The following is a 288,358-nucleotide window of genomic DNA, read 5'->3' on the forward strand; positions in this document are numbered from 1 at the left end:
GGGGTCTGTCACTCTCTGCCTGTCCTCCATGTGTAGTGTGGGGTCTGTCACTCTCTACCTATCCTCCATGTGTAGTGTGGGGTCTGTCACTCTCTGCCTGTCCTCCATGTGTAGTGTGGGGTCTGTCACTTTCTACCTGTCCTCCATGTGTAGTGTGGTGTCTGTCACTCTCTACCTATCCTCCATGTGTAGTGTGGTGTCTGTCACTCTCTACCTATCCTCCATGTGTAGTGCGGGGTCTGTCACTCTCTACCTGTCCTCTATGTGTAGTGCGGGGTCTGTCACTCTCTTCCTGTCCTCCATGTGTAGTGCGGGGTCTGTCACTCTCTGCCTGTCCTCCATGTGTAGTACGGGGTCTGTCACTCTCTACCTATCCTCCATGTGTAGTGCGGGGTCTGTCACTCTCTACCTATCCTCCATGTGTAGTGTGGTGTCTGTCACTCTCTACCTATCCTCCATGTGTAGTGTGGTGTCTGTCACTCTCTACCTGTCCTCCATGTGTAGTGTGGGGTCTGTCACTCTCTGCCTGTCCTCCATGTGTTGTGCGGGGTCTGTCACTCTCTGCCAGTCCTCCATGTGTAGTGTGGGGTCTGTCACTCTCTTCCTGTCCTCCATGTGTAGTGCGGGGTCTGTCACTCTCTACCTATCCTCCATGTGTAGTGCGGGGTCTGTCACTCTCTACCTGTCCTCCATGTGTAGTGCAGGGTCTGTCACTCTCTACCTGTCCTCCATGTGTAGTGCGGGGTCTGTCACTCTCTGCCTGTCCTCCATGTGTAGTGCGGGGTTTGTTACTCTCTACCTGTCCTCCATGTGTAGTGCGGGGTCTGTCACTCTCTACCTGCCCTCCATGTGTAGTGCAGGGTCTGTCACTCTCTACCTATCCTCCACGTGTAGTGCGGGGTCTGTCACTCTCTACCTGTCCTCCATGTGTAGTGTGGGGTCTGTCACTCTCTACCTGTCCTCCATGTGTAGTGCGGGGTCTGTCACTATCTTCCTGTCCTCCATGTGTAGTGCGGGGTCTGTCACTCTCTGCCTGTCCTCCATGTGTAGTGTGGGGTCTGTCACTCTCTACCTATCCTCCATGTGTAGTGCGGGGTCTGTCACTCTCTGCCTGTCCTCCATGTGTAGTGTGGGGTCTGTCACTCTCTACCTATCCTCCATGTGTAGTGTGGGGTCTGTCACTCTCTACCTGTCCTCCATGTGTAGTGCGGGGTCTGTCACTCTCTTCCTGTCCTCCATGTGTAGTGCGGGGTCTGTCACTCTCTGCCTGTCCTCCATGTGTAGTACGGGGTCTGTCACTCTCTACCTATCCTCCATGTGTAGTGCGGGGTCTGTCACTCTCTACCTATCCTCCATGTGTAGTGTGGTGTCTGTCACTCTCTACCTATCCTCCATGTGTAGTGTGGTGTCTGTCACTCTCTACCTGTCCTCCATGTGTAGTGTGGGGTCTGTCACTCTCTGCCTGTCCTCCATGTGTTGTGCGGGGTCTGTCTCTCTCTGCCAGTCCTCCATGTGTAGTGCGGGGTCTGTCACTCTCTTCCTGTCCTCCATGTGTAGTGCGGGGTCTGTCACTCTCTACCTATCCTCCATGTGTAATGCGGGGTCAGTCACTCTCTACCTGTCCTCCATGTGTAGTGCAGGGTCTGTCACTCTCTACCTGTCCTCCATGTGTAGTGCGGGGTCTGTCACTCTCTGCCTGTCCTCCATGTGTAGTGCGGGGTTTGTCACTCTCTACCTGTCCTCCATGTGTAGTGCGGGGTCTGTCACTCTCTACCTGCCCTCCATGTGTAGTGCAGGGTCTGTCACTCTCTACCTATCCTCCATGTGTAGTGCGGGGTCTGTCACTCTCTACCTGTCCTCCATGTGTAGTGTGGGGTCTGTCACTCTCTACCTGTCCTTCATGTGTAGTGTGGGGTCTGTCACTCTCTACCTGTCCTCCATGTGTAGTGCGGGGTCTGTCACTCTCTACCTGTCCTCCATGTGTAGTGCGGGGTCTGTCACTCTCTACCTGTCCTCCATGTGTAGTGCGGGGTCTGTTACTCTCTACCTGCCCTCCATGTGTAGTGTGGGGTCTGTCACTTTCTACCTGTCCTCCATGTGTAGTGTGGTGTCTGTCACTTTCTACCTGTCCTCCATGTGTAGTGTGGTGTCTGTCACTCTCTACCTGTCCTCCATGTGTAGTGTGGTGTCTGTCACTTTCTACCTGTCCTCCATGTGTAGTGTGGGGTCTGTCACTCTCTACCTGTCCTCCATGTGTAGTGTGGTGTCTGTCACTTTCTACCTGTCCTCCATGTGTAGTGTGGTGTCTGTCACTTTCTACCTGCCCTCCATGTGTAGTGTGGTGTCTGTCACTCTCTACCTGTCCTCCATGTGTAGTGCGGGGTCTGTCACTCTCTGCCTGTCCTCCATGTGTAGTACGGGGTCTGTCACTCTCTACCTATCCTCCATGTGTAGTGCGGGGTCTGTCACTCTCTACCTATCCTCCATGTGTAGTGTGGTGTCTGTCACTCTCTACCTATCCTCCATGTGTAGTGTGGGGTCTGTCACTCTCTACCTGTCCTTCATGTGTAGTGTGGGGTCTGTCACTCTCTACCTGTCCTCCATGTGTAGTGCGGGGTCTGTCACTCTCTACCTGTCCTCCATGTGTAGTGCGGGGTCTGTCACTCTCTACCTGTCCTCCATGTGTAGTGCGGGGTCTGTTACTCTCTACCTGCCCTCCATGTGTAGTGTGGGGTCTGTCACTTTCTACCTGTCCTCCATGTGTAGTGTGGTGTCTGTCACTTTCTACCTGTCCTCCATGTGTAGTGTGGTGTCTGTCACTCTCTACCTGTCCTCCATGTGTAGTGTGGTGTCTGTCACTTTCTACCTGTCCTCCATGTGTAGTGTGGGGTTTGTCACTCTCTACCTGTCCTCCATGTGTAGTGTGGTGTCTGTCACTTTCTACCTGTCCTCCATGTGTAGTGTGGTGTCTGTCACTTTCTACCTGCCCTCCATGTGTAGTGTGGTGTCTGTCACTCTCTACCTGTCCTCCATGTGTAGTGCGGTGTCTGTCACTTTCTACCTGTCCTCCATGTGTAGTGCAGGGTCTGTCACTGTCTACCTGTCCTCCATGTGTAGTGCAGGGTCTGTCACTCTCTACCTGTCCTCCATGTGTAGTGCGGGGTCTGTCACTCTCTACCTGTCCTCCATGTGTAGTGCAGGGTCTGTCACTCTCTACCTGTCCTCCATGTGTAGTGCGGGGTCTGTCACTCTCTGCCTGTCCTCCATGTGTAGTGCGGGGTTTGTCACTCTCTACCTGTCCTCCATGTGTAGTGCGGGGTCTGTCACTCTCTACCTTTCCTCCATGTGTAGTGTGGGGTCTGTCACTCTCTACCTATCCTCCATGTGTAGTGTGGGGTCTGTCACTCTCTGCCTGTCCTCCATGTGTAGTGTGGGGTCTGTCACTTTCTACCTGTCGTCCATGTGTAGTGTGGTGTCTGTCACTCTCTACCTATCCTCCATGTGTAGTGTGGTGTCTGTCACTCTCTACCTATCCTCCATGTGTAGTGTGGGGTCTGTCACTCTCTACCTGCCCTCCATGTGTAGTGCGGGGTCTGTCACTCTCTTCCTGTCCTCCATGTGTAGTGCGGGGTCTGTTACTCTCTGCCTGTCCTCCATGTGTAGTACGGGGTCTGTCACTCTCTACCTATCCTCCATGTGTAGTGCGGGGTCTGTCACTCTCTACCTATCCTCCATGTGTAGTGTGGTGTCTGTCACTCTCTACCTATCCTCCATGTGTAGTGTGGTGTCTGTCACTCTCTACCTGTCCTCCATGTGTAGTGTGGGGTCTGTCACTCTCTGCCTGTCCTCCATGTGTTGTGCGGGGTCTGTCACTCTCTGCCAGTCCTCCATGTGTAGTGCGGGGTCTGTCACTCTCTTCCTGTCCTCCATGTGTAGTGCGGGGTCTGTCACTCTCTACCTATCCTCCATGTGTAGTGCGGGGTCTGTCACTCTCTACCTGTCCTCCATGTGTAGTGCAGGGTCTGTCACTCTCTACCTGTCCTCCATGTGTAGTGCGGGGTCTGTCACTCTCTGCCTGTCCTCCATGTGTAGTGCGGGGTTTGTCACTCTCTACCTGTCCTCCATGTGTAGTGCGGGGTCTGTCACTCTCTACCTGCCCTCCATGTGTAGTGCAGGGTCTGTCACTCTCTACCTATCCTCCATGTGTAGTGCGGGGTCTGTCACTCTCTACCTGTCCTCCATGTGTAGTGTGGGGTCTGTCACTCTCTACCTGTCCTTCATGTGTAGTGTGGGGTCTGTCACTCTCTACCTGTCCTCCATGTGTAGTGCGGGGTCTGTCACTCTCTACCTGTCCTCCATGTGTAGTGCGGGGTCTGTCACTCTCTACCTGTCCTCCATGTGTAGTGCGGGGTCTGTTACTCTCTACCTGCCCTCCATGTGTAGTGTGGGGTCTGTCACTTTCTACCTGTCCTCCATGTGTAGTGTGGTGTCTGTCACTTTCTACCTGTCCTCCATGTGTAGTGTTGTGTCTGTCACTCTCTACCTGTCCTCCATGTGTAGTGTGGTGTCTGTCACTTTCTACCTGTCCTCCATGTGTAGTGTGGGGTCTGTCACTCTCTACCTGTCCTCCATGTGTAGTGTGGTGTCTGTCACTTTCTATCTGTCCTCCATGTGTAGTGTGGTGTCTGTCACTTTCTACCTGCCCTCCATGTGTAGTGTGGTGTCTGTCACTCTCTACCTGTCCTCCATGTGTAGTGCGGGGTCTGTCACTTTCTACCTGTCCTCCATGTGTAGTGCAGGGTCTGTCACTGTCTACCTGTCCTCCATGTGTAGTGCAGGGTCTGTCACTCTCTACCTGTCCTCCATGTGTAGTGCGGGGTCTGTCACTCTCTTCCTGTCCTCCATGTGTAGTGCGGGGTCTGTCACTCTCTGCCTGTCCTCCATGTGTAGTGTGGGGTCTTTCACTCTCTACCTATCCTCCATGTGTAGTGCGGGGTCTGTCACTCTCTGCCTGTCCTCCATGTGTAGTGTGGGGTCTGTCACTCTCTACCTATCCTCCATGTGTAGTGTTGGGTCTGTCACTCTCTGCCTGTCCTCCATGTGTAGTGTGGGGTCTGTCACTTTGTACCTGTCCTCCATGTGTAGTGTGGTGTCTGTCACTCTCTACCTATCCTCCATGTGTAGTGTGGTGTCTGTCACTCTCTACCTATCCTCCATGTGTAGTGCGGGGTCTGTCACTCTCTACCTGTCCTCCATGTGTAGTGCGGGGTCTGTCACTCTCTTCCTGTCCTCCATGTGTAGTGCGGGGTCTGTCACTCTCTGCCTGTCCTCCATGTGTAGTGTGGTGTCTGTCACTCTCTACCAATCCTCCATGTGTAGTGTGGTGTCTGTCACTCTCTACCTGTCCTCCATGTGTAGTGCGGGGTCTGTCACTCTCTGCCAGTCCTCCATGTGTAGTGTGGGGTCTGTCACTCTCTTCTTGTCCTCCATGTGTAGTGCGGGGTCTGTCACTCTCTACCTATCCTCCATGTGTAGTGCGGGGTCTGTCACTCTCTACCTGTCCTCCATGTGTAGTGCAGGGTCTGTCACTCTCTACCTGTCCTCCATGTGTAGTGCGGGGTCTGTCACTCTCTACCTGTCCTCCATGTGTAGTTCGGGGTCTGTCACTCTCTACCTGTCCTCCATGTGTAGTGTGGTGTCTGTTCACTCTCTACCTGTCCTCCATGTGTAGTGTGGTGTCTGTCACTCTCTACCTGTCCTCCATGTGTAGTGCGGGGTTTGTCACTCTCTACCTGTCCTCCATGTGTAGTGCGGGGTCTGTCACTCTCTTCCTGTCCTCCATGTGTAGTGCGGGGTCTGTCACTCTCTGCCTGTCCTCCATGTGTAGTGTGGGGTCTGTCACTCTCTACCTATCCTCCATGTGTAGTGCGGGGTCTGCCACTCTCTGCCTGTCCTCCATGTGTAGTGTGGGGTCTGTCACTCTCTACCTGTCCTCCATGTGTAGTGTGGGGTCTGTCACTCTCTACCTGCCCTCCATGTGTAGTGCGGGGTCTGTCACTCTCTACCTATCCTCCATGTGTAGTGTGGTGTCTGTCACTCTCTACCTATCCTCCATGTGTAGTGTGGGGTCTGTCACTCTCTACCTGTCCTTCATGTGTAGTGTGGGGTCTGTCACTCTCTACCTGTCCTCCATGTGTAGTGCGGGGTCTGTCACTCTCTACCTGTCCTCCATGTGTAGTGCGGGGTCTGTCACTCTCTACCTGTCCTCCATGTGTAGTGCGGGGTCTGTTACTCTCTACCTGCCCTCCATGTGTAGTGTGGGGTCTGTCACTTTCTACCTGTCCTCCATGTGTAGTGTGGTGTCTGTCACTTTCTACCTGTCCTCCATGTGTAGTGTGGTGTCTGTCACTCTCTACCTGTCCTCCATGTGTGGTGTGGTGTCTGTCACTTTCTACCTGTCCTCCATGTGTAGTGTGGGGTTTGTCACTCTCTACCTGTCCTCCATGTGTAGTGTGGTGTCTGTCACTTTCTACCTGTCCTCCATGTGTAGTGTGGTGTCTGTCACTTTCTACCTGCCCTCCATGTGTAGTGTGGTGTCTGTCACTCTCTACCTGTCCTCCATGTGTAGTGCGGGGTCTGTCACTTTCTACCTGTCCTCCATGTGTAGTGCAGGGTCTGTCACTGTCTACCTGTCCTCCATGTGTAGTGCAGGGTCTGTCACTCTCTACCTGTCCTCCATGTGTAGTGCGGGGTCTGTCACTCTCTACCTGTCCTCCATGTGTAGTGCAGGGTCTGTCACTCTCTACCTGTCCTCCATGTGTAGTGCGGGGTCTGTCACTCTCTGCCTGTCCTCCATGTGTAGTGCGGGGTTTGTCACTCTCTACCTGTCCTCCATGTGTAGTGCGGGGTCTGTCACTCTCTACCTGCCCTCCATGTGTAGTGCAGGGTCTGTCACTCTCTACCTATCCTCCATGTGTAGTGCGGGGTCTGTCACTCTCTACCTTTCCTCCATGTGTAGTGTGGGGTCTGTCACTCTCTACCTATCCTCCATGTGTAGTGTGGGGTCTGTCACTCTCTGCCTGTCCTCCATGTGTAGTGTGGGGTCTGTCACTTTCTACCTGTCGTCCATGTGTAGTGTGGTGTCTGTCACTCTCTACCTATCCTCCATGTGTAGTGTGGTGTCTGTCACTCTCTACCTATCCTCCATGTGTAGTGTGGGGTCTGTCACTCTCTACCTGCCCTCCATGTGTAGTGCGGGGTCTGTCACTCTCTTCCTGTCCTCCATGTGTAGTGCGGGGTCTGTTACTCTCTGCCTGTCCTCCATGTGTAGTACGGGGTCTGTCACTCTCTACCTATCCTCCATGTGTAGTGCGGGGTCTGTCACTCTCTACCTATCCTCCATGTGTAGTGTGGTGTCTGTCACTCTCTACCTATCCTCCATGTGTAGTGTGGTGTCTGTCACTCTCTACCTGTCCTCCATGTGTAGTGTGGGGTCTGTCACTCTCTGCCTGTCCTCCATGTGTTGTGCGGGGTCTGTCACTCTCTGCCAGTCCTCCATGTGTAGTGCGGGGTCTGTCACTCTCTTCCTGTCCTCCATGTGTAGTGCGGGGTCTGTCACTCTCTACCTATCCTCCATGTGTAGTGCGGGGTCTGTCACTCTCTACCTGTCCTCCATGTGTAGTGCAGGGTCTGTCACTCTCTACCTGTCCTCCATGTGTAGTGCGGGGTCTGTCACTCTCTGCCTGTCCTCCATGTGTAGTGCGGGGTTTGTCACTCTCTACCTGTCCTCCATGTGTAGTGCGGGGTCTGTCACTCTCTACCTGCCCTCCATGTGTAGTGCAGGGTCTGTCACTCTCTACCTATCCTCCATGTGTAGTGCGGGGTCTGTCACTCTCTACCTGTCCTCCATGTGTAGTGTGGGGTCTGTCACTCTCTACCTGTCCTTCATGTGTAGTGTGGGGTCTGTCACTCTCTACCTGTCCTCCATGTGTAGTGCGGGGTCTGTCACTCTTTACCTGTCCTCCATGTGTAGTGCGGGGTCTGTCACTCTCTACCTGTCCTCCATGTGTAGTGCGGGGTCTGTTACTCTCTACCTGCCCTCCATGTGTAGTGTGGGGTCTGTCACTTTCTACCTGTCCTCCATGTGTAGTGTGGTGTCTGTCACTTTCTACCTGTCCTCCATGTGTAGTGTTGTGTCTGTCACTCTCTACCTGTCCTCCATGTGTAGTGTGGTGTCTGTCACTTTCTACCTGTCCTCCATGTGTAGTGTGGGGTCTGTCACTCTCTACCTGTCCTCCATGTGTAGTGTGGTGTCTGTCACTTTCTATCTGTCCTCCATGTGTAGTGTGGTGTCTGTCACTTTCTACCTGCCCTCCATGTGTAGTGTGGTGTCTGTCACTCTCTACCTGTCCTCCATGTGTAGTGCGGGGTCTGTCACTTTCTACCTGTCCTCCATGTGTAGTGCAGGGTCTGTCACTGTCTACCTGTCCTCCATGTGTAGTGCAGGGTCTGTCACTCTCTACCTGTCCTCCATGTGTAGTGCGGGGTCTGTCACTCTCTTCCTGTCCTCCATGTGTAGTGCGGGGTCTGTCACTCTCTGCCTGTCCTCCATGTGTAGTGTGGGGTCTTTCACTCTCTACCTATCCTCCATGTGTAGTGCGGGGTCTGTCACTCTCTGCCTGTCCTCCATGTGTAGTGTGGGGTCTGTCACTCTCTACCTATCCTCCATGTGTAGTGTGGGGTCTGTCACTCTCTGCCTGTCCTCCATGTGTAGTGTGGGGTCTGTCACTTTGTACCTGTCCTCCATGTGTAGTGTGGTGTCTGTCACTCTCTACCTATCCTCCATGTGTAGTGTGGTGTCTGTCACTCTCTACCTATCCTCCATGTGTAGTGCGGGGTCTGTCACTCTCTACCTGTCCTCCATGTGTAGTGCGGGGTCTGTCACTCTCTTCCTGTCCTCCATGTGTAGTGCGGGGTCTGTCACTCTCTGCCTGTCCTCCATGTGTAGTGTGGTGTCTGTCACTCTCTACCAATCCTCCATGTGTAGTGTGGTGTCTGTCACTCTCTACCTGTCCTCCATGTGTAGTGCGGGGTCTGTCACTCTCTGCCAGTCCTCCATGTGTAGTGTGGGGTCTGTCACTCTCTTCTTGTCCTCCATGTGTAGTGCGGGGTCTGTCACTCTCTACCTATCCTCCATGTGTAGTGCGGGGTCTGTCACTCTCTACCTGTCCTCCATGTGTAGTGCAGGGTCTGTCACTCTCTACCTGTCCTCCATGTGTAGTGCGGGGTCTGTCACTCTCTACCTGTCCTCCATGTGTAGTTCGGGGTCTGTCACTCTCTACCTGTCCTCCATGTGTAGTGTGGTGTCTGTTCACTCTCTACCTGTCCTCCATGTGTAGTGTGGTGTCTGTCACTCTCTACCTGTCCTCCATGTGTAGTGCGGGGTTTGTCACTCTCTACCTGTCCTCCATGTGTAGTGCGGGGTCTGTCACTCTCTTCCTGTCCTCCATGTGTAGTGCGGGGTCTGTCACTCTCTGCCTGTCCTCCATGTGTAGTGTGGGGTCTGTCACTCTCTACCTATCCTCCATGTGTAATGCGGGGTCTGCCACTCTCTGCCTGTCCTCCATGTGTAGTGTGGGGTCTGTCACTCTCTACCTGTCCTCCATGTGTAGTGTGGGGTCTGTCACTCTCTACCTATCCTCCATGTGTAGTGTGGTGTCTGTCACTCTCTACTTATCCTCCATGTGTAGTGTGGTGTCTGTCACTCTCTACCTATCCTCCATGTGTAGTGCGGGGTCTGTCACTCTCTACCTGTCCTCCATGTGTAGTGCGGGGTCTGTCACTCTCTTCCTGTCCTCCATGTGTAGTGCGGGGTCTGTCACTCTCTACCTGCCCTCCATGTGTAGTGCAGGGTCTGTCACTCTCTACCTATCCTCCATGTGTAGTGCGGGGTCTGTCACTCTCTACCTGTCCTCCATGTGTAGTGTGGGGTCTGTCACTCTCTACCTGTCCTCCATGTGTAGTGCGGGGTCTGTCACTCTCTACCTGTCCTCCATGTGTAGTGTGGGGTCTGTCACTCTCTACCTGTCCTCCATGTGTAGTGCGGGGTTTGTCACTCTCTACCTGTCCTCCATGTGTAGTGCGGGGTCTGTCACTCTCTACCTGTCCTCCATGTGTAGTGCGGGGTCTGTCACTCTCTACCTGCCCTCCATGTGTAGTGTGGGGTCTGTCACTCTCTACCTGTCCTCCATGTGTAGTGTGGGGTCTGTCACTCTCTACCTGTCCTCCATGTGTAGTGCGGGGTCTGTCACTCTCTTCCTGTCCTCCATGTGTTGTGTGGGGTCTTTCACTCTCTACCTGTCCTCCATGTATAGTGTGGGGTCTGTCACTCTCTACCTGTCCTCCATGTGTAGTGCAGGGTCTGTCACTCTCTGCCTGTCCTCCATGTGTAGTGTGGGGTCTGTCACTCTCTACCTGTCCTCCATGTGTAGTGCGGGGTCTCTCACTCTCTTCCTGTCCTCCATGTGTAGTGCGGGGTCTGTCACTCTCTTCCTGTCCTCCATGTGTAGTGCAGGGTCTGTCACTCTCTACCTATCCTCCATGTGTAGTGTGGGTTCTGTCACTCTCTTCCTGTCCTCCATGTGTAGTGCGGGGTCTGTCACTCTCTTCCTGTCCTCCATGTGTAGTTTAGGGTCTGTCACTCTCTGCCTGTCCTCCATGTGTAGTGTGGGGTCTGTCACTCTCTACCTGTCCTCCATGTGTAGTGCGGGGTCTGTCACTCTCTTCCTGTCCTCCATGTGTAGTGCGGGGTCTGTCACTCTCTTCCTGTCCTCCATGTGTAGTGCAGGGTCTGTCACTCTCTACCTATCCTCCATGTGTAGTGCGGGGTCTGTCACTCTCTACCTGTCCTCCATGTGTAGTGCGGGGTCTGTCACTCTCTACCTGTCCTCCATGTGTAGTGCGGGGTCTGTTACTCTCTACCTGCCCTCCATGTGTAGTGTGGGGTCTGTCACTCTCTACCTGTCCTCCATGTATAGTGTGGGGTCTGTCACTCTCTACCTGTCCTCCATGTGTAGTGCAGGTATGTTACTCTCTACCTGTCCACCATGTGTAGTGTGGGGTCTGTCACTCTGTACCTGTCCTCCATGTGTAGTGCAGAGTCTGTCATTCTCTACCTGCCCTCCATATGTAGTGCGGGGTCTGTCACTCTCTACCTGTCCCCCATTTGTAGTGCGGGGTCTGTCACTCTCTACCTGTCCTCCATGTATAGTGCAGGGTCTGTCACTCTCTACCTGTCCTCCATGTGTAGTGCGGGGTCTGTCACTCTCTACCTGTCCTCCATGTGTAGTGCGGGGTCTGTCACTCTCTACCTGTCCTCCATGTGTAGTGCGGGGTCTGTCACTCTCTACCTGTCCTCCATGTGTAGTGCGGGGTCTGTCACTCTCTACCTGTCCTCCATGTGTAGTGCGGGGTCTGTTACTCTCTACCTGCCCTCCATGTGTAGTGTGGGGTCTGTCACTTTCTACCTGTCCTCCATGTGTAGTGTGGGGTCTGTCACTTTCTACCTGTCCTCCATGGGTAGTGTGGTGTCTGTCACTCTCTACCTGTCCTCCATGTGTAGTGTGGTGTCTGTCACTTTCTACCTGTCCTCCATGTGTAGTGTGGTGTCTGTCACTTTCTACCTGCCCTCCATGTGTAGTGTGGTGTCTGTCACTCTCTACCTGTCCTCCATGTGTAGTGCGGGGTCTGTCACTTTCTACCTGTCCTCCATGTGTAGTGCAGGGTCTGTCACTGTCTACCTGTCCTCCATGTGTAGTGCAGGGTCTGTCACTCTCTACCTGTCCTCCATGTGTAGTGCGGGGTCTGTCACTCTCTACCTGTCCTCCATGTGTAGTGCGGGGTCTGTCACTCTCTACCTGTCCTCCATGTGTAGTGCGGGGTCTGTCACTCTCTACCTATCCTCCATGTGTATTGCGGGGTCTGTCACTCTCTACCTAGTCTCCATTTGTAGTGCAGGGTCTGTCACTCTCTACCTGTCCTCCATGTGTAGTGCGGGGTCTGTCACTCTCTACCTGTCCTCCATGTGTAGTGCGGGGTCTGTCACTCTCTACCTATCCTCCATGTGTAGTGCGGGGTCTGTCACTCTCCACCTATCCTCCATGTGTAGTGCGGGGTCTGTCACTCTTTACCTGTCCTCCATGTGTAGTGCGGGGTCTGTCACTCCCTATCTGTTCTGCATGTGTAGTGCGGGGTCTGTCACTCTCTACCTATCCTCCATGTGTAGTGCGGGGTCTGTCACTCTATACCTGTCCTCCATGTGTAGTGCGGGGTCTGTCACTCTCTACCTGTCCTCCATGTGTAGTGCGGGGTCTGTCACTCTCTACCTATCCTCCATGTGTAGTGCGGGGTCTGTCACTCTCTACCTTTCCTCCATGTGTAGTGCGGGGTCTGTCACTCTTTACCTGTCCTCCATGTGTAGTGCGGGGTCTGTCACTCCCTATCTGTCCTGCATGTGTAGTGCGGGGTCTGTCACTCTCTACCTATCCTCCATGTGTAGTGCGGGGTCTGTCACTCTCTACCTGTCCTCCATGTGTAGTGCGGGGTCTGTCACTCTCTACCTATCCTCCATATGTAGTGCGGGGTCTGTCACTCTCTGCCTGTCTTCCATGTGTAGTGCGGGGTTTGTCACTCTCTACCTGTCCTCCATGTGTAGTGCGGGGTTTGTCACTCTCTACCTGTCCTCCATGTGTAGTGCGGGGTCTGTCACTCTCTTCCTGTCCTCCATGTGTAGTGCGGGGTCTGTCACTCTCTGCCTGTCCTCCATGTGTAGTGTGGGGTCTGTCACTCTCTACCTATCCTCCATGTGTAGTGCGGGGTCTGTCACTCTCTGCCTGTCCTCCATGTGTAGTGTGGGGTCTGTCACTCTCTACCTATCCTCCATGTGTAGTGTGGGGTCTGTCACTCTCTGCCTGTCCTCCATGTGTAGTGTGGGGTCTGTCACTTTCTACCTGTCCTCCATGTGTAGTGTGGTGTCTGTCACTCTCTACCTATCCTCCATGTGTAGTGTGGTGTCTGTCACTCTCTACCTATCCTCCATGTGTAGTGCGGGGTCTGTCACTCTCTACCTGTCCTCCATGTGTAGTGCAGGGTCTGTCACTCTCTTCCTGTCCTCCATGTGTAGTGCTGGGTCTGTCACGCTCTGCCTGTCCTCCATGTGTAGTACGGGGTCTGTCACTCTCTACCTATCCTCCATGTGTAGTGCGGGGTCTGTCACTCTCTACCTATCCTCCATGTGTAGTGTGGTGTCTGTCACTCTCTACCTATCCTCCATGTGTAGTGTGGTGTCTGTCACTCTCTACCTGTCCTCCATGTGTAGTGTGGGGTCTGTCACTCTCTGCCTGTCCTCCATGTGTTGTGCGGGGTCTGTCACTCTCTGCCAGTCCTCCATGTGTAGTGTGGGGTCTGTCACTCTCTTCCTGTCCTCCATGTGTAGTGCAGGGTCTGTCACTCTCTACCTATACTCCATGTGTAGTGCGGGGTCTGTCACTCTCTACCTGTCCTCCATGTGTAGTGCAGGGTCTGTCACTCTCTACCTGTCCTCCATGTGTAGTGCGGGGTCTGTCACTCTCTGCCTGTCCTCCATGTGTAGTGCGGGGTTTGTCACTCTCTACCTGTCCTCCATGTGTAGTGCGGGGTTTGTCACTCTCTACTTGTCCTCCATGTGTAGTGCGGGGTCTGTCACTCTCTTCCTGTCCTCCATGTGTAGTGCGGGGTCTGTCACTCTCTGCCTGTCCTCCATGTGTAGTGTGGGGTCTGTCACTCTCTACCTATCCTCCATGTGTAGTGCGGGGTCTGTCACTCTCTGCCTGTCCTCCATGTGTAGTGTGGGGTCTGTCACTCTCTACCTATCCTCCATGTGTAGTGTGGGGTCTGTCACTCTCTGCCTGTCCTCCATGTGTAGTGTGGGGTCTGTCACTCTCTACCTGTCCTCCATGTGTAGTGTGGGGTCTGTCACTCTCTACCTATCCTCCATGTGTAGTGTGGTGTCTGTCACTCTCTACTTATCTTCCATGTGTAGTGCGGGGTCTGTCACTCTCTACCTGTCCTCCATGTGTAGTGCGGGGTCTGTCACTCTCTACCTGTCCTCCATGTGTAGTGTGGGGTCTGTCACTCTCTACCTGTCCTCCCTGTGTAGTGTGGGGTCTGTCACTCTCTGCCTGTCCTCCATGTGTAGTGCGGGGTCTGTCACTCTCTACCTGTCCTCCATGTGTAGTGCGGGGTCTGTCACTCTCTGCCTGTCTTCCATGTGTAGTGCGGGGTTTGTCACTCTCTACCTGTCCTCCATGTGTAGTGCGGGGTTTGTCACTCTCTACCTGTCCTCCATGTGTAGTGCGGGGTCTGTCACTCTCTTCCTGTCCTCCATGTGTAGTGCGGGGTCTGTCACTCTCTGCCTGTCCTCCATGTGTAGTGTGGGGTCTGTCACTCTCTACCTATCCTCCATGTGTAGTGCGGGGTCTGTCACTCTCTGCCTGTCCTCCATGTGTAGTGTGGGGTCTGTCACTCTCTACCTATCCTCCATGTGTAGTGTGGGGTCTGTCACTCTCTGCCTGTCCTCCATGTGTAGTGTGGGGTCTGTCACTTTCTACCTGTCCTCCATGTGTAGTGTGGTGTCTGTCACTCTCTACCTATCCTCCATGTGTAGTGTGGTGTCTGTCACTCTCTACCTATTCTCCATGTGTAGTGCGGGGTCTGTCACTCTCTACCTGTCCTCCATGTGTAGTGCGGGGTCTGTCACTCTCTTCCTGTCCTCCATGTGTAGTGCGGGGTCTGTCACTCTCTGCCTGTCCTCCATGTGTAGTACGGGGTCTGTCACTCTCTACCTATCCTCCATGTGTAGTGCGGGGTCTGTCACTCTCTACCTATCCTCCATGTGTAGTGTGGTGTCTGTCACTCTCTACCTATCCTCCATGTGTAGTGTGGTGTCTGTCACTCTCTACCTGTCCTCCATGTGTAGTGTGGGGTCTGTCACTCTCTGCCTGTCCTCCATGTGTTGTGCGGGGTCTGTCACTCTCTGCCAGTCCTCCATGTGTAGTGTGGGGTCTGTCACTCTCTTCCTGTCCTCCATGTGTAGTGCAGGGTCTGTCACTCTCTACCTATCCTCCATGTGTAGTGCGGGGTCTGTCACTCTCTACCTGTCCTCCATGTGTAGTGCAGGGTCTGTCACTCTCTACCTGTCCTCCATGTGTAGTGCGGGGTCTGTCACTCTCTGCCTGTCCTCCATGTGTAGTGCGGGGTTTGTCACTCTCTACCTGTCCTCCATGTGTAGTGCGGGGTTTGTCACTCTCTACTTGTCCTCCATGTGTAGTGCGAGGTCTGTCACTCTCTTCCTGTCCTCCATGTGTAGTGCGGGGTCTGTCACTCTCTGCCTGTCCTCCATGTGTAGTGTGGGGTCTGTCACTCTCTACCTATCCTCCATGTGTAGTGCGGGGTCTGTCACTCTCTGCCTGTCCTCCATGTGTAGTGTGGGGTCTGTCACTCTCTACCTATCCTCCATGTGTAGTGTGGGGTCTGTCACTCTCTGCCTGTCCTCCATGTGTAGTGTGGGGTCTGTCACTCTCTACCTGTCCTCCATGTGTAGTGTGGGGTCTGTCACTCTCTACCTATCCTCCATGTGTAGTGTGGTGTCTGTCACTCTCTACTTATCCTCCATGTGTAGTGCGGGGTCTGTCACTCTCTACCTGTCCTCCATGTGTAGTGCGGGGTCTGTCACTTTCTACCTGTCCTCCATGTGTAGTGCGGGGTCTGTCACTCTCTACCTGTCCTCCATGTGTAGTGCGGGGTCTGTCACTCTCTACCTATCCTCCATGTGTATTGCGGGGTCTGTCACTCTCTACCTATTCTCCATTTGTAGTGCAGGGTCTGTCACTCTCTACCTGTCCTCCATGTGTAGTGCGGGGTCTGTCACTCTCTACCTGTCCTCCATGTGTAGTGCGGGGTCTGTCACTCTCTACCTATCCTCCATGTGTAGTGCGGGGTCTGTCACTCTCTACCTATCCTCCATGTGTAGTGCGGGGTCTGTCACTCTTTACCTGTCCTCCATGTGTAGTGCGGGGTCTGTCACTCCCTATCTGTCCTGCATGTGTAGTGCGGGGTCTGTCACTCTCTACCTATCCTCCATGTGTAGTGCGGAGTCTGTCACTCTCTACCTGTCCTCCATGTGTAGTGCGGGGTCTGTCACTCTCTACCTGTCCTCCATGTGTAGTGCGGGGTCTGTCACTCTCTACCTATCCTCCATGTGTAGTGCGGGGTCTGTCACTCTCTACCTATCCTCCATGTGTAGTGCGGGGTCTGTCACTCTTTACCTGTCCTCCATGTGTAGTGCGGGGTCTGTCACTCCCTATCTGTCCTGCATGTGTAGTGCGGGGTCTGTCATTCTCTACCTATCCTCCATGTGTAGTGCGGGGTCTGTCACTCTCTACCTGTCCTCCATGTGTAGTGCGGGGTCTGTCACTCTCTACCTATCCTCCATATGTAGTGCGGGGTCTGTCACTCTCTGCCTGTCTTCCATGTGTAGTGCGGGGTTTGTCACTCTCTACCTGTCCTCCATGTGTAGTGCGGGGTTTGTCACTCTCTACCTGTCCTCCATGTGTAGTGCGGGGTCTGTCACTCTCTTTCTGTCCTCCATGTGTAGTGCGGGGTCTGTCACTCTCTGCCTGTCCTCCATGTGTAGTGTGGGGTCTGTCACTCTCTACCTATCCTCCATGTGTAGTGCGGGGTCTGTCACTCTCTGCCTGTCCTCCATGTGTAGTGTGGGGTCTGTCACTCTCTACCTATCCTCCATGTGTAGTGTGGTGTCTGTCACTCTCTACCTATCCTCCATGTGTAGTGCGGGGTCTGTCACTCTCTACCTGTCCTCCATGTGTAGTGCGGGGTCTGTCACTCTCTTCCTGTCCTCCATGTGTAGTGCGGGGTCTGTCACTCTCTGCCTGTCCTCCATGTGTAGTACGGGGTCTGTCACTCTCTACCTATCCTCCATGTGTAGTGCGGGGTCTGTCACTCTCTACCTATCCTCCATGTGTAGTGTGGTGTCTGTCACTCTCTACCTATCCTCCATGTGTAGTGTGGTGTCTGTCACTCTCTACCTGTCCTCCATGTGTAGTGTGGGGTCTGTCACTCTCTGCCTGTCCTCCATGTGTTGTGCGGGGTCTGTCACTCTCTGCCAGTCCTCCATGTGTAGTGTGGGGTCTGTCACTCTCTTCCTGTCCTCCATGTGTAGTGCAGGGTCTGTCACTCTCTACCTATCCTCCATGTGTAGTGCGGGGTCTGTCACTCTCTACCTGTCCTCCATGTGTAGTGCAGGGTCTGTCACTCTCTACCTGTCCTCCATGTGTAGTGCGGGGTCTGTCACTCTCTGCCTGTCCTCCATGTGTAGTGCGGGGTTTGTCACTCTCTACCTGTCCTCCATGTGTAGTGCGGGGTTTGTCACTCTCTACTTGTCCTCCATGTGTAGTGCGGGGTCTGTCACTCTCTTCCTGTCCTCCATGTGTAGTGCGGGGTCTGTCACTCTCTGCCTGTCCTCCATGTGTAGTGTGGGGTCTGTCACTCTCTACCTATCCTCCATGTGTAGTGCGGGGTCTGTCACTCTCTGCCTGTCCTCCATGTGTAGTGTGGGGTCTGTCACTCTCTACCTATCCTCCATGTGTAGTGTGGGGTCTGTCACTCTCTGCCTGTCCTCCATGTGTAGTGTGGGGTCTGTCACTCTCTACCTGTCCTCCATGTGTAGTGTGGGGTCTGTCACTCTCTACCTATCCTCCATGTGTAGTGTGGTGTCTGTCACTCTCTACTTATCCTCCATGTGTAGTGCGGGGTCTGTCACTCTCTACCTGTCCTCCATGTGTAGTGCGGGGTCTGTCACTCTCTACCTGTCCTCCATGTGTAGTGTGGGGTCTGTCACTCTCTACCTGTCCTCCATGTGTAGTGTGGGGTCTGTCACTCTCTACCTGTCCTCCATGTGTAGTGCGGGGTCTGTCACTCTCTACCTGTCCTCCATGTGTAGTGCGGGGTCTGTCACTCTCTACCTGTCCTCCATGTGTAGTGTGGGGTCTGTCACTCTCTACCTGTCCTCCATGTGTAGTGCGGGGTCTGTCACTCTCTACCTGTCCTCCATGTGTAGTGCGGGGTCTGTTACTCTCTACCTGCCCTCCATGTGTAGTGTGGGGTCTGTCACTTTCTACCTGTCCTCCATGTGTAGTGTGGTGTCTGTCACTTTCTACCTGTCCTCCATGTGTAGTGTGGTGTCTGTCACTCTCTACCTGTCCTCCATGTGTAGTGTTGTGTCTGTCACTTTCTACCTGTCCTCCATGTGTAGTGTGGGGTCTGTCACTCTCTACCTGTCCTCCATGTGTAGTGTGGTGTCTGTCACTTTTTACCTGTCTTCCATGTGTAGTGTGGTGTCTGTCACTTTCTACCTGCCCTCCATGTGTAGTGTGGTGTCTGTCACTCTCTACCTGTCCTCCATGTGTAGTGCGGGGTCTGTCACTTTCTACCTGTCCTCCATGTGTAGTGCAGGGTCTGTCACTGTCTACCTGTCCTCCATGTGTAGTGCAGGGTCTGTCACTCTCTACCTATCCTCCATGTGTAGTGTGGGGTCTGTCACTCTCTACCTGTCCTCCGTGTGTAGTGTGGGGTTTGTCACTCTCTACCTGTCCTCCATGTGTAGTGTGGGGTCTGTCACTCTCTACCTATCCTCCATGTGTAGTGTGGTGTCTGTCACTCTCTACTTATCCTCCATGTGTAGTGCGGGGTCTGTCACTCTCTACCTGTCCTCCATGTGTAGTGCGGGGTCTGTCACTTTCTACCTGTCCTCCATGTGTAGTGCGGGGTCTGTCACTCTCTACCTGTCCTCCATGTGTAGTGCGGGGTCTGTCACTCTCTACCTATCCTCCATGTGTAGTGTGGTGTCTGTCACTCTCTACTTATCCTCCATGTGTAGTGCGGGGTCTGTCACTCTCTACCTGTCCTCCATGTGTAGTGCGGGGTCTGTCACTCTCTACCTGTCCTCCATGTGTAGTGTGGGGTCTGTCACTCTCTACCTGTCCTCCATGTGTAGTGTGGGGTCTGTCACTCTCTGCCTGTCCTCCATGTGTAGTGTGGGGTCTGTCACTCTCTACCTGTCCTCCATGTGTAGTGTGGGGTCTGTCACTCTCTACCTATCCTCCATGTGTAGTGTGGTGTCTGTCACTCTCTACTTATCCTCCATGTGTAGTGCGGGGTCTGTCACTCTCTACCTGTCCTCCATGTGTAGTGCGGGGTCTGTCACTCTCTACCTGTCCTCCATGTGTAGTGTGGGGTCTGTCACTCTCTACCTGTCCTCCATGTGTAGTGTGGGGTCTGTCACTCTCTACCTGTCCTCCATGTGTAGTGCGGGGTCTGTCACTCTCTACCTGTCCTCCATGTGTAGTGCGGGGTCTGTCACTCTCTACCTGTCCTCCATGTGTAGTGTGGGGTCTGTCACTCTCTACCTGTCCTCCATGTGTAGTGCGGGGTCTGTCACTCTCTACCTGTCCTCCATGTGTAGTGCGGGGTCTGTTACTCTCTACCTGCCCTCCATGTGTAGTGTGGGGTCTGTCACTTTCTACCTGTCCTCCATGTGTAGTGTGGTGTCTGTCACTTTCTACCTGTCCTCCATGTGTAGTGTGGTGTCTGTCACTCTCTACCTGTCCTCCATGTGTAGTGTTGTGTCTGTCACTTTCTACCTGTCCTCCATGTGTAGTGTGGGGTCTGTCACTCTCTACCTGTCCTCCATGTGTAGTGTGGTGTCTGTCACTTTTTACCTGTCTTCCATGTGTAGTGTGGTGTCTGTCACTTTCTACCTGCCCTCCATGTGTAGTGTGGTGTCTGTCACTCTCTACCTGTCCTCCATGTGTAGTGCGGGGTCTGTCACTTTCTACCTGTCCTCCATGTGTAGTGCAGGGTCTGTCACTGTCTACCTGTCCTCCATGTGTAGTGCAGGGTCTGTCACTCTCTACCTATCCTCCATGTGTAGTACGGGGTCTGTCACTCTCTACCTATCCTCCATGTGTAGTGCGGGGTCTGTCACTCTCTACCTATCCTCCATGTGTAGTGTGGTGTCTGTCACTCTCTACCTATCCTCCATGTGTAGTGTGGTGTCTGTCACTCTCTACCTGTCCTCCATGTGTAGTGTGGGGTCTGTCACTCTCTGCCTGTCCTCCATGTGTTGTGCGGGGTCTGTCACTCTCTGCCAGTCCTCCATGTGTAGTGTGGGGTCTGTCACTCTCTTCCTGTCCTCCATGTGTAGTGCAGGGTCTGTCACTCTCTACCTATCCTCCATGTGTAGTGCGGGGTCTGTCACTCTCTACCTGTCCTCCATGTGTAGTGCAGGGTCTGTCACTCTCTACCTGTCCTCCATGTGTAGTGCGGGGTCTGTCACTCTCTGCCTGTCCTCCATGTGTAGTGCGGGGTTTGTCACTCTCTACCTGTCCTCCATGTGTAGTGCGGGGTTTGTCACTCTCTACTTGTCCTCCATGTGTAGTGCGAGGTCTGTCACTCTCTTCCTGTCCTCCATGTGTAGTGCGGGGTCTGTCACTCTCTGCCTGTCCTCCATGTGTAGTGTGGGGTCTGTCACTCTCTACCTATCCTCCATGTGTAGTGCGGGGTCTGTCACTCTCTGCCTGTCCTCCATGTGTAGTGTGGGGTCTGTCACTCTCTACCTATCCTCCATGTGTAGTGTGGGGTCTGTCACTCTCTGCCTGTCCTCCATGTGTAGTGTGGGGTCTGTCACTCTCTACCTGTCCTCCATGTGTAGTGTGGGGTCTGTCACTCTCTACCTATCCTCCATGTGTAGTGTGGTGTCTGTCACTCTCTACTTATCCTCCATGTGTAGTGCGGGGTCTGTCACTCTCTACCTGTCCTCCATGTGTAGTGCGGGGTCTGTCACTTTCTACCTGTCCTCCATGTGTAGTGCGGGGTCTGTCACTCTCTACCTGTCCTCCATGTGTAGTGCGGGGTCTGTCACTCTCTACCTATCCTCCATGTGTATTGCGGGGTCTGTCACTCTCTACCTATTCTCCATTTGTAGTGCAGGGTCTGTCACTCTCTACCTGTCCTCCATGTGTAGTGCGGGGTCTGTCACTCTCTACCTGTCCTCCATGTGTAGTGCGGGGTCTGTCACTCTCTACCTATCCTCCATGTGTAGTGCGGGGTCTGTCACTCTCTACCTATCCTCCATGTGTAGTGCGGGGTCTGTCACTCTTTACCTGTCCTCCATGTGTAGTGCGGGGTCTGTCACTCCCTATCTGTCCTGCATGTGTAGTGCGGGGTCTGTCACTCTCTACCTATCCTCCATGTGTAGTGCGGAGTCTGTCACTCTCTACCTGTCCTCCATGTGTAGTGCGGGGTCTGTCACTCTCTACCTGTCCTCCATGTGTAGTGCGGGGTCTGTCACTCTCTACCTATCCTCCATGTGTAGTGCGGGGTCTGTCACTCTCTACCTATCCTCCATGTGTAGTGCGGGGTCTGTCACTCTTTACCTGTCCTCCATGTGTAGTGCGGGGTCTGTCACTCCCTATCTGTCCTGCATGTGTAGTGCGGGGTCTGTCATTCTCTACCTATCCTCCATGTGTAGTGCGGGGTCTGTCACTCTCTACCTGTCCTCCATGTGTAGTGCGGGGTCTGTCACTCTCTACCTATCCTCCATATGTAGTGCGGGGTCTGTCACTCTCTGCCTGTCTTCCATGTGTAGTGCGGGGTTTGTCACTCTCTACCTGTCCTCCATGTGTAGTGCGGGGTTTGTCACTCTCTACCTGTCCTCCATGTGTAGTGCGGGGTCTGTCACTCTCTTTCTGTCCTCCATGTGTAGTGCGGGGTCTGTCACTCTCTGCCTGTCCTCCATGTGTAGTGTGGGGTCTGTCACTCTCTACCTATCCTCCATGTGTAGTGCGGGGTCTGTCACTCTCTGCCTGTCCTCCATGTGTAGTGTGGGGTCTGTCACTCTCTACCTATCCTCCATGTGTAGTGTGGTGTCTGTCACTCTCTACCTATCCTCCATGTGTAGTGCGGGGTCTGTCACTCTCTACCTGTCCTCCATGTGTAGTGCGGGGTCTGTCACTCTCTTCCTGTCCTCCATGTGTAGTGCGGGGTCTGTCACTCTCTGCCTGTCCTCCATGTGTAGTACGGGGTCTGTCACTCTCTACCTATCCTCCATGTGTAGTGCGGGGTCTGTCACTCTCTACCTATCCTCCATGTGTAGTGTGGTGTCTGTCACTCTCTACCTATCCTCCATGTGTAGTGTGGTGTCTGTCACTCTCTACCTGTCCTCCATGTGTAGTGTGGGGTCTGTCACTCTCTGCCTGTCCTCCATGTGTTGTGCGGGGTCTGTCACTCTCTGCCAGTCCTCCATGTGTAGTGTGGGGTCTGTCACTCTCTTCCTGTCCTCCATGTGTAGTGCAGGGTCTGTCACTCTCTACCTATCCTCCATGTGTAGTGCGGGGTCTGTCACTCTCTACCTGTCCTCCATGTGTAGTGCAGGGTCTGTCACTCTCTACCTGTCCTCCATGTGTAGTGCGGGGTCTGTCACTCTCTGCCTGTCCTCCATGTGTAGTGCGGGGTTTGTCACTCTCTACCTGTCCTCCATGTGTAGTGCGGGGTTTGTCACTCTCTACTTGTCCTCCATGTGTAGTGCGGGGTCTGTCACTCTCTTCCTGTCCTCCATGTGTAGTGCGGGGTCTGTCACTCTCTGCCTGTCCTCCATGTGTAGTGTGGGGTCTGTCACTCTCTACCTATCCTCCATGTGTAGTGCGGGGTCTGTCACTCTCTGCCTGTCCTCCATGTGTAGTGTGGGGTCTGTCACTCTCTACCTATCCTCCATGTGTAGTGTGGGGTCTGTCACTCTCTGCCTGTCCTCCATGTGTAGTGTGGGGTCTGTCACTCTCTACCTGTCCTCCATGTGTAGTGTGGGGTCTGTCACTCTCTACCTATCCTCCATGTGTAGTGTGGTGTCTGTCACTCTCTACTTATCCTCCATGTGTAGTGCGGGGTCTGTCACTCTCTACCTGTCCTCCATGTGTAGTGCGGGGTCTGTCACTCTCTACCTGTCCTCCATGTGTAGTGTGGGGTCTGTCACTCTCTACCTGTCCTCCATGTGTAGTGTGGGGTCTGTCACTCTCTACCTGTCCTCCATGTGTAGTGCGGGGTCTGTCACTCTCTACCTGTCCTCCATGTGTAGTGCGGGGTCTGTCACTCTCTACCTGTCCTCCATGTGTAGTGTGGGGTCTGTCACTCTCTACCTGTCCTCCATGTGTAGTGCGGGGTCTGTCACTCTCTACCTGTCCTCCATGTGTAGTGCGGGGTCTGTTACTCTCTACCTGCCCTCCATGTGTAGTGTGGGGTCTGTCACTTTCTACCTGTCCTCCATGTGTAGTGTGGTGTCTGTCACTTTCTACCTGTCCTCCATGTGTAGTGTGGTGTCTGTCACTCTCTACCTGTCCTCCATGTGTAGTGTTGTGTCTGTCACTTTCTACCTGTCCTCCATGTGTAGTGTGGGGTCTGTCACTCTCTACCTGTCCTCCATGTGTAGTGTGGTGTCTGTCACTTTTTACCTGTCTTCCATGTGTAGTGTGGTGTCTGTCACTTTCTACCTGCCCTCCATGTGTAGTGTGGTGTCTGTCACTCTCTACCTGTCCTCCATGTGTAGTGCGGGGTCTGTCACTTTCTACCTGTCCTCCATGTGTAGTGCAGGGTCTGTCACTGTCTACCTGTCCTCCATGTGTAGTGCAGGGTCTGTCACTCTCTACCTATCCTCCATGTGTAGTGTGGGGTCTGTCACTCTCTACCTGTCCTCCGTGTGTAGTGTGGGGTTTGTCACTCTCTACCTGTCCTCCATGTGTAGTGTGGGGTCTGTCACTCTCTACCTATCCTCCATGTGTAGTGTGGTGTCTGTCACTCTCTACTTATCCTCCATGTGTAGTGCGGGGTCTGTCACTCTCTACCTGTCCTCCATGTGTAGTGCGGGGTCTGTCACTTTCTACCTGTCCTCCATGTGTAGTGCGGGGTCTGTCACTCTCTACCTGTCCTCCATGTGTAGTGCGGGGTCTGTCACTCTCTACCTATCCTCCATGTGTAGTGTGGTGTCTGTCACTCTCTACTTATCCTCCATGTGTAGTGCGGGGTCTGTCACTCTCTACCTGTCCTCCATGTGTAGTGCGGGGTCTGTCACTCTCTACCTGTCCTCCATGTGTAGTGTGGGGTCTGTCACTCTCTACCTGTCCTCCATGTGTAGTGTGGGGTCTGTCACTCTCTGCCTGTCCTCCATGTGTAGTGTGGGGTCTGTCACTCTCTACCTGTCCTCCATGTGTAGTGTGGGGTCTGTCACTCTCTACCTATCCTCCATGTGTAGTGTGGTGTCTTTCACTCTCTACTTATCCTCCATGTGTAGTGCGGGGTCTGTCACTCTCTACCTGTCCTCCATGTGTAGTGCGGGGTCTGTCACTCTCTACCTGTCCTCCATGTGTAGTGTGGGGTCTGTCACTCTCTACCTGTCCTCCATGTGTAGTGTGGGGTCTGTCACTCTCTACCTGTCCTCCATGTGTAGTGCGGGGTCTGTCACTCTCTACCTGTCCTCCATGTGTAGTGCGGGGTCTGTCACTCTCTACCTGTCCTCCATGTGTAGTGTGGGGTCTGTCACTCTCTACCTGTCCTCCATGTGTAGTGCGGGGTCTGTCACTCTCTACCTGTCCTCCATGTGTAGTGCGGGGTCTGTTACTCTCTACCTGCCCTCCATGTGTAGTGTGGGGTCTGTCACTTTCTACCTGTCCTCCATGTGTAGTGTGGTGTCTGTCACTTTCTACCTGTCCTCCATGTGTAGTGTGGTGTCTGTCACTCTCTACCTGTCCTCCATGTGTAGTGTTGTGTCTGTCACTTTCTACCTGTCCTCCATGTGTAGTGTGGGGTCTGTCACTCTCTACCTGTCCTCCATGTGTAGTGTGGTGTCTGTCACTTTTTACCTGTCTTCCATGTGTAGTGTGGTGTCTGTCACTTTCTACCTGCCCTCCATGTGTAGTGTGGTGTCTGTCACTCTCTACCTGTCCTCCATGTGTAGTGCGGGGTCTGTCACTTTCTACCTGTCCTCCATGTGTAGTGCAGGGTCTGTCACTGTCTACCTGTCCTCCATGTGTAGTGCAGGGTCTGTCACTCTCTACCTATCCTCCATGTGTAGTGTGGGGTCTGTCACTCTCTACCTGTCCTCCGTGTGTAGTGTGGGGTTTGTCACTCTCTACCTGTCCTCCATGTGTAGTGTGGGGTCTGTCACTCTCTACCTATCCTCCATGTGTAGTGTGGTGTCTGTCACTCTCTACTTATCCTCCATGTGTAGTGCGGGGTCTGTCACTCTCTACCTGTCCTCCATGTGTAGTGCGGGGTCTGTCACTTTCTACCTGTCCTCCATGTGTAGTGCGGGGTCTGTCACTCTCTACCTGTCCTCCATGTGTAGTGCGGGGTCTGTCACTCTCTACCTATCCTCCATGTGTATTGCGGGGTCTGTCACTCTCTACCTATTCTCCATTTGTAGTGCAGGGTCTGTCACTCTCTACCTGTCCTCCATGTGTAGTGCGGGGTCTGTCACTCTCTACCTGTCCTCCATGTGTAGTGCGGGGTCTGTCACTCTCTACCTATCCTCCATGTGTAGTGCGGGGTCTGTCACTCTCTACCTATCCTCCATGTGTAGTGCGGGGTCTGTCACTCTTTACCTGTCCTCCATGTGTAGTGCGGGGTCTGTCACTCCCTATCTGTCCTGCATGTGTAGTGCGGGGTCTGTCACTCTCTACCTATCCTCCATGTGTAGTGCGGAGTCTGTCACTCTCTACCTGTCCTCCATGTGTAGTGCGGGGTCTGTCACTCTCTACCTGTCCTCCATGTGTAGTGCGGGGTCTGTCACTCTCTACCTATCCTCCATGTGTAGTGCGGGGTCTGTCACTCTCTACCTATCCTCCATGTGTAGTGCGGGGTCTGTCACTCTTTACCTGTCCTCCATGTGTAGTGCGGGGTCTGTCACTCCCTATCTGTCCTGCATGTGTAGTGCGGGGTCTGTCATTCTCTACCTATCCTCCATGTGTAGTGCGGGGTCTGTCACTCTCTACCTGTCCTCCATGTGTAGTGCGGGGTCTGTCACTCTCTACCTATCCTCCATATGTAGTGCGGGGTCTGTCACTCTCTGCCTGTCTTCCATGTGTAGTGCGGGGTTTGTCACTCTCTACCTGTCCTCCATGTGTAGTGCGGGGTTTGTCACTCTCTACCTGTCCTCCATGTGTAGTGCGGGGTCTGTCACTCTCTTTCTGTCCTCCATGTGTAGTGCGGGGTCTGTCACTCTCTGCCTGTCCTCCATGTGTAGTGTGGGGTCTGTCACTCTCTACCTATCCTCCATGTGTAGTGCGGGGTCTGTCACTCTCTGCCTGTCCTCCATGTGTAGTGTGGGGTCTGTCACTCTCTACCTATCCTCCATGTGTAGTGTGGTGTCTGTCACTCTCTACCTATCCTCCATGTGTAGTGCGGGGTCTGTCACTCTCTACCTGTCCTCCATGTGTAGTGCGGGGTCTGTCACTCTCTTCCTGTCCTCCATGTGTAGTGCGGGGTCTGTCACTCTCTGCCTGTCCTCCATGTGTAGTACGGGGTCTGTCACTCTCTACCTATCCTCCATGTGTAGTGCGGGGTCTGTCACTCTCTACCTATCCTCCATGTGTAGTGCGGGGTCTGTCACTCTCTACCTATCCTCCATGTGTAGTGTGGTGTCTGTCACTCTCTACCTATCCTCCATGTGTAGTGTGGTGTCTGTCACTCTCTACCTGTCCTCCATGTGTAGTGTGGGGTCTGTCACTCTCTGCCTGTCCTCCATGTGTTGTGCGGGGTCTGTCACTCTCTGCCAGTCCTCCATGTGTAGTGTGGGGTCTGTCACTCTCTTCCTGTCCTCCATGTGTAGTGCAGGGTCTGTCACTCTCTACCTATCCTCCATGTGTAGTGCGGGGTCTGTCACTCTCTACCTGTCCTCCATGTGTAGTGCAGGGTCTGTCACTCTCTACCTGTCCTCCATGTGTAGTGCGGGGTCTGTCACTCTCTGCCTGTCCTCCATGTGTAGTGCGGGGTTTGTCACTCTCTACCTGTCCTCCATGTGTAGTGCGGGGTTTGTCACTCTCTACTTGTCCTCCATGTGTAGTGCGGGGTCTGTCACTCTCTTCCTGTCCTCCATGTGTAGTGCGGGGTCTGTCACTCTCTGCCTGTCCTCCATGTGTAGTGTGGGGTCTGTCACTCTCTACCTATCCTCCATGTGTAGTGCGGGGTCTGTCACTCTCTGCCTGTCCTCCATGTGTAGTGTGGGGTCTGTCACTCTCTACCTATCCTCCATGTGTAGTGTGGGGTCTGTCACTCTCTGCCTGTCCTCCATGTGTAGTGTGGGGTCTGTCACTCTCTACCTGTCCTCCATGTGTAGTGTGGGGTCTGTCACTCTCTACCTATCCTCCATGTGTAGTGTGGTGTCTGTCACTCTCTACTTATCCTCCATGTGTAGTGCGGGGTCTGTCACTCTCTACCTGTCCTCCATGTGTAGTGCGGGGTCTGTCACTCTCTACCTGTCCTCCATGTGTAGTGTGGGGTCTGTCACTCTCTACCTGTCCTCCATGTGTAGTGTGGGGTCTGTCACTCTCTACCTGTCCTCCATGTGTAGTGCGGGGTCTGTCACTCTCTACCTGTCCTCCATGTGTAGTGCGGGGTCTGTCACTCTCTACCTGTCCTCCATGTGTAGTGTGGGGTCTGTCACTCTCTACCTGTCCTCCATGTGTAGTGCGGGGTCTGTCACTCTCTACCTGTCCTCCATGTGTAGTGCGGGGTCTGTTACTCTCTACCTGCCCTCCATGTGTAGTGTGGGGTCTGTCACTTTCTACCTGTCCTCCATGTGTAGTGTGGTGTCTGTCACTTTCTACCTGTCCTCCATGTGTAGTGTGGTGTCTGTCACTCTCTACCTGTCCTCCATGTGTAGTGTTGTGTCTGTCACTTTCTACCTGTCCTCCATGTGTAGTGTGGGGTCTGTCACTCTCTACCTGTCCTCCATGTGTAGTGTGGTGTCTGTCACTTTTTACCTGTCTTCCATGTGTAGTGTGGTGTCTGTCACTTTCTACCTGCCCTCCATGTGTAGTGTGGTGTCTGTCACTCTCTACCTGTCCTCCATGTGTAGTGCGGGGTCTGTCACTTTCTACCTGTCCTCCATGTGTAGTGCAGGGTCTGTCACTGTCTACCTGTCCTCCATGTGTAGTGCAGGGTCTGTCACTCTCTACCTATCCTCCATGTGTAGTGTGGGGTCTGTCACTCTCTACCTGTCCTCCGTGTGTAGTGTGGGGTTTGTCACTCTCTACCTGTCCTCCATGTGTAGTGCGGGGTCTGTCACTCTCTACCTGTCCTCCATGTGTAGTGCGGGGTCTGTCACTCTCTACCTGTCCTCCATGTGTAGTGCGGGGTCTGTCACTCTCTACCTATCCTGCATGTGTAGTGCGGGGTCTGTCACTCTCTACCTATCCTCCATGTGTAGTGCGGGGTCTGTCACTCTTTACCTTTCCTCCATGTGTAGTGCGGGGTCTGTCACTCCCTATCTGTCCTGCATGTGTAGTGCGGGGTCTGTCACTCTCTACCTGTCCTCCATGTGTAGTGCGGGGTCTGTCACTCTCTACCTATCCTGCATGTGTAGTGCGGGGTCTGTCACTCTCTACCTATCCTCCATGTGTAGTGCGGGGTGTGACGGGGTATGCAACAGAGCAGTGAGGGACGCCAGGCCAAGGAACAATCCAAAGGGCTTTATTGGAACCACAAAGAATAAGCAGCAAACATAAATATAAATCCTTCAAATCTGCAAGGAGTCCACAACAGAAAAACAAAAGATCCAGGGGCACCGCCTGGTATTCCGATGCCAGGGGAATTAGGGCAATGGTCCTTATATGAGTTCCTTGAGTCCAACAGGTGAACAACAAAACGCAATCCCACGTGGCCGCGGATCTCCAGTCTGTAACAGTCCACACACACAGACCCCAGGATCCAGCCTCAGCTATGGATCCTAGTCCTTCTCCAGCCGAGCTCCAACTAACTGAACTAACATGCTCTTCTCTCCTGGGATCAGCCCCGTAGTTGGGCACACCTCCCCCTGGCCATTTGATGCATGAATGGACTTTAGACTGCTGGCTCTGTTCTGTTTACCAAGTTGTAGATTGGAGAAGTCCCATGTTGAGAAGAACAATAGATATGCAACCCCCACCAAATCAATGACAATAGCTATTGCTGAAGCCTGAGTGCAATATGATACAGGCTGGGGGAAGGTATAGTCACTTACATCCCAAGACATAGTATTACAGCAAATACAGTGAGAAGGTAAAATACATCACATGGCATCTTATACAAAAATATGGAATGGAGAAAACTACATACATCATGACAATTCCTTCCCCTCCCAACTTGTGTACGTACTAGGGACCTCTACAGGTCACTGGTTAAGTACACACAGGCAGAGCGTTACTTACATGTGGCTTCATGCAGCCACGAATTGGCATCGTAGCTCTCCCACATCATTGCCCAGGAGAACAGCTGCAGGCAGACCCCCCATCACCCCAACCACACATCGCCTGACTCCAAAACCAAAGTTCAGATCCACAGTGGCTGTGGGAATAGTCCTCCATTGTCCACCAGCCAGTTCAATGACAATCCCAGGTCCTCTATGGATTGCCTCAGGCCGAACCACTCGGGGATCAGCCAGTGTGAGGAAAGCACCCGAGTCACAAAATCCAACAAGTCTCTGTCCATCCAGCACAACCTCCTGCAAGTGCTTACCTCGATGAGCAGAAGTCGTCATAACTGCGGGTCGCACCCCGTAAACTCCTGGTGGTGCAACATGGGGGGCTGAGTCACTAGGCCAGTCCTCACATAACGGTGCCACATCTTCCTCCATGGCACTGGGCTGTAAATAATTAACAATCCGATTGGGTGCAGGATCAGTCCTCATTTGAACAGCTGGGCAGGAGACTTGCCGATGCCCTGGCTGTCCACATTGATAGCATCTGAGATGGGTCTCCCTCCATCCAAGGCGTCCTCTTGGGTAAGGGGTAGGGGAACTTGGAGGCCGGCTCCCACCTGAAGGTGCTGTAGGGGTTTGAGGATGATTCCTCCATGGCCTGGCTGGGCATGAGGCCTGCAAATGCCCGGGATGCCTACAAACATAACACCTGCGCTCTGTTACTTCCTCTCCCCGGCGTATTCCAGAAAGTGCAGTAGAAGCAACTGGAGGCACATTAACACGGGTATCAACATGTGGTGGCTTAGAGGAACGGGGAACAATGGGGACAGAATAACTGGGGGCATCCGGTGTTGTGGAGCTGTTAGGCGTCTCTCCATCCTCCAACAGAACCCTCCACTGAGGCTTGATAGTGAGCACCTCATCAGCTAGAGCAGCAGCTTCCTCCACTGTCGCTGGTTTTCTCTCACGCACCCATTCCCGGATCTCAGCGGGGCACTGGGCAAAGAATTGTTCTTTTAGGATGACCTGCAGGAAGGTCTCCCAAGATAAGGCCTCCTCTGCCTCCAGCCAGCGATTACATATTTGTTTGAGTCTATGAGCATATATCTTAAAAGACACTTCCCCATCACAGGCTAAAGCACGGAACTGAGTCCTGTAAGTGTCTGGGGTCACAGCATAATGTTCTAGAATAGTCTGTTTAATATCCGCATACTCACAGTTCCACCGAGGGTCCATAGCTCTATAGGCTTCAGCAGCTCCCCCCTCTAGGAGCCCAACCAGATGCCGGACACGCTCCCTGTCCGGGACTTCCATTAATCGACACTGATGCTCAAAGTCCTGGAAGAAGCCCTCAATGTCGCCTGCAGCCTCATTAAACGGCTTAAAGTCTTTGCGGGACACCCTGGGAAGTTCCCTCATGATGGGTGCTGGGGTTACAGTCTGTCTGGAACCTCTCGCGGCTTCCACAGCGAGCTGCTTATCCAGCAATGCCATCTCCTCCATCCTGCGCTCCTTCTCTTCAGCTCCACGCATGGCCTCCCTCTTATCTTCTATGGTGGCCTCATCTCCAAGCAGTGCCATCTTTTCCTTGTACCACACAACCCATTGACTTTTTTGGGTATTCACCTCCAGCTCCCGTCTTTCCTCCCTTTGCTGTGAGGATCCTTCCTCCACGTCATTTTGCGAGCAGACTCCTTCTAGCGCCTCAATCAGCTGCTCCTTGGAGAGTCCTTTGAAACGAACTCCTACTTCACGGGCCTTTGATTGCAGGCTCCCCAAAGTCCAGGTCTTGTACTCTGCAGTGCTGGTTCCTGATGTTGAGCCATTGTCCTCCATTCCTTCTGCTCTGATCCCACCGCTGCCACCAGTTTGTGACGGGGTATGCAACAGAGCAGTGAGGGACGCCAGGCCAAGGAACAATCCAAAGGGCTTTATTGGAACCACAAAGAATAAGCAGCAAACATAAATATAAATCCTTCAAATCTGCAAGGAGTCCACAACAGAAAAACAAAAGATCCAGGGGCACCGCCTGGTATTCCGATGCCAGGGGAATTAGGGCAATGGTCCTTATATGAGTTCCTTGAGTCCAACAGGTGAACAACAAAACGCAATCCCACGTGGCCGCGGATCTCCAGTCTGTAACAGTCCACACACACAGACCCCAGGATCCAGCCTCAGCTATGGATCCTAGTCCTTCTCCAGCCGAGCTCCAACTAACTGAACTAACATGCTCTTCTCTCCTGGGATCAGCCCCGTAGTTGGGCACACCTCCCCCTGGCCATTTGATGCATGAATGGACTTTAGACTGCTGGCTCTGTTCTGTTTACCAAGTTGTAGATTGGAGAAGTCCCATGTTGAGAAGAACAATAGATATGCAACCCCCACCAAATCAATGACAATAGCTATTGCTGAAGCCTGAGTGCAATATGATACAGGCTGGGGGAAGGTATAGTCACTTACATCCCAAGACATAGTATTACAGCAAATACAGTGAGAAGGTAAAATACATCACATGGCATCTTATACAAAAATATGGAATGGAGAAAACTACATACATCATGACACGGGGTCTGTCACTCTTTACCTTTCCTCCATGTGTAGTGCGGGGTCTGTCACTCCCTATCTGTCCTGCATGTGTAGTGCGGGGTCTGTCACTCTCTACCTATCCTCCATGTGTAGTGCGGGGTCTGTCACTCTCTACCTGTCCTCCATGTGTAGTGCGGGGTCTGTCACTCTCTACCTATCCTCCATGTGTAGTGCGGGGTCTGTCACTCTCTACCTGTCCTCCATGTGTAGTGCGGGGTCTGTCACTCTCTACCTGTCCTCCATGTGTAGTGCGGGGTCTGTCACTCTCTGCCTGTCCTCCATGTGTACTGCAGGGTTTGTCACTCTCTACCTGTCCTCCATGTGTAGTGCGGGGTTTGTCACTCTCTACCTGTCCTCCATGTGTAGTGCGGGGTCTGTCACTCTCTTCCTGTCCTCCATGTGTAGTGCGGGGTCTGTCACTCTCTGCCTGTCCTCCATGTGTAGTGTGGGGTCTGTCACTCTCTACCTATCCTCCATGTGTAGTGCGGGGTCTGTCACTCTCTGCCTGTCCTCCATGTGTAGTGTGGGGTCTGTCACTCTCTACCTATCCTCCATGTGTAGTGTGGGGTCTGTCACTCTCTGCCTGTCCTCCATGTGTAGTGCGGGGTCTGTCACTCTCTACCTATCCTCCATGTGTAGTGCGGGGTCTGTCACTCTCTACCTGTCCTCCATGTGTAGTGCGGGGTCTGTCACTCTCTACCTATCCTCCATGTGTAGTGTGGGGTCTGTCACTCTCTACCTGTCCTCCATGTGTAGTGTGGTGTCTGTCACTTTCTACCTGTCCTCCATGTGTAGTGTGGTGTCTGTCACTTTCTACCTGCCCTCCATGTGTAGTGTGGTTTCTGTCACTCTCTACCTGTCCTCCATGTGTAGTGCGGGGTCTGTCACTTTCTACCTGTCCTCCATGTGTAGTGCAGGGTCTGTCACTGTCTACCTCTCCTCCATTTGTAGTGCAGGGTCTGTCACTCTCTTCCTGTCCTCCATGTGTAGTGCGGGGTCTGTCACTCTCTACCTGTCCTCCATGTGTAGTGCGGGGTCTGTCACTCTCTACCTGTCCTCCATGTGTAGTGCTTGGTCTGTCACTCTCTACCTATCCTCCATGTGTAGTGCGGGGTCTGTCACTCTCTACCTATCCTCCATGTGTAGTGCGGGGTCTGTCACTCTCTACCTATCCTCCATGTGTAGTGCGGGGTCTGTCACTCTTTACCTGTCCTCCATGTGTAGTGCGGGGTCTGTCACTCCCTATCTGTCCTGCATGTGTAGTGCGGGGTCTGTCACTCTCTACCTATCCTCCATGTGTAGTGTGGGGTCTGTCACTCTCTGCCTGTCCTCCATGTGTAGTGCGGGGTCTGTCACTCTCTGCCAGTCCTCCATGTGTAGTGTGGGGTCTGTCACTCTCTTCCTGTCCTCCATGTGTAGTGCGGGGTCTGTCACTCTCTACCTATCCTCCATGTGTAGTGCGGGGTCTGTCACTCTCTACCTGTCCTCCATGTGTAGTGCAGGGTCTGTCACTCTCTACCTGTCCTCCATGTGTAGTGCGGGGTCTGTCACTCTTTTCCTGTCCTCCATGTGTAGTGTGGGGTCTGTCACTCTCTACCTGTCCTCCATGTGTAGTGTGGGGTCTGTCACTCTCTACCTGTCCTCCATGTGTAGTGCGGGGTCTGTCACTCTCTGCCTGTCCTCCATGTGTAGTGCGGGGTCTGTCACTCTCTGCCTGTCCTCCATGTGTACTGCAGGGTTTGTCACTCTCTACCTGTCCTCCATGTGTAGTGCGGGGTTTGTCACTCTCTACCTGTCCTCCATGTGTAGTGCGGGGTCTGTCACTCTCTTCCTGTCCTCCATGTGTAGTGCGGGGTCTGTCACTCTCTGCCTGTCCTCCATGTGTAGTGTGGGGTCTGTCACTCTCTACCTATCCTCCATGTGTAGTGCGGGGTCTGTCACTCTCTGCCTGTCCTCCATGTGTAGTGTGGGGTCTGTCACTCTCTACCTATCCTCCATGTGTAGTGTGGGGTCTGTCACTCTCTGCCTGTCCTCCATGTGTAGTGCGGGGTCTGTCACTCTCTACCTATCCTCCATGTGTAGTGCGGGGTCTGTCACTCTCTACCTGTCCTCCATGTGTAGTGCGGGGTCTGTCACTCTCTACCTATCCTCCATGTGTAGTGTGGGGTCTGTCACTCTCTACCTGTCCTCCATGTGTAGTGTGGTGTCTGTCACTTTCTACCTGTCCTCCATGTGTAGTGTGGTGTCTGTCACTTTCTACCTGCCCTCCATGTGTAGTGTGGTTTCTGTCACTCTCTACCTGTCCTCCATGTGTAGTGCGGGGTCTGTCACTTTCTACCTGTCCTCCATGTGTAGTGCAGGGTCTGTCACTGTCTACCTCTCCTCCATTTGTAGTGCAGGGTCTGTCACTCTCTACCTGTCCTCCATGTGTAGTGCGGGGTCTGTCACTCTCTACCTGTCCTCCATGTGTAGTGCGGGGTCTGTCACTCTCTACCTGTCCTCCATGTGTAGTGCTTGGTCTGTCACTCTCTACCTATCCTCCATGTGTAGTGCGGGGTCTGTCACTCTCTACCTATCCTCCATGTGTAGTGCGGGGTCTGTCACTCTCTACCTATCCTCCATGTGTAGTGCGGGGTCTGTCACTCTTTACCTGTCCTCCATGTGTAGTGCGGGGTCTGTCACTCCCTATCTGTCCTGCATGTGTAGTGCGGGGTCTGTCACTCTCTACCTATCCTCCATGTGTAGTGTGGGGTCTGTCACTCTCTGCCTGTCCTCCATGTGTAGTGCGGGGTCTGTCACTCTCTGCCAGTCCTCCATGTGTAGTGTGGGGTCTGTCACTCTCTTCCTGTCCTCCATGTGTAGTGCGGGGTCTGTCACTCTCTACCTATCCTCCATGTGTAGTGCGGGGTCTGTCACTCTCTACCTGTCCTCCATGTGTAGTGCAGGGTCTGTCACTCTCTACCTGTCCTCCATGTGTAGTGCGGGGTCTGTCACTCTTTTCCTGTCCTCCATGTGTAGTGTGGGGTCTGTCACTCTCTGCCTGTCCTCCATGTGTAGTGCGGGGTCTGTCACTCTTCCTGTCCTCCATGTGTAGTGTGGGGTCTGTCACTCTCTACCTGTCCTCCTTGTGTAGTGTGGGGTCTGTCACTCTCTTCCTGTCCTCCATGTGTAGTGTGAGGTCTGTCACTCTCTTCCTGTCCTCCATGTGTAGTGCAGGGTCTGTCACTCTCTACCTATCTTCCATGTGTAGTGCGGGGTCTGTCACTCTTTACCTGTCCTCCATGTGTAGTGCGGGGTCTGTCACTCCCTATCTGTCCTGCATGTGTAGTGCGGGGTCTGTCACTCTCTACCTATCCTCCATGTGTAGTGCGGGGTCTGTCACTCTCTACCTGTCCTCCATGTGTAGTGCGGGGTCTGTCACTCTCTACCTATCCTCCATGTGTAGTGCGGGGTCTGTCACTCTCTACCTGTCCTCCATGTGTAGTGCGGGGTCTGTCACTCTCTACCTGTCCTCCATGTGTAGTGCGGGGTCTGTCACTCTCTGCCTGTCCTCCATGTGTAGTGCGGGGTTTGTCACTCTCTACCTGTCCTCCATGTGTAGTGCGGGGTTTGTCACTCTCTACCTGTCCTCCATGTGTAGTGCGGGGTCTGTCACTCTCTTCCTGTCCTCCATGTGTAGTGCGGGGTCTGTCACTCTCTGCCTGTCCTCCATGTGTAGTGTGGGGTCTGTCACTCTCTACCTATCCTCCATGTGTAGTGCGGGGTCTGTCACTCTCTGCCTGTCCTCCATGTGTAGTGTGGGGTCTGTCACTCTCTACCTATCCTCCATGTGTAGTGTGGGGTCTGTCACTCTCTGCCTGTCCTCCATGTGTAGTGTGGGGTCTGTCACTTTCTACCTGTCCTCCTTGTGTAGTGTGGTGTCTGTCACTCTCTACCTATCCTCCATGTGTAGTGTGGTGTCTGTCACTCTCTACCTATCATCCATGTGTAGTGCGGGGTCTGTCACTCTCTACCTGTCCTCCATGTGTAGTGCGGGGTCTGTCACTCTCTTCCTGTCCTCCATGTGTAGTGCGGGGTCTGTCACTCTCTGCCTGTCCTCCATGTGTAGTGCGGGGTCTGTCACTCTCTACCTATCCTCCATGTGTAGTGCGGGGTCTGTCACTCTCTACCTATCCTCCATGTGTAGTGTGGTGTCTGTCACTCTCTACCTATCCTCCATGTGTAGTGTGGTGTCTGTCACTCTCTACCTGTCCTCCATGTGTAGTGTGGGGTCTGTCACTCTCTGCCTGTCCTCCATGTGTAGTGCGGGGTCTGTCACTCTCTGCCAGTCCTCCATGTGTAGTGCGGGGTCTGTCACTCTCTACCTGTCCTCCATGTGTAGTGTGGTGTCTGTCACTTTCTACCTGTCCTCCATGTGTAGTGTGGTGTCTGTCACTTTCTACCTGCCCTCCATGTGTAGTGTGGTTTCTGTCACTCTCTACCTGTCTTCCATGTGTAGTGCGGGGTCTGTCACTTTCTACCTGTCCTCCATGTGTAGTGCAGGGTCTGTCACTGTCTACCTGTCCTCCATTTGTAGTGCAGGGTCTGTCACTCTCTACCTGTCCTCCATGTGTAGTGCGGGGTCTGTCACTCTCTACCTGTCCTCCATGTGTAGTGCGGGGTCTGTCACTCTCTACCTGTCCTCCATGTGTAGTGTGGGGTCTGTCACTCTCTGCCTGTCCGCCATGTGTAGTGTGGGGTCTGTCACTCTCTACCTGTCCTCCTTGTGTAGTGTGGGGTCTGTCACCCTCTTCCTGTCCTCCATGTGTAGTGCGGGGTCTGTCACTCTCTACCTATCCTCCATGTGTAGTGTGGTGTCTGTCACTCTCTACCTATCCTCCATGTGTAGTGTGGGGTCTGTCACTCTCTGCCTGTCCTCCATGTGTAGTGTGGGGTCTGTCACTCTCTTCCTGTCCTCCATGTGTAGTGCGGGGTCTGTCACTCTCTGCCTGTCCTCCATGTGTAGTGTGGGGTCTGTCACTCTCTTCCTGTCCTCCTTGTGTAGTGTGGGGTCTGTCACCCTCTTCCTGTCCTCCATGTGTAGTGCGGGGTCTGTCACTCTCTACCTATCCTCCATGTGTAGTGTTGTTTCTGTCACTCTCTTCCTGTCCTCCATGTGTAGTGCGGGGTCTGTCACTCTCTGCCTGTCCTCCATGTGTAGTGTGGGGTCTGTCACTCTCTTCCTGTCCTGTACAGGTTCTGATTTTTTATTAAAATAACCCTCTAAAAACCCACTCCACAAGGAAGCACATTGGGAGCACATCCAGTTTGATGATATTGACCAAAATAGTAGCCATTTTGCCTGCTTTCCTTTTCCTGTGTTTCGACACTTTGGTGATCGTTACCCAGTAAGCAGAGTTCATATGAGGCTGTCTCCTTTTTGTTCCTATGTTTCATGTTCATATTGCACCTGTTCACATTAGAAAGATAGGATGTACCATCAGCCTTTTTCTTAGATTACAGGGTCATGCCTTCTGATTGACAACTCCTGCTCTTCAGCCTAATGCAGGCGTCACACGGTACGATCTATCGTGCGATAGCACGAGCGATCGTACCCGCCCCCGTCGTTTGTGCGTCACAGGCAAATCGCTGCCCGTGTCGCATAAAGTCGTTAAACCGCCGTCACACGTACTTACCTGCTGAGCGACCTCGGTGTGGAAGGCGAACATCTACTTCCTGAAGGGGGAGGGACGTTCGGCGTCACAGCGACGTCACAGAGCGGCCGGCCAATAGAAGCGGAGGGGCGGAGATGAGCGGGACGTAAACATCTCGCCCACCTCCTTCCTTCCGCATAGCCGGCGGGTGCTGCGAGATGCAGGTAAGCTGTGTTCATCGTTCCCGGGGTGTCACACGGAGTGATGTGTGCTACCCCGGGTACGATGAACAACCAGCGCAAAGAAAAATAAACAATTTACATCGCACGATAGATCGTCTCGTGTGACGCCCGCATTAGGCAATTTTAATTATCCATTTGCAGGTTCCTGTCCGCCCATAAATTGTAGGGTTTTTTTTTTAACCCAAACAGAGGTATTAGTTTGATAGGGACCCAACAAAAATAAGGTCTCATGCCACTGGCTGTTGGGTACAAATAAAATCTGGCCAATTTTGTGTGCTAAGTATCTCAATTTTTAAATGTTCTTCATTGTAGAAATGCATGTCTATATTCCCATATTCATTGTTACACATATCTTAGCAACGCAGTGTGCAACTGTCTCCTTTATGTTACTATGGTGGGGGAGTTGGCTCAGGTGGGTGCACAACAGATGAGGGGGATGGAACAGGGATACTTGACTGTAACCCAGTCTGTCCCGGTGAGACCACATATGATAGGGTTCAGCATCCTATAAGAAAAAGAATGGTCCAGATATTGTTGATGGCCCAAACCATGAGCCATGTGTCCCCCCCCCCCCCTACCCCCCCCATTCCCCCCCATCCCCATCCCCATCATATTGCTGTCCTGACTAGGCAGGTGGCACACCAGTCCTGGTGGGTTGGTGCAGGCATGGGTCCTGAATGTTTGATTATTGTTCCATGGCATGTTGTTCTGTAAGCTTGTGGTGGCGGCAATTGTCGTGACGCAGCTTGCTGGACTGCTTGTGGCTTGAACCACAGTATGAGGCAAATGCAGTTGGTTAGCATTTGACAGCGGCCATCTTTCAATTAATTCAAATGAGACCTGGGGGTCATTCGGTTCACGGAACTCCATTTTTCCCACATCGCTTGAAATGCGCATGAACGAGAAGTGTGTATAAGCTTTTGTACCTGCCACACATGGGGAATAACAAGGAGTAATCCAAGTATCGTACAACCCCTTTAAGACAAACTTAAAGGGAACCTGTAACCAGTTTTTCGGCCTATAAGCTGCGGCCACCACCAGTATGGTATTCTATACAACATTCTAACATGCTGTATAAAAGAGCCCAGGCCGCTGTGTATACTTTATAATACTTACCTAACGGTCGCTGCAGTGGATTCCGGTCAGATGGGCGTCTCCGTTGTCCGGTGCCAACTCTTTCGGCCATCTTCGTCCTCCTTCTTCTGTAGCCGGGGTGCATTACGCATCCTACGTCATCCACATTCGCCGGCATTGAGGTCCTGCACAGGCGCACTTTGATCTGCCCTGAGCAGGGCAGATCAAAGTATTGTAGTGCACCTGCGCGAGACCGGTGAGTGTGTATGACGTAGAATGCGTCATGCACCCAGGCTTCACAAGGAGGATGAAGATGGCTGAAAGAAGAGGTGTCGACACCGGAGAATGGAGATGCCCACCTGACAAGTTTGCACGACAGCGACCGGTTTAGGTGAGTATTATAAAGTGTTTTTTATGTTCTATACAGCGTCCTGGGCTCTTATATATAGTATGTTAGAATGCTGTATATAAGTGCCCACTGGTGGTGGCCGCAGTTTATAGGCCCAAAATCTGGTGGCAGGTTCCCTTTTAAAAAATGTTTGTTGTTGTTGGCTACACGGGAACAAATATACATGTTTGGTATCTGTGTACTCGTACTGACATGGGGAATGATAGGTCAATTTGACCATATTGTGAACATGGGAAGTAAGAAACTTAAAAAAAATAGGAGAATTCTCATGTTCTGCCGTGTGCACACACAGCTTAAAACAACAGATGTTTCCAAAAATCTGATACACTTTTGCCCAATAAACACATAATTTAAGATCACTTGCACTTTGAAGTCATTTTTCTGTCTTAAATTTTTTTGATTTGGTGGATTTTATGCCCCAGTCATCAAAATGGTGTAAGATAATTGAATTCTGTATAAATTCAAGGATGTTTATTTTACTCTTTTACGCTATTTTAGAATTAAAAGCAACAGGAACCTTTAAAATATCATGTTTAGTTTTCAACTGCACAAAAGAAAAGCCTCAGCTATAGGAATCATGAGTAGATTTGTCTCTAGATGTTGCAGGAAAAACTCCCAATTTCTCAGCCACTTTCTTCCAGGTCGTTGACCCTCATAATTAATCTCATTAACATGTACATTCAGGAATAATTTGTCTAAGCCTTTGTGTACAGTAAACAGTTGATGAACATCACAGAGAAGAAGCGCTGATTGCATTATTGCGCAAATGACACATTGAATGCGAAAAAAAACATCATCAAGAATGTAAAGTTCTAAGGAAACAGTCAGGTATCACAAGTCACAACACTAAGAACAATGCTGATTTGCATTAGCTCATTGCATATTTTCTTCCTTATAAACCAGCAAGAATAATTTTAAGGCCTCATTCAGACATCCATTTGTCACACAGGATTTTTCATGGATAGAACATGTTCCTATTATATTGTTTGGGGCTATGCCAATAGCATTGTAGGGTTTTTTAGATCTAATGTCTGGTCGCGGGTGTATCTAGAATCCAGAGGGGCGCCCCTTCAAACAATAGTGCAAAACACCACCACAGTCACTCAAATATGCATTTACAGGTTTATTGAGGTTAACATGTGGCAAGAGAGCGGGCACTCAACAATTTGGTCCTTCCGGACTTTCCGTCAGCTATAAGTCATAGGCTGTGAGGGTGGTCATCTTTTCTATTGCCACATGCTGCCTTATCATTAAAAACTTTAATTGCATATTGAAAGAACCAGTCCAGCATTTTTTATTTACCCCTTGTAGTGGTGCTTTAAACGTAAGTCACCTGCCCCATCTTAGGCTGGAAACACACCTATGCGTGTAAAATCGGTCCGAGTTGCCTGAAAAAAACTCGGGCGATTTTAGTTCACGTTAGGTCAATGTGCAATGCAAGTGCAATGCTTTTTTTGAATTGTTTCCAGGGTAGCAGAGCGTCTGCAATGCGTGTGTGACCCGTGTGTGATCCTTTTTTTTCTCAGCAGCTGTCATCTGCCATGCAGCTCTGCTACATGGCCGCTGACAGCAGCCACAGACAGAGCCATGTAGCTGAGCTGAATGACCACTGACAGCAGACACAGACAGAGCCGCACGATCAGAATGAAGTCTGATGAACGTCACCTGACTTCATTGTCATCCCGCGGCTCTGTCTGTGTACCATGGCCTGATTTTCGGTCACCGGTGAAGGTCTCACCGGTGACCGGAAATCCCCTGAGTGACTGCAGTGAGCCACGCTATCAGCGGTGCCGTCACTGAGGTTACCTGCGGCTACAGCTGAAGTCCTCCCGCTGAGATCTGTGGCCGCAGGTAACCTGAGTGACGTCATCGCTGATAGCGTGACTCACTTCAGTCGCTGCGGGGAGCTCACAGAGAGCGGTCGTGGTCTGTGACCGCTCTCTGTCAGCTTCCGATGTAGCAGAGCTGACAGCGTCGATGGATCTCTGTGGATTACGTCGGACCTGGAGGGGTATTTGGGGGTTTAATAAAGTGGTGAAAGAGGGTTTTTTTTTGTCAATTATTTCAAATAAAGGATTTTTTGGTGTATGTCTTTATTTTCTTTACCTTACAGGTTAATCATGGAGGGTATCTCGGGGAGACGCCTGCCATGATTAATCTAGGACTTAGTGGCAGCTATGGGCTGCTGCCATTAACTCCTTATTACCTCGATTGCCACCGCACCAGGGCAATTTGGGATGGCCGGGTACAGTCCCGGGACAGTCGCATCTAATGGATGCGGCTATTCCGGGCGGCTGCTGGCTGATATTGTTAGGGTGGGGGGGTCCCCATAACGCGGGGCTCCCCATCCTGAAATACCAGCCAGCAGCCTTGTGGCTTTACCCTGGCTGGTAGTGAAAATGGGGGGAACCGCATGCCGTTTTTTTTTAATTATTTATTTATTTTTTTAACTGCATGATATAGACCCGCCCACCGGCAGCTGTGATTGGTTGCAGTGAAACAGCTGTCACTCATCGTGGGGGCGTGTCTGACTGCAACCAATCATAGGCGTCGGTGGGCGAGGAAAGCAGGGAATACGAGATTGAATAATGAGCGGCTGGCTTTTTCAAAAGAGGAGAAGCCGCTGGAGCAGTGTGAACGCCGTGCAGCGCCGCGCCGGTGATCGGGGATCGGTGAGTATGAGAGAGGGGGGGGAGAGGGATAGACTGACATGGACACAGAGAGAGAAAGACAGACAGAGAGAGAGACAGACCGACCGACAGAGAGAGAATAGAGACCGAGAGGGAGAGACCGACTGACAATCACATGTTTCTCAAAACACTGGAAATGAGTGAGGTCTCACAATGTCGGTCAATCTCTATAATTGACCGACATTGTGAGACCTCACTCATTTCCAGTATTTTGAGAAACATGCGATTAATGTATTTAGAAAAACGAATGTCACTAGGATGGTGTGAGTGCCGGTCCGTGTGACATGCTTTTTTTTCACGCTCCCATAGAGTTGCATTGGAGAGACTCGTGCGTGAAACTCGCCAAAAAGCAGCTTGCTGCGATTTTTTTCTCAGTCCGATTTGGAGTGAGAAAATCGCAGATGAGAGCTGATTCATTGAATAACATGTGTCCGAGTGCAATGTGAGATTTTTTCGCATTGCACTACTGCGAGAAACTCGCAAGTGAGAAGCCGGCCTTAAACTCACCTTCCGGCGTCTTCACCTTCTAGCACCGCTGCTCTGGTCGGTCTCCAGTGTTTCATGGAGCACACCAGAGGTCACAACTCAGTACAAGTCTCTCAGAGCCTCATTCTGGCATCATACTTTCTGGCTCTCATAAAGATGCAATGAGAGCTTGTGCCTATTGATGAGCAGACCCGCGGATGTTCGGGTTCACAGGGTTTGGCCAAACTTTAGTTAAGTTTTATTCTGTACCCCAAAACACCATGGAAATTAATAGCGACTTGAACTTTGGTGCTGTAAAATGGTCATCTTGAGGGATAGGAGGCTGTAAAAGGAAGTAAAATGGAGGTAAGAGCAGGAAAATTACTGCTAGGGAATAATTAAAAAAAACCAAAACACTATGTGTGGTCCCTCTGTTTTTGATAACCAGCCAATATAAAGCAGACAGCTAGGGGCTGGTATTATGAGGGTGGGAAGGGCTATGGTTATTTGGCCTTTCACAGCCTAAAAATACCAACCCACAGCCCCAGAAGTGGCGCATCCATTAGATATGGCAGTTCTGGGGGTTCGCCCCAGCTCTTCCCCATTACCCTGGTTTGGTGGCAATTGAGATAATATTTTTGGGGCTGTAAGCTGTGAATTGACAGCTGGCATCAAGCTCAGGGGTCAGTAATGGAGAGGTGTCTATACGTATTTGTATAGACGTCCCCCCACACTCCCTCGTTTATCAATTTATTTAGAAAAACAACATTGAAGTTCTGAAGTAATCCAATAATGTAATGTCTAACGGTATCCATCAAATCTTATAGAGTCTGGTTCTTAGAATGAGGCTACCTAGGATATGATGGACATCGTGGGACAGTACACCACTGGATTACATCAGAACTCCAAGGATTTTTTTTTTTAATTAACACTTTGGAGAACGAAGGAGTGTGGGGGAGTCTTTATTCAAATAAACAATTTTTTCCTGTGTTTATTTTTACTTTACTCTTACTCTGTTAGTAATAGGGGTGTCTGATAGATGCCTCTCCATTATGAGGACCTGGGCTTGATGCCAGCTGTCAATTCACAGCTGACATCAATCCCCAGAAAAGCAAGAATTGAAGCATCTAAGACTCTTCTGGGCGGCTGCGATCTGCTATTTTTAGGCTGCGAAGGGCCAAATATCCATGAACCCACCTAACCTGATACCAGCCGCAAGCTGTTTGCTTAACCTTGACTAGTTGTTAAAAATGGGTGATACCCCAAGCTGTGTTTTGTTTTTATTTGTTAAACAAGGCTAAAAGCACCTCTTAATGCCTCATGGGAAGGCACTGAAAAGTATAAAAGTACAATATGTAGCATAGGGGAACGAGGCTACGTCCAGGGGACAGCGTCGGCCGAGCATTGAGTCACTGGGTCCAATCACAGCCATGCCAGTACTCGGCCTGGTCGTGAAGGCTGAAGAATTGTCCACTTCAGAAAAGCTTGATTGGCTGTGCTACAGCCTTTCAACAAACTTTATTCAGCAAACGAGCAGCATCCAAACTCGAGCACGGACTTCCATGAACTCCGTGTTCAAGTTCCAGCAGCGGACCCTGAAGTTTACAGTTCGGGTTCGCTCATCCCTACTTGTGATGTAACATCTATCTTCAAGTCAGAAGTTATAGTCGCAAGATGGCGCCGCAAGACTGGAATGAAAACGCCATAAGGTTAAGCTGGAGATTTAGATTTAGGCCGGAGTCAAACAAGCGAGTCTTGCATCGGCATCACCCGGCACGGCCGCACACTCACCTGACATGAGTGGGTCGGCTGCATGTATTTATATGCGGTTGAGACGCTCCTGTCCGGAGAACGTCAGGCCGTGCTGGGTGATGCCGATGCGAGATTCACGCTTGACTCCGGCCTTAAAGCACTATGCACCACTATGGCGCTGAAAAAAGAAAATTGCTGGAGTGCTTAAAGAGAACCTGTCACCACTTTTTTGGCGTATAAGCTGCGGCCACCACCACCGGGCTCTTATATACAGTTTTCTACCATGCTGTATGTAAGAGCCCAGGCCGCTGTGAGAACATAAAAACCACTTTATAATACTTACCTAACGGTCGCTTGCTTGGCCAGATGGACATCTCCATTCTCCAGTGCCAGCGCCGCCTCTTTCGGCCATCTTCGTCCTCCTTCTTCTCTAGCCACGGTGCATGACGCATCCGACGTCATCCACACTCGCCGGCATTCAGGTCCTGAGCAGGGCAGATCAAAGTATTGTAGTGCGCCTGCGCAGGACCGGCGAGTGTGTATGACGTAGGACGCGTCATGCACACGAGTCAGAAGGAGGACGAAGATGGACGAAAGAGGAGGCGCCGGCACCGGACAACGGAGATGCCCATAAGGCCAACCGAGCGATTGTTAGCTAGGTATTATAAAGTGTTTTTTATGTTCTCACAGCGGCCTGGGCTCTTATATACAGCATTCTAACATGCTGTATATAAGAGCCCGGTGGTGGTGGCCGCAGCTTTTACGCCAAACAAGTGGTGACAGGTTCCCTTTAACTGAGTGCCATGGTATTTTGCAAAAGGGGGTGGTTTTGGACAGCATCTCAAAATAAATAAACAAATAAAAAAAAGTTTATTTTTCATCCGGGTCAGAGATCACACTAATCTATTCTTATAAACAGATCCACAAAAAAAAAAAAAGAAAAAAAAAGCAAGCAACAACGCACAGAGACCCGCTATGTGCATTCGGAGTACAGTTTCCAAAATGGTCATGGTGCTGAGGATGAGGGTGTTGTTTGGGCAGGAGATGTTGCTGTCTCTCTATTGTAAGGGAACACACCATAATTAGGCTGTGTGCCCATGATGAGATTTTCACGCGACGTATTTTCTCGGTCAAAAACGCATTGGCTTGCCATTGCGGCAAAGTGGATGGGATTCATAGGAACCTCCTGCCCACTGTTCTTTTTTTTACGCAGTGTAGTCTGACATGCGTCGCGTATTTCTCATCTGCAACATGTAATTTCTCTTGCGGGGATGTTGAGTTTTGTGTGCAGATTTTCCGGATAGACTTGCATTAGATGCAGAAAAACCGCACATGCAACCTTAGTGCATTTCTGCTTTGGAATAACATTAAAAGTGTATGTGATCTACACACGTCTGTATCAATAAAGTTGTAAAAGCCAAATGCCAAGAAATATACAGTAAATAACAAGGCCTAACAAAAAAAGAGAATTTTGTTACTTACCGTAAATTCTTTTTCTTATAGTTCCGTATTGGGAGACCCAGACCATGGGTGTTTAGCTTCTGCCTCCGGAGGACACACAAAGTACTACACTTGAAAGTGTAGCTCCTCCCTCTGAGCTTATACACCCCCTGGTAGCCAGTCCTAGCCAGTTTAGTGCAAAAGCTGAAGGAGAATAGCCACCCACAAGTAGAACCGAGTAAGAACCGGAACAACCGGAGACTCTGTCCACGACAACAGCCGGTGATAACACACGGAACAAGAAAATTGCCAACAGGCAACAGGGAGGGAGCTGGGTCTCCCAATACGGAACTATAAGAAAAAGAATTTACGGTAACAAAATTCTCTTTTTCTTTATCGTTCCTTTGGGAGACCCAGACCGTGGGACGTTCCAAAGCTGTCCCTGGGTGGGAATAAACAGAAAAAACTAAGAAGTAGGCGGAGCCTAACTTCACAAGTGGGCGACAGCCGCCTGAAGGATGCGTCTGCCCAAGCTCGCATCTGCCGAAGCATGAGCATGCACTTAGTAGTGCTTCGAAAAGGTATGCAGGCTAGTCCAAGTGGCAGCCTGACAGACTTGTTGAGCCGTAGCCTGGTGCCTAAAAGCCCAAGAGGCACCGACAGCTCTGGTCGAGTGTGCTTTGATCCCCGGCGGGGGAGGCACCTGAGTACTCTGGTAGGCGTCCGAAATGGTCGATCTAATCCAACGGGCCAAGGTCGGCTTAGAAGCAGAGAGACCCTTGCGCCGCCCTGTGGTTAGCACAAAAAAAGAGAGGTGCACTGCCTAAGCGCAGCGGTGCGAGCCACATAAATCCGGAGAGCACGCACCAGATCTAGAGTATGCAGCGCTTTCTCAAAGCGATGAACAGGGGCAGAACAGAAGGAAGGCAAGGAAATATCCTGGTTAAGGTGGAAGGGAGAGACCACCTTAGGAAGAAAGTCCGGGGTCGGACGGAGAACTACCTTGTCTTGGTGAAAAACCAAAAAAGGTGACTCCGAGGAGAGCGCAGCCAAATCAGAGACTCTCCTGAGAGAAGTTACGGCAACTAGAAAGGCCACCTTTTGAGAAAGACGATACAAAGAAACCTCCCTAAGAGGCTCAAAGGGGGGTTTCTGCAATACCGTGAGGACCAAGTTAAGGTCCCAGGGATCCAAGGGCCGCCGATAAGGCGGAATGATGTGAGACACACCTTGCATGAAGGTGCGGATCTGAGCCAGCCGGGCGAGACGCCGCTGGAACAGCACTGATAGAGCTGAGACTTGTCCCTTGAGAGAGTTGAGGGACAGTCCTAGCTGCAGACCGGACTGTAAAAAAGACAGAAGGGTCGGCAACGAAAATGGCCAAGGAGAATGGCCAGAAGAACGACACCAGGCCAGGAAAATTTTCCAAGTCCTGTGATAGATCTTGACGGAGGAAGACTTACGGGCCCGAGTAATAGTGGAGAGGACTTCAGGAGGAATACCAGAAGCCGTCAAAATCTAGGACTCAAGAGCCACGCCGTCAATTTGAGTGCCGCAGAATTCGGGCGGAAAAACGGACCTTGCGAGAGCAGGTCTGGACGGTCCGGAAGATGCCACGGCATCTCCACGGACAGTTGGAGCAGGTCCGGATACCAAGCTCGCCTGGGCCAGTCCGGTGCAATGAGGATGACTCGACGGCCCTCCATTCTGATCTTGCGCAGGACTCTGGGCAAGAGAGCTAGAGGGGGAAACACGTAGGACAGACGAAACTAGGACCAGTCTTAAACCAGAGCGTCCACGGCGAAGGCCTGAGGATCGTGGGAGCGAGCCACGTAAACCGGAACCTTGTTCTTGTGACGGGATGCCATTAGGTCCACGTCCGGAGTGCCCCACTTGCGGCAGATTGACTGAAACACTGCCAGGTGCAGAGACCACTCGCCACTGTCCACGGATTGACGGCTGAGATAATCTGCCTCCCAGTTTTCTACGCCAGGGATGTGGACTGCGGATATGGTGGACTTGGAGTCCTCCGCCCATTGAAGAATGCGTTGGACCTCCAACATTGCCAGGCGGCTGCGTGTCCCGCCTTGGTGATTGATGTAGGCAACCGCTGTCGCATTGTCTGACTGGACTCGAATGTGCCTGCCCGCCAACAGGTGGTGAAAGGCTAGGAGAGCTAGAAGCACAGCTCTGGTTTCCAGCACATTGATTGAAAGGGCTGACTCGGACAGAGTCCAAGTGCCCTGAGCTCTGTGGTGGAGATGTACCGCTCCCCAGCCGGATAGGTTGGCATCCGTGGTGAGAATCACCCAGGACGGAGCCAGGAAGGAGCGCCCTTGGGACAGGGAGAGGGGTCGAAGCCACCACTGAAGAAAGGTCCTGGTCCGTGGCGACAGAGCCACTAACCTCTGTAAGGAGGAAGGCCGCTTGTCCCAACAGCGGAGAATGTCCAGCTGCAGAGGACGCAGATGGAACTGGGCAAAGGGAACCGCCTCCATGGAAGCCACCATTTGACCCAGCACCTGCATCAGGCGCCTGAGGGAATAACGGCGGGGCCTCAGGAGAGATCGCACCGCTAGCCGGAGAGACTGCTGTTTGATTAAGGGCAACTTCACAAGTGCCGGCAAAGTCTCGAACTGCATCCCTAGGTACGTGAGACTCTGAGTCGGAGTCAGAGTGGATTTGGGAAGATTGACAATCCACCCGAATTGGGCTAGGGTGGCGAGAGTGAGCGAAACACTCCGCTGACAGTCTGCGCTGGATGGACCCTTGACCAGAAGGTCGTCCAGATAAGGAAGCACTGCTAACCCCTGGAGGTGCAGGACCGCAATCACTGCCGCCATGACCTTGGTGAATACCCGAGGGGCCGTGGCTAACCCGAAGGGGAGAGCCATGAATTGGAAATGATCCTCTCCTATCGCAAAACGTAACCAACGCTGATGTGACACTGCGATTGGCACATGTAGATAGGCATCTCTGATGTCGATGGACGCCAGGAACTCCCCTTGGGTCATAGAGGCAATGACTGATCGCAGAGACTCCATGCGAAAATGCCGCACCCGGACATGCTTGTTGAGAAGCTTGAGATCCAGGATGGGCCGGAAGGTAGCGTCCTTTTTTGGAACTAGGAAGAGATTTGAGTAAAAACCTGTGAACCGTTCCTGAGCGGGAACTGGGACAATCACTCCGTTTGCCTGCAAGGACGCCACGGCCTGCGAGAAGGCGGCGGCCTTGGAGCAGGGGGGAGTTGAGAGAAAAAATTTGTTTGGAGGGCTGGAAGAGAATTCTATCCTGTAGCCGTGAGATATGATGTCTTTCACCCACTGATCGGAGACCTGCTTTAACCAAGCGGCGCCAAAGTGGGAGAGCCTGCCACCGACTAAGGACGTGGCTGGAGCGGGCCGAGAGTCATGAGGAAGCTGCCTTAGTGGCAAAACCTCCTGCGGTCTTCTGCGGACGCGCTTTTGGGCGCCAGTTGGATTTCTGATCCTTGGCTGAGTTAGCGGACGAGGCGGAAGGCTTAGAGGATGACCAGTTGGAGGAACGAAAGGAACGAAACCTCGATTGATTCCTACCCTGGGCAGGTTTCCTGGTCTTAGTTTGTGGCATGTAAGTACTCTTCCCGCCAGTAGCTTCTTTAATGATTTCATCCAGCTGTTCACCAAACAGCCGTGAACCAGCAAAAGGGAGCCCAGCAAGAAACTTCTTGGAAGAAGAATCTGCCTTCCACTCTCGAAGCCACAAAATCCTGCGGATAACAAGAGAATTAGCTGAAGCCACCGCAGTGCGGTGAGCAGCCTCTAGCATGGCAGACATGGCATAAGATGAAAAGGCTGAAGCCTGAGCAGTTAGGTAACCAGAACCAGAACACACTCTTCACTCTCTTAGGCGAGGTAAACTGATGTTTTTCTGCCAAAGAGAGTTGCTCCTCTGACACTGGCGGATTGAGATCCAGCACAGAATTAATAGAAGCAATCAAATCACTAAGATCTGAGTCACCCTCAGAGAAATCGATGGGATACATAGCCTCCGAGCCCCCAGTGAGAGCATCCTCATCTTGAGAGTCAGCTCTTGAGACAGAGCCGTGGGATGGGGAGGGGGAGGGGGAGGAAACCTTGCGCCTTCTCTTAGAAGGACGGGGTCTGGGATCAGATGATGAATCCTCCGTGAGCTCTGATGGACGGAGGTCAGAGGATAGGAGTCCTCTGTCAAGAGTATTAGAGGCACCCTGAGAGGGGGGCTGATGCATATTCATCAACGTCCTGGAAAAAAGTCCCATGGACTCAGCAAATGACTGGGATATGGACCTAGAAAAGGACTCTACCCAGGCCAGGAGTTCAATCACAGGTGCAGCAGCAGCCTGAGAGACCACTGGGGGTGAGACTCCAGGCTGTGGCACCGCCAAGTTAGAGCAACCATCACAGTGTGGATAAATGCTCGGCTCAGGCAGCAGGAGCTTACATGCAGTGCATGCAGAATAAAGCTTTGGAGCCTTGCTCCCTGTGTGAGACATGCTGCTGGAGTGGGGGCTTTGCAGAGAATGAACCCCAGGGAGAATATACAGAGGTCCACAACCAGAGACCGGCTGTGGCTTACCAGACCGCTGAGCGCGGTGTTGTGTGCCCTCCAGATCCCGAAGCCCGGTCCCCCAGAGCACAGCACCTCAGCAGAGATGCAGAATGCAGGATGTCCCAGAGCAGAGTGAACTCTGCCTGAGAAATGGAGGGGGCGGGACTAGGGGCGTTCCTATAAAAGAGCGGGAACTGGAGGGCTATAGAGACCTGCCAGGAAGGAGGGCCGCCCCAGCAGTGGGGAGTGTCCCTCCCCTGTGTAGAACGGCCGCCGGGAGGAGCCGAACCTGTCCCTCTGCATGAGTGACATGCGAGGGCAGAAAATGAAACTAGGCTCCGGCGAAGCCGGGCCTAAATTTAAGCGGCGAGGCCGACAAGCAGGCACCATCGGCGCGTTTCTCAGGCAAAAGCTAGAGAACCCGCCGGAAAAGTTAAAACAATCACATATAGCATACTCTCCCCTTACAATAAAGAACCGGGACCCCCAACATAAACGTCTCAGGTACTTAGCTGCTGAGACGCAGGGACATGTCCCTGGGGATGAGTGCTCCGGTCCAACAGAATCCTCAAGGGGCTGTGGATGGAGACCGGACTCCTGCCAGGCATGGAGACCGTGCTGGCTCCCACTTCAAGCCAGAGCCCAGAAGGGATGGTGAAGGAGCACGGCATGTAAGGCTTCAGCCTTGTAAATCAACCTTAACAACACCGCCGACACAGTGGTGTGAGAAGGGACATGGCGGGAGTCAGACATGGACCCGCTTTTCTCAAACTCTTTCCAAAAGTCAAACAATCAGATGAGAATTGCATGTGTGGATGCATGACCTCCTGAACACAAAGCGATAAACTGGCTAGGACTGGCTACCAGGGGGTGTATAAGCTCAGAGGGAGGAGCTACACTTTTAAATGTAGTACTTTGTGTGTCCTCCGGAGGCAGAAGCTAAACACCCATGGTCTGGGTCTCCCAAAGGAACGATAAAGAAAAAGGCAAAAAAAAAAATGCAGAGTCAAAAACACATGTAAAAAATTGCATGTAACCTAATTTACATAATTAGGTGCAGAAATTCTGCAACATCAAAAGCTCATCGTGGGAACGTACGCTTACAGGGCAAGAAGCCGGCGTAAAGGCCGCTTTACACGCTGCGACATCGCTTAAGCGATCTCGTTGGGGTCACGGAATTTGTGACGCACATCTGGCCGCGTTAGCAATGTCGTTGCGTGTGACACCTATGAGCGATTTTGAATCGTCGCAAAAACGTTCAAAATCGCTCATCGGTGACATCCCCCCCTATTCTTGATTATCGCCACTGCTGCAGCTAGCGATGTAGTTCCTTGTTGCTGCAGCAGCACTCACCGCTATGTGTGACACCGCAGGAACGAGGAACCGCTCCTTACCTGTGCCCGCCCGCAATGAGGAAGGAAGGAGGTGGGCGGGATGTTACGTCCCGCTCATCTCCGCCCCTCCGCTTCTATTGGGCGGCGGTTCAGTGACGCTGCTGTGACGCTGAACAAACCGCCCCCTTAGAAAGGAGGCGGTCCGCCGGTCACCGCGATGTCACTAGGCAGGTAAGTAGTGTGACGGGTCTTCGCGATGTTGTGCGCCACAGGCAGCAATTTGCCCGTGTCGCCCAACCGATGGGGGCGGATACGCACGCTAGCGATATCGGTCACGATATCACAGCGTGTAAAGCGGACTTTAGGCTACTAGGGATACAGATGGAGGTACTTGGCACTAGTAGGGCTATAAGGAGTTAAATAATTTTAAGAACGACTGCACAGCTAAGTATAGAAGAGACACCAAGGAGAAGAAAATAACAGCTTGCACACCATACGGACATTTATTCCGAAGACAAATATAGGAATTTGTGTCAATCTTTGCTATACAAAATAGTTTAATAACCTAACCTATACAAAAAAAGAATATCACGGGAAAAAAAAATAAACAAAATAAACAACTCTGCAAGCTTATACAGTTAAAAAAAATAATATAGAACTGGTTGATCCAAAAATCAAACACAATCCACTCTATAGTGGCCGTATCCTTTTACAGTATATGATTTTAATGTGGATTCCCCCCCATCCCTATTCAGTTCACAGACCCCTTTTCTTTCATATTCATTATAGAACACCATGAACGTTAATATATATATTTTTTTTTTTAAACAATACTTTAAAAATAACCCGCAATGTGTCCGTCCACCCCTTCCCCCGCCAACCCTCACCCCCCCCCCCCCGATTCATTAGCTTGCATTAGAAATCTGTTATAGAAGTGTTCAAGGGGGGGGTTGCAATTTTTTTTTTTGCAAAACATATAGCTCTGAGTGTAAAATTTTGTTGTTTAGGCTGCTTTCACACATCCGGTTTTAGCAGTGCGCGCTAAATCCGGCTCTAAAACCTATGCAACGGATGCAGCGAAAAAACCGCATCCTTTGCATAAGTTTTTACATGTGGCCCGTCTTGCGGCATGCTGAGCATGCGCAGTGCAAAAAAACGCATGCGGTGGCCGGATGCGGTTTTTGCCACATCGCGCCGCATCCGGCATGTATTGGAAAAAGCGCCGCATCGACCGGATGCGTTTTTTTTTTTTTGCCGGACAAAAAAAACGTGCCAGGCAACGTTCCATCCGGCCGCCGCATGGGCTCAATATGCCGCATCCGGCAAAAACCGGACCGAACGCAAGGCCATGCGGCACAATCCGGCACTAATGAAAGTCTATGCAGAAAAAACGCAACCGGCGGCAAAAAAAAAAAACGGTTGCGTGTTTTCTGCAAAGAGCTGGATTGTGCCGCACTGCAAAAACCGGATGTGTGAAAGCAGCCTGAATCATCAGCTCCAACTTTTTGAAAAGTGGTCAAGTCTTAGCGGAAGAAAGAGTGTGGCCACTTTGCCACAAAATCAGGTAAATTATTGTGCTGACGTCCACGACACACGCACATCTCAGTCCACATTTCACCAAGTGTGATGTTCACAAAGGATGGTCTTTGTGACTTTGTTCCTATTATGTATAACATCATGTGAAATGTTAATATGCTCATTGGAATGACTGTACTTGTGTATTGTTCGTGCACAGGGGCCTTTCCCATCTGTCTGCTAGTGATTACACCAAAATTACAAAGTGCGTTGTGCCCCTGCTGCTGCTGAACACTATTCCAACCTACAAACGAAGAAGGAGGCCATGTTCACACAGGGAATTCTTTTTGCATGTTTTTTCCATTGGTTTTATGCAAATACATGCTAATAAAGCTACTTTTTACAGTACCAGCAAAATCTAATATTCCAGAAAACTCATATGCACACACTTGCTTTTTATTGCTATTTATTATTTTTGAAAAAAGCAGCATGTCAATTCTTTCAGCGTTTTTTTGCAGCTTTTTTTTTCCCCGCCATTTAAAGCAATACAGACTGAGAAAAAAAAAACAAACAAACAAAAACATAGGTGCAATTTGGTCAATGAAACTAACTTTATTTAAACATGTACTGTAGACAAAAATGACACCAAAAATGCTGTCTCTTTACTGCCAAGAAGAAGGGAATTTTGTTTACTTACCGTAAATTCCTTTTCTTCTAGCTCCAATTGGGAGACCCAGACACTTGGGTGTATAGCTATGCCTCCGGAGGCCACACAAAGTATTACACTAAAAGTGTAAAGCCCCTCCCCTTCTGCCTATACACCCCCCGTGCATCACGGGCTCCTCAGTTTTGGTGCAAAAGCAAGAAGGAGGAAAAGTTATAATTGGTTTAAAGTAAATTCAATCCGAAGGAATTTCGGAGAACTGAAACCATTCAACATGAACAACATGTGTACACAAAGAACAACAGCCCGAAGGGAACAGGGGCGGGTGCTGGGTCTCCCAATTGGAGCTAGAAGAAAAGGAATTTACGGTAAGTAAACAAAATTCCCTTCTTCTTTGTCGCTCCATTGGGAGACCCAGACACTTGGGACGTCCAAAAGCAGTCCCTGGGTGGGTAAAATAATACCTCGTAATAGAGCCGTAAAACGGCCCTTTCCTACAGGTGGGAAACCGCCGCCTGAAGGACTCGCCTACCTAGGCCGGCATCTGCCGAAGCATAGGTATGCACCTGATAGTGTTTCGTGAAAGTGTGCAGGCTCGACCGGGTAGCCGCCTGACACACCTGCTGAGCCGTAGCCTGGTGCCTCAAAGCCCAGGACGCACCCACGGCTCTGGTAGAATGGGCTTTCAGCCCTGAGGGAACCGGAAGCCCAGAAGATCGGTAAGCTTCGAGAATTGGTTCCTTGATCCACCGAGCCAGGGTTGATTTGGAAGCTTGTGACCCTTTACGCTGGCCAGCGACAAGGACAAAGAGTGCATCCGAGCGGCGCAGGGGCGCCGTACGGGAAATGTAGAGTCTGAGTGCTCTCACCAGATCTAACAAGTGCAAATCCTTTTCACACTGGTGAACAGGATGAGGACAAAAAGAGGGTAAGGAGATATCCTGATTGAGATGAAAGGGGGATACCACCTTAGGGAGAAATTCCGGAACCGGACGCAGAACCACCTTGTCCTGGTGAAACACCAGGAAAGGGGCTTTGCATGACAGCGCTGCTAGCTCAGACACTCTCCGAAGTGATGTGACTGCTACTAGGAAGACCACTTTCTGTGAAAGGCGTGAGAGAGAAATATCCTTCATTGGCTCGAAAGGTGGTTTCTGAAGAACCATCAGCACCCTGTTCAGATCCCAGGGTTCTAACGGCCGCTTGTAAGGAGGGACTATGTGACAAACCCCCTGCAGGAACGTGCGTACCTGTGGAAGTCTGGCTAGGCGCTTCTGAAAGAACACAGAGAGCGCTGAGACTTGTCCCTTAAGAGAGCCGAGCGACAACCCTTTTTCCAATCCGGATTGAAGGAAGGAAAGAAAAGTGGGCAAGGCAAATGGCCAGGGAGAAAACCCCTGATCAGAGCACCAAGATAGGAATATCCTCCACGTCCTGTGGTAGATCTTGGCGGACGTTGGTTTCCTAGCCTGTCTCATAGTGGCAATGACCTCTTGAGATAACCCTGAAGACGCTAGGATCCAGGACTCAATGGCCACACAGTCAGGTTGAGGGCCGCAGAATTCAGATGGAAAAACGGCCCTTGAGACAGCAAGTCTGGTCGGTCTGGTAGTGCCCACGGTTGACCCACCGTGAGATGCCACAGATCTGGGTACCACGACCTCCTCGGCCAGTCTGGAGCGACGAGGATGGCGCGGCGGCAGTCGGACCTGATCTTGCGTAACACTCTGGGCAACAGTGCCAGAGGGGGAAACACATAAGGGAGTTGAAACTGCGACCAATCCTGAACTAAGGCGTCTGCCGCCAGAGCTCTGTGATCTTGAGACCGTGCCATGAATGTCGGGACCTTGTTGTTGTGCCGTGACGCCATTAGGTCGACGTCCGGCATCCCCCAGCGGCAACAGATCTCCTGAAACACGTCCGGGTGAAGGGACCATTCCCCTGCATCCATGCCCTGGCGACTGAGAAAGTCTGCTTCCCAGTTTTCTACGCCCGGGATGTGAACTGCGGATATGGTGGAGGCCGTGGCTTCCACCCACATCAGAATCCGCCGGACTTCCTGGAAGGCTTGCCGACTGCGTGTTCCTCCTTGGTGGTTGATGTATGCAACCGCTGTGGAGTTGTCCGACTGAATTCGGATCTGCTTGCCTTCCAGCCACGGCTGGAACGCCTTTAGGGCAAGATACACTGCCCTTATCTCCAGAACATTGATCTGAAGGGAGGACTCTGTCGGAGTCCAGGTTCCCTGAGCCCTGTGGTGGAGAAAGACCGCTCCCCACCCTGACAGGCTCGCGTCCGTCGTGACCACAGCCCATGACGGGGGAAGGAAGGATTTCCCCTTCGACAGAGAAGTGGGGAGAAGCCACCACTGAAGGGAGGCCTTGGCTGCCCGTGAAAGGGAGACGTTCCTGTCGAGGGACGTCGACTTCCTGTCCCATTTGCGGAGAATGTCCCATTGAAGGAACAAAAAACCATAGTCAGCTCACCCCTCTTCACTCTCAGACTCCAACCGATGCAGGGAACGCCCAGGCCCGGGCGGAAAGACAACTTGAAGAAAGGCAAATATCCAGCATCAAGGAGGGTAGTAAATTAAAACTTGCTTTTATTAGACGAGTAAAAACAAAATGTAGTCCAGTAAGCACAGAGGCACAAGTTTTAAGCGTGTAAACCAACGCGTTTCGACCAGAGCGTCTTATTCATGGCATGTGTGAATACATGCCATGAATAAGACGCTCTGGTCGAAACGCGTTGGTTTACACGCTTAAAACTTGTGCCTCTGTGCTTACTGGACTACATTTTGTTTTTACTCGTCTAATAAAAGCAAGTTTTAATTTACTACCCTCCTTGATGCTGGATATTTGCCTTTCTTCAAAATGTCCCATTGAAGTGGACGCAGATGAAACTGCGCAAAAGGAACTGCCTCCATTGCTGCTACCATCTTCCCTAGGAAGTGCATGAGGCGCCTCAGGGGGTGTGACTGGCCTTGAAGGAGAGATTGCACCCCTGTCTGTAGTGAACGCTGTTTGTCCAGCGGAAGCTTCACTATCGCTGAGAGAGTATGAAACTCCATGCCAAGATATGTCAGTGATTGGGCCGGTGTCAGATTTGACTTTGGAAAATTGATGATCCACCCGAAACTCTGGAGAGTCTCCAGAGCAATGTTCAGGCTGTGTTGGCATGCCACTTGAGAGGGTGCCTTGACAAGCAGATCGTCTAAGTAAGGGATCACCGAGTGTCCCTGAGAGTGTAGGACTGCTACCACTGCTGCCATGACCTTGGTGAAGACCCGTGGGGCTGTCGCCAGGCCGAAAGGCAGTGCCACAAACTGAAGGTGTTCGTCCCCTATGGCGAAGCGCAGGAAGCGCTGATGCTCTGGTGCAATCGGTACGTGGAGATAAGCATCTTTGATGTCGATTGATGCCAGGAAGTCTCCTTGGGACATTGAGGCGATGACGGAGCGGAGCGATTCCATCCGGAACCGCCTGGTTTTTACGTGTTTGTTGAGCAGTTTTAGGTCCAGAACAGGACGGAAGGATCCGTCCTTTTTTGGCACCACAAACAGGTTGGAGTAAAAACCGTGACCCTGTTGCTGAAGAGGAACAGGGATCACCACTCCTTCCGCCTTCAGAGTGCACACCGCCTGAAGAAGAGCATCGGCTCTCTCGGGGTGCGAAGATGTTCTGAAAAATCGAGTCGGAGGACGAGAGCTGAACTCTATCCTGTAACCGTGAGACAGAATGTCTCTCACCCAACGGTCTTTTACCTGTGGCAGCCAGGTGTCGCAAAAGCGGGAAAGCCTGCCACCGACCGAGGATGCGGAGTGAGGAGGCCGAAAGTCATGAGGAGGCCGCTTTGGGAGCGGTTCCTCCGGTGGTCTTTTTAGGACGTGACTTAGACCGCCATGAATCGGAGTTCCTCTGATCCTTCTGAGGCCTTTTGGACGAGGAGAATTGAGACCTGCCCGCGGGCCGAAAGGACCGAAACCTCGATTGTACCTTCCGTGGTTGAGGTCTGTTAGGTTTGGACTGGGGTAAGGATGAGTCCTTTCCCTTGGATTGTTTAATGATTTCATCCAATCGCTCACCAAACAGGCGATCGCCAGAAAATGGCAAACCGGTTAAGAACTTTTTGGAAGCAGAGTCTGCCTTCCATTCACGTAGCCACATGGCCCTGCGGACTACCACCGAATTGGCGGATGCTACTGCCGTACGGCTCGCAGAGTCCAGGACAGCATTAATGGCGTAGGACGCAAACGCCGACGCTTGAGAGGTTAAGGACACCACTTGTGGAGCAGACGTACATGTGACTGCATTAATCTGCGCATGACAAGCTGAGATCGCTTGGAGTGCCCATACGGCTGCAAATGCTGGAGCAAAAGACGCGCCGATAGCCTCATAGATGGATTTCAACCAGAGCTCCATCTGTCTGTCAGTGGCATCTTTGAGTGAAGCCCCATCTTCCACTGCAACTATGGATCTAGCCGCCAGTCTGGAGACAGGAGGATCCACCTTAGGACACTGAGCCCAGCCCTTGACAACGTCAGGGGGGAATGGATTACGTGTATCCTTAAGGCGCTTGGAAAAACGCTTATCTGGACAAGCTCGGTGTTTCTGGACTGCCTCTCTGAAGTCAGAGTGATCTAGAAACAAACTCAATGTACGCTTGGGAGACCTGAAACGGAATTTCTCCTGCTGAGAAGCTGACTCCTCAATTGTAGGAGCTGGTGGAGAAATATCCAACACCTGATTGATGGTCGCTATAAGGTCATTCACTATGGCATCACCATCAGGTGTATCTAGGTTGAGAGCGGCCTCAGGATCAGAATCCTGATCTGCTACCTCCGCTTCATCTTCCAGAGAGTCATCCTGCTGAGACCCCGAACAGTGTGAAGAAGTCGAGTGAATTTCCCAGCGAGCCCGCTTAGGCGGCCTGGGACTGCGGTCTATGTCAGAGACCTCACTCTGGGACCTATGGGTCACTCCAGGAGCACTTTGCTGCTCCAATTGAGGGGGGCCTGGGGTCCATGATTGAACAGTGCCCGGGGCCTGAGTCACCGGTCTGGACTGTAAGGCTTCTAGTATCCTAGCAGACCATTTATCCATACTCTCAGACAGTTTGTCAGCAAATACTGCAAACTCCGTTCCTGTCACCTGGACAGTGGTAGCAGGTGGTTCCACCTGGGCCACCAGTAGCAGAGGCTCCGGCTGAGTAAGTGCCACAGGGGCCGAGCATTGCACACAATGAGGGTCAGTGGAACCTGCCGGTAGTATAGCCGCACATGAGGTACAGGTTGCAAAGTAAGCCTGTGCTTTGGCACCCTTGCTTTTTGCGGCCGACATGCTGTTGTCTCCTCTGAGTACAATTCAGGAGGGTATATAGCCAAAAATCAACAGTGCGATCGTACAGTGTAAATGTATAGCATATAAGCATATATATATATGTACACTTCGGCACTCAGTGGGGCCAGCACCTCAGGTGCTGCTTACCGACCGCTCAAAGCGGTTGTGTGATCACCAGATTCCCTGCCTGGGCCTCCCAGAGCCTGTTGTCTCTCCTCTCCAGCGTCAGAAGTGCTGACAGGAATGGCTGCCGGCGTTCTGTGGGGAGGAGGGGGCCGTGGGCGTGCCCTAGAAAGTGCGGGAATCTGGAGCCCCACTGTGTTGAATGAGGGGGGAGGAGGATACAAAGTATGCTCCAGCCCTCAGCGCTGACGTCCTGTGCAGCGTCCCGCCCTTCCCCTGACTGGCAGGCCTGGGGGCGGGAATATGCGATACTAGGCCGCAAAAGCCGGGGACTAAAGTTATAAGCGCGGCCGGCATATAAGCGCGGCCGGCGCGGTAGTCCCCGGCGCACTAACACACCCAGCAGAGCTGCAGTGTATATGGCACAAGCGCTCCATGCGCGGTCCCCGCGGGGACACAGAGTACCTCTCAGTAGCAGGGCCTTGTCCCTGATGATACCCGGCTCCTGTCCAGCAGATTCCCCAGGGGCTGCGGAGGGAGCACGGTCCCAGTGCCTGGAGACCGATTAGGATCCCACTTCACCCAGAGCCCATTAAGGGATGGGGAAGGAAAACAGCATGTGGCTCCTGCCTATGTACTCGCAATGAGTACCTCAACCTTAACAGCACCGCCGACCAGAGTGGGGTGAGAAGGGAGCATGCTGGGGGCCCTATATGGGCCCTCTTTTCTTCCATCCGATAAAGTCAGCAGCTGCTGCTGACTAAGATGTGGAGCTATGCGTGGATGTCAGCCTCCTTCCCACAAAGCATAAAAACTGAGGAGCCCGTGATGCACGGGGGGTGTATAGGCAGAAGGGGAGGGGCTTCACACTTTTAGTGTAATACTTTGTGTGGCCTCCGGAGGCAGAAGCTATACACCCAAGTGTCTGGGTCTCCCAATGGAGCGACAAAGAAATCAGATTTTGTTGCAAAAAAAAAAAAAAAAAAAAAAAGCCCTGTGTGAACATAGCCTTACAAGGTACAGAAAGTGGTGAAAGTGATATTTTGCTTAGCATACAGGTTATCCCCAATGTCTAAGCCCCCGAGTCATTGCCGGTACCGTCAGGGACTGCACTGGGATAACAACACATCAGCTTTACTCAAAGACCAGGATCATGGCAGCAATTCTCCATCCATTACACTCAGCCCTGATGCAGTCTGAGCACTCTGTCCAGGGTTCATGTGCGAAATACATATAATACACCTATGACCCCTGTTTCTCAGAGCGGTGGTTCTACCGAATTATTAGAAAATACAGGCAAAATTATAAAGTTGGTGTCACTCTGCCCATTAAGAGGGGCAACTGTGAATTTTCCATAAGGAACCCATAACATTAAGTGGCCAGACTTCCAACATATAGTAGGTGGGATTATTAGGGCAGAAGACCGCCAGCCAGAAGAGAAGTCCATTTGGATAGTCAACAGCATACAGTATATAACACATTGGTTTGTGATCCGTAAAATGGTGAATAATTTATTAAAAAAAAAAAGGGAGTTTAATAAAAGAATATTCTGCAAAGTCAAAAGAATTATGAACCAGGTGGCTCAGGATAAGAATCATAAATTGGCACTGGTAAAAAAAAAGTGACAGAAACCTCCCCCCAAAAAAATATTAGGGGAGAGGAACATGAGAAGATATATAATTTGGCATATAGGCTTCAAGTTTGCCTTTGATGTTAACAGCTAGTGGTCTTTACCCTGATGAGAAATGCTGGGTTAATAGTCAGAAATGGATATACAGAAGCCTGTGAGGCTAAACATGAGGACAAGTCAGGGCTGTAAAGGCCCAGTCACACTAAACAACTTGCCAGCGATCCCAACAACGATACAACCTGATAGGGATCGCTGGTAAGTTGCTAGGAGGTTGCTGGTGAGATGTCACACTAAGCGACGCTCCAGCGATCCCACCAGCAACCTGACCTGGCAGGGATCGCTGGAGCGTCGCTACACGGGTTGCTGGTGAGCTGTCACACAGGCAGATCTCACCAGCAACCAGTGACCAGCCCCCAGCGACGCGTGGAAGCGATGCTGCGCTTGGTAACTAAGGTAAATATCGGGTAACCAACCCGATATTTACCTTGGTTACCAGCGCACACCGCTTAGCGCTGGCTCCCTGCACACAGTACACATCGGGTTAATTACCCGATGTGTACTCTGCTACGTGTGCAGGCAGCAGGAGCCAGCTTCTGCAGACGCTGGTAACCAAGGTAAACATCGGGTAACCAAGAAGCCCTTCCCTTGGTTACCCGATATTTACCTTAGTTACAAGCGTCCGCCGCTCACACTGCCAGTGCCGGCTCCCTGTTCCCTGCACTCCTAGCCACAGTACACATCGGGTTAATTACCCGATGTGTACTGTGGCTACGTGTGCAGAGAGCAGGAGCCGGCACTGACAGCTGAGAGCGGCGGACGCTGGTAATGAAGGTAAATATCGAGTAACCAAGGTAAGGGCTTCTTGGTTACCCGATGTTTACTGTTGTTACCAGCGTCCGCAGAAGCCGGCTCCTGCTGCCTGCACATTCAGTTGTTGCTCTGTCGCTGTCACACACAGCGATGTGCGCTTCACAGCAGGACAGCAACAACTAAAAAATAGCCCAGGACATTCAGCAACAACCAGCAACCTCACAGCAGGGGCCAGGTTGTTGCTGGATGTCGCAAACAGCAACATCGCTGCTACGTCACAAAAGTTGTTCCTTAGCAGCGATGTTGCTAGCGATGTTGCTTAGTGTGACGTCGCCTTAAAAGCTCAGTATTGACTTGTGACCATTACTTAAAGAGAATCTGTCAAGTGATTTTGTTGTACAATACTAATATTATTATCTTTAAATAGGGCTTACTGATCCTGAAAGGTCTCCTTAAGTTTTATTGTTCTACCTAATATGGTTATCCTGCTGTAAGCTCCAAAGAATTCAGTGTCTCCTGCACCCTAGTCCAGTGTTTGTGAATACAATTTTTATATGCCCTGCTCCCCCCTCCCAGGGAATTCACTACCCCTGCTGAGAGGTGGGAGGTAATATGGGTGCAAATTCAGTTCAGATTTAATATCACTGATGTCAGCACTGAGCAGGACATGTGCAGTTTGCATTTACATATGCTTGACTAGTTTCTACATCACACTGAATTCTACAGAGCTTACAACAAGTTAAAAAGATAAGGTAGACCAATAAAACTTACTGCTTCTTAAAAGTCTCTGTAAGCCCTATTTAAAGAGAACATTAGTATTGTACAAAAAAAATCACCTGACAGATTCCTTTAAAAGGGGTTGTGTCACAGAATACTGAAGTCATTTGCAGGACATGCCTGTCAGGACTCTCCAGTGGCAGCAATAAGGCCGGCAGGTCACATTCTGACGAGACATGCACATCCTCGCTCAGCTTAAAGCCGAGCACATGTAACCAAAATGCACATAACATACTTGTAATCACCAGTGATGCGCGAGAACTACCATTCTCAGTTGGATGCTCGGATGGGAGCAACTCAAGTACAAGGAAAGTCACTGGGGAACTTGAGCATTTTCCAGGAAATCCTGAAGCTAAAGTCCCCTATTGAATTCCATTATACTCGGGTACTCGAGTCATGCCCATCTGAGCATTCAACTGCTCGTTATAAGTATAGAGCACAGTAGCGTTCGCTCATCACTAGTAGTCATATCACCGCCATTACCAGAGAATTCTGAAAAAGCGCATTGTGCAGATTCATAAGTCTGCAGTCAGACTTTGGTGCCAAACCCCTTTAAAAGGGAACCTGTCAGGTCTAATATGCACCCAGGGACTGGACTAGTCCCTGAGCTCATTTGCATACAATAAAAGATCTTTAGAAATACTTTTTCTAAAGATCCCTTTATCTAAGCTACTATATACAGGCACAGTTAGGCAGGGATTAGCAATATGCACCCAGAACTGCTCGTGGCTCTGGGTGCATATTGGACCTGACCGGTTCCCTTTAAGGTTGACTGTACATTGATGCTATGTTCACAAAGGTTTGTTTTTTTTTAGTGGATCCTCCTCAAAAACAGCTTGTAAAAACTTTTCCTATTGATTTTTAGAAGTCCACTTTGCCATTCATATAAAGGTGTTTTTTTAAGCATTTTTTTGTTTTTAAAGTGCAGTTGACTTTTTTAATTGGATACTAATTAAACAATAAGCAATTTTTTTTATTTTTTTTTAAACCCACAAAAATTAAAAAAAAAAAACAAAACATGGTAACATAGGCTTAGGTGTTTGAGACATGTCAGAATTCTGATTATTGTGGTTCAGGGACTCTAAGGCCATGTGCGCACACAGCAGTTTTTTTTTACGCTGCGTTTTTGGCTGCTAAAAACGCAGCCGCGGCAAAAAAGCGCAAAAACCGCACCTGTTAAAACACTTGCATTTTTATCGCGTTGTGGTGTGTTTTTGGCTGCGTTATTGATCTGTGTTTTTCCAATGCATTGCATGGGAGGGGGGAGTGGGGGGGGGGGGAACGCAGAAAAACGCAGGAAAGAATTGAAATGTCCATTTTTTTTTTACGCTCAAAAACACAAGTTAAAAAAAAAAAAAAGTTGCGTGCGGACAGCAAAAATGAACACTCAGACTTTGCTGGGGAAACAAAGTCATGTAGTAGTCATGTAGTTTTAAGCCAAAAAACGCACTGTGCGCACATAGCCTTACTATTACCAATTGCTAAAAGAAAGGAGAAGCAGCACATGGACCTCACTAATGAAAACTTTACACATGTCTATGACAGGTCAAAAATTTTCTGAAAGTGCAGTGACCGAGAAAAAGTATTTGATTCACTGAGCTGAATCATGCTGGACTGTGAGCCCACCGGTACATAAAACACTGTCGCATTACACCCATTCCCTTTCTGGAATATGGAGAATTTATGTTACCAGCCAGAATAATGACAATACAGTCTCAATCTATAATAATTGCAAACAATAGAGAGTTTAAAAGAATAAATAAAAACCAAAACTACACATCATCAATACCTGGGACTCGCAGGCAATATGTACACAGATACTGTACATACTATTCTGTACACAAAATACACATTCTCCCACTTTTTTTTCCAGTCCTGTAACAGTCCATCAGGCAGGAGGAGAATTATATACATAATAAAAATGTAATAGAAAGTGGAGAAGACCAGGGCTCTTGCTGGTTGTTACAGTCTTTCAATATTGGTGGTTGTGGACAGGGTGGTCCGGTCTTGTGCCGCTCACTTGGGAGACATGTCATCCAGTGATATGAAGGAAGAGCAGGAGTTGGAGCAGGTGGCGGGAGAGTCGGTCACGCAGCCTTCCTTAGCGGCAGAGTCAGATGACGAACCGATACTGCTGCTGCTGTCAAGGTCCGAGGAAAGGCTGCAAAAGAAAAGCAACATTAGGGATAAAAATAAAAGCTAATTCTTAATATAGAGGCAGATTTAATCACATATAGGTTGCCTTTAACGGTACTTTCACACTTGCGTTCAGCGCAGTCCGTCACTATGGAGAATAGCCCAGTCCGTTAACGAACTGCGCTATTCTCCATAGACTTGTATGGACGACGCACTGTAACGCAAGTGTCAGCGTTGAATCCGCTAGACGACGCAGCGTCGGGCGGAAGGAACGCAGCATGTAACTTTTTTTGAGCAGCGCAATCTGTAGGATTTCACTGCGCATGCTCTTTTTTTCTTTAAAAAAAAAAAACAAAAAAACTTTATTTTGTCTCTCAGTTGCCGAACGTTCAGCTGAGCGCCCGGCCGCCGACGTGTGAGAGCGATCAGCTGAGCGCCCGGCCGCTGGCATGTGCGAGCGATCAGCTGAGTGCCCGGCCACTGGGTGATCAGCTGATCATTCACAATAGTCTGCTGCCGGTAAAACTAAGAAAAGGAAGGGAAAAAAAAAGAAAAAAAAGCTTTCCGTTGTTTTCTTTGATCCGTTGCGCCATTGCATCCGTTACACAACGCAATGGATGCCGTTCAACGCAAGTGTGAAACTAGCCTAACTTTACACTGTCAGGCTATTAGAGCTGCCCAAACCGTAGGCAGCAAAAATCATACCTTAGTTACCAGTGTCCGCAGCTTCCAGACGCCGGCTCCGTGCAAGCGCAGCATCGCTTGCACGTCGCTGCTGGCTGGGGGCTGGTCACTGGTGAGATCTGCCTGTTTGACAGCTCACCAGCGACCATGTAGCGATGCAGCAGCAATCCTGACCAGGTCAGATCGCTGGTCGGATCGCTGCTGCATCGCTAAAGTGTGAAGGTACCCTAAGATAGAGGGAAGACAATCTATCCTTATCTAAAAACAACAATACAATCTGTCCTGCTCCAGATTTGCACTCACCAACTAAAATCTGACAGGTGCGTCATGTCTGGAGATAGCATATTTGTAGTTCCTTGAAACAGTCTCTTTGGTTGGGTCTCCATGTCCATTTCAACTTAAAAAACAAACAAAAAAAAACCATAAAATATATAGAATTTATATTGTTTATAAAGGCAATGCATAAAATGCTCTCACTGCTGCGGTTACCTTTTTATTCATCATTGGCAACAGTCAGTATCCACATTATCTATACATTGAGGTGTAGGAGTTATATACTACCACGCAGTCTGCACTTCACGACCGGCAGCCCTGATAACTCCTGATCAACTTTCTCTAGCATGACTTGGATACACCGATGTACTATGGAGCACAAGAGCAACGTCCGTCATGCACATGTGTCTATATGGTAGATTAACCGTTTCTCAAACATTTAAAAAGGAAAAATTAGGGATTTTAAAGTACCTTTTCTCTTTATAGGACCTAATGCACTTGGACGTATACAATTAATAGGACTCTGACTTCTCCTGCTAAAGACAAAGTTCAAAAGTTAAGAATTACATTCAATTTGCATTTTTTTTCCCATCTGCTTAAAACCATACAAAAAAGAGAATTTTGTTACTTACCGTAAATTCTTTTTCTTATAGTTCCGTATTGGGAGAGCCAGACATTGTGTGTATAGCTTCTGCCTCCGGAGGACACACAAAGTACTACACTAAAAAGTGTAACTCCTCCCTCTGAGCATATACACCCCCTGGAGAACCAGATCTAGCAAATTTAGTGCAAAAGCTGAAGGAGAATAGCCACCCACAAGTAAAGACAGAGCAAGAACCGGAACAACCGGAGCCTCTGTCCACGACAACAGCCGGTGATAACACGCGGAACAAGAAACTGCCAACAGGCAACAGGGAGGGAGCTGGGTCTCCCAATACGGAACTATAAGAAAAAGAATTTACGGTAAGTAAACAAAATTCTCTTTTTCTTTATCATTCCTATGGGAGACCCAGACATTGGGACGTCTCAAAGCAGTCCATGGGTGGGAATAAACAGAAAAACTAAGAAGTAGGCGGAGCCTAACTTCACAAATGGGCGACAGCCGCCTGAAGGATGCGTCTGCCCAAGCTCGCATCTGCCGAAGCATGAGCATGCACTTGGTAGTGCTTTGAAAAGGTATGTAGGCTAGTCCAAGTGGCAGCCTGACAGACTTGCTGAGCCGTAGCCTGGTGCCTGAAAGCCCAAGAGGCACCGACAGCTCTGGTCGAGTGTGCCTTGATCCCCGGCGGGGGAGGCACCTGAGTACACTGGTAGGCATCGGAAATGGCCGACCTAATCCAACGAGCTAAGGTCGGCTTAGAAGCCGAGAAGCCCTTACGTCGACCTGTGGTTAGCACAAAAAGAGAGGTGCACCGCCTAAGAACAGCGGTGCAAGAAACATAGATCCGGAGCGCCCGCACCAGATCCAGAGTATGCAACGCTTTTTCAAAGCGATGAACAGGAGCTGGACAAAAGGAAGGCAGGGAAATGTCCTGGTTAAGATGGAAAGGAGAAACCACCTTAGGGAGAAAGTCCGGAGTCGGACGGAGAACCACCTTGTCTTGATGAAAAACCGAAAAAGATGACTCCGAAGAGAGCGCAGCCAAATCAGAGACTCTCCTGAGGGACGTTATGGCCACTAGAAAGACCACTTTCTGTGAAAGACGAAACAAAGAAACCTCCCTAAGAGGCTCAAAGGGGGGTTTCTGCAAGGCCGTGAGGACCAAATTGAGGTCCCAGGGATCCAAGGGCCGCCGGTAAGGCAGAATGATGTGAGACGCGCCCTGCATGAAGGTGCGGACCTGAGCCAGCCGGGCGATACGCCGCTGGAACAGCACTGACAGAGCCGAGACTTGTCCCTTGAGGGAATTGAGGGATAGTCCTAGCTGCAGACCGGACTGTAGAAAGGACAGAAGGGTCGACAAGGAAAAAGGCCAAGGAGCATGGCCGGAAGAGCGACCCCAGGACAGGAAAATTCTCCAAGTCCTGTGATAGATTTTGGCCGAGGAAGACTTCCGAGCCCGAGTCATAGTGGAGATGACTTCAGGAGGAATACCAGAAGCCGTCAAGATCCAGGACTCAAGAGCCACGCCGTCAATCTGAGAGCCGCAGAATTCTGGCGGAAAAACGGACCTTGTGAGAGAAGGTCTGGACGGTCCGGAAGATGCCACGGCACCTCTACGGACAGATGGAGAAGGTTTGGGTACCAAGCTCGCCTGGGCCAGTCCGGAGTAATGAGGATGACCCGACGGCCCTCCATTCTGATCTTGCGCAGAACTCTGGGCAAGAGAGCTAGAGGGGGAAACACGTAGGACAGACGAAACTGGGACCAATCTTGAAGCAGAGCGTCCGCTGCAAAGGCCTGAGGATCGTGGGAGCGAGCCACCTAAACCGGAACCTTGTTGTTGTGCCGGGATGCCATTAGATCCACTTCCGGAGTGCCCCACTTGCGGCAGATTGACTGAAACACTGCCGGATGCAGGGACCACTCGCCACTGTCCACGGTTTGACGGCTGAGATAATCTGCTTCCCAGTTTTCCACGCCTGGGATGTGGACTGCGGATATGGTGGACTTGGAGTCCTCCGTCCATTGAAGGATGCGTTGAACCTCCAACATAGCCAGGCGGCTGCGTGTCCCGCCTTGGTGATTGATGTAGGCAACCGCTGTCGCGTTGTCTGACTGGACTCGGATGTGCTTGCCCGCCAACAGGTGGTGAAAAGCTAGGAGAGTTAGAAGCACAGCTCTGGTTTCCAGCACATTGATCGAGAGGGCTGACTCGGACGGAGTCCAAGTGCCCTGCGCTCGGTGGTAGAGACATACCGCTCCCCAGCCGGATAGCCTGGCATCTGTGTTGAGGATCACCCAGGACGGGGCCAGGAAAGAGCGCCCCTGAGACAGAGAGAGGGGCCGAAGCCACCACTGAAGGGAGCCCCTGGTCTGTGGCGACAGAGCCACTAGCCTGTGCAAGGAGGAAGTCCGCTTGTCCCAACAGCGGAGAATGTCCAGCTGCAGAGGACGCAGATGGAACTGGGCAAAGGGAACCGCTTCCATTGACGCCACCATCTGACCCAGCACCTGCATTAGGTGCCTGATGGAATGACGGCGGGGCCTCAGCAGAGAGCGCACCGCCAGATGGAGGGACTGCTGTTTGACTAAGGGCAACTTCACAAGTGCCGGCAGAGTCTCGAACTGCATCCCTAGGTACGTGAGCCTCTGGGTCGGAGTCAGAGTGGATTTGGGCAGATTGACAAGCCACCCGAATTGGACTAGAGTGGCGAGAGTGAGCGAGACACTCCGCTGACAGTCTGCGCTGGATGAAGCCTTGACTAGAAGGTCGTCCAGGTAAGGAATCACTGCCAACCCCTGGAGGTGCAGAACCGCAACAACTGCTGCCATGACCTTGGTGAATACTCGAGGGGCCGTGGCTAACCCGAAGGGGAGAGCCACGAATTGGAAACGTTCCTCTCCGATTGCAAAACGTAGCCAACGCTGGTGTGAAACTGCAATTGGCACATGCAGATAGGCATCTCTGATGTCGATTGATGCCAGGAAATCTCCTTGGGTCATTGAGGCAATGACTGATCGCAGAGACTCCATGCGAAAATGCCGCACCTGAACATGCTTGTTGAGAAGCTTGAGATCCAGGATGGGCCGGAAGGAACCGTCCATTTTGGGGACTAGGAAGAGATTTGAGTAGAAACCTCTGAACCGTTCCCGGGCGGGAACCGGTACAATTACTCCGTTGGCCTGCAAGGATGCCACGGCCTGAGAGAAGGCGGCGGCCTTGGAGCAGGGGGGCGTTGAGAGAAAAAATCTGTTTGGCGGGCTGGAAGAGAATTCTATCCTGTAGCCGTGGGAGATGATATCCCTCACCCACTGATCGGAGACGTTGCTGGCGCGGCCAGATAGTCACGAGGAGGCTGCCTTAGTGGCAGCAGCTCCTGCGGTCTTCTGTGGACGCGCCTTTGTGCGCCAGTTGGATTTTTGGTCCTTGGCTGAGTTAGTGGACGAGGCCGAGGGCTTAGAGGATGACCAGTTGGAGGAACGAAAGGAACGAAACCTCGACTGGTTCCTACCCTGGGCAGGTTTCCTGGTTTTAGTTTGTGGCATGGAAGTACTCTTCCCGCCAGTAGCTTCCTTAATAATTTCATCCAGTTCACCGAATAGCCTGGATCCAGCAAAAGGGAGCCCAGCAAGGTACTTCTTTGAAGAAGCATCTGCCTTCCACTCTCGAAGCCACAAGATCCTGCGGATAGCGAGGGAATTAGCCGAAGCCACCGCAGTGCGGTGAGAAGCCTCCAGCATGGCAGACATGGCATAGGATGAAAAAGCTGAAGCTTGGGAAGTTAAGGCAACCATTTCGGGCATAGATTCCCTGGTGAGGGAATGCATCTCCTCTAGAGAAGCAGAGAAGGCTTTGAGAGCCCACACTGCTGCAAAAGATGGGGAGAACGAGGCCCCTGCCGCCTCATATACAGATTTGGCCAGAAGGTCAACCTGGCGGTCAGTGGAATCCTTAAGAGAGGTGCCATCAGCCACTGATACAACGGTCCGGGCTGAGAGTCTAGACACCGGAGGGTCTACCTTTGGTGAATGAGCCCACTCCTTGACCACCTCAGGTGGAAAGGGAAAACGGTCATCAGAACCACGCTTTGGGAAGCATTTGTCAGGACAGGCCCTAGGCTTGGTCACAGTGGCCTGAAAACTGGAGTGGTTAAAGAACACACTCCTTGTCCTCTTAGGCAAGGTAAACTGGTGCTTTTCTGCCAGAGAAGGTTGCTCCTTTGATACTGGCGGATTGAGGTCCAGTACAGAATTAATGGACGCAATCAAATCACTAACATCTGAGTCACTTTCGGACAGATCAATGGGGCACATGGAGGTAGCCTCCGAGTCCCCAGTAAAGGCATCCTCCTCGTCCTGCGAGTCAGCTCTTGAATCAGAGCCGCGGGACGAGGAAGGAGAGGGGACCCTGCGTCTCCTTTTAGGAGGACGGGGTCTGGGGCCAGATGATGAATCCTCTGTGAGCTCCGCTGAGAGAGCCCTAGCAGCAGAGGCACCCTGAGAAGGGGGCTGATGCATCTTCAGCAAAGTCCGGGACAGCTGTCCCATGGAGTCGGCAAAAGACTGGGAGACTGACCTAGAGAAGGATTCTACCCAAGCCGGGGGTTCAGCCACAGGAGCCGGAGCAGCCGGAGAGACCACTGGGGGGGGCGATTCCAGGCTGAGGCATTGTCAGGGCAGAGCAGGCATCACAATGTGGATATTTGCTCGGTTCAGGCAGCACGAGCTTACATGCAGTGCATACTGAATATAGCTTTGGAGCCTTGCTCCTCGTGTGAGACATGCTGCTGAAGTGGGGGCTCTTGCCAGAGTGACCCCCAGAGAGTATATACGGAGACCCACAACCAGAGGTTGTGGCTTACCAGACCGCTGGAGCGGTGTTGTGTGCCCTCCAGATCTCAAAGCCCGGACCCCCAAGCACCTCAGCAGGGATGCTGCAGCCAGTGCTGATTGCAGAGAAAACGCTGATAAAATGGCGCCGGAGCCAACCCTGAGAGCGGGATCTGGAGGGCCAAAGAGACTTACAGGGGAGGAGACATGTACCCAGTGAGGAGTGTCCCTCCCCTGTGCAGAACTGCCGCTGGACGGAGCCACACTGTCCCTCTGCATGAATGACATGCGAGGGCAGTGAAACCGAAAGTAGGCCTCCGGCGAAGCCGGGGCCTAAATTTGAGCGGTGCGGCCGGTGCGCAGGCACCATCGGCGCGGTTCTCAGGCGACAGCCAGAGAACCCGCCGGAAATCTCAGAAAAAACACTCAGCACACTCTCCCCACATAATAAAGTACAGGGATCCCCAGAACATAAACGTCTCAGGTACTTAGCTTGCTGAGACGCAGGGCCATGTCCCTGGGGATGAGTGCTCCGGTCCAGCAGGATCCTGAAGGGCTGCGGATGGAGACCGGTCTCCTGCAAAGCATGGAGAACCGTGCTGGCTCCCACTTCAAGCCAGAGCCCGAGGGATGGTGAAGGAGCGCGGCATGTAAGGCTCCAGCCTTGGAATCAACCTTAACAACACCGCCGACACAATGGGGCGAGAAGGGACATGCCGGGGGTCCAGACTTGGACCCGCTTTTCTTCAAAATCTTTCCAAAAATGAAAAATCAGATGAGAATGCATGTGTGGATGTATGCCTCCTGAACACAAAGCAATGAACTGGCTAGATCTGGTTCTCCAGGGGGTGTATATGCTCAGAGGGAGGAGCTACACTTTTTAGTGTAGTACTTTGTGTATCCTCCGGAGGCAGAAGCTATACACCCAATGTCTGGGTCTCCCATAGGAACGATAAAGAAATAATGCCTTTCCTTTATATTTATTCAAAATAGTCGCATTGGAGGAATGAAAGCCAAGATGTCTATGCCCTGCAGCAGGGAAAACCTCCATATCAATAGATATGCAACAGAGCTCTGTTACTAAGGATGTGCTCAGTTTTGCCTTGGCTCATGACTTTAGCAAGTAGTAGACTTGCTAATATAAAACACCCCCACAAAAAAAAAAAAAAAAAAAAAAAAAAAAATTCCTACATAAATCACCCTTTTCCATGAAATTTAGCAATTCCTCCCTATACAGACTGCAATACTCTAAGTACACCCAAGGTCAGCGCTGAAGACAATTTTATTTCACTGGCAGAATCTGTCAGTGTCTAAAATCTGACGAGTGCACGGGAAGGGGGGGGGGAATGATTAATAGCAGCTGAGTAAGATAAACGAATTTCACAAGGATTACAAGCGAGGAGGGAAAAAAAAAAAATCAGGTCCCAATGAGGTCTGGGCAGAACTAAAGTTCTGCACCGGAATTATGGTGATGGCTGCGCGCTTGGGTGGGTCAGAACGCAATTCCCTCCTGATCGCAATTATACATCAGCTTCGCACAAATCCCAGCAGTAGCTGACGTACATTTACAGTCGGCGGTCCTGCAGCGGTTAATGTTCATTTAGCAGTAACAATTTAGAAAATTTGAAGGTTCTTATATTGATCATTGCACTTTGTGTCTTGTGGAGTCAATGGCAAATGCCAGTTAAACAAAAGACCTAGCAGTGCAAACACGGGACAGTTAGGATATTACCTAGGATAAATAAAATATATAGAAGATGTAGGAGCGTCCATAGACTGGGTATAACAATAGACTTACGTGGTAAAGCGCCTTGTAGGACTGGGGATAGGGCTCGGGGGCAAACCATTGCTGCTTAGACACATTTGTAAAGATGGAGAGAAACACTGCTGTGGGTGACAAAGAAGGTAACAATTAAGTCTGTTAAATATCAATAAAGGGAAAATATTCATACGATGCCATAGAACAGGTTTAGTCTTTGGCAGGTTCAATACAATGAAAGGCATAAGCATATGTAGGAGCAATATACTGCTACTCAGCCGGTGCTGAAAGGCTGGAAGCCCTGATGACTCCTTGTAATTATATTGCATGGATAGAATAGAGCTGTTCTATGGAAATAAAAGAACACAAATATCCAGCCATGCCCGAGCCTAGAGTCACAATTATGTGATACCAAGGACAACCTAACAGAAGTCTAATTACCAAATGCCATTGCGAGAAAGCAATCTACATGGGAACGGGACAAGGAAAAAAAATAATCTCCAAAAGCCCACACATTACCTTTCCTATGCCTCTTGTAGGAGATGGGGCTGGGGACACCGGTACAAAGTCAACACGCCTTGGAGATGAAGGTTTGTCCAACTTGTCATAATCATTGTCACTCTGTAAGAGAACATATAATAATATGCGTGCGCCGGTTTTTTTTGTTTTCCCCCATATTTACCAGTGAGCAATAGGAACAAATAGATGTCATTTTAAAAGTACAACACATATATAATTATATATATATATATATATATATATATATATATATCTATATATATAATTGCCTTAGTCTGTCTGTCTGTCTGTCTGTCTGTCTGTCTGTCTGTCTGTCTGTCTGTCTGTCTGTCTGTCTGTCTGTCTGTCTGTCTGTCTGTCTGTCATGCTCCGAAATTGTGTCCTTACGGTGACACAAAGCTGATTGGCCGCTGGGCTCGCCATGGCCCAGCCCCCCCACACAGATTGGCCTCTCGCCCCGGCTCTCTGCAGGCCCCGCCCCCCTCACGCAATGCACGCTCGCTCTGGCCCAACTGACACGGAGCTCCGATTCCCAGGTGAGTACACACACACATCAGATCACACTCACTCTCACACACGCCTCACACATCGCATCCACACACTCACACATCACAACATGCTGGGATATCGCTTGCTTCTACACCGGCTCCGTCAGGATCCCGGCAGCGCCAGACATAACCTTGCGATGCTGGGATCTTGACGGAGGCCGTGAAAGCTGGTAACCATTATACACATCGGGTAACTAAGGTCCCTTAGTTACCCGATGTGTATCATAGTTACCAGTGTACACCGGCTCACACTCACTCTCACACACACCTCACACACACATCACATCGCATCCACACATCAAGGTCCTGCAGCTGCGGAACATACACACACATAACAGCACACACAAATCAGATCACACTCACACACACCTCACACATCACATCGCATCCAAATACTCACAACATCCTGGGATATCGCTTGCTTCTCGGCGGCGATACTGTGCTGTTGTGAGCTTCCAGGACCTGCCGGGGGATCACATGGCCAGAAGCATGTGATATCCCCGGATGTTGTGAGTATCAGCGCGTATGTGCAATATCGTCAGTGTGTGTGTCTTTGTGTGTGAGTGTATGCGATCGGGTGGGTGTGTGTGTGTGTGTGTGTATGCGATCGGGTGGGTGTGTGTGTGTGTGTATGCGATCGGGTGTGTGTGAGTGTATGCGATCGGGTGTGTGTGAGTGTATGCGATCGGGTGTGTGTGAGTGTATGCGATCGGGTGTGTGTGAGTGTATGCGATCGGGTGTGTGTGAGTGTATGCGATCGGGTGTGTGTGAGTGTATGCGATCGGGTGTGTGTGAGTGTATGCGATCGGGTGGGTGTGAGTGTATGCGATCGGGTGGGTGTGAGTGTATGCGATCGGGTGGGTGTGAGTGTATGCGATCGGGTGGGTGTGAGTGTATGCGATCGGGTGGGTGTGAGTGTATGCGATCGGGTGGGTGTGAGTGTATGCGATCGGGTGGGTGTGAGTGTATGCGATCGGGTGGGTGTGAGTGTATGCGATCGGGTGGGTGTGAGTGTATGCGATCGGGTGGGTGTGAGTGTATGCGATCGGGTGTGTGTGAGTGTATGCGATCGGGTGGGTGTGTGTGGGTGTGTGTGAGTGTATGCGATCGGATCTGTGAGTGTCGGCAGAGGAGCACGGCGTGCTGGAGGAGGCTGAGAGGAGAGAGGCTGAACCTGGGGAAGGCTGGGATGGGGAGGCTGATGCTGGAGACGGAGAGGCTGATGCTGGCGCAGCATGGCGGATGGAGCACCTTTGGGAGTGCGCAGCATGGCGGATGGAGCACGTTTGGGAGTGCGCAGCATGGCGGATGGAGCACGTTTGGGAGTGCGCAGCATGGCGGATGGAGCACGTTTGGAAATGCGCAGCATGGCGGATGGAGCACGTTTGGAAATGCGCAGCATGGCGGATGGAGCACGTTTGGAAATGCGCAGCATGGCGGATGGAGCACGTTTGGAAATGCGCAGCATGGCGGATGGAGCACGTTTGGGAGTGCGCAGCATGGCGGATGGAGCACGTTTGGGAGTGCGCAGCATGGGAGATGGAGCACGATGGGGAGTGCGCAGCATGGCGGATGGAGCACGTTTGGGAGTGCGCAGCATGGGGGATGGAGCACGATGGGGAGTGCGCAGCATGGCGGATGGAGCACGTTTGGGAGTGCGCAGCATGGCGGATGGAGCACGTTTGGGAGTGCGCAGCATGGCGAATGGAGCACGTTTGGGAGTGCGCAGGATGGGAGATGGAGCACGATGGGGGGTGCGCAGCATAGGGGATGGAGCACCTTTGGGAGTGCGCAGCATGGCGGATGGAGCACGTTTGGGAGTGCGCAGCATGGGAGATGGAGCACGTTTGGGAGTGCGCAGCATGGGGGATGGAGCACGTTTGGGAGTGCGCAGCATGGGGGATGGAGCACGATGGGGAGTGCGCAGCATGGCGGATGGAGCACGTTTGGGAGTGCGCAGCATGGCGGATGGAGCACGTTTGGGAGTGCGCAGGATGGGAGATGGAGCACGATGGGGGGTGCGCAGCATACGGGATGGAGCACGATGGGGAGTGCGCTGCATGGGGGATGGAGCACGATGGGAAGTGCACACCTCCCCCCAACACACACACATACGCGCGCAGCGCGCGCGCACTGCACAACACACCACACCACACACACACACACTGGGAACCACAAACAACTGCCCTACACAGACACCCACACACACAGACAACGCTGCACACACAAATATACGCACATACCGCACAACACGCACATTGCACAAAACATACCTCCCCCCAAAACACACCACACACACAACGCTACAGACACACAGCGCTCCACAAACAACGCAACACACAAACAACACCGCTCTCACCCCCCATCACACCCAGAACATGTACAGCGCCCTACACAAACACTTGGTAACTACACACAACAACATCTATATATCTATAACAAAAATCATACATGAACTACACAATACGTAAATTCTAGAATACCCGATGCGTAGAATCGGGCCACCTTCTAGTATATATATATATATATATATATATATATATATATATATATATATATATATATATATATATATATATATATATATATTTTTAGATTTTGAAGAACTATTTTTTCCTTTTTACTTTGTAAGTTCACACAGTGCGTTTTTGCGCGTTTTTTGGGTGCGTTTTTGGCCTCAAAGCTGCATGACTTTGCTTCCCCAGCAAAGTCTATGAGTTTTCATTTTTGCTGTCCGCACACAACTTTTTTTTTAAGCTGCGTTTTTGAGCTTAAACAAATTAAAAAAAAAAATGGACATGTCAATTGTTTCCTGCGTTTTTCCCCACATACAATGCATTGGAAAAATGCAGCCAAAAACGCACCCAAAAACGCACCAAATCGCGGTAAAAACGCATGCTTTTTTGCCACTTTTTTTTTACGCGGGTGCGGTTTTGTGCGTTTTTAGCGGCCAAAAACGCACAAAAACGCAGCGTCAAAAAAACGCAGCGTGTGCACATAGCCTTAGTGTTGAACCTGCAGTTTCTGGTCGCGTCTACTGTTTACAGCAATACCACAGTATGTTCACCAGGCCCGCAGCTGTCATTGCAACCCACCGGCTCCCTGTAATAGTGTTGCAGGAAAACCGATGGCCACCCAAACTGATGAGACAATTAAATGCTGCTGTCAGCAATTGACAGTGGCATGTAAGAGGTTAACAGTAGTATTCAGCAAGCACTCCATCATAGATATGTATATAATGTAGCCAGCCTTTGACCTCTGGAGTGGGCTCTTCTTCTAAACCTGCTCCAAGGTTCCTTAGGCTGGGGACACATGGGCGCATTAATGGGAGTCAATCGCATGATACTCAGCTCTGGCTCTTCTGGAGTGTAAGCTGAGTGTCATGCAACTGTGATGTGATCCAGCAATCGCAGCACAGCAGAGGACAGGGCGGATGCTGTGGAGGAGAGGGAGGGATAAATCTCCCCATCTTCTCCATTGTCAGCTGATGCGATTCTCGCACTGCACTCGCATTACATAGGTGTAATGCGAGTGCAATGCAATTTTTAGACTTGTATGGGTGCAAGTGAAAAGAAGGGAATTTTGTTTACTTACCGTAAATTCCTTTTCTTCTAGCTCTAATTGGGAGACCCAGACAATTGGGTGTATAGCTACTGCCTCCGGAGGCCACACAAAGTATTACACTTAAAAGTGTAAGGCCCCTCCCCTTCTGCCTATACACCCCCCGTGGGATCACGGGCTCCTCAGTTTTAGTGCAAAAGCAAGAAGGAGGAAAGCCAATAAACTGGTTTAAAGCAAATTCAATCCGAAGGAATATCGGAGAACTGAAACCATTCAACATGAACAACATGTATATACAAAAAAACAGGGGCGGGTGCTGGGTCTCCCAATTAGAGCTAGAAGAAAAGGAATTTACGGTAAGTAAACAAAATTCCCTTCTTCTTTGTCGCTCTATTGGGAGACCCAGACAATTGGGATGTCCAAAAGCAATCCCTGGGTGGGTAAATAATACCTCGTAGTAGAGCCGTAAAACGGCCCCTTCCTACAAGTGGGCAACTGCCGCCTGAAGGACTCGCCTACCTATGCTGGCATCCGCCGAAGCATAGGCATGCACCTGATAGTGTTTCGTGAAAGTGTGGAGGCTGGACCAGGTAGCCGCCTGACACACATGCTGAGCCGTAGCCTGGTGCCTCAAAGCCCAGGACGCACCCACAGCTCTGGTAGAATGGGCCTTCAGCCCTGAGGGAACCGTAAGCCCCGCAGAACGATAAGCTCGAGAATTGGTTCCTTGATCCACCGAGCCGGGCTTGATTTGGAAGCCTGCGACCCTTTACGCTGGCTAGCGACAAGGACAAGAATGCATCCGAGCGGCGCAGGGGCGCCGTACGATAGATGTAGAGTCTGAGTGCTCTCACCAGATCTAATCAAGTGCAAATCCTTTTCACATTGGTGAACTGGATGAGGACAAACAGAGGGTACGGGGATACCCTGATTGAGATGAAAGGGGGGAAACCACCTTAGAGATAAATTCCGGAACCGGACGCAGAACCCCTTGACCTGGTGACACACCAGGAAGGGGGCCTTGCACGACAATGCTGCCCGGACAGACACTCTCCGAAGTGAAGTGACTGCCACAAGGAAAACCACTTTCTGCGAAAGGCGTGAGAGGGAAAAAACTCTCATAGGCTCGAATGGTGGTTTCTGAAGAACCATCAGCACTCTGTTCAAATCACAGGGTTCTAACAGTCGTTTGTAAGGAGGGACTAATCGGCAAACCCCCTGCAGGAACGTGCGTACCTGAGGAAGTGTTGCTAGGCGCTTCTGAGAAAATACAGAGAGCGCTGAGATTTGTCCCTTAAGGGAGCCGAGCGACAAACCTTTTTCCAAACCGGATTGCAGGAAGGAAAGAAAGTAGGCAAGGCAAATGGCCAGGGAGAAACTCCCTGAGCAGAGCACCAAGATAAGAATATCTTCCACGTTCTGTGGTAGATCTTGGCAGATGTGAGTTTTCTGGCCTGTCTCATAGTGGTAATGACCTCTTGAGATAACCCTGCAGATGCTAGGATCCAGGACTCAATGGCCACACCGTCAGGTTGAGGGCCGCAGAATTCAGATGGAAAAACGGCCCTTGAGACCGCAAGTCTGGTCGGTCTGGTAGAGCCCACGGTTGGCCTACCGCGAGATGCCACAGATCCGGGTACCACGACCTCGTTGGCCCGTCTGGAGCGACGAGGATGGCGCGGCGGCAGTCGGACCTGATCTTGCGTAACACTCTGGGCAACAGTGCCAGAGGAGGAAACACATAAGAGAGTTGAAACTGCGACCAATCCTGAACGAAGGCGTCTGCCGCCAGAGCTCTGTGATCTTGAGACCGTGCCATGAATGTTGGGACCTTGTTGTTGTGCCGGGACGCCATTAGGTCGACGTCCAGCATCTCCCAGCGGCAACAGATCTCCTTAAACACGTCCGGGTGAAGAGACCATTCCCCTGCGTCCATGCCCTGGCGACTGAGAAAATCTGCTTCCCAGTTTTCTACGCCCGGGATGTGAACTGCGGATATGGTGGAAATTCGGAACTGCTTGCCTTCCAGCCACTGCTGGAAGGCTTGTAGGGCAAGATACACTGCCCTGATTTCCAGAGCATTGATCTGAAGGGTGGACTCCTGCTGAGTCCACGTACCTTGAGCCCTGTGGTGGAGAAAAACTGCTCCCCACCCTGACAGACTCGCGTCCGTTGTGACCACCGCCCAGGATGGGGGTAGGAAAGGCTTTCCTTTTGACAATGAGGTGGGAAGAAGCCACTACTGAAGAGAATCCTTGGCCGCCTGAGAAAGGGAGACGTTCCTGTGTAGGGACGTCGACTTCCCGTCCCATTGGCGGAGAATGTCCCATTGTAGTGGACGCAGATGAAACTGCGCGAAAGGGACTGCCTCCATTGCTGCTACCATCTTCCCTAGGAAGTGCATGAGGCGTCTCAAGGGGTGCGACTGGCCCTGAAGGAGAGATTGCACCCCTGTCTGTAGTGAACGCTGTTTGTTCAGCGGAAGCATCACTATCGCTGAGAGAGTATGAAACTCCATGCCAAGATATGTTAGCGATTGGGTCGGGGTCAGATTTGACTTTGAAAAGTTGATGATCCACCCGAAACTCTGGAGAGTCTCCAGTGCAACGTTCAGGCTGTGTTGGCATGCCTCTTGAGAGGGTGCCTTGACAAGTAGATCGTCCAAGTAAGGGATCACAGAGTGACCCTGAGAGTGCAGGACTGCTACTACTGCTGCCATGACCTTGGTGAAGACCCGTGGGGCTGTCGCCAGACCGAAAGGCAGGGCTACGAACTGAAGGTGTTCGTCTCCTATAACGAAGCGTAGAAAAACGCTGGTGCTCTGGAGCAATCGGCACGTGGAGATAAGCATCCATGATGTCTATTGATGCTAGGAAATCTCCTTGAGACATTGAGGCGATGACGGAGCGGAGGGATTCCATCCGGAACCGCCTGGTTTTCACATGCTTGTTGAGCAGTTTTAGGTCCAGAACAGGACGGAAAGACCCGTCCTTTTTTGGCACCACAACAAATTGGAGTAAAAACCGTGACCTTGCTCCTGAAGAGGAACAGGGATCACCACTCCTTCTGCCTTTAGAGAGCACCCGCCTGCAGAAGGGCACCGGCTCGGTCGGGAGGTGGAGAAGTTCTGAAGAATCGAGTCGGAGGACGAGAACTGAACTCTATCCTGTACCCGTGAGACAGAATGTCTCTCACCCAACGGTCTTTGACCTGTGGCAGCCAAATGTCGCCAAAGCGGGAGAGCCTGCCACCGACCGAGGATGCGGAGAGAGGAGGCCGAAAGTCATGAGGAAGCCGCCTTGGTAGCGGTTCCTCCGGCTGCCTTCTTTGGGCGTGACTGAGCCCGCCAAGAATCTGAGCTCCTCCGATCCTTTTGAGTCCTTTTGGACGAGGAGAATTGGGACCTGCCCGAGCCTCGAAAGGACCGAAACCTCGACTGTCCCCTCCTCTGTTGGGGTTTGTTAGGTTTGGGCTGGGGTAAGGAAGAATCCTTACCCTTGGACTGTTTAATGATTTCATCCAATCTCTCACCAAACAGTCTGTCACCAGAAAATGGCAAACTGGTTAAGCACTTATTTGGAAGCAGAATCTGCCTTCCATTCCCTTAACCACAAGGCTCTGCGTAAAACCACGGAGTTGGCGGACGCCACTGCCGTACGGCTCGTAGAGTCCAGGACAGCATTAATAGCGTAAGACGCAAATGCAGACATTTGAGAGGTTAAGGACGCTACTTGCGGAACAGATGTACGTGTGACAGTGTCAATCTGCGCAAGACCAGCTGAAATAGCTTGGAGTGCCCATACAGCTGCGAATGCTGGAGCAAACGACGCGCCGATAGCTTCATAGATGGATTTCAACCCGAGCGCCATCTGTCTGTCAGTGGCATCTTTAAGTGAAGCCCCATCGTCCACTGCAACTATGGATCTAGTCGCAAGCCTGGAGATTGGAGGATCCACCTTTGGACACTGGGTCCAGCACTTGACCACGTCAGGGGGAAAGGGATAACGTGTATCCTTAAGACGTTTGGAGAAACGCTTATCTGGATAAGCGTGGTGTTTGTGAACTGCTTCTCTGAAGTCAGAGTGGTCCAGAAAAGTACTCAATTTACGCTTGGGATACCTGAAATGGAATTTCTCCTGCTGTGAAGCTGACTCCTCCACTGGAGGAGCTGAGGGAGAAATATCCAACATTCCATTGATGGACGCTATAAGATCATTCACTATGGCGTCACCATCAGGGGTATCCAGATTGAGAGCGGTCTCAGGATCAGAATCCTGATCAGCTACCTCTGCCTCATCATACAGAGAGTCCTCCTGCTGGGACCCTGACCAGTGTGATGAAGTCGAGGGCCGCTCCCAGCGAGCTCGCTTAGGCTGTCTGGGACTGTCGTCCGTGTCAGAGCCTTCACCCTGGGATGCATGGGACCCCCCCGGAGCACGGATTTGTTCCAAATGAGGGGGGCCAGGGAGCATTGAATCAACAGTGCCCATGGTCTGAGTTACCGGTCTGGACTGCAAAGTCTCTAGGATTTTAGTCATAGTCAGAGACAATCTATCAGCAAAAACTGCAAACTCCGTCCCTGTCACCTGGACAGTGTTCACAGGTGGTTCTCCTTGGGCCACCTCTAGCAGAGACCCCGGCTGAGCAAGTGCTACAGGGGAGCATTGCACCCTATGGGGGTCAGTGGAACCTGCCGGTAGAACAGCCTCACATGCGGTACAAGCAGCATAGAAAGCCTGTGCCTTGGCACCCTTGCTTTTTGCGGACGACATGCTGTTGTCTAGCCATCTAGGAGGGTATATAGCCAAGAATAGCGACCGTACAGTGCAATGTATAACATACAATCATAAAGTACAAATGAACACTTCGGCACTAGTGGGGTCAGCACCTCAGGTGCTGCTTACCGCCCGCTCAAAAGCGGGTGTGTGGTCGCCCGAATCCTGTGTCTGGGTCTCCAAGAGCTTGTCTCCCTTCTCCAGCTCAGACTGCACACAGGAATGGCTGCCGGCGTCCTGTGGAGAGGGGCGGGCCGTGGGCATGCCCCAGACAAAGTGCGGGAAACTGGCGTCTCACTGTGCCCAGTGAGGGGGCTGGAGTATGCTAAGCAGACTCCAGCCCTCGGCGCTGACGTTCTGAACAGCGTCCCGCCCTTCCCCTGACTGGCAGGCCTGGGGGCGGGAACGAAACGAAACTAGGCCGCAAAAGCCGGGGACTCGATTTATAAGCGCGGCCGTCGTATAAGCACGGCCAGCGCGGAAGTCCCCGGCGCACCACAAGTCCCAGCCGCGCCACAGTGTAAAAACAGCCAGCAGCGGCCGGCGCGGCAGTTCCTAATACATAAACTCACTCAGCTAAGCTGCAGTGAGTAATAGCACAAGCGCTCCGCGCTGTTGTCCCCGGCGCACTAACACACCCAGCACGCTGGTGTGTGTGTGCGCGATTTGTACGGGGACACAGAGTACCTTAATGTAGCAGGGCCCTGTCCCTGACGATACTCAGCTCCATATCCAGCAGGTTCTCCGGGTCTGTGGATGGAGCACGGTCTCAGTGCCTGGAGACCGGTAAGATCCCACTTCACCCAGAGCCCTGAGGGGGATGGGGAAGGAAAGCAGCATGTGGGCTCCAGCCTCCGTACCCGCAATGGATACCTCAACCTTAACAAACACCGCCGACAAAAGTGGGGTGAGAAGGGAGCATGCTGGGGGCCCCATATGGGCCCACTTTTCTTCCATCCGACATAGTCAGCAGCTGCTGCTGACTAAAACAGTGGAGCTATGCGTGGATGTCTGACCTCCTTCGCACAAAGCATGAAAACTGAAGAGCCCGTGATCCCACGGGGGGTGTATAGGCAGAAGGGGAGGGGCCTTACACTTTTGAGTGTAATACTTTGTGTGGCCTCCGGAGGCAGTAGCTATACACCCAATTGTCTGGGTCTCCCAATAGAGCGACAAAGAAAGAATCAGATCCATCCGCAGCATGCTGCGATTGTTTTCTTGGGTCCATAGAGTACCATGGGTCCATAGAGTACCATGGGTCCATAGAGTACCATGGGTCCATAGAGTACCATGGGTCCATAGAGTACCATGGGTCCATAGAGTACCATGGGTCCGGGTGGAATGCGATTTTTTATTTTTTTATCGCATTCCACTCACTCCTTTTTTCTCGCCATGTGCGCTCAGCCTTACTGACACACTCCATGACCGATATATCCATCATGGGGTGTGTTAAGGAGTTTCATGAAAAGTTTCATTTGAAAACTCAATGGAGCCTGTGCAAAGAAATGCATTTGCAATATACTTCAATTAAAAATAATGAAGGGAATTTTGTTTACTTACCGTAAATTCCTTTTCGTCTAGCTCTAATTGGGAGACCTAGACAATTGGGTGTATAGGCTATGCCTCCGGAGGCCGCACAAAGTATTACACTAAAAGTGTTAAGCCCCTCCCCTTCTGCCTATACACCCCCCGTGCTCCCACGGGCTCCTCAGTTTTGGTGCAAAAGCAAGAAGGAGGAAAAGAATTAAAAACTGGTTTAAAGTAACTTCAATCCGAAGGAATATCGGAGAACTGAAACCATTCAACATGAACAACATGTGTACACAAAAAACAGGGGCGGGCGCTGGGTCTCCCAATTGGAGCTAGAAGAAAAGGAATTTACGGTAAGTAAACAAAATTCCCTTCTTTGTCGCTCCATTGGGAGACCCAGACAATTGGGACGTCCAAAAGCAGTCCCTGGGTGGGTAAAATAATACCTTGTAAGAGAGCGCCGTAAAACGGCCTCTTCCTACAGGTGGGCAACCGCCGCCTGAAGGACTCGTCTACCTAGGCTGGCATCCGCCGAAGCATAGGTATGCACCTGATAGTGTTTCGTGAAAGTGTGCAGGCTCGACCAGGTAGCCGCCTGACACACCTGCTGAGCCGTAGCCTGGTGCCTCAAAGCCCAGGACGCGCCCACGGCTCTGGTAGAATGGGCCTTCAGCCCTGAGGGAACTGGAAGCCCAGCCGAACGGTAGGCTTCGAGAATTGGCTCCTTGATCCACCGAGCCAAGGTTGATTTGGAAGCCTGTGACCCTTTACGCTGGCCAGCGACAAGGACAAAGAGTGCATCCGAGCGGCGCAGGGGCGCCGTACGAGAAATGTAGAGTCTGAGTGCTCTCACCAGATCTAACAAGTGCAAATCCTTTTCACATTGGTGAACTGGATGAGGACAAAAAGAAGGTAAGGAGATATCCTGATTGAGATGAAAGGGGGATACCACTTTAGGGAGAAATTCCGGAACCGGAGGCAGAACCACCTTGTCCTGGTGAAAAACCAGGAAAGGGGCTTTGCATGACAGCGCTGCTAGCTCAGACACTCTCCGAAGTGAAGTGACTGCTACTAGAAAAACCACTTTCTGCGAAAGGCGTGAGAGAGAAATATCTCTCATTGGCTCGAATGGTGGTTTCTGAAGAACCAGCAGCACCCTGTTTAGATCCCAGGGTTCTAACGGCCGCTTGTAAGGAGGAACGATGTGACAAACCCCCTGCAGGAACGTGCGTACCTGTGGAAGTCTGGCTAGGCGCTTCTGGAAAAAAACAGAGAGCGCTGAGACTTGTCCCTTAAGGGAGCCGAGCGACAAACCCTTTTCCAGTCCAGATTGAAGGAAGGACAGAAAAGTGGGCAAGGCAAAAGGCCAGGGAGAAAAACCCTGAGCAGAGCACCACGACAGGAAAATTTTCCACGTCCTGTGGTAGATCTTGGCGGACGTTGGTTTCCTAGCCTGTCTCATAGTGGCAATGACGTCTTGAGATAACCCTGAAGACGCTAGGATCCAGGACTCAATGGCCACACAGTCAGGTTGAGGGCCGCAGAATTCAGATGGAAAAACCTTGAGATAGCAAGTCTGGTCGGTCTGGTAGTGCCCACGGTTGGCCGACCGTGAGATGCCACAGATCCGGGTACCACGACCGCCTCGGCCAGTCTGGAGCGACGAGGATGACGCGGCGGCAGTCGGCCCTGATCTTGCGTAACACTCTGGGCAACAGTGCCAGCGGAGGAAACACATAAGGGAGCTGAAACTGCGACCAATCCTGAACTAAGGCGTCTGCCGCCAGAGCTCTGGGATCTTGAGACCGTGCCATGAACACCGGTACCTTGTTGTTGTGCCGGGACGCCATTAGGTCGACGTCCGGCACCCCCCAGCGGCAACAGATCTCCTGAAACACGTCCGGGTGAAGGGACCATTCCCCTGCGTCCATGCCCTGGCGACTGAGATAGTCTGCTTCCCAGTTTTCCACGCCTGGAATGTGAACTGCAGAGATGGTGGAGGCCGTGGCTTCCACCCACATCAAAATCCGCCGGACTTCCTGGAAGGCTTGCCGACTGCGTGTGCCGCCTTGGTGATTGATGTATGCCACCGCTGTGGAATTGTCCGACTGAATTCTGATCTGCTTGCCTTCCAGCCACTGCTGGAACGCCTTCAGGGCAAGATACACTGCCCGTATTTCCAGCACATTGATCTGAAGCGAGGACTCTTGCTGGGTCCACGTACCCTGAGCCCTGTGGTGGAGAAAAACCGCTCCCCACCCTGACAGACTCGCGTCCGTCGTGACCACCTCCCAGGATGGGGGTAGGAAGGATTTCCCCTTCGATAATGAAGTGGGAAGAAGCCACCACCGAAGGGAAGCTTTGGTCGCCTGAGAGAGGGAGACGTTCCTGTGGAGGGACGTCGGCTTCCTGTCCCATTTGCGTAGGATGTCCCATTGAAGTGGACGCAGGTGAAACTGCGCGAACGGAACTGCCTCCATTGCTGCCACCATCTTCCCCAGGAAGTGCATGAGGCGCCTCAAGGGGTGTGACTGGCCTTGAAGGAGAGATTGTACCCCTGTCTGTAGTGACCGCTGCTTGATCAGTGGAAGCTTCACTATCGCTGAGAGGGTATGAAACTCCATGCCAAGATATGTCAGCGATTGGGCCGGTGTCAGATTTGACTTTGGAAAATTGATGATCCACCCGAAACTCTGGAGAGTCTCCAGGGTAGCGTCGAGGCTGTGTTGGCATGCCTCTAGAGAGGGTGCCTTGATCAACAGATCGTCCAAGTACGGGATCACCGAGTGACCCTGAGAGTGGAGGACCGCTACTACAGTAGCCATCACCTTGGTGAAAACCCGTGGGGCTGTTGCTAGGCCGAACGGCAGTGCCACGAACTGCAGGTGTTCGTTTTCTATGGCGAAGCGCAAGAAGCGCTGGTGCTCTGGAGCAATCGGTACGTGGAGATATGCATCCTTGATATCTATCGATGCAAGGAAATCTCCTTGGGACATTGAGGCGATGACGGAGCGGAGGGATTCCATCCGGAACCGCCTGGTCTTTACGTGTTTGTTGAGAAGTTTCAGGTCCAGGACAGGACGGAAAGACCCGTCCTTCTTTGGGACCACAAACAAGTTGGAGTAAAAACCGTGACCCTGTTGCTGAATAGGAACAGGGACCACCACTCCTTCTGCCTTCAGAGTGCCCAGCGCCTGCAGAAGAGCCTCGGCTCGCTCGGGAGGCGGGGATGACCTGAAGAATCGAGTGGGGGGACGAGAGGTGAACTCTATCTTGTAACCGTGAGACAGAATGTCTCTCACCCAACGGTCTTTTACCCGTGGCAGCCAGGTGTCGCAAAAGCGGGAGAGCCTGCCACCGACCGAAGATGCGGAGTGAGGAGGCCGAAAGTCATGAGGAAGCCGCTTTGGTAGCGGCACCTCCGGTGGCCTTTTTAGGACGTGACTTAGACCGCCATGCATCAGAGTTCCTTTGATCTTTCTGAGGCCTTGTGGACGAGGAGAATTGGGACCTGCCCGCGCCCCGAAAGGACCGAAAACTCGACTGCCCCCTCCTCTGTTGGGGTATTTTCGGTTTGGGCTGGGGGAAGGATGTATCCTTTCCCTTGGATTGTTTGATGATTTCATCCAAACGCTCGCCAAACAATCGGTTGGCCGAAATTGGCAAACTGGTTAAGCGCTTTTTGGAAACAGAATCTGCCTTCCATTCCCGTAGCCACAAGGCCCTGCGGAGTACCACCGAATTGGCGGCTGCAACCGCCATACGGCTCGCAGAGTCCAGAACAGCATTAATAGCGTAAGACGCAAATGCCGAAGTCTGTGTGGTTATGGACGCCACCTGTGGCGCGGACGTGCGTGTGGCTGCGTCGATTTGCGCTTGACCTGCTGAGATAGCTTGCAGCGCCCATACGGCTGCGAATGCTGGGGCAAAAGAAGCGCCGATAGCTTCATAGATGGATTTCAACCAGAGCTCCATCTGCCTGTCAGTGGCATCTTTGAGTGAAGCCCCGTCTTCCACTGCAAGTATGGATCTAGCTGCCAGTCTGGAGATTGGAGGATCCACTTTGGGACACTGAGCCCAACTTTTGACCACGTCAGGGGGAAAGGGATAACGTGTATCCTTAAGGCGCTTAGAAAAACGCTTATCTGGACAAGCATGGTGATTCTGGACTGCCTCTCTGAAATCAGAGTGGTCCAGAAACATACTCGGTGTACGCTTGGGAAACCTGAAACGGAATTTCTCCTGCTGTGAAGCTGACTCCTCCACCGGAGGAGCTGAGGGAGAAATATCCAACATACGATTGATGGACGCAATAAGGTCGTTCACTATGGCGTCCCCGTCCGGAGTATCAAGATTGAGAGCGGCCTCAGGATCAGAATCCTGATCAGCTGTGTCCGCATCATCAACTAGAGATTCCCCCCGCTGAGACCCTGAACAATATGAGGATGTCAAGGGAATTGTCAAGCGAGCTCGCTTAGTCGGTCTGGGGCCGGGGTCTGTGTCAGAACCCTCAGCCTGGGATCCATGAGACACCCCAGGAGGACATTGTTGGTCCAACTGAGGTGGGCCAGGGGACAAAGATTCAACAGAGTCCCTGTGCTGAGATACCGGCCTGGACTGCAAGGCTTCTAGTATCTTAGCCATAGTCTCAGAGTTTTGCAAACTCTGTCCCCGTCACCTGAACAGTGTCAGCAGGTGGCTCCCCCTGGGCCCCCCTTAGCAGAGGCTCTAGCTGAGTAAGTGCCACAGGGGCCGAACAGTGCACACAATGAGGGTCAGTGGAACCTGCCGGTAGCGGGGTCATACATGCGGCGCAGGCAGCATAATAAGCCTGTGTTTTGGCACCCCTGCCTTTCGTGGGCGCCATGCTATTATCTTCCCTGAGTAACACAATAGGGTATATAGCCAGAAATCAACTGTGCACCATACAGTGTAAAATATGTATACCATAAACATATAATGTTACACTACTGCACAATGGGGCTAGCACCACAGGTGCTGCTTACCACCCGCTTAAAGCGGTTGTGAGGCCACCAGAGTCCCTGCCTGAGTCTCCCAGACTTTGTCCCCCTCTGTAGCGTCCAAGGAGCTGACAGGAATGGCTGCCGGCGTCCTGAGGAGAGGTGGGAGCCGTGGGCGTGGCTCAGAAAGAGCGGGAGCTGGTGCCTGCACTGTGCACAGTGAGGGGAGTGGAGTATGCAAAGCATGCTCCAGCCCTCAGTGCTGCTCGTTCTGTGCAGCGTCCCGCCCTTCCCCTGCCTGTCAGGGCTGTGGGCGGGAGGAAAGGAAACTAGGCCGCAAAAAGCCGGGGACTCTAGTAATAAACGCGGCCGCCGTAAAAGCGCGGCCGGCGCGAAAGTCCCCGGCGCACTACAAGTCCCATCCGCGCCGCAGTGTTTCCCTGGCAGCGGCGGTTAGTGCGGCAGTCCCTATACATAAACACACTCAGCAGCGCTGAGTGTGTAATGGCACATATTAACCCGGTCAGCGCCGCGGTCCCCGGTGCACTAGCACACCCAGCAATGCTGGAGTGTTGCTGTGCGCGGTCCCCACGGGGACACAGAGTACCTCCAAGTAGCAGGGCCATGTCCCTGAACGATACCCGGCTACTATCCAGCAGTCTCCCAGGAGTTGTGGATGAAGCACGGTCTCAGTGCCTGGAGACCGATAGGATCCCACTTCACCAGAGCCCTGAGGGGGATGGGGAAGGAAAGCAGCATGTGGGCTCCAGCCTCCGTACCCGCAATGGATACCTCAACCTTAACTACACCGCCGACAAGAGTGGGGTGAGAAGGGAGCATGCTGGGGGCCCTATATGGGCCCACTTTTCTTCCATCCGATATAGTCAGCAGCTGCTGCTGACCAATCTGTGGAGCTGTGCGTGCGTGTCTGACCTTCGCACAAAGCAAAAAACTGAGGAGCCCGTGGGAGCACGGGGGGTGTATAGGCAGAAGGGGAGGGGCTTAACACTTTTAGTGTAATACTTTGTGCGGCCTCCGGAGGCATAGCCTATACACCCAATTGTCTGGGTCTCCCAATGGAGCGACAAAGAAATGTGGTTTTGTAAATAAAGTACATTTTTAGCTTTAATAGAGTCCAAATGGGCAGGATTCCCCTCAGCGGTGGACACACCTGCTGAAGCATCATAATAAAAGGCGATCAACATCTACCAAAAAATGGTAGAATTAAAAAATGTCAGAATAAGACGCAAAAGAGTAAGCCCTCACACATCCCCGAATCCCCGAAAAAATGAGAACACTACGGATCTCGGAAAATGGCGATAAAAGCGCAATTTTTTTTTTTTTTTTTTTTTTACACACTAGTGATTTTTTTTCCCACCACTTAGATAAAAGTAAAACTATAGATATGTTTGGTATCTACAAACTCATACTGACCTGGGGAATCATATTGATAGGTCAGTTTTACCAAATAGTGAACATGGTAAATATAAAAACCAAACACCACCAATTGTGCGATTGCACTCATTTTTTTGCAATTACAGCGCACTGGATTTTTCTTATTTCCAGTATAAAATGAGGCAGAATGACTGGTGTCGTTCAAATGTACGACTCATCCCGCAAAAGAAGGGAATTTTGTTTACTTACCGTAAATTCCTTTTCTTCTAGCTCCTATTGGGAGACCCAGACAATTGGGTGTATAGCTTCTGCCTCCGGAGGCCACACAAAGTATTACACTTAAAAGTGTAAACCCCTCCCCTCTGCCTATACACCCTCCCGTGCATCACGGGCTCCTCAGTTTTGGTGCAAAAGCAGGAAGGAGGAAACTTATAAATTGGTCTAAGGTAAATTCAATCCGAAGGATGTTCGGAGAACTGAAACCATGAACCAAAAGAACAATTCAACATGAACAACATGTGTACACAAAGAACAACAGCCCGAAGGGAACAGGGGCGGGTGCTGGGTCTCCCAATAGGAGCTAGAAGAAAAGGAATTTACGGTAAGTAAAAATTCCCTTCTTCTTTGTCGCTCCATTGGGAGACCCAGACAATTGGGACGTCCAAAAGCAGTCCCTGGGTGGGTAAAAGAATACCTCGGTAAAAGGAGCCGTAAAACGGCCCCTTCCTACAGGTGGGCAACCGCCGCCTGAAGGACTCGCCTACCTAGGCTGGCATCCGCCGAAGCATAGGTATGCACTTGATAGTGTTTCCTGAAAGTGTGCAGACTCGACCAGGTAGCCGCCTGACACCTGCTGAGCCGTAGCCTGGTGCCGCAAAGCCCAGGACGCACCCACGGCTCTGGTAGAATGGGCCTTCAGCCCTGAAGGAACCGGAAGCCCAGAAGAACGGTAGGTTTCCAGAATTGGTTCCTTGATCCACCGAGCCAAGGTTGACTTAGAAGCCTGCGACCCTTTACGCTGGCCAGCGACAAGGACAAAGAGCGCATCCGAGCGGCGCAGGGGCGCCGTGCGAGAAATGTAGAGTCTGAGTGCTCTCACCAGATCCAACAAGTGCAAATCCTTTTCACATTGGTGAACTGGATGAGGACAAAAAGAAGGTAAGGAGATATCCTGATTGAGATGAAAAGGGGATACCACCTTCGGGAGAAATTCCGGAACCGGACGCAGAACCACCTTGTCCTGGTGAAACACCAGGAAGGGGGCTTTACATGACAGCGCTGCTAGCTCAGACACTCTCCGAAGTGATGTGACTGCCACTAGGAAGACCACCTTCTGCGAAAGAGAAATATCATTCATTGGCTCGAAGGGTGGTTTCTGAAGAGCCGTTAGCACCCTGTTCAGATCCCAGGGTTCTAGCGGACGCTTGTAAGGAGGGACTATGTGGCAAACCCCCTGCAGGAACGTGCGTACCTGTGGAAGCCTGGCTAGACGCTTTTGAAAAAACACAGAGCGCCGAGACTTGTCCCTTAAGGGAGCCGAGAGACAAACCCTTTTCCATTCCGGATTGAAGGAAGGACAGAAAAGTGGGCAAGGCAAATGGCCAGGGAGTAAAACCCTGATCAGAGCACCAGGATAAGAAGATCCTCCACGTCCTGTGGTAGATCTTGGCGGACGTTGGTTTCCTGGCCTGTCTCATAGTGGCAATGACCTCTTGAGATAACCCTGAAGACGCTAGGATCCAGGACTCAATGGCCACACAGTCAGGTTGAGGGCCGCAGAATTCAGATGGAAAAATGGCCCTTGAGACAGCAAGTCTGGTCGGTCTGGTAGTGCCCACGGTTGGCCCACCGTGAGATGCCACAGATCCGGGTACCACGACCTCCTCGGCCAGTCTGGAGCGACGAGGATGGCGCGGCGGCAGTCGGACCTGATCTTGCGTAACACTCTGGGCAGCATTGCCAGAGGAGGAAACACATAAGGTAGTCGAAACTGCGACCAATCCTGAACTAATGCGTCCGCCGCCAGAGCTCTGTGATCTTGAGACCGTGCCATGAATGCCGGGACTTTGTTGTTGTGCCGAGACGCCATGAGATCGACGTCCGGCGTTCCCCAGCGGCAACAGATCTCTTGAAACACGTCCGGGTGAAGAGACCATTCCCCTGCGTCCATGCCCTGGCGACTGAGAAAGTCTGCTTCCCAGTTTTCTACGCCCGGGATGTGAACTGCGGAGATGGTGGAGGCTGTGGCTTCCACCCACAGCAGAATCCGCCGAACTTCCTGAAAGGCTTGCCGACTGCGTGTGCCGCCTTGGTGGTTGATGTATGCCACCGCCGTGGCGTTGTCCGACTGAATTCGGATCTGCCTGCCTTCCAGCCACGGCTGGAACGCTTTTAGGGCTAGATACACTGCCCTTATCTCCAGAACATTGATCTGAAGGGAGGACTCTGGCTGAGTCCAGGTACCCTGAGCCCTGTGGTGGAGAAAGACCGCTCCCCACCCTGACAGACTCGCGTCCGTCGTGACCACAGCCCAGGATGGGGGCAGGAAGGATTTCCCCTTCGACAGAGAAGTGGGAAGAAGCCACCACTGAAGGGAGGCCTTGGCTGCCCGAGAAAGGGAGACGTTCCTGTCGAGGGACGTCGACTTCCTGTCCCATTTGCGGAGAATGTCCCATTGAAGTGGACGCAGATGAAACTTCGCAAAAGGAACTGCCTCCATTGCTGCCACCATCTTCCCTAGGAAGTGCATGAGGCGCCTCAAGGGGTGCGACTGGGCTCGAAGGAGAGATTGCACCCCTGTTTGTAGTGAACGCTGTTTGTCCAGCGGAAGCTTCACTATCGCTGAGAGAGTATGAAACTCCATGCCGAGATATGTCAGTGATTGGGCCGGTGTCAATTTTGACTTTGGGAAATTGATGATCCACCCGAATCTCTGGAGAGTCTCCAGAGCAATGTTCAGGCTGTGTTGGCATGCCACCCGAGAGGGGGCCTTGACAAGCAGATCGTCTAAGTAAGGGATCACCGAGTGTCCCTGAGAGTGTAGGACTGCTACCACCGTTGCCATGACCTTGGTGAAGACCCGTGGGGTTGTCGCCAGGCCGAAAGGCAGTGCCACGAACTGAAGGTGTTCGTCCCTGATGGCGAAACGCAGGAAGCGCTGATGCTCTGGTGCAATCGGCACGTGGAGATAAGCATCCCTGATGTCGATTGATGCTAGGAAGTCTCCTTGGGACATTGAGGCGATGACGGAGCGGAGAGATTCCATCCGGAACCGCCTGGTTTTCACGTGTCTGTTGAGCAGTTTTAGGTCCAGAACGGGACGGAAAGATCCATCCTTTTTTGGCACCACAAACAAGTTGGAGTAAAAACCGTGGCCCCATTGCTGAAGGGGAACAGGGATCACCACTCCTTCTGCCTTCAGAGTGCTCACCGCCTGAAGAAGAGCATCGGCTCGCTCGGGGGGTGGAGATGTTCTGAAGAAACGAGTCGGAGGACGAGAGCTGAACTCTATCCTGTAACCGTGAGACAGAATGTCTCTCACCCATCGACATGTGGCAACCAGGCGTCGCAAAAGCGGGAGAGCCTGCCACCGACCGAGGATGCGGTTTGGGGAGGCCGAAAGTCATGAGGAGGCCGCTTTGGGAGCGGTTCCTCCGGCGGTCTTCTTAGGACGTGACTTAGACCGCCATGAATCGGAGTTCCTCTGACCCTTCTGTGGCCTGTTGGACGAGGAGAATTGAGATCTGGCTGAGGGCCGAAAGGACCGAAACCTCGATTGTACCTTCCGTTGTGGAGGTCTGTTTGGTTTGGACTGGGGTAAGGACGAGTCCTTTCCCTTGGATTGTTTGATGATTTCATCCAATTGCTCGCCAAACAGGCGGTCGCCAGAAAATGGCAACCCGGTTAAGAACTTTTTGGAAGCAGAGTCTGCCTTCCATTCACGTAGCCACATGGCCCTGCGGACTGCCACCGAATTGGCGGATGCTACCGCCGTACGGCTCGCAGAGTCCAGGACAGCATTCATGGCGTAGGACGCAAACGCCGACGCCTGAGAGGTTAAGGACACAACCTGCGGAGTAGAGGCACGTGTGGCTGCATTAATCTCAGACTGACAAGCTGAGATAGCTTGGAGAGCCCATACGGCTGCGAATGCTGGAGCAAAGGACGCGCCAATAGCTTCATAGATGGATTTCATCAGGAGCTCTATCTGCCTGTCAGTGGCATCCTTGAGTGATGCACCATCTGCCACTGCAACTATGGATCTAGCCGCTAGTCTAGAGACTGCAGGGTCCACCTTGGGACACTGAGCCCAACCCTTGACTACGTCAGGAGGGAAGGGATAACGTGTGTCATTAAGGCGCCTAGTAAAGCGCTTATCTGGAAAAGCTCTGTGTTTCTGGACTGTATCCCTGAAGTCTGAGTGATCAAGAAAACCACTCCGCGTACGTTTGGGAAACCTAAAATGGAATTTCTCCTGCTGAGAAGCTGACTCCTGAATCGGAGGAGCTGGAGGAGAAAGATCCAACACCTGATTGATGGACGCTATAAGGTCGTTTACTATGGCGTCCCCTTCAGGTGTATCAAGGTTGAGAGCGGCGTCAGGATCAGAGTCCTGATCTGCCACCTCCGCTTCGTCCTCCAGAGAGTCCTCATGCTGAGACCCTGAACAGTGAGATGAAGTCGAGGGAAGCTCCCAGCGAGCCCGCTTAGCCGGTCTGGGACTGCGGTCCGTGTCGGAGTCCTCACCGTGGGACCTATGAGTCGCCCCAGGAGCACTTTGCTGCTCCAACCGAGGGGGGCCTGGGGTCAATGATTCAACTGTGCCCGGGGCCTGTGTTACCGGTCTGGACTGCAAAGCTTCCAGTATCTTAGCAGACCATTTATCCATAGACTCAGACAGTTTGTCAGCGAATACTGCAAACTCTGTCCCTGTCACCTGAACAGTGGCAGCAGGTGGTTCCACCTGGGCCGGGGGTCCCACCAGTGGCAGAGGCTCCGGCTGAGTGAGTGTCGCAGGGGCCGAACATTGCACACAATGAGGGTAGGTGGAACCTGCAGGAAGCATAGCCGCACATGAGGTACAGGTTGCAAAGTAAGCCTGTGCCTTGGCACCCTTGCTTTTTGCGGACGACATGCTGTTGTCTCCTCTTAGAGCAATCAGTGAGGATATATAGCCAAAGCAAATAGTGCGGCCGTACAGAGTAAATGTATACAATATAAGCATATAAGTATACACTTCGGCACCCAGGGGGGCCAGCACCTAGTAACAGGTGCTGCTTACCGACCGCCCGCAGCGGTTGTGTGACCACCAGATTCCCTGCCTGGGCCTCCCAGAGCTGTGGAGCTCGGTGTTGTCTCCCCTCTGAGATTCTCCAGCGTCTGAAGTGCTGACAGGAATGGCTGCCAGCGTTCTGAGAGGAGGAGGGAGCCGTGGGCGTGCCTCAGAAAGTGCGGGAATCTGGTGCCCCACGGTGCTCAGTGAGGGGGGAGGAGGATACGAAGTATGCTCCAGCCCTCAGCGCTGACGTCCAGTGCAGCGTCCCGCCCTTACCCCTGACTGGCAGGCCTGGGGGCGGGAGTATGCGGTACTAGGCCGCAAAAGCCGGGGAGTAAAGTTATAAGCGCGGCCGGCAAACAAGCGCGGTCAGCGCAGTAGTCCCGGCGCACCAACACACCCAGCAGCTGCTGCAGCGTCCATAACACAGGCGCTCTATGCGCCGTCCCCAAGGGGACACAGAGTACCTCAGAGTAGCAGGGCCTGTCCCTGACGATACCCGGCTCCTGTCCAGCAGATTCCCTCAGGGGCTGTGGAGGGAGCACGGTCCCAGTGCCTGGGACCGGTTAGGATCCCACTTCACCCAGGGCCCCTAAGGGATGGGGAAGGAAAACAGCATGTGGCTCCTGCCTATGTACCCGCAATGGGTACCTCAACCTTAACAGCACCGCCGACCAGAGTGGGGTGAGAAGGGAGCATGCTGGGAGCCCTGTTATGGGCCCTCTTTTCTTCCATCCGATATAGTCAGCAGCTGCTGCTGACTAAATTTGTGGAGCTTGCGTGCATGTGTGCCTCCTTCGCACAAAGCATAAAAACTGAGGAGCCCGTGATGCACGGGGGGGTGTATAGGCAGAGGGGAGGGGTTTACACTTTTAAGTGTAATACTTTGTGTGGCCTCCGGAGACAGAAGCTATACACCCAATTGTCTGGGTTTCCCAATGGAGCGACAAAGAAAAACAAGCTCTCATGTGGCTATATTGACAGACAAATAAGAAGTTATGGCTCTTGGAAGAAGGGAAAGGAAAAAGTGGAAATGAAAAAAAATCGCCGGGTAGTAAAGGGGTTAAAAGCGACAGTTACTTCTTAAAGTAATGATATGGATGATTCCAGAGATGTATCTCTTTGAACAACACTTTTAAGCCTAATTATTGATTTAAACTTTATTTTTGTAAGATACAACATTCTAATCCCTCTAACAAAACGAGCACATGCAAAAGGAGAAGAAAATATACAAAGAGAAATGGGTGCCTACCAGGGAAAAGCTTTCCTCCCAGGATAAGCTCATCTGCATTGCTGTCTGCACTTCACTAATAAATGAAGTAAATAAAGTATTACAACCACTGCAAAATAGCGAATTTTGATCAAGTTATTACTAACAAGTCTCACAAAAGTGAGCATGAAGTTACATTATCAATGGTTTACTCCAACTTACCGCTCACGAGCAGTTTCTCGATTCATCAAGTCCACACCTTCCTCCTTTATAAAGAAATGATGCAAGTCAGCCATGTATAGATCACGGAGTTCACACTAAATGACTGCAGAAAATGAGATTGTTTTAAATTTGGGGGTGGGGCAGCACTCTTATCTTTGTCACCCCATAGACCGTGAGGGATGCACAGATTTAAAGGGAACATGTCAGGTCCGATATGCACCCAGAGCCACGAGCAGTTCTATATGCATATTGCTATTCCCTAACTGTCCCTGTATACACTAGAATAGATAGAGATCTTTAGAAAAAGTATTTCTAAAGATCTTCTATCATATGCTAATGAGCACGGGGACTAGTCCCCTGGGAGTTAGATCCCCTGGATAATCAGCGCCGCTAACATGCTAATGAATGTGCAGCATCAGAGGAGGATCTCACTCACCTCTCCATCGCTGCCCAACGCTGGATTTTGGGTTAGTGCGCATGACCCCGTATTTTGGGTCATGTGCACTATGAAGCCGGGTGTACGCGTCCTGGCTTCAAACTGAATTAGTGCGCATGACCGAACCTCTGGGATCATGCACACTGTGCTGAGGTCTAGCGTCGGACGCGATGGCGGTGGAGAGGTGAGAGATCATCCTGTGATGCTGCGCATTCATTAACATGTTAGTACGCCCCTGTGGGTGTGCTAACATGCTAGTGGCGCTGATTAGCCAGGGGATCTAACGCCCAGGGGACTAGTCTTCTCGCTCATTAGCATATGGTAGAAGATCTTTAGAAATACTTTTTCTAAAGATCTCTTTATCTATGCTAGTGTATACAGGCACGGTTAGGCAGGGATTAGCAATATACACCCACCCAGAACTGCTCGTGGTTCTGGGTGCATATTGGACCTGACAGGTTCCCTTTAAGAAGAATATCATTTGTCTTCTGTATTAATGTTACCTTACCCTTTTCAACTGATGGAGTCTGCTGCTTGGAATGCGCACAGGAGAGGAGGATGGCACCTGTGTGGAGAGAATTAGGAATAGTTTTAGTGAGATATCACACACAACCCTTGAAGTATCACTCAAGTATCACACATTTATTTTAATGTCACCATTGTTTAGGCATCAGTACTGCTGTCTGTGAGTGTAGTAAAGTTCTTAGTGTTTATCATCTGCTGTTTCCAGCACAGTGCTGCTCCTCTTCTGGATCATGTGACCGCAGTTATGACTAGCATGTTCACAAGTGTTTGCTGTAAGCACCGGAAGTCACTTTTCAATCTAAGTCCATGAGATGCAAAAAGAGGCTGTCATAGACTTACATTAAGAGAGGCAAGTAACAGTGAGCAGGGATATCCGGCCAGTCAAAGCTGCAGTCACAAGATGTCAATGAAGGCCCAGAACAACATTGGAAACGGATGAAGACAGCCATCAGTAATTTACTACACACATTATATAATACTTAAAAGTGTTTTTCTGGCCCCAAAATAAAAACAGGCGTAACACAGAGATATTAAATATAACAAAATCAAGAATTGTCCCCTGGTTAACCTTCCTAAATCTAGTGCAGTTGCCGTGACCATAAGCAATCATTTTGCAGAGGTCAGAGATTAGCTGAAATAGTAAAGTAACTGGAAAAAGTGCAGCATGTGAGAATGCCTAATTATTTTTTTTAAGCATCCATGCTATGTTTTCAGCTTCAGTGATTGCCTAGGTGAGCATCCCCCCCCACCACCATTACCCTTAGACCATTTTAGAGGGATTAAATAGTTGACTATCCCTGTAAGATTTCTGGAATTTACACTGAATTACATAAATGCCCCAATTTATCAAGAACAATGCTTTGCATGTCAGTGTTGAAAGATGCACTAAGTAAGAGATACCAAATTCATTAAAGGGAATCTTTCACCAGGTGTTTGCCACCTAATTGAAGAGCAGCATAACATAGGGGCAGGGATCCTGATTCCAGTGATGTGTCACTTACTGAGGTGCTTAGTGTACTTTTGGTAAAAATCACTGTAAACAGCAGTCTGCTGGTTCAGTCTTTGAGTCCAGGACAAAGGAATGACACCTTAACATGGGACCTATTTCATATATGGCCCCTGCCCCCCCCCCCCCCCCCCCCCCCCCCCCGGTCTCTCCTCCTGCTCGCTCGCCCACCACCACATTCCTTAGGTAAAAACCCCCCATCCCTTACTCCTTAACCCTTTCCTGGATCTATCACTGCCTCAGTCATGTACGTTACGGCTATCTGCCTTCACTCTGCTTGACTGATGGACTAGTGAATTGCGCTCCTGGTAACCTAATAAATAAGACACCACACACTGCGTGACATGGATTAAAATTTTGGCCACAGCAGCCCTTTATTTTTAATAAGAAAAAACATCAACAAGAAAAAACAAGATTATCGGCCCAGAGATGTGGTTGTTATAAATCCCAGCCCCATATCCCCCTCCGCCGTGTACACCTAGCTCAAGGGGGAATCTGGGTATACCCCTTGATCATTTTCCTTGTGTCCGCTGAGCTCCTCCCCAGGGACCCATCTATTCCACTGTCCACTGAGCTCCTCCCCAGGGACCCATATTCCACTGTCCGCTGAGCTCTGGCCCAGGGACCCCATTAAAAACATAATTCTCCAACCAACAAAGAGGGGGTTTAAACAGCAGAACATTATCATTACAGGACTATTTGTAGACCAGCATATTCATTAGCTATGTATAAATGCTAGATCTGCAGCAGAGAAAACAGTGATTTTATGAAAATGACAGCAAACAGCTCAGTAAATGACACATCGCTGGAATCAGGGTCTCTGCCCCTACATCATGCTGCTCTCAGATGGGGAGAAGGGGGGGTGGGGCAAAAAAACAAAACACAAAACCCTGGTGACAGATTCCCTTTAAGGCTGCTCCTCAGAGGGGACCGGTCACTTGAGTCATGCTTTCCAAACCACAGGCAGTGTAAGGCCATGTGCCCACGGGCGCTCGTACCTGCGGATGTATCCGCAGGTACGGCCGCATGTTTCCCGCAGCTGCCCGCCGGCATCCGCAGCTATTTTTAGCTGCGAGTTTCCAGTGGAATAGCTGCGGGAAACATGCGGACTTGCACGCGATTTACCTGCGGACGTCCCGGCCTCTATCTCCATAGCGGAGGGCCGGGATCTCCGCAAGTAAATCCGCATGAATAATTGACATGCGGTTAGGTGCGGCTGAGGGATCTCCGCAGCAGATTCCGCAGCTGCACTTTCCGCAACGTGGACACAGACACTCCCCATGTCCCATAGGGTAACATGGGGAGTGCCTGTACATGCTAGAACCTGCGGATTTATCTGGAAAATCCAGATAAATCCGCAGGTTTTCCACAGCAAACTCCGCAGCAAAAAGCTCCCGTGGCCACATGGCCTAAGGGTATGTGCGCACGTTGCTTTTTACCTGCTTTTTCTTCTGCGCTGTTTAATGCCAAAATGGATGTGTTCTTCTATTCAAGCAAAGTCTATGGGAATTTGGGTTTCTTGTTCACACTATGTTGTTCAAAATGCTGCCTTTTTGTGGCAGAACTTTGGTCAAAAACTCAGCTTTTCAAAGAAGCAACATGTCAATTGTTTTTGCCATTTGGGTTTTGCACTGCAAAGCTGAGTTTTTGACCAAAGTTCTGCCACAAAAAGGCAGCATTTTGAACAACATAGTGTGAACAAGAAACCCAAATTCCCATAGACTTTGCTTGAATAGAAGAACACATCCATTTTGGCATTAAACAGCGCAGAAGAAAAAGCAGGTAAAAAGCAGGTAAAAAGCAACGTGCGCACATACCCTAAAGCAGAGCCTGGCTGCTTGATTACTGCAAAGTATATTTTATCATGAAACTGAAGCATTTCACAGAACAGTTTAAAAAGCTATCTGGGAATTATATGGAGAAACTCCGTTAGTCCAGGGTGGTACCTGCCCGGTTAGGCTATGTGCGCACTAGATGTTTTTGCACTTCTCCAAAATGCTGCGTTTTTGGCCGCAAAAAACGCACCCGCAGCAAAAAAGCAGCGGTAAAAATGCACCACATTTTACCGCATTTAACAGCGTTTTTGATCACTGCGTTTTGCTGCGTTTCTCCAGTCCAATGCATGGGTGAAAAACGCAGCTAAAAAAAAAAAACAAAAAAAAAACAAAAAAACAACAGTTGTGTGCGGGCAGCAAAAATGAAACGTCATAGACTTTGCTGGGGAAGCAAAGTCATGCAGTTTTGAGTCCTTAAACGCACCCGAAAAACGGACAAAAACGCTGCGAAAAACGCCTAGTGTGCACATAGCCTTAATGTCTGCTCAACTCCAGATGGTTTACAGGTATGTACCATTCGTGTACATTGACCAAGCTGTCAGTCAACTTGATAGACTCCCCTCCCCTATCTATAGACTCCGACTGACTGTTCAAAATATATTCTCTATGAAGCGGCTATTGATATTTCAGAATGGTGTCCCTGGCTGAAAGCACAGATGCAGGCTTTGATTCATACTGCTGATGCATCCGGCAGCATGGATATAGTTACAGGTTCCCTTTAATGAATTTAGGGTATCTTTCGGCTGCCATGCACCACAGTGTAAAACGCACTCCAATCAATAACTGGAGCACTGGCGGACACTGAGAAGGGCTCCTGTACAAGAACAATATATGGGCCCTTTACAACCCAAAAGCTCAAAATACACAACTCCACCTGCTTTGGAGGTAGAAATGGGCCCCCTTACCCCTTGGGCCCCTGTGCAGCTGCACCAATGATATGTCTGCCCCTAAACTGGAGGCCATTTCTGTTGTAATATATGCCACTTTGGTTGTGTAAAGCGTGATGAATTTATTGGTCACACTTCTTCAACCCCCCTCCTGGCTAACCGCCACCAAGTTTTCAAAATGCCCCAAAAACCTCTCATGTAACATTTCAGGTTTACACTTCATGTTTGATGAATAGGGAACAAAGTGTACACAAAAAAAATATAAATAAAAATGTTTAGATGGTGGAGCTACACCAACGAATCTAACCCGAAAAGAGAAGAGTTCCCAAACTAGAAGTCACAGATAAGGAGCACCACACCCAGCCAAAAACTGCAGAGAATAAAAACAAAAAGACAGCAATGGTTACAGGTAACGCTGCGCTCACCACGCTCGGGCGGTTCACCACTGTAGTGCTGTTTCTGCGAGCACGGGCCACGTAGGGTTGAAACACTTGGGAGTGATCACTGTGGAAAGCAATAGAAAAAGGAGGCACAAGTTTATATTCCATAATTGTATACATGTGCAGCAACCTGATGATAAATTCTACATTACTCCATTCCCACAAAGCAAAAGGATTTGTGGCCATCTAAATTAGTTCAGTTTGACTGTGACACCTTCAGGCAGTTAAAAAAAAAAAAAAAAAAAGGCCGTCACTGGGTAATAATGTGCTACTTTCTTTTATTTTATTCCTGCTGTTGCTCTGAGGAGTCTGTTTCTTTTTTGATATTTATTATTTTTAAATTTGGCATATTGTTTCCACATATATGGGACTTTTTAATTTAGTGGAAAAAGGTTATGGTGTGTGGCCAGAAGTTGAGCAATGTGGGCCAGGGCCAGGCACAGAGGAGGCAGAGAGGATGAATACTGGGCCGAGCGTCACCCACAGACTGGACAGAGGAGGAGGCAGAGAGGAGGCCAAATACTGGGCCCAGCGTCGCCCGCAGACTGGACAGGAGGAGGCCAAATACTGGGCCCAGCGTCGCCCGCAGACTGGACAGGAGGAGGCCAAATACTGGGCCCAGCGTCGCCCGCAGACTGGACAGGAGGAGGCAAAATACTGGGCCCAGCGTCGCCCGCAGACTGGACAGGAGGAGGCAAAATACTGGGCCCAGCGTCGCCCGCAGACTGGACAGGAGGAGGCAAAATACTGGGCCCAGCGTCGCCCGCAGACTGGACAGGAGGAGGCAAAATACTGGGCCCAGCGTCGCCCGCAGACTGGACAGGAGGAGGCAAAATACTGGGCCCAGCGTCGCCCGCAGACTGGACAGGAGGAGGCAAAATACTGGGCCCAGCGTCGCCCGCAGACTGGACAGGAGGAGGCAAAATACTGGGCCCAGCGTCGCCCGCAGACTGGACAGGAGGAGGCAAAATACTGGGCCCAGCGTCGCCCGCAGACTGGACAGGAGGAGGCAAAATACTGGGCCCAGCGTCGCCCGCAGACTGGACAGGAGGAGGCAAAATACTGGGCCCAGCGTCGCCCGCAGACTGGACAGGAGGAGGCAAAATACTGGGCCCAGCGTCGCCCGCAGACTGGACAGGAGGAGGCAAAATACTGGGCCCAGCGTCGCCCGCAGACTGGACAGGAGGAGGCAAAATACTGGGCCCAGCGTCGCCCGCAGACTGGACAGGAGGAGGCAAAATACTGGGCCCAGCGTCGCCCGCAGACTGGACAGGAGGAGGCAAAATACTGGGCCCAGCGTCGCCCGCAGACTGGACAGGAGGAGGCAAAATACTGGGCCCAGCGTCGCCCGCAGACTGGACAGGAGGAGGCAAAATACTGGGCCCAGCGTCGCCCGCAGACTGGACAGGAGGAGGCAAAATACTGGGCCCAGCGTCGCCCGCAGACTGGACAGGAGGAGGCCAAATACTGGGCCCAGCGTCGCCCGCAGACTGGACAGGAGGAGGCAAAATACTGGGCCCAGCGTCGCCCGCAGACTGGACAGGAGGAGGCAAAATACTGGGCCCAGCGTCGCCCGCAGACTGGACAGGAGGAGGCAAAATACTGGGCCCAGCGTCGCCCGCAGACTGGACAGGAGGAGGCAAAATACTGGGCCCAGCGTCGCCCGCAGACTGGACAGGAGGAGGCAAAATACTGGGCCCAGCGTCGCCCGCAGACTGGACAGGAGGAGGCAAAATACTGGGCCCAGCGTCGCCCGCAGACTGGACAGGAGGAGGCAAAATACTGGGCCCAGCGTCGCCCGCAGACTGGACAGGAGGAGGCAAAATACTGGGCCCAGCGTCGCCCGCAGACTGGACAGGAGGAGGCAAAATACTGGGCCCAGCGTCGCCCGCAGACTGGACAGGAGGAGGCAAAATACTGGGCCCAGCGTCGCCCGCAGACTGGACAGGAGGAGGCAAAATACTGGGCCCAGCGTCGCCCGCAGACTGGACAGGAGGAGGCAAAATACTGGGCCCAGCGTCGCCCGCAGACTGGACAGGAGGAGGCAAAATACTGGGCCCAGCGTCGCCCGCAGACTGGACAGGAGGAGGCAAAATACTGGGCCCAGCGTCGCCCGCAGACTGAACAGGAGGAGGCAAAATACTGGGCCCAGCGTCGCCCGCAGACTGGACAGGAGGAGGCAAAATACTGGGCCCAGCGTCGCCCGCAGACTGGACAGGAGGAGGCCAAATACTGGGCCCAGAGTCGCCCACAGACTGGACAGAGGAGGCCTCGCCACAAACTCTGCAGATTTGCTACAGAATATATCTTAAAATGTCTCCAGCTGTAGCAAAATAATAAAAAAAAAAGTAGCTTAACTGGACCCCACAATCCCCACAGGGCAGGAGGCCGGAGTCTGACAGAGGGGACTGCATCTGACCTCAGACTGAATGAGCACATCACAATCCGATCAATTCTCTACATGTGTCTGGTCTGTACTAGAGATCCCCCCCACCACCCAGACCCCCATTATTTCCCCCACACTGCCCCGATATGTGTCCCGGGAGCGGCCCCCGCCTCACCTCAGCCCGTTAATGTGGGGGGCGCTGTTGGACCTCCTCAGGCCGCCGTCCCCCGGGATCTCCACCACGTCCAGCTCCATCTTCTCCTGAGCCATGATGTCAGCGCTGCTCCCGGATCTCCCCGGGATGTGCGGGTCCCTATCACCCTCAATGGCTCATTCCCGCCTCAGGCCGCAGTGACTCCGGGCTCCATGCTGCCGGGGCCGGAGACGAGCTGTCCGCCGCTTCCCCCCTCACCAGCTGCTGCCGAGTGCGAGGCCGAGACCCCGGACACCTCAGGCCCAGAACAACCAGCAGAGCCTGCAAGACACAGCAGACGCCGGAGCATGCGCAGTACTGCCGGAGTCTAGCGAGACTGCGCTGTACCGCCTTCACCTCACTCTGTGTATATATGTATATTATATATACACACACACCCCTGTACTGTACACTGCACTGGCCTCACCTCACTATATACCCTGTACTGTACACTATACTGGCCTCACCTCACTATATACCCTGTACTGTACACTGTACCGCCCTCGCCTCACTATATACCCTGTACTGTACACTGCACTGGCCTCACCTCACTATATACCCTGTACTGTACACTGTACCGCCCTCACCTAACTATATACCCTGTACTGTACACTATACTGGCCTCACCTCACTATATACCCTGTACTGTACACTATACTGGCCTCACCTCACTATATACCCTGTACTGTACACTGCACTGGCCTCACCTCACTATATACCCTGTACTGTACACTGTACCGCCCTCACCTAACTATATACCCTGTACTGTACACTATACTGGCCTCACCTCACTATATACCCTGTACTGTACACTGTACCGCCCTCACCTAACTATATACCCTGTACTGTACACTATACTGGCCTCACCTCACTATATACCCTGTACTGTACACTGTACCGCCCTCACCTAACTATATACCCTGTACTGTACACTATACTGGCCTCACCTCACTATATACCCTGTACTGTACACTATACTGGCCTCACCTCACTATATACCCTGTACTGTACACTGCACTGGCCTCACCTCACTATATACCCTGTACTGTACACTGTACCGCCCTCACCTAACTATATACCCTGTACTGTACACTATACTGGCCTCACCTCACTATATACCCTGTACTGTACACTGTACCGCCCTCACCTCACTATATACCCTGTACTGTACACTATACTGGCCTCACCTCACTATATACCCTGTACTGTACACTGTACCGCCCTCACCTAACTATATACCCTGTACTGTACACTGGCCTCACCTCACTATATACCCCTGTACTGTACACTGCACTGGCCTCACCTCACTATTTACCCTGTACTGTACACTGACCTCACCTCACTATATACCCTGTACTGTACACTATACTGGCCTCACCTCACTATATACCCTGTACTGTACACTATACTGGCCTCACCTCACTATATACCCTGTACTGTACACTGCACTGGCCTCACCTCACTATATACCCTGTACTGTACACTGTACCGCCCTCACCTCACTATATACCCTGTACTGTACACTATACTGGCCTCACCTCACTATATACCCTGTACTGTACACTGTACCGCCCTCATCTAACTATATACCCTGTACTGTACACTGGCCTCACCTCACTATATACCCCTGTACTGTACACTGCACTGGCCTCACCTCACTATTTACCCTGTACTGTACACTGACCTCACCTCACTATATACCCTGTACTGTACACTATACTGGCCTCACCTCACTATATACCCTGTACTGTACACTATACTGGCCTCACCTCACTATATACCCTGTACTGTACACTGCACTGGCCTCACCTCACTATATACCCTGTACTGTACACTGGCCTCACCTCACTATATACCCCTGTACTGTACACTGCACTGGCCTCACCTCACTATATACCCTGTACTGTACACTGGCCTCACCTCACTATATACCCCTGTACTGTACACTGCACTGGCCTCACCTCACTATATACCCTGTACTGTACACTGGCCTCACCTCACTATATACCCTGTACTGTACACTATACTGGCCTCACCTCACTATATACCCTGTACTGTACACTATACTGGCCTCACCTCACTATATACCCTGTACTGTACACTATACTGGCCTCACCTCACTATATACCCTGTACTGTACACTGCACTGGCCTCACCTCACTATATACCCTGTACTGTACACTATACTGGCCTCACCTCACTATATACCCTGTACTGTACACTGTACCGCCCTCATCTAACTATATACCCTGTACTGTACACTGGCCTCACCTCACTATATACCCCTGTACTGTACACTGCACTGGCCTCACCTCACTATTTACCCTGTACTGTACACTGACCTCACCTCACTATATACCCTGTACTGTACACTATACTGGCCTCACCTCACTATATACCCTGTACTGTACACTATACTGGCCTCACCTCACTATATACCCTGTACTGTACACTGCACTGGCCTCACCTCACTATATACCCTGTACTGTACACTGGCCTCACCTCACTATATACCCCTGTACTGTACACTGCACTGGCCTCACCTCACTATATACCCTGTACTGTACACTGGCCTCACCTCACTATATACCCCTGTACTGTACACTGCACTGGCCTCACCTCACTATATACCCTGTACTGTACACTGGCCTCACCTCACTATATACCCTGTACTGTACACTATACTGGCCTCACCTCACTATATACCCTGTACTGTACACTATACTGGCCTCACCTCACTATATACCCTGTACTGTACACTATACTGGCCTCACCTCACTATATACCCTGTACTGTACACTGCACTGGCCTCACCTCACTATATACCCTGTACTGTACACTATACTGGCCTCACCTCACCATATACCCTGTACTGTACACTGGCCTCACCTCACTATATACCCTGTACTGTACACTGCACTGGCCTCACCTCACTATATACCCTGTACTGTACACTGTACCGCCTTCACCTCACTATATACCCTGTACTGTACACTATACTGGCCTCACCTCACTATATACCCTGTACTGTACACCGCCCTCACCTCACTATATACCCTGTACTGTACACTGCACTGGCCTCACCTCACTATATACCCTGTACTGTACACTATACTGGCCTCACCTCACTATATACCCTGTACTGTACACTGGCCTCACCTCACTATATACCCTGTACAGTACAGTACACTGGCCTCACCTCACTATATACCCTGTACTGTACTCTATACTGACCTCACCTCACTATATACCCTGTACTGTACACTATACCGCCCTCACCTCACTGTATACCCTGTACTGTACATTGTACTGCCCTAACCTCACTATATACCCCTGTACTGTACACTGTACCGCCCTCACCTCACTATATACCCCTGTACTGTACACTGCACCGCCCTCACCTCACTATATACCCTGTACTGTACACTGTACCGCTCTCACCTCACTATATACCCTGTACTGTACACTGCACCGACCCCACCTCACTATATACCCCTGTACTGCACATTGTACTGCCCTAACCTCACTATATACCCCTGTACTGTACACTGTACCGCCCTCGCCTCACTATATACCCTGTACTGTACACTGCACCGACCCCACCTCACTATATACCCCTGTACTGTACATTGTACTGCCCTAACCTCACTATATACCCCTGTACTGTACACTGCACCGACCCCACCTCACTATATACCCCTGTACTGTACACTGTACCGCCCTCACCTCACTATATACCCCTGTACTGTACATTGTACTGTCCTCACCTCACTATATACCCTCTACTGTACAATTAAATTAAGTGTCATAAAGATTACATTTATTGTTTATGAAATAAACTCATGTGGTCTTGTGTCTCTTTGAATCACTCATATCAATCTCAAAAACAGGTGAGCCCTAATTAAAGGAAAATTTGTTAAGAAGAACATTTCACACTAGTAAAGCACAAATCCAGCGTTTTATTTCACTGCTTGAGTGGTGCTTTAAATTTAATTCCCCTGCCCCCAGTCTTATACTCACCCTTGGCATTTTCACATATTTTCACTGTTGCTCCAGCCCAGTCTTGTGACCGTAACTTCTGACTGGCTGGAGGTCAGACGTTACGTCACAAGTGTGTAATGCAAGTCTATGAGATCCAGAACGAGGCTCTCATAGAGTCTTATTGAAAACTGTCGCCGGAGGGCGTTTATAAGACTAGGGGATAGGGTCTTAAATTTAAAACACCACTTCAGAGGTGAAATAAAAAAAAAAAACTCTGGCATGGTTTGAAGTAGACCACAGGTTTCAAGCAATATGGGTAAGAATAAAGGATTTCTGTGCTGCCGAAATAGTGCAATACTACAGACACGGTATAAAAATATTATATATTTCAGTGTGATCATCATACTGTGTAGACATTTGTGGCTCTTACACAACACAGATGGTTTTGTGCAGATAAAGGCATGAGGCATTAAAGGGAACCTGTCAGCAGAAATGTCCCCTAAAACCTAACAGATTCCCCCTCTGCAGCTCCTGGGCTGCATTCTAGAAAGGTCCCTGTTATGATTGTGCCCACTTTCTGACCGAAAAAAAGTGTTTATAAAGTTGTACCTTTTTGGCTTCTGATTCTGTAAATCCGTCACGGGGGCGGGCTGCCTGATGGCCGTTATTCTGCCCCCTGGTCCTGTATGCCGCCCCCATCGCTGATTTCAATACTTCTGGACGCCGCCCACTGCTCCAGCCATCCCCGCGCATGCCCAGTGCCCATCTCTCGGGGATGAGCACTGTGCCCAGCGTCACGTGCACGCAGGGTTAAGATTATGGGCGGTGCTGTGATGTTTATTCCTAAGCAACCGCCCATAATCGCGGGACCGCGCTTTCGGTGTAGTCACTGCTCCGCGCTGCCAAAATACCATTGCAAAGCAGCAAACAGTTATATGATGGTGCTGGTGCCTTTGGAGTCCTGCAAACATCAAGGTGTAGGATCCTCCCAAGTCTTCCAGTTGTGCATCAGCCACCCCTAAACAGTACTCACAAGCAGAAACGGTCTCCCTGGGTCCACATATACAATACATAGACTAATTTTAAAATAGTCTTCCTTACTGATGAGTGCCATGCAATCCTGGATGGTCCAGATTCACCGAGTAGCGGATGTCAACCATATCCCAACAAGGCTGCGATGTCAGCATCATGTCTTAGGCCAGAATCATGGGCAGAGGTGAAGGTGTGAAAATGACCTTGGCAAACTATATAGAATTTCTGACTGAATGCTTTCTTCCACACAAAAAAAAAAAGAACCATGCCATCTGTAGCAAACCTTCATTAATGACAATGCACTAGCTGATGCTGCAAAGAAAACCTCTGAGTCATTGGCTGCTATGAGAATAAAAGGAGAAAAAAAAAATCATGGTGTGGCCACCGGCCTACCCTGACCTCAACCCTATTGAGAACCTTTGGAGTATCCTCATTCAAAAGATCTATTAGGCTGGGAGGCAGCTCACATCAAAACAGCAGCCCTGGGAGGCTATTCTGACATTCTGCAAATAAATTTAAGCAAAAACGATCCATAAATGCACAAAGTTCAATGGATGCAAGCATTGTGAAGGTGATATCAAAGAAGATGCCCTATGGTAACATGTAACTTGGCATGTTGATTGGAAAAGATTTTGATTTCAGTAAATGTGATCTCTTACTGCTGCAAATTCAACAAATGACTATTTTCAGTTCTTTACAACTTGTAAAATGTTGAGAAACTGTTGTGCATAATAATTTGGAACAGTACCTTATGAGGGGTTTTTTTTTTAGTCCTGAAAAAAAAAATACTATAAGCCCCAGTGTGGACAGTGATGATAATAGCTGTAAAACAGTGCAGAATATGATGGCGCAATGTAAGTAAAGCATAATAATAGGTAGAGTTATATATGCTGTATATGATATCATATGGTAGGAAAATAACCTAATATAGAAATGAATTAGAGCTATCACACACTAGTTGTGCATTAAGTCCTCTAAAAAAAGCCTATGTGATAAAATGCCATAAAAAAAAATACAGACTATGCTGTGTTTAGGAAAAAAACAAACAAACAAAGTAAAACACAAAGAAAAAAACACCACTGATCTAAAAAAAAAATGCAACAAAAACACATCGTAGCTAGTGTATTTTATATTTCAGTATACATTTTAATACAGCAATTTGCCTCAGTATTTTTGGAAATAAAAAAAACCCAAAAAATAAAAATCATAACAAATAAATAAATAAATGTCGCGAAAACAGCCCAAAAAGTTTCTCTGAAAAGCAGTGGGGCTGATGTACTGAAGCTAACTTTTCTGTTCTGATGTTTTGCCGTGGCTATACAGTTAGGTCCAGAAATATTTGGACAGTGACACAATTTTCGCGAGTTGGGCTCTGCATGCCACCACATTTGATTTGAAATGAAACCTCTACAACAGAATTCAAGTGCAGATTGTAACATTTAATTTGAAGGTTTGAACAAAAATATCTGATAGAAATTGTAGGAATTGTACACATTTCTTTACAAACACTCCACATTTTAGGAGGTCAAAAGTAATTGGACAAATAAACCAAACCCAAACAAAATATTTTTATTTTCAATATTTTGTTGCGAATCCTTTGGAGGCAATCACTGCCTTAAGTCTGGAACCCATGGACATCACCAAACGCTGGGTTTCCTTCTTCTTAATGCTTTGCCAGGCCTTTACAGCCGCAGCCTTCAGGTCTTGCTTGTTTGTGGGTCTTTCCGTCTTAAGTCTGGATTTGAGCAAGTGAAATGCATGCTCAATTGGGTTAAGATCTGGTGATTGACTTGGCCATTGCAGAATGTTCCACTTTTTTGCACTCATGAACTCCTGGGTAGCTTTGGCTGTATGCTTGGGGTCATTGTCCATCTGTACTATGAAGCGCCGTCCGATCAACTTTGTGGCATTTGGCTGAATCTGGGCTGAAAGTATATCCCGGTACACTTCAGAATTTATCCGGCTACTCTTGTCTGCTGTTATGTCATCAATAAACACAAGTGACCCAGTGCCATTGAAAGCCATGCATGCCCATGCCATCACGTTGCCTCCACCATGTTTTACAGTGGATGTGGTGTGCCTTGGATCATGTGCCGTTCCTTTTCTTCTCCAAACTTTTTTCTTCCCATCATTCTGGTACAGGTTGATATTTGTCTCATCTGTCCATAGAATACTTTTCCAGAACGGAGCTGGCTTCATGAGGTGTTTTTCAGCAAATTAAACTCTGGCCTGTCTATTTTTGGAATTGATGAATGGTTTGCATCTAGATGTGAACCCTTTGTATTTAGTTTCATGGAGTCTTCTCTTTACTGTTGACTTAGAGACAGATACACCTACTTCACTGAGAGTGTTTTGGACTTCAGTTGATGTTGTGAACGGCTTCTTCTTCACCAAAGAAATGATGCGGCGATCATCCACCACTGTTGTCATCCGTGGACGCCCAGGCCTTTTTGAGTTCCCAAGCTCACCAGTCAATTCCTTTTTCTCAGAATGTACCCGACTGTTGATTTTGCTACTCCAAGCATGTCTGCTATCTCTCTGATGGATTTTTTCTTTTTTTTCAGCCTCAGGATGTTCTGCTTCACCTCAATTGAGAGTTCCTTAGACCGCATGTTGTCTGGTCACAGCAACAGCTTCCAAATGCAAAACCACACACCTGTAATCAACCCCAGACCTTTTAACTACTTCATTGATTACAGGTTAATGAGGGAGACACCTTCAGATTAAATTGCAGCCCTTAGAGTCCTTTGTCCAATTACTTTTGGTCCCTTGAAAAAGAGGAGGCTATGCATTACAGAGCTATGATTCCTAAACCCTTCCTCCGATTTGGATGTGAAAACTCTCATATTGCAGCTGGGAGTGTGCACTTTCAGCCCATATTATATATATGATTGTATTTCTGAACATGTTTTTGTAAACAGCTAAAATAACAAAACTTGTGTCACTGTCCAAATATTTCTGGACCTAACTGTATGTAAGTCAGTAGGAGGTATGTATTATGCACTACAGATGGTTTTGTTTTTGTGTTTTTTTCCTCACTTACTGTGGGTTGATTTTCCACCTTTTTAGAGTAAATATGTACACGGTACTTTGAAATGTCACATACATATTGGATTTCAGTAAAGTACTGGCGGTACAATTGTGCAAACATTTTGAAAAATGTATGAATTAGGCTGCGTGGCAATGATCAGTGTTCACAGCGTTTTGAATGCAGCATGTTTTCACTGCGTCCAAAACGCTGTGTTGTACAATACAAGGAGAGTGGATGGGATTTCTAGAAATCCCAAGCCCACTATGCTTGTTTTTCCTGCAGGGTAAACAGACATACGGTGCGGCTTGCTGAGCCACAGCATGTCAATTTATACTGCAGAGCCATAAGTGTTTTCCGCAGAGAGAAAGACCTCAGTGCCCAGAACCCTGATCGTGGGCATGGGCGGCTGTGGTCTCCTGAGGACAGCACTCGCGGCCCCGCAGGAGAGGACACGGCCAGGACGCAGCGTGGCCAGATTGTGTGCACATACCTAGAGACTGGCCAGAAGTTACATCACAAGCGCTCAGTACAACTCTGTGAGAGCCAGAGTGAGGTTCTCATAGACTTGTACTGAGTTGTGACCTCCAGCGCACTTCATGAAACTCTGGAGCTGCCGGCAGGTCACAATTGGCCGGCGAGAACAAAGAGGACCTAGCGTCACCTTCACGGGTGCTCAGGAAAAAATTTTTTTGTAGAGTTAAAGTAGCCCTGGCACACCGTTTATTTCCCAATAGTAATAACGAAGAAAAATGAAAATCTCTTTTGTATTTTTATTGAAGAAGATGATACAGATGCAGAAAGTCCGCCTATGACAACGTTTCGGCCTTCATTTCGGCCTTCATCTGGTCGGACAGACTGACTGGACAAGTGAGGATTCCCAGAAGGGCGAAGAAAAATTACAGTACTGGTGGGGATGGTAAGTACTGAGAACACGTAAATCGTCTATTTGTGGATGGATTTATAAAATCCTAGGATAATCGCGGAGTCCCGTCAATATTTCAGACTATACTTATAGACCTATTCTGTGATACAGAAGTAATACTTCGCTCTATGCGAGCGTCTGACCAATATGTGTGGCCGGATGTATACACAAACTTTAGACAGGGCTGCTGTGTGGCAGATGGCTATCCAAGGAAATATAAGTATCAAAGAACTTGGTTTTAGTTCTTAGTTCATTTCTACATAGTAGCGACGAAGGGTAGTAGTGCCACAAGTTACATATTGCATGAGATCCGGGGTACTATGTCTAAGGCCTCTGCCACACTCACGTGAATTTCACGCACGTGCCGAGAGACACGTATTTTCCCTGCGTGTTGCGTGCAGGTAAGTACGTGTCTCTGGTACGTGCGTGACACGTGTGTTCTACGTGTGCTATCCGCGATAGCACACGTAGAATCAGTAATTATTATACTCACCTGGTCCTCCCTGCTGTCCGCGCTGCTGTCCGTGGTGCTGATCCTCGGTCTCCAGCCCTCCCGTCTCCCCGCTGCTGCTGCTGCCAGGCAGTGAAGTGAATATTCTATGAGATTAATGAGCGGCGGTCGGCAGCAAGAGGCAGCAGCGGCAGAGACAGGAGGGCTGGAGAAGGTGAGTTAATGTTTTTTATTTTTTTCCCTGACATGTGTGTTTACTCCGGCGCGTGTCACACGGGACCGCATCCACACTACACCCGTGTGGTACGGGTGCGGGCCGTGTAACACCCGTGCTGCCGGAGAAAACACTGACATGTCAGCGCTTTGAAAATCGCACACACGTACAAACGCACACGGACACACGTTCCGTGTGGTTTTACGTGTGTGTGCCTGCTACCATAGGGTAGCATTGCTGTACATGTCTCCGTGCCGCCGGTACGTGTAAAAAATGCCAAACACGTGCCGGAGGCACGGATGTGTGGCAGAGGCCTAAGACTTAGTTCATATGCACAAGGCAGAAAGAGTGAGTGAGGTGGGCCCACCTCACCGGACGCACAGGGCACGCAAGCGGTCTTCACACACACTGATTTCCTTACCTGCCTCACCGCTGTATCCCCAAGCCCCATTGGCAACTAAACAAACCGGATTTCTGAGGCATAGAGCTCCTGTTCCCAGGCACCTGTGGACTCCAATCATTCACTCTTTCTGCCTTGTGCATATGAACTAAGTCTTAGACATAGTACCCCGGATCTCATGCAATATGTAACTTGTGGCACTACTACCCTTCGTCGCTACTATGTAGAAATGAACTAAGAACTAAAACCAAGTTCTTTGATACTTATATTTCCTTGGATAGCAATCTGCCACACAGCAGCCCTGTCTAAAGTTTGTGTATACATCCGGCCACACATATTGGTCAGACGCTCGCATAGAGCGAAGTATTACTTCTGTATCACAGAATAGGTCTATAAGTATAGTCTGAAATATTGACGGGACTCCGCGATTATCCTAGGATTTTATAAATCCATCCACAAATAGACGATTTACGTGTTCTCAGTACTTACCATCCCCACCAGTACTGTAATTTTTCTTCGCCCTTCTGGGAATCCTCACTTGTCCAGTCAGTCTGTCCGACCAGATGAAGGCCGAAATGAAGGCCGAAACGTTGTCATAGGCGGACTTTCTGCATCTGTATCATCTTCTTCAATAAAAATACAAAAGAGATTTTCATTTTTCTTCGTTATTACTATTGGGAAATAAACGGTGTGCCAGGGCTACTTTAACTCTACAATTGGCCGGCGAGCAGCAGTAATAGAAGAAGTTCCCAACTACATTTTGAACCCTCACCCAAAAGCTGCTTACGTCTGTCCACCGTCACGAGGAATAGCCGATTGGCAGAGGTGCCAGGTGTCACACCCCACCAATCTGATATTGATGACCTATCCGAAGGCCATTTAAAAAAAAAAAAAAAGTACTGGACAAACTCTTTAAATTCACAAGTTTACATACACCTTAGCCATATAGTAGAATGGCTTGTAATTATTTTCATGATGCCTTTTTTTGTGTGACTGTTTTACACAATTTGCATAATGTCAACAACGGGATTCTATAAATGCTATCATTCAGTATCTGAGCGTTCTTGCAGCCTCTGTTCACAAAAAAAAAATGTATTGTTCTATTAAATGTTCCCAATTATTTATTCACTGGATCTCTTCAGCAATGTTTTTGTGATGCTAGTGAATACTCACAGACTAGTCGTGAGGCAGGATAGTCTAGTGGTCTGGGGTCAGGCACCAGTAGGACTCGTAATAACCAAAAAGGGTAAGACAAAAAGAGTGGTCAGGTCACTGTCCGTGGTCAGAATTCTAGAAAGGTAGCGGATCAAGATGAAGGGGCTTGGCAAATAGATAGTCAGAAGAAAGGTCCATGGTTGGCTAACAACGGAGCAAAGTATAGAGCACAGAAACCAAAGGCACGCAGACACCACTGAGCATCAGCTACAACTGGCAGTAATAGGAGGCAGGGTGACAATTAAAAAGCCAGGTAATCACTCCAAACAGGAGACACATGGAGGAAACTCAGCACGGCCCAGCCTCCAATTGAACAGCAGAACTATTTATCACCATACTAAGGCTGCTTTCACACATCCGGTTTTTGCAGAGCGGCTCAATGCGGCTGAAAAACCTATGCAACGGATGCGGCGAAAAAAACTGATCCGTTGCATAAGTTTTTCCATGCGGCCCGTCCGTTTGACGGATGCGGCTTGATACTGAGCATGCGCAGTGCAAAAAACCACATCCAGCTGCTGGATGCGTTTTTTGCCTCAGGACACCGCATCCGGCGTCCATAGGCTTGCATTGTAAATCACGCTGCATCGTGCCGGACCCGGCGCGATGTGGTTTTTTCGCCGCACAAAAAAGTGCCAGGCAACGTTCCATCCGGCCGCCGCATGGGCTAAATATGCCGCATCCGGCAAAAACCGGACGCAACGCAAGGCCATGCGGTGCTAATGCAAGTCTATGCAGAAAAAACGCAACCAGCAGCAAAAAAAACCCCAGTTGCGTTTTTTCTGCAAAGCGCCATATTGTGCCGCTCAGCAAAAACCGGATGTGTGAAAGCAGCCTAACAGCTCAGCACACCCTGTTAAGGTGAACTCATAACCAGAGATCACTAGTTGCCTACTGCCTGGCCGAATTGATATGGGCCAAGTGCATGCATAAAAGAATCCACACCAGACACAGTCGGATGTGTAATCTCTTCTTGGTCACAGTAGAAAATGGCACAAAACAGACTGAGGAGACTCATGCGTCCTCTGATATAGGCTAGGGGCGTACACAAGTTCAGATATGCCCATTTAGTGGGACAGTTCATGGGCTAACGAATGGGGAGCTCCGTGTTGCTGTTGATGGGCGGGTCTGACTCCAGTGGATGAAACCATGACGATGGGAGGGACGTCATTTAGTGGATCCATGCTGATGGTTTGGTCTGTGATGTCTTCCAGCTTGACCAAGGGTTCTTCCCTTATATGGTGGTCTTCTTTAATCTGGACATTCCTTGCATTCCAAGCAAGGTGTGGATAACAGGAAATACCGGCCATCTTTATATCTGTGTCATGTATATGATCTGAAACCTGAATTATGTAAGGCAAATCGATATATTTCCCACAATCACTTGTCAAGAGGTTAATTAAGTATTTTATCTTATGGCTCTCCTCAACAGTCCCCCCTAAATACTTTATTAACCTTCTGACCCTACCGTGGTCCTCTAACACATGAGCTCTAATGCTTTAACTGCAACCTTTTTTCGTTTTGCTATCCGCTATACAAGCAATACTAAGCCTTTGCCCCCACTGATACAGACTGCTGATCAGAGAGTTGATCACATCCCGCACACACAGTTCACAGAGGCACAGGTAACGAACCTGTCCTTAGAACAGACTATTTAATACCGAAGATTTTGAGGTTAATCGATTAGAAAGAGTAAGGCAACTGTAAGAATAAGCTTCTTACTGTTATGCTGCAGCTTTTAGCGTTACTGTTTCTGAAAGACTGAATCTCAATCAACTTCTGAGTGCTGTCCGCATCTTGGAGACTTTTCTACCTGAGTACACATGATTGTATCACAACACTAATGGATCTCTTCTTGTCTCGGGTCCACAATCTACCACCAAGAGGCCTTTAACAAGATTTCCCTTACACATAGATCCGATTACCTTCAGTAACACAGAGTAGCACTTTTACGGCTTCAAATACCAACAAATAAAACAATACCAGTTACCTACAAGTGTATGTTATCCTTAAAAAGTCACTTAAACCCTTAAAATAATTGATTGGTTCAGGTCAGATAATGTTTTTACCACCTTGAGCCCTTATTTGTGTAATGTTCCTGTACCCATTGTTCCCTTATCATGGTTATTTCCCATGTATCATCCCCAATCTAGAAATTCTCCATAAGGTTCTATGTGAGATACTCCAGCACTATGTGTGTTGCGACCCTCATTCTGCTGGTACGATGGACTCTTTACAGTGGTTGTTGTCTCCAGATGGGTTTTCCCTCAGGCTTCATGGAAGTCGCTGTGGTTGGGATAAGCTGGATCGGTCCACCTGATTCTGACTCAGGGATCATTCTGACTTGTCTTTTTAGGATCGCCCAGTCTCCTGGCTGGAGACCACGTGCTCCTAACACTGATTTAGGATCTGGAATTGGAGGATACACATGTTTAACACACTATATAGGCAGTTGTATACGGCTCGTACATCACTGGTCAGGATATCACACTGTATCTGCAGTATCTGTGAGAAATATAATCACGTTCTAGGTACTAAACCAAAAATACCTTATATAAAGATCTAATTATTAAAGGAAAACGAACATTTGTTACATGATTTGCAGCGTTCGCCATTATCTTGTGGATCGTTACATGTTTATGTTATAATCATTAAAATTTCAAACAACATCCACCCATGTGACTATAGACACAATTAAATATTCCAATAAAGGAGGGGGCAGGGATTGGGGCAATAGCCCTAAACTCTCCCTACCTCGCAGCGGAGGTCGGCACCCTATAAGGCGAATTGGCGCCCCCGCTCAGCGCCGGCTCACCCTCCCTATCCCTACACTGCTAAGCTAATACGTGCTGCTAATGTCAGTGAGGAAATATAGAAACCGTGAGCTACCGGGGATAAAAAGGCGTCATTATGCAATTATATATATCCAAGTCATTCCCAAAGATTAAATATTCACACTCTGTATTTACATAGCTGTTTGTAGCTTAAATCAATATGATACAGCAAAATTGAAGGACCAAACCCTAAAATAAATTAAATATCTCACATGTATAACATGTACCCACTGTATCAATATAATAATAAGGCCAGGTAAAGTCATGAGGAGATCTCGTCCAATCACAGACCCTCCGCTGTCCAATTCACACTCAGGCTAATAAAAATAAACGCATATTTGTCAGACATTTAGCATGAAAGAAGTGCAATGCATTTCTCCCCTCTTCACAATGGCAGACGGGGGTTCATCAGGGGCATCCCCAGGTACTGACCTCTATAATGACCTCTGCTATAGGACATGTACTTTTACCACTTTTTAGGAACTCCATCTTTACATAGCACCAGCACCATGAGTTTTTTAGCAGTAACGCTTTCCACACTGGATATGTTTCAGAGCAGACCTGAAAAGAAATCCACACAACACGCACAAAACTCATATAAACCTACTCATGGTAGATGTATATGACTAATCTGCAATCACCGGAGCAGTAGAGCGGATGAGGGGGGTGTTTCTACGAGGTCTTTACAGTTTTTTCTACCTTAATAGACACACGTCTTACAAGACTAGATGTGTCTGGCCACCTGGGTACTGAGCAGTGGTGCCGCCCAGATCTTGTCCATCCCAACACCTTTGTCACATGGGTTACCTGGGCCATTATTGAGTAGAACGCTCACGGCAGAGAAAGCTTACCGCCCTTTATCCACAGACCTTCCTCAGTCACTGGCTCCCTGCGTCTCACACGCCGTTTCTTGTTGAATCGCTTGTTCCTGTAAGGATTTAAGAACACAAGGAGTGACCAATGTCACGGACGATGTGACAGGAGCCACCGAGGTACTGGTCTGCTTTGTATAAGGACTCTCAACTCTAGGCCCATTCACTGCTTCTTTGTTGTGCACCTGTGCGAGCATCTCCTCCGGCTGCTGCCTATTTCCACATTTTGACTCTTACCCCCCTCCGCTCTACGAACCACAGTGATCGCAAATCTTCATCTCATTCTCCTATTCCGATGAGAGAGGAGTGGTTTGATTTTTAATACCTCATGTTGCGTGACCTCTGCATATCCAGTGTAGAATCAACCAGCATCTTGGTATCTGGATCCATCTACGGAAAAACTCAAAATCTGCATTAGCAATGGCCTCATCTGAGACATGTTCAAAACCTGACAATTCTTGTTACATCAGAGCAATCATGAGATATATGTGTGTCTGCTGTATCCTCCTTACAGATAAAATATAAAGAACATTTAATAGAAAAACCCAATCGATGAACAAATTAAAACCTTAAATAATGTGTGACTTTCCACATCATCTTTCCCCCCTTTTTGAATCTATTATCCAAAACATAATTAGATTAAAAAAAAAAAAAAAAATGTGCTACACTGGCTATTCACAGGCGCGATCCCACTACTGATTGGCACGGGGGTTTTGACCTGCTCCGTTTCCGACCTGGGCCGGTTCACCCCTCGTTAGGGCAACCTGGTAGCTCCGAGCTCCCTCAGAGTCACCATATTGATGCCGAACTTAGTGCGGACACCCGATCGACATAGCATAGGGTAGCCCAGAACTCCTGGACTGTATTTTTCCTCCTCCCCCTGTAGCCAAAAACAGGGTTTCTTTTTTTTTTTTCCTTCAGCAAGACAAGTCAACATTGCGACCTCTCTTCGCATGGATATATTTAATCTTTTTTATATATTTATTTATTTATTTTTAAAACATACAACTCTCAGGATCAATCTATCAGATCCATAACTGGAATATTTATTTATTTTCATCAGATCTGTTTTAAGGTACGTTTATTTTAAGGTTTTACTCTTATTCTTTTATTGCTTATTAATTAATAAGATATTTCTCCTTGTGACTGTCCTGACTCAATCCAACCTGCACACTGGGTCTATCTAAGTGTCTTCCACAACTTCCCAATCATTCAATGTTCCATCTTTTAGTGCTATAAACATTTACTAACACTTCATGTTATTCAGTGGCTGCAGTTTTCTCAGCTCCACTGAGGCCTATAGAAAATGGCTCACTCTGTCTTCTTTGTCTCAATCATGCCTCAGCCATGTGCTTCATCCACCATTTTAAAATCTGTAGGAACATGTGGCAGAGGAAAGGGAAAACTGACCTCACATCTGCTCAAACTCTGTCTCCCCATTTTCTATAGTCTGTACTTATACATATATATATTTATACACACACACACACATATGCATACCTCCCAACTTTTCAAGAAAGGAAAGAGGGACAAAGTATGCGGCGCGCGCAGCGCGCCGCGGCAAATTTTAACCACGCCCCTAGCCACACCCCATAGCCACACCCATTTGGCAGTAAGGGTCATTCAGCAGATGCCCCGGACTGTTCAGTCATATTCATAGCAGTCAGAATTTTTTTATATTTCTGTGTCACTATATGACATGCTGCTTATTTGTGCCTATCAATCTGTGTTCACACGCTGCATAAATTCTGTTTCTTTTTGTTTCTCTCTGCACCAAACTACACAATAACAATCTTCTCTGTTTTTTCCATTTTTGCTGCATTTTTTCTGCCTTTTCTCCATTATTTAATGCGTTTTTGGTTCAGATGTGAATCTGCGTTTTTAAGTGTTTTTATTGTAGAGAAGCTTTTTCCTGCATTTTTTAAGCTCCACATAGAAACCTCCAGAGAAACCCCCCCCCCCCCCCCCCCGAAAACCGCAGAATTCAGCGGCGTCTTTTCATGGAATCACATCCACTTTACTTGGACAATTAAACACAGCAGAATAAATGTGCAAAGAAACAGCAGAAAAAAATGCAGCATTTACACTACATGTGAATATGGACTAATTGTCCAAGCAAAGTGGATGAGACGTCCTGAAATCTCCGCTCCTGGTGCGTGGAAAGACGCCGCTGAACTGTGCGGATTTGGTGTTTCTGTCTTTATAAGCTTCAGGATTCACATCAGCAACAAACATGTATCAAATAAGGGGGACAATGCATAAAAAATACCGCAAACACGCAATAATCAGAGAACATTGTTATTGCACTCGTGGCGCGGACACCTGCAGAAAAAATGCCGCATTTACGCTATGTGTGAACACGGCCTCAGTGATCCATTTTTCTTACATTTTTTATGGGTTTTAATAAAGAAAAATAATAAATTGCGCCTTTTTTTTCCCGCCATTTACCGATCCCCATAAATAATCTGATCGCTGTGTTGTTCAGGTCATTACGATTACAGGGACACCAAATATGTCCATGTTATTTGCTGATTTGTGATGTTTATTATTTTTATAAAAAAGTGCAATAAAATTACTTTATTCTATATTTTTTTATTATTTTTAGTAACTTTATTAGAAAAAAAAAAATCCTCTTTCCTCTCCCTCTAGAATATAGGAGATAGAGTCACTGCTGTGTACAATGTAGCTGTGTCCTGTGTAATCTGCTGTGTAAGAGGCTGCATTGTAGGTTCATTTATGTGAAATCCTCCCTCTGACATCATCAATCCTAGTGGCTCAACAGCTTGAGCAGCTAGGAAAGCCAGGAGGTTGCTGGACACAAGTTTTGAATGTTGCTGGTTTGAATCCAAGGTGGTGAAGATAAAAAAAAAAAATAAAAAAATTGTATTTGTATTTTTTTCCTCATTTCTTTAAAGTAGTTTTATGGGAACAAACGAATCTGACTCTTTCACCAACATTGAGATACAGTATTTATCTATCTATCTATCTATCTATCTATCTATCTCTATCCCTCTATCTATTTATCTATGATTCTATCTCTCTATCTATCTATCTATGATTCTATCTATCTATGATTCTATCTATCTATGATTCTATCTCTATCTATCTATTATCTGTCGTGTATCTATATATCCCTCTATCATCCATCCATCCCACTATCATCCATCCCTCCCTCTATCCCTCCCTCTATCTCTCCATTCATCCCTCCATTCATCCCTCCATCATCCATCCATCCATCCCTCTATCCCTCCATTCATCCCTCTATCATCCATGCATCCATCCCTCCCTCTATCCCTCCATTCATCCCTCTATCCCTCCATTCATCCCTCCTTCTATCCCTCCATTCATCCCTCTATCATTCATCCATCCCTGCCTCTATCGCTCCATTCATCCCTCCCTCTATCCCTCCATTCAACCCTCTATCATCCATCCATCCCTCTATCCCTCCTTTCATCCCTCTATCCCTCCATTCATCCCTCTATCATCCATCCATCCCTCTATCCCTCCTTTCATCCCTCTATCCCTCCATTCATCCCTCTATCATCCATCCCTCCCTCTATCCCTCCTTTCATCCCTCTATCCCTCCATTCATCCCTCTATCATCCATCCATCCATCCCTCCCTCTATCCCTCTATTCATCCCTCCATTCATCCCTCTATCATCCATCCATCCATCCCTCTATCCCTCCATTCATCCCTCTATCATCCATCCATCCCTCCCTCTATCCCTCTATCCCTCCATTCATCCCTCCTTCTATCCCTCCATTCATTCCTCCATTCATCCCTCTATCATCCATCCAACCCTCCCTCTATCCCTCCATTCATCCCTCTATCATCCATCCATCTCTCCCTTTATCCCTCCTTTCATCCCTCTATCCCTCCATTCATCCCTCTATCATCCATCCATCCCTCCATCTATCCCTCCATTCATCCCTCTATCATCCATCCATCCCTCCCTCTATCCCTCCTTTCATCCCTCTATCCCTCCATTCATCCCTCTATCATCCATCCATCCCTCCCTCTATCCCTCCTTTCATCCCTCTATCCCTCCATTCATCCCTCTATCATCCATCCATCCCTCCCTCTATCCCTCCATTCATCCCTCCATTCATCCCTCTATCATCCATCCATCCATCCCTCTATCCCTCCATTCATCCCTCTATCATCCATCCATCCCTCCCTCTATCCCTCCTTTCATCCCTCTATCCCTCCATTCATCCCTCTATCATCCATCCATCCCTCCCTCTATCCCTCCATTCATCCCTCTATCATCCATCCATCCCTCCCTCTATCCCTCCTTTCATCCCTCTATCCCTCCATTCATCCCTCTATCATCCATCCATCCCTCCCTCTATCCCTCCTTTCATCCCTCTATCCCTCCATTCATCCCTCTATCATCCATCCATCCCTCCCTCTATCCCTCCATTCATCCCTCTATCATCCATCCATCCCTCCCTCTATCCCTCCTTTCATCCCTCTATCCCTCCATTCATCCCTCCTTCTATCCCTCCATTCATTCCTCCATTCATCCCTCTATCATCCATCCATCCCTCCCTCTATCCCTCCATTCATCCCTCTATCATCCATCCATCCCTCCTTCTATCCCTCCTTTCATCCCTCTATCCCTCCATTCATCCCTCTATCATCCATCCATCCCTGCCTCTATCCCTCCATTCATCCCTCCCTCTATCCCTCCATTCATCCCTCTATCATCCATCCATCCCTCCCTCTATCCCTCCATTCATCCCTCTATCATCCATCCATCCCTCCCTCTATCCCTCCTTTCATCCCTCTATCCCTCCATTCATCCCTCTATCATCCATCCATCCCTCCCTCTATCCCTCCTTTCATCCCTCTATCCCTCCATTCATCCCTCTATCATCCATCCATCCCTCCATTCATCCCTCCATTCATCCCTCTATCATCCATCCATCCATCCCTCTATCCCTCCATTCATCCCTCTATCCCTCCATTCATCCCTCCTTCTATCCCTCCATTCATTCCTCCATTAATCCCTCTATCATCCATCCATCCCTCCCTCTATCATCCATCCATCCCTGCCTCTATCCCTCCATTCATCCCTCCCTCTATCCCTCCATTCATCCCTCTATCATCCATCCATCCCTCCCTCTATCCCTCCATTCATCCCTCTATCATCCATCCATCCCTCCCTCTATCCCTCCTTTCATCCCTCTATCCCTCCATTCATCCCTCTATCATCCATCCGTCCCTGCCTCTATCCCTCCATTCATCCCTCCCTCTATCCCTCCATTCATCCCTCTATCATCCATCCATCCCTCCCTCTATCCCTCCCTCTATCCCTCCATTCATCCATCCCTCCATCCATCTTTGCAGCTGAATAACCTGCTTCTGGTGTCTGCAGTATAGAGGTCAAGATAACAAAATCTTCCTATTGGTTTCAATAGAGGCAGTAGCTCAGTGGTAAAGCTGCTGCCTTTGAAACAATGAACTCACAGTTCCACGAGTTCGAGTCCGAGTCCCGGCCGCCCCGAAAATCCAGAGCCGATGATAATTTAATTTAATTTATTCACTTCACTGAGGGGAGGAGCCGGGACATCAGCTGTGAGCCGCGGGAGTGCGGGACAGCCCTGATAAAGCGTGCAAGTCCCGCAGAATCCGGGACGGTTGGGAGGTATGCATATGTCCAAGATCTAAGTCTAATTATAGATAAAAAACACTTATTTTTCGGTTTAAGTATATAGTACTCCATCCAATCCATTGCTCAAACATTTACAGAGCACATGGTCTTCTTCACACATCCCCTGACTCACTTTGATTTCTTTGTCTCAATCATGCTGTAGCCATGTGCTTCGTCCACCATTTTAAAATCTTACCTAAAATGTCTGCCTCCATGACTAACACATGGTTTATCACAGGATTGCGGCCTAGAGTCCCCACATCCCAACAAAGTCCACTCTCATCCGGATCTTTCCGGCACAACTAGACACCGCTTCATCAATTTTTCCATCTTTCTCTCAAGATAAACAACACCAAACAAGCGATCTTTCTCTATGCATACCAGATAAAAACAGACAAACAAAAAGACGGGGGAGATGACAAATAACTGAAACACTAAAGAAAACCTGCAGTTTGCAGCACACACTTCCAAATCCTTCCTTATACTGCCACGTGGTCCCTGTCTGATTTCTGCGTTCCGTAATATACAAAAAATACCTAGTATCACCACTGACTACAAGGTGTCTATACCGGCCGATTCGCCTCTCTTGGAGGACTTATAACTAGCCTCTACAACACAGACTTCCGTTAACCTGCCTCTCTTGGAGGACATGTTAACTAGCCTCTACAACACAGACTTCCGTTAACCTGCCTCTCTTGGAGGACATGTTAACTAGCCTCTACAACACAGACTTCCGTTAACCTGCCTCTCTTGGAGGACATGTTAACTAGCCTCTACAACCCAGACTTCCGTTAACCTGCCTCTCTTGGAGGACATGTTAACTAGCCTCTACAACACAGACTTCCGTTAACCTGCCTCTCTTGGAGGACATGTTAACTAGCCTCTACAACACAGACTTCCGTTAACCTGCCTCTCTTGGAGGACATGTTAACTAGCCTAATAAAAAAACACCTAGTATCACCCAAGCTTGCGCTAAGCCCCAATGGTATCCGTACCAGCCATTTCACGTCCAGCGTTAGGCCCCAAGACTACCACGTACCAGCCACAATGCGCAACTTAAACGCTATGCCCCAATGGTATCCGTACCAGCCATTCCACGCTACACTGCGCTAGGCCCCAAGATTACCACGTACCAGCAGTCCCACGTATTTCCTCACAGAGCCATAAACTGTACCACAGGCGACAACCGTATACTATACCACAGACAATATCCTTTACCATATCAACAAATTTGAGAGCCCGTGAAAAACACGTGCCTAACCTGACCAATTAAAACCTGCCCTATATCTCTAGGTCTTGTACCAAACCGTATTAACTACTTAAGTTTCCACTAGAACCACAAACCATATTACAGGCGACAACTAACAGAACTCATATACTTTACACGTTTTACAGACACCACTCACAAACCCACATGCTCTCTTCACAAATACACAACAGGCAGCAGGCAACTGAATATGTGACGGTTCTTCCGAGATTAATATGGCCAATAGCCGTGAGACCCGTCTGCCCGTCAACAGATACCCCAACAAACCGGACACAGTCAGGCAATCAGTGCCACACACCCCACCGAGACCACGGGAAGACTACAGATTATGAAAAATCAGCAGACCTACCGTACTCTCGTTCGGAAGTGATCAATTTCCTGGGGTGTCCAGCACGTCATGCCATTCCAGTTGCCGGTTCATCAGGATTTCAGGTGTCTCCGTCTATTGGCTCCACGTTGGGCACCAATAATGTTAAGGTGAACTCATAACCAGAGATCACTAGTTGCCTACTGCCTGGCCAAATTGATATGGGCCAAGTGCATGCATAAAAGAATCCACACCAGACACAGTCGGATGTGTAATCTCTTCTTGGTCACAGTAGAAAATGGCACAAAACAGACTGAGGAGACTCATGCGTCCTCTGATATAGGCTAGGGGCGTACACAAGTTCAGATATGCCCATTTAGTGGGACAGTTCATGGGCTAACGAATGGGGAGCTCCGTGTTGCTGTTGATGGGCGGGTCTGACTCCAGTGGATGAAACCATGACGATGGGAGGGACGTCATTTAGTGGATCCATGCTGATGGTTTGGTCTGTGATGTCTTCCAGCTTGACCAAGGGTTCTTCCCCTATATGGTGGTCTTCTTTAATCTGGACATTCCTTGCATTCCAAGCAAGGTGTGGATAACAGGAAATACCGGCCATCTTTATATCTGTGTCATGTATATGATCTGAAACCTGAATTATGTAAGGCAAATCGATATATTTCCCACAATCACTTGTCAAGAGGTTAATTAAGTATTTTATCTTATGGCTCTCCTCAACAACCCCAGCCTTCAATTTAATTGCTGAACTGTCCATGACCATAATGACAGCTCAGCATGCCCCTGCCTCTGATTGGACAGCTGATCTGTCCATCACATACAGACAGCTCAGCACAGATCTGCCCAAGATTGGACAGCTGAACTGTGACACTGTAAGGTTAGTCCTGGGAGTGGACCCACTGGACCATGCACCGGACTCCACTGCGATGCTGCCTCGAGCGAACCCCTATACAGGGACTGTCGGGCATAAGCGTAGAGGGCCTAGATGCTCGGAAGCCGGGATCAACGAGAGTCACTGGATGCAGGAGCCGATCTGGACCAGGTGCAGGTTAACGGGATCAGGCAGAAGTCCAGAACTGAGACTGGTGCAGGTGACAGAGATTAGGCTGAAGTCCAGGAGTGGAGACTGGTGCAGGTTAACGGGTGAGGTCCGGAGGTGGAGACTGGTGCAGGTTAACGGGTGAGGTCCGGAGGTGGAGACTGGTGCAGGTTAACGGGATCAGGCTGAAGTCCAGAACCAGAGACTGGTGCAGGTTACTGGGATCAGGCTGGAGTGTGTGCTCAGAGCGGTACTCAGGATCTGCAAGCAGAGACAGAGTTACACCAAGCACAGGCATAGAGGGACCTGAACAACTAGTACAAGAGACAAGCTAAAGGGACGCATTGAACAAGCACTTGCCATGGCAAGTAGCAAGTATTAAATACAAAAGGTTACTTATTAGTGATATTCCGGACGGCTGTGCTGGCCCTTCAAGTCAAGGAGAGTGCACGCACACAGCCCCCACCCTCACCCCAATGTGCATGTGTGAGGGCCGCAACCCGGAAGTCAGAGCCGAGACCACAGGAGGAGAGGCAGGGCGCAGGTGGCTGCAGTGAGTGAGCGGCGCGGGGCCGGGACCGACGGGGAAAAGGTATGGAAGGGGTAGCAGGGAGCGGGGACTCCAGAGGTTGGAGCGATGGGTGGTGAGCGGCGCAGTCGGACCGTGGGCGTGACACACACATTGCATCCAGACAAACTCCTAAGAGGAATCGTGATAGTCCTCTAAGAAAATGAGTTCAAATTTCGTTTTCTGGGAACTGTTTTCACTCAACTATCGATCCTATAAAACGTTTGGCATCTTTTCTTTTATATGTCACAAGTAAACAAATGAAAGTCATCTAGTCAATGGGTTCTTGAGAGCAAGTAAAAGAGCATAGACATCTGTGCTCTCTATTATTAGCTTGCAAAAAACAATCAATATGGGGCTCATATATGTAGCAGTGGTGTAGTTTCAAATTCTTAGCCATGGAGCACATTATCTCTATGTCGAGGGGCACTATTTACAGGAAATCAGTCTTAAGATTATGGGGGCAATTTTAACAGCATAGGGGAAAAGCTGGCTATCGGCCACATGTGGGGGCCATAGCGTCACAACTTTATGTTGCCATTACATCAGACAGCATCAGCTGGTGACATATTCCCTATACCACTTTTACTCCCCTCATCATAGAAGGTAGCATTCATTTAGGATACTGTCACCTAGGTAAGGGGAAGTACCATGCGTATGGCAACAAGGAATGGAAACGCTGTGCCTAGGGAAGGGGAAGATGGTGACTCTTAACCAACCCTTCTGCTGGCCCCTTGCTCCTGGCTTCCCTGTCCATCCTAGATAGGTTCTGCACCTATGCGCCAAGCAGGATACCTGAACCTGACTGACCCCAGAACTGGCCCTAGGTAGGGAATGGATAGGATGAGTGCTTAGTCAACCCCACTAAGCTGTAAAGAAGCCACAGCGAGCACACACAGGGGAAAGCACAAACATCTTATCTCCAGGAATACTCAGGGAGCGATGCAGCAATGAACTACAAGTTTCTTCAAATGGTTACAAGCATCCAGGGACTGTGTAGGTTTCTAACTCTATCAACAGCAAAGAGCAAGGGGAAATTAGAGTATTTAAAGGCACAAGTGAAGTGAAGTGACGTGAAAGGCGAGGAAATCCGCAGGTTCATAAAGAGAAAGAGATAAACCCCAAGCAGGACAAAAGGGAATGTCAGGGAGCACTTTGTGTAGCCAAACGCTGCAACCTTCTATAGCCGGACACCACATGACTGTCTGTCAAGCGTGACACACCCGTGACAGATACCCCCTTATTATTTGGAGAGAATAGTACCTTCTAGTACTTTCAACTGCTTCTCTGAGCCAGAACAGCTGGTCAACAGTGGAAAAGAAGCCAGACTTTTCTGATGTTCACCATCAATCATTGATTTGAGGAGATATGATTTGCAAAATAGCACAGTGCATCACGACGACCTCTCAGGTTCAATGATGCCAGCTGTGCCCCCTTAAGTCAGATTTACCCTGGTCTGTGGCACCCATTCAATAGACTGCTTAGAGTGCACTTACAATGGTCAATTATTACAAACGACTCTTCCTAGGAATGCCTTTTCCTGATAATTGGCGAGCGTAAAAATGCTGCTTAAAAAGTATTGTTCTCGGTAGACATTGTCCTATGTGAACATGTGGTGTTGAGTAGAATTATATTCGATGCACATGTAACAATTGTAACAATTGTAATTCAATCTAAACAGGCTATTATGACTGAGGTCATTTAATGCCGTGGATCGACTAGATTGAATGCTGTGTGACAAGCAATGTGCACAGAATAATATTAGGCCCCTTTCAGATATCAGGGTTTCAGGTACGTGTGACATCTGTTTTTAACACGGATGCCACACGTACCCATGTTGCTCTATGGTGTTACTCACACGGACCATGTGACCCCTCGTGGCCCCACACGCACACACGGAGACATGTCCGTTTTTTTCTCTGGCAGCACGGGTGTCACACGGATTGCACACTGATGTGATCCATGTGACATCAGTGTGACATGTACTGGAGAAAACACGTGTCTTTGAAATAAAAATGTTTTCTATATTCACCTGTATCCAGCAATGCTCTCTCCGACTCTGCTGTCTCCTGCATCTGACCCTCACTCATTATATTCATTGATTATTCACTGCACATCGGACCTGGAAGCTGGAGCATCGCCGGGGACAGCATCGCCGAGGACAGCATTGACGCATTGTCGGTGACAGGTGAGTATCCAGCAAGCAACCAGTGTGTTCAGTGAAGTCCAGGAGGTCATCGGAGTTCCCAATGAACTCTGGTGAACCCGTGAAGTCACTGTGGTGACACCCGCTGTAGCGTGGGTGTTGCGAGGGTGTCATCAGAGTTCATTGGGAAAGCCAATGACCTTCTAAATGTCACTGCACACACACTGCTTGCTGGATACTCACCTGTCACCGACGATGCTGTCCCTGCAATGCTGTCACCGCAATGCACCGGCTTCCAGGTCTGAGGTGCATTGAATAATCAATAAATATAATAAGCGGGGGTCAGAAGCAGGAGACAGCAGAGCCAAAGAAAACAGCGCTGGATACAGGTGAATATAGAAATTCTTTTGATTTAAAATATTTCAAAGACCCGTGTTTTCTCCGGTATGTTTCACACAGATGTCACACGCATCACGCATGGATGACAATACCGATGCGTGTGGCTTGTACCCGATTAAACACAGACGTCTGAAAGGGGCTTTAATATGACCATTTTGTTTGTCTAGGCTAGCATTGTTCTTGACAGCACGTGTCCTGTTTACACAGGACGATGTGCTGCCAAGGGAGATAATTTTTAAGGAGGTTTAAGGGGAATCTGTTGCCCTTTTGAGTTTTTTTTAGTTATTAATATGGGCATACAGATGGCATAAAGGTGAATTTAGCCATACCTGTATGCCTGCTGGATGAGGGGTCGTTTAGCAAAAATCCCGAAAGATAACCCCGCCTCCAGTCTTCATTATACAGGATTCCTCCTTCCCTTCTCTTCCCTGTGTCTGGCCGGAAATCTCGTGCCTGTGCATTATGCCTACCATCCCTCCGTGCACTATTCTGCCTTTCTGTGTGCAGAGGCTACAATTTTGCTGAGCTTAGGCAGCAGGGAGTCTCTGCTGCTTTGTAATGCAAGGGAAAGACAGCAGGCAGAATGCGCAGGCGCGGGATTACCGGATGCGCACCTGACATTACAGGGACTCTAAAGAGAAGGGGAGGAGGATTCCTGTATAATGAAGATCAGAAGCGGGCTTATCTTCCGGGCAGCACACACCCCGTAGCCTGGAAATAGAAGCTATAAAAGTGGATTTTTGCAAAATAACCCCTCATCCAGGAGACATACTGGTATGGCGAATTTCACTTTTATGCAGGCTATATGCCCATATTAATAACTACAAAAACACAAAAGAGTGACAGATTCCCTTTAAGAATAATTTTGCATAATGAACAGGTGTTTTGGTTGTTTGTTGGATTTGTCACAGCCTAAAGGCCGCTTTACACGCTGCGTATCGTGACCGATATTGCTAGCATGCGTACCCGCCCCCATCGGTTGTGCGACATGGGGAAATCGCTGCCCGTGGCGCACAACATCGCGCGGACCCGTCACACTACTTACCTGCCTACCGACGTCGCTGTGACCGGCGAACCGCCTCCTTTCTAAGGGGGCGGTTCGTTCAGCGTCACAGCGACGTCACAGTAGCGTCACTGAACCGCGGCCCAATAGAAGCGGAGGGGCGGAGATGAGGGGGACATAACAACACGCCCACCTCCTTCCTTCCTCATTGCCGGCGGCCGCAGGTAAGGTGAGGTTCCTCGTTCCTGCGGTGTCACACATAGCGATGTGTGCTGCCGCAGGAGCGACGAACTACGGTACTTCGTACACCGATCAGCAGCGATATTTGAGAATAGACCCTCATGTCCCCGATGAGCGATTTTGAACGTTTTTGCGACGATTCAAAATCGCTCATAGGTGTCACACGCAAAGACATCGCTAAAGCGACCGGATGTGCGTCACAAATTCCGTGACCCCAATGAGATCGCTCGGGCGATGTCGCAGCGTGTAAAGCCCGCTTTAAGGCCCCGTGCGCACTTAACGGTTTTTCCCGTGGATTTCCTGCAATTTTGCTGCATGTTTCGCTGCAGAAAATGTTCATAACATCTCTGCAGTGAATCACCAACAAAACTTATGGAAAAAAAAATGCTGTGCGCACTGGGCGGAATTTGACAGCTGCATGTTTTGCTGCGTGATTCCCGCAGCAAAAACAATTGCATGTCACTTCTTTTCCGCACGTCGCTGCGGGATTTCACTCCATTGACTGCCATGTAATCGTGAAATCCCACAGGGAATAACGCAAGCAGCAAATTCTGTGCGGTTCATTGCGTTTTCCTGCGTTATTTCCTCCGGTATTTCGCGGTTTACCTGCGGTAATGTACATCGCTGCCTGCGGTTTGCAGGGAAGTGATGTCATTATGACAGGAAGAGGAAGCGGAGCAGAGAGTAAACACACACACAGATCACAGACACACACAGACATAGACATATAGAATACACATGGAAAGCAAACGGAAATATAGAAAACAAAACACATGGGCTCCGCCGTATTTTTACCGTCCAGCCGAGGTAAGCACACAGCGGCCTCAAGGTATTCTCAGGCTGTGGAGGGCGAGGGGCAGGGTTAATGTCCCCCGCCTCCCTCCCACCTCCCGCAGCCGAGAATATCAGCCGCAGCTTCCCCGGGACTGTCGCATCCATTATGCGGCAGTTCCGGAGTGTGCCCGGCTCTTCCTGCTGCCGTGATGCGGTGGCAGACAGGGTCACCGCCATTAAGTCCAGGCTTGATCATGGCAGCGTCTATGAGACAGCTGACATGATCAACCCGTAAGTAAAGTGAAAAAACACACACACCGAAAAATCCTTTATTTTAATTAAAACACAAAAAAGCTCCTGGTTCACCCGTTTATTAACCCCCCCGAAACACACAGCTTCGGCGTAATCCACGTCCTGCGATGCTTGCATCCAGCCACGATTGACACTAACACACAGCGCTGAATGCAGCCTCGCAAAGACCCTGCAGAGGTAACCACAGGGCATTTCCCACGGCCGGTAATGTGAACTCACTACCGACCGTGAGAAATGCAGCGTGTGCTCACAGGGACTCTATCTCTCTATCTAACTATCTAGCTATCTCTCTATCTATTATTTTATCTATCTATTTATCTATCTGCTATCTAAGAAGGAAATGACTTTTTTTTTTTTCTTCAATGTGCTTTATTGCATTGAATGCATTAAAGCACATGTACCAACCCGCACGCGGCAAAACCGCTGCAATACCGTGGTAAAACCGCAGCAAACCGGACGCGGTTTTCGGGTGGGTTTGTCGCGGTTTTTTACCGCGGGTGCGGTAATCTTTCAGTGCCTGTGGAATTTTCTTGAGAAAATTCCGTTTTCCAGTGCGCACAGAGCCTAAGGGTGCTTTACACGCGATAGCACCTGCCCACAACGCTGTTTCGTGATAGGGGTGATCGCTGCCGTGGCGAACAATATTGCTACCGCAGCGTCACACGCACATACCTGCTTAGCGACGTCGCTGGAGACACCGAACAATCTCTCCTTTAAGGGGGAGGTTCATTCGGCGTCACTAAGCGGCCGCCCAATAAAAACGGAGGGGCGGAGATGAGCGGCCGGAACATCCCGCCCACCTCCTTCCTTCCTCATTGCCGGCGGACGCAGGTACGATGTTGTTCCTCGTTCCTGTGGTGTCACATATAACGATGTGTGCTGCCGCAGGAATGACAAACAACCCGTGTTCCAAACAAGGAAAGATTTTTTAAAAATGAACGACGTGTACAAGACGAACGATTTGACTCCTTTTTGCGATCGTTACTGATCGTAAAAAGGTGTCACACTCAACAACATCACTAACTATCGCTAACGAGGCCGGATGTGCGTCACCAACACCGTGACCCCGACGATATCTCGTTAGCGATATCTTTGTGTGTAAATGGGCCTTTAGGCTATAAGCGCACTAGAAAGTGACTTTTTCTTAAGAAAAAAACGGACCCTCTGAAAGAATCCCGCACCCAAAGCAAACACCGCGGTAAAACTGAACCCGCGTTTTGCAGCGGATTTACCACGGATTTTCCGCAAGTTGGTCCCCGCAGATGTTTACCATTATCTATGGCAAAAACTGCAGGTACCTGCAGAAAAGAAGTAACATGCTCATTAATTCCGCAGCGGAAAATCCACAGGTAAATCCGCAGGTATAATAACAGCATTTTTAAAAACCCATAGGTTTTGCTGGGGAATTGACTGCAGCAATGTTATGCCTGTTTCACACGTCAGTGATTCTGGTACGTTTGTGCTTTTTTTTAAACGTACCAGAATCACTGACATACGCAGACCCATTCTAATGAATGGGTCTGCTCACACGTCAGTGATTTTTCACTGCACGTGTCTCCGTGCGGCGTACCCGCATGTGCGTGATTGCCGCACGGAGACATGTCCATTTTTTTCTGGCATCAGTGATGTCCCACGAACCACGCAGTGGTGTGATCCGTGAAACACGTACCAGAAAAAAACGTGCATATAAAATAAAAATCATTTTTACTCACCCGGCTCCAGCGACGCCCTGTGCAGCCCGTGCAGCCTGCTGCTTCTGAGCCGGCTCATTACTGTCGTGCATATTCATGAATACACAACACAGCCGACCCGGAAGCAGCTGCTGCGGAGGTCAGCGCTGGCCGGATGCTGCACCGCGGGAGCCTTCAGCACCATGGAGAGCGGGAGCGCGCACAGGTGAGTTAATCTCTATGTGCGATCACGGACCACGGAGAACGGAGCCCGGATTGCACTTAGACAACCCACATGTGCCGTGAATCACGGCACATGGAGGGACATGTGCGTGTTTTACACGTCAGTGAAAAACGTCTGTGTTTTTCACTGACGTGTAAAACGGGCCTTAGGCCCCTTTCACACGTCAGTGATTCTGGTACGTTTGTGCTTTTTTTTATACGTACCAGAATCACTGACATACGCAGACCCATTATAATCAATGGGTCTGCTCACACATCAGTGATTTTTCACTGAACGTGTCCCCGTGCAGCGTGCACCCTTGGCCGTGATTCTGCACGGAGACATGTCAGTTTTTGTTTGGCATCACTGATGACCCACGGACCACACTATGGTGGGTCATGGGTATGTGAAACACGTACCAGAAAATCACGGACATATTAAATATTAAAAATTGTCAACTTACCTTGCCTGCGATTCGCTGTGCCTGCTCCGCTCTCGGCAGCTTCTGCCTGGCTCATGAATATTCATGAAAGCAGGAACTGCCGACCAGGAAGGAGCTGCTGAGAGCGGTGGGTGGACGCTGCAGACCTGAGGAGATCACCACCATGGACAGCAGCAGTGAAAGCAGGTGAGTAATGTCCATGTGCAATCACGGATCACGGATTGCACATGGACAACCCACGTGTGCCGTGAAACACGGAGGGACATGTGCGTGTTTTACACGTCAGTGAAGAACGTCAGTGTTTTTCACTGACGTGTGAAACGGGCCTTAGACACATTTTCTGCAGCAAATCCACAGCAAATTCCTCGGTAAATCTGCAGCGTGCGCACAGGGCCTTACACTGCTTGATTATCGGGAAACGAGTGTTCCCAGGAAGCCTTGTTACTTGTTCCAAGTAACAATCAGTGAAATATACCCTAAACAGGTTATTGCTTGATTGTTGGGTGATGAGCACCCTGTAATCCCTGGACCCTTGTTCTCGATAATCGGCCAGTGTAAATGTATCATGAGGCTTACTTTGGCCACATTTCTTTAGCTGAAGATTGGAGTAAAAACAAAATCCCTTTCGGCGCTTCCGGAGGATAAATGGATTATCAGTGCAAGTTTGCAACAACTTCAAGAACAAGGGTTTATTAAGGGTTCAATAAAAAACGGACAATTACGGACAACGCGTTTCAGCTAACAAAAGCCTTCATCAGGTGTAGTTTACTACCTGATGAAGGCTTTTGTTAGCTGAAACGCGTTGTCCGTAATTGTCCGTTTTTTATTGAACCCTTAATAAACCCTTGTTCTTGAAGTTGTTGCAAACTTGCACTGATAATCCATTTATCCTCCGGAAGCGCCGAAAGGGATTTTGTTTTTACTCCATTACCCACGTGGGAGCACCTGTCCAGTACTCTCATTGTTTTTCCCGAGGATTCGTGCTGCATACTGGAGGATTAATAAGAGAGTTGATCCACTACACGGATCATACTAGCGAAAACAGAAGAAATCTGCACGGTGAGTGTAAAATTCGTATGATCATACAATCTGTGTTTCCATACATCTACACTTAGATTTGGCGCCCCGTTGTTCTCTTCTTTTTTTCTTTCCTTTATTCTGTTTAGCTGAAGATTATTATCAGATCTGCAGTTACAACACTGTAAATGATCTGAGTTGCAGCACTGATGTATGACAGCGCTGCGTGCCTTCCTGTTAATTTCTGTAAATTTCACAATGGAATTCTTGAAAGTAAAGTTACTCAATTATTACACGTAGTGTTTGCCTCTTTGGCACACTATGACATACGTGTGATCAGCAGGAGGGAACTAACAGCTGATTATACTGTGGCTGCTTCCATCTTGGTGGCGCACGTCTCCCATCTGACCTAGGCTTTGATTAGAGATGAATAAAACAAGATTTTACTAGGGATGATCGAATACCACAAATATTTGGCTTCACGAATATTCGCCGAATAGGTCGCCGCTATTTGACTATTCGCGAATATTCAAAGCGCAATGTAAGTCTATGGGAAACCCGAATAACAACTATTCGGGCTTCCCATAGACATATATTGCGCATCGAATATTCGCATAGCGGCGAACTATTCGTCGGACTCGTAAGTCTATGGTGACCCAAAATTGTGTGCTGTAAAATGGTGCTAGTAAGGGCGAGGGAGCTGTACAGCAGGAGAATTGTACTTATAGAGTCTCCGTGTGGCTGTCACACTGCTTCCGGGTCCGCTCATTAGCTCCCATGGATATTCACTGCTTCCCCCGCTCACCCTCTGTGACAGTGTTTGTGATTGGTTGCAGTCAGACTGCCGGCGTCTGTGATTGGAATTGGTTGTGGAGTGTAAAAATAATTGGAAAAAATGGCATAGGGTCCCCTGTATTTTGATACCCAGCGCAGATAAATCAACGCACACAGGTGGGGCTGTAGCTGTCTATTTTGGCTGTGTATCAAAATACGAGGGGCCCCATACAACTTTTTGTTTTTAGTTAAATTAAAAAAAAAAAGCAGCATGCGGCCCATTGCAATTTTGATACCTAGCCAAGATATAGCGGACAGCTGGGGGCTGAAAAGTATGTGTTCGGGTTCTGTGCACGGACCCCAAACTTTATAGTTTGGGTTCACCCATCACTAGTCATTAACAAGCACTGATCTGCCTTACATATAGCAACAATGATGGGGAAATAACAATTCCTAATGATTGTTCTGCTCCATATACATTGCATGTTATTATCAGCACATCCTTTCTTTCCAAATGGGGCGATATTTATCCTTTTATTACTTTTAAAAGTAGTTTATGTTTTTTAAAAGATACATAGTTGCCCAGCAATCTTAACAGTCTGTGTTTGGAGGAAACAGAATGCTGAGTTGCAGCCAAAGAACACCATACCTACTGTGAAGCATGTGGGTGGCAACATCATGCTTTGGGGCTGTTTCTCTGCAAAAGGACCAGGACGACTGATCCATGTACATGAAAGAATGAATGGGGCCATGTATGGTGAGATTTTGAGTGCAAACCTCCTTCCATCAGCAAGGGCATTGAAGATGAAGCGTGCCTGGATCTTTAAGTATGATAATGATCCCAAGCACACCGCCAGGGCAATGAAGGAGTGGCTCTGTAAGAAGCATATGAAGGTCCTGGAGTGGCCTAGCCAGTCTCCAGATCTCAACCCCATAGAAAACCTTTGGAGGGAAAGTCCGTGTTGCCCAGCGACACCCCCAAAACATAACTGCTCTAGTGCCAACCTTGTGAAGACTTACAGAAAACGTTTGACCTGTCATTGGCAACAAAGGATTTATAACAAATTATTGAGATGAGCTTTTGGTACTGACCAAATACTTATTTTCTACCATAATCTGCAAAAAAGAAATCTTGCCAAATCAGATGCGGTGATTTTCTGGATTTGTTTTCTTATTTTGTCTCTCATAGTTGTGGTCTACCTATGATGTCAATTACAGGCAAATCTCATCTTTATAAGTGGGAGAACTTGCACAATTGGTGCCTGACTAAATACTTTTTCCCCCACTGTATACAGAGCTCATGAATATGCCGGACTACCTGGCAGCACGCCAAGTAGTCATGTAATGATAATATCATGCTGATTAAACAGGGATTTTATCAAAGCTACAATAAGCAGCCCAGTAAGTAACACATTACTTGAATCAGGATCTCTGCCCCTACATTATGCTGCTCTAAGATTAGGTGGAAAAAACCTGGTGACAGATTCCCTTTAAGGCTTAGGAAATGAGGAAATGTTGATCGTGTAAGATAGGATAGTAATATTTTCCATCATAATATTCACATATGCGTTTTGTCATTTTTACTTACCAATTTGCAGTCTAAGGGCATGTTCACATTTATATTTTTTGTGGACCATGCAACTTTGCAGATCAAACTCCCCTATTCAAGTTAATGGGTGTGAGAAAAATAAAGCGGGCAGCACAAAGATGCAGTTCATGTAGCATCCTAGTGCGTTCTGTTTTTCACTGTTTAAGGGTATGTGCATACAGTGCATTTTTATAGTGGTCTTTTTTGCTTTTTTAGTGCAATTTTGTCACAAAACTGCAAGCAAATCCTTACACCAGCAAAGCTGATTAGAATCCAAAAGTTTTCTGCACATGTTGAGTTTTTTTTCCTTGCAGATTTGGTGCAGAAAATAACCTGCAGCGTGTCAATTCTTTCAGCGTTTTTGCCTGTGCTTTTCACCGTTGAAAGCAATAAAAACACATCCAAAAAAACCCCCATCAAAAACACGTATTTTTGCAGAGTTTTTCCTGCCACGAAATGCAGAAATGGTGTAGAAATTTCTTCAACCAAATACTCAATGTGTGCATATACTCTAATGGGTGGCAGGAGCTTAGGAATTCTTTTTAATGGGCAGATAAGAAAAAAAAATAGATGTCATGTTGATGGTAAAAACAGATAAATTAATGAAGCGGTAAAAAAAGAAAAACAACGAACAAACACACTGCTCAAAATCGATGCATCTTTCAGATACACAACAAAATGATATAAGGGGCTTAAAGGGAACTTGCTACCAAGTTTTTCCCTTATGAGCTGCAGTCACCACCAGTCAGCTCTTATATACTGCACTCCAGAATACTGTATATAAGAGCTCAGGCTGATCTGTAGAATGTAAAAAACACTTTATAATACTCACCTAGGGGCAGTCTGGTGCAATCGGTGTCCCTGCTCTCTAGCCCAGGATCTCCTCTCTGCGGCGATCACCGTCCTCCTTCTGAGGCTTTGGTGCATGACACATCTCACGTCATCCATACTAGCCAGCATTGAGGTCCTGCGCAGGCGCACTGTGATCTGCCCTGCTCAGGGAAGTATTGTAGTGCAGATGTGCAGGCGGTCTTTAACCTTTCCTTGTGCCTTCAGCAAGGCAGAACAAAGTGTGCCTGCGCAGGACTGCAATGCCGGCCTGGGCTTGATAGGAGGACGGAGATTGCAGCAAAGAAGAGGCACTCGACCAGAGAGCAGCGACAACTACTGGACCGGACTGCCCCGCAGGCGAGTATAATAAAGGTGTTTTTTATATTATACAGAGCAGTCTGGGCTCTTATATATAGTGTTCTAGAATACTGTATATAAGAACTTACTGGTGGTGCCCGCAGCTTATAGTTGCCAAATCTGGTGACAGGTTCCCTTTAAAGGGGCAGAACCCTTTAAAAAAAGTTTTTCCTACAAGTTCCATTAGCAGTATAAAAAAAAAAAAAAAAAAAAAAAAGATTGTTCTTCATTCCTCCCCAGGGTCTACTGTTCCCAATATCTGTATCTATCTGCAGTACTTACGTCACGTCAACAGACAGCGCTGCAGACAATCGAGCTCGGTGTCTCTGAACGGCTCTTGACTTTTACATAGGCAGATATGCTTTGCTCAGTTTTTTTAGTACAGGTTTCATGGACGGGTGCGCTTTAAATACTGTGTATTTTTCTCATACATTTCCCTACGATTGAATACACAGATTATGGGATGTTACACGATGAATGGATTAAATTCTGTCATTTCCATTATTTTTTATTATTCCTGAAAAATGAAACACAAACAAAATGTAGAAAATGACCGTCCATTGTACAATAAAAGTATCGTATAGGCATACATAGAAAATGCAGGGTTTTTGTTTTTTTCAAATTTCTTTCACAGACGTCATTTAACAAAGAATCTTGGTTGTCTGTAACAAATTCACCGGTAATATGTTTTCAGCCATTCAGTGACGGTAAGAAACAGTTAAAATCGTTTACGTTTCTGCCATATTTCCTTAAAACCATTGTTATGTCTGCATGGAGGGAGAGCGGTGCCGGAGCAGACGCTGAACGCGGTCCCCGTGATGAAGTGAAGAAACGCTGACGTTTTCTAGGTGAACTAAAACCTTCATGTTCTCAGCACAACCATTGTGATAAGACCTGGAAAAAACAAAGTGGAGACAATCCGGGGGTCAGCAGTGTGCACGCTCTAATCATTACATAGAGTATGGATAAAAAACCTCAACTAACATCCAAACAAGTTTAAGCTGCCCTGCAGTCCAAGGGTACAACAGTATCAACCCGTACTATCTGTCGGCGTCTGAATGAAAAGGGACTGTATGGTAGGATACCCAGGAATACCCAACTTCTTACCCCCAGACATAAAAAAAGCCAGGCTGGAGTTTGCCAAAACTTACCTGAGAGCCTAAAACGTTTTGGAAGAATGTTCTCTGGTCAGATGAGACAAAAGTAGAGCTTTTTGGGAAAAGCCATCAACATAGAGTTTACAGGAAAAAAAAGGAGGCATTCAAAGAAAAGAACATGGTCCCTACAGTCAAACATGGTGGAGGTTCCCTGATGTTTTGGGGTTGCTTTGCTGCTTCTGGCACTGGACTGCTTGACCGTGTGCATGGCATTATGAAGTCTGAAGACTACCAACAAATTTTGCAGCATAATGTAGGGCCCAGTGTGAGAAAGCTGGGTCTTCCTCAGAGGTCATGGGTCTTCCAGCAGGACAATGACCCAAAACACACTTCAAAAAGCACTAGAAAATGGTGTCAGTGAAGAGGATGCATCTGGGTGAACTACAGGGAAGTGGTGCTTCCTCCATCAGATGCTGCCACCATCTGCAGTCTATAGGGAGGTACTGCAGACTACCAAACATGTTTTAAGAGATGACACCTTTGAGAATATTTTTAAATTAGGTTAAATGTATGCATCTTGGGCTAAAAATACTTTTGGCAATTGGGTTTCAATAAAAATCCTGCACCGTTTGGCTCATAGTTTTGCTTTACATTGCTGCCTGCAAAATACCGTATTTTTTGGTTTATAAGACACACTCAAAAATCAGAGCAAAGAAGGGAATTTTGTTACTTACCGTAAATTCCTTTTCTTCTAGCTCCTATTGGGAGACCCAGACGATTGGGTGTATAGCTACTGCCTCCGGAGGCCACACAAAGCATTACACTAAAAAGTGTAAGGCCCCTCCCCTTCTGGCTATACACCCCCAGTGGGATCACTGGCTCACCAGTTTTAGTGCAAAAGCAAGAAGGAGGAAAGCCAAGAACTGGTTTAAACAAATTCACTCCGAAGTAACGTCGGAGAACTGAAAACCGTTCAACATGAACAACATGTGTACCCGAAAAACAACCAAAAATCCCGAAGGACAACAGGGCGGGTGCTGGGTCTCCCAATAGGAGCTAGAAGAAAAGGAATTTACGGTAAGTAACAAAATTCCCTTCTTCTTCGGCGCTCCATTGGGAGACCCAGACGATTGGGACGTCCAAAAGCTGTCCCTGGGTGGGTAAACAATACCTCATGTAAGAGCTGCGAAGACAGCCCTCCCCTACGGGGAGGCAACTGCCGCCTGCAGGACTTTTCTACCTAGGCTGGCGTCCGCCGAAGCATAGGTATGCACCTGATAATGCTTGGTGAAAGTGTGCAGACTCGACCAGGTAGCTGCCTGGCACACCTGTTGAGCCGTAGCCTGGTGTCGTAATGCCCAGGACGCACTCACGGCTCTGGTAGAATGGGCCTTCAGCCCTGATGGAACCGGAAGCCCAGCAGAACGGTAGGCTTCAAGAATTGGTTCCTTGATCCATCGAGCCAGGGTGGCCTTAGAAGCCTGCGACCCTTTGCGCTTACCAGCGACAAGGACAAAGAGTGCATCCGAACGGCGCCGGGGCGCCGTGCGGGAAATGTAGATTCTGAGTGCTCTCACCAGATCTAACAAATGTAAATCCTTCTCATACCGATGAACTGCATGAGGACAAAAAGAAGGCAAAGAGATATCCTGATTAAGATGAAAAGAGGATACCACCTTCGGGAGAAACTCCTGAATGGGGCGCAGCACTACCTTGTCCTGGTGGAAAACCAGGAAGGGAGCCTTGGATGACAGCGCTGCTAGCTCAGACACTCTCCGAAGAGATGTGATCGCTACCAGAAAAGCCACTTTCTGTGAGAGTCTAGAAAGTGAAACCTCCCTCAGAGGCTCGAAGGGCGGCTTCTGGAGGGCAACTAGTACCCTGTTCAGATCCCATGGATCTAACGGCCGCTTGTACTGGGGTACGATATGACAAACCCCCTGCAGGAACGTGCGCACCTTAGGAAGTCGTGCTAGACGCTTCTGAAAAAAGACGGATAGCGCCGAGACTTGCCCTTTAAGGGAACCGAGCGACAAACCTTTTTCTAACCCAGATTGCAGGAAAGAAAGAAAGGTAGGCAAAGCAAATGGCCAGGGAGACACTCCCTGAGCAGAGCACCAGGATAAGAATATCTTCCACGTTCTGTGGTAGATCTTAGCGGACGTGGGCTTCCTAGCCTGTCTCATGGTGGCAACGACCCCTTGGGATAATCCTGAAGACGCTAGGATCCAGGACTCAATGGCCACACAGTCAGGTTCAGGGCCGCAGAATTCCGATGGAAAAACGGCCCTTGGGACAGTAAGTCTGGTCGGTCTGGTAGTGCCCACGGTTGGCCGACCGTGAGATGCCACAGATCCGGATACCACGCCCTCCTTGGCCAGTCTGGGGCGACGAGTATGACGCGGCTGCAGTCGGATCTGATCTTGCGTAGCACTCTGGGCAAGAGTGCCAGAGGTGGAAACACATAAGGGAGCCGGAACTGCGACCAATCTTGCACTAAGGCGTCTGCCGCCAGAGCTCTGTGATCGCGAGACCGTGCCATGAAGGTTGGGACCTTGTTGTTGTGCCGGGACGCCATTAGGTCGACGTCCGGCCTTCCCCAGCGGCGACAGATTTCCTGAAACACGTCCGGGTGAAGGGACCATTCCCCTGCGTCCATGCCCTGGCGACTGAGGAAGTCTGCTTCCCAGTTTTCTACGCCGGGGATGTGAACTGCGGATATGGTGGAGGCCGTGGCTTCCACCCACATCAGAATCCGCCGGACTTCCTGGAAGGCTTGCCGACTGCGTGTCCCCCCTTGGTGGTTGATGTATGCCACCGCTGTGGAGTTGTCCGACTGAATTCGGATCTGCCTCCCTTCCAGCCACTGCTGGAAGGCTAGTAGGGCAAGATACACTGCCCTGATCTCCAGAACATTGATCTGAAGGGTGGACTCCTGCTGAGTCCACGTACCCTGAGCCCTGTGGTGGAGAAAAAACTGCTCCCCACCCTGACAGGCTCGCGTCTGTCGTGACCACCGCCCAGGACGGTGGTAGGAAGGATCTTCCCTGTGATAATGAGTTGGGAAGAAGCCACCACTGCAGAGAGTCTTTGGCCGTCTGGGAAAGGGAGACTTTCCTGTCTAGGGATGTTGACTTCCCGTCCCATTGGCGGAGAATGTCCCATTGAAGTGGGCGCAGATGAAACTGCGCAAACGGAACCGCCTCCATTGCCGCCACCATCTTCCCGAGGAAGTGCATGAGGCGTCTTAAGGAGTGCGACTGACCTTGAAGGAGAGTCTGCACCCCAGTCTGTAGTGACCGCTGCTTGTCCAGCGGAAGCTTCACTATCGCTGAGAGAGTATGAAACTCGATGCCAAGATACGTTAGTGATTGTGTCGGTGACAGATTTGACTTCGAGAAGTTGATGATCCACCCGAACGTCTGGAGAGTCTCCAGCGTAACATTCAGGCTGAGTTGGCATGCCTCTTGAGAGGGTGCCTTGACAAGTAGATCGTCCAAGTAAGGGATCACAGAGTGTCCCTGAGAGTGCAAGACTGCTACCACTGCCGCCATGACCTTGGTGAACACCCGTGGGGCTGTCGCCAGACCAAATGGCAGAGCTACGAACTGAAGATGGTCGTCTCCTATCACGAAGCGCAGAAAGCGTTGGTGCTCTGTAGCAATCGGCACGTGGAGATAAGCATCTTTGATGTCTATTGATGCTAGGAAATCTCCTTGAGACATTGAGGCAATGACTGAGCGGAGGGATTCCATCCGGAACCGCCTGGCGTTCACATGCTTGTTGAGCAGTTTTAGGTCCAGAACAGGACGGAATGAGCCGTCCTTTTTTGGCACCACAAAGAGATTGGAGTAAAAACCTTGTCCTTGTTCCCGAAGAGGAACAGGGACCACCACTCCGTCTGCTCTTAGAGAATTCACCGCCTGCAGAAGGGCATCTGCTCGGTCGGGATGTGGGGAAGTTCTGAAGAACCGAGGCGGAGGACGAGAACTGAACTCTATCCTGTACCCGTGAGACAAAATGTCTGTTACCCACCGGTCTTTGACCTGTGGCAGCCAAATGTCGCAAAAGCGGAAGAGCCTGCCACCGACCGAGGATGCGGAGGGAGGAGGCCGAAAGTCATGAGGCCGCCGCCTTGGAAGCGGTACCTCCGGCTGCTTTCTTGGGGCGTGAGTGAGCCCGCCAGGAATCAGAGCTCCTTTGCTCTTTCTGAGTCCCTTTGGACGAGGAGAATTGGGGCTTGCCCGAGCCTCGAAAGGACCGAAACTTCGACTGCCACTTCCTCTGTTGAGGTTTGTTTGATCTGGGCTGGGGTAAGGAAGAGTCCTTCCCTTTGGACTGTTTAATGATTTCCGCCAATTGCTCACCAAACAGTCTGTCTCCAGATAATGGCAAGCTGGTTAAACATTTTTTAGAAGCAGAATCTGCTTTCCATTCTTTTAACCACAAGGCCCTGCGCAAAACTACAGAGTTGGCGGATGCCATTGAGGTACGGCTCGTAGAGTCCAGTACCGCATTGATAGCGTAGGTCGCAAACGCAGTCATTTGCGTAGTTAAGGACGCTACTTGCGGCACTGCCGGACGTATGAGAGAGTCCACCTGTGCCAGACCAGCTGAAATAGCTTGGAGTGCCCACACGGCCGCGAATGCTGGAGCAAACGACGCGCCGATAGCTTCATAGACAGATTTCAACCAAAGGTCCATTTGTCTGTCATTGGCATCTTTAAGTGAAGCCCCATCCTCCACTGCAACTATGGATCTAGCTGCAAGCCTGGATATTGGAGGGTCCACTTTTGGACACTGGGTCCAGCGTTTGACCACGTCAGGGGGAAAGGGATAACGTGTATCCTTAAGACGTTTGGAAAAACGCTTGTCCGGATAAGCATGGTGTTTCTGGATTGATTCTCTGAAGTCAGAGTGGTCCAGAAAAGTACTCAATTTGCGCTTGGGATACAGGAAATGGAATTTCTCCTGCTGGGCAACTGCCTCCTCTGCTGAAGGGGCTGGGGGAGAAATATCCAACAGCCTATTGATGGCCGCTATAAGGTCATTTACCATGGCGTCACCATCTGGCGTATCCAGATTGAGTGCGGTGTCAGGACTAGACTCCTGATCACCCACCTCTGTCTCACCATACAGAGACAATTCTCGCTGAGACCCTGACCCGCGTGATGACGTGGAGGGTCTTTCCCAGCGAGCTCGCTTAGGGTGACTGGGACCGTCATCCGAGTCAGAGTCTTCAGCCTGTGATGCCTGGGACCCCCTTGAAGTACGGATTAGTTCCAACTGAGGGGGACCGGGGAGCATAGACACAGCAGTGTCCATGGTCTGCGCAACTGGCCTGGACTGCAAGGTCTCCAGGATTTTTGTCATAGTCACAGACATTTTATCAGCAAAGACTGCAAATTCTGTCCCCGTCACCGGGGCAGGGTTCACAGGCGACTCTGCCTGGGCTACTACCATCATAGGCTCTGGCTGACGAAGTGCCACTGGGACTGAACATTGCACACAATGGGAGTCGTTGGAGCCTGCCGGTAGATTAGCCCCACATGCTGTACAAGCAGTGTATACAGCCCGTGCCTTGGCACCCTTGCGTTTTGTGGATGACATGTTGTTGTCTCCTCAGAGCAATACAGGGTATAAGCCAAGAAGCGACCGTCCAGTGCAGTGTATATATATATATATATATCTGGTACCGTAAAAAGTACACCAATATAACACTGTGGCACAAGTGGGGCCAGCACTAATGTGCTGCTTACCGCCCGCTAAACGCGGGTGTGTGGTCGCCAGAAATCCCTAGTCTGAGTCTCCCAGAGCCTGTGTCCTTCCTCCAGCCAGACTGCATGCAGGAATGGCTGCCGGCATCCTGTGGAGGGGGGGGCGGGCCCTGGGCGTATACTGACAAAGAGCGGGAAGCCTGCGTCCCACTGTACCTAGTGAGAGGGCTGGAGCATGTAAATAAGGCTCCAGCCCTCGGCGCTGACGATTGTACAGCGTCTCTCCCTTACCCTGATTGACAGGGTGGGGGCGGGAACGAAGCGGAGCTAGGCCGCAAAAGCCGGGGACTAGAGTTAGAAACGCCGCCGCCGTAAAAGCGCGGTCGGCGCGTCCCCGGCGCACTACAAGTCTCAGCTGCGCCGCCGCACCAGGGGCGGTCGGCGCGGCAGTCCCCCAACACAACAAAATCCCCCAGTAATCTGTAGGGACTATAACCCTAGCGCGCAGCGCTTCAGTCCCCGGCGCACTAGCACACCCAGCAAGCCTGGAGTGTGCGTGCCTGCCATACGGGGACACAGAGTACCTTAATGTTGCAGGGCCTTGTCCCTGAACGGTACCTCGCTCGTCATCCAGCAGGTTCTATGGGTCTGTGGATGGAGCTCGGCCTCAGGGCTTGGTGGCCGGAAAGATCCCACTTCCTCAGAGCCCCTCAGGGGGATGGGGAAGGAAAACAGCATGTGGGCTCCAGCCTCCGTACCAGCAATAGGTACCTCAACCTTACAAACCGCAAGTGGGGTGAGAAGGGAGCATGCTGGGGGCCCTATATGGGCCCTCTTTTCTTCCATCCGATATAGTCAGCAGCTACTGCTGACTAAACAGTGGAGCTATGCGTGGATGTCTGACCTCCTTCGCACAAAGCAGAAAACTGGTGAGCCAGTGATCCCACTGGGGGTGTATAGCCAGAAGGGGAGGGGCCTTACACTTTTTAGTGTAATGCTTTGTGTGGCCTCCGGAGGCAGTAGCTATACACCCAATCGTCTGGGTCTCCCAATGGAGCGCCGAAGAAAAAAGGTGGAAAGAAAAATTGGGTCCGTCTTATAATGGAGCAGTTATGCTGGGGCTGTGGCGGTGGCTGAGGCAGCTGTGCTGGGACGGTGGCGGGTGTGGCAGCTGTGCTGGGGCTCGGGCTGTGGGCGGTGAGGGCTACAAAGAAATGGCGCCTGGAGTCAGCTCGTGCACAGATTGAGCTTTCGGCTCAATGGCAAGCTAAGATCTCATCTGTGCAAGCGGCACCTCCGGGCGCCATTTTCCTTAAGTCCACTCCAGGGAGATCAGTGGGCCGGTGAGATCTGGAGCCGAAAGCTCCATCAGCGCGCGCACCGACTCCAGGCGCTATATTTTGAAGTCCTCACCGCCCTCCCCGCAGATCCAGCACCAGTCACTGCAGCCCCAACATCAGCCGCCGCAGCCCCAGCATCAGCCACCGCAGCCCCAACATCAGCCACCGCAGCCCCAACATCAGCCACCGCAGCCCCAGCATCAGCCACCGCAGCCTCATCATCAGCCGCCATAGCCCCATCATCAGCCGCCACAGCCCCATCATCAGCCACCGCAGCCCCATCATCAGCTGCCAAAGCCCCATCATCAGCCACAGCAGCCCCATCATCAGCCGCCACAGCCCCATCATCAGCCGCCACAGCCCCATCATCAGCCACCGCAGCCCCATCATCAGCCGCCATAGCCCCATCATCAGCCGCCGCAGCCCCATCATTAGCCGCCGCAGCCCCATCATCAGCCGCCATAGCCCCATCATCAGCCACCGCAGCCCCATCATCAGCCGCCACAGCCCCATCATCAGTTGCCGCAGCATTCCCCTGGCCTCCTGCAACCCCTTTCCACCCCCCCACCCCCACTAAGCTACATTCAGATTATAAGACGCACCCCTCGCTTTCCTCCCAAATTTTTGGGAGGAAAAGTGCGTCTTTTAATCCAAAAAATAGGCAGGTTACCTGAGAGTCTTTTGGCTCATTCTTTCGGGTACTTTTTAAATCTATCTGTTTTTCTAAACTCCTTTGTGCCGAATTATGATCACATGCATCTATTGGTGAGGTGAACTTCTGTGGTCATAAATCAGCGCTCAGATACAGGGTCCGCTCATACTAGCATATAATAAAAAATAAAAAAATTGGTCCGATTTTCATCCAGAAAAGTAGGATGATATGTTTTCTCACTTTTCATCCATATGATGTCTGAATGCAAACCATTTTTTATTATTTATTTACGATCTTTTACAGTGTTCTATGCTACAGAATGGTAATGTATCCGTAAAATACAGATGCCACTAGGATGGTACGTGTGGCGTGCAAATCTTTCTCGCACCCATAGATTTGAGAGAGAGAAAACAGATCAGATCTGTACTGCCTCATTGAATAACATTGGTCTGAGTGCAATCCCTTTTTTTCTGGCATTGCACTCATCTGAGTTACAAGCTACCCACAGACTTATAAAAGAGTTAGGGCACAAACACATCAGCGGTATTCTGCCGCACTCCCGGATCCGGCAGAAGGGCAGTACAGTACAATACAGTTCACAGACAGTGCGGCAGGCCCCGGTCACATGCTGTCACATGCTCCGGTCACATGACCGCTGTGGAGACACGGGGCTCAGTGGGTGCTCTCGTCCACTAAAACCCGCCGCCTTTAGAAAGACAGCGTGGCTCAGGGCTCATCCCAACTGAACGCCGGCCTCCTTAACCGTGGGTGTAACACTACTCAGACAACACAGGGTGAGGGAACCACAAAAATTAGACTTTATTGGATCCCCAAACAATTAACGGCACATAACACATAACCAGCAAAACACAAATGTAACAGGCAACAGAGTCTCACCCTTCCGCTGGCTCACCAGGGATTAGACTGTCCGTGCCTCAGAGCTTCCAGGGCCACTTACTCCAATCCAGCAGCACCCCGCTTTCGGCGGGCACCCGCCATGACTGGAATAATGCCAGATTTAGGAAGCTGGCTGAGGTCTGCAAAGTCTGTAACAGGTGACTGAACTATCCCAACTTGAGTGTCCTCCTTGGGTAGTCCTGGTATGATGATACAATCCTGGCAGCCGGAGTCGAAATCCCTAGGCTGTGGATATGGTCTCCAACCGGAACCGGAGTCCCTAGATTGAAGCCATAAGATATCCTGATCCTCTAGTCAGCTCCAAAGGGCTTAAGGCCCCGTCACACTAAGCAACATCGCTAGCAACATCGCTGCTAACGAACAACTTTTGTGACGTTGCTAGTGATGTTGCTGTGTGTGACATCCAGCAACAACCTGGCCCCTGCTGTGAGGTTGTTGGTTGTTGCTGAATGTCCTGGGCCATTTTTTAGTTATTGCTGTCCCGCTGTGAAGCACAGATCGCTGTGTGTGACAGCGAGACAGCAACAACTAATGTGCAGGCAGCAGGAGCCGGCTTCTGCGGAGGCTGGTAACCAATGTAAACATCGGGTAACCAAGAAGCCCTGTCCTTGGTTACCCGATATTTACCTTTGATACCAGCCTCCGCCGCTCTCTGTCAGTGCCGGCTCCTGCTGTGTGCACATGTAGCTACAGCACACATCAGGAAATTAACCCCATGTGTGCTGTAACTAGGAGAGCAGGGAGCCAGCGCTAAGCAGTGTGCGCTGCTCCCTGCTCTGTGCACATGTAGCTACAGCACACATCGGGAAATTAACCCCATGTGTGCTGTAACTAGGAGAGCAGGGAGCCAGCGCTAAGCAGTGTGCGCTGCTCCCTGCTCTGTGCACATGTAGCTGCAGCACACATCCTGTAATTAACCTGATGTGTGCTGTAACTAGGAGAGCAGGGAGCCAGCGCTCAGTGTGCGCTGCTCCCTGCTCTCTGCACGTGTAGCTCCGTGCGGTGGTAACCAAGGTAAATATCGGGTTGGTTACCCGATATTTACCTTAGTTACCAAGCGCAGCAGCTTCCACGCAGCGCTGGGGGCTTGTCACTGGTTGCTGGTGAGCTCACCAGCAACTTGTGTAGCCACGCTCCAGCGATCCCTGCCAGGTCAGGTTGCTGGTGGGATCGCTGGAGCGTTGCAGTGTGACATCTCACCAGCAACCTCCTAGCAACTTACCAGCGATCCCTATCGTTGTTGGGATCGCTGGTAAGTTGCTTAGTGTGACTGGACCTTTAGACTGGATCCATCAGCATCCATCAACAACCTGGTGGCTTAAAGAAATCCCTTTTATAGCCACAGCCTTCCACTTGGATACACTGCGTCCTCATCGATTGGTTGGACAAGATCACCTCTCCCATTGGATGAATCTCAAGCTGCATGGACAATGTTCATCCAAATGATGTCTACAGAAAAACTGAGGATATCTATATGAAGTCTGCAAGTCACAGACTCGATAATGGCTACTAAGGTAATCACATTAGCAATACACAACTACGTTACAATGGTTACTGAAGGAGTCTGGAGAAACAATATGTCTGGCTTTCAGTGGCCAACACAATTACATGAGTCAACAAGAGTCTTGTAGAAACAATGAGGGACTTATCCCCCGTCTATAAACAATTTATCATCCTGTCTGGCTGAATTTTAAGAAACTTTAACCCATGAGAGACCATGTCGTCACAACCGCATGTGCCGGAAAGCTTGCCAGTGAACTTTAATGTACTGTACTGTCCTTGTGCCGGATCTGCGAGTGCGGCAGGAAAACACTAATGTGAAACCAGGCTTACAAACGAGTCAGCTCACTCAAGGGTTCTCAGTTGACTCATTCTGAGGCCAGCAATAAGCAGGGAACAGAAGAGGCTGTATAAGCCAGGTGATGCAAAATTCTTAATGAACACCAATAGGAAATTTTTGTTAACCCAAAATACATGCATTTAAGTAAAAGAAAAATTATGTCTGCTCAACCCCAGAAGGTTCCTGAGAAATGTCCTGAAAGAGCAACTACACTTTTGTAAATCCCTTTACTAGGGGATTCATTCCTGAACAAAAATGACATGCTTTGCTTCATTCTATTGCCTGCCCTCAGCTACACATATATATCATAAGATACTGATTTGGAGTACAGATGATTGATTGCAGTGATGGGTCAGATGGTGATGGGTGGGTCAGTGATGGGTCAGATCAGCTCCTGTCTCCTCCTGAGTGTTGTGCGTACCAGAACGATCTCATGCAGCAGCTTCTCCCCACAGTTAGTGATACACATGCTGAGCTGACCCATCACTGCCATCAGCTGTACTCCAAATGAGTAAGTTCTGATATTAATGCAGCTGAAGGGAAGTAAACAAACTAAGGAAAAGCGGAGGTGTGGAAGCCACTTACAAGCAATCTTTTTAACTGGAGATAATGTGCAGAAAAATATTAGAAGTTTGCTGATATAATGCACCAAGGGTGTCATACAATGCATTACTGTGACAGCTGGCTGTGCACCACCCTGTGTAAGACATTTCATAATGTGCATTTATCCATTACCATGAAAGCTGGTGAATAATGTTAGATAAAAAGATGCTGAAGTAAAAACACAATTATACAGACGTGAGGAGCTGCATATAAATGACTCCATTAAAAGCACCAAAAGTCATAAAAATACTTAGCTAGTATCAATGCAACCAGAGATAGGGCTAATGAGAGATTTTAGTATGACCTGGTGCGCTGGCAATCAGGGTAATAAGGGATTAATAACAGCCCACAAGCTACCACTAAACCCTAGATTAGTAAAGGGGGGCGTCTATGAGATACTCCCCCATTACTAATCTGTAAATGAAAGTAAATTAACACAAACACCAAATAAATCCATTATTTGGAATAAAATACAAAAAAAAAATCCTCTTTCACCACTTTATTAACCCCAAAACACATTATGTCAGACCTGCAGGGGTGTTTTGGGGGTTATTAAAGTGGTGAAAGAGGGTTTTTTTTGTATTTTATTACAAATAAAGGAATTTTTCGGTTTGTGTTTATTTCTCTTCACTTACAGTTTACTAAAGGGGGGATCTCAGACGCCTGCCATTACCAATCTAGGGGTTAGTAGCAGCTGTGGGCTGTTATTAACCCCTCATTACCCTGATTTCCACCACATCAGCACAATCTGGAAGAGTCGGGTAAAGCGCCGGGCTTGTCGCATCTAATGATGCGACAATCCCGGGCGGCTGCAAGCTGCTATTTTTAGACTGGGGGCTGCCCAATAAGCATGGACCTCCAAGTCTGAGAATACCAGCCCCAGCTGTTGAGTTCTATCCTGGCTGGGTATCAAAATTGAGGAGGGGGACCGCATGTCATTTTTTAAATTTTTTTTTTTTTTTTAAAGTTGCATGAGGTTCCTCCTACGCTAAAGATTTTATTTATTTTTACAGTACGATATAGACACACCCACCGACGTCTGTGATTGGTTGCAGGCAGACACTGGTTTTGGGAGAATCTGTTCATGTTACACTCCTCAATGGCCCACCAATATTAGCAAACATTATCAGTTATGGTAATGGTCACAGAAGAGGGACATAAAAGATGAAATAGGTACATTCATGGGTAAAAACAGTGCAAAGTAGTTTGAGAAGTTGTCCAGAAATTTTTTTAAAAAATTCACTGGAAATGTGTTATAATAAATGAACCCTTAAATGGAACCGGTCAGGTCCCATATGTGTTCTTACCTACAAGCAGGGTAACCTGTGGCATAGAAACCCCTTCCTACCCATTCCTGTGTTGTAATATGAATGTATAAAAAAAACATTTTATTACTTACATGTTCCCTATGTAAATGATCAGAGGGTTTAGACAGGGTTTGTGCGTCGCATCGCACCGTGGGCGTTTGCATGCTTTTCGTGTTATCAAACACCTGTGGGCGTGACACCATGGATTTCCATGAGTGACGTCACTGTCAGCTCCTTGAGATCCCGCGCGTGCGCGCTTGCCATTCCCACAACCTTGTTATCCGGGTGCTTGGTTTTCGGCTTCAGATGCGTTCTGCGCATGCTCAGAAGACTCTGGCGGTTACGAGAATGCGCAGAGCGCGTCTGAAGCTGGTAAGCAAGCACCCGGATAACAAGGCTGCGGGAATGGCAAGCGCGCATGCGCGGGATCTCAAGGAGCTGACGGTGACGTCACTCATGTAAATCCATGGTATCACGCCCACAGGGACGTGACACCATGGAAAACATGCAAACGCCCACGGGGCGATGCGACGCCCAGGCACGCAAGTAATAAAATGTTTTTTTTTATCCATTCATATTACACAATATTACTACACAGGGATGGGTAGGAAGGGGTTACTAGGCCACACAGCACCCTGCTTGTTCGTCAGAACACATATGGGACCTGACAGGTTCCCTTTAATCAATTGTCTGCTGCTGCAGTGCCATAATCATGGTGGTCTTCACTGACCCTGCGGTGACAATGCTATGGCCAACATTCACATGACCGGGCGGTAATACTTCTCACATAGGGACAGGTGACGATGCAGCTACCTGGGTAGACATTATGCATAACTTGTGGCTCTCCGGTGAACACTATGAGGCTTCATTCCCCGTTTTCTGCTGGTTATTCTTACCTAAAACATAGGCAGCCACTAATTTTTGATTCACACTTAAGTGGAGGTAGACAGGCACCACAGACTCCATTTCACCCAAAGTGGGCATTATCAGTGCGGCAATGCAAACCATGCCAAGGAAGACCATCAGTAGGCTCGGTCCTGAGGAAGAATTTCTCACATCTGGAAGAAGGAATAAAATAGAAATAAATAATAATTCACTTTTTGTTGCTAAAATCCGAACTTTCATCAGAATTTTGACAAATGATTGACAGGGTTCTACAACAAGTGACTGTTCTTACCAACTGTGTCCAATAATTAGGTTTTATGGCGAGTTTATAAATAGCGGCCACAGCATGGAAATATTGCATATCACAAGGGCGGGAATTAAATTAGATACTTGCTATAATAACCAATATTTTTTTCTTTTAGTTTTACTCCTAAACCATGAAGCCACATATTTGTTTCAACCTTCCATCCACCAGAGCGCACCCCTCCCCTGCCTCTCTGCTTCCTGTTGGCTGGGAAGCGGTGCTTTCCTCCAGATTAACAATTTAGACAAGAGGCATCAAAGTGCTGCTGGCCCGAACTTTGCACGCTCTGATGCTAATTATTGTATCACATATCTATTCAGAATTTCTTTAAAGAGGACCAACCACCAGGATTTTCATATATAATATAAAGCCAGTGCTATACTGGCGCTAGCATGCTGATTCTATACTTACCTTTAGTTGTGAAATCGGATGTATACTTTCTGAAATATAGGTAAGTAAAGTTTGTGAAATGCACTGTTATTTGATTGATAGGTGCTGCAGAATATCTAATAGGTGGGTCAGGTTTTACTAGTTACTCCCGCCCCTGTCTGCCAGCCTGTCCTTCCTCTCCCTATCCTTCCTCCCTCTGTAATAACAGAGACAAGGGGAGGAAGGACAGACAGGGGCGGGAATAACTAGCAAAACCCGACCAACCTATTAGATATTCTGTAGCTGCTATCAATCAAGCAACAGTGCATGTCACAAACTTTACTTGCCTGTATTTCAGAACCTATACATCCAATCTCACAACTAAATGTATGTTTAGAATCAACATGATGGCTCCAGTATAGCACTGTTGTTTGAGTTTTTGGTAAAATTGAGTGAAAAAAATAATGAAAAAAAAAAAATATGCATCCATTTTTTTTTCTATTTTACTCCTTAATAGGCAGCACTGAGGCTCAGCGCTTAACATTGTAGTCTTGAAGCAATGGGGACCTGGGCTCAAATCCCACCAAGGCCAACAAGGAGTCTGTATGTCCTCCCCGTATTTGCGTGGGTTTCCTCCGGGTACTCCAGTTTCCTCCCACACTCCAAAGAAATACTGATAGGGAATTTAGATTGTGAGCCCCAATGGGGACAGTGATGATGATGTACAGTGCCTACAAGTAGTATTCAACCCCCTGCAGATTTAGCAGGTTTACACATTCGGAATTAACTTGGCATTGTGACATTTGGGCTGTAGATCAGCCTGGAAGTGTGAAATGCACTGCAGCAAAATAGAATGTTATTTCTTTTTTTTTTTTTTTTTTTTTTTTAAATTGTGAAAAGTTTATTCAGAGGGTCATTTATTATTCAACCCCTCAAACCACAAGAATTCTGTTTGGTTCCCCTAAAGTATTAAGAAGTATTTCAGGCACAAAGAACAATGAGCTTCACATGTTTGGATTAATTATCTCTTTTTCCAGCCTTTTCTGACTAATTAAGACCCTCCCCAAACTTGTGAACAGCACTCATACTTGGTCAACATGGGAAAGACAAAGGAGCATTCCAAGGCCATCAGAGACAAGATCGTGGAGGGTCACAAGGCTGGCAAGGGGTACAAAACCCTTTCCAAGGAGTTGGGCCTACCTGTCTCCACTGTTGGGAGCATCATCCGGAAGTGGAAGGCTTATGGAACTACTGTTAGCCTTCCACGGCCTGGACAGCCTTTGAAAGTTTCCACCCGTGCCGAGGCCAGGCTTGTCCGAAGAGTCAAGGCTAACCCAAGGACAACAAGGAAGGAGCTCCGGGAAGATCTCATGGCAGTGGGGACATTGGTTTCAGTCAATACCATAAGAAACGTACTCCACCGCAATGGTCTCCGTTCCAGACGAGCCCGTAAGGTACCTTTACTTTCAAAGCGTCATGTCAAGGCTCGTCTACAGTTTGCTCATGATCACTTTGAGGACTCTGAGACAGACTGGTTCAAGGTTCTCTGGTCTGATGAGACCAAGATCGAGATCTTTGGTGCCAACCACACACGTGACGTTTGGAGACTGGATGGCACTGCATACGACCCCAAGAATACCATCCCTACAGTCAAGCATGGTGGTGGCAGCATCATGCTGTGGGGCTGTTTCTCAGCCAAGGGGCCTGGCCATCTGGTCCGCATCCATGGGAAGATGGATAGCACGGCCTACCTGGAGATTTTGGCCAAGAACCTCCGCTCCTCCATCAAGGATCTTAAGATGGGTCGTCATTTCATCTTCCAACAAGACAACGACCCAAAGCACACAGCCAAGAAAACCAAGGCCTGGTTCAAGAGGGAAAAAATCAAGGTGTTGCAGTGGCCTAGTCAGTCTCCTGACCTTAACCCAATTGAAAACTTGTGGAAGGAGCTCAAGATTAAAGTCCACATGAGACACCCAAAGAACCTAGATAACTTGGAGAAGATCTGCATGGAGGAGTGGGCCAAGATAACTCCAGAGACCTGTGCCGGCCTGATCAGGTCTTATAAAAGATGATTATTAGCTGTAATTGCAAACAAGGGTTATTCCACAAAATATTAAACCTAGGGGTTGAATAATAATTGACCCACACTTTTATGTTGAAAATTTATTAAAATTTAACTGAGCAACATAACTTGTTGGTTTGTAAGATTTATGCATCTGTTAATAAATCCTGCTCTTGTTTGAAGTTTGCAGGCTCTAACTTATTTGCATCTTATCAAACCTGCTAAATCTGCAGGGGGTTGAATACTACTTGTAGGCACTGTATTTAATGTGCTATGGAATAAATTGTGCTATATAAGTGAACATATATATAAATTTTAATAGCACTTTATGGTATTTTATTTATATATATAATACCATAAAGTGCTATTAAAATTTATTTAGCATCATTGCGTTGTGAATTTATGTTGCTATTCGTTTTACATATACTGTTTTTTTTTTCCTAACAGAGAAATGCAGTGGGAGGTTTTTTTTTTTTGCATTTTCTTATATTTATGTAATTTTTCTTGTTTTGTCTAGTATTTACCCATTTTTCCCCTCTCTCCCTAAGACCATAAAAGACTTTTGGTGGGCACATCTACCAATCTATATTGTTTTGTTATTGCTTGACTCCTCTGTAAGGCCCCTTTCACACGTCAGTGATTCTGGGACGTTTGTGCTTTTTTTTAAACGTACCAGAATCACTGACATACGCAGACCCATTATAATGAATGGGTCTGCTCACACGTCAGTGATTTTTTACTGCACGTGTCTCCGTGCGGCGTACCCGCGTGTGCGTGATTGCCGCACGGAGACATGTCCATTTTTTTTCTGGCATCATTGATGTCCATGGACCACACAGTGGTGTGGTCCGTGAAACACGTGCCAGAAAAAAACGTGCTTTTAAAATAATAAACATTTTTACTCACCCGGCTTCAGCAGCGCTCTCTGCAGCCCGTGCAGCTTGCTGCTTCTAAGCCGGCTGATTACTGTCGCGCATATTAATGATGCACGACACAGCCGACCCGGAAGCAGCTGCTGCAGGGGTCAGCGCCGGCCGGATGCTGCACCACGGGAGCGATCAGCACCATGGAGAGCGGGAGCGGGCGCAGGTGAGTTGATTTCTAAGTGCAATCACGGGCCATGGAGAACGGAGCCCGGATTGCACTTAGACAACCCACGTGTGCCGTGATTCACGGCACACGCAGGGACATGTGCGTGTTTTACACGCCAGTGAAAAACGTCTGTGTTTTTCACTGACGTGTGAAACGGGCCTAAAGGTGACTATAAGGCTGTGTGCGCACGTCTGCGTGTTGCATGCTTCTTTTACGCTGCGTTTTGCTCTGCAGCATAAAATCATGCATCCTGCGTCCCCAGCACAATCTATTAAGATTGTGCAAATTCCATCCGCACGTTGCGTTTTAGAACGCAGTGTTTTGGCTGCTGAAATATTTTGCCAAAACGCTGCGTTCTAAAAAGCAACATGTCACTTCTTTTGTGCGTTACGAATGCTTTTCCCTCTCTGTCTATGGCAGAGCAAGCATCCAGAACGCATGAATTCCGCAAGAATTTTGCACGCACAATGCTTTCAAAATGCAGCTTTTCGGCTGAGTTTTGAAATGCACATGCAGTGACTTAAATGCTGCGGAATAGAACGCAGACACTTGAAAGGCAAAATTCAGCCTCCTAAACCCAGCAGCACCTGCAAATTCTCAGCACCTCCCAGCAATCGTGTGGTCGCTGGCTCTGATCATTGCTAATTACAGGACTGAATACACAGCTCGGAATGAGAGATCAGGAAGGCAGAAATCATAATAAACCATCTCTGTCTTCTCCATGAGAGGTTTTGACAACCAGCTTCCTGTTCCCACAGCTGTACGGTTTCGATGCATCTCATGGTCTTGCAAGAACATTGTAAAAAATCCTTTCAGAAACATATGTGGACTAATGAACATTTTGAATGCAGTGTGATAAGCAGATAGGTAATGGATAAGTAACTGTTGTCAAATTACTGATGACTTCTGCACATTTCTATAACTCCACTCACCCGCTTGGCATGGTGTCTGCTCAAAGAAGACACTTTCCGCTAAATGTTCTTTGATCCTCTTCTCTTCCTCCTCTTTGTGCTGTTGCTCTTTCGCGGACGGAAGAAGTGTTGCTATTACCTCTTTGCGCCCCAACGCTTTTCTCTGGCTTTGTTCGGACACTTGAAGGCGGAATTTGTCAATGACGCCAAAGTGACTGGCTCGGACATCTTTATGTCGAATGACGCTGCAGGAGAGAAGAGAACACACAATTATAGTTTATGTTCAGCAAAATCTAGATTGTAATACCGGCTGATATGGAGAATATCGGGATTGGATAAGCAACGTTCTAGTCTGCTTTCATCACAATGAAAGATAATCATCCACTTTACAGTACCCCAAAAATATATTTAAAGGGAACCTGTCTTATGCCCCAAACCTTACAAACCACTGATGTACTATTTAAAAGGATAATCCAGCAACCCAATAATGCCCTTGATAACTCACGCAATAGTTGGTAATATTACAAAAATCAAGTGTTAATGACCCCCCCGGCTTATGATAGTGAATCTAACTAGTTTGAGGGGGGGAGAGGTTGTGCGGTTGGGTTGAAGGGGGTCTCTAAACCAATCTGGCCCTATATGCTATAATTAAGACTCCACCTGATCATCTTTTCAGCGCCTGAAATCTTGAACAAGTGAATGACTACCTTTGGCATCACTATGCCTTACAGGGCATGCACAATGCGCCGGTGAAGCTATGAAGAGTACACCCATCCTCTTCAAGAAAACAACTAAATACATACAGCTGCACTCTAAAATCCTAACAATGAATAAGGGAACTCTAGTATTGCATTACTGCTATAGAAATATTTGAAAAAAAGAGATATCTAGCTTATGTATTGGCCAATGCATGTTAGCCCGGTAACCAGTGACAAGGTTTATCTCAATACACCAGAACCCTAAGTTGAAATGCCTAAATCCAGGTTAAAAACCTACATGTCTGGGCAGCTAGGATCCAGCTAAAAAGGAGGCTGGACATAGCCTGGTTATAGGGCAGAATGCTCAATCAGAAAGAAATGCACTACAAATATATCAAAAAGCATGACCCGCACATACAACAGGTGTGAACAGGTGCCAGCTGAAAACACAATATAACTACAAAACACATATAGTTGCACTCTATAATGCTAACAATGAATAAGAGAACTCTGGTATTGCATTACTGCTATAGGAATATTTTGAAAAAAAAAAAGATATTTAGTTTATGTATTGGCCAATGCATGTGAGCCCGGTAACCATGACAAGGTGTATCTCTATATACCAGGACCCTAACTCAAATGCCTCTGTCTGGGTTAAAAACCTACATGTCTGGGCAGAAAGGATCCAGCTATGTTCACGAATGAACAAAGCCTATGTGTTAATCTTTTTGATAGATTTGTAGTGCATTTCTTTCTGATTGAGCACTACGCCCTGTAACCATAGCTGGATCCTAGCTACCAAGACATGTAGGTTTTTAACCCAGATAGAGGCATTTTAAAGGAAACTTGTCAGGTTCAATAGCACCCAGAACTATGAGCAGTTCCGATGTATATTGCTATTCCCTGCCTAACTGTCCCTGTATAGACAAGCATAGATAAAGAGATCTTTAGAAACGTATTTCTAAAGATCTTTTACCGTATGCTTATGAGCAAGGGGACTAGTCCCTTGGGCGTTAGTGCCCCTGGCTAGTCGGCTCCATTAGCATGTTAGTATGCCCCTGTGGGTGTGCTAACATGCTAATGAATGTGCAGCGACAGAGGATGATCTCACTCACCTATGCCATTGTGTCCGCCAATGGATTTCGGCTCAGTGCGCATGACCCCGGAGTTTGGGTCATGCGCACTACTTCAGTTTGAAGCCAGGACATCATTCGCACTGAGCCGAAATCCAGCATCAGACGTTATGGCGGCGGAGAGGTGAGTGAGATCATCCTGTGATGCTGCACATTCATTAGCATGTTAAAGCAAAGGAATCCAAGAAAAAAAGAACACCGGGCACTAATCAGTACACTAACCAATATCCAAACCAATTCACTTTTTCACTTAGACTCCGGCACAGCTTACTCGAGCATGGTAACAGCTATGCTCCGGACACTGGTGCTCCTTCCCAGCATAAGTCCCATCCAACGAAGCTAAAGAAGAGGAGGACACTCACCGGGCTGCCATATACCAAAGAATCCGTTTATTTCAGCATCAGGTAAAATGTAAAAACAGCGGAGGGGAGAGATGCACAGCACAGCAGAAAGTCTGCTGTGCCGTGCATCCCTCCCCTCCGCTCTTTTTACATTTTACCTGATGCTGAGATAAACAGATTCTTTGGTATACGGCAGCTCAGTGAGTGTCCTCCTCTTCTTTTGCTTCGTTTATTAGCATGTTAGCACACCCAAAGGGGCCCACAGGGGTGTACTAACATGTTAATGGAGCCGAATAGCCAGGGGAATTAACGCCCAAGGGACTAGTCCCCGAGCTCATTAGCATATGATAAACGATCTTTAGAAATACTTTTTCTAAAGCTCTCTTTATCTATGCTAGTGTATACAGGGACGGATAAGCAGGGAATAACAAAATGCACCCAGAACTGCTCGTGGCTCTGGGTGCATATTGGACCTGACAGGTTCCCTTTGAGGGTCCCAGTATAATAAGATCACCTTGTCATTGGTTATTGGGCTCACATGCATTGGTCAATACATAAGCTAAATATCTCTTTTTTCAAATATTCCTATAGCGGTAATGCAATACCAGAGTTTCCTTATTCAATGTAAGCATTTTACAGTCTTTAAGAAAACATATCATGTGCATGCACAAAACTTCAAGCACAAAAAAAGAAGATGAGTAAGTCAGGGGGGCAAGATTACAATATTCAAGGCGAAGAAATGCCTCTGGAACTTGGGATTGCGCGGCTTGGGGAAACGGGATCCTTTTACATAGTAAAGCACTGCAGTTGCATTGGGATAAGGAACTTACGTCCTCCACATGGTCGTGTCCATGAAACAGATAGGGCCTCCGTCAGCGACAGTCCCCAAACCATGTACTTGGTTGGTGAGTGTGAGCTTTGTGGACGTCCTGTTATTTTTATAGAACAGGTCCCTTTTGTCAGGCTGAATTTATAAGGTCCGAGTTAAGAATAATCCACCTGGATATAAAATACTCACATATCAACGCAGCACTGAGGTTTCACCGCACCAGCAGCATCAACAACAGCGTATTTGTTTGGGGATGTGCACAAGACTGCAGAGAGAGAAAACAGTGTCGGTGAGCGCAGAGCTGGACTAATCAGCGGAACAAACTGTAGCATGTTTTATCAGTAACACTTGTATTGTAAAGGTGGTGTCACACACAGCGACAGCGACGTCGATGCTACGTCACCATTTTCTGTGACGTTGCAGCGACGTCCCGTTGCTGTCGCTGTGTGTGGCATCCAGCAACGACCTGGCCCCTGCTGTGAGGTCGCCGGTCGTTGCTGAATGTCCTGCTTCATTTTTTGGTCGTCACTCTCCCGCTGTGAAGCACACATCGCTGTGTGTGACAGCGACAGAGCGACGAACTGAAGCGAGCAGGAAGCAGGGAGCCGGCGTCTGGCAGCCTGCGGTAAGCTGTAACCAAGGTAAACATCGGGTAACCAACAAGCCCTTTCCTTGGTTACCCGATATTTATCTTAGTTACTAGCACCGCGCTCTCACGCTGCCAGTGCCGGCTCCCTGCACACGTAGCTGGAGTACATATCAGGTTAATTACCCGATGTGTACTCCAGCTACGTGAGCAGGGAGCCGGCGCTGACAGCGTGAGAGCACACCGCTTAGCGCTGGCTCCCTGCACACGTAGCCGGAGTACACATCGGCAGGGCTGTATTTTGCCTTCGTGCTGCCCTAGGCACTTTAAGTGGTCGCGCCCCTTAGTGACAACGTAAAACTGAGTTTTCGCACACGACATCTGTTTAAGGCAGATCTACTCTGTAAAACACTTGAAAAAGTATCAATGAGAAACGAAGGGCACTAACCCCCCCCCCCCCCAATGGGGATCACCACAGGCACATCAAAACATAGCATGAGTATAAAATATTCCCACCACACCGTACCCACTTATATACTGTGACTGTCACACTGCCCCTAATATACTACACACTGCCCTCCCTTATAAATTATACCCACCACACCTTCCTCAATAATGAAATATGATCTGCATATTGTCCTCACATCATGCTGCCCCCTCCTCACAATGTCCCATGCATGCTGCCCCCTCCTCACAATGTTCCATGCATGCTGCCCCCTCCTCACAATGTCCCATGCATGCTGCCCCCTCCTCACAGTGTCCCATGCATGCTGCCCCCTCCTCACAATGTCCCATGCATGCTGCCCCCTCCTCACAGTGTCCCATGCATACTGCCCCCTCCTCACAATGTCCCATGCATGCTGCCCCCTCCTCACAATGTCCCATGCATGCTGCCCCCTCCTCAGTGTCCCATGCATGCTGCCCCCTCCTCACAGTGTCCCATGCATGCTGCCCCCTCCTCACAGTGTCCCATGCATGCTGCCCCCTCCTCACAGTGTCCCATGCATGCTGCCCCCTCCTCACAGTGTCCCATGCATGCTGCCCCCTCCTCACAGTGTCCCATGCATGCTGCCCCCTCCTCACAGTGTCCCATGCATGCTGCCCCCTCCTCACAGTGTCCCATGCATGCTGCCCCCTCCTCACAGTGTCCCATGCATGCTGCCCCCTCCTCACAGTGTCCCATGCATGCTGCCCCCTCCTCACAGTGTCCCATGCATGCTGCCCCCTCCTCACAGTGTCCCATGCATGCTGCCCCCTCCTGACAGTGTCCCATGCATGCTGCCCCCTCCTGACAGTGTCCCATGCATGCTGCCCCCTCCTGACAGTGTCCCATGCATGCTGCCCCCTCCTGACAGTGTCCCATGCATGCTGCCCCCTCCTGACAGTGTCCCATGCATGCTGCCCCCTCCTGACAGTGTCCCATGCATGCTGCCCCCTCCTGACAGTGTCCCATGCATGCTGCCCCCTCCTGACAGTGTCCCATGCATGCTGCCCCCTCCTGACAGTGTCCCATGCATGCTGCCCCCTCCTGACAGTGTCCCATGCATGCTGCCCCCTCCTGACAGTGTCCCATGCATGCTGCCCCCTCCTCACAGTGTCCCATGCATGCTGCCCCCTCCTCACAGTGTCCCATGCATGCTGCCCCCTCCTCACAGTGTCCCATGCATGCTGCCCCCTCCTGACAGTGTCCCATGCATGCTGCCCCCTCCTGACAGTGTCTCATGCATGCTGCCCCCTCCTCACAGTGTCCCATGCATGCTGCCCCCTCCTGACAGTGTCCCATGCATGCTGCCCCCTCCTGACAGTGTCCCATGCATGCTGCCCCCTCCTGACAGTGTCCCATGCATGCTGCCCCCTCCTGACAGTGTCCCATGCATGCTGCCCCCTCCTGACAGTGTCCCATGCATGCTGCCCCCTCCTGACAGTGTCCCATGCATGCTGTCCCCTCCTCACAATGTCCCATGCATGCTGCCCCCTCCTCACAATGTCCCATGCATGCTGCCCCCTCCTCAGTGTCCCGTGCATGCTGCCCACTCCTCACAATGTCCCATGCATGCTGCCCCCTCCTCACAGTGTCCCATGCATGCTGCCCCCTCCTGACAGTGTCCCATGCATGCTGCCCCCTCCTGAAGGGTCCCATGCATGCTGCCCCCTCCTGACAGGGTCCCATGCATGCTGCCCCCTCCTGACAGGGTCCCATGCATGCTGCCCCCTCCTGACAGGGTCCCATGCATGCTGCCCCCTCCTGACAGGGTCCCATGCATGCTGCCCCCTCCTGACAGGGTCCCATGCATGCTGCCCCCTCCTCACAGTGTCCCATGCATGCTGCCCCCTCCTCACAGTGTCCCATGCATGCTGCCCCCTCCTCACAGTGTCCCATGCATGCTGCCCCCTCCTCACAATGTCCCATGCATGCTGCCCCCTCCTCACAATGTCCCATGCATGCTGCCCCCTCCTCACAATGTCCCATGCATGCTGCCCCCTCCTCACAATGTCCCATGCATGCTGCCCCCTCCTCACAATGTCCCATGCATGCTGCCCCCTCCTCACAATGTCCCATGCATGCTGCCCCCTCCTCACAGTGTCCCATGCATGCTGCCCCCTCCTCACAGTGTCCCATGCATGCTGCCCCCTCCTCAGTGTCCTGTGCATGCTGCCCACTCCTCACAATGTCCCATGCATGCTGCCCCCTCCTCACAGTGTCCCATGCATGCTGCCCCCTCCTCACAGTGTCCCATGCATGCTGCCCTCTCCTCACAGTGTCCCATGCATGCTGCCCCCTCCTCAGAGTGTCCCATGCATGCTGCCCCTCTCCATGAGCTCCTAATGCTGCCTTCCGCTTTTCCATAATGACATCTCCATGCTGCCCCACTCATCATACTAAGACCACCACACTAGCGCTTATGCTGAGACACACACACACACACACACTACCCCACTCTTGATATTGACTCCTGTACATTGCTTCACTCCATACTGAGCCCACACATGCTGCCCCTTCTCCATAATGAGCTCCCAATGCTGCCCCCCTCTTATTCTGAGTCCTTACACTGCCCCCCATCGATATTGTCATTGCTCTATCCCTCAACCCTTGTCCTCTGTCTCTAGCATTGGCCCCTCTCTTCCATTCCCCCAGCAGCAGCCTCTCTCCCCCCGCCTCCAGCAGCAGCCTCTCCCCCAGCATCAGCCTCTCTCCCCCCAGCCTCCCCCAGCAGCAGCCTCTCTCCCCCTGCCTCCAGCAGCAGCCTCTCCCCCAGCATCAGCCTCTCTCCCCCCAGCCTCCCCCAGCATCAGCCTCTCTCCCCCCAGCATCAGCCTCCCTGCTCCCAGCTTACCCCAGCATCAGCCTCTCTCCTCCCATCCTCCCCCAGCATGAGCCTCCTCCAGCATCAGCCTCTCTCCTCCCAGCCTCCCCCAGCATCAGCCTCCCTCCTCCCAGCCTCCCCCAGCATCAGCCTCCCTCCTCCCAGGCTCCCCCAGCATCAGCCTTCCTCAGAATCAGCCTCCCCCAGCATCAGCCTCCCTCCTAGCCTCCCCCAGCATCAGCCTCCCTCCTCCCAGCATCAGCCTCCCTCCTCCCTCAGCCTCCCTCCTCCCTCAGCCTCCCTCAGCTTCCCTCCTCCAAGCCTCCCCCTCCCAGCCTCCCCCAGCATCAGCCTCCCCCAGCATCAGCCTCCCCCAGCATCAGCCTCCCCCAGCATCAGCCTCCCCCAGCATCAGCCTCCCTCAGCATCAGCCTCCCTCAGCATCAGCCTCCCCCAGCATCAGCCTCCCTCCTCCCAGCATCAGCCTCCCTCCTCCAAGTCTCCCTCAGCATCAGCTTCCCTCCCCCTCCCCCCCCTCCCAGCCTCCCCCAGCATCAGCCTCCCTCAGCATCAGCCTCTCTCCTCCCAGCCTCACTCTCTCTCCCCAGCCTCCCCCACAGCCTCTCTCTCTCCCCAGCCTCTCAGCCTCTCTCTCTCTCCCCAGCCTCTCAGCCTCTCTCTCTCTCCCCAGCCTCTCAGCCTCTCTCTCTCTCCCCAGCCTCCCCCCCAGCCTCTCAGCCTCTCTCTCTCTCCCCAGCCTCCCCCCAGCCTCTCAGCCTCTCTCTCTCTCCCCAGCCTCCCCCCCAGCCTCTCAGCCTCTCTCTCTCTCTCTCCCCAGCCTCCCCCCCAGCCTCTCAGCCTCTCTCTCTCTCTCCCCAGCCTCCCCCCCAGCCTCTCAGCCTCTCTCTCTCTCCCCAGCCTCCCCCCTAGCCTCTCAGCCTCTCTCTCTCTCCCCAGCCTCCCCCCCAGCCTCTCACTCTCTCTCCCCAGCCTCCCCCCCCAGCCTCTCAGCCTCTCTCTCTCTCTCCCCAGCCTCCCCCCCAGCCTCTCACTCTCTCTCCCCAGCCTCCCCCCCAGCCTCTCAGCCTCTCTCTCTCTCTCCCCAGCCTCCCCCCCAGCCTCTCAGCCTCTCTCTCTCTCCCCAGCCTCCCCCCAGCCTCTCAGCCTCTCTCTCTCTCCCCAGCCTCCCCCCCAGCCTCTCTCTCTCTCCCCAGCCTCCCCCCCAGCCTCTCAGCCTCTCTCCCCAGCCTCCCCCCCAGCCTCTCTCTCTCTCCCCAGCCTCCCCCCCAGCCTCTCTCTCTCCCCAGCCTCCCCCCCAGCCTCTCTCTCTCCCCAGCCTCTCAGCCTCTCTCTCTCTCCCCAGCCTCCCCCCCAGCCTCTCAGCCTCTCTCCCCAGCCTCCCCCCCAGCCTCTCTCTCTCTCCCCAGCCTCCCCCCCAGCCTCTCAGCCTCTCTCTCTCTCCCCAGCCTCCCCCCCAGCCTCTCAGCCTCTCTCTCTCTCCCCAGCCTCCCCCCCCCAGCCTCTCAGCCTCTCTCTCTCTCCCCAGCCTCCCCCCCAGCCTCTCAGCCTCTCTCTCTCTCCCCAGCCTCCCCCCCAGCCTCTCAGCCTCTCTCTCTCTCCCCAGCCTCAGCCTCTCTCCCCCCAGCCTCCCCTTGCATGATTATAGTGGACAAAAAGAGGCATTGCAACGATCATCAACTAACCTGTAAGGAGCCCATACATTCTAGGCTCAGCCTCTGCCTTACCTGCTCCGGTGCCCGCCTCTCTGCTCTGGCTGGCTCCTCTTCTGGCTGGCTCCAGCTTCAGACGCGTCCTCCTCCGCGGCGTGTCGTCTGCAGCATTGGACGGCCGCTGCAGCACGGGGCAGTCAGCTGATTGTCGCGCCCGCGCGCCTCTGACCCGGAAGTGCAGGCGATGGAACTTCCGGGGTTAATCACTATGCCTATTTAAATAGACAGAAATGCGCCTCTCCTCCCTCTCAACCCCCCCCCCCCCCCCGAACACAGCCGAGTGTAACGGAGGGAGGGACGGGGGGCGGGGATGTAAAAAAAAAAAAAAAAAAAAAAAAAAATTTATATAAATTTTTTTTTTTTTTTTTTTTTTTTTTTTGCTGCCAGAAAGTGCCGCCCCCCGCAACGTGCCGCCCTAGGCACGGGACCACGGGTGCCTAGTGGCAAATACGGCCCTGCACATCGGGTAATTAACCCGATGTGTACCCTGGCTAGGAGAGCAGGGAGCCAGCGCTAAGCGTGTGCGCTGGTAACCAAGGTAAATATCGGGTAATGGTAATGGTAATGAAAGTGTTGAGCGAATAGTAATTATTTGTGTTCGGATTATTCGGAACGAATCCCATAGCACTATTCCGGTATTTGTCACGAATGACGAACCTAATGCAAGTTGATGGGGAACCCGAGCATTTGTTTTGTCATGAGGAATACTGGAAAAGTACTCTGTATTCTATAAGCATTATCCGAACATGAATAGTTACTATTCGCCCATCACTACATGCTTTACATACACAAGACCACAGTAGACAATTATTGGTTTCAGCATGTACCACAAAAGACCACTGAGCTCATTAATCGGCTGTTTGGCCACCTAGATGTATAGGCCATAGCTACTTAAAGGGAATCTGTCACCAGGTTTCTGCCTTCGAATCTGAGAGCAACATAACGTAGGGGCAGAGAATCTGATTCCAGCGATGTGTCAATTACTGGGCTGTTTAGTGTAGTTTCAATAAAATCACTGTTTAATCAGCAGTAGATTATCATTAAAGGACTACTTGGTGTGCTGCTAGGTAGTCCAGCATATTCATGAGCTCTGTAGAAAACACTGATTTTATCAAAATGACAGCAAACAGTCCAGTAAGTGACACATCGCTGGAATCAGGGTCTCTGTCTCTACATTATGCTGCTCTCAGATGGGGAACCAATCACCAGGTGACAGATTCCCTTTAAAGACAAGAAGCGTTGGCACTGGATTGGCCGGGAACTGCATAAGTGTGCTTTTGTTATCCATGTTACCCCTTTTTTTTTATCTCAGACAACCCATTTAATCCATAGGTCTAAACCAAAAAGTTTCTTTCAATTAACCCCTTTAAGAAAACACTAAAATACTTTAAATAATTTAAGCTCCCAGTGTCCCATAGAGAACCATTGTATGCAGTATTTTTTGCCCTGCAATATTCTCGGATTTTCCCCTTGGAGTGGTTGTATAATTCCTAAACCGAAAGGTTACAAACAAAATCTTGCAGCACTGCGTTCACCGTCCGCCAATTATTCCATCTCAGAACATTTTCATATGACCCGTGTGACAAGTGTTCACGGAAAATGACAAAGCAAAAGTAATAACATTTTGACAAGTACAGAAAATACTCCCTTCCTAAGCAAACTGTGATGTCCTGCCAAACACGATCCCATACAGTTTAGTAGTGCACGCACTTCATTGCCCATTATAACTTTAGTATCACGGAATAGTTTGCTTTTTCTTTTTTTACAATTTAACTCCTTCCCACCAGGACCATTTTTTCATTTTTGCTCTTTAGCTTTTTCCTCTCCTTCATATATATGGTTTTTTTTGTTTTTTTTTTTATTGTTTTTATTCTTTTAACTTTGTCTTTACTGGCATACATATAATCTTTGGTATCCCAAGTGTACGCATGTGTAATATATATATATATATATATATATATATATATATATATATATATATATATATATATATATATATATATATACAGTCATGGCCAAAAGTTTTGAGAATGCTACAAATATTCATTTTTACAAAGTCTACTGCTTAAGTTTTTCTAATGGCAATTTGCATATACTCCAGAATGTCATAAAGAGTGATCAGCTTAGCAGCAATTACTTGCAAAGTCAATATTGGCTAAGAAAATGAACTTTAACCCCCAAAACACATTTCAACATCATTGCATTCCTGCCTTAAAAGGAGCAGCTAACATTGTTTTAGTGATTATTCCATTAACACAGGTGTGGGTGTTGATGAGGACAGGGCTGGCGATCAATCAGTCATGATTAAGTAAGAATGACACCACTGGACACTTTAAAAGGAGGCTGGTGCTTGGTATCATTGTTTCTCTTCAGTTACCATGGTTATCTCTAAAGAAACACGTGCAGCCATCATTGCTCTGCACAAAAATGGCCTAACAGTGAAGAGTATCGCAGCTACAAAGATTGCACCTCAGTCAACAATCTATCGCATCATCAAGAACTTCAAGGAGAGAGCTTCCATTGTTGCCAAAAAGGTTCCAGGGCGCCCAAGAAGGACCAGCAAACGCCAGGACCGTATCTTAAAACTGTTTCAGCTGCGGGATCGGACTACCAGCAGTGCCGAGCTAGCTCAGCAATGGCAGCAGGCTGGTGTGAGTGCTTCTGCACGCACTGTGAGGCGGAGACTGCTTGAGCAAGGCCTGGTTTCAAGGAGGGCAGCAAAGAAGCCACTTCTCTCCAGAAAAAACATCAGGGACCGACTGATATTCTGCAAAAGGTACAGGGAGTGGACTGCTGAGGACTGGGGTAAAGTCATTTTCTCAGATGAATCCCCTTTTCGATTGTTTGGAACATCTGGAAAACAGCTTATTAGGAGAAGAAGAGGTGAGCGCTACCACCAGTCTTGTCTCATGCCAACTGTTAAGCATCCTGAAACGATTCATGTGTGGGGTTGCTTCTCAGCCAAGGGAATCGCACCACTCACAGTCTTGCCTAAAAACACAGGCATGAATAAAGAATGGTACCAGAATGGCCTCCAAGAGCAACGTCTCCCAACTGTCCAAGAGCAGTTTGGCACCCAACAATGCCTTTTCCAGCATGATGGAGCACCTTGCCATAAAGCAAAGGTGATCACTAAATGGCTCATGGAACAAAACATAGAGATTTTGGGTCCATGGCCTGGAAACTCCCCAGATCTTAATCCCATTGAGAACTTGTGGGCAATCATCAAGAGACGGGTGGACAAACAAAAACCAACAAATTCTGGCAAAATGCAAGCATTGCTTATGCAAGAATGGACAGCTATCAGTCAGGATTTGGTCCAGAAGTTGATTGAGAGCATGCCAGGGAGAAGTGCAGAGGTCCTGAAGAAGAAGGGTCAACACTGCAAATATTGACTTGCTGCATTAACTCATTCTGTCAATATAACCTTTTGGTACTCATAATATGATTGCAATTATATTTCTGTATGTGATATGTAAACATCAGACAAACACAATTAAAAACCAGAGGGCAACAGATCATGTGAAAATATAATTTTGGTGTCATTCTCAAAACTTTTGTCCATGACTATATATATATATATATACATATTTATATAATATATATACACACACGCACACCGTATTTTTCGCTTTATAAGACACACTTTTGTTCCCCCAAATCTTGGGGGAAAGTAGGGGGTGCGTCTTATAATCCGAATATACGGATTATATACTGCAGGGTCCAGGGGAGATGGGGGCCGCTCTGGAGCTGTGCTGGGGGCTGAGGGAGGCTGGTAGAGGCTGGTGAGCTGGGGAAGGCTACAGCGGAAGATCTCCTGCTCCCGCTCATATAATATGCACAGCCGCTGTCCATCACCGTGGTGCTGAAACCGCACCGCTGCGATGGGCTGGGGGAGCGGCGCATATTATATCTGCCTGTGTTTCCCTTTGATCGCACATGCCCCCCTGTGTTAGATATGGCCCCCATGCTGCTGCCCATAGTAAAATAAAATACTCTTTCCTTGCCTCCTCCAGCTCTCCCCGGTCTCCCTCCTGCTGCTGTGATCAGGCATGCAAAGATATCACTCTGCTGTGCCGATCACATGACCGGCACTAAGAACCAGGAAGTAGGAAGTGCAGGAGACAGGAGGAGCTCAACCACACGGAGGGAGACGCCAGGGAGGACAGTGCTGGAGAAGGTAAGGAAAGACTTTATTTTACTAAAAGCAGCAGCCTGAGGGCGATATCTAACACAGGGTGATGTTTGCCAGCCACAGTGGGCCATGTGCCAGCCATAGGGGCCGTGTGCCAGCAATAGGGGACATGTGGCATCACTGCGGGCTGTGTTCCAGCCACAGGGGGCCGGGTGCCAGCCACAGGGGGCTGTGTGCCAGCCATAGGGGCCGTGTGCCAGCCATGTCCCCACATGTGGCATCACTGGGGGCCGTGTGTCAGCCACAGGGGGCCGTGTATCAGCCACAGGGCCGTGTGCCAGCCACAGGGGCTGAGTGCCAGCCATAGGGGACGTGTGCCAGCAATAGGGGACATGTGGCATCACTGGGGGATGTATGCCAGCACAAGGGGGCTATATTCAACATAAGGTGTCCATTTCCAGATTAAGGGGGCTAATTTTAGGATAGGGGGGCTAAGAGGGACATATACCCTATATGATTTGTTAGACGGACACTGGCATTATAAGACGGACCCCATTTATTAAATAATTCTCTATTCCTTCACCAAATTTGGGGGTGCGTCTTATAATCAGGTGCGTCTTATAAGGCGAAATATACGGTGTATATATATATATATATATATATATATATATATATATATATATATATATATAAAATATAAATATATAAATATATATATATATATATATATATATACACACACATTTTATATATATATATATATATATATATATATATATATATATATATATAATCTCAAAAAAATAAAGGGAACACTAAAATACCATTGTGTTGTTTAAATGCTCCATTCATTTTTTTTACACTTGGGATACCTATATATATATGTATATATATATAATATATATATATTTGCTTTTTTTGTTATTTCTTTACTTTCTTCTTAACTTTAAGACATATACGGTAATTTTTTATAGATTTTTTCAAAAGTTTTTTTTTTAATTATGGTAGTTCTTTGTTTCTTCACTAATGGACTTAAGCCTTATGTATAAATGATAGTCAGAGCTCATTTTCTACATTGCACTTTTACAGGCTGCATAGCTAACATTTACTGTTCCTGTAAAAAGGCTCCTTGACATTTCAGTGCAGGTAATGAACATGCCCTTTACTTGTACCGGAGAGGTTTGACAGGAATTTGCAGAATTCACATGGGACGCTCTGTAGTTTCTTACTAAATGTCTTAAAATTTCAAATTAAGATAAGTCATTGGCATGAAAAGTATTATGCCCTATAAATAATACCCAAACTGGTAAAGTAGGATTTCCATATTTTAGTAAATTGCAAATCTTATTAAAATATATTTCTGCGCAAATTTATCATACGGCCATAAGGTCAAGAACTGGATTTATTTTTTCCCTACTGTATCAATTTTTCCTGCTTATAATAATTGCCAATATAGGACATTTTACACACTAAAATGTACAAAAAGAATTGGCATGTTTTTTTTTTTTTTTGTATAATAAAAAAAATGTAAAACAAAGCACAGCACCATGTGAATAACTGGAGCAATTTATAATGAAAATCAATAAGTTTATTTTTAGGCTATGTGCGCACTTTGCGTCGAGGTAGTTGCAGTTCAAAACGCATATTTTGGCAGAAATTGCTTTTGCCAAAGTTGCTTTTGACCAACAAAACGCGGTAAATACGCGTGCGTATTTACCGCGTTTTAGCTGCGTTTTTAGCGTTTACTTGCTTTTTCATTGCTTAAAGTCAGATGCGTTTTGAACACAAAGACACAACAAAATAAAGTTTTAACATTCAAACACTATGAAAGAAGGGGAAAAAAAAGGAAAAGACATAATTATTTAAATCATAATGAAAATAGTTATATTTAATGAAATTATAGCGGTTTTATACTATTTTTGCCAAAATTAACAACAAATAAATAATTTTCTTTATTTTAATTGTCGGACTATGTGTGTGTGTGTAAAGGGACATATTCCATTATTTTGAAGTCATAAAATCATGCGTTTTGTAAGTCCAAAGCGCAGTGTTTCTGCAGCTAAAAAGCAGGTAAAACGCTGGAATTTTGATGTTTCTTGCTTTTTGCTACTTCTCATTGACATCAATGTTAGCAAAACGCAGCCCAAATGGCAAAAACAATTGACATGCTGCCTCTTTGAACGCAGAGTTTTTGCCACAAATTATGCAAATTAAACGCTGCGTTTGGAAACGCAAAGTGCGGACAAGAAATCCCCATTTTCCATAGACTTTGCTGGAAAATCAAAAAGCATGCATTTTGGCATGAAAACGCTGCAGTTCAAAACGGACCTAAAAAGCACCTGAAACCCAGGTGGAAACGGAAAGTGCGGACACAGCCTTAGAATGTTTTAAACTTTTTTTTTAATACTGAGTTTTAAAGTAGGATCTTCTCTAGAATTTCCAATAAAGGGAAGCTGTCAAGTAAAAAAAAATGCTATTAACCTGCAGATATGGAGATAATCCGCAGATAGAGTTCTGACGTTGTGTGCCTCGCTGCAGGGAGGAAATGATCTTTATCCCTCCTGGCTGCTTCCTGCTTTGAGTCATTGAAACGCGGTGTGGCAATTTCAGTTAACATTCAGTATATATAAAGAGTGGCGGCTGTAACCGTGCCCGGCACTGACTGATAGCTACTACTCATTTTGTAATCAGCGGTTACTGAAACCGAGCCAGCCACACCTCTATGACTGAAAGTCGCAGGCTGCCGGGAGGGATAAAGTTAAAGTATATACAGTGCCTACAAGTAGTATTCAACCCCCTGCAGATTTAGCAGGTTTACACATTCGGCATTAACTTGGCATTGTGACATTTGGACTGTAGATCAGCCTGGAAGTGTGAAATGCAGCAAAAAATAATGTTATTTCTTTTTTTATTTTTTTTTTTTAAATTGTGAAAAGTTTATTCAGAGGGTCATTTATTATTCAACCCCTCAAACCACCAGAATTCTGTTTGGTTCCCCTAAAGTATTAAGAAGTATTTCAGGCACAAAGAACAATGAGCTTCACATGTTTGGATTAATTATCTCTCTTTCCAGCCTTTTCTGACTAATTAAGACCCTCCCCAAACTTGTGAACAGCACTCATACTTGGTCAACATGGGAAAGACAAAGGAGCATTCCAAGGCCATCAGAGACAAGATCGTGGAGGGTCACAAGGCTGGCAAGGGGTACAAAACCCTTTCCAAGGAGTTGGGCCTACCTGTCTCCACTGTTGGGAGCATCATCCGGAAGTGCAAGGCTTATGGAACTACTGTTAGCCTTCCACGGCCTGGACAGCCTTTGAAAGTTTCCACCCGTGCCGAGGTCAGGCTTGTCCGAAGAGTCAAGGCTAACCCAAGGACAACAAGGAAGGAGCTCCGGGAAGATCTCATGGCAGTGGGGACATTGGTTTCAGTCAATACCATAAGTAACGTACTCCACCGCAATGGTCTATGTTCCAGACGAGCCCGTAAAGTACCTTTACTTTCAAAGCGTCATGTCAAGGCTCGTCTACAGTTTGCTCATGATCACTTGGAGGACTCTGAGACAGACTGGTTCAAGGTTCTCTGGTCTGATGAGACCAAGATCGAGATCTTTGGTGCCAACCAGACATGTGACGTTTGGAGACTGGATGGCACTGCATACGACCCCAAGAATACCATCCCTACAGTCAAGCATGGTGGTGGCAGCATCATGCTGTGGGGCTGTTTCTCAGCCAAGGGGCCTGGCCATCTGGTCCGCATCCATGGGAAGATGGATAGCACGGCCTACCTGGAGATTTTGGCCAAGAACCTCCGCTCCTCCATCAAGGATCTTAAGATGGGTCGTCATTTCATCTTCCAACAAGACAACGACCCAAAGCACACAGCCAAGAAAACCAAGGCCTGGTTCAAGAGGGAAAAAAATCAAGGTGTTGCAGTGGCCTAGTCAGTCTCCTGACCTTAACCCAATTGAAAACTTGTGGAAGGAGCTCAAGATTAAAGTCCACATGAGACACCCAAAGAACCTAGATAACTTGGAGAAGATCTGCATGGAGGAGTGGGCCAAGATCACTCCAGAGACCTGTGCCGGCTTGATCAGGTCTTATAAAAGACAATTATTAGCTGTAATTGCAAACAAGGGTTATTCCACAAAATATTAAACCTAGGGGTTGAATAATAATTGACCCACACTTTTATGTTGAAAATTTATTAAAATTTAACTGAACAACATAACTTGTTGGTTTGTAAGATTTATGCATCTGTTAATAAATCCTGCTCTTGTTTGAAGTTTGCAGGCTCTAACTTATTTGCATCTTATCAAACCTGCTAAATCTGCAGGGGGTTGAAGACTACTTGTAGGCACTGTATATAGCAGAAGAGACTTGTTTGGGCTAAAGAACACAAGGAATGGACATTAGACCATTGGAAATCTGTGCTTTGGTCTGATGACTCCAAATTTGAGATCTTTGGATCCAACCACCGTGTCTTTGTAGAAAAGGTGAACGGATGGACTGTACATGGCTGGTTCCCACCGTGAAGCATGGAGGAGGTGGTGTGATGGTGTGGGGGGGCTTTGCTGGTGACACTGTTGGAGATTTATTCAAAATTGAAGGCATACAGAACCAGCATGCCTACCACAGCATCTTGCAGCGGCGTGCTATTCCATCCGGTTTGCGTTTAGTTGGACCATCATTTATTTTTCAATAGGACAATGACCCCAAACACACCTCCAGGCTGTGTAAGGGCTATTTGACTAAGAAGGAGAGTGATGGGGTGCTACGCCAGATGACCTGGCCTCCACAGTCACCAGACCTGAACCCAATCGAGATGGTTTGGGGGTGAGCTGGACCGCAGAGTGAAGGCAAAAGGGCCAACAAGTGCTAAGCATCTCTGGGAACTCCTTCAAGACTGTTGGAAAACCATTTCCGGTGACTACCTCTTGAAGCTCATCAAGAGAATGCCAAGAGTGTGCAAAGCAGTAATCAAAGCAAAAGGTGGCTACTGAAGAACCTAGAATATAAGACATATTTTCAGTCGTTTCACACTTTTTTAAGTATTTCATTCCACATGTTTTCATTCATAGTTTTGATGTCTTCAATGTGAATCTACAATTTTTAGAGTCATGAAAATAAAGAAAACTCTTTGAAAGAGAAGGTGTGTCCAAACATTTGGTCTGTGTATATATATATATATATATATATATATATACACACATATATATACAAATATATATGTGTAATATATATATATATATATATGTGTGTGTGTATATATACAGTACAGACCAATTGTTTGGACACACCTTCTTATTCAAAGAGTTTTCTTTATTTTCATGACTCTAAAATTGGAATGGAATTAAATACTTAAAGTGTGAAACAACTGAAAATATGTCTTATTTTCTAGGTTCTTCAAAGTAGCCACCTTTTGCTTTGATTACTGCTTTGTACACTCCTGGCATTCTCTTGATGAGCTTCAAGAAGTAGTCACCGGAAATGGTTTTCCAACAGTCTTGAAGGAGTTCCCAGAGATTCTTGGCACTTGTTGACCCTTTTGCCTTCACTCTGCGGTCCAGCTCACCCCAAACCATCTCGATTGGGTTTAGGTCTGGTGACTGTGGAGACCAGGTCATCTGGCGTAGCACCTCATCACTCTCCTTCTTAGTCAAATAGCCCTTACACAGCCTGGAGGTGTGTTTGGGGTCATTGTCCTATTGAAAAATAAATGATGGTCCAACTAAACGCAAACCGGATGGAATAGCATGCCGCTGCAAGATGCTGTGGTAGCCATGCTGGCTCTGTATGCCTTCAATTTTTAATAAATCCCCAACAGTGTCACCAGCAAAGCCCCCCCACACCATCACACCTCCTCCTCCATGCTTCACGGTGGGAACCAGCCATGTAGAGTCCATCCGTTCACCTTTTCTACAAAGACACGGTGGTTGGATCCAAAGATCTCAAATTTGGACTCATCAGACCAAAGCACAGATCTCCACTGGTCTAATGTCCATTCCTTGTGTTCTTTAGCCCAAACAAGTCTCTTCTGCTTGTTGCCTGTCCTTAGCAGGGGTTTCCTAGCAGCTATTTTACCATGAAGGCCTGCTGCACAAAGTCTCCTCTTAATAGTTGTTCTAGAGATGAGAAGGTGTGTCCAAACTTTTGGTCACTACTGTATATATTAATTTCCCTGAAAATCAGCATTTAAAATCAATCATATATGTTTTATATCAATACTTGGTGACTGTAATCCTTTTTTTCCTCCTATGCTAGTCACATTATTATGCTAAACTGGGAGAAAGTTACAGAAGGAAATAAAAAATAATAAAAACATTTCAACTGTAATGCAACTTACCTTTAAATTTTAAGGCAAATTCATAGGGGTTATACAAAGTTAACACCTGCTTATGAGTCGTCTGATCATCAGCGTAAAATATTAGTTCAGTTGGAAAGACAAACACGGGAAGGTTTCCTTCCACTAGCTCTGGCTGCCGTTTATGTTGCTGCATTGGCACACTGTCTGTATTTCCTCCCCAGCTCCTTTTGTCTCCAGGACTTTCGAGTCTTGTTTTTTTGGTGCTTGGAAGACCTCTAGTGCATGCTGTCAGATCTGCAGGAGGAAGAAGAGCATTAATAATACCGCCATCCAGCTCTCAGCGCTGACAACAGACAGACCGTCCTTGTAGCAACTCTATACCAGCTCTAATGTGCTCGGTGCAGAATAAGTAACTGTATTGTGTAATATCAGGAAGCTTTCTTATTGCACGGTGGCTCAGTGGTTAGCACTGTATGGTGGCTCAGTGGTTAGCACTGTATGGTGGCTCAGTGGTTAGCACTGCAGTCTTGTAGCGTTGGTGTCCAGGGTTCAAATCCCACCAAGGACACCATCTGCAAGGAGTTTGTATGTTCTCCCCGTGTTTGCGTGGGTTTCCTCCGGGTACTCCGGTTTCCTCCCACAACATACTCATAGGGACAATCTAGGTTGTGAGCCCCAATGGGGACAGTATTGCCAATGTATGTAAAGCGCTGTGGAATTAACAGCGCTATATAAATGAATATATATATATATAATTATATCCAATCCGAGGTCATCTACTCTACATAGAGGTGATATCTGTCACTATAATCCTTTGTTCACATGTTGCGCTTTAGCTGCTTTTTTTTCTGCAGCAAAACCTGTTCTCTTGGCAGCAAAAAAGCTGTTTTATGCTGCATTTTTGCTGTATTTGTCTACAGCAGGTAGAATAATCCAACTTCCGCAATGGGTAGGAGGAGAGGAATCATCTTATAAAACTATAACTTTATTGGAACGTGTTAAAATATATATAAAAGATAGACCTACGCGTTTCAGGAACATGCTGCCCTTCCTCATATGAGGGCAGTATAGGCCTGAAACACTTAGGCCTGTAAGGGGCCATGAGGACTGGAGTTTGGGAAACACTGATTTAGACCAATGAGTTATGAGTGAGCTCCTAAGCTCCCCCTAGTGGTGACAGAATTTTATAATGTAAAGAGGATTGTTCCCCAGGTCAAAGTTGTCCGATTTTTGCTTTTATCTTATTCCCACGAGAATTCAATTTTTTGTTTGTTTGTTTTTTAATAAATCCTCCATACAGATCCAGAGATATGGACCTCCTTATTTAGGTCTACTTTTATATGGGCATTGTCAAGGGGGTGTGGCTCTCAGTGTAATTATACAGAATAGCCTAAAGACACGCCCCTGACAATCCTGACTCACGCCTCCTTGCTAAAGATCATAAAAATGAGCATAAAATAAAAAAAGCTCATATCTCTGGAACTGAATGGCAGATAGGAAAAAAAAAGAATAATTGAGTAAATTGATAATAAAATAAGAGCTGCCTGCTGTAGACCTGGTGAAATGGAGAGAGGTCTTATTTAATCCTCTTGCATTTCAAAGATCTGTACCAAAAAACAGCTCCAAAAGCTATAAAGCCACACTAAGATTAATCAGTACAGACGTTTTGGACTTTCCAGGTTAAAAATAAATAAACAGACAAAAAAAAGTACTGTTGACGCTTGGAGAATTGTAGACAGACCAGGATATGCAGAGAAAATAATAAAATGTTGCAATTGTACATTTTTAAGTTACGCTTGTTGGCATGTGTGCTCGGATCTGTATGCTTGTTGGCATGTGTGTGCTCAGACATGCGTGCTTGTTGGCATGTGTGTGCTCGGACGTGCGTGCTTGTTGGCATGTGTGTGCTTGGATATGTGTGCTTGTTGGCAAGTGTGTGCTCTGATATGCACACTTGTTGGCATGTGTCTGCTTATACATGCGTGCTTGTTGGCATGTGTGCTTGGATATGTGTGCTTGTTGGCATGTGTGCGCTCAGATATGCACACTTGTTGGCATGTGTGTGCTCGGATATGTGCGCTTTTCAGCATGTGTTCTTGGATATGTGTGCGCTTGGATATGTGTGCTTGCTGGCATGCGTGTGCTCAGATAAGGGTGCTTGTTGGCATGTGTGTGCTTGTTGGCATGTGTGTGCTTGTTGGCATGTGTGTGCTTGGATATGTGTGCTTGTTGGCATGTGTGTGCTTGGATATGTGTGCTTGTTGGCATGTGTGTGCTCGGATATGTGTGCTTGTTGGCATGTGTTCACTCGGATATGTGTGCTTGTTGGCATGTGTGTGCTTGGATATGTGTGCTTGTTGGCATGTGTGTGCTTGGATACGTATGCTTGTTGGCGTGTGTGCTCGGATATGTGTGCTTGTTGGCATGTGTGTGATTGGATATGTTCGCTTTTTGGCATGTGTGTGCTCGGATATGCGTGCGCACTTGTTGGCATGTGTGTGCTCAGATATGCACGCTTGTTAGCATCTGTGTGCTTGGATATGTGTGCTTGTTGGCGTGTGTGTGCTGAATGGAGTGGAACAGGCTATTACGGGAGGTGGTGAGCTCCCCATCAATGGAAATCTTCAAGCGGAAACTGGATAAACATATAGCTGGGATGATTTTGGAAAGCCTGTACTTTGACGGGGTTGGACCCGATGGCCCTTGAGGTCCCTTCCAACGCTACCATTCCAAGATTCTATGAATATGTGTGCTTGTCAGCATGTGTGTGCTTGGACATGTGTATATTTTGGCATGTGTCTGCTCAGATATGTAAGCTTATGGCATGTGTGTGCTTGAATACGTATGCTTGTTGGCATGTGTGTGCTCGGATATTTGTGCTTGTTGGCATGTGTGTGCTCGGATATATGTGCTTGTTGGCGTGTATGCTCGGATGTGTATGCTTGTTGGCATAAGTGTGCTCGGATATATGTGCTTGTTGGCGTGTATGCTCGGATATGTATGCTTGTTGGCATGTGTGTGCTCGGATATATGTGCTTGTTGGCGTGTATGCTCGGATATGTACGCTTGTTGGCATGTGTGTGCTCGGATATATGTGCTTGTTGGCGTGTATGCTCGGATATGTATGCTTGTTGGCATGTGTGTGCTCGGATATATGTGCTTGTTGGCATGTGTGTGCTCGGATATATGTGCTTGTTGGCATGTGTGTGCTCGGATATATGTGCTTGTTGGCGTGTATGCTCGGTTATGTATGCTTGTTGGCATAAGTGTGCTCGGATATATGTGCTTGTTGGCGTGTATGCTCGGATATGTATGCTTGTTGGCATAAGTGTGCTCGGATATATGTGCTTGTTGGCGTGTATGCTCGGATATGTATGCTTGTTGGCATGTGTGTGCTCGGATATATGTGCTTGTTGGCGTGTATGCTCGGATATGTATGCTTGTTGGCATAAGTGTGCTCGGATATATGTGCTTGTTGGTGTGTTCTGAGAAGAAGACGACTAGAAGTTTAGTGTCACCTATTGGATGTAGCAATCCTAAAAGTCAATATAACGAGCCTTGACACATGACGTAAGATACACAAAACAAACCAGACAGTCCATTTGCAGACACGTGTTTTGAGGTGTTTGCCCCTCATTAGTGCAAAACAGGATAAGTGGTTTGGCTGGGTGAAAGGTCTCCGATTGGGGGACTAAGGGAGGAAAGATTCTCCTTTATTGAGAGTACCAAGACCATGCCAATTTTGACTTTTAAGATTGTGCACCCAATAGGTGGCGCTACATTTGATGTCTTCTCTCAAAACGCTAAGGCTATGTGCGCACGTTGCGTACTAGCCCTGCAGAAATTTCTGCAGCGATCTGAAGAGCACATGTGCGCTTTAGATCGCTGCAGAAATGTCCGTAGTGAGCGCCGATTCCATGCGCTCTGCCTGCAGCTCCTCCCATAGACAGAGCAGGAGCTGCCGGCAAAGCGCAGGAAAGAAGTGACATGTCACTTCTTTTTGCGCAGCGCTTCGGCAGTAGCCGAAGCGCTGCGCTCTGAGACGCCACGTGCGCACGGCCCCTGCACAATCTCCATAGACTGTGCAGGGGACGCAGGACGCATGCAGTTACGCTGCGCTGCAAAGCGCAGCGTAACTGCATGAATTTACGCAACGTGCGCACATAGCCTAATTGTACATTTAAATTCCCAAAGGAGCATTTTTACATTCTGCAAAGAGAAACATTCACCTTAAGGCCCCTAAAAAAAAAAAATCCCAAAATTTTACACTTTTTAGTCTGTCTTTTATTATGTCTTTTTTTGTTTTGTAGAGATCAGAAGTCCTATTATTATCATTACCAACAGGTAAAACCTATATACACAGTCGGCAATGTAAGACTCACCATCTGTTTTAATTAGCAAAAGAAATATTGAGGATATATTCAGTTTAAAGTACAATGGAAACAGTGAATATTAAATTATTTATACTTATTTTCTACTCTAAAGATTTTCAATGGGAGGGTTGTAGATTAGGGAGTTAATTGGGATTTTCACATAAAGGGCTCTATATTATACAGTGTGTCCACCCATATCCTGTCCACTGCCATTAACTTGAGAACGGCGGCAGCTATAGGCATAGAAGTGGTGTCTAGGTGTAGTAAAGTATCCATGCGCTATGCAATGAAACCTCCTATAGCGCCACCTGGTGGAAAACAACAGAGTTAGCATTTTTTTCTCAAACAGAACGAGATAGAGAAAAAAAGTGAATTAAAAAATTGTAGGGCATCATCAATTCAATACGAATCTACACCTTGCATACAGAAATGCTATGATATGAAACCCATGACCCCTCAAAACACTGAATGCTGGTCACGCATATGGCGCTCATTTAACTTTGATGCTCAAAGTGGCCACCGTCAGCTGCAATGCACATCTGGACTCTGGACAGCATACTGTATCTTGCTGCACGTTGTGCAATATGGTAGGAGACACATTTGCACAAGCATCTCTAATACGTCGTCGTCGGTCCTGCAATGTAGGTGGAGGGGTCGCATACACCTGATGTTTGATGTGACCTCACAGAAAGAAGTCCAATGGGGTCAGGTGAGGTGAGCGTGGAGGCCACTCCACGCAGCCAACATACCCAATGACTTGTAGGAAGGTCTCCATGAGGTATCGCTTCACGTCCACAGCCTTGTGAGTTTTACACGTTCTAATCATACCATTTCTGTATGCAAGGTGTCGATTCGTATTGAATTGATGATGCCCTACAACTTTGTAATCCACTTTTTTTCTCTATCTCGTTCCGTTTTTGAGATAAAAATGCTAACTCCGTTGTTTTCCACCAGGTGGCGCTATGGGTGGTTTCATTGCATAGCGCATGACTACTTTACTATACCTAGACACCACTTCTATGCCTATAGCTGCCGCCGTTCTCAAGTTAATGACAGTGGACAGGATATGGGTGGACACACTGTATAGTTCAGAACCAACATTTCTGGCACAAGAAATTCTCCATGGTGGGAACAGCTCTAGATGCTAAACTCCACCACTATGATAGATAGTAATTAAAGGCAACGGACATTTCTGCATACAATTTTTTTATTGTTCAGTTGCTTCATAAATGTAAACTTAAGCAACTTTCTAAATAGTCTTCATTGAACAATTTCTAACATTTTGCTGCCGCAAGATGTCTGTAACTCCTTTATATGGGTGAGCGATCTGTAAAACTTATCCAAATCTATCAGAGCTCCTGCAGGACTGTCTCTGCTCCCCGACACTTCTCTCAGTGTTAGAGATAGCAGGAGGGGTAATATGTACACAGATCTGTAGTGGAGAGGAGAGAAAGCATGTGCAGTCTTATAGAGGGTAGAACAAACAGGCTTTGATCAAGGAGGAAAGCATATAGAGAAAATAAGTACATTATTGTATATGTTAATACATTAAAGCAAGTGAAGAGAGCAGCACCCTAAATACAAACAGAGCTCAAATCCAGCCTATATTACAGGAAGAGATGCTCCTAAAAGATTATAATCTGAGACTTGGATCAGGCTGCAAACTGCATATCTGGGGTCTGAAATGAATAAAGATTGCAATTTGTAACTTAGTGGAATTGGATTAACTGAAGGCTAAAAAATATTTTTCTCCATGTCTACAGGCAGCCTTTAACCCATAAACATCCTATGACATACATTATCATCATAGGGTGCTAAATAAACTATAATGCTGGCTCAGGAGCTCAGCCTGCGGCACAAGAAGCAGATGCCAGTCCAGTAACATAGCCAGCATCTGCCTTTAAAGGGGTACTCCCATCTCCAAGATCCTATCCCAATATGTAGTAGGAGTAATAATAATAATATTAGCAAATAAATCTAATTAGAAATGTAGTATAGTTCTCCTGATATAGCCATGTCTCTGTCACACACAGACTTGGGGAAGGTCCGGCATGGAACTAGACATACAACAACAAGGGGTAAACCAACAACAAAGTGGTACACCGGGGACTCTTAAACAACGGTGGGCCCTGGTGCTATGGAGAAGGAGTGCAGCTTCACCCTGTACTCCTAGCCAGTCCCTATACAGGTTCCGCACCTGTCGCCAAACAGGAAACCTGAGATCCTGAGAGTCCCTGTAATAACCCTGGCTAGTGAGCTGGGAGGAAAGGATCACTAGTTTCAACGCTGCACTAATACAACATGAAGGAAAGGTATAACAGACAAGGGAAACAACAAAAGGATAAAGGCCAATCTCACGGCTGCTGTCAGGCACCAGGATTGCAGTCTATACCGCTTCACAGCAACAAGCGCTCCAGCAGCTCCTTCCACCTCCATGCCTAGCTACAGAATAGATTCAGAATAACCGGCGCCCTCTACTTGGAGATGTAACCATATATATTGGAAGGGAGTGGTCAGCAACCAGAAGCCCCTGAGGCCAGAAATCACAAGCTGATGGAAAACAAAACTGACATTAACCCATTCAGCACCAAAGGAAAGGGAATACATTTAATGTGAGGAGTCTCAGATGGCAAAGAAAGACTCTGGCCCAGATCCTGTCACAATTCTCTAGCTGTAGAGACGGCATGACAGTGTTTTACATCATGTGAAGGGCATTGCAGCTTAGGTATCCATGGTTACGACTACTCATATAGTGACAGTTGCTGTGGTCGTAACCATGGATACCTAAGCTGCAATGCCCTGCATATGAGGTAAGAGACATTGCTAATCAAGAGAACTATACTACATTTCTATTTGGAGTTATTTACTAATATTATTATCATTTTTAATAAACATACTACATATTGTGATAGGATCTTGGAAATGGTAATAGCCCTTTAACCACTGTGATCGGTGTTTACGTCTATCTCAGCAGTCTAATCATTTCAATGTGATTGGCTTATGGATTACCATGTGATCCATGCCCCCATGGCTGCAATCTCAGCCCACAGACTGCGCTTCATAGGAGAAACACAAAATCACTATATACTGCAATACAATAGAAGTGATTGAGCAATCTTAGATTTTAGTCCCTTATGGTGCGTGCCCACGATCTGTGATTGCAGCGTTTTGGATGTAGCGTGTTTTCACTGTGTCCAAAACGCTGCGTTGTACAGTACAAGCAGAATGGATGGGATTTCTAGAAATCCCATGCCCACTGTGTGTGCGCGGCCCCCAGCGAATACCGCTGTGTCCAGGACACAGCAGGTCTTGATCATGGGCACATATCCTTACAGTGGCTATAAAAAATAAAAATAAAAGTCTCCCCGTTTGCCTTCAAAAATAAAGAAATAAAAAAAATGTAAAAAAATAAACATATTTGGTATCATCATGTTCAAAAAAAGTCTGTTCTACAAATGATAAAATTATTTAAACTGTTAAAATTCCGGGTAAAAATAAACATCATTGACGTCACATGCGTGGTGCCAGTCTGGGAAGTGAGTATGTGTCATTTTTATTTTATGTTGGACCCTTCAGTACTAAAGAATGGGTTGTCTAGCAGTGAACAGACCCTTTAAAGCGAGGGTAATATATACCTGTAACAGCAAAGTAGAAAATAAATATCTGTGGCATGTTATGATAAACCTAATTTTTCACATAAGTGACCGTGGGCACGCCTCGTGGTGCACTGACAATAGTTGAAACATATCAGCAAACATTACAGCTAAGCAGCTGTTTCATTTTGCACACGTCAATGATGGGAGTTGTATTTCTGGCTGACGTTTAGCACAGCATAAATGACTAATCTATGTTACATCGGCTGAAAACAAAAATAACAACACACTTGTCTTATGTCCTTGTAAGAAGTGCAATAATGTACATTGAATGATGTGAAATCTATATGTACATTTAACGACACATTTAAAGAGGACCAATCCCCAGGATTTTCCTATACTGCATAAGCTAAAGCCAGTGCTATACCAGCACTATCAGGCTGATTCTATATATACCTTTAGTGGTCATCTAGGATGTATAGGTTTTGAAACACAAGCAAGTAAAGCTTGTAAAATGAGCAGCTTTTTGAGTGGCAGCAGCTGTCGATCGGTTGATAGCTGGGGTGGGTATTCTTCCCGTCCCCTGCCTGTCCGTCCTCCCCGTCTTTTATGCTAATTCTATTATAGAATCGTTTTACTAAGTGACTAGAAGGACCTGTGCTGATGTCATAACCATGTGACCAGAAGGAGCAGGGCCTCAGCCAACATAGCTGATACCAGAAAGCAACATTATTTTTCTGTTGGCTGAGGCCCCGCCCCTTCTAGTCACATGGGTATGACATCAGCACAGGTCCTTCTAGTCAGTAAAATGATTCTATAATAGAATTAGCATAAATAACAGATAGGGAGAGGGCAGACAGGCAGGAATAACTATGAATACCCACCCCAGCTATCATCTGATCGGCAGCTGCTGCCACTCAAAAAGCTGCTCATTTTAAAAACTTTACTTGCTTGTGTTTCAAAACCTATACATCCGAATTGATCACTAAAGGTATGTATAGAATCATCCTGAAAGTGCCAGTATAGCACTGGCTTTAGCTTATATAGCAAAATCCTGGTGATTGGTGCACTTGAACAAATAGCGATAAACAAAGTCCATTTTAGATTTATTTATGACCTCAATATGATTCAATAAAGATGCAGATTAGTCTTTTTGTGCATTGCTGGGGTCTCAGACCATAAATATCCCATATGTCTTCATAAATGTAAAGTTTATTTCAAGTTTGCTGTAGGTTCTAGATGAATTGTAAAATGACCCAAATTTTATTACAAAGATCTCTATGGCTTATGCTAATGCACTCATTTAATCAGTGACTGCGTGTTCCTGAAATTATATGGCTCTCTGGTCACAACCCCTGACGACAGCCTGATAAAGTGCAACACAGGAGAGCTGCCGTGACTCGTCCTCTCGATAATGTTAATGACTAGCTACGTACCAGCAAAATAAATAACCAGTATGACGAAGTGGAAACACAAAGTTCTTGCTGCATGAGTCTGACAGATGTAAACAATGTGCCCATGGGGGAGGCACTTTAATGTTATGCTGCCTGCGTAACCAGTATAACAACAAGAACTTCCATATCTAATCATGGAAAAAGTACACGACACATACACTTAAAGGGTAACTGATGTTTTATTCTTTATTTTTTCATAAATTATTAGAAACTTTGTCATATATCTTATTCTAGAAATGTGCCTCTTTCTCCTCCTGGATTGATTTATAATTCTCCAAATTTTAAATTCACAGTTAAAATCTGTATTCAGTCAACGGATATAGGTGGTGACAGTTGGTGCTCAAAAAGTTTCATGGAGAACTGTATCTGACGAAGCAGAATGTGAGTCTGGATGTAGTAACACCCTCTCCATAGACTCTTATGTGAACCAAACTGTCCCCTCCTATCTCAGTAATGGGAAAATCTGTCTTCACTGAATACAGATTTTTCTGTGAATTCAGAGTGAACATTCAGTCCAGGAACATATAGAAGCATTTTTTTCTGATAAAATGTATTACAAAGTTGTACTACTGGGTTATTCAATGAAAAGGAAAACAACAGTTACTCTTTAAAGGGAAGCTTTATCAAACACTACTCAGCATTACCTGTACATGGCCAGTCCGTTTTTCCATTACCAAGAAATCAGAGTTTGAATTGATATGTAAATTGCTATAGTAGATCTGAAGCCTCTGGCACTCTAGATCTACTCCCTGCCCAGCACTGCCTCCTCCTACTTGACCTGACTGCTCCTTTACAGAGCATAGAGTCTGTTAGTCAAGCAGGAGGGGGTGGTGCTGGGCGGAGAATAGAGCTGGAGAGACAGAGGCTTCAGATCTACAAATAGCTCTACAGCCTGTAGCACAGGCTCCCCTATGGTGCTCCTCCGCGTCCTAATGCCATATCTCTCCCCTCTTCTCTGCCGTCCATGTGTAGTCCCCGGCTCGTTCCCCCGTGGATGCCCATGTGAGTGTCGGCTTCTGCTCTCTCCTCTTACCTGCATGACCATCCTCGTGTTCCGTGGTCCTCAACTGGTCCCACCCGAGGCCACCTACGTGTCGCATGGTTCTCTGTGTCTCTTCATTGCACGTGTAGTGGAATCCCTGGCTCGCCCCCCCCCCCCGTGGATGCCTACGTGTACGTGGCCTTCAGCTCCTGCCTAGGCCCTGCACATGTTGTGTGGGGTTTCCTGGTCTCAAGTCTAGGGGGCGCAGATGCACACTTCCTATCCCTTTATAGCGAGCTTTGTGCGCCCTGCTAAAGTGTCCCCAGGCTATCCTCAGGAGGCACCAACTACTTAAGGCTCCCTCTCCAGTTGGGAGGGGTTAGAGCACCATATTAGGTTCTTGCCTAGTACCTGTATTGGGTCCTGTCTGTGTGCTCTGGTCTACAAACCAAAAGCAACAGTGCTGCTTGTAACCAGTTCTGCTCTACTGGGTTCCTGTTTGTGTATCTGAAGCCTGCTGTGTTTTGTGAATAAAGTCTTGTTTGTAAATTCAACCTAACGTCCTGAGTTCTTGCTGTGCCAGCATCACCCTGCTGCGGTCCACACCCATTGTGCCGGCACCATCCTGCTGAGGTCCACGCCCGTTGTGCACGCACCATCGTTCTATAGTACCCGCCCATTGTGCCTGCATCATCCTGCTGTGGTCCACGCCCATTGTGCCTGCACCATCCTGCTGCGGTCCCCGCCCATTGTGCCTGCACCATCCTGCTGAGGTCCACGCCCTTTGTACCTGCACCACCCTGCTATGGCTCACACCTGGTGCACCTGATGACCTGTGCCTGATGAGCCATATCCACTGGTACCTGCCCTGCCAGTTCCTCGTCCAAACTGTGCCCCTTGTGCTGCCCTGATTGTTGCTGTTCTCCCTGTCCTGCTGTTACCCTCTACCACTCAGCTACCACAGTCAGGGTCACTGCCCTGGGAGTGGCACCTGGCGTTCTGCCTCATGGCGGGTGCTTAGTTAAGCCCCTCCCACTAAAGGTTAAGCCTGGATTCCCCCTGTGGTCCAGTGGGTCCACTATCCCTGCTCGCCGCCTCATCCCAGGGGGTGAGTGTTACACAGCCTCATTTGCATATCAACTTAAACCCTGATTTCTCAGTAACTAAAAAAGGAACTGGCCATGTAAAGATATTGCTGGACTTGTCTTTGAAAGAGCTACATACACATAGAACTAGTTATGGAGGTAAAATCTTTCTCACAGATTCCCCTTAAGATCATGTTTATTTAAGGCATCAATCACAGAGCAGAGCTACGAGTTAGCTGCTTGTATGGCAGTATATACATTTGTACAGTGTTCCATTACGGATGCATATATACTCTGTGGGCGACCATATGGCACCTCCATGCTGCACATTATTCTCTCTTTAAGGGTACGTACGCTCACACGACCGTGAAAATCGGACGAGAGCAATGCGAAAAATTCTCGCATTACACTCGGACCAATGTTATTCTATGAGTACGAGCTGTTGGTCAGCTTTTCTCGCATCCAGATTCTGGATGCGAGAAAAGCGGCAGCATGCTGCGTATTCATACGTAAAACGTCTCTGACTTGCCAACACAAGTCTATGGGTGCGAGAAAAAAACGGACGTAACACCTAGTAATCGTAACCGTAATCCTAGTGACATCCGTTTTTATGAATACAATTCTAGCATGTAGCATAGAACACTGTAAATGTTAATGTTATTGACTGTAAATGACTAATAGCTGCTGAGAAAAAAACGGATTGCACACGGACAGCACACTGAGAGCACACTGATGACAAGTGAGAAAAATTCGTCCGACTCTCGCAAACGAGAATGGGACCGTTTTTTAATACGTTCGTGTGAGTCCAGCCTAAAAAGGACTTTTCACCAAATGTTTCATGTTCACCTGGACACACAATATGGCTGCAGAGCGGAATAAAACTTTTATTTTTTTTAATTTCGCCATTCCGTTGCGTAGATATTAGAAATCAAAGTAATTGGCATGTTAATTTTTTTAAGTCATAACTATGGTGGAGCCGTGTACTTTTTTCCTCTGAGTATTGCTGCCGGCTTATGATTGCTCAGCATCACACCGAGCTGCTAATGAAGCCAGTGACATCCGCAATTCCTGGTCACACCTGGCCCGAATGTTATTACGGCCGTCTGAACCCGATCTTGGGGGAAGAAAGCAAATATGTCTTCCTAATCCTGAACTACCTACTTTAAAACTACAAGACTCAGAATGTCAGCTAACAATAGATAACATAAAATACCCAGCATGGCACAACGCGTACCGTAAAACGTGACCATGTTACAGCTACAGTTAGGTCCAGAAATATTTGGACAGTGACACAATTTTCGCGAGTTGGGCTCTGCATGCCACCACATTGGATTTGAAATGAAACCTCTACAACAGAATTCAAGTGCAGATTGTAACGTTTAATTTGAAGGTTTGAACAAAAATATCTGATAGAAATTGTAGGAATTGTACACATTTCTTTACAAACACTCCACATTTTAGGAGGTCAAAAGTAATTGGACAAATAAACCAAACCCAAAAAAAAAATTTATTTTCAATATTTTGTTGCGAATCCTTTGGAGGCAATCACTGCCTTAAGTCTGTAACCCATGGACATCACCAAACGCTGGGTTTCCTCCTTCTTAATGCTTTGCCAGGCCTTTACAGCCGCAGCCTTCAGGTCTTGCTTGTTTGTGGGTCTTTCCGTCTTAAGTCTGGATTTGAGCAAGTGAAATGCATGCTCAATTGGGTTAAGATCTGGTGATTGACTTGGCCATTGCAGAATGTTCCACTTTTTTGCACTCATGAACTCCTGGGTAGCTTTGGCTGTATGCTTGGGGTCATTGTCCATCTGTACTATGAAGCGCCGTCCAATCAACTTTGTGGCATTTGGCTGAATCTGGGCTGAAATTATATCCCGGTACACTTCAGAATTCATCCGGCTACTCTTGTCTGCTGTTATGTCATCAATAAACACAAGTGACCCAGTGCCATTGAAAGCCATGCATGCCCATGCCATCACGTTGCCTCCACCATGTTTTACAGAGGATGTGGTGTGACTTGGATCATGTGCCGTTCCCTTTCTTCTCCAAACTTTTTTCTTCCCATCATTCTGGTACAGGTTGATCTTGGTCTCATCTGTCCATAGAATACTTTTCCAGAACTGAGCTGGCTTCATGAGGTGTTTTTCAGCAAATTTAACTCTGGCCTGTCTATTTTTGGAATTGATGAATGGTTTGCATCTAGATGTGAACCCTTTGTATTTACTTTCATGGAGTCTTCTCTTTACTGTTGACTTAGAGACAGATACACCTACTTCACTGAGAGTGTTCTGGACTTCAGTTGATGTTGTGAACGGGTTCTTCTTCATCAAAGAAAGTATGCGGCGATCATCCACCACTGTTGTCATCCGTGGACGCCCAGGCCTTTTTGAGTTCCCAAGCTCACCAGTCAATTCCTTTTTTCTCAGAATGTACCCGACTGTTGATTTTGCTACTCCAAGCATGTCTGCTATCTCTCTGATGGATTTTTTCTTTTTTTTTCAGCCTCAGGATGTTCTGCTTCACCTCAATTGAGAGTTCCTTAGACCGCATGTTGTCTGGTCACAGCAACAGCTTCCAAATGCAAAACCACACACCTGTAATCAACCCCAGACCTTTTAACTACTTCATTGATTACAGGTTAACGAGGGAGACGCCTTCAGAGTTAATTGCAGCCCTTAGAGTCCCTTGTCCTTTTACTTTTGCTCCCTTGAAAAAGAGGAGGCTATGCATTACAGAGCTATGATTCCTAAACCCTTTCTCCGATTTGGATGTGAAAACTCTCATATTGCAGCTGGGAGTGTGCACTTTCAGCCCATATTATATATATAATTGTATTTCTGAACATGTTTTTGTAAACAGCTAAAATAACAAAACTTGTGTCACTGTCCAAATATTTCTGAACCTAACTGTCTATGATGCAGGCCTGACTATACTGCAGAAAAAAAACACCACATGACTGTGATGGGTGTATAAGGCTACATGCGCATGCTGTGTTTTTGTCGCGTTTTTTGGTGCAGTTTTGTTGTCAGAACTTTCTGACATTTGACTTACCAGCAAAGTCTATGAGAATTCAGATTTGCTATGTGCATCTTGCAGTTATTTGTCAGCGGGTTTTTTTTTGTCAAAAGTTTGTGACAAAAAAAGATGCAGCATGTTCATTCTTCTAGCATTTTTGTCAACATTTGTCACAAAAAAACGAATCAAAAACGCATGCTGTCAATTTGGTGCGTTTTTTATGTGTTTTTCATGCATTTTTGTCTAAAAAAATGCATTAAAAATGCATCAAAAATGCACCGAAAACGCATCAAAAATGCACCTACAGTACAAGCAATTTTTTTTACATTTCCAGGCTCTCTCTGACAAGGTGCAGTTTTGGTGGCAGTTTGTATGCAGAAAAAACTGCAGCGTGCGCATGCAGCCTAAATCTGGGAATCAAAAATGCTGAGCAGCTGACAAACTAGAGTAAGGGTATGTGCGCACGTTGCGTTCTATTCCGCAGCGTTTAAGTCACTGCATATGCGTTTCAAAATGCAGCCGAAAAGCTGCGTTTTGAAAGCATTGTGCCATGCTGAATTCTTGCGGAATTCATGCGTTCTGGATGCTTGCTCTGCCATGGACAGAGTGGGAAAAACATCCAAAGCGCACAAAATAAGTGACATATTGCTTTTTAGAACGCAGCATTTTGGCAGCAGCTGAAACGCTGCGTTCTGAAACGCAACGTGCGGATGGAATTTGCACAAACTTCATAGATTGTGCTGGGGACTCAGGACGCATGTGTTTACGCTGCAGTGCAAAACGCAGTGTAAACGCATGAAAAAACACAACGTGCGCACATACCCGAAAAATTAGAGCCAGGTCTGACAAGACATATTTGAGATTCCCAATTTTAGACCTTATTCAGAGGTCAGGATCCATCAGTATTTGCAAGGCCTCTTTCACACGTGCGTGTTTCCGGTAAGTGTGAGGTCCATTTTCACAGGTACTAGAGAGACACGGACACACGTAGACCCATTAAAATCAATGTCTGTGTTTTGATATTGACACTGTGTCCATGTGGAGCAGGTGCTTCTCCGTGTGCTCCACACGGTGACATGTCTGTTTTCTTCGGTAGCACGGGTGTCACACAGATCACACACTGACCGAATAATACACTGTGTGCAGAATTATTAGGCAAATGAGTATTTTGATCACATGATACTTTTTATACATGTTGTCCTACTCCAAGCTCTATAGGCTGAGAGCCAACTAGTAATTAAGTAAATCAGGTGATGTGCATCTCTGTAATGAGGAGGGGTGCGGTGTAATGACATCAACACCCTATATAAGGTGTGCTTAGTTATTAGGCAACTTCCTTCTGTTTGGCAAAATGGGTCAGAAGAGAGATTTGACGGGCTCTGAAAAGTCCAAAATTGTGAGATGTCTTGCAAAGAAATGCAGCAGTCTTGAAATTGCCAAACTTTTGAAGCATGATCACCGAACAATCAAGCATCTTATGGCAAATAGCCAACAGGGTCGCAAGAAGCGTGTTGGGCAAAAAGGGTGCAAAATAACTGCCCATGAATTGAGGAAAATCAAGCGTGAAGCTGCCAAGATGCCATTTGCCACCAGTTTGGCCATATTTCAGAGCTGCAACGTTACTGGAGTATCAAAAAGCACAAGGTGTGCCATACTGAGGGACATGGCCAAGGTAAGGAAGGCTGAAAAACCACCACCTCTGAACAAGAAACATAAGATAAAACGTCAAGACTTGGCCAAGAAATATCTTAAGACTGATTTTTCAAAGGTTTTATGGACTGATGAAATGAGAGTGACTCTTGATGGGCCAGATGGGTGGGCCAGAGGCTGGATCAGTAAAGGGCAGAGAGCTCCACTCCTACTCAGATGCCAGCAAGGTGGAGGTGGGGTACTGGTATGGGCTGGTATCAAAGAGATGAACTTGTGGGACCTTTCCGGGTTGAGGATGGAGTGAAGCTCAACTCCCAGACCTACTGCCAGTTTCTGGAAGACAACGTCTTCAAGCAGTGGTACAGGAAGAAGTCGGTACCGTTCAAGAAAAACATGATTTTCATGCAGGACAATACTCCCTCACATGCATCCAACTACTCCACAGCGTGACTGGCCAGTAAAGGTCTAAAAGATGAAAAAATAATGACATGGCCCTCTTGTTCACCTGATCTGAACCATATAGAGAACCTGTGGTCCCTCATAAAGTGTGAGATCTACAGGGAGGAAAAACAGTACACCTCTCTGAACAGTGTCTGGAGGCTGTGGTGGCTGCTGCACGCAATGTTGATCGTAAACAGATCAAGCATTCGACAGAATCTATGGATGGTAGGCTGCTGAGTGTCATCATAAAGAAAGGTGGCTATATTGGTCACTAATTTTTTGGGGTTTTGTTTTTGCATGTCAGAAATGTTTATTTCTAAATTTTGTACAGTTATATTGGTTTACCTGGTGAAAATAAACAAATGAGATGGGAATATATTTGGTTTTTATTAAGTTGCCTAATAATTCTGCACAGTAATAGTTACCTGCACGAACACATATCCTCCTAAGATAGCCAAATATAAAAAAAAACCACTCCAACTTCCAAAAATATTAAGCTTTGATATTTATGAGTCTTTTGCGTTGATTGAGAACATAGTTGTTAATCAATAATAAAAAAAAAATCCTCTAAAATACAACTTGCCTAATAATTCTGCAAACGGTATATAGCGTGTGAATAAGGAAGACATTATGACGCCGATTCATCAAGACTGGCATTTCCTTCAAAGAGTTTTTCACGAAAAAAATGTTCTGGGAATGCTGTTCTTTCAGGAGCTTTTGGAGGAGTTTTATATTTTCCTTAAGCGGTTTCAAGTGTTTTATAATATTTTTTTCCCTACATCAATTTTTGCAGCAGTTTCATCTGAGCGTGCCTAGTTTGGAGCCACACAGAGAAAGTCCTCAACAAACTCTGTGTGAACATAACCTCGAAGAGCAATTCGAGGACGTAAAATAAGTAAATTGCTAACACATAATGGACTTTAAAAACCCTAACATAGAGGAAAAAACAAGATAGGCCCTTAAGGTTGCGTGCACACGAGTATTTGGTGAGTTTTTTTTACCTCAGTATTTGTAGCCAAAATCAGGAGTAAAACAATCAGAAGAGTATAAGAAGCACGGGCACCACTTCTGTAATTCTTACCCACTCCTGGTTTTGGCTACAAATACTGAGGTAAAAAACTCACCAAATACTCAATGTGTGAACGTGGCCTTATTAAGCTGTCACCTGCCTCTTAGGCCACATGCACAAGTTGAGTATTTGGTGAGGGGTTTTTTTATCTCAGTATTTGTAAGACAAACAGTAGTGGGTGATAAATACAGATATGGTGATGTGTTTATTTATTCTTTTCCTCTGATTGTTCCACTCCTGGTTTTGGGTACAAATACTGAGGTAAAAACCTCTACAAAAACTCAGAGTGTGCATGTGGCCTAAAGGGGTTGTCAGGGACTAAATAACTGATGACCTATACGTAGAATACAGGCCTGACACTGGCGCAATGTATGAGGTAGGAGACCGCCGGCTTGTACATTATTTAGTGACCGCTGACAGGAAATGCAGTTTATCTTCTACTCAATCTTTTTCCTTTTTAATGCCAGTTTTCTGTCCCCCCATAAAAGAAGAAATGATGAATGTGTCTTATTTTATCTGAATGTTCGTGTGAATCAATAAATAGCTTGTCCATTTATGATATATTATAGCAGTATATAGTGGTAGGGTGTATATATATATATATATTTATATATATATATATATATATATATATATATATATATATATATATATATATATATATATATATATATATATATATATATATTTACCAATGCCTCTTTAGGCTGTTATAAGACGGCCATACTGCTGCAGAGATTTGGTATCTGTGTTATGGTGGTGAAGCCCAAACTGATCCTTGCTTAGGTCATCAAGGAACCCTCTGGTAATGGAAGGCGAACGGCAGGAGGTTTGGGCACTGCAGCTGGAAACTGGATTGACAAAACTAGTAGTTTGATAAGGCAGCAGCAACCTTGTTGCTGTCATGGACTTGTCATGGTTGACAGACAGTCCTGTGGTGTCCGGCTGTAGAAGGTCGCAGCATTTGGACACACAAACTGCTCCCTGACAATCTATTCTTCCTGCTGTGGTGTAAAGGGTATTCTATGTATCTTCTCTGCTTGGTGTTAATCCCTCTTCTTTTAGGACCCTGAGGATATCCTCTCCTTTCAGCTGTTAATCGTCATCACTTTCCCTTGTGTCCTTAAATACCCACATTTCCCCTTAGTGCTTGCTGATGATAGTTATATCCCTATACAGGTCTTGGATGTAAGCAATCAGCATGTAGTCATGTGAAGAAACATTGTTGTTTGTTGCTATACCTCTCCCAGAGTCATCCTGCGGATAGGTTGTTTGTATACTTTCCCCTGTGTGTTCTTTAAAACTTAGTGGGGTTGATTAAGCGCCCATCCCATGCGTTTCTTTCCTAGGGCCCAGCTCAGGGTCAGCCAGGGTCAGGTATCCTGCTTGGCGCTTAGGTGTGGAACCTATATAGGGTGGTCGGGGTCTGTGGTAGGCTTGGTTAGGGATCACCATCTCCCCCTTCCCTATTCACAGGGTTTCCCATCCTTTTCCTGTCGCCGTACGCATGGTACTTCCTCATACCTAGGGTGACAGTTGCTTTTTTCATGTTTACCCTTTTGTTAATGCATTTTAATGCAAATTTGATACAGCTTTTTTTTATTTTAGTGCAGGAACATTGCAATAGAAGTTTACCGGGAAAAAAATGAAAAAAAAAAATTGGTCCAGTTCTGTAGCCTCTTTAGCCACAAGTGTTAGGATCCACTCTTGGGTCAGCATAAAAAAACATGAAAAAATGTTCCTACCTGTACCGTAAATGACACTGGCTATAAAAGAATAAATGCTTCTTAGCACTTACTCTGTCTATTCAGCTGTATTAGCTCTTAATTAGGCTTTGATCAAGAGACTTCTCTGGTTTAAAAGACGTAAGTAAGCTTTCAAGAGTGTTTCTTCATATATGCCAGAAGGCTTTTACAAAAAAATAAGAAGGTGAAGGAAAGTGCTGGCTATTCCTCCATTTGTTCTCAGCCAAACAATAGGTCTAAGCAATGAAGCTGGAACATATTTGTTAATGGCGGCCCATTATTTTTGCTGGGCTGTGGTGGCCGTCGTCTCTTGCAGAAGTCGCTCTAGTGTTTCATGGTGCCCATGTAGAGGAATGGGCAACTATGTACCGTAATGTATTGTCAAACTGATTGCTCAAAAGCAGAAAACAGTGGCTAATGTCAGGGGTTCTGGGCAGAAAGCATCGAAAAACATCTCCCCCTTTTTCTGGCTTTGTTAGGGGTTTTTGCAGAAGAAGGTTTCTCAGGCGAATTCTGAATAAACGATACAAAAGTGTTTCTTTAGTTTCAGCTTTCTGATTTTTAGAATGATTTATCTATTGTATTCGAATATATAACCTCATTATATTCCACAACGCTATACATACATTATCATCATAAAGATATTTGACCTGATTTATCAAATATTACTTTTTAAAAAACATTTTTTGTCTCAAATAGATTCAAGTCCTCCGGAAGTGATTTTTTTTCTGCATGCGAGGTTTCTTTTGTGCAAATTTTGGGACATTTTGTAAAAGATGTGACTTTTTTTTTGCTATAAAAAATAACAAAAATTGTTGTGCAAAATTCAGGAAACACATGTGCCATCTTGAAGAATTTGGAGCAAAAACTGGCAACAGATACCACAAGAATAAAAACACTGATCGGAAAACGGCTGTTCCCTACCCGATTCTCTGTACATATCTGTAACAATATGTTGGAACTAGGGGTATACAACACATATACAAAACTATAATAATAATAATAATAATAATAAAGTTTCATTTCTATAGCGCCAACATATTCCGCAGCGCTTGAGTGCAATTATCATTCATCTAAGTAGTTCACAAAAATTTATAAGGGCTTGTGCACACAACCACTTTTCTAGGCGATGCTGCTTTATTGTGAAGCAGTGCTGCCAAAGGAATCTTTGGTTTATACTTTAAGGTGGCTGCAAAACGAAGTGCCCAAAAAATGAACACATTACTTCTTTTAAACATTTCAAGGTTTCCGAAGTGACATAAGGCGGAACAAACACACAGCAAGTTGTTTTGACATTACTGTGCACTATGTTCTTCTTGCAGCGGTTTTGCAGCTCTATTTTAGGTAGATTCCAAGTGAAATCTGTCTGTCGGTAAAGCATTTGACACTGTCCCACATAAAAGACTGCTAAGTAAAATGAGAAAGCTTGGGCTCGGGGAAAATGTGTGTAGATGGGTAGGTAGCCGGCTTAGTGATAGAAAACAAAGAGTGGTTATTAATGGCGCATACTCAGATTGGGCCACGGTTACTAGTGGGGTGCCACAGGGGTCTGTATTGGGCCCCCTACTATTTAATATATTTATTAATGATCTGGTGGATGGTTTACAGAGTAAAATATCAGTATTTGCAGATGATACAAAACTATGTAAGGTAGTTAACACAAAGGAGGACAGTTTGCAACTACAGATGGATTTGAGTAAATTGGAGAATTGGGCTGAAAAATTGCAAATGAGGTTTAACACAGATAAGTGTAAGGTTATGCACATGGGAAGGAGAAACAGATGCTACGATTACTTACTAAATGGGAAACTGCTGGGGAAATCAGACATGGAAAAAGACTTAGGCATCTTAGTCAATAAGAATCTAAATTGGAGTGCCCAGTGTCAGGCAGCAGCCACCAAAGCAAATAGGGTGATGGGATGCATTAGAAGAGGTCTGGGGGCACGAGATGAAAACATCATTCTCCCTCTGTACAAATCACTCGTCAGACCACACTTGGAGTATTGTGTGCAATTTTGGGCGCCGGTGCTCAAGAAAGACATTACTGAACTTGAAAGGGTTCAGAGGCGGGCTACTAAAATAATAAATGGAGTGGGTGCATTACAATACATGGAAAGGTTATCAAAATTAGGTCTATTTACTCTAGAAAAGAGAAGACTTAGGGGAGACCTAATAAATATGTACAAATATATCAGAGGGCCATATAGAGATCTCTCCCATGATCTGTTTATACCAAGGACTATGACAAGAACAAGGGGGCATTCTCTTCGATTGGAGGAAAGAAAATTCCTACATCAGCATAGAAGAGGGTTCTTCACGGTAAGAGCAGTGAGGCTCTGGAACTCTCTTCCTGAGGAAGTGGTGATGGCCAACTCACTTAATGAATTTAAGAGAGGAATGGATGCTTTTCTTGATAGCAAAAGTATAGAAGGTTATAAATAGCATAATCTTACAGGTAGATAGAAGAGCGACCTAGATTATTAGAGGAATGGGTGGGCTGCAATACCAAGACAGGTTATTAAACTTGGGGTTATTTAGTTTGGAAAAACAAAGGCTTAGGGGGGATCTAATCACAATGTATAAACATACGAGGGGACAGTACAGAGACCTTTCCAAAGATCTTTTTACACCTAGGCCTGCGACTGGAACACGGGGGCATCCGCTACGTCTTGAGGAAAGAAGGTTTAATCATAATCACAGACGAGGATTCTTTACTGTACGAGCAGTGAGACTATGGAACTCTCTGCCGCATGATGTTGTAATGAGTGATTCACTACTAACATTTAAGCAGAGCCTGAACGCCTTTCTTGAAAAATATAATATTACCAGTTATGTATATTAGATTTTATGACAGGGTGTTGATCCAGGGAACTAGTCTGATTGCCGGATGTGGAGTCAGGAAGGAATTTTTTTCCCCATTGGAGCTTATTTGACACAATGGGGGTTTTTTGCCTTCCTCTGGATCAACATGTTAGGCTACGGGTTGAACTAGATGGACTTAGAGTCTCCCTTCAACCTTAAAAACTATGAAACTATGAAAAAGATGCAGTGTGGACATTTAATTAAAGGGGATGTCCACTACTTTTACATTGATGGCCTATCCTTAGGATAGGTCATCATTGCCTGATCGACCGAGGTCCAACACCGCACACTTCCGCTGATCAGCTGTTCTCAGTTCCACCGCCGGCAGACAGAAATGCTCAGTTCCATAGCTGCTCCGTCTTCTGATAGTGGCCAAGGGTGGGTACTGCACATCTGCCTCCTATTCAGATCAATAGGAGGCGAATGTACAGTACCAGGCCGCAACCACTATCAGAAGACTGAGCAGCTCCGGAACTGAGCATTTCCGGTTGCCTGCTGCTGCCGGGACCCAGAACAGCTGATCAGCAGGAGTGCAGGGTGTCGGACCCCAGCCAATCAGACATTGATGACCTATCCTAAGGATAGGCCATCAATGTAAAAGTAGTGAAAAACCCCTTTAAGGAGGCAAACTATAATTCACAAGAGCTGTGATCTCCCACAAGTGAGACTACACAAGACCACGTATGCAGCTGTAAGGCGACCGCACTTTGTGTTCACCTACTTGCAGTTTTAAACGCACGTTTTGTGCTTAATTGATTTGACCAAAGTGGCCTTTTTCAGAAATTTAGCGCTGAAAACACATGCGTATTTACCGCGTCTTAGATGCGTTTTCAGAGCTTTTTACATGCTTTTTTCCCCTTGCGTTTTGACAGATGCGTTTTGAACATCAAGACACTGCTAAATAAAGATTAAATAGTCAAACAGAATGAAAAATAAGAAAAAAAAGCAAAACATATATAATTTTTTAATTATTAAAGAAAATAGTTATATTTCATGAAATTATGGCGGTAATATATTTCTTGCTAAAATAGCAATAAAATCATAATTTTCAATAATTTAATTGTCGGACTATGTGTGTGTGTGTCTAAAGGGACATATTTTTCCATTATTTTAATGTCAGAAAAGCATGCGTTTTTGCAGTCAAAAACTCAGTGTTTCTGCACCTAAAAAGCAGGTAAAACGCTGGAATTTTGATGTTTGTTGCTTTTTGACACTTCTCATTGACTTCAATGTTAGCAAAACGCTGCAGAAATGGCAAAAACAACTGACATGCTGCTTCTTTGAACGCATGGTTTTTGCCACAAAATATGCAAATTAAACGCAGCGTTTATAAACGCAAAGTGCGGTCTGAAAATCAACATTTACCATAGACTTTGCTGGAAAATCAAAATGCATGCCTTTTGGCATGAAAAGGTGCAGTTCAAAACGGTCCTAAAAAGCAGCTGAAACGTAGGTGGAAATGCAAAGTGCGATCATACCCTAACTCTGCCCACCCACAGTGGCCTAGGGCATCATGATTTTGTTGCAAAACCATGCGGCCATTGGATTCCCCAATGGGGGGGGGGTTGGCCACATGCAGCTATCAGCACTATGTGGACCCACACTTAGGCGGGCTTTGCACGTTGCGACATCGGTAACAATGTGTTACTGATGCTGCAGCGATAGTCCCGCCCCCGTCGCACGTGCGATATCTAGTGAAAGCTGCCGTAGCGATTATTATCGCTACGGCAGCTTCACACGCACATACCTGCCGTGCGATGTCCCTCTGGCCGGCGACCCGCCTCCTTCCTTAGGGAGGCGGGTCATGCGGCGTCACAGCGACGTCACACGGCAGGCGGCCAATTGAAGCGGAGGGGCGGAGATGAGCAGGATGTAAACATCCCGCCCACCTCCGTCCTTCTCATTGCAGCCGGGACGCAGGTAAGGTGATGTTCCTCGCTCCTGCGGCTTCATACACAGCGATGTGTGCTGCCGCAGGAGCGAGGAACAACATCATACCTGTCGCACCATCGGCATTATGGAAATGTCAGAGGCTGCAGCGATGATACGATAACGACGCTTTTGCGCTCGTTCACCGTATCAAAAAGGTTTTACACGTTGCGATATCGACTGCGACGCCGGATGTGCGTCACTTTCGATTTGACCCCATCGACATCGCACGTGCAATGTCGCAACGTGCAAAGCCGCCCTTAGACCTCATTCAGACTTCTATTTTTTTCATGTATGTGAAAGAAAAAAAATACAATCAATTTTCATCAGCATTTTGGATCAAATTTGTTTGATCAGTGTTCGTTTTTATCACCATGGTATGTTCACACTGCATCTTTTTCTGGAGCTTTCTTGAGCTCCTCAGCTACTAAAAACAACAGAAAAAGCGCTCACAAAACACTCAAAAGAATCCTCCTGTTCATTTGAATGGAGATAAAACCTTTACATTAGGTGCATGTATTTCTCAGTAGGATGAATCTGCAGAGTTTTTCAAGAGGAAGATGCTTCAGGAAACAAGTGGGGTTTTTTTTCTGAAGTGTCTTTTTTGGTCATTTCCAGAGTGGGTTTTTTTTTATGCTTTTGACTGCTGGCGTTTTTTATTTTATCGCTTCTCCCCTGATTTTGTGTCTTCTATATTACTAGCTTTTCCTTCCTATGTCTTTTTAAAAAAAAAAAAAAAACTACATTTCATAATGAATAAACTACTTGTTCATAATCTCTGCGCATGTTGCGTTTGAGAGCGCAGGGATTTGGATGCCAAAATTTTGCTCCAAATCGCTGCGTTCTAAAAAGCAACATGTCACTTATTCCGTGCGCTTTGGAAGCAGGTCCCGCTCTGTCTATGGGAGAGGCTGCATCCAAAGCGCATGAAATCGGCTTTTTTTCTGCAGAAACAGTGCATTCATTATGCAGTGTTTCTGCACCAATTCGAAGTGCACATGTGCTGTCAAATCCCTGCAGAAATTTCTGCAGGGACATGACGCAACGTGCGCATACAGCCTAAGGCTGGAGTCACACTTGCGAGAGACTGGCGCGAGTCTCACATCGCATCACTCGGCGTGGCCACACTCTCCTGACAGGAGCGGGGTCGGCTGCATGTATTTCTATGCAGCTGAGACGCTCCTGTCCGGTGAGCTGCAGGCCATGTCGGGTGATGTGATGCAAGACTTGCATGAGTCTCTCACAAGTGTGACTTTGGCCTTAGACATCTTTTGAGCCTTCAAAATGACTTCAATGATAAAATACAGAGCGTCTTCTGAGCTAAAATCACCTGGAGAATGACCTGCTCAATTCTTTTAAACTGTTGGCGTTTTTGGAAAGCTGTAGCGGTAAAAAAATGCACAGAAGACTGAACATTTGAACCATAAGGGTATGTGTGCACACTGCGGAAAATTTGTCCACCTAAAAACTGCACCTTGTAGCTGAAAAACACATCTTGTGACCGAAAAACGCAATAAAAAAATGCATGTGTTTTTGGCGCGTTTTAGTGCCATGCAGATTTTTTATGTATTCAATGGCTGGAAGGTCTAAAAAATGCAGCACAAACACAAAGAATTGTCACACTGCTTCCTTTTCTGCACCCAAAATTGCAAGGAAAAAAAAGTAACGTGAGCACAGAATTTCTGAACTATCATAGATTTTACTGGGAGAAGGAAAGACATGCAGTTTTGGGCAACAATCTGCACCAAAAAACGCAGCGTGAGCACAATGCCTTGGTTGTTTATACATAGAAATGCATATGTTCATTCTTTTCAGTGTTTTTGCAGACAGATTTTGGAGCGGGCCGACCAGTTTTTAAATGCTTCAGGTTTTCAAAAATGGCTAGTTTGAAAAAAAAAAAAAGAGTATATCACTTCTTTGAAGCGGCTCCTGGCGGAAAATGCTCCAAATTAGGCACTGTCCAAAAGAAAGGCTGAAAAGGAAACTCATCATGATAAAAAAAACTCTGCAAAAGTGCTTGAAAATGTCTTCAAAATCGCTGTAGGCAAGGCTTCGGAAGGCTCAAAAACTCCCCAAAGAAGAAGAAATTCCTGAAGCAGTTTCTGCTAGAAAACAGACTTGTTTTTAACCGTCAGTGTGAACATGATATTTTCTTTATTGGAAAAAAAAATTGCAAACTTCTATCCACTGCAATGTTAAGAATGAACAGGTTGCAAATGGATGAAATCCTCATGCTATCTCTACAGTTAAAGGGAACCTGTCACTAGATTTGGTGACTATAAGCTGTGGCCACCACCAGTGGGCTCTTATATACAGCATTGTAACATGCTGTATATAAGAGCCCAGGCCGCTGTGTATAACGTAAAAATGGCTTTATAATAGTTACCTAAACGGTCGGTATGGTGCAGATGGGTCGGATGGGTGTCTCCGTTCTCTGGGTGCAGCGCCTCCTTTTTCAGCCATCTTCGTCCTCCTTCTTCTGAAGCCAGGGTGCATGATGCGTCCTAGGTCATGCACACGCGCCAGCATTGAGGTCCTGCACACAGCAGATCAAAGTATTATAGTGCGCCTGCGCAGGACCTCAATGCTTGCTAGTGTGGATGACGTAGGACGCGTCATGCACCCCGGCTTCAGAAGAAGGAGGATGAAGAAGGCCGAAAGAGGAGGCGCCGCATCCAGAGAACAGAGACACCCATCCAACAAGTCTGCACCGCACCGCACCGCCCGTTTAGGTAAGTATTATAAAGTCATTTGTACGTTCTACACAGTGGCCTGGGATCTTATTATATACACCATGTTGGAATGCTGTATATAAGAGCCCACTGGTGGTTTCCACAGCTTATAGGCCCCAAATCTGCTGACAGGTTCCCTTTAACAAACCAACAGACTTTTGAGAGTTATCAATAACGGACATATCTCCGTGATTTATTTTTGCAAACACATCGTCTGAGTAAATGCTTGGACATATGAATAGCACGATATATTACACTGGAAACATGATCTATCCGTGAAGAACACAGAAAGAACACATACATAAAAAAAAAGTAAAGTAGTAAAGGCATAAAATAGCGAGATGGAAAGTCTCTTACCTTGGATAACACCGTGTTCCTTTCCATGATTCAGGCTGTAAAATATAAAAAAATATATGTATTGTAATTACAGGTAGTGTACCATTATATTTCCAGAATTCTGGTGAGTTATGTTATTTCTTTGGAAAAACTGAAAACCCCGAGGAAAGACAAAACTAGACATGGCAAAGCTTGTGTACCGAGGCTTCCTACCCAATCCAGGTTCATACGGAGGAATTTGGATTCTGTAATCCCTTAATTAGCCATTTCTTTTCCATCACTTACATAGTAGCTGTAACATGTCGGCCCTGTAACAGGATTTGGCTATCTTGACACTATACAATAGAGAAATCATGTTCAATTTTTTTCCTAGCTATGAAAAATCTGACTAAATTAAGCTATCTTTTTGCTAATTCCCTTTCCGACCCCTGGAGGTAAGGTCTTGTGTAGCGGATAATGGGCAATGTGCAAACTGATGGCTTTTTTTTTTTTTGTTTCCCCGTTAAGGCTACTTTCACACATCCGGTTTGAGCCCTGCGGCTCAATCCGGCTGTGAAAACTATGCAACGGATGCGGTGAAAACACCGCATCCTTTGCATAAGTTTTTACATGCGGCCGGTCCGGTTTTTTCCGGTTGCGGCATGCTACTGAGCATGCGCAGTGGAAAATACCGCATGCGGCGACCGGATGCGGTTTTTTCCGCATCGCGCCGCATCCGGCCTCCATAGGGATGCATTGAAAAATGCGCCGCAGCGGCCGGATGCGGCGCGATGCGGTGTTTTTTGCCGGAGCAAAAAACGTTGCAGGGTACGTTCGATCCGGCCGCCGCATCGGCTAAATCTGCCGCATGCGGCAAAAACCGGACCGAACGCAAGCCCCTACGGCACAATGCGGCACTAATGTAAGTCAATGCAAAAAAAACCGCAATCGGCGTTACAAAAGCCGGTTGCGGTTTTTCTGCAGAACGCCGTATTGTGCCGCAGAGCAAAAATCCGGATGTGTGAAAGTAGCCTTATGCTGATGCAGCTCTTGCTGATAAACCCGCAATCAATGTTTTATATTGTGCTGACCTGCATGGCAACGCGTTTTCCATTGGAATAGTGGACATCAAGTAAAGGTGAGTTCACACGTTGATATTTTATGGTCTGTGTATAGATGAAGTGATGGGATCAATTGAGGAACAAGATATGCCATAAGTTAGGAAGTCGATATCACCGAAAAGACCTGCATCTATCTGGAGAACGGGCCCCATCATCCACTCCTTATAGATACATGGGAAGTCTGACCACATCTCCAATGATAACAGACAACGCATCAGGGCTCATTTCTGGAGACAGGCATTGGACCTACTGGTGGGATATGGCATATGGGTACCAGAAGGGAATACCCTTTCTAGGTTCAACCTATAATTTTTCCTTTATTTCTTGAGCTATATCAGTTGCACACTTATGTCACCTGTACCTCCAAAAATATTACCAGAATACACCCCTTTCTGGCTGCTAAAATTATCCATTTGTCCAGCTGTTACACTGATGCCTTCACCCTGTGCCAGTCACTGCACTGGTTGTCCATACACTACACAATACAATTCAACTAATTTCTCCATCCACCACTGTTTTCCAAAATACAACTATCAAAGCTTTAAATTCTCCTAAACATCTAAGCTTAGGATCCTCAATAAACTTAAACTCCCACTCACATCTCCCAGATTTTCTTGTGCTGCGCCAGTGCTCTTGATTACGCTACTCCAGACAGATTAATTCCCAACATGCAGAGTTCTAAATGTGTCCTACAAAAAAATCTCTTTTACTCAGGAATATTACTTTGTAAACTGTTTCTTGTGTATCACAATTATTCTTTAAAATATCAACAGTATTACGCACACTCTTTGGTCTGCAAGAGTGGCGTTCTCTGTTAGGGGTCTGGGACTTGCGCATTATAATACAGTCCATTGTAATACTGTATGTCAGGAAGATGAACATTTTCACCCTAGATTTTTATGGGTTTATGGATACATAGGGCCCATTAAAACACGTTAGTAACTCAGAACAAGCTTTCCTAGAAACTCTTTTCTAAGTATACTGCCAATCACCCAAGGAACGAACAAAATGCTTGTTCGTCAGGTGAAATGATTTGTACATCTGCTTCAATGTTATCGTTCTTGTGCTGCCGATAGCATGGTGTTCTAGTCTAAGCACACAGAACAATCATATTAACAATCTTTCTGTGTGCAAGTAAATGTCTTTCGCCGATTTAAAGGGAACCTGTCAAGGCCAATATGCACCAAGAACCACGAGCAGTTCTGGGTGCATATTTCTAATCCCTGCCTAACAATCCTTACATCCAGCAGCATACATAAAGAGATCTTAAAAAGATAGAAAAAGTATTTATAAAGATCCTTTATGATATGCTAATGAGTGCGGGGACTAGTCGAAAGGGCATTAGTTCCCCCGACTAGTCCGCCCTCTAAGCATGTTAGCACACCCACAGGGGTGTGCTAACATGCTACTTAATGCTCAGTGTCATCGGCAGTGACACGCACACCTGTGTGCATTGGCACCGCCGATGACACCGGGTTTAAGCTTAGTGTGCATGATCAAAAGTCCCTGGAACGTCCGGTCATGCGCACTAGACCTCTCTGAAGCCGGGACGCGTACACCCAGCTTTATAGTGTGCATGACTGGAAGTGCGGTAACTTCTGATCATGCGCACTGACCCTTAACCCAGCGACTGAGGCGATGACAACGGACACAGGTGCCGATGACGCTGGACAATGGGCACTGAATAGCATGTTAGTACACCCCTGTGGAGTGCTAACATGCTAAGAGGGAGGACTAGTCAGGAGAACTAATGCCCTTGCGACTAGTCCGTGTGCTCATTAGCATATCATAAAGCATCTTTAGAAAAACTTTTTCTAAAGATCACTTTATCTATGCTACTAGATAAAGGGACGGTTAGGCAGGGACTAGCAATATGCACCCAGAACTGCTTGTGGTTCTGGGTGCATATTGGACCTTACAAGTTCACTTTATAAACATTATTAAGTGGCCGCTGCCATGTAACCGATCTCAGGTAATTTAACAGTCAATGAAGTGTAAATCGGCCCTTTGGTTCCTGAGCAATGCAGATCTATTTATGTTGGAAAACTTTGCATCCTCCATCCAGTGATGGGGAAGATGTCGGAGCCCGTTTTCTTTTTTTTCAAGTGCCGAGTTAATAATAAGGTCGCAGATTGGTCTTATTGGCCATTAGACAAGGAATAAATTCTTATCAAGAAGTGACACCACCAGGCCCTGTTGACCCTGAGAATGGTGCTTTATTTATGGCATGATCTTGTCAGTACCCAGTTGGTTGTGAAAGCAGACTTTCTCAATAGTTCTCTTTGTATTTGGAAATCAGAATACGTCTACTGCAGTGTTCCATTATTTATTTTCCTGGAAGAACCCTTCAGAGGGAACTGCGCTGAATCGGCACACATCTGACACGTATGGGGGCCTTGTGACTCTTCTTCTTACAGACGATGTTGGGTGGGGGAGTGAAGAATCAGGCAGTAGGAATTTCAATGCCGAATTTTCCAGTTTTCAGAGGCGATAAATTACTGCGAAAGGAGTCTAACAGCTTTCTATTCTGTCCCTATAGAAAACATATCAAAACTCGACCAAATGGAGCACTTGTGTGTATGGGGGAGTCAGGAGAGATAGCTGTCTGCTAAGCCAACACGTTCAGCTGTAAGTTATTTAATGGTTGTGGCCAGATAAGGGGGCTCCTTTATGAAAAAAAAAGTTATGACCTACCCACAGAATAGGTGATAACTAGTGTTAGCGAATAGTAATTATTTGTGTTCGGATAAATGGTTACCGAATACCGGGTGCTATTCCAGTATTCGTAACGGCAAGAAAAATGCTCGGGTTCCTCATTGGTTCATTATTCGTGATGAATACCGGAATAGAACTTTGGGATTCGTTACTAATAATCCGAACACAAATAGTTACTATTCACCCAGAACTCGTTGATAGGTGGGAGTTCAAGCACTGGGACCTTCACCGGCCGGCAGGGAAATGTTATCCCTGTTAGAATGGAGCGGCAGTGCACATGCCCGGCCATCACTTTGTTCATTCCATACGGGGCCGACAATGCTTAACTTGACTTGTTCAGAAAGTCTCTTGGAGAATGAATGGAGTGGCCGTCAGTTGTCTCACCTGCTGCTCAATTTTGCAATGAGAGAAAAAGTTCCCTGTTGGAGATAAAAATTTCCCATTCATTCTGCCAATTGGTGAGAAGCCAGCGGCCAGTCATCCACCAATCTGCTAGTTAACTCAAATACAGCCGATCAGTGAGGTCCTTGTCGTCAGACATCCTCCGATCAGTAATTAACTCCTATAAATTCAGCCAATGGGAGAGGTCTCAGCATTTAGACATCAACCGATTAGCAAGTTATCTCCTATAAATTCCGTTGATGAGTGAGGTACCAGCGGTCAGACATCCACCAATCAACAAGTTATCTCCTATAAATACAGCCGATCAGTGAGGTCCCAGCAGTTAGACATCCACCGATCAGCAAGTTAACTCCTATAAATTCAGCTGAACGGTGAGGTCTCAGCAGTCAGACATCCACCGATCAGCAAGTTAACTCCTATAAATACAGCCGATCGGTGAGGTCCCAGCAGTCAGATGACCACCGATCAGCAAGTTAACTCCTATAAATACAGCCGATCGGTGAGGTCTCAGCAGTTAGACATCCACCGATCAGCAAGTTAACTCCTATAAATACAGCCGATCGGTGAGGTCACAGCAGTTAGACATCCACCGATCAGCAAGTTATCTCCTATAAATTCAGCCGATCGGTGAGGTACCAGTGGTCAGACATCCACCGATCAGCAGGTTAACTTCAATAAATACAGCCGATCGGTGAGGTCCCAGCAGTCAGACGTCCACCGATCAGCAAGTTAACTCCTATAAATACAGCCGATCGGTGAGGTCCCAGCAGTCAGACATCCACCAATCAGCAGGTTAACTTCTATAAATACAGCCAATCGGTGAGGTCCCAGCAGTCAGACATCCACCGATCAGCAAGTTATCTCCTATAAATACAGCCGATCGGTGAGGTCCCAGCAGTCAGACATCCACCAATCAGCAGGTTAACTTCTATAAATACAGCCGATCGGTGAGGTCCCAGCAGTCAGATGTCCACCGATCAGCAAGTTATCTCCTATAAATACAGCCGATCGGTGAGGTCCCAGCAGTCAGATGTCCACCGATCAGCAAGTTATCACCTATACCCCTATATACAGTAATACTATGACAAATTATGTTCTTAAACCCTTAAGAGATTCAAGGAAATTCTGATGAATCCTTCAGACCTAAAATAGGGTCTGTCAGGATTCTGAGCTTCAACTGTTTTTGATAGCAAGAATATCACTGCATAACACACCAAAAAACACAAGAAATCCCAACAAAAAAAGCCCCGGTCACCTAATACGATGCTACAAACGAACACAAGAAAATACAAATCTGAACGCTACAGAGAAAGGTGTTGAAGAAACGTTACCTTTCCTGTGCCGCCATATTACGTGAAAGCTGTGCGCTGTACGTCATGCGAGCGTATACTGCTTAACATTTCCCACTGATTACAGATGAGGAGAAGGAGAAATTCTGCGTCTCGTCTTGACCTCCCAGCACCTCGGCTCTTTGTTTTCCACCCTATGCTCTCTTTTTTTTTTTCTCTCCTATTTGCTAGTGTATTTTCCCAGCCTGTGTAACTTGCACAACAGTTCCCCTGCCCTCCCCCTCCATGCTTGGTGTGGCTCCACGTGGCTAGTCATGTGACCATGTTTACAGGGCGCTGCTGCTGTCTGTCAGGGCCGGGGTTACAATGTCACTGCCTCAGCAGTGTCACCCTGACTCCGGCTGACGAGCCAATCATGGAGCTGACTTGGCTGCAGACAGTGCTGACGTCTGTGAAATCTTAGGCTCAGGAGCAGACCTTGCAAGATGGGGCCCGCCCTGAGTCACGAAAACAAAGGGGTCCTGTCCCAGAAGAAAGAACAACAAGACGGCAGATGGTGCCATGTTCCTTTCTCCATAATCCCCTTGAAATGGCTGTTCAGCTGCCCCGGGTTATAACGCTTTGCAGGATTACTCTTTCCCAATACACATAATATTTTTTTTAGTTTATTCACTGTTCCTAAAGCATAACTAATGGAAACGAGAAGATTCCTGTAATCATGTGACCACATCCTCCAATGGTTATGGCGCATTTTGTGATAGGACGTCACGTGGCGGTTTACCTACGGCCATGGCAGCCAACTTGCCTAATAAGGGGGTTAATTTTTCAATTTCGTGCCCATAGTGGGAAAAAAACCCTCGTAGAAATGCCTTTTAAGACAAATTTCAAGCGAAACTCATAACCGAAGGGCTGCATTGAGTTTAGGGGCTTGTTCAGACGAGCACGTTATACAGTCTGCTGTCCATATATGCCACAAACCACACGCGGACCCATTATAGTCAATGTGCCAGTGCACATGAACCATTTTCCATATGTGGCATTGGGTTGTATGGAAAATAATAGCAGCATACACTACTTTGGTCCAATTTACAGACCAGACCAGTGCACATAAATCACAGGCATCTCCTGAATTCGAACGCTACGTAGATCAGAGCATGGGGACAGTCACAGCCGCAATTTGCAGACATGACTCTCCCGACTAAACATGAGGCGTCTTAGGTGGTATTCACACATCTGTCTGACATGTCTGTTATTGTCCTCGGACAGCACACTGAGCCATACCGATTAATTGATCCATGCACACAGGGGTGCAGGGATCGCGATGGCGACCAGGGGTGCAGGGGGCCTGTCGACCCTAGCTTCAGCTGGATGTGCCTCCGAGGGCGCACATGTAGCTAAAATGCATCGCGGTGCAGAGACCCGTTGGGTCCCTGTGCTGCGATACACGCTGCAGGCGAGAAGCTGGCAGCTTTCAGTGGCGTCCCCGTGACTGAGGCGGCGCATGACAATGACGTCATGAGTTGCCATAGCACAGACGCCGATGAAAGCTACCGGCGACTGAAGACCGGCTTTAGAGGTGGGAGCTGGGGAGGGCGAGTGCAGTATATACAACGAATAATATATATATATATATATATATATATGTGTGTATATGCATTATATATATTTTATATATATATATATATATATATATATATATATATATACACAGGAGGGGCCCAGGAGAGGAGCATATATACCAAGAGTGGGACGGTAGATACCAGGAGTGTCCCTGGAGAGGAGCTTAAATACCAGGAGGGGACAGTATATGCCACGAGGAAGGCGGTATATACTAGGAGGGGAACGTACATACCAGGAGAGTAACATATATACCAGGAGGGGGACAACATATACCACCAGGAGTGGGACAGTACACAACAGTAGGAGCCCAGGAGAGGAACATATATACTAGGAGAGGGACAGTATATACCAGAGGGGCCCAAGAGGGGGACAGTATATACCAGGATGGGGGACATATAAACCAAGATGGGGCATATATATATACCAGGATGGGGGATATATTTACCAGGAAGGAGCCCAGGAGGGGTTACATTAGAACAGGATGTGGGACTTTACTACCTAATGGGGGGAGAGCAACTCGTACATCTTTATAAGATTTAGAAGGCTAAATGAATACATACATATATACATACATCTGACCAACATGTGGGGAGGGAAAGTCCAAATTTTGCAAAGGGGCCTATAGAACTCTAGTTACGCCACTCTATACACACATCAGTTTTAAAAACTGGTCAATGTGACTCAGAGCAGGTCCTATTCTCATCCGTTTTGCGGATCAGTCCCGGCCACTAAAGTCTATGGGGATCCGTGAGACATACATTTAGGTCCAGAAATATTTGGACAGTGACACAAGTTTTGTTATTTTAGCTGTTTACAAAAACATGTTCAGAAATACAATTATATATATAATATGGGCTGAAAGTGCACACTCCCAGCTGCAATATGAGAGTTTTCACATCCAAATCGGAGAAAGGGTTTAGGAATCATAGCTCTGTAATGCATAGCCTCCTCTTTTTAAAGGGACCAAAAGTAATTGGACAAGGGACTCTAAGGGCTGCAATTAACTCTGAAGGCGTCTCCCTCGTTAACCTGTAATCAATGAAGTAGTTAAAAGGTCTGGGGTTGATTACAGGTGTGTGGTTTTGCATTTGGAAGCTGTTGCTGTGACCAGACAACATGCGGTCTAAGGAACTCTCAATTGAGGTGAAGCAGAACATCCTGAGGCTGAAAAAAAAGAAAAAATCCATCAGAGAGATAGCAGACATGCTTGGAGTAGCAAAATCAACAGTCGGGTACATTCTGAGAAAAAAGGAATTGACTGGTGAGCTTGGGAACTCAAAAAGGCCTGGGCGTCCACGGATGACAACAGTGGTGGATGATCGCCGCATACTTTCTTTGGTGAAGAAGAACCTGTTCACAACATCAACTGAAGTCCAGAACACTCTCAGTGAAGTAGGTGTATCTGTCTCTAAGTCAACAGTAAAGAGAAGACTCCATGAAAGTAAATACAAAGGGTTCACATCTAGATGCAAACCATTCATCAATTCCAAAAATAGACAGGCCAGAGTTAAATTTGCTGAAAAACACCTCATGAAGCCAGCTCAGTTCTGGAAAAGTATTCTATGGACAGATGAGACAAAGATCAACCTGTACCAGAATGATGGGAAGAAAAAAGTTTGGAGAAGAAAGGGAACGGCACATGATCCAAGGCACACCACATCCTCTGTAAAACATGGTGGAGGCAACGTGATGGCATGGGCATGCATGGCTTTCAATGGCACTGGGTCACTTGTGTTTATTGATGACATAACAGCAGACAAGAGTAGCCGGATGAATTCTGAAGTGTACCGGGATATACTTTCAGCCCAGATTCACCCAAATGCCGCAAAGTTGATCGGACGGCGCTTCTTAGTACAGATGGACAATGACCCCAAGCATACAGCCAAAGCTACCCAGGAGTTCATGAGTGCAAAAAAGTGGAACATTCTGCAATGGCCAAGTTAATCACCAGATCTTAACCCAATTGAGCATGCATTTCACTTGCTCAAATCCAGACTTAAGACGGAAAGACCCACAAACAAGCAAGACCTGAAGGCTGCGGCTGTAAAGGCCTGGCAAAGCATTAAGAAGGAGGAAACCCAGCGTTTGGTGATGTCCATGGGTTCCAGACTTAAGGCAGTGATTGCCTCCAAAGGATTCGCAACAAAATATTGAAAATAAAAATATTTTGTTTGGGTTTGGTTTATTTGTCCAATTACTTTTGACCTCCTAAAATGTGGAGTGTTTGTAAAGAAATGTGTACAATTCCTACAATTTCTATCAGATATTTTTGTTCAAACCTTCAAATTAAACGTTACAATCTGCACTTGAATTCTGTTGTAGAGGTTTCATTTCAAATCCAATGTGGTGGCATGCAGAGCCCAACTCGCGAAAATTGTGTCACTGGCCAAAGATTTCTGGACCTAACTGTAGATGAAACTAGGAAGACATATTTTACACCTGAGCCTTGATACCGAGTTTCATCTGTTTTCACTGATACTTCGTTGTGACTCAATAAATGAAAAAGTTCAGTCTACCTGCTTCAGTGGAAAAAAATGGAGAAAAATAAAATGGCTGCAACTATGATGTGATTAGAATGCAACTTGGGTGACACATTAAAAAAAAAAAGTCAGTTTTTCTCGTATATGAACATTCCCATGTGTGAACGCAGGCTAACAGAGCGGACACAGGGAACTGCTAATAGAACAGATGAGCAAATACTCCCATCAGATTATCGGAGCCACGTGCCATCTGTTTTCCAAATAAGCATAAATTGACATATTGCGCTTTTATAATCCGCACTGCAGGTTAATATCAGGGCAGATTTACTTTATGCAGCTTGTTGATGCGCTCTGATAAATCTGTTCCATGCACATGGCCTTACAACTATTGCACAAATTTGAACTGTGCTAGTAATGAACCATATGTCTCAGGCCGCCATCACACGTCAGTGTATAAACACGTTCATGTGGTACGGTCTATTTTGACCATCTTTTTTTTTTTTTTTAAATCATCCATTTGTGTGTATGTTTTTGAAAACGTGTGTCATCCGTGTGCCATCTGTGCTTTTCTGGTATGGATCTAGAAAATGGAATTACAAAGCTTCTCCTATACTTTTACTGTTAAATACGTACAGCACACGGATGGCACACGGATGGCACACAGAGGGAACACAGACGGCACATGGGCGGCACACGGACGGCACACAAACTGCATACGAATGGCACACAGATGTTACACGAACGGCACACCGATGGCACACGGACGGCGCACAAACGGCACACAGACATCACACAAATGGCACACGGATGTTACACTAACGGCACACCGATGGCACACGGACGGCGCACAGACAGATGGCACACGGAGGCACAAGGACATCGCACAAACGGTACCATGACGTCACACAAACGGTACACAGACATCACATGAACAGCACACAGATGGCATACAGATGCCACACGAATGGCACACGGATGTCACATGAAGGGCACACAGAGCTCACACAAGCAATACAAGGACGGCACACAGATGGCCCACGGACGTCACATGTATGACATTTGTATGCTGTACATGTTTATCCCTTAGGCGTATATTGGCCCATGTCATGCATGTTACCGGAAAAATGTCCATGTCTCAATTGGGTTCACATAGACACACAGTCCGTGTAAAAACACGGACATGTGAGCATCACAATAGGTTACAACAGGTACGTGTGGCATCCTTGAAAGAAGTGTTACAGGTACGGATGCCACACGTATCGGAAACACTGACGTGTGACGGGGCCTTACTAAGGTTGCTTTCGCATTGTTTGCAGTATGAGCCAGGGAAACTAAAGGTGTTGATGTCAATATTTTACCGATGGAGGCCACATACAGCACACTTGTGGCCACTGTCAGGGTGGACTACGCCAATTCCATTTTTTCTTGTATGGAACCAATCATCATATTCATGCCGAGCCATTCACTAAAAATACAAACAGCCTTTTTGCACCACAATGCTTTTGGCTGATAGATGGTAAATTCACCATCCGTACCTCCAACGGGCACTGCAGGACAGTGTGAGTGTATTCGTTCCTGTGCTATTGTAGATTTTTATGGGGAGATCACAGACCCATATGTCCCTTTTCACATGTCCTTTTTTTGGGGGGGAACCAACTGAAAAACGGGGACACGTCCTACTTTGATTTGTGTTGCGAATCACCTTTGCCAACGCAATTCAATGGCCCCTGGAGAAAAAATGAAAAGCACAGGAATGTCATCTGTGTGTTCTCCATATTGTACTGTTTAATTGGTAGGAGAAGCTAGAAGATTTAGTTTTCATATGAGAAAAATAGATGCAATAAGGATTACGAAAACCGATTAAAAATGGATCCCGTTCACGGAAACAAACAAGGACTGTTTTTCATGTATGAGAGATAAACATCACCATGTGCTGCACCAGATTTTCATCCGTTTTTGGTACTTTTGTCTATTTCTCCCATCAGTTTGCCATGAAATAATGATTAAAAGTATGATAAAAATTCCAAGCTTCACCTATAAAATAAACAGTAAAAAATGGACAGTACTGGGATGGCACACAGATGGCACCCACATGCTGTCTATTCATCGACCCATTGAGTTTAATGGGTGATTTTGATCTGCAATTCAGATCAGATGTGTAGGCATTTGTCTGTCTGTGGAAAAACGAGGGTAAAATCTGCACAAGAAATACAGAAGTCTGAATGAGGCCTAATAGCAGTGTTAGGCTGCTTTCACACCTCCGTTTTTTCCTGTGCGGCACAATCCGGCGCTTTGTAGAAAAACCGCAACCGTTTTTTTTTTGCCGCCGGTTGCGTTTTTTTTGCATAGACTTTCATTAGTGCCGGATTGTGCCGCATGGGCTTGCGTTCGGTCCGGTTTTTGCCGCATGCGGCAGATTTAGTCGATGCGGCGGCCGGATGGAACGCTGCCTGGCACGTTTTTTTGTCCGGCAAAAAAACCCGCATTGCGCCGTATCCGGCTGATGCGGCGCGATTTGCAATGTATGCCTATGGACGCAGCATGCAGTTTTTTCCACTGCGCATGCTCAGTAGCGTGCCGCACGCGGCAAAAACCGGACGGGCCGCATGTCAAAAACATATGCAAAGGATGCGGTATTGTCACCGCATCCGTTGCATAGGTTTTAGAGCCGGATTGGCCGGCTCTGCTAAAACTGGATGTGTGAAAGCAGCCATACAGGTACATTTTTTTCTCCTGCAATACAGCCACAAGTTCTGGCCAGAGCGGGAGCTAATGACATATATGACGCTGCTACTTTGTGTCTTTAGAGAAGTTGTTGTGTCCATATTATGTTGTGTGAGAATGGTCTAATACAAGTGTCTAATGCTTACAGATATAATAATAATAATATTTATATAGCGCTATTAATTCTATAGCGCTTTACATAAATTGGCAACACTGTCCCCATTGGGGCTCACAATCTAGACTCCCTATCAGTATGGTCTTTGGAGTGTGGGAGGAAACCGGAGAACCCAGAGGAAACCCACGCAAACACGGGGAGAACATACAAACTCCTTGCAGATTTTGTCCTTGGTGGGATTTGAACCCAGGACCCCAGCACTGCAAGACTGCAGTGCTAACCACTGAGCCACCATACAGTGCTAACCACTGAACCACTGTGCCACCCATGAACAATCACCAGCGACAAATATTATAATAAAGGGAACGTGATAGGAAAATTGGGCACTATGAATCGGACACTGGCTGCTTTATATAGTTTGCTCTAAAATGCAGCGGCATTTCAGAGTCAACATACTTAGAAAAGGCGTCCGGAATAGTATCCTGGATGAATAGACCGAGGCAGGTCCTGAACAGTTTCTCCCTGCCCTGCTGCCCATGACTATCACAATACACACACAGAGATAAGTGAGAAGCCGCAGAGCCACCGGAAACACATTCAGCCATCCGAAACGGCTTTTCAATGAATGTTTTCTCTGAAACGGTGTACCATGTCAGCGTAGAGCATACACGACTGAGATAACGCAGCCAGTGTCTGATTCATGCTGCCCGTGGTTCCTGCAGCATGACTCTCATGATTTAAAGTTGTCGTCCGGTCGTATGATATATATGATGTATCCTTGGAATAGGTCATCAATAGAGATGAGCGGCCCTGAGACTTTACAAAAAAAAAACCAAAAAAACGGAGTTTGGGCACTTTATGCATACAAACCACTCCCGCGAGCATTGCTGTGCTCGGGTACACTCGGTTCTCATATCAGTGCAAGCCGCTTGCAGTGTTTGAACGATTCGCACTGGGAGGTAACAAAAGCATGATTGGATGTAGTGGGCACCAAACAAAAAAAAAAATGGAACAACCTTGTCCATCCTCCTCCGGATGTGATCTGTTTATGGCTGGCTGCATGTAGGCGGAGACCTGAACGGCCCAATTAGTGACTTCAATTGGGGTTCAGGTCAACTCCGGGTCCCAAATCGAACTTTATCTTAATTGCGGCTGAACCGGCCAAACCGAACTTCCAAGGGTCCGCTCATCTCTAGTCATATAAGATGGGGGGGGGTCCGACACTTGGTACCCCACCAGCCAGCTGTAAACACTGAATGGCACTGTACAGCAGAGGCCGCTGCCGAGTACTTGGAGATAAGATCCTTTGAGCATTTGACAGTGTTTTTGGTAAATGATGAGAGCAAAAAGCAGTTTCTAAAGAAAGGAATGAAAGTTGCACTTTCCATGACATGTACGCTCTCCAGCCCGGCCAGATAGCAAACATTGCCAGAGGCCTGACCCTAATGGTCTGTTAGGTCAGCAGCAGCCGGCATTGTTTCCAAACAGGTCGCCCTGCCACATAAGCAATATCAAAGCTGCCAGTCCTGCTCGGCTACATCTCTCATGTTATGTGGACCAAAGATTGTAATTCTATAAATAAGTACCAAAATACAATTTCAAATGTTAAAATAATTTTACGAGTTAAAAAAAAACCAAACAACTCTGCTCGCAGATTACTGAATCCTGGCAAGGTGCAATTTGCACACTGTAAAGATTCCCCTGTATTTTCAGCCGGAGTGGACGGTCACATGACCATAAGTATGTGATCAGAATATTGGTGGTCATGTGCCGACTATATTCTAAAGGCTGCTTTACACGCAACAACATCGCTAGCGATGTCGCTCGTGAAAGCACCCGCCCCCGTCGTTTGTGCGTCACGGGCAAATCGTTGCCCGTGGCACACAATATTGCTAGGTCGCGTAACACGTACTTACCTTGCTAGTGATGTCGCTGTGGCCGGCGAACAAACTCTTTTTTAAGGGGGAGGTTAGTGCGCCGTCACAGCGACGTCACACAGCGGCCGACCAATAGAAGCAGAGGGGCGGAGACCAGCCGCATTAACGACACACCCACCTCGTTGCCGGAAGACGCAGGTAAGCTGTGTTCATCGTTCCTGGGGTGTCACACGTAGCGATGTGTGCTGCATCAGGAACGACGAACAACCTGCGTCCAGCACCAGCAACGATTTTTTGAAAATGAATGACGTGTCAACCTATCAACGATTAGGTGAGTATTTTTGACCGTTAGCGGTCGCTCGTAGGTGTCCCACGCAACGACGTCGCTAACGAGGCCAGATGTGCGTCACGAATTCCGAGACCCCAGCGATATCTTGTTAGCGATGTCGCTGCGTGTAAAGCGGCCTTTATTCTCAATAGAATACTGAAACAAACAATGTGAATCTGGTTGCCACATGACCGCAAGAATACAAAGTACATACTTTTCCTCATTTACACTGGAAATTAAGGGGAATCCTGACATTGTGCACATTGCCAGGATTTGGCAATCTGCATAGAATGACTGTAAAAATTCCCCAGGAGCCCCGATAGACATCAAATATATGTTGTTTGATCACTTGTTCGATCGGGTTGACAACTATCTTCCCCAATCTCTCCATGAGCTTTACAAGAAACAAAAGGGCACAAATAGGCTCGGGCAGACTTTTACACCAACAGCATGACTCCAATGGGAACAGATAACACATACCTGCATCCTTCTGTGGTCAGGAGGACAGGCAGCTCATACATAATAAAAATGTGTCCAATCACACAGATGGGTGCTGCCAGCAAAACGTTAAACTTCAATGCTTCATCTAATTTATACATATGAACCATCCATGATCTGGGTTCTGGCACTCCGATACATCCCTCACGATTTGGTTATATTGCATTATGTGAGTGCACCGTAAGGCAGATACTATACAAGGGAATCTGACTGTCCATAAAGATATTAATTATCACAAGGTATGTGCGGATACTTTACACGTGACATACTTATCCTCCAGAGTCAGCAGCTGCCTGGAGATGTGTGTAATGTCTGAAGCAACATCGCAAATGACTTATCACATAAACATGAGCATCCACAGGATACATTACTGCATAAGTGGATCAGCTCTGAGGCTGGGGCGGTGAATGAGGATGGCCATAATAGTTCATAAAACAATAAGCGGTTCAGTGGCTTTAATCAATGCATGGTAATATAGAGTGTACGCGTGGTCATTGACGGACTGGGACCCAAGGGACGGCCAGTATCACAAAAGACACAGTTGCACTCTGTATTGCTAAGATATGTGGCACAATAAATATAGGAATATAGACCTGCATTACTGCTATGGAAAAACGTGTAAAAATTGAGATACTTACACAAAAATGGCCCATTTTCTGTGAGCCCAACAGCCAAGCGACCTCTTATTGTTGGGTCCCTATCAGCCTTAGGTGATTTTAATTCTTCATTTGCAGGTCTGTCTGCCCATAAATTGGAGGTTATTTAACCCAAAGAGTGGCATTAGAGTAGGCAGGGACCCAAAAATAAGAGGTCGCCTTGGTGTTGGCTGTTGGGCTCAAATAAAAGTGGTTATTTTTGTGTGCTATTTAAATTTTTACGTTTTCCATAGCAGTAATGCAATTGATATGTGTTAGAATGTCACTGCCTCAACACGTCAGACTATCTACTACACTCGCAAGCTTCAAACGGAACCTAAAGACTCATCTGTTCAGAAATGCCTATAACCTTCAATGACCTCACTGCTTCACCACCGTGCGGAGCTGCCGCCCCACCACCGTGCGGAGCTGCCGCCCCACCACCGTGCGGAGCTGCCGCCCCACCACCGTGCGGAGCTGCCGCCCCACCACCGTGCGGAGCTGCCGCCCCACCACCGTGCGGAGCTGCCGCCCCACCACCGTGCGGAGCTGCCGCCCCACCACCGTGCGGAGCTGCCGCCCCACCACCGTGCGGAGCTGCCGCCCCACCTACACCCCACCTACTGTCTCCTCCCCAAAATCCTTTAGGATGTAAGCCCGCAAGGGCAGGGCCCTCTTCCCCCTGTGCTAGTCTGTCTATTGTAACGTGTACATGTATTCTGTATGTAACCCCCTCATGTACAGCACCATGGAATCAATGGTGCTCTATAAATAAACAATAATAATAATAATAATAATAATAATGTATTTATTGTTCCACATATCTTAGCACTTGTAAGATGGCACTTGGTAATATTGGAAATGGCCAGTATGTGTCGCAGACAACTTCTGCCATGATCCTAGAGGGTTCGCTGGGACTTGTAGTTCCACACGTCTTTTTGGTAACATGTTTCAGGACTAGATTCATGGGATGGTCAGAAGTGATAGGCGGGACTGACCATCCACATACCTCCGACCCAATGGTGTGTCTGGGAGGATATCATGTGTGTGGTTGTGATCACATGGCGATCTACCAAGGTCCTGGAAGGGCACGGCCCTGCTGGAGCACATGATGAGACCATGTGGGGAGTGTGCTGCGACTCCTGAACAGGTATCCACAGGAGAAGGGAGTTGTGAGCTGACTGGGTGTCAGCAAGTGAAGACCGCCATATTTGTCTTCACTCGGATACAGCTGAGAGGTCAGTGAGTAAAGGCTGGGATGCCTGCACTGGGACGTTGTGTGTATGAAGCCTTGCGGATATACTCACTATATGAACAGACTGGGGATAGTGGCATGTTCCTGTAATTGTGTTGAAGGGAACTGTAACAGCGGTTTATGACAGACATGCGTGAATAAACCACATGGACTGTCTAAGTGACAAAGTGCTCCTGTGTGCCTCAATCCTGCTGCCAGATGTGTGTCCCCAATACATTCGGGGCGCAGGTCATTACATACTACACAGTGCAACTGTCTCTTTACTGTTACTATGTCTCATGCTCAGTTTGTGCCATCAGTCTTTTTCTAAGATGAGAGGGCCCACCAGTAACATTAATTCTGGGGTGTCCACAGCTATAAGCATATATTACAGAAAATATTAATTATAAAATAATAAAAAAAATATATATTAATAAACTGGATAGTTTGATAAAGAAATGATGAGGTGCTGCCTTTGTACACAATGAATGAAGTGTATTTTGGTAATTACTGCTCCTATAGGCGGGTGGGGGACCCACGTCTGCCCAGGGGCCATACTGGGAATTCACCAGTTCCCATGTGGGCCAGTCTGAGCCTGCACTAGGTCTGCTGACAATCTATGAGCGGCAGGTTTATTACGTCCACTAATGAATTATCTAGACAATGAAGACTCGGCAGATTACTAAATACCTGTCATGGGGATATAAATATGACTGACAATCAGCACAGTGAAGCCAGATACATTCAGCTGAAAATAAAATAAAAAATGACAATTCTCACTTTTGGAGCTGCATTGGACACCAGATCCTTGAACACTGCTATGAACACACAACACACATTGACTAGACAGATATTTGCCACAACCCCCCCCCCAGACAAGTGTGCAAAGAGCATACAATACAAATGCAATAAGAGGGTAGGTCCATCTCAGTGAGGGATGACATATCGATACTGGAGCAATACTGTGGTCCCTTTCCGGGACCAGTGGAGGACATAGTCGTACCCATCCCTCCACCCCCCCTCACCACCCCCCCAGACAAGTGTGCAAAGAGCATACAATACAAATGTAATAAGAGGGTAGGTCCATCTCAGTGAGGGATGACATATCGATACTGGAGCAATACTGTGGTCCCTTTCCGGGACCAGTGGAGGACATAGTCGTACCCATCCCTCCACCCCCCCTCACCCCCCCCCCAGACAAGTGTGCAAAGAGCATACAATACAAATGTAATAAGAGGGTAGGTCCCTCTCAGTGAGGGATGACATATCGATACTGCAGCAATACTGTGGTCCCTTACGGGAACCAGTAGAGGACATAGTCGAAAACCCATCCCCCCCCCCCCCCTTCACCCCCCCCCCAACAGACAAGTATGCAAAGAGCATACAATGCAAATGTAACAAAAGGGTAGGTCCATCTCAGTGAGGGATGACATATCGATACTGGAGCAATACTGTGGTCCCTTTCCTGGACCAGTGGAGGACATAGTCGTACCCATCCCTCCACACCCCTTCACCCCCCCCCCCCAACAGACAAGTATGCAAAGAGCATACAATGCAAATGTAACAAAAGGGTAGGTCCATCTCAGTGAGGGATGACATATCGATACTGGAGCAATACTGTAGTCCCTTTCCTGGACCAGTGGAGGACATAGTCGTACCCATCCCCCCCCATCCCCCGGAATCATTAAATGATGGCATATGCTAGCGATCACTTACTGATTTATACTGTACTGATTAGTGCCCATTTCCAAAATTCAAAGATTACTGGAAAAGGGAATGTCAACAACACAAGCCACCGCTGCAGTCAATCACTGGCTTGTACTGTCTACATAGGGAAATCCACTCAGTTCAGTGATTGACTGCAGCAGTGATGTGAGCTACTGACATGACGTCACCTCTACAGCAAAAACACTGAAGAAGAGGCGCTGGAGCCAGGGATGGATTTAGTTATTTTACATGAGTTCTATCACTTGGGGACCACTTTTTAGAAAACTTCTGATTCCAGCTGCCGTTTGTGTAAAGAAAAAAAAATAAAATCAAACAGTGCTTTACTCACCCTCCCTGTGTTCAGTGCTGTCTCCTCTGCTGCTCCCGGAGTACATTATTGTCTGCCGTGCTGACATTATGTTGAGAGCACTGCAGCCAATCAGTCAGCTCCATTGCTCATGCAGTCTATTTGGGCAGAGTCGCTAAACTCACTGATTGGCTGCAGCGCTGTCAACATGAGGTCAGTGAAGAGAGAGGTGTTCATTATTGCCTTGTTGCCCATAGCAACTAATCACAGTGCTGCTTCCATTTTTGTGGAACAGTTTAAAAATTTAAAACTGGATTGGTTGCTATGGGCGACAGTTTTCATAAGTGAGACCCAATGTTTAAAAGAAACCAATCAGCAGGATTTTGCCATATAAAGCACAGGCAGTGCCATACTGGCGCTAGCATGGCAATTAAAATCATACCTTCACTTTCCAGATTGCATCTTTGATTGCAGAAAAAGGCCCAGAAATTAGTGCATTTTGTGATTTACGTGTGCAGTGTTACAGGCCTTTGTGGGTCGGGTCCTCTGTGTTAGTCCCTCCTCCGACGTCCTCCTGGCTTGTCCTTTTTTGTTATTTAAATTTTACGCTGTGCCGCCATTAACACTGTTGGCGGCGCGTGCGCATTGCTAGTGTAATGATATATTCATTAAAATGGCGCCGGAGTCAGTGCATGCGCGTACTGCGATCTCTGGCACCATTTTATTGAAGACACTGTGGAGAAGACTATGAGCGGTATCGGCGCATGCGCAGATTTAATTTTTTTTTTCATCGGCGCATGCACCGATGCCACTCATAGTCTTCTGCACATTATCTTCAATAAAATAGCGCCAGAGATCACAGTATGCGCATGCGCTGACTCCAGCACCATTTTAATGAAGACATCATTACACTAGCAATGCGCACGCGCCGCAAACAGCGTAATGGTGGTACAGAGTAAAATTTAAATAAAGAAAAGGGAAAAGCCAGGAGGACGCCGGAGAATGAACTTACACAGATAACCCAACCAACAAAGGTTTGCCTTGCTGCACACATTAATAACAGAATGCACCAATTTCTGAAAAAAAAAATAAAAAAATATGCACATGCCCCAATGCCGTAGTTGTCTCCACAGTGTCCTCAATAAAATGGCGACGGAGATTGAAGTATGACACCGGCACCATTTTAGTGAAGACATCATGACACTAGCAATGCGCATGCGCCGCCAACAACGTTAATGGCAGCGCAAAATTTAAAGAAAGAAAAGTGCCAAGCCAGGAGGACGCCGACGGAGGAGGAATTTACAAAGAGGACCCAACCGCTGCACACATCAATCACAGAATGCACCAATTTCTGTACCTTTTTCGGCAATCAAAGATCCAATCTGAAAAGTGAAGGTATGGTTTTACTCACCATCCTAGCGCCAGTATGGCACTGCCTGTACTTTATATGGGAAAATCCTGCTGGTTGGTTCCCTTTAAACCCTGGAAATTGTGATAAGAGTATTTTACAACATCTTCAAGTAGAGGATAGTCAACCTTACAAAAACTAATGTTTTTTTAGATAGGGCTAATCAATGACACCAGGGTTCCCACATGTTGTGTTCTTCGTGATATATTATAAAGTACTGTGTTTCCCCGAAACTAGCACTAGAGCTTCATTTTGGGGAAGAGCTTTTACAGTGCCTTAACCCTCATCCTCACCAGGACAAGTATTCACTGTCACCTCATGGTGGACGCACTGGACGTCCCAAGATGCCAGATGCTATAAAAGGACCCATAATACAAAGTACGGTATATGAGCACTTAATGCTCTTGTTTTAATAAACTTCACAAAAAAAATTATTGTAGACTCCCTTTAATTATTATGTATTAACTGTACCTTGTCAAATGAGTGTCCTATATCGTATTCACCTTGTCTATGAAAATTATGTATTTAATTAAGGATAACCAAGAAGTAATATACGGCAAGAACATTATTAATAAAAATGTGGGCACTGAGCCAGCATTCTGATCCGGAGACCTGGTCTGGAAAATTAAACGGGATTATTGACTATAGAGATGAGCCAATAAGGACTGAAGCAATTGGGCTACAAAAAAATTACCCTAAAATAGTCACAGCTTAAAGGGAACCTGTCATCAGTTTTGGGGACTATAAGCTGCAGCCACCACCAGTAGGCTCTTATATACAGCTTTTTAGAACACTGTATATAAGAGCCCAGGCCGCTCTGTATAACATAAAAAACACTTTTTATAATACTCACCTAGGGGGAGGTCCGGTCCAATGGGTGTCGCTGGTCTCCGGTCCTGCACCTCCTCTCTCTGGTCCAGCGCCTCCTCTCTAGTCCGGTTCCTCCTCTCTCCGGTCCTGCACCTCCTCTCTCTGGTCCAGCGCCTCCTCTCTAGTCCGGTTCCTCCTCTCTCTGGTCCTGCACCTCCTCTCTGGTCCAGCGCCTCTTCTCTCTAGTCCGGTCCTCCTCTCTCCGGTCCGATGGGTGTCGCTGGTCTCCGGTCCTGCACCTCCTCTCTCTGGTCCACCTCCTCTCTCTGGTCCAGTGCCTCCTCTCTAGTCCGGTTCCTCCTCTCTCCGGTCCTGCACCTCCTCTCTCTGGTCCAGCGCCTCTTCTCTCTAGTCCGGTCCTCCTCTCTCCCGTCCGATGGGTGTCGCTGGTCTCCGGTCCTGCACCTCCTTTCTCTGGTCCAGCACCTCCTCTCTCTAGTCCGGTCCTCCTCTCTCCAGTCCGATGGGTGTCGCTGGTCTTCGGCCCTGCACCTCCTCTCTCTGGTCCAGCGCCTCTTCTCTCTAGTCCGGTCCGCCTCTCTCCGGTCCGATGGGTGTTGCTGCTCTCCGGTATGGCGCCTCCTCTCTAGTCCGGTTCCTCCTCTCTCCGGTCCTGCACCTGCTCTCTCTGGTCCAGCGCCTTTTCTCTCTAGTCCGGTTCCTCCTCTCTCCGGTACGATGGGTGTTGCTGCTCTCCGGTATGGCGCCTCCTCTCTACTGTGAGCTCCGTCCTCCTTCTACCTAGCCCAGTGTGAATGATGCATCAACGTCATCCACATAGGCCGACATTGCTGTTCTGCACAGGCACACCTTAATCTGCCACATGCTGAGGGCAGATCAAAGTATTGTAAAGCGCAGGAGCAAGGAAAGGTTACAGATCGCCCACACATGCGCACTACAATACTTTGATCTGCTATGAGCAGAGCAGATCATAGTGCGCCTGCGCAGAACCTCAATGCCGACAAGTGTGCATCACGTAGGATGCGTCATGCACACGGGCCTCAGAAGAGGGAAGCCCGCCACAGAGCGGAGGCGCCGGACTGCAGAGCAGCGACACCCATCGGACCAAACCGCCCCCTAGGTGAGTATTATAAAAGTGTTTTTACATTCCACAGAGCGGCCTGGGCTCTTATATGCAGTATTCTGGAATGCTGTATATAAGGGCTCAGTGGTGGTGGCAGCAGCTTATAGTCGCCAAATATGGTGACATGTTCCCTTTAAGGTAGCATGAAAAATGGGGTCCTACCTTAGGAAGGTGGTACCAGTACCACGCAGGAGAGTCACACTCAAGGCCAAATCAGACCAGGAGGAGCAAAAATAAAAATTAAAATCAAAAGCTCCATGGCCGATCATCAGCATGCACATTGTTTTATGATACAGAATGCCATCTGCACCATAGGCAGAATACAGACTGCCAAAAAAGCAGCCCATATTCTGCAGATGGGAAACATTATGTAGTTTGATTTTCGCTATTGCATGGAAAAAAAAATGTTTCTCCCCCAGACAAACGTGAAATGTTTATCCTGCGTGCAGGCAGCGTACAGCCCTAGAGAAAAGTATCTAGATAAAATGATAACATGAGACATTTCCTGCACTCGCCCCGCATCGCCTCCATCCACGCCTGACGTTTATGACTGAGAAGCTGCTTCCTGTCTATAATAACAATGTAATTCTTTTTTTTTCCTTGGAGACTATTTACAATATCTACAGGGAAAAGACTTGTTTGGTTTCATATTAGTTTCCATGCTATTAATGGTGAATGCAATATTCTCAAAATGATGGACGGTGGCTCAGTGGTTAGCACTGCATGGTGGCTCAGTGGTTAGCACTGCATTGTGGCTCAGTGGTTAGCACTGCAGTCTTGCAGCGCTGGGGTCCTGGGTTCAAATCCCATTAAGGACATCATCTTCAAGGAGTTTGTATGTTCTCCCCATGTTTGCGTGGGTTTCCTCCAGGTTCTCCGGTTTCCTCCCACACTCCAAAGACATACAGATAGGGACCTTAGATTGTGAGCCCCAATGGGGACAGTGTTGCCATTGTATGTAAATCGCTGTGGAAATAATAGCGCTATATAAATGAATAAATATTATTATTATTATATGCAATGATATTTGTTCTATCGTGCAGTGCCTGGGGCCACACTGACTAGATTCAATGTGCAACATTCCCTTCATGTACGGTAGGGCTCAGGAGCTGGGCCTGCTCCATACTGCACGGGTGCCGGCTGTGTTATACAGCTGGAATACAAGTTTAATGTGCGACTGGGGCTATCTTCAAGGGCAGCTTCGATGATGCTCATTTAAGAGATTGGAAATTTGAGATGTCCTTTATGTTACCCATTAGATTCCCCTATTTGGGTGGAGCCGATGGAATTGTCATGGTAGCCAATGGCCTACTGAATTCCCCTGTATCTGCCATGTTTTTGCACAACTAGGAATCCCTGCCTTCCAAGTAATAAAATTTCAATGTAATTTTAAAATACATTGCAACATTAAAATATCTCTGGCTCAATTTCTCTAGCAGGACCAATAAAAAGTATAAAAAAAAAAAAATATGTAAAAAAAAATAATACAAAAGTTCCTATAATTTGCCCATTACCAAAAGGTAAATAAAATCTAAAAAATGAAGGAAATAAAATGAATATTTGGTATTACTGTGTGAGTAAGGCCATTTTCACACTGTGTTACTCTCCCTGTTCAGTGGTCCTGTTGGGGCTTTCATTTGAACCCCCCCGCAAAATGGGTTTTGGACATATGCGCCAACGGGGCCATTGACTATAATGGTGCAGACGGAGTCACCATGTGCTCTGTCGTGCATAATTTTTGGGAGTATATACGCATACTGGAGGCGGACACCCAGACACAGTCTACTACATCTTGGTGTCCACCTTCAACAGGCGTAAACGCCCGAAAATAATGCACGACAGAGCACACGGTAACTCCGTCTGCATCGTTATAGTCAATGGCCCAATTGGCGCATACGTCCAAAACTTGTTTTGCGGGGCGTTCAGACAGAAGCCCCGATGGGACAACTGAAGGTGGATGGGAAAGTAGTGTGAAAGGGGCCTAACTGTGTGAACTGATAAAATTATCATAATATTCATCCCATATTAAGAACTCCAAAATTGAAGAAAAATCAAAAAAGCACAATTGTTGGTTTTTAGTCACTTTTAGTGATGAGCAAGCACGAAGATGCTTGATTGCTCGGTACTCGAAATGAGCAGGTCGGACGCTTGGACGGGCTTGAATGCACTACTGAGTATAATGGAAATCAGTGGGAAACTCAAGCATTTATCCAGAGGACTCTTGACCTCCATGATACTCGATACTAGAGTTGAGCCCATCCGAGCGTCCGATCTCCTTGTTTCGAGTACTGAGCACCCAAGCATGGGAGTGCCCGCTCATCACTAGTGACAAGTACTGAGCACCCGAGCATGGTAGTGCTCGCTCATCACTAGTTACGAATACTGAGCACCCGAGCATGGTAGTGCCCGCACATCACTAGTTATGAGTACTGATCACCCGAGCATGGTAGTGCTCTCTCATCACTTGTTACGAGTACCGGAGCATGGTAGTGCTCGCTCATCACTTGTTACGAGTACCGGAGCATGGTAGTGCTCACTCATCACTTGTTACGAGTACCGGAGCATGGTAGTGCTCGCTCATCACTTGTTACGAGTACCGGAGCATGGTAGTGCTCACTCATCACTTGTTACGAGTACCGGAGCATGATAGTGCTCACTCATCACTAGTTACGAATACTGAGCACCCAAGCATGGTAGTGCTCACTCATCACTTGTTACGAGTACCGGAGCATGGTAGTGCTCGCTCATCACTAGTTACGAATACTGAGCACCCAAGCATGGTAGTGCTCTCTCATCACTTGTTACGAGTACCGGAGCATGGTAGTGCTCGCTCATCACTAGTTACGAATACTGAGCACCCAAGCATGGTAGTGCTCTCTCATCACTAGTTACAAATACTGAGCACCCAAGCATGGTAGTGCTCTCTCATCACTAGTTACGAATACTGAGCACCCAAGCATGGTAGTGCTCTCTCATCACTAGTTACGAATACTGAGCACCCAAGCATGGTAGTGCTCTCTCATCACTAGTTACGAATACTGAGCACCCAAGCATGGCAGTGCTCTCTCATCACTTGTTACGAGTACCGGAGCATGGTAGTGCTCGCTCATCACTTGTTACAAGTACCGGAGTATGGTAGTGCTCGCTCATCACTAGTCACCTTGTCTCAAAAATAAAACAGGAACACAAAGAAATCTCAAGGACATTAAAATGCAAAAACTAGAGCTTGCATTGATAAAAAAAAACCAAGCCCTGATATAACGCTAACAAACAAAAACATACAATATTAGCTCTTGGATGGCAAAGAAGACAAGCCAAAATAGAAGAGGGGTCCATTAGAACTCTGTTACCCAAGGGTTTGCATAAACCTGGAGCCAGCTCTTACCAATGGCTCCAATTGCATGAAATCTCATACAATTGTGCTTGTTAGTTTTCTTTTTACTATGTGCAGAAAAACTGACAGACAGGTAGTTGTCTCTGTTATCAACTACCTATCTGTTGTGTTCGGCGTTGCGTTGGCACACAGCAGTCATTGACCACTCTGGTCGGTGATTCAAAAAGGCCAACTCTTCCTCTTCGGGGATGCTCTGTTGACGGGGCGTGACTGCTAGCGTAATTATGATTGACAGCTGGCTCCTCGCAGTTAGGGTTCTTTCACATTTCTGTGCAATTTAGTCCAATGTCGGCTCACAATGCATGGACTAGCCACGGCTCTTCTGACCTAAGTGAGAAAGCTTCATAGAAATATATGCAGCTGTCACACCATCCATGCATTGTGATCTGACATCGGACCAATTTGTGAATGTGAAAGAACCCAAACTGTGGAATGCCGGCTGTCAATCAGGATGATGTCAGCAGTCACATCTACGAATGAGTGAACCCAAACTGTAAAAAAAACCCTTTCCCTCCCCTGGAAATGCTCTGTCTACGGCTGTATGAGGACAGAGAACCGAACTGCCTAATCATTGACTTCCATGATACTTGTTACTCACGTCGAGCCCGTTAGTCCAGGTCCCTATTGACTTTTATGGGGTTTGGGAACAAATTCAGGTCAAGTCTGGGTCCCAAAACAAACTTATTTTTTAAGATCGACCAAATTCAGTGAAACCGAACATCCATGGATCCGCTCATCGCTAATCACGTCCCATCAACAGAGCAAAGTCGAAAAGAAGCTGGTAATCTATTGACGTGGTGTCAGTGAATCGCCGGCAGGAGCGGTCTGTGACCACGCTGTGCCGGCAGAGATCAGAGCTGGGAGCAACAGCCATGTAGTTAGCAAGGAAAAAAGAAATGTTCAATGTCGTGAAGCCCGGATCGGAAATTGCACATTATACCTAATCATGGCCGAACGCTCCTTTAGGTGGGACTGGCCGACCATCTGACATGTATTAAATGTTCAGCTGTTTGTTCCAGAGATGTCAGAGAAAAAAAAGGTTCATATGTTTTCATGGAAAAGAAGCGGCAGCCAGAGGTGTCAGTGGCTTAGCGCCCTCTCCACATTGGAAACACATGCACACTTGGCAGAACAGAGCGTACATATGCGTGGGGAAGTTGGGGAGGACTATCTGCTGGCCAACTGACTGCATGACTGACAACTATTGAAGGAGTACGGTCATCATCAGTCAGAGCTGTTATAGCAAAGAGCCGCTTCCAGTTTAGTCGGCACAATATGTAATACTAAAATATGCCTGCGAGATTTAGCTAGAATTCTACATTCTAAAGATACACTGTGCGCCAAAGTTTAGGTTTAACATTTTGAAGGAGGTTCAAAAAGCGATTATGCGCTATGTTGTTTTTGTTTTTTTTTACATATTTGTGACCAAAAAAAATTGAGAGCAAACAGATTAAGGCCCCCTTCACACGTCCGTGAAAATCGTGTTTCATGGACGTGTCAAAGGTGCGTTTTCCCCTCTGTGTGCCGTGTTTATGGCACTACGTGTGTTTTCCGTGTGTTATACGTAATAACACACAGAGAACGGAAATCCCCGCCTTACCTGATTCTTCTGGAGCTGTCTGTGGTGCTGACTGTGTCCGGCACAGGCCACGCCCCACTGACACTGCTTCCGGCCCCCAGTGAAGAAGATGCATTGTTCAAATTCACTGGGGGTCAGATGCAGGTGACAGCCGCGGTAGAGACTGCAGGGCTGGTGGGGGTGAGTATGTGTTTTTTTTTTTTACTTTTTAACATGACACGTGTGCTTCTCCGGCGTGTGTCACTTGGGCCCGCATCCACACTACATCTGTGTGGTACGTGTGCGGGCCGCATGACACTCATGTTGCCGGAGAAACATGGACATGCATCCGTGTGGAGAACACGGGCTCACGTCTGCTCCACGCGGAGGCACGGGCCAATGGCTGCACACGTGCATGCACATAAACCCATTGATTTTAATGGGTATACGTGTGCCTGTGTCTCCGGTACGTGCGGGCACGGACCTAGCACGTACCGGAGACACATGCGTGTGAAGGGGGCCTAAAGGGAACCTGTCACCAGATTTGGCCCCTATAAGCTGCGGCCACCACCGGGCTCTTATATACAGCATTCCAGAATACTGTATATAAGAGCCCAGACTGCTGTGTAGAATGTAAAAATCACTTTATAATTCTCACCTATGGGGCAGTTCGGTCTGATGGGCGTCTCTGCTCTCTGGTCCGGTGACTCCTCTCTACTGGGATCTCCGTCCTCCTTCTACCCAGCCCAGTGTGGATGACGCATTGAGATCCTGCGCAGTGCTCAGGACAGATCAAAGTATTTTGCGCATGTGCGAGTGGTCTCTAACCTTTCCTCGCACCTGCGCATTACAGTACTTGCTCTGCCCTCAGCAGGTCAGATCACAGTGCGCCTGCGCAGAACTGCAATGTTGGCCTGTGTGGAAGACGTAGATGCTGGGTAGAAGGAGGACAGAGATCCGAGCAGAGAGGAGATGCCGAACCGGAGAGCAGCAACACCCATCGGATCGGACCGTCCCCTAGGTGAGTATAATAAAGGTGATTTTTATGTTATACACAGCGGCCTGGGCTCTTATATACAGTATTCTGGAATGCTGTATATAAGGGCTCAGTGGTGGTGGCCACAGGTTATAGTCACCAAATCTGGTGACGGGTTCCCTTTGAAGAGGTGGTCCATGACAAAGCAAAGTGGTCACATCGATGTAAAGCTGAGAAAGAAAACTTTTTTCTAAATACCTTCTGTCGTTAATGCTGCCTGTGAGCGGCGCTATCACTCTCCGCTCATCCTCCATCCATCCTCCATCACGTGACCCCAGGCTGCAGAGACCTCTGACGTTTGGTGATATCACGTCAACTTCTGGAATTAGAAGTTGACCCAACATCACTGAGGCGGGACCCAGTTTCCATGAATGACTGGGCTATGGGTGGCGTTTCATGGAACATCACTGCCCAGCATCTCACGGGTTCTCTAATTCACAGCAGAGTGCCGCAAGCAGGAGCGACGCTGGGCTGTGACGTTCCATGAAACTCCATCCATAGCCCAGTCATTCATGGAAACTGGGTCCCACCCCGGTAATGTCGGGTCAACTTCCAATTCTGGAAGTTGATGTGAAATCACCAAACATCAAAGGTCACTGTAGCCCGGGTCACGTGATGGGGGATGACCGGAGAGCGATAGCGTGCTCACTGGCAGAATGGACAGCAGAAGGTATTTAGAAAAAGCCTTCTGTTACAGCTTTACATCAATGTGGCCACTATGCTTTGTAGTGGACCACCTACCAGCGTGTGAGCCGCATGTTCCTCTGCCACATTGTGACCACCATAGGCCTCAGTGATGGAACCTGAAGCTTGTGGGCCACAAAAACTCCAACATGGCTACAATCTATCAGGGGTCTGTGGTGGTATTGGTCTTCACATATGACCCAAAGAGACCCCCCTGGGCTCCAGGTCCCCTGCACCCACTATAGTTTCCCTTTGCTGGACCCCATAAAACACACAAACCCTTTGTATCGTGGTGTGTCCCATCTAGACGTGACATTGGGCTTTGTGCACAGGGGGCGTCCTCGGCACAGCCACGGTCACCGCTGAATAATTCACAATCATCACTGGGGGTCTGGAGGCGTCTTGTGATTTTCTTGCTCCTCTCGGTTCTCCGGTATGTGACACCCCGACTATGGCCGACCAGTATCCCGGTATTAGTAATCACGTAGGGACACCCCCCACGGATAATTCTCCTTTCTGCCGTCACCCCATAGATATAGCTTTCCAATAACACACCGGCCTTTGTCTTCCAGAAGCGGCGAGCGTCTCACTTGTTTGCTTGGTGTAATATTGGAGACTGGAGCCGGCGGTCGTTATATATTTATATAATTGTTACTATTATTACTATTAATAGGATAAATATTTATATTATTAATATTATTATAAATATGAACACTATGGCATTAATATTATTACAATATCATATTCGCTATATTATATGTCTGTTATCACTATTGTTGCTGTCATTATCACAATCCTTATTATCCCTCCCTATTGTTACATCCCCCTCTGTCATCTCTGCGGTTCTGCGCCGTTGCCCGGCCGCTGTGTGTGAACATGTCCCCGGTGTCCTCCCTCCGCACACAATGCCGCGGCTGCCATTCCCTTGGTTGCACACACAGAGCGGGCGGAGGAGCGGGCGCTGCGGCTCGGTGAGGTGAGGCGGTGTGTGCGGATGTCACGTAGTTCCCCCGCCCTCCCCCGGTGACTTCCCGCCCCCTCCTCTTCCCGGTTCCCCTCTCGCTTTACCTCCTCCCCGGGTCCCGCTGTTCTCCGTCCCTTTGTCAGCAGCCTCTGGCCGCAGTGCCGCCCCGGAGCACAGCCGTGACGTCAGCGCTCCTGCTGCGGATGCTGAGCTGCTGCCGCCGCCTCTGTCACTGACCGTGCAGCTCCGAGCACAGCACACCCTGGGGACGGCGGCACAGCACTCACTGGCTGTGACGTCACACGGCTCCAAGTCAGGCACTGCACCTGCTACGTCATCAGCAGCTAACATCAGCACTGCTTCCTGCCCTGCACCTTCTACATCACCACCACTGCAGCTTATATATCTCCATTACTGCTTCCTGCACTGCACCTTCTACATCTCCACCACTGCATCTTATATATCTCCATTACTGCTTCCTGCACTGCACCTTCTACATCACCACCACTGCATCTTATATATCTCCATTACTGCTTCATGCACTGCACCTTCTACATCTCCACCACTGCAGCTTATATATCTCCATTACTGCTTCCTGCACTGCACCTTCTACATCACCACCACTGCAGCTTATATATCTCCATTACTGCTTCCTGCCCTGCACCTTCTACATCACCACCACTGCAGCTTATATATCTCCATTACAGCTTCCTGCACTGCACCTTCCACATCTCCACCACTGCATCTTATATATCTCCATTACTGCTTCCTGCCCTGCACCTTCTACATCACCACCACTGCAGCTTATATATCTCCATTACTGCTTCCTGCCCTGCACCTTCTACATCACCACCACTGCATCTTATATATCTCCATTACTGCTTCCTGCCCTGCACCTTCTACATCACCACCACTGCAGCTTATATATCTCCATTACAGCTTCCTGCACTGCACCTTCCACATCTCCACCACTGCATCTTATATATCTCCATTACTGCTTCCTGCCCTGCACCTTCTACATCACCACCACTGCAGCTTATATATCTCCATTACTGCTTCCTGCCCTGCACCTTCTACATCACCACCACTGCAGCTTATATATCTCCATTACTGCTTCCTGCACTGCACCTTCTACATCACCACCACTGCAGCTTATATATCTCCATTACTGCTTCCTGCACTGCACCTTCTACATCACCACCACTGCAGCTTATATATCTCCATTACTGCTTCATGCACTGCACCTTCTACATCACCACCACTGCATCTTATATATCTCCATTACTGCTTCATGCACTGCACCTTCTACATCACCACCACTGCATCTTATATATCTCCATTACTGCTTCCTGCACTGCACCTTCTACATCACCACCACTGCAGCTTATATATCTCCATTACTGCTTCATGCACTGCACCTTCTACATCACCACCACTGCATCTTATATATCTCCATTACTGCTTCCTGCACTGCACCTTCTACATCACCACCACTGCATCTTATATATCTCCATTACTGCTTCATGCACTGCACCTTCTACATCACCACCACTGCAGCTTATATATCTCCATTACTGCTTCATGCACTGCACCTTCTACATCACCACCACTGCATCTTATATATCTCCATTACTGCTTCCTGCACTGCACCTTCTACATCACCACCACTGCAGCTTATATATCTCCATTACTGCTTCCTGCACTGCACCTTCTACATCACCACCACTGCATCTTATATATCTCCATTACTGCTTCATGCACTGCACCTTCTACATCACCACCACTGCAGCTTATATATCTCCATTACTGCTTCCTGCACTGCACCTTCTACATCACCACCACTGCATCTTATATATCTCCATTACTGCTTCATGCACTGCACCTTCTACATCACCACCACTGCATCTTATATATCTCCATTACTGCTTCCTGCACTGCACCTTCTACATCACCACCACTGCAGCTTATATATCTCCATTACTGCTTCCTGCACTGCACCTTCTACATCACCACCACTGCATCTTATATATCTCCATTACTGCTTCCTGCCCTGCACCTTCTACATCACCACCACTGCAGCTTATATATCTCCATTACTGCTTCATGCACTGCACCTTCTACATCACCACCACTGCAGCTTATATATCTCCATTACTGCTTCCTGCACTGCACCTTCTACATCACCACCACTGCAGCTTATATATCTCCATTACTGCTTCATGCACTGCACCTTCTGCATCTCCACCACTGCAGCTTATATATCTCCATTACTGCTTCCTGCACTGCACCTTCTGCATCTCCACCACTGCATCTTATATATCTCCATTACTGCTTCCTGCACTGCACCTTCTACATCACCACCACTGCAGCTTATATATCTCCATTACTGCTTCCTGCCCTGCACCTTCTGCATCTCCACCACTGCAGCTTATATATCTCCATTACTGCTTCCTGCCCTGCACCTTCTACATCACCACCACTGCAGCTTATATATCTCCATTACTGCTTCCTGCACTGCACCTTCTACATCACCACCACTGCATCTTATATATCTCCATTACTGCTTCCTGCACTGCACCTTATACATCTCCACCACTGCATCTTATATATCTCCATTACTGCTTCCTGCACTGCACCTTCTACATCACCACCACTGCATCTTATATATCTCCATTACTGCTTCCTGCACTGCACCTTCTACATCACCACCACTGCATCTTATATATCTCCATTACTGCTTCCTGCACTGCACCTTCTACATCACCACCACTGCAGCTTAGATATCTCCATTACTGCTTCCTGCCCTGCACCTTCTACATCTCCACCACTGCATCTTATATATCTCCATTACTGCTTCCTGCCCTGCACCTTCTACATCACCACCACTGCATCTTATATATCTCCATTACTGCTTCCTGCACTGCACCTTCTACATCACCACCACTGCATCTTATATATCTCCATTACTGCTTCCTGCACTGCACCTTCTACATCACCACCACTGCAGCTTATATATCTCCATTACTGCTTCCTGCACTGCACCTTCTACATCACCACCACTGCATCTTATATATCTCCATTACTGCTTCCTGCACTGCACCTTCTACATCACCACCACTGCATCTTATATATCTCCATTACTGCTTCATGCACTGCACCTTCTACGTCACCACCACTGCAGCTTATATATCTCCATTACTGCTTCCTGCCCTGCACCTTCTACATCACCACCACTGCAGCTTATATATCTCCATTACTGCTTCCTGCCCTGCACCTTCTACATCTCCACCACTGCATCTTATATATCTCCATTACTGCTTCCTGCACTGCACCTTCTACATCACCACCACTGCAGCTTATATATCTCCATTACTGCTTCCTGCACTGCACCTTCTACATCACCACCACTGCATCTTATATATCTCCATTACTGCTTCCTGCCCTGCACCTTCTACATCTCCACCACTGCATCTTATATATCTCCATTACTGCTTCCTGCCCTGCACCTTCTACATCACCACCACTGCATCTTATATATCTCCATTACTGCTTCCTGCCCTGCACCTTCTACATCACCACCACTGCATCTTATATATCTCCATTACTGCTTCCTGCCCTGCACCTTCTACATCACCACCACTGCATCTTATATATCTCCATTACTGCTTCCTGCCCTGCACCTTCTACATCACCACCACTGCATCTTATATATCTCCATTACTGCTTCCTGCCCTGCACCTTCTACATCACCACCACTGCAGCTTATATATCTCCATTACTGCTTCCTGCACTGCACCTTCTACATCACCACCACTGCATCTTATATATCTCCATTACTGCTTCCTGCCCTGCACCTTCTACATCTCCACCACTGCATCTTATATATCTCCATTACTGCTTCCTGCCCTGCACCTTCTACATCACCACCACTGCAGCTTATATATCTCCATTACTGCTTCCTGCCCTGCACCTTCTACATCACCACCACTGCATCTTATATATCTCCATTACTGCTTCCTGCCCTGCACCTTCTACATCTCCACCACTGCAGCTTATATATCTCCATTACTGCTTCCTGCCCTGCACCTTCTACATCACCACCACTGCAGCTTATATATCTCCATTACTGCTTCCTGCCCTGCACCTTCTACATCACCACCACTGCATCTTATATATCTCCATTACTGCTTCCTGCCCTGCACCTTCTACATCACCACCACTGCAGCTTATATATCTCCATTACTGCTTCCTGCCCTGCACCTTCTACATCACCACCACTGCATCTTATATATCTCCATTACTGCTTCCTGCCCTGCACCTTCTACATCACCACCACTGCATCTTATATATCTCCATTACTGCTTCCTGCCCTGCACCTTCTACATCACCACCACTGCATCTTATATATCTCCATTACTGCTTCCTGCCCTGCACCTTCTACATCACCACCACTGCAGCTTATATATCTCCATTACTGCTTCCTGCCCTGCACCTTCTACATCACCACCACTGCATCTTATATATCTCCATTACTGCTTCCTGCCCTGCACCTTCTACATCTCCACCACTGCAGCTTATATATCTCCATTACTGCTTTCTGCCCTGCACCTTCTACATCACCACCACTGCATCTTATATATCTCCATTACTGCTTCCTGCCCTGCACCTTCTACATCTCCACCACTGCAGCTTATATATCTCCATTACTGCTTCCTGCCCTGCACCTTCTACATCACCACCACTGCATCTTATATATCTCCATTACTGCTTCCTGCCCTGCACCTTCTACATCACCACCACTGCATCTTATATATCTCCATTACTGCTTCCTGCCCTGCACCTTCTACATCACCACCACTGCATCTTATATATCTCCATTACTGCTTCCTGCACTGCACCTTCTACATCACCACCACTGCAGCTTATATATCTCCATTACTGCTTCCTGCACTGCACCTTCTACATCACCACCACTACAGCTTATATATCTCCATTACTGCTTCCTGCCCTGCACCTTCTACATCACCACCACTGCAGCTTATATATCTCCATTACTGCTTCCTGCCCTGCACCTTCTACATCTCCACCACTGCATCTTATATATCTCCATTACTGCTTCCTGCCCTGCACCTTCTACATCTCCACCACTGCAGCTTATATATCTCCATTACTGCTTCCTGCCCTGCACCTTCTACATCACCACCACTGCATCTTATATATCTCCATTACTGCTTCCTGCCCTGCACCTTCTACATCACCACCACTGCAGCTTATATATCTCCATTACTGCTTCCTGCCCTGCACCTTCTACATCACCACCACTGCATCTTATATATCTCCATTACTGCTTCCTGCCCTGCACCTTCTACATCACCACCACTGCATCTTATATATCTCCATTACTGCTTCCTGCCCTGCACCTTCTACATCTCCACCACTGCAGCTTATATATCTCCATTACTGCTTCCTGCCCTGCACCTTCTACATCACCACCACTGCATCTTATATATCTCCATTACTGCTTCCTGCCCTGCACCTTCTACATCTCCACCACTGCATCTTATATATCTCCATTACTGCTTCCTGCCCTGCACCTTCTACATCACCACCACTGCAGCTTATATATCTCCATTACTGCTTCCTGCCCTGCACCTTCTACATCACCACCACTGCATCTTATATATCTCCATTACTGCTTCCTGCCCTGCACCTTCTACATCTCCACCACTGCATCTTATATATCTCCATTACTGCTTCCTGCCCTGCACCTTCTACATCTCCACCACTGCAGCTTATATATCTCCATTACTGCTTCCTGCCCTGCACCTTCTACATCACCACCACTGCATCTTATATATCTCCATTACTGCTTCCTGCCCTGCACCTTCTACATCTCCACCACTGCATCTTATATATCTCCATTACTGCTTCCTGCCCTGCACCTTCTACATCTCCACCACTGCAGCTTATATATCTCCATTACTGCTTCCTGCCCTGCACCTTCTACATCACCACCACTGCAGCTTATATATCTCCATTACTGCTTCCTGCCCTGCACCTTCTACATCACCACCACTGCATCTTATATATCTCCATTACTGCTTCCTGCACTGCACCTTCTACATCACCACCACTACAGCTTATATATCTCCATTACTGCTTCCTGCCCTGCACCTTCTACATCACCACCACTGCAGCTTATATATCTCCATTACTGCTTCCTGCCCTGCACCTTCTACATCTCCACCACTGCATCTTATATATCTCCATTACTGCTTCCTGCCCTGCACCTTCTACATCTCCACCACTGCAGCTTATATATCTCCATTACTGCTTCATGCACTGCACCTTCTACATCTCCACCACTGCTTCCTACACTGCACCTTCTACATCTCCACCACTGCTTCCTACACTGCACCTTCTACATCTCCACCACTGCTTCCTACACTGCACCTTCTACATCTCCACCACTGCTTCCTACACTGCACCTTCTACATCTCCACCACTGCATCTTATATACTGGGTAGGGGTGTTTGACCCCTATGGATTCCCACGGGTGGTCCGCTCCCCGGCTTGTACGTGTCGGGAGAGCCCGTTTTGCCCGCAGGCGCTGGCCCTTGGATCTCTGGCCGTTGGTGGTGGCTCTTATCCAGACGGGTTGGGCTGTTCCCTTCTGACGGGACTTGGTTGGGAATGAACCCCTGAGGTCCAGACCGCAATCAGAAAATTTGACCGTTACGGCGGCTTCCGAGCCTAGTCGGGGTCTGAGTACCCTGCCTTGGTGCTTGGCTTCAATCCGCTCCCCGGTTCGGTACCGGCAGGCCAACACCCGACCCCGGTCCTACAGTTCCGCAGACGTCCACCTACTCCTGCAGACGGCCACCACCATCTGCCGACCTTGCTGACTGTGCCTGGGCTCCGACCCAGACACACCCAGACTTTCCTCCTCTCACTTCAACTCTCCACACTCAACTCGAAAACTACACTCAACTACTTTTCCCAGGCCTGTGAACTCCTCGGTGGGTGGGGCCAACCGCTTGGCTCCGCCCCACCTGGTGTGGACATCAGATCCTGGAGGGGGCAACAAGGGTTTTTGTTTGACGGGTGTTCCTGACCAGGGGAGGGGGTGTGTGTGTATGTGATGTTATTCTGTGACCCCTGGGGTCCAGGGCGTCACACTTCTGACACTGCACCTTCTATATCTCCATCACTGCTTCCTGCACTGCATCTTCTATATCTCCACTGCTTACTACACTGCACCTTGTACATCTCCATCACTGCTTCCTGCACTGCACCTTCTACATCTCCACTGCTTCCTGCACTGCACCTTCTACATCTCCACTGCTTCATGCACTGCAAATCTATATGTCAATCCCTGCTTCTTGCACTGCACCTTATACATCTCCACTGCTTCCTGCACTGCACCTTATACATTTCCACTGCTTCCTGCACTGCATCTTCTATATCTTCACTGCTTCCTGCCCTGCACCTTCTACATCTCCATCACTGCTTCCTGCACTGGATCTTTTACATCCCTACCTCTGCTTCCCACACTGCACCTTTTACATCAGCACTGCTTCCTGCACTGCACCTTCTGCATCTCCATTGCTTCCTGCACTGCACCTTATACATTTCCACTGCTTCCTGCCCTGCACCTTCTACATTTCCATCACTGTTTCCTGCACTGGATCTTTTAAATCCCTACCTCTGCTTCCTGCACTGCACCTTCTACATCACCATTGCTTCTCCCCACACTATAGCTTTTATATACGATCATAGCATACGCCTCTCCATACATTATACAATTTGATCACTTTATTAATATACAAATGCAATATAAACAATTATAAAATATAAATGTACACAGATAATGATGGAATGTGCGCACTGATATGGGCAGGATTAGTATCATGTATAATGTAACGGTTACTGAGCTCCAGGAGGGCCAGGTATAAAATCTATATAATGTGTAGAGATCTACAAGACTTGTATGTAGCGTATATTATACCATATGCTACACGTCTTGTAGATCTTCAGCACTGCCCCTCTATAATGCATCTATGATGGCAGGTTTACAGGGTCCGGGCAGCTGACATCCCTTGTCTGGATTTGGTCAGCCACTGGTTTGGTATAAGGGGCATGTTCATTTTCAGATTCCTATTTGCAAACCGCTATAAACTGTCAAGTATTGACAAAGAGGCTACATGTAAATGTCATACATTCAACTCAACGTGGTCAATATAAAGGACTGGCACATGACTTATTTCTTCCAAAGACAATACTAAGGACCAGGGGGCACTCACTGCGAGTGGAAGAAAAGCGATTCCGGCAGCTAAATAGGAAAGGGTTCTTTACAGTTAGAGCAGTCAGACTGTGGAATGCCGACCACAAGAGGTAGTAATGGCCGATACCATAGCAGCTTTTAAAAAAGGGCTGGATGATTTCCTCAGTACACACAACATTGTTGGTTATAAATGACTTAGTGACCAAATGTAGAGCTTTTTTTCAACCTAAGTAACTATGTAACTATTGGCGCAGCTGAAGGAACCGGGCACGCTGCAGAAGTGCAGCCACTAGTCACTGCCATGCAGATCAACATATCCACCAAGGGCAGTGATTTTCAGCAGCGGTCACGTGTTGGAGTCGCAATGCCACCTTTGCAGCAATGTCAACAGCCACCAAAAGCTGGAGTGACGGGGGTAAGTAAAAAAAAAAAAAGTTTAAAAAGTAGAATATCCCTTTAAGAAATTTTTCAGATTTTCTTGAATTCAGATCCAAAGTTCTTCTCTTGCCCTAAATGTAAGAAGAAATAGTTAATACTTAATCAAACTGATGATTCCTCCTCTTTATATCACTTATAAGCAGTATTTTTTTTCTTCTTTTGTTCCACTTTAATTTTTAATGTGATTTAGTGTGCGCACTAAACATTACTAAAGCTCCTGATTTGTGAGCGGACGAGGCCCCGGCTGCCATAGCTGAGATGCTTTCATACAGCGAAGTGCAATTCTAAATGTCTTCCAATGGTAAATGAGGCTCTTATGAAATGCCAGGACAGCTATTCACAAAGCAGCACGGGCTGCACATACAACATATACCTTTCATTAATAAAACACCTTTGAGCCACAGAATATTATATAGTAAAATGTTTTTATCCGTTTTCCCGGTTGGGAGATTTCATGGGTTCCATGTTCCATTTCTTTCAGCATTTATATCTGCTTGTTAACATTTTCAGCCATTCTTGAGATATTTAGGCTATGTGCGCACGTTGCGTACTAGCCCTGCAGAAATTTCTGCAGCGATCTGAAGAGCACACGTGCGCTTCAAATCGCTGCAGAAAATGTCCGTAGAAAAAAAAGAAAAAAGCCGATTCCATGCGCTCTGCCTGCAGCTCCTGCCATAGGCAGAGCAGGAGCTGCCGGCAAAGCGCACGGAAGAAGTGACATGTCACTTCTTGAACGCAGCGCTTCGGGCAGCTGCCGAATCGCTGCGCTCTAATACGCCACGTGCGCATGGCCCCTGCACAATCTCCATAGATTATGCAGGGGACGCAGGATGCATGCAGTTACGCTGCGCTACAAAGCGCAGCGTAACTGCATGAATTACGCACACGTGCGCACATAGCCTAACACTCGTCTTTTGTTTTCAGCTCGTTACCTTGAAGACTGACCGCTGCTAGACAGCAGAACATGTACAATGCCTCCAAGCTCTATTCTCTTGAGCGTGTCAGCACAGTTTTTAAGCTGGTGAGGATCGCTGGGGCATGTTGTTACCTGTTAAGCAATGCATTTGTGCCGCCCCCGTGCCAGCAGCTGAGCTGCTCGGATCCGGATCCACGGTGGCTCGAGGGGTCTCAGGACCCGGGGGTCGTGCAGCCACTCAAATGAAGGAGGTATTTACAGGGGATTGTGTTATAGTGATGCCACCGGTAGTATGTGGTTATTAGGAGTACCACCGCTGCAGTTGGGAGTACCTGGGGATGATGGAACAGGGTAGCCAGGTGTTGTGACCCTCCACAGGTAGGGGGGAATACTCCGGGATTCGGTGATGGTGAGGGGGTGTCAGGGCCAGGCGGTCGGGCAGACCCAGGAGGTGGATCCACTGGGCCGAACTCTAAGATGGTGGTAAGGAGTCCGGTAGCTGCAGCAGTATGGGCAGTAGAACAGTCCGTGCAAGTGAAGGTACCGAAGAAGTCCCTGGGACCACGGAGTCACGGATGGTAGTCCGGGTGACGTAGCTCAGGTTCGGAAGCCGAGATGATGTCAGGCGGGGTCCGGAACCTTTTGGAGCGAGATGACGGGTCACTGCAGGGATCCGAGATGGTACGGACTGTCAGATGGCAGACGGACAGCGTGCGGGGTTCGGGATTCAGCAGGCCCGGCTGGCGAGGCAGGATCAGCTCTAGAAGAGAGATACGTGAGTATGGCAAGACGACACAAGGAGACCTGACTCCTAGCTTGGAAAACACGAAGATCAGGCCCCGCCCCCTTGGACACTAACCCCCTTTATACCCTGTACCTGTTCAACCTCATTTCCTGTTAATGGACGCTGGCCCTTTAAGAAAGGGTCAGTGACCGCGCGCGCGCCCTAATGCGCATGCGCGCCGCCCGGGTGCCAGAAGCCAGGGAAGGAGGCTGAGAGGAGGACGCAGGGGAGCCGGCCAGATCCTGGGAAGCCGTCGGGCGCCGGAATCGGGCACCAGGGGGCCTGGGAAGGACGGGCACCGGAGGCTGGAGAGCGGGGAGCGTGGCAGGTGAGCCGGGGAGCGGGGGTGAGGACCCGGGGAGCGTGACAGTACCCCCCCCCACGCCCCCCTCCCCGCAACCGGGACATGAAGGCACGGATCAGAGGAGTGCCCACGTTCTCCCTGGGCTCCCAGGACCTATCCTCAGGACCATACCCTTCCCAGTCCACCAGGAAGAACTGTCGACCACGTACGGTCTTCATGGCCATGATATCCCTTACCGCATAGATGTCGTCATCGGCTATAGGAGGAGGAGCCGAACTGGCAGCAGCGGAGAAGGGACCAAGGACAACCGGCTTGAGCAGGGAGACGTGGAAGGAGTTGGGTATCCTCATCGTGGCCGGGAGCTGGAGCTTGTAGGAGACCTCATTGATTTTGCTGAGGACTTTAAACGGCCCGATGTAGCGAGGACCCAGCTTGTAGGATGGTATCTTCAACCGGATGTACTGGGAAGCAAGCCAGACTAGATCTCCAGGAGAGAAACACGGAGGGTCCAGACGCCTCTTGTCAGCGTGTTTCTTCATCCGCTGGGAAGCGCGTCCAAGGGACGCCTTGACAGAGTCCCAAATGGTAGCGAAGTCACGGGCTACAGTATCAGCCGCAGGGACATCCGAAGAAGGGGATACAGGCAATGGGACGGAGGGCTGAAGTCCGTAAACGACATGGAAGGGAGATTCGGAGGACGACTCACTGATGTGGTGGTTATGTGAGAATTCAGCCCAAGGCAGAAGCGTGGACCAGTCGTCGTGATGGGCGTTGACATAGTGACGTAAGAAGGAGGTCAAGATTTGATTGACCCTCTCCACTTGGCCATTAGACTGAGGATGGTATGCAGATGAAAAGTCCAGAGTCACTCCCAGATGTGTGCAGAGCGCCCTCCAGAAGCGGGAGGTGAACTGAGTTCCTCTGTCGGACACGATGTGGGATGGAAAGCCATGCAAGCGGAAGATGTGATGTATATAGGCTTCCGCGAGTTCCTGAGCAGAGGGCAGTCCAGCCATAGGGACGAAGTGAGCCATTTTGGAGAACCGGTCCACCACGACCCATATGACCGTGTGTCCGGAGGACAATGGCAAGTCAGTAATAAAATCCATTGCTATGTGTTGCCACGGAACTGAGGGTATCGGCAGAGGCAGAAGACGGCCATAGGGCAGGTGTTTGGGCGTCTTGTTCCTGGCACAAGAGGAGCAGGCAGAGACAAAAGCAGCGACGTCCGTGCGAAGGGATGGCCACCAGTAATGGCGTACAATCGCACCCCATGTTCTCTTCTGGCCTGCATGGCTGGCTGTTTTTGAGGCATGGCCCCAGTGTAACACTTTTTGTCTGTCAGTCTCAGAGACATAGGTCTTTCCGGGCGGTATCTGGGCCAGGGTGACAGGGGCCACCGGAATGATCTTGCTAGGAGAGATGATAGGTTGGGTAGTCTCTTCCTCCTGCTCCATGGGCATGAAAGACCTAGACAAGGCATCAGCGCGTACATTTTTGTCCGCGGGTCGGAAATGGAGCTGGAAGTCAAACCTGGCAAAGAATAAGGACCACCTGGCTTGCCGTGGGTTCAGTCGCTGAGCGGACCGCAAGTATTCCAGGTTCTTGTGGTCCGTGTAGATAATCACGGGGTACACTGCTCCTTCCAGGAGGTAGCGCCACTCCTCCAGAGCCAGTTTGACTGCCAATAATTCTCGGTCACCGATGGTGTAGTTGCGTTCAGGCGCTGAGAAGCTCTTGGAGAAGAAACCGCAAGTCACCATCTTCCCGGAGGAGGACTTCTGCATGAGCACTGCTCCGGCTCCCGAGGAGGAGGCATCCACCTCCAAGGTGAACTGGCGGTTTAACTCCGGACGGTGGAGTACAGGAGCGGAGGCAAATGCTCGCTTCAGTGAGCAAAACGCGGCGTCGGCCGCAGGTGACCAGTCCTTTGGATTAGCCTCCTTTTTGGTCAAAGCGGAGAGAGGAGCAGTCAGGGCAGAGAAGTGAGGGATAAACTGGCGGTAGTAGTTGGCGAATCCCAGGAACCGTTGGATTGCCTTCAGTCCAGAAGGGGGAGGCCAGTTGAGTATGGAGGAGACCTTCTTTGGATCCATTTGCAGTCCAGTACCCGAGATGATGTATCCCAGGAAAGGAAGAGAGGACTGCTCAAAGACACACTTCTCATATTTGGCGTAGAGACGGTTCTCTCTCAGTCTTTGTAGAACCAGCTGTACGTTCTCTCTGTGGGTCTGGAGGTCCGGAGAGTAGATAAGGATGTCATCCAGATAAACTACTACACAGATGTAGAGGAGGTCCCGGAATATGTCGTTCACCAATTCTTGGAAGACTGCTGGTGCGTTACACAAGCCGAAGGGCATCACGCAGTATTCATAGTGCCCATCGCGAGTATTAAACGCGGTCTTCCATTCGTCCCCAGAGCGGATACGAACTAGGTTGTAGGCACCCCGCAGATCCAGCTTGGTGAACACACGGGCTCCTCTGAGCCGGTCGAACAATTCGGGGATGAGCGGCAGAGGGTACTTGTTTTTGACGGTGATCTGATTCAGACCCCGGTAGTCGATGCATGGGCGTAGGTCACCCTCTTTCTTCTTAACGAAGAAGAAGCCTGCTCCCGCAGGAGAGGAGGATCTCCGGATGAATCCCTTTGCCAGGCTCTCTGTGATGTAGGTAGACATGGCCCTGGTTTCGGCGGGAGACAACGGATATATCCGTCCTCGAGGTGGTGTTGCTCCTGGGAGCAGGTCGATGGCACAATCGTAGGGACGGTGTGGCGGAAGTACCTCAGACTCCTTCTTGTCAAAAACGTCTGCGAAGGACCAATAGGCCGAGGGCAGTTCCGGTAGGTTCTCTGGAACCGGAGGTCGTCGGATGGGTTGTATGGACTTCAGACACTTCTCATGACAAGCAGGACCCCATCGGGTGATTTCGCCAGTACCCCAGCTGACTGATGGTTCGTGAGTCCGCAACCAGGGAAGTCCCAGCAGGATTTGATGGGACATGTGTGGAAGGACGTAGAGAGCGATGTTCTCGGTGTGCAGGGCACCGATACGCAGTTCGACCGGTCTGGTGACCCAGGAGATGGTATCAGAGAGGGGTCTCCCATCCACAGAGGCAATCACTAGGGGCTTCTCGAGTGGAGTAACAGGCAGCTGGTACTTGTCCACAGTGGCCTGCTGGATGAAATTGCCTGCTGCTCCAGAATCGAGGTATGCCTCAGCCGTGAAGCGCGTCTCTCCCGTTGACACTTGCACAGTCCACATAACCGGGTCTGAGAGAGTCCCAGCACCTAGGGTGGCCTCTCCTACCAACCCTAGGCTTTGGAGTTTCCCGGCCTTTCCGGACAGGAGCGTAGGAGGTGTGTGTCTTCTCCACAGTAAAAGCAGAGACCCTTGGCGAGCCGCTCTGCTCGACGTTGTTCAGACTGTCGTACTCGGTCGATCTGCATGGGCTCGTGGACGGGAATCCCAGCTGTTGATGACTGAGAGACGGAGGGCTTCTGTGGGGGAGAAGAATGCCGTACCGGACGCCTCTCACGAGACAGCTCTTTGGAGCGCTCCTGAAAACGAAGGTCCACTCGAGTTGCTAGGGCAATCAGAGCATCTAGGGTGGAGGGCACGTCACGACCCGCCAACTCATCTTTGATGCGACTCGAGAGTCCTTCCCAGAAGGCGGCTGTTAGGGCCTCATTATTCTACCCGAGTTCGGAAGCCAAGGTGCGGAAACGGATGGCGTATTGGCCCACCGTCAGTGTTCCTTGACGTAAGCGGAGAAGGGATGAAGCAGACGCAGAGGCGCGTCCCGGCTCGTCAAAGGTGCTGCGTAAGGCCTGCAGGAACTCTTGAAGATCCTTGGTCATAGGGTCCTCCTTCTCCCACAAGGGATTCATCCACGCCAGTGCCTCGCCCTCGAGGTGAGACATGATGAAGGCGACCTTGGCTTGGTCGGAGGCAAACAAGTGTGGTAGCTGCGTGAAATGAAGAGAACATTGGTTTATGAAGCCCCTGCAGGTCTTGGGATCTCCGGCATAACGAGGTGGTGAAGCCAAACGGAGTTGGGAAGCATTCGAAGAGGCTGCCACGGGTGCGGGAGTCGTGGATTGACTAGTGGAGGCCCGGAACGTTGAAGGCGTAACTGCCGCTTGTAACGTGTACAGGCGGGTGTCCACGGAAGTCATAAAGTTCAGCATGCGGGTCTGGACTTCACGCTGGCGTTGGAGTTCCTCTTGCAAGGCCGCTAGTGCTGCAGCGGGATCCATGGCCTGATCTTACTGTCAGGGCCAGGCGGTCGGGCAGACCCAGGAGGTGGATCCACTGGGCCGAACTCTAAGATGGTGGTAAGGAGTCCGGTAGCTGCAGCAGTATGGGCAGTAGAACAGTCCGTGCAAGTGAAGGTACCGAAGAAGTCCCTGGGACCACGGAGTCACGGATGGTAGTCCGGGTGACGTAGCTCAGGTTCGGAAGCCGAGATGATGTCAGGCGGGGTCCGGAACCTTTTGGAGCGAGATGACGGGCCACTGCAGGGATCCGAGATGGTACGGACTGTCAGATGGCAGACGGACAGCGTGCGGGGTTCGGGATTCAGCAGGCCCGGCTGGCGAGGCAGGATCAGCTCTAGAAGAGAGATACGTGAGTATGGCAAGACGACACAAGGAGACCTGACTCCTAGCTTGGAAAACACGAAGATCAGGCCCCGCCCCCTTGGACACTAACCCCCTTTATACCCTGTACCTGTTCAACCTCATTTCCTGTTAATGGACGCTGGCCCTTTAAGAAAGGGTCAGTGACCGCGCGCGCGCCCTAATGCGCATGCGCGCCGCCCGGGTGCCAGAAGCCAGGGAAGGAGGCTGAGAGGAGGACGCAGGGGAGCCGGCCAGATCCTGGGAAGCCGTCGGGCGCCGGAATCGGGCACCAGGGGGCCTGGGAAGGACGGGCACCGGAGGCTGGAGAGCGGGGAGCGTGGCAGGTGAGCCGGGGAGCGGGGGTGAGGACCCGGGGAGCGTGACAGGGGGAGGGCCGTTGGGTGCGAAGGGGTCACTTGTGTACTCACTCAGTCCATTAAGCTAATACCGACAACTGGATAAACCAAAGTTCTGTACACCGCTGCCGCTGAGGGAAGCTAGTTTGGGTCCCGTCCCCAATTGTGCTGCCTGGTGATTCATGACCTTCCTCCTGGCATTAAGTTTACTTCTCTGTTAGTCCCGGTAGTATGGAACTTGCCGGGTCCCGCTCCCCAGTATGGCTAAGTGTGGGAGCTTGCTCTCAGGGTTCACGCTTGGGATTTTCTGGACCGTTTTGAGTGGAAAGTCCTATTTCCTTCGTTGCGCTGGTACCCCGACTTTGGAGCGGGTGGAGAGCGGATCTTGAAGGCTCCGTTCTCGTTGGGTAAATTGTCAGATTGCCTGTAGTTACTTCCTGACCTTTGGATCTGAATTCAAGAAAATCTGAAAAATTTCTTAAAGGGATATTCTACTTTTTAAACTTTTTTTTTTTTTTTTACTTACCCCCATCATTCCAGCTTTTGGTGGCTGATGACATTGCTGCAAAGGTGGCATTGCGACTCCAACACGTGACCGCTGCTGAAAATCACTGCCCTTGGTGGATATGTTGATCTGGATGGCAGTGACTAGTGGCTGCACTTCTGCAGCGTGCCCGGTTGCGTGCAGGTTTCAGACGTCTGTGCCCTGGTCCCAGCCCGGTGATGGTGCAAGGCCATCGGCTGTCCTCTTCGGCAGTTCCGTGCCCCTTGCCACGATCCCCTGCGACCGGGGGGTCCAGCTCCTCTAGGCCCAGACCACCGTCTGCCACCTAGATAGCTTCCTAGGAGCGCGGCTCCTGACCTCCTCTCTTCTTCACTTCCAACACACTTCTCTCCTTCTCCTGACACTCCTGACCTCCCCTGACCAACCCCCCAAGTGGGCGACCCTATTCCACTCAGGTTGTCCACTGGTGTGTCTGGTGGGTGTGGTGCAGAGTGTACCTAGGATTTTGATTAGCTGATGTAGGCAACACCATGTAGTTGAGGACCCATGACCAAGAAGGAGGTGGATATTGTACGGGAGGGCAGATTGTACAATACCCTGTGACGACCTGATAGTCCAGGGGCGTCACACATTTTTAATCAAAAAAGTGTTAAAGGGAACTTGGCACCAGGTTTTTTCCTTATAAGCTGCGGCCACCACCAGTGAGCCCTTATATACAGCTTTCCAGAATACTGTATATAAGAGTCCAGGCCGCTCTGTAAAACATAAAAAACACCTTTATAGTACTCACCTTGGGGGCGGTCTGGTCCGATGGGCATCTCTGCTCTCGGTCCAGCGCCTCCTCCATCTTGTGCGATTGCCGTCCTTGTGCCCAACCCCATGTGCATAACGCGTCCTGCGTCATTCACACAGAGGCCATCATTGCGCTCCGGCGCATGCGCAATTTGATCTGCAGATCAAAGTATTGTATTTCGAATGCGCGGGCGGTCTTTGACCTTTCCTCACACCTGTGCATTACAGTACTAAACAACAAAAGAAAAAAGGGACCATAGTAGTGACCCACAATGTGGGTCCAGGCACCCAATAGATTGCAAAAAGGACTCTAGAAGAAATCGTAGGAAGTGACTCAAACACAATATAACCTATAACTAAATAGAGTCATAAATCCACCGAATTAGATAATCAAATACATTTATTAAACATACTGTAAATCATGAGAAAGCAGCATAATAAAAAAGACAAGAGACAAGGTGCTCAGTAAGGATTACAAGTGAGGAGAACACTACATTGCAGATCAAAATAAGTACAGGGTGGGTATAGAGTGCATGTGCATAATAGCAGCAATAGTACCCGGTTCTAAGACTAGAACCAACCACTGAACATAAGGGGCATGTGCAAATTAGCAGCTAAAGAGCTAAACTCACTAAAGAGTAACACTTACCCATAATACCCTGGATACTGCAGGGTTGTGTGTCTCCAAGACCCCTACGCGCATTTCGCGTGGGCTTCTTCGGGGGTGTCGAAGAGGTCCTAATGAACTCTGATGAACCCATGAAGTCACCGTCCTGACACTCGCTGTAGCGCGGGTGTCACGGAGGTGTCATCAGGATGTCATCAGAGTTCATTGGGAACTTTGATGACCTCCTGGACGTCACAGTACATACACTGCTTGCTGGATACTCACCTGTCACCGGCGATGCGGCCATGCTGTCCTCGGCGGTGCTGTCCCCGATGCTGTCACCGCTGGCTTATAGTACAGTGAATAATCAACGAATATAATGAGCTGCGGTCAGAAACAGGAGGCAGCAGAGCCGAAGAAAACAGCACTGGATACAGGTGAATATTGAAAATCTTTTTATTTCAAAGACCCGTGTTTTCTCTGGTACGTGTCACATGTATGCAAACACAAATGCCACACGTGTGACACATGTATGACCATAACGATGCGTGTGGCATGTACCTGATTAAACACAGACGTCTGAAACCGGCCTTAAGGGTGCTTTAAATGCTGCGACATCGCTAGCGATTGCTAGCGATGTCGCGAGTGATAGCACCCGCCCCCGTCGTTCGTGCGATATGTGGTGATCGCTGCCGTAGCGAACATTATCGCTACGGCAGCGTCACATGTACATACCTGTTCTGCTACGTCGCTGGAGATTCCGAACAATCTCTCCTTCAAGGGGGAGGTTCGTTCGGCGTCACAGCGACGTCACAAAGCGGCCGTCCAATAGAAGAGGAGGGGAGGAGATGAGCGGCCTGAACATGCCGCCCACCTCCTTCCTTCCTCATTACCGGTGGACGCAGGTAAGGAGATGTTCGTCGTTCCTGCAGTGTCACACATAGCGATGTGTGATGTCGCATGAACGATGAACAACCAGCGGCATGCACCACCAACAATATTATGAAAAGGAGCGACGTGTCAACGATCAACGATTTTTGCCGTTTTGGTGATCGTTGATCATCGCTCCTTGGTGTCACACGCTGCGATGTTGCTAACGACGCCGGATGTGCGTCACTAACGACGTGACCCTGACAATATATCGTTAGCGATGTCGCAGCGTGTAAACCACCCTTTAGACATATTTGTGAACAATATATGAGAGAAAAAGGGCTTTTGTGTACATAGAAAAAGTTTTAGATCTTTGACTTCAGCTCATAAAAAATGGGAGCAAAAACAAAAGTGCTGTGTTTATATTTTTATTCAGTCTATATTGTTTTGTGCAGTGTAGGACATCTAAACTACAATCCGCTCCTAGTGCTCATATTATCAAAATCTGGCAACCATTATGGCATAATGTAATGGTAAAATAGGACCAATCTATTAAAACATGGCACATAATTTGGAAATGAAAAAAGAGCTAACTGTCATGATTCATGCATGGCTCTGCCGTGGTGCTTGTTCCAGGGGTCGTGTTGCCATATCTTGGTGTTGCTACCTCTGGGACGCCACCAGTAAAATTTCCGACTCTGCTGCGTGCACTGTTCCTGAGAGAAGTTTTCTGTTTCTTGTCCTGCTACCCGGTACTGTTCATAATCACCTCCGTTCCTCTTGCCCGGCCTAACCTCTGTCCCTCCTGCCCAACCTGACCTGACCTCAATTCCCCTCTTCTGACCACCGTTTCCCCGGCCTGTCCTGACCTCTGTCCTTCCTGCCCGTCCTGACCTCCTTCCCAACCTTACCTCCATTCTTCCCTGTACTCTGGTCTTGTTCTGGCTCCTCCACTTCCTCCCTCTATTGAACTTCTGTCTAACTGCACTCAGGAGTTCTCTTTCTACCTGAGTCCCAGCGCCCCCTAGCGGTAGCTTGACACTAAAGGCTGCTTTACACGGTACGACCGATTGTGCAATTTCACAATCGATCGTACCCTCTCCCGTCCATTTTGCGTCACGGGCAAATCGCTGCCCGTGTTGCACAAAGTCAGTAACCCCCGTCACACGTACTTACCTCTCGTGCGACCACGCTGTGGGCGGCGAACGTCCACTTCCTGAAGTGGGAGGGACGTTCGGCGTCACAGCGACGTCACACGGCCGCCGGCCAATGGAAGCGGAGGGGATGAGATGAGCGGGACATAAACATCCCGCCCACCTCCTTCCTTCATATAGCTGGCGGCGGCCGCGTGACGCAGGTGAGCTGCTGTTCATCGTTCCCGGGGTGTCACACGGAGCGGCATGTGCTACCACGGAAACAATGAACAACTAAATTAAACGATATTATGGAACCTAGCGACCCGTACACGACTCACGATTTGTGAGCGATACTGCGTCGCTAGGAGGTGTCACACAGGCCGGCATCGCCAGCGATGCCGGATGTGCGTCACAAAAACCGTGACCCCGACGATCTATCGCACGATAGATTGTCTGGTGTAAAGCAGCCTTAAGGCCCTGTGCGCACTGGAAAACGGAATTTTCTTAAGAAAATTCTGCAGGGTCTGAAAGATTACCGCACCCGCGGTAAAAAAAATCGCAGCAAACCGCACCCGAAAACCACATGCGGTTTGCTGCGGTTTTACCGCGGTATTGTTCGTGGTATTGCCGCGGTTTTGCCGCATTTGGGTTGGTACATGTGCTTTAATGCATTCAATGCAATAAAGCACATTGAAGAAAAAAAAAAAGTAATTTCCTTCTGAGATAGATAGCAGACAGATAAATGGACAAATAGAAGAATAGAAGACAGATAGAAGGATAGATAGAGGGATAGATAGATAGATAGAGTCCCTGTGAGCACATGTTGCATTTCTTCCAAGCGGTAATGTGTTGTTCACATTACCGGCCGTGGGAAATGCCCTGTGGTTACCTCTACTGTCTCGTTGCGAGGCTGCATTCAGCGCTGTGTGTCAGTCGCGGCTGGATGCAAGCATCACAGGACGTGGATTACGCCGGAGCTGTGTGTTTCGGGGGGGGGTTTATAAAGGGGTGAACCAGGGGCTTTTTTGTGTTGTATTTAAAATAAAGGATTTTTTGGTGTGTGTTTGTTCACTTTACTTACAGGTTGATCATGTCAGCTGTCTCATAGACGCTGCCATGATCAAGCCTGGACTTAGTGGCGGCGATTCGCCGCCATTAACTCCTTATATTACCCTGATTTGCCACCGCATCACGGCAACAGGAAGAGCCGGGGACACTCTGGGACTGCCGCATAATGGATGCGACAGTCCCGGGGCAGCTGCGGGCTGGTATTCTCGGCTGCGGGAGGGGGGGGCATTAACCCTGCCCCTCACTTTCCCCAGCCTGAGAATACCGGGCCGCCGCTGTGTGTTTACCTCGGCTGGAAGGTAAAAATATGGCGGAGCCCACGTGTTTTTTTTTCTATATGTCCGTTTGCTTTCTATGTGCATTCTATATGTCTGTGTGTGAGTGCGATCTGTGTGTATTCTATGTCTGTGTCTGTGATGTGTGTGTTTACTCTCTGCTCTGCTTCCTCTTCCTGTAATGACATCACTTCCCTGCAAACCGCAGGCAGTGATGAACATTACCGCAGGTAAACCGCGAAATACCACAGGGAATAACGCAGGAAAATGCAATGAACCGCACAGAATTTGCTGCCTGCGTTATTCCCTGCGGGATTTCACGATTACATAGCAGTCAATGGAGTGAAATCCCGCAGCGACGTGCGGAAAAGAAGTGACATGCAATTGTTTTTGCTGTGGGAATCCCACAGCAAAACATGCAGCTGTCAAAATCCGCATAGTGCGCACAGCATTTTTTTTTTCCCATAGGTTTTGCTGGTGAATCACTGCAGAAATGTTATGAACATAACATGCAGCGAAACATGCAGCAAAACCGCAGGAAATCCGTGGCAAAAACAAGCAAGTGCGCACAGGGCCTAACACTACCATCAGGCCCCTGTTCAACTTGGACCCCCTTGTTTGAACAGGTAATTAATCTAGTACATGATAGGAAATATCGCATTCAAATATTTCACCTGGGATCTCTAGGGGCAAAGTTATTCTGAAAATTGGGGATCCCATAATTTTCTAAAGACCGGAGCCATATGTCATGACCAGCCCAATCTGAGGTCATCAAGTGGAAGTATGTGGGAGTGACTGTTCTTTAATAAATCTAGATACTGAATTGACACCTTTGTTCAATGATGGAAGTTACAGGTCTCTGTAGGATTGATCCATATGTTCTAAAAGGACCACTTCCCTCCACTACACTGTGCCATTTCAGTGACAAATTTTTAGTACTTTTCTTTTGTTTAGCCACTTTATTTTAAGTAACTGTATATACTGTGTTGTTTTGTCCCCTTTGTAACATAATTTGTATATTTTTATAAACACTGCCTACATTTTGGATTAAATATATAAAACTTAACAGCTTAGCTCTTCTTCCTCTATAAATTGCATCCCTAAAGCCTTGTGAGGTCAAACATTACCAGTAACAGGTGTTAATCAACCTGTATAAACAATTGGTGGTAGCAGCTAGTTTACTTGGGGTTATTGTGGGGTTTGGCATTGATTGTACCGAAGTGTATATATATTCTATGTTGTCATGGCTCGACTCCGGGATTTCAGCATAATACATTTTGTCATGTGGCAGAAGATTAATTTCCGAAACGCGTAGACCAATAAAATCACTTTTTTATACAAGATCCGACTGGATTTTTATCTTTGCAGCGCAGTGTTGTTTAACCCTTTCTCTGACCTGTTTTGACTGCATATATTACAGCAGCCCCTACATGTTCTTACAGTGGTTGTGACTGCCACAACCCCCACAGGTGAGCCTCCATGATCTGTCCTTAAACCATTACTTTGTTTAGAGTAGACCCTATCTGCGCTTTTTTCTCCCACCTTTTGTTTTTCTAAAATTACAGAAAGAACAGATTATATGTCCATTGTTAAGCAAACAAGCATCTCCTGTATGGGCTCTTGCACCCTCTAGACCCTGGAATAATCCTATAGCAAAGTCCTTACCTCCTGGAGGAGGTTAAGGATGAAGGCCAGAAAATCCCTTGGACTCTGCACCACAGTTTAGCCATCGTCAAATAGATTACAGCTTAGAAAAATCCACATATCTGCTACGTGACCATAATATCTCCTACAGCTTTAGTTCTCCTTTTGGAAAAGACTCTGGTTTGGCTAAATATCCCAAGTCACGTAGCTAGTATCGTTAAAGGGTTGACACTGACTTACAGGATGGCTACCTCCAATAAGTGGCACTAGAGAGCCAGCTTCCTCTTGTAATAAAGCTAATTTGCCTACCTTTTTCCCAAGGGAACATTGCTTGGTCTCTAAGGGTGGCTTTACATGCTGCGATATCCGGCCCGATATCGCTAGCATGCGACCCACCCCCGTTTGTGCGAAACGGGCATATTGCTGCCCGTCGCGCACAAAAACAGGCACCCCCGTCACACATACTTACCTGCATAGCGACGTCGCTGTGACCGGCGTACCGCCTCCTTTCTAAGGGGGCGGTCCGTTCGGCGTCACAGCGACGTCACTAAGCGGCCGCCCAATGAAAGCGGAGGGGCGGAGATGAGCGGGACGTAACATCCCGCCCACCTCCTTCCTTCCGCATTGTGGCCGGAGGCAGGTAAGGAGATGTTCCTCGTTCCTGCGGCGTCACATGTAGCGATGTGCCACAGGAACAAGGAACAACTTCGACCCTGCGACAGCAGCGATAACTGGCAGCGGACCCCCATATCCCGCTTTTGCGATCATTTAAGGTCGCTCATAAGTGTCACATGCTGCGATATCATTAATGACGCCAGATGTGCGTCGCAAACACCGTGACCCTGACGATAATTCATTAACGATATCGTAGCGTGTAAAGCCCGCTTTAGAAGGCTTAAGCGGGCTTTACACGCTATGATTTCGCTACAGCGATCTCGTTGGGGTCACGGATTTTGTGACGCACATCCGGCCGCTGTAGCGATGTCGTAGCGTGTGACTCCTAGGATGATTTTGGATCGTTGCAAAAACGTCCAAAATCGCTCCTCGTTGGGGCCTGATGGTAGTGTTAGGCCCTGTGCGCACTTGCTTGTTTTTGCCACGGATTTCCTGCGGTTTTGCTGCATGTTTCGCTGCATGTTATGTTCATAACATTTCTGCAGTGATTCACCAGCAAAACCTATGGGAAAAAAAAAATGCTGTGCGCACTATGCGGATTTTGACAGCTGCATGTTTTGCTGTGGGATTCCCGCAGCAAAAACAATTGCATGTCACTTCTTTTCCGCACGTCGCTGCGGGATTTCAACACCAAGAACAAAGCAACTCTTTCTCCAGCAAGTCTGGGACACCACAACTCACAGACCAACACAGTATGAGCTATAGTTGGCATAGGTAGAAGATTTCCTCCAGCCTAAAAATGAGAGAAGCAGAAGTGATTGGCTTCCTTATAACATGTGATCAATGGAGCCTAACGAGCAGGCTAGCAGAGGTTAATCCTTGCTAGCCTGTCTATGAATGAGCAGACAGCAGTTTGATTCCTGGGTCTGCCTGAGTTGATCAGAAACACCAGAAAACCATCGAATGGAGTGTCAGACTTTGCAATGTGAACAGAGCCTTACGCCACCATGACAATCGGCAAGTTTTGTGCAAAACTCCGTGTGACACACGTATTGTGTACCATATCCTATTTGTGTTGGGCAAGGACAAAACAGTGAAATAAAATATTAAAGCACACAAATAATAACAACAATAACATAATAATAATGTGTTCTCGAGAAGATTTCAGATTAAAGGGAAATTACAAAGTTGCTTATTTTTACAAACACTTTGCAATTTTATCCATTTAATAAGATGAGACATCCCCTACAATAATATAATTTACTCCACTTTCACCTAAAAGTACTTGAGGCTGAAAATCAAAAATAACACTATAAATACACAACCCCTGCCACATAAATCCCCTGGTGATCTAATCTGGTGCGCTGGCAAGTGTGAGAATATTTATGTTAATCCAGATCCACGAAAGACACGTAATGTTTAAAAAGGACATCAACTCTGCAGCTCTGACCTGGGAATACAGCGTGGGTATTGTTTGCAGCTTCTGCTCTTGCCTAATAGTGATATTTGCAATGTAAAATACCCTTTGCATTCACCAAACATAGCCGCCTATTCACAGACACAACTTTCTGCTGTTAACTGCGTGCAAAAAAAAAAAATACACCTTTGAAATTTCCAGTAAAATCTTCAAATATCAGGTTAGTTTATCATGTGGCATCATCATGTAAAAGAGTGCTATTATAATAAAACAGAATAATTTAATAGTGCTATTTAAAAACGTAGTTTGAACAAAAAAAAATAAATTAACATTTATTCACATACAATCCTGTCATCACATTCTAGAACATCAACATTTTGTGTTACTCCTATTACTGGTTCAGATGCACATTTTCTTATCTGATCTCCTATTCTCATGGTGGAGAACCCGTCCTATAGTGGTGGGTACAATGGTTTAAATTATCTGCCTAAATGACAAGCTACTTCCAATAGGTGGCGCTGTGCTAGAGTTTGTCTCCTTTACTGGACAGACAATTTGAATATTTCCTAGAGGGGCGTGGCAGCTATGTCCCCTTACTTGGCAGCCAGACTGACTTGCAAAGTCTCCTTAAGGAGAATAGTGTTCCCCCGTGGTCCCCACATAGCTTTCTCATGAGCCTGATCAGACACCCCATACTTTGCACTGACGAGGGGCAAGCACTCCGAAACACCATGTCTGCAAATTGGAATTCTGATCTGGCTTATATATCCTGAGTCATATTGCAAAGGATTGTTAAAAATCCACTTGTGACTTTTAGGATCGCTACTTCCAATAGGTGGCGCTGGGCTAGAGTTTGTCTCCTTTACTGGAGAGACAATCTGCTTAAATGTATAATTCTTTATATACTGCTAAATTTACTCCCAAAAGAAAGCAGAGACCCCCTAAACAAATCACAATTACCAGACCACAAACAGAGTTGACAAGTGAATGGGCTCTCACATACATACTGCATTGCTGTCAGGTCCCCCTGAGTTCTGCAGCTGGTGACTGGAAGCAGTATCACTTGTGTAGAGTGATACTGGTACCCGATCTGTTTCTGAGAGCCGCAGTGCAATCCAGCTGGAACGGCAAGGGACCTGACAGCAACGTAGATCTCTATGTGAGAGCCCATCCACTATCGGCACTTGCCAATTATAATTGTTTGGTGTCTGGTGAGTGTAATTTTTTTTTTTTGGTGGGGGGAGGGAGTCTGCTTTCTTTTGGGGACGTCTGCTTTTTTTGATGTGTAAGGGTGTGCGATCTGATGTGTGATTGTGTGTGCAATCTGATGTGTGTGTGTGTGTGTGTGTGTGATCTGATGTGCGATTGTGTGTTCGATCTGATGTGTGTGGGTGTCCGTTCCACAAGAGGTCCTCCCGTTTGGCATCTGTGTGTATTATTACGGGCTCTTTTGTCTTCATTCTTCTCTCTTTTGGGGATGTCTGCTTTCTTTGATGAAGAGTCCTGCTGTATTCTTTAACTTTGTTTGCTCTTTGGACACTTCCTTATGGAACAGCAACTAGGGCTTATTTTTGGAGAAGGTCTTATTTTTGAGGAGACACGGTAGGTTCTTAGTTACAAAGAAATTGAATCTAGTGGCTCTCCTTGGCTAAGATTTTAAAAAAAACAACAAACAAAAACAAACAAACAAACAAGGGTTTCCAGGTAGTTGTTTTTTTCTATAGCCTATAGGCTATATTTGTTCACATGGTCGTCGAATATATTGGACCAGTCACATCTGCAACACTGAGTGCAGCTTCGTGTAATCAACCAAATACAAGTACAGCAGCTTCCTGCGCTTTACATGGACATAGGCTAACATTGGATCCTGTTGCTATACATATATACTGTGTTTTTCGTTTTATAAGACACACTGGATGATAAGATGCACAAAAATGTAGAGATAAAAAAGGTCAAATAAAATGGGGTCCATCTTATACTCCGGTGTTGTCTTACCGGAGGGGAGCGGCAGCGGTGGTGGAGTGGAGTCATAGGAGGTAGAGGCGGTGCTGGTGGGGTCTGTGCTGGCAGCGGTGGGGTCTGTGCTGACAGCGAAAGCTGTGCTGGCTGTGTGGAGCAGGACAGTGAGGCGGGTGTCCCAGATGCTATGTCGGCGGTATGGGCTTCAAAGAAATGGCGCCCGGTGCGGCGCATGAGGGGATTGACAAGATCTTGAGCCGAGATCTCCATCTGCGCATGAGCTGACTCCGGGCGCCATCATTTGAAGCCAGATCATCTGGGACACCCGCCACACCGCCCTGCTCTATACAGCCACCACAGCCTGCACAGACAGCCAGCACAGCTAGCCAGCTACCCGCACAGACAGCCGATGTGAAGCCCCACAGGTGTAGTGTCCGTGCATTACCTTCAGGGACTCCACTCGGCTGGATCTTGTTACAGGTAGGAGATCTTCTTCTTGTCGTGACGCCACTCTCAGTATTGCGGCCAGTAGGGACCGCCACTGCAGGTTGAGGGACGCCTGGGGCTGATGGTGAGTGCAGTTAGTTGGAATAGCCTCCTGAGAGTGAGGCAAGCCCCAGGGCCCTGTGTAGGAGCGTGGAACCACAAGGCGCAGAATAACTCCACACACGCAGAATGTCTTTCAGGGTTTTTACTCACTTCAGGTGGCAGGGTGAGTAACCCGGGCGTAGCTGGGATGAACCAGGCTGGAACCAGGTATCCTTCAGGCTGACTTCTGATGGTGACTACCAACTCGCCTTCCTTAGCCCTTGGTGGTTTGGGGTGACCCCGACTTTTAGTCCCTATGGGGGTCACCCAGGGAAGTTGCTGAAGCCTCACTCCCCTTCGTTTGCCGTTTGCTTGTGGCCTGGACCAGCTCACTCCAGCTGCTTGCCTCCTGTGAGCTATGGGCCCTAACTGTGGCTACGTGGCTGCGGCTTTTGTGGTGTTGTGGTGTGGGCTTTGAGGGCCCCACACCGGCAGGTTTAGCAGGGAAAGGTGGATCTATCCCCACTCCGGGATCTGCCGCCCGTTTGGGCCTGGTTCTCCCTAGCAGTCTCCTTACTTCCCACTCTGTGCTCTCTCTCTAGCTGGAGATGGGTTTCGGGTAGCACTCCTAGGTGACCGTTCTCCCCCGTCGGTAGCCACTGCGCGGACGCTGTCAGACTACAGCAGCCCAGGGGAAGGGGTCAGCTCTCCTCGGAGCTCCCTGGACTCTGCTCTGAACCGGCTCACATCTGGGACCTTCACTGCTGCTCCTGTCAGAGCTTCACTTTCCTGCTCCTCACTCCTCCACACTCTGCTGCAGACTCTAGACTGTTTACTCCTCCTTCTCTTTTCCCTTTTGTGCCTGCCTACGCCACCTAGCAACCAGACTCTCTTACCACACCCCTTGAGAGGAGATGGAGGCTTTTGGCCCCCTCCACTATTCCAGTGAAGGTGAAGGCTTTTCCCCCTCCTGGGATCCCCAGGGGTCCTCTCATAGGTACATGTGTGAGACCTGATCACTATGCGCCTGTGTTCCACACCCCGGTCAGCCTTCTGGATTACCTGTGTTGTACTGTCCCCAGCATGGGTGCAGTACTCAGTGGTGCCTGACTAGGTCAGGGGCGCCACACCAGCATAGCCAGCTGGCCGCCCGCACAGAGAGGCATCCAGCCGGACATCCGCACAGTCAGCTGCCCGCACAAATAGGTGGCCTGCCACTTGCACAGAGAGCCGAACACACAGAAGACAGCCGGCCACACAGAGAACCGCCCGCACAGAGAGGCAGCCAGCTGCCCGCACAGACAGGCACCCCCACAGCCCCAGCGCCAATTCTCCACCTCTGGTAAGCTATATTCGGATTTTAAGTCGCACCACTCATTTTCCTCCCAAATTTCTGGTTACTTTGAGGAAAAGTGCGCCTTATAATCCAAAAAATATGGTTGGTTGAGCTGGATTTACATCTACCCTGCTCAGTATTGCTGTATAAAGTACTCCTTACTTGTAATGGGGGAACCCCCCAATGTTCAGGATCGGAAGCCTCGACCAAACATTTTGTAAAGTTATTGTTCGGGGTCCGAGATAATGCGAACTTGCGTCCGAATCCCGAACTTGGACTTTACAGTTATGTGATGGGCGGGGGGGGAGGGCTGTAAAATAAAAAATATAGTTAATAAACATTGTCATTATACTTACAGGTCCCGCAATGCGTCCTGTAGATTCTGTCTCCTGACCGCTTATGCTTCCAGGTCTGATCATTGCTCTGCCCCTGGGTAAGCACGACTGACTACAGGACCTTCCATGACATCATAGTCATGTGACCAGTCTGGTGTGAATGTTGTATTACCTCGTTGGTTACATACTGGTCACATGGCTATGACATCAATCATGGAAGGTCCTATAGTCAGTGGTGGTTATGCACTCGGGTGAAGTCTCTGACAGCTTTCAGCTGAGTCTTTGTGAGCAGAACTGTGTTTGTCTCCTTGCACTGATGTAGTAGAGCTGAAGATGCTCGCCAACCTTTGGACTACGTCGGAGGTTTTTTTTTGGGTAATAAAGACAAGTGTCTCTACAGACAAGTACAGACAAGTGTACAGAGCGAGAAGCAGGGAGAGCAATGTCAGCTCTGCTTCATCACTCTACAGACAAGTGTCTCTACAAAGTGATAAGCAGGGAGAGCAATGTCAGCTGTGCTTCATCACTCTGTACAGAAAAGTGTCTATACAGAGTGAGAAGCAGACTGATACTGAGGGTATGAATCCACTTGCGTATGACTCATGCGAGTCTCCCATTGCATCACCCAGCACGTCGCACACTCTCTTTACAGGAGCATCTTAGCTGCATGGAAATACATGCAGCCGACCCACTGCTGTCAGGAGATTGTGCACCGTGCTGAGTGATACCGATGTGAGACTCGTATAGTGACAGTCAAAGTTCAATCGAGTCCATGAGCCACTTGGTTGAACCCTGACATCACCGCGAACACGGCCGAAAACAGCCGTAGACTGCTGAGTGACGAGCAGTGCAGTGACTACCCCTGGAAGTTAATAATCCGACCCGGAAGCAGAAGTGGCTGAGCAGGTCTGCACAACGCGTCGTAGGACCTGTAAGTATAATCATAATGTTTTTTTAATAATGTGCTTGTTTTTACAGCCTCTGGACCCAAACTGGACCCAAACTGTAACACAAGCTTCCCAGGAAAGATCGTGTTTGGGATCGTGTGCACGAACACTATGTGTTCGGTACAGACCCCGAACTTTACAGTTCGGGTTCACCCATCACTACTCCTTAAGGGTGCTTTACATGCTGTGGCATCGCTAATGATATATCGTCGGGGGAACGTCGTTAGTGGCGCACATCCGGCGCGGTTAGCGACAATGGCAGCGTGTGACGCCAATGAGCAACGATCAACGAGCGCAAAAACGTGAATAATCGTTGGTCGTTGACACGTCGTTCATTTCCTTATTATCGTTGCTGCTGCAGGTACGATGTTGTTCGTCGTTCCTGCGGCAGCACACATCGCTATGTGTGACACCGCAGGAATGACAAACATCTCCCTACCTGCGTCCACCGGCAATGAGGAAGGAAGGAGGTGGGCAGCATGTTCCGGCCGCTCATCTCTGACCCTCCTCTGCTATTGGGCGGCCGCTTAGTGACGCCGCAGTGACGTTGCTATGACGCCGAACGCACCTCCCCCTTGAAGGAGGGATTGTTCTGCGGTCACAGCGACGTCGCTGAAGAGGAATGTGCGTGTGACGCTGCCGTAGCGATAATGTTCGCTACGGCAGCAATCACCAAATCTCGCATGAACAACGGGGGCGGGTGCTATCACTAGCGATGTCGCAGCGTGTAAAGCACCCTTTACTCCTGCTTCTCCTGAGGATGTACTACACAGAGACAGAGGAGCAGGAATCCATCATGTCTTTGGAGATATCCTCCACACGCTACGTCAGAGACAACTGGAACATAAATAGACATGGAGTCTGTAGGGCGGAAAACTTTGCAGGAGGCAAGTCATGTAATAGTCAGAAATAAAGTTATTCTTCATGTACACACATAACAGCTTAGTCTGAAAAGTTTCTGAAATGACAGAGCTAATGCTCTTATACAAATCCCGATTTAGCTGTCATTATTTTATGGTCCCCAGCTGAATCTCTGCGTGCCTCATATTTGCACAGAGGCACATGGAAGTTTTTTCTCAAGAGCATTCAGCACTTTGTATTGATTGCTGTTTTTTCTCTGCAGCCGTATTAATACTAGACTACTTGTTATGATACAGTTCATGCTTTTAAAAATTCAGAAGATATTCCCATAAAACCGTTATATCGTAAATCTATGTATGATGCTGTCTCATTAAAACCAGTAGCCTGGGCACTACAGAATAGCTGCCAACGCTTCTCATAGGAATTCTGCCAAAAAATCAGCTTCTGGAAGTTTAAAAACAAACTTGTTCTTTTTTTTTTTATCCTGTAAATAAGTGACATTATTCAAAAACATCTGTGATCGAGGAAATTTCAAGAACTGCTCTGTTTTTTTATTAAATAATATGCAATAGGAAAGTTATAGAGATATATTCTAGCAATACATTTCCTAATTCTAGGCATACACTTCAAATAAGCAAATTAATGAAAAACAACAAAGGTAATTATGCGCTGCTAAGGAGTAGATAATCAAGGCAAGTAGGAAGATAAAAATTAATACCTGAAAATAAGCCCTACCACAAAAATAAGCCCTAGCAGGAATTTTCAGTCTTTTCGTAAGTCTTAAATATAAGCCCTACCCTGAAAATAAGCCCTAGTCGAGGTTCAATAATGAAGTGTCCGTGCAGCTAAAAAAGTTAAAGAATACTGCAGGACACTTGATTATAGAAAGAAGACATCCAGAAAAGAAAGAAGACAGAAGACCCCGCAATCATACTCACCATCAGATCGCACAACATCAGATCGCACACACACACATCAGATCGCACACTCACACCCATCAGATCACACACACATCAGATCACACACACATCAGATCGCACACCCACACACATCATATCACACACACACATCAGATCACACACACACATCAGATCACACACACACATCATATCACACACACATCAGATCACACACATCAGATTACACACACAGACATCAGATCACACACACACATCAGATGACACGCACACATCAGATCACACACACATTAGATCGCACACACACATCAGATCACACACACATCAGATAACACACATCAGATCACACACACAAATCAGATCACACACACATTAGATTCCACACACATTAGATCACACACACACACATTAGATCGCAAACACACATCAGATTACACACACATCAGATCGCACACACACATCAGATCACACACACAAATCAGATTGCATACACAAATCAGATCGCATACACACACATCAGATTGCATAGACACACATTAGATTGCAGACAAACATCAGATTGTACACCCTCAGAAATCAGATTGCACACACACTCACACAAACACATTAGATTGTACACACAATCACACATCAGATCGTACACACAGAATCACCACATTCGGTGATACCAATTGCTTCTGGCTGGCAGGGGAACCTTGGATGCAGTGCAGTGGAGCGTGAGGACCTGTGGTGGAATGCATGGAGGACAATCAGCTATATGCTAAATTCGAGAAATGCTTCTTTGAACGGTCTTCCCTGCCTTTCTTGGGCTACATAATCTCTGATACCGGATTCAGGATGGATTCGGATAAGATGCCGATGGTGCTGAAGTGCCTCCGTCCCTGGCAGCCAGTGTTACTATATTGTTGCATTGCAGCAAAGCTGTGAGAGCTGCAGCTGCTGACATGTTTGTTATGAGACAAATTTCAGCTCTACTGTGCTGTGTTATGACACGTCTAACACTGGTAATGCCACGTATTATTAAAAACAAGCTCTGGAGGCAGATTGTCATGCAGATCAGTGTTTGGTCCATAGCCTGGAACAGCTCATTTACGTATAAGAAAAATATGCATTTTTCTACAATAAGACACTGGATCGCAAATTTCAAAGTTTCATCTTATTCATCTTCCTAAGGGCGGCTTTGCACATTGCAACATCGCACGTGCGATGTCGGTGGGGTCAAATCGAAAGTGATGCACATCCGGCGTCACTTTCGACATCGTAGTGTGTAAATCCTAGATGATACGATTAACGAGCGCAAAAGCGTCGTTATCGTATTATCGGTGTATTCTCCGACATTTCCATAATGCTGGTGCAGAGACAGGTACAATGTAGTTCCTCGTTCCTGCGGCAGAACACATCGCTGTGTGTAAAGCCGCAGGAGTGAGGAACATCTCCTACTTGCCTCCCGGCTGCAATGAGAAGGAAGGAGGCGGGCGGGATGTTTACATCCTGCTCATCTCCGCCCCTCCGCCGCTATTGGCCGCCTGCCGTGTGACGTCACTATGATGCCGCACGACCCGCCCCCTTAGGAAGGAGGCGGGTCGCCGGCCAGAGCGACGGTCGCAGGGCAGGTGAGTGCATGTGAAGCTGGCATAGCGATAATGTTCACTACGCCAGCTATCACAAGATATCGTACCTGCGACGGGAGCGTGGACTCTCGCACTCGACATCGCAGCATCGGCTTGCGATGTCGTAATGTGCAAAGCCAGCCTTAGACCTTGATGCCCGTATAGACGGCTAAGGAGGGTTTATCCTACTGACAGATTCCCCTATAACACTCTTGATGGACTTTCAAAGTAAGTACACCAGCCCCCTTTTAGAGTTAAGAGACCTATTTTATAATCTCAGCAGTTGATATTATGGAATCTGGTGACAGATCCTTTTTTAACAAGTCATCTCTAGTAGTCATCTCTAATAGGTGAAGGAAACGCTACCCCCAATCTTGCCATAAAACACATCAAGCCATTAGGAATTTTCTGTTCCGCTGGGAATATAAAAAAGTCAGTGAGTAGTGAATGTGTGCAACACAGACGCCCTAGGGTTGATGTTCTGTTTTTATATTCATGGAATAATTTACTGTATACTAAGTGGATATATGGAGCTCATGAATTCCTTTTCGATTATGCTCCATCTCCTTTGGTGTTTTACTGCTGAAAATGACACGTTATAATCCACGTATGATGCAACATGATGGATACGAAGTGCAAAGAAAACAATATGCCTCCTAACCTCACGCACGCCTTGCTTTGATTTCAGATTATTCATGTAAATAGGGCTAATCTGCTCCAGGATGCAATAATAGTAATCATCGTTGCGGTATATTTCTAGTTTTAATGCTCTATTTCATAATAATTATCCGACTATGTCTCCTTGTGTCTTCCCATGTAAAGCCATGAAGTTGCATACATGAAAAGTGTTTTTGACAAAAATGTAGCATACTCTTTAAGGATCTTTCTAAATAGCCCCCCATAAATACATGTGGAGCATGCATCAGCCACTTTCCAGGCACATTAGCCAAATTTAAAGTGCAAACATGAGTATGCATTGTGAGCATAACCCAAATAGGACAAATTTAAATGTATCCATAAAATAACAAAATCATCATTAAAATATAAGTAATTAAAGATTGGGGCTCCCTTTTTATTTAAAGTGAACCTGTCAGGTCCCATATACGTTCTGATCTACAAGCAGGGTGATGTGTGGCCTAGTAACCCCTTCCTACCCATCCCGATGTTGTCATAATGTGTAATATGAAAGTATAAAAAAAGTTTTATAACTTACGTGTTCCCTATGTAAATGATCAGAAGGTCTAGTCCCCTGAGCGTCGCATCCCCCCATGGGCGTTGGCATGTTTTCCATGGTATCACGCCCCTGTGGGCATGATACCATGGATATACATGAGTGATGTCACCATCGGCTCTTTGAGAACCCATGCGTGCACACTTACCATTCCTGCAACCTTGTTATCTGGGTGCTTGCTTGTTGGCTTCAGACGCGCTCTGCGCATGGTCAGAACCACAGCAGTCTTCTGAGCATGCGCAGAACGCATCTGAAGACAAGAAGTAAGCACCCGGATAACAAGGCTGCGGGAATGGCAAGCGCGCACGCGCGGGATCTCAAGGTGTTGACGGTGATGTCGCTCATGTAAATCCATGATATCACAGAAAGCATGCAAACGCCCACGGGGCGATGCGACACCGACGGGACTACTAGACCCTCTGTTCATTTACATAGGGAACATGTAAGTAATAAAGCTTTTTTTATATACACAATATTACAACACAGGGATGGGTAGGAAGGGGTTTCTAGGCCACAAATCACAGTGCTTGTAGGTCAGAACACATATGGGACCTTACAGGTTCCCTTTGAAAAAGAATGGGCAACCCCGAATTGGTGATTTTTTTTTTTTAAATATCACTTCTTAACATAAGTGCTTAGAAGTAACCCTAGATTCTATCAAAGAGGCATAACTTTGTTGCAAAAGTTGGGCCTAAATTTAGAAGGTGTGGGACTACGGGATCCTACATCCCTGCATTTAGTAGCAGCTTAAGTGAAAAATGTAGGAGCAGTAGTTCAAAGAGTGAGATCTTGCTTGTTCACTGCGAGAAAAACTGCAGGGGATTGTGGGATCTGCATGCCGGGATCTACCAAACCAAAAGTTCAATGCTGACTTTTGTTAGAAGTCACACTCTTTCAGGTGTTACGCTGGTGGGTGTGGACCCACTGTGCCACAGTACCAGCTCACCCTGGAGCAGTGTAACTAAGCGACTACCTCATTTTCACTAGAGCCTCTGATGGTGAAGATAGGCTTGTGCTGGTAGGTAGCTGCCAGGTGCTACTCCAGGGGATATCTTGACACTGTGGCAGCTGACCCCAGGGGTTCAGGATGCAGGAACGGGCTCAGGTCCAGACAGGACGGCAGGCGCAATTTGGAAGACTGGTTTAGACTGGTACGGCAGGTACATCAGGTACTAGACCACATGAGTGTTTAGCTGACACATGTATGAACACAGGATACAGGGGACTCTAGTAGTAAAACCATGTTGCTCAGGCACCTTCCATATGGGGAGGATGCCTTAAGTACCTAGGGCCTCTCAGCCCTAGGATGAGAAGCACTTCTGGGTTAGGGCACACTGGCCTATTAATAACAGGGAGGCTGTGACGGGAGTCCTATGTGGTGTGTGCAGGCCCCAGAAGCTGGCTGCAGGGACAGGAGCAGATTCCACCACTGAGTGGCCGGGATGCTGAGTGTGTGGCGCCCTGGACAAGCCAGGACGTGACAAGCACTACACCAACACACCCCACACTCCCGGTCAGGCACACCGAAGTCAGACAAAAACCCTTGTTGCCTCCCTCCAGGGGCTGATGTTCACACCAGGGGGTGGGCCAGGCGGTTGGTCCCGCCCGCCGAGGAGATCACAGTCCTGGAGGTGGGAAAAGTTTGCAGATTAGTGAGGGAAGTGAAAGTGAGAGGAAGTAAAGTGGAGTTGAGCAGTCTGAAGTTGGTCCGGGTGTGTGGCCTGGACAGAACAGCAAGGTTGGCAGACGGTGGTGACCGTCTGCAGGAGAGGCCGATCAGAGCTAGCCGTAAGGACCGTGGACGGGCGGTGGCCCGGCGGTACCGGACCGGTACGCAAAGAGAAGCCAGCACCATCCGGCAGGGGCTTACGGACCCCGGCAAGGCTAGGAGTCGCCGTGCAATTTGCCAAATCCGTTAGCGAAGGGAACCTCCTGGGTTTCCCAGCAGCCAAGTCCCGACAGAAGGCAACAGTCCAACTGAGAGAGGGAAACACAGTCACCGCCAAGGCTACAGTTCCCAGGGCCAAAGCCTGCGGGCAAAAGGGGCTCCTTCAGCAACCTTCAAAGCTGGGGAGCGGGTTACCGGTGGGAACCCATTGGAACCGTTTACACTACAAAGGTGCAGGGAAAGGCAGTCACCATCAACCTGCCGGGAGAAACAACACCGCAGCCGTCTGTGGGACCCGTCCATCCAGCCGTTTGTTTCATCAGAGACTCTGTGTACATCATTGGGCTAAGTGAGTACCACCGTGCCGTGCGGCACAGCGCTGCCCCCGCGACCCTGCACCTCACCAGGCCCCGTAACCCGCCTGCCATCCATCCCTACCCCATCACCGGGCCCCGGGACAACCAACCCCCTACCCACGGAGGGGAGAACTAACATCAAAGCTGCTCCCTGTCACCGCTACCGGGATCCCCGACCAGAGCAGCGGTGGTGTCACAACCTCACCACAACCGTGGGTGGCGTCACGGACAATATCAAATCCCCACAATTTAAACCCCCTTTTCACTCACGGGCGAGGAACGCTGCTCGAGTTCCCGGGATCCGGCCCACCGCTCGAGCCACCACCGAGCAGTAGCAGCAGCAGCAGCCAGACCCGAGCAGTGGGAGAGCGCAGCGTCCCCTCCTCCGCCCGCGACAAGTGCACCGGAAACCGTGCCAGGAGGAGGAAACGGGACAGTGTGGGTACGCTGACACAGGCATTACAGTACGCCCCCTCATATCATCCTACTCTTTTCCAAGCCCGAAGGAATCTCTTCAGGAGAAGAGGGGTATTCATATTCTCCTTGGGCTCCCATGACCTCTCATTAGTGCTAAAACCCCTCCAATCCACTAGGAAGAAGGTTTTACTTTTTTCATGGCCAGGATGTTTTTTACCTCAAAAATGTCCTCTAAGCTGACTGGTGAGGGCAGGGTACCAGAATTCTAGAAGTAGCGGCTCAGGACGACAGGCTTGAGGAGAAAAATGTGGAAGGAATTGGGGATACGTAAGCTTTAATCTGCTGAAGAACCTCGAAGCAGGCAAGCAATAAAGCAGGGACCTAACTTGTAGGAAGGCATCTTGAGGCGAACATATCTGGAAGAGAGGCATACCTTGTCTCCAGGCCTGAAGGACATTTCTTATCCTCATGCCTTTTAATCTGTACTGAGGACCACTCCAGAGAGGCCATGGTTTCCTCCCAGATTTTAGAGAAACTCTTGATGAGAGCATTGGCCACAGGGTTGCCGGAGGTGGTAGCCACAGGGAAACAAATATTGGGCTGCTGCTGTCTATACAATATAGAATGGAGAATTAGCAGGGGACTCATTCACATGATTGTTGTAAGAGAACTCAGCACAAAGTAAAAGTTTCATTCAATCACTGTGGTGTGCATTGATGAAGTGACGCAAGAAAGTTTGTCAAAATTTGTTTGAACCACTACACTTGACCGTTGGACTGAGTATGGTAGGCTGACAAGACGTCCAGGGTGACATTCAGTAGCTTGCAGGTAGCAGTCCAGAATTTGGATGTGAACTGGATGCCTTTGTCTGATACTATGTGGTGGGGTAGACCATGCAGGCGGAAGACATGTTGGATGAACTGGGAACAAAAGGAAGATTGGACAAAGGAGTAAAGTTGGCTATTTTGGAGAATCTGTCCACAACTACCTAGATTACTGAGCAACCAGAGGACACCTGGAGGTCAGTGATAAAGTCCATAGAGATGTGCTACCAGGTGGAGGATGACACAGGTAAAGGTTGTAGTCACCCAGAAGGAAGCTTTTAGGGGTCTTATTGTGGGCACACAAAGGACAGGCTGAAACAAAGTTCCCAACGTCCTTGCCCAGCGTTGTCCACTAGTAATGCCTTGTGATAAATGTGGTCTTCTTTTGCCCGGAATGACCTGCAAGCTTAGAGGAGTGACTCCACTGCAGCACTAATCTCCTGTCTGCTTCAGCAACAAAAGTCTGTGTGATACCCGCAAAAAAGTTTACTGGAGCTTCTGTGAGCATTTTGGAGGGCTCAATATGTTGAGGCTCCTCCTCTTTGCCAGCAGACGAAAAAGAGATGGAGAGAGTATCTGCCTTGATGTTATTTTCAGCAGACTGCAAATGGGGAGCAAAGTTTAAGCTGGCAAAGAACAGCGACCACAGGGCTTGGCAAGGATTCAGCTTCTGAGCCGAATGCAGGTCAGCCAAGTTCTTGTGGTCGGTAGAGATGAATGTGGAATGCAAAGCCCCCCAGTAGGTAATGCCACTTCTCCAAAGCCATTATAATAGGCAATAATTCTCTGTCTTCAATTGATTAGTTGCACTCAGGGGCAAAGAAGGCCTTGGAAAAGAAGCCGCAGGTTACCATCCAACCGGTATAAGATTTCTGTGTGAAAACCGCAAGAACTGTTTGTTGAGCACTGGTCTATGCAGTGCTGGAACCAATGAGAAGGCCTTATTATGGGATATAAATGTGCTCTCAGCCTCAGGAGTCCACATCTTAGGATTCGCCCCCTTGCAGGTCAAGGGAGCGATAGGCTTGATTCGGGAAGAGAAATACAGAATAAAATGGCAGTAGTAATTGGCAAAGCCCAAAATTCGCTAAATTGCCTTCACACTGTCAGGATGGGGCCAATTCAGAACTGCTGACACCTTCTCCACATCCATCTTCAATCCGATGTTGGAGACTATGTAGCCCAGGAAAGGAAGGGAAGTCTGTTCAAAGACACACTTATTGAACTTGGCATACAGACTGTTCTCCCTCAGCCTCTGCAGGACCTGGCGACATTTCTCCTGTCTGTTGGTAGGTTGAGGGAAAACACCCGACGCTCCACTTGCTCGGTGATTAACTGGACGGCCTCATTCAGGGCTTTTCCATTGATGGACGACACTACAAAAAAATCTTAAAGTAGTTGGAATCTAATACCGATCCACCATGGCCTATTGCACAAAGTTTCCTGCATAACCAGAGTCCAGACAGGCCAACTTTGTGAATTTGGTGTTCCCATAGGATATGGATACAGACAGAGACAGAGGTGCAGAGGACTTGCACTCACCCCCTTTCTTTTGGACCACAGGCTTTGGAGTACCCCGCGGTTTCATAGGACAGGAACGGATCTGGTGTTTAGGACTTCCGCAGTAGAAGCACCTTCCCCCAGTGCGATGGTCCTCTTGGTGAAGCTTAGTCAAGTTCCCACGATACACCTGCATGGGTTCAGGAGAAGCAGTAGGAAAAGCGAACTGCACCACGATGGAGCAAGATGCAACAACCCCCTCTCTCGGCTCACCTCTCTAGAGCGTTCTAGGAACTTGAGGTCGATCCAGATAGCTAGAGATACCAGGTCATTCAAGGAAGTAGGAACAACTTGACCTGCTAGTTTGTCCTTGATTCTCCTGGACAGACCATTCCAGAATACAGCTACCAGTGCCTCATCATTTCAGCCGAGTTCAGAGGATCAGAGGATAGGGTGCGAAAATGGATGGCATACTGACTTACGGTGAGACTTAGCTGGCACAGCCTGAGAAGCGAAGAGGCTGCTGAGGTGACATAACCTGGACAGTATGTCCCATGCTATTATTGCCTTTGTGTTGAGGACCTATACCCTTTTTTCATCTATAAATATACATAAAATAGAGAGGGAATAATTTTTTCACCATTTATGTTGAAGTACGTTCGATATATCTGTCACTCCTGATGAACCCGAAGGAGTGGGAAAGGTGTCGAGTGAGGCGAGTAAAAAAAACAATGAAGGAAGATACAACCCCTGACAAAAATTATGGACTCACCTTGTTCTGAGGATGTTTAATCAGTAGTTTACTTTTGTTTAAGAAATAGCTCATCACAGACATGGCACAAAGCTAAAGTAATTTCAAATGGCAACTTTCTGGCTTTAAGAAACACTAACAAAAATCATGAAAACATAATGTGCTAGTCAGTAACGGTTACTTTTCAAGACCAAACAAGGGGAAAAAATATGGAATCACTCAATTATGAGGAAAAAATTATGGAATCATGAAAAACAAACAAAAGAACGCTCCAATACATCACTAGTATTTTGTTGCACCACCTCTGGCTTTTATAACAGCTTGCAGTCTCTGAGGCATGGACTTAATGAGTGACAAATAGTACTCTTCATCAATCTGGCTCCAACTTTCTCTAATTGCTGTTGTCAGATCAGCTTTGCAGGTTGGAGCCTTGTCATAGACCATTTTCTTCAACTTCCACAAAAGATTTTCAAATGGATTGAGATCCGTACTATTTGCAGGCCATGTCATTGACCTTGTGTGTCTTCTTTCAAGGAATGTTTTCACAGTTTTTGCTCTATGGCAAGATGCATTATCATCTTGATAAATAATGTCATCATCATGTTTTCATCATCCTCAAACATCCTTTCAAATGATGGGATAAGAAAAATGTCCAAAATTTCAATGTAAACTTGGGCATTTATTGAGGATGTAATGACAGCCATCACCCCAGTGCCTTTACCTGAGGCCTGAAACACACATCCGTGAAAACCACGTCCGTGTAAAACGGGCCATTTTTCGGGTCCGTTTTCCGTTTTTTAGGTCCGTTTTTATGGTATGTGTGGCCTGCGTGTGTATCCCGTATGCTAGCCGTATGTGTGTGTGGAATGTCCGTGTGTGCGTGAGTGAACTAACTGACGTGTGTGTGTGTTGTCCGTGTGAAATGTACGTGTGTGATGCAAAATGTCGTTACTACTACATGTCGGAAGACAGAGTAGCGGGATGAGAATGAACTCGGGTGAACTTCACCCGACTTCATTGTCATGCCGCGGCTCTGTCTTTGTGCCGTGTACTGATTAGCGATCACCTGTGAAGGATTCACCGGTGACCGCTAATCCCCCGAGTGACTGAAGTGTCCCCCCTCTCTCATACTCACCGATCCCCGATCACCGGCGCTGCACGGCATTCACACTGCTCCGGCGGCTTTTTCTAATTTGAAAAAGCCGGGCGCTCATTAAACAATCTCGTATTCCCTGCTTTCCCCGCCCACCGGCACCTGTGATTGGTTGCAGTGAGACACGCCCACCACGCTGAGTGACAGCTGTATCACTGCACCCAATCACAGCAGCCGGTGGGCGTGTCTATACTGTGCAGTAAAATAAATAAATAAATAATTTAAAAAAACGGCGTGCGGTCCCCCCTTATTTTAATACCAGCCAGATAAAGCCATACGGCTGAAGGCTGGTATTCTCAGGATGGGGAGCTCCACGTTATGGGTAGCCCCCCACCCTACCAATATCAGTCAGCAGCCGCCCAGAATTGCCGCATACATTAGATGCAACAGTTCTGGGACTGTACCCGGCTCTTCCCGATTTGCCCTGGTGCGTTGGCAAATCGGGGTAATAAGGAGTTATTGGCAGCCCATAGCTGCCAATAAGTCCTAGATTAATCATGTCAGGCGTCTCCCCGAGATTCCTTCCATGATTAATCTGTGACAGTTAAAAAACACACACACACACCTGAAAAAATCATTTATTAGAAATAAAAAACACAAACAAATTCCCTCATTACCAATTTATTAACCCCGACAAAGCCCTCCATGTCCGGCGTAATCCACGTACCTCCAGCGTCGCTTCCAGCTCTGCTGCATGCAGGTGACAGGAGCAGCAGAATACACCGCCGCTCCTGTCAGCTCCACGCAGCTAATGAGATGAGTAGCGCGATCAGCTGCTGTCACTGAGGTTACCCGCGGCCACCGCTGGATCCAGCGGTGGCCGCGAGTTACCTGACTGACAGCAGCTGATCGCGCTACTCATCTCATTAGCTGCGTGGAGGTGACCGGAGCGGCGGTGTCTTCTGCTGCTCCTGTCACCTGCATGCAGCAGAGCTGGAAGCGACGCTGGAGGTCCGTGAATTACGCCGGACATGGAGGGCTTTGTCGGGGTTAATAAATTGGTAATGAGGGAATTTGTTTGTGTTTTTTATTTCTAATAAATGATTTTTTCAGGTGTGTGTGTGTTTTTTAACTGTCACTTACAGATTAATCATGGAAGGTTTCTCGGGGAGACGCCTGACATGATTAATCTAGGACTTATTGGCAGCTATGGGCTGCCAATAACTCCTTATTACCCCGATTTGCCAACGCACCAGGGTGTGAGGAAAATCCTGGGATATGAAGAGGAATTATGATTTCCAGTCATAATCGCTCTCATCACTCCATGGCAGTGCCCCTCCCTTCTTGTTCTCAATGTCCAACATCTGGGAAGGTGTCACATCCTGGCAACACATCCCATGGCCATCTCCTGTGATATGGAGATTAGATGACCTGGGAATAGTGGAGACAGGATGCCTCCCTGCCGTGACCCTGTAACAAGAGTTTGTATCTCATTATAAGGCTATGGAAGTATCCAGACAGAACGACTCCAGTAAAATATGGTTCATATCTCGCAAGCCATATTTCCGATAAAAATGGCAACCATAAAAATGGTGTCTCCGCATGCGGATGATTCTGGCACACCTTTTTTATCGGAGTGGGAGCTTGCGAAGTACCCCAGACATGATATCAGCCAATGGGGAACTAGTAGACAAGTCATGAGTCCTCTCGTTCTGTAGCTAAATTCATAACTGTCACAATGAGAGCGTTGGCGTCTGCCTACGACGCTCCCAGGCCAAGTTATGGCCCATATCCCCTGTTGTGGATATTGTCCATAACTCCAGCCAGGGGTGGAGCAGTGCTCCCTCTGAGGTCACTAAGGTAGGAGGGGACCTGGATTTGCCCAGGTTGATAACCCTACTTCGGCCATTTTCCAGTGTTCTTTTGCTCGGGGGTCTGGTCAGGGAAGACCTGTGAGGGAGATCCTGGAAACCTGGTCCACGGCGCCCCCCTGTGGCCAGACGCACAAGGTAACTGCTGGAACTGTGTATGCCTGTTTGTAAACCATGCTTTATCTGTAACTGTACTCTGACATAACTGTATATTCTGTAGATCCCCTATTGTATATATTGTAGTATCTAGTGTGCTTTAGGCTGATTAAATTATATAATTAATCTTGGGCTGTTCTGTTATCTCGATCTTGAATCCCACGTCCGTGTGTTCGGCTAATAGTTACCGTGAAACGGTTGGTGGCAGCGAGTTTGTGCCAAGGATTATTGTGGGGAGGCCAGTGAGATTCGGGAAGATTTTATATATTGCGCCCGCGGAGGTCGGGGGAATATATACCCTACTCTCACTGGGGACCCTTCAATAATCGGCATAAGTAGTATAGCGGCCTCCTTGCTTATTGTCGGGCAATCCCATAATTGGCCTGACTATAAGAGGGGCGCTAGAGAGCACGTCACGTGCTCTGTCTGTCGGTCGGGAGGTATAAAGGAGGGGTGTGACTCCTGCTTGTTACCCCCCGATCGTGACATTGGTAGCCAGCACAGGGGATTTCTGAGTGACCCCCCCGGTGGTTCGTGACATATTGGTGGCAGCGGTGGGATCGAGATAATAGTGTGTGTGAGTGTGAGACCCATACTCCCAGACACTAAAGACTGCCTGCAGCAGCTGTGGCTGCTGGGGTCTTTAGACTAGCTCAACACTAGAGTGTCAGAGTGCAGATACTGTAAGGTGTGTGGGTGCATCAGGTGTCAGTTCTGTGTCAGTGACCAAAGTCTGCAAGAATGGCTGATGGCACCAGGAGCAGAGCTATGCAACTGGCCAATGCTAAGGCAGGAGCCGAAGAGAGGGAGGACGGTGCTGTGGACAGTAACGAGGAGGTTGACCACGAGTCCTCCAGGAGCCCGACTGCAGAGAGCCACTCTGCAGAGGACAGTGCACAACCTGGCACTCATGGACAAGATGAGGAGGAGCTCGCCCAAGGGTCCTCAACGAGCCAGATGCCAGTCCTCTGCTCTGAAAGGGACAGTGAATCGCCTAGCTCTGCAGCGTGCCGCAGATCACCACATGCCATTCCACCGAGCCTGGGAGGCTCGGATAGCCTTCTTCAAATGGCTATGGCCCTACTCCAGGCTGGAGACCGGGAGGGCTACAAGGAACTCATGGCAGAGCGCAGGGCAGCGTGTGAGGCTGAGGCTGCGGAGCGGCAGGCAGAGCGTGAGGCTGCGGAGCGAGAGCGCAGGGCAGAACGTGAAGCTGCGGAGCGCAGGGCAGCGTGTGAGGCTGCGGAGCGGCAGGCAGCGCGTGAAGAGCAAGAGCGAGAGCGACAGGCAGACCGTGACCACCAGCTGCATCTAGCCAAGCTCCAGCCCTCATCAGCCACACGTGAACTTCAAGACACCAAACTTCCAAAGGTCCGTGTTGAGGACTTCCCAGTGCTGGAGAAGGATGGAGACTTGGACTCTTTCCTGACCGCTTTTGAACGGACTTGCCTGCAGCACCATCTGGACAAGGATCAGTGGGCCAAATATCTGACCCCCCGTTTAAGGGGTAAGGCCCTGGAAATCCTTGGGGACTTGCCTACTGAGGCAGATCAGGGCTACGACACCATCAAGCGGGCCCTGATCCAACAGTACAACCTCACTCCGGAGTCCTACCGCAAGAAGTTCCGGACCCTGCAGAAGGGACCAAAGGACTCCTGGGCTGACCACCGGCGGGCACTTGCCCGAGCTGCCGACCACTGGACCCAAGGCCTGCAGCTTTCCACCGGACCAGAGATCCTAGACTTGGTCATCACAGAGCAACTCTTGTGGAACTGCCCGGAGGATCTCCGCCAGTTCATCCGAGACCAGAAGCCTAAGGGGTCCACGGCTACAGCTGCCCTGGCCGATGACTACACCAACAATCGGGCCCCTGAGGCCAGGAGAGCAGCCACCAGCAGCACCTGGAGAGGGGGTAAGATGAATTCTGCGACTGCCCCACCTGCCCCTAGACCGCAGGGGGTGTCCCCCTCAACTCCCCTCTCCAGGCCCGTGGCAGAACCAAGACGGTGCCACCAGTGCAACCAACCTGGACACTTCAAGGCCATGTGCCCTCAGCGTCCCAAGGCCCCGTCCCCGTCCCAAGGGCCGCCCAAGGTGTATTGTGTGGGTGGGGGTGGTGGTAGGTCCCTGGACAGCTTCCAACCTGTCACCGTCGGCCAGTCTGTGACCATAGGACTGCGAGACAGCGCCTCGGAGGTGACTCTGGTGCGGCCTGAGATGGTGTCCCCCCAAGACTTGGTACCTGGAAAAACCCTCGCTGTCTCCGGGATTGGAGGCATTGACCCGGCGCTGCCTGTTGCTGGCATTTATTTGGACTGGGGCGCAGGGCGAGGGGTGAGGGAGGTGGGGGTAACTGATCGGATCCCTGCAAACGTGCTACTTGGGACAGATTTGGGGCAGATAACCTCCCAGTTTGGGCCCCCCCAAGGGCTGAACCTTCAGCCAGTACTGACATGCCTCCGGACAATGTTAATGTGTTATCTATGAATGATGTAAGGGAGGAGGGAGTGAACTCTGATATTTCTGCTTGCATAGACACCATAGACACACACACAGCTGCAGCTGTGACAGGGGAGGGGCTTGGAGAAAGGTGTGACCATGCCTCTACAAGTGATCAGCCAGTGAGCTGGGATCTGTTGCCCTCTGCAGGGATAAGCAGAGAGCAGGGTGCTGCAGGGGGAGGACCAGTGTGTGGGGTGGGGGCTACCACAGCAAATGTGGGGTCCCCAGAGATTTCACAGCGGGGTTCTGTTGCTGCAGGGGGGGAACAGGCAGGTGAGATTGGGGCCGGTCGAGGAGCGGAAGTGCTCCCAGGTAAGATCTCGGTACATGGTTCCCCCACAACCGGGGTGTCAGGAAGCCAGGTAGGTCTGCCTGAACCGGCGACTTAGTCAGGAACGGAGGAGGAGCAGGCACGACCCACGGTCGCAGCGGCTGTGGCCGCTGTCACCCGCAGTGGGAGTGCTGGAAGCCAAGGGGCCTCCCGGAGGTCCGATAGCTCTTCCCCTTCTGACCAAGTGGCAGCCGAGTCAGGTGGAGGCCAGGACACAGGTCCCGGGGTACTGACCGAAGATGTGACAGTCTCGTCGATTCTGGCCACATCTAGTCAGGGGTTTCAGGCAGCGTTAGAAGCTGACGACAGCCTGAAAGCTCTTAAGGAGCAGGCGGCACAGCCTCCCTCGGACTCGGACCCGGAGCGAGTGGTCTGGGACCAAGGACAGCTGTACCGGGTCACGGTCCAGCAGGGTTCACCGGAGGCGTGGCCCAGGGACCGACAGTTGGTGGTACCCTATCCGTTCCGGACGGAGTTGTTGCGGATCGCACATGAGATTCCGATGGCCGGACACCTAGGGATCGCTAAGACCAAGGCCAGGTTAAACCAGCATTTCTACTGGCCAAAAATGGGGGCCGATGTGGCTGCCTACTGCCGTTCGTGTGAAACCTGTCAGAGAGTGGGGAAGGCGGGGCCACTCCCCAAAGCCCCACTGGTATCTCTGCCCATCATCGATGAGCCTTTCAGGAGGGTGGCTGTGGATCTGGTCGGCCCGCTGGCCATCCCCAGTAGCTCCGGGAAACGCTTCATACTGACGGTAGTGGACTATGCCACCCGGTACCCAGAAGCAGTGGCCTTGTCGTCCATTCGGGCTGACAAGGTGGCCACCGCATTGCTGGAGATTTTCTCCCGAGTGGGTTTTCCCCAGGAAATGCTCACTGACCGGGGGACCCAATTCATGTCCCAGCTGATGGAGGCCCTCTGTAAGCAAGTCCAGGTGCGACATCTGGTGGCTAGCCCGTACCATCCACAGACTAATGGCCTGTGCGAGCGGTTCAATGGCACCTTAAAGCAGATGCTTAAGATGTTGGTCGACTCCCATAGGCGTGACTGGGAGCGGTATCTCCCCCACCTGTTATTTGCTTACCGGGAGGTTCCACAGGCCTCAACGGGATTCTCACCGTTTGAGCTCCTGTACGGGCGACGTGTGCGGGGCCCCCTGGCTCTGGTGAAAGAGGCTTGGGAAGGGGATTTGGCCACCCCTGGAGTGTCGGTTATCGAGTATGTCATGCGCTTCCGGGACAAAATGCAGGCCTTGACGCAACTGGTACACGACAATATGGCTCAAGCCCAGGCCGATCAGAAGCATTGGTACGACCAGAACGCTTGTGAGAGGATCTACCAAGTGGGTCAAAAGGTGTGGGTACTGGTCCCCGTACCACAGGACAAGCTTCAGGCAGCCTGGGAAGGCCCATACCTCGTGTACCAGCAGCTCAACCCTGTAACGTACCTGATCACCCTGGACCCTGCCCGTGGAAGGCGGAAGCCCTTCCATGTGAACATGATGAAGGCACATCATGAGCGGGAGGCATGTGCACTCCCTGTGTGCAACCTGCCCGAGGAGGGAGAAGCGGAAACCCTCTTGGATATGCTAGCCCAGGTTAGGGCAGGCGGATCCATTGAGGATGTGGAGGTTGGCCACCAGCTCTTGGAGGACCAACGGTCCCAGCTGTGGGCCACCCTACACCCCTTCCGGGGGTTGTTTACCAACCAGCCCGGAAGGACTAACTTGGCTGTCCATCACGTGGACACTGGGGATCATCCCCCAATCCGGCGTTCAGCATATCGGGTCTCCCTGGAGGTGCAGCAACACATGCGCCAGGAGATTGACGAGATGCTGAAGCTTGGGGTGATCCAGGCATCCAACAGCGCTTGAACCTCGCCTGTAGTCCTCGTCCCTAAGAAGGACCGAACCACTCGGTTCTGCGTGGACTACAGGGGGCTCAATGCTGTCACGGTCGCCGATGCGTACCCAATGCCACGCATCGATGACCTGCTCGATCAGTTGGCCGGGGCTCAGTACCTGACCATCATGGATCTGAGCCGGGGATATTGGCAGATCCCCCTGACTCGCAAGGCCAGGGAACGCTCTGCCTTTATTACCCCATTTGGACTGTACGAGTCCACGGTGATGCCATTCGGGATGAGGAATGCCCCTGCCACTTTCCAGCGGATGGTCAACACCCTGCTCAAGGGACTTGAAGGGTACGCGGCCGCGTACCTGGATGACATTGCCATCTTCAGTCCCACCTGGGAAGATCACCTAGAGCATCTAGCACAGGTGCTCAGGCGGATCCACCAGGCAGGTTTGACCATCAAGCCGGGAAAGTGTCAGCTGGCCATGAGCGAGGTCCAGTACCTCGGTCACCGGGTAGGCGGGAGAACTCTGAAGCCCGAGCCTGAGAAAGTGGAGGCCATCGCATCCTGGCCCACCCCCAGGACCAAGAAGCAGGTGATGTCCTTCTTGGGGACCGCCGGGTACTATAGGAGGTTTGTTCCACGCTATAGTAGCCTGGCAAAGCCCTTGACGGACCTCACCAAGAAGAAGCTGCCCTCTGCAGTCGATTGGACAATGGACTGCGAGACAGCCTTCCGGGCCCTAAAGGACGCCCTGTCCAGCCCGCCCGTGCTACAGGCAGCCGACTTCACGCGGCCGTTTGTAGTACAGACCGACGCCAGTGACTTCGGCCTCGGTGCGGTGCTCAGCCAGGTGGACTCTGCGAGCCAAGAGCACCCAGTCTTGTACCTGAGCAGGAAGCTGTTACCGCGGGAGGTGGCCTATTCCACGATGGAAAAGGAATGCCTGGCCATAGTGTGGGCCCTGCAGCGTCTGCAACCCTATCTATACGGGCGCCACTTCATCGTGGAGACGGACCACAATCCCCTCAGCTGGTTGCACACCGTCTCTGGGACGAATGGACGGTTGTTGCGATGGAGCCTTGCGCTCCAGCAAAACAACTTCACCATTCGCCACAAAAGGGGCCGGGACCACGGTAACGCAGACGGGCTGTCCCGACAAGGAGAGGTTGCGGACGGGCGCACGGGGGAACACCGGAGTGTGCTGCCCCCTAGCGCCCTCAAAAGGGGGGAGGTGTGAGGAAAATCCTGGGATATGAAGAGGAATTATGATTTCCAGTCATAATCGCGCTCATCACTCCATGGCAGTGCCCCTCCCTTCTTGTTCTCAATGTCCAACATCTGGGAAGGTGTCACATCCTAGCAACACATCCCATGGCCATCTCCTGTGATATGGAGATTAGATGACCTGGGAATAGTGGAGACAGGATGCCTCCCTGCCGTGACCCTGTAACAAGAGTTTGTATCTCATTATAAGGCTATGGAAGTATCCAGACAGAACAACTCCAGTAAAATATGGTTCATATCTCGCAAGCCATATTTCCGATAAAAATGGCAACCATAAAAATGGTGTCTCCGCATGCGGATGATGCTGGCACACCTTTTTTATGGGAGTGGGAGCTTGCGAAGTACCCCAGGCGTGATATCAGCCAATGGGGAACTAGTAGACAAGTCATGAGTCCTCTCGTTCTGTAGCTAAATTCATAACTGTCACAATGAGAGCGTTGGCGTCTGCCTACGACGCTCCCAGGCCAAGTTATGGCCCATATTCCCTGTTGTGGATATTGTCCATAACTCCAGCCAGGGGTGGAGCAGTGCTCCCTCTGAGGTCACTAAGGTAGGAGGGGACCTGGATTTGCCCAGGTTGATAACCTTACTTCGGCCATTTTTCAATGTTCTTTTGCTCGGGGGTCTGGTCAGGGAAGACCTGTGAGGGAGATCCTGGAAACCTGGTCCACGGCGCCCCCCTGTGGCCAGACGCACAAGGTAACTGCTGGAACTGTGTATGCCTGTTTGTAAACCATGCTTTATCTGTAATTGTACTCTGACATAACTGTATATTCTGTAGATCCCCTATTGTATATATTGTAGTATCTAGTGTGCTTTAGGCTGATTAAATTATATAATTAATCTTGGGCTGTTCTGTTATCTCGATCTTGAATCCCACGTCCGTGTGTTCGGCTAATAGTTACCGTGAAGCGGTTGGTGGCAGCGAGTTTGTGCCAAGGATTATTGTGGGGAGGCCAGTGAAATTCGGGAAGATTTTATATATTGCGCCCGCGGAGGTCGGGGGAATATATACCCTACTCTCACTGGGGACCCTTCAATAATCGGCATAAGTAGTATAGCGGCCTCCTTGCTTATTGTCGGGCAATCCCATAATTGGCCTGACTATAAGAGGGGCGCTAGAGAGCGCGTCACGTGCTCTGTCTGTCGGTCGGGAGGTATAAAGGAGGGGTGTGACTCCTGCTTGTTACCTCCCGATCGTGACATTGGTAGCCAGCACGGGGGATTTCTGAGTGACCCCCCCGGTGGTTCGTGACACAGGGCAAATTGGGAAGAGCCGGGTACAGTCCCAGAACTGTCGCATCTAATGTATGCGGCAATTCTGGGCGGCTGCTGACTGATATTGTTAGGGTGGGGGGGCTCCCCATAACGTGGAGCTTTTTTAATTATTTATTTATTTTACTGCACAGTATAGACACGCCCACCGGCTGCTGTGATTGGGTGCAGTGAGACAGCTGTCACTCAGCGTGGTGGGCGTGTGTGACTGCAACCAATCACAGGCGCCGGTGGGCGGGTAAAGCAGGGAATATGAGATTGATTAATGGGCGGCCGGCTTTTTCAAAATAGTAAAAGCCGCCGAAGTTTTTATAACAGCCGTGCAGCGCCGCGCCGGAGATCGGGGAATGGTAAGTATGAGAGAGGGGGGGGGAACTGACCGACAGACAGCTAGAGGGACAGACAGACAGAGAGACCGACCGACAGACATAGAGACCGACCGACGGACTGAGGGAGAGAACGAAACAGAAAAAGAAAAAAGACCGACATCACATGAAAAAAGCACAAAACGTACAGGGAGCAAACAGAGATGCGTCCGTGTCACTCGGACGTGCGCACAGACCCATTGACTTTCATTGGGTCTGTGCTGCGTGTTGCGTGCAGAAAACGGACATGCTGCCGTGCAAAACGCACACAGGTACGGATCACGGACAAACGGACATGCATCAAAAACGCACGTGGAGCTTTTATCATACAATAACATTGGTGCACGTTTGGCCGTGTCTCCAGTATACACAGAAACGGACCAAACACGCACGTGTTTCACGGATGTGTGTTTCAGGCCTGACATGCAGCCCCATATCATCAATGACTGTGGAGATTTACATGTTCTCTTCAGGCAGTCATCTTTTTATTGCTTAGCTTTTCTGTATGTAAATCCCATTTCCTTTAGGCGGTTTCTTACAGTTTGGTCACAGACATTGACTCCACTTTCCTCCCATTTGTTTTGTTGTGCATTTCCTGTTTTGGAGACATATTGCTTTAAGTTTCCTGTCTTGACACTTTGATGTCTTCCTTGGTCTACCAGTATGTTTGCCTTTAACAACCTTCCCATGTTGTTTGTATTTAGTCCAGATTTTAGACACAGCTGACTGTGAACAACCAACATTTTTGCAACATTGCGTGATTATTTACCCTCTTTTAAGAGTTTGATAATCCTCTCCTTTGTTTCAATTGACATCTATCGTGTTGGAGCCATGATTCATGTCAGTCCACTTGGTGCAACAGCTCTCCAAGGTGTGATCGCTCTTTTTTAGATGCAGACTAACGAGCAAATCTTATTTGATGCAGGTGTTAGTTTTGCGAATGAAAATTTACAGGCTGATTCCAGATTTTTTTCCTCAAAATTGAGTGATTCCATAATTTTTCCCCCTGTTTGGTCTTGAAAAGTAACAGTTACTGGTTGGCACATTATTTTTTCATGATTTTTTTTAGTGTTTCTTAAAGCCAGAAAGTTGACATTTGAAATGACTTTGGTTGTGTGCCATGTCTGTGATTGGCTTTTTTAAAAAAAATAAAAAAAAAAGAAGTAAACAACTGAATGAACATCCTTAAACCCAGGTGATTCCATAATTGTTGCCACTGGTTGTATGTAAATGATAGAGCCTATTGCCTATATCAATTGATTACAATGGGCACCAGTTTGGAAGTTTCTATCTGTGACCTATTAAGCATGATACCTCCGAATGTACATATTTATTAAGGTGGCAGTTTGTATTATCTGCAGAGTATCATAGAACAGCTAGGAAAACTGGACATATTACTGCACACAGTCAGATACCCGCTGGGGTACTGCCTAGGTGGGGGATGGACCTTCAACTAGGCCTAGTAAGGTTGAATAAAATAACACTGCGCCTATATTAGATTGGTTAGGAAAAAGGAGGGTATACAGGGCAAGCCATAGGGGGACGGGGCACCACTCAAACCCTAGGGTGCTTAAAATCTACATTGCCAGGTAGTGCCTAATAGAGTGAGAAGAAGGCATTAACCAGATATCATACTCCAAGTAGTCTTTTAAAAAAATTAATAAAGGTATTTTTTAGAAGACCATGCCTACTTGGCTAACAAGACTAGGAAGAGGGGGCCATATCTCAGGAATGGAGAGGTGCAAGAACAAAAGAAAAACAATGCTGGATTCAGGAGAACTGCGGCATTTACACAAGGTAAAAAAAAAAATGACATATTATGGCAAGTGACAGATCCTCTTTAATGCAATCCTTATAATTTTAATAATGATTTCTAATTTCATAGAACTTA

General features: G+C 48.6%; 2 protein-coding genes and 2 non-coding genes across 7 annotated transcripts; all 4 read right to left on the reverse strand.

Moving 5' to 3' along the window:
- Window positions 1-64,327: 64,327 nt before the first annotated feature.
- On the reverse strand, window positions 64,328-104,914 carry PABIR2 (PABIR family member 2). 3 transcript variants are annotated; one of them, XM_075323739.1, is made up of 10 exons: window positions 104,579-104,914; window positions 102,003-102,081; window positions 97,833-97,889; window positions 96,889-96,932; window positions 96,709-96,763; window positions 73,412-73,513; window positions 72,932-73,017; window positions 66,171-66,235; window positions 65,730-65,823; window positions 64,328-64,767 (listed from the first exon to the last, which is right to left on the reverse strand). In XM_075323739.1, the coding sequence occupies exons 1-10, from the start codon at window positions 104,671-104,673 to the stop codon at window positions 64,623-64,625; spliced, it is 822 nt and encodes a 273-aa protein (XP_075179854.1). In that variant the 5' UTR covers window positions 104,674-104,914; the 3' UTR covers window positions 64,328-64,622. The 3 variants fall into 3 exon arrangements, with proteins under 3 accessions (XP_075179854.1, XP_075179853.1, XP_075179852.1); XM_075323738.1 differs by having other exon boundaries at window positions 66,171-66,232; window positions 72,932-73,020; XM_075323737.1 differs by having other exon boundaries at window positions 72,932-73,020; window positions 104,579-104,913.
- LOC142253849 (small nucleolar RNA U109) lies at window positions 65,966-66,101 on the reverse strand. Its single transcript, XR_012726880.1, has one exon. It is a non-coding gene; the product is annotated as a small nucleolar RNA U109 (small nucleolar RNA).
- Window positions 73,142-73,277, reverse strand: LOC142253848 (small nucleolar RNA U109). Its single transcript, XR_012726879.1, has one exon. It is a non-coding gene; the product is annotated as a small nucleolar RNA U109 (small nucleolar RNA).
- Window positions 104,915-127,043: 22,129 nt separating the features above from the next.
- On the reverse strand, window positions 127,044-235,923 carry MOSPD1 (motile sperm domain containing 1). Of its 2 annotated transcripts, none has more exons than XM_075323741.1 (8): window positions 235,743-235,923; window positions 205,631-205,665; window positions 178,381-178,635; window positions 162,469-162,544; window positions 159,300-159,523; window positions 154,549-154,710; window positions 140,461-141,072; window positions 127,044-128,095 (listed from the first exon to the last, which is right to left on the reverse strand). In XM_075323741.1, the coding sequence occupies exons 3-7, from the start codon at window positions 178,532-178,534 to the stop codon at window positions 141,041-141,043; spliced, it is 648 nt and encodes a 215-aa protein (XP_075179856.1). In that variant the 5' UTR covers window positions 178,535-178,635; window positions 205,631-205,665; window positions 235,743-235,923; the 3' UTR covers window positions 127,044-128,095; window positions 140,461-141,040. The 2 variants fall into 2 exon arrangements, with proteins under 2 accessions (XP_075179856.1, XP_075179855.1); XM_075323740.1 differs by lacking the exon at window positions 235,743-235,923 and adding an exon at window positions 211,158-211,392.
- Between the last annotated feature and the right edge of the window lie 52,435 nt (window positions 235,924-288,358).

This window comes from Anomaloglossus baeobatrachus, chromosome 9, assembly GCF_048569485.1.
Source record: "Anomaloglossus baeobatrachus isolate aAnoBae1 chromosome 9, aAnoBae1.hap1, whole genome shotgun sequence".
NCBI lineage: Eukaryota > Metazoa > Chordata > Amphibia > Anura > Aromobatidae > Anomaloglossus > Anomaloglossus baeobatrachus.

Excerpts from the sequence above, each read along its gene's own strand:
- PABIR2 (XM_075323737.1), bottom strand. The coding sequence starts at position 104,673 with ATGGCTCAGGAGAAGATGGAGCTGGACGTGGTGGAGATCCCGGGGGAC. Across the intron at positions 102,082-104,578 it reads CCCCACATTAACGGGCTGAG|TGATCACTCCCAAGTGTTTC; the intron begins GTGAGGCGGGGG and ends TGCTTTCCACAG. Across the intron at positions 96,933-97,832 it reads GACTCCATCAGTTGAAAAGG|GAGGAAGGTGTGGACTTGAT; the intron begins GTAAGGTAACAT and ends TTCTTTATAAAG.
- MOSPD1 (XM_075323740.1), bottom strand. The coding sequence starts at position 211,204 with ATGACGTACAGCGCACAGCTTTCACGTAATATGGCGGCACAGGAAAG. Across the intron at positions 205,666-211,157 it reads AATATGGCGGCACAGGAAAG|CCTGAATCATGGAAAGGAAC; the intron begins GTAACGTTTCTT and ends TATATTTTACAG. Across the intron at positions 154,711-159,299 it reads GCAGACACCATGCCAAGCGG|ATGTGAGAAATTCTTCCTCA; the intron begins GTGAGTGGAGTT and ends TCCTTCTTCCAG.